Source organism: Chionomys nivalis, chromosome 20, assembly GCF_950005125.1.
Source record: "Chionomys nivalis chromosome 20, mChiNiv1.1, whole genome shotgun sequence".
In the NCBI taxonomy this organism is placed as follows: domain Eukaryota; kingdom Metazoa; phylum Chordata; class Mammalia; order Rodentia; family Cricetidae; genus Chionomys; species Chionomys nivalis.
In genome coordinates this window covers 49,191,511-49,405,532 of record NC_080105.1, presented here as the reverse complement: position 1 = coordinate 49,405,532, position 214,022 = coordinate 49,191,511, and the positions used below count along the sequence as shown (strand labels likewise).

The window sequence follows — 214,022 nt, the reverse complement described above, 5'->3', positions numbered from 1 at the left end:
ATCTTCCCCCCTTTCTAGCAAGGACTTTCAAAAGAACTCTGTACATTTTAACATAAAAAAAATAAATTATGTTGAGCCATTTTGGATGTCTGTCTTACATGTGGAGTTTTTCTTCAAATGTTTCAGACTCTCCGAGATTCTTGTTCCACGCGGAGACCTGTACGTGCTAACCTCTTTCACGCTCATGTCTTTTGCTTTGAGATTCTAGTGTCCATTTATGTAAGTGTTTAAGTACCAACAAAGCCACGGGGCAGGGTTGTTTTTAGGCAGGGTTCCACTGTGTAGGCCTGGCTGGCCTAGAACTGCTATAGACCAGGGTGTCCTCGAACAGTTCTGCCTGTTCTCCCTCAAGAGTGCTGGGAGCAAAGGGGTGTTGGGTTTTTATTTTCCCCTTTTTTAAAAGAAAATATAGTAACTTGACTTTGAATTTTCTGAGAAATCCATTTGAAAACCTAGAGGGGTCATAATTTACCCACACATGAAAGGCACAATTGTAATAACAATTAGCTATGCAATTTTGTGTAATTTAATTTTATAATTATTATTTTCTACTTATGATTTATTGTTTATCATAAAAAATCATCTTAGGAACAGCCAGATACTTAATTCAGTCACTCTTTCAGTTTAAAGTGAGTTATCTCCAGGACCAGATCCCTCCCTTCCAGTACACGGCTGCTGATTAGTTTTCATACAAGTATATATTCACATTAAACACGCGCCCCTACTTCTTCCTCACTGCGCCTTCCTTGTTGCCGTAGACAGTGTCTACTTTTATGTCATGTATGCATGCATGATTTTAGGTGCATAAAACCTGGAGACCACAAAATATACTTGAAACTTTAAAAAAAAATATGTATTTTCTCATTTTACATACCAATCCCCGTTCCCTTTCCCTCCCCTCCTCCTGCTCTCCTCATCTTCCACTCATCCGCTCCCATCCACGCCTCAGAGGGTAAGGCTTCCTGTGGGGAGTCAACAAAGTCTGGCACATCACTTTGAGGCAGGACCAAACACCTCCGTTCCCCGCCCACCACCACCACCACCACACACACACATCTAGGCTGAGCAAGGTATCCCTCCAAAGAGAATGGGCTCCAAAAAACCAGTTCAAGCACTAGGGGCTTTGAAAGGAAAAAATTCTATATTCTGTCCCGGGTTGTGATCTGGAAGGAGCCGCCCTTCTGCTGTGTGTTTTCAGAGTTACTGTATTTTCTTTTATCACTTAGAATTTCCTATATACAATAGTCCAGAAAATGGGACTTAGCTCTGGGAAATTGGCCTTACTCTCCCATGCTAGCAGGATGAGGTAGCAGTGGGTTTAAGTGGCACCATGCTTCATATAGCCTGCACATCAGTTAACAGTTAGGGACATATACATGGATCATAGCGGACGCTTGCTCTAAGGCTCATGCTATTGAAATTAAACAGGACGGTTCTGTCATCTGCAGACTTCCTGCCTTCACTGGGTCACAGACTGTCACTACTCTGCACCGTTCTTTGTGGTGTCAAAACATGTTGCTCGTCTTTGCTACTGCAGAGTACTGGCTTTCAGTTAATTCAGCATAAAGTAATTTCTGGTTTGCAAAGGAGGTAGTGAAACCAGAAGGTGTAAACATTCTTGACATCTCTATCTTGCATTTAGATACATTTTAAACTAGACCTGTTTATAGCCACGTCATAAATGGTCTCTGCATCGAGAGGTGCTCACGAAGGTAGATGTGGAAAGAAAGTGATGATAAACTGAATGGATACTATTGAGGGTTCTGGCCTGCAAACTGTCCGCTCGCTGTCACGTGTCCAGTCATTCCTTTGTCAAGAATCATTCCTTTGGAGTAAGTACCTCAGTAGGTTTCCACTTTCTTTGTAGCTTAGTGACAACTGTCTGTTTGCACCAAATCCCAAAGTTTCATGAGGCTGACAGTATAACTCATTATGAAAATTATTTTAGATATTCCCTAAGTACAGTTTGGTCAAGTTACTTCTTTTTTTCATATTCCTTCTAATCTTTTCATTGGTGATGATTATTTGGAGTAGTATGTAGAAAACAAAAGTGCCCTTGGCAGAACAAAACGTGGGACTCGAAGGGGGCAAAGCAGTGGGCTTCAGGGAACCCTGAAACAGGGCTGTCTACAAAACACTTGAGAGTGATGCTCTTCGTGTTGGCAATTCCAATTAAAAGCAGACATTCCCCAGAGCAAACCTACCCCTTCCGTTAATACCTTTCTGTTAGAGGGTCAGGCTTATGTAAGGTGGTGTGGTTATATAACGTAGCACAGACCAGTAGATGGTTGTTCATAGTTCCTTTTTCCAGAGTGGCAGCTACAAATTGGGGCTTAATGAAAATTCCTCACTGGCTTAATAAGGAGTCTAAATAGTAGTACATATTACATAAAACTCTGGAAAGGTGTCAGCTTGATTTAATGCCTTAGAGATAGGAGAAGCCCAGGGGTATGACAGGCTTCCATCAGGGATACTTTCGATTATAGAAAGCCATAGCGGATTGTTTCCCTGTGGCCAGCATGAGTACACATTCTGAGTAAATATATATTCTTGTCATTTCAATGAAAAACACTATGCTGAATAGACATTCGCAATGGTACATGTATACCACATTCTCTGGGACAGTGTTCACTGCAGCCAGCCATCTTGAATTATATGTATACATCTGCCCGTTCTTACAATGTGCACAGCAGCTGGCTGCAGTGCTGGGGCACATAACTGGAATATCTATTAATATGCATTAAAAAATTGACAGCTGATTAATGTTAGAAGACAAGCCATTCACAACACCGTTGACATTTAGATTGGCCTTCGGGAGCTTTTAAAACAGTCTGAGGCAGTGCCCTATGTGTAAACAAGTCCTGATTGTTCAAGTGACCTGTTACTAGAGTAAAGGCCAGGCCTGGTGCCACGTGTACCCTTGTAGACCAGGGAGGAAGAGACATACTCCTGCCAGGTGTAACAAGAAACAATCCCGGCAATGTCTTTGCTGTATAGATCTCAGATCTGCCGGAAGTAACCAGGTTTAAAAATGTGACCTGGATCGGGACCTGAAAGAAAGATCACAGTGTAAGGCATATAAGTTGGTAAATCTGAGTCCAGTTAGTCTTTGAGGATTAGCCGGATCTAGACAAGTGCTATATTAAAGAGCTTTCCAGGTTGATCTCCTTTAAGTGTGTAGAAGAGAAATTTCTCACCGAGAAGACATACAAATTTTAATTAGTATGAATAAGGGGAACTTTGTTCCTATATGTCTTCCTTTTTTGGATTTGTTTATGGTTCTGTTTTGATGGAGACGGCTCTGGCTGTCTTGGAAATCACTATGTGTAACAGCTGATGTAGACCAGGCTGGCCTAGAGCTCACAGAGATCATCTTACCTCTGTGTGCTGAGTGCTGGGAATTAAAGGCGTGTGCCACCTTGCCTAGCTCCTCTTTATTTCTTTTTTAAAGCTCTCTCTCTCTCTCTCTCTCTCTGTGTGTGTGTGTGTGTCTTTTCCCTGCCTGTGTGTTTGGGCAGGTGTCACATGCACGCAAGTACCTGTGAAGGTCAGAAGAGGGGGTTGGCTCTCCTGGGACTGGAATTACAGACACTTGTGAGCCACCATGTGTGGGTTTTAGGAATCAAACCCGAGTCCTCTGGAAGAGCAGACAGTGCTCTTAACCCCTGAACCATCTCTCCAGCACCCCCATCAATAATCTTTTTTAATTAAACCTTTTCTGTTGCAAATAAGGTTATGTAGAGAAGAGTCCAAGTTACACACAGCTACGTAGGCTTAGATAAAGTATCTGTGGAAACAAATTAGGTTCTAAAATAAGAGCAGCCTGGTAGCTCTCCACCCTGACCTGGAAAGTCCTGTTTTCATCCTAGCTCTCCCAGCCATAGATGCTCACCACACACAGTTACGTGTTTCTTAAATACTATTTTATGAGCTCGTGCGCATCAGTGGCCATAGTGTTGTTTCATTTTACTCGTTTTGGACTTAGTAGAAATGATATTATATGCATTTTGTACTTGGTAATCCCTCAACTCTTAGGAGATTGAAGATGCTTGATTCTTTTGTTGCTCATTGCTCTCCCTGTACAATATTTTATCACATGACCACACAAAAATGTACGTATTCTAAAGTTAACAAATATTTAGGTTCTTTCCAGTTAGGTTATTAGAAATGACACTGCTCTGTTTAACCCCACATGGGTTGCCTGGTGCACCTTTGTAGACATTGGAGGTACATTTTTAAAAGCTTCAGATTCTAAGCAAGCACCTGACTTCCTCAGCCTCATTCCTTCAGCAGCGAGTTTTTAATGCTAAGTGGGGTTGAATGCTCTCAGGGCTGGGTTTGCTTCCTGTAGGCCCAGCCTATCTGGGAGACACCCCCTGCCTGGATTCTTACTCATCTAGGGCGTCCGAACCCAAGAGTGCAGGAGACCTGTTCAGCCCACATGACCACCAAGCTGTGTGCCTCGCAGAGGTTCCTGCCATGCAGAGAGAAGCTCCTGCTGGAGAGCTGCCCTTGGGCTGACCTAAGATTTTCCAGTTTTAACTGACAACCCGTATTCCTGGGCAGACTTTCCCTGCTCGAAGATTATTTTATATTTCTCTCTAATTTCTAACGGTTTCATTGTTTGGCTTACATGGTTAAATTTTTAACACATGTAAATTAATTTTGCTCATGGTCTATGACTAGGGAGCCAGCTTGCTTTTCCCTGTGCATATATGTGGTTCTCACAACGGTCACATCTTCCATGCTACATGTCTAGATGCACCTTCGTCTATTTCTGGACGGTGTAGTCAGCCGCTGGTCTTATGTGTCTGTTGTCTTAACTCTGAATCTTAAATAAACCTCCGTATTACATCAAACAGGCTCTCCCACTCTTCTCCAGAGTGATGGGTTCCTCTAGGCTTTCCAGACATCCGCACCTTTTTATAATTAGCTTTCAGACTGTTAAACAATCTTATTGACGTCTTATTGTGATTACATTGATCCTAAGAATCAATTTGTTAACACTGTAACAGTATTGATTCTCCCATTCATTGAACATGTTTGCATTTAAGACATCTTTAGTTTTCATCACCGTTTTCGTTTGGTTTCTATGTGGAATCAGTGTGTCTTATCTTTTGTGACAGAACTAGGTTAGACCTTACTCGGCCAGTGACAAAAGAAGTGGTGGGGACAGGAATGGAATGGCTGTGCTGGGTAAAGGACCCGTCCGGCTCCCAGCTTCCCAGGAGTTCCCATCATGGAAGAATATGAATTCCATCAGCTTTCTTCTGAGTTTTTTTTCCTTGTAGGATCTGCTAGTATAGCCAAAGTACTGCTTTTCTAATTTAAAATTCTTGTTACATTTTAATTTTTTGGTGTGTGTGTGTGTGTATGCATGTGTGCATGTGTGTGTGCATGTGTGCATGTGTGTGTGCATGTGTGTGCACTTTCTACACCTCCAAGCCATCGTGCCAGCCTCCACTTTTCTAATTGCAAAGCAGTAAATGTGAAAGTAATATGTGGGTGAAGTAAAATTATTATACACACCTGCTGTGCGAGTTGATCTTGGTTGTTGACACATTCAGGAAGAAAGAGCCGCAATTGAAAATTAACTCCATCAAATTGTCCCATGGGGGATTTTCTTGACTGTTAATCAATGTAGGAGAACCTAACCTACCATGGCGAGTGTCACACCTGGGCCCCTGGGCCTGGCCTGTATCAGACAAATGTAAGCCTGGGAACAAGCCAATAAGCAGCCATCCTCCATGGCCTCCCCTTCAGTCCCTGCCTCAGCTTCCCTTGACGGTGAACTGGAGGCTCTAAGCCAAGTAAACCCTTCCCCATCTAAGTTGGTTTGGTCAGTGTTTATCACAGCCACAGAAACTGAACTAGGACACTTGTACCTGTGTGTAATTAATTACAAAATAGTTATCTCTTACACTAGTAGATGAATGCAGCTGAAGCATTTCTGTTTTCTTACGTCATAGTGACTAGTAGTAGTTATTGAGCGGTTAAAAATACACGCTCTAAGTTTCTAGAGTAAACAGGTACACATTAATAATTACTTGTAAATGGATTAGACATTTCATTGAAAATATATAGATACCTAGGGAAAGAACCCGGCCCCCCAAAAAAGCCCAAACCAAAACAAACAACAAACAAAAAACTAGATGTTGTTTGAAAATAAGACAATAGAAACTTAAGAAAACTCCGGAATGTTAAGGTAACAAAACCATGTCAGAGGATTACGGATGCCGGGCCTGACACAGCTGCCAATCCGAGACAATGGAGAGCTTAAGGCAAGACGCATTATTAGATACAGATGCTACTTCATAAAGGTAAAAGTTATAATTTGTGAGGAACATTTGAAAATTTTAAGCTCATAAGGTGTGTTGATTTCGTCAAAGGACTTTTCTGCATCTGTTGAGATGATCTTCTAGTTTTTGTCTTTAAGTCTGTTTATGTGATTTATTACATTTATTGACTTAGCATTTTGTTTTTTCTTAGCATAGGCACTTAAGGCAATGAACTTGCCTCTTAGAACTGTCTTTATTGTGTCCTATAAGTTTGGCTTTGTTGTGTTTTCATCTTCATTCAAATCTATTAAAAAATTTTAATTTCCTTTTTGAATTCTGTCTTGACAGCTTTCGCTCAGTAGTGAGTTGTTCAGTTCCCATGAACTTGCGTACTTTTGCTGCTTCTGTTGTTGATGCCCACTTTAGTTCATGGTGGTCAGATAAGATGTAGGGTGCTGCTTCAAATCCTATGCCTGTTGGGACAGGTTTCATGTCTCAATATGTAGTCAGCTTTGGAGACTGTTTCCTGCTGCTGAGAAGAATATCCTTCAGTGTGTGCATAGAGTGCACTGTAGACATCTACTAGGTCCATAGGTCCATTTGATTTATGATGTAACTCCAGCATCTCTCTGTTTAGTTTTGTCTACATGACCTATCTATTGGCAAGAGAGGACTATAGAAGTCTCCCATTGTCACCGTGTGCGGCTCAATATGTGGTTTCAGCTGTACTAGTGTTTCTTTTATGAACTTAGCTGTCCTTACTGCATAAATATTTAGAACTGTAATACCCTCTTGGTGGATATTTCCTTTAATGAGTGTGTAGTGTCTCATTCTCTCTCTTCTAATAGTTTTGGTTTAAAATCTATTTCATCTGATATTAACTGCACGTGTCTATAACCCCAGCACTGGGGGATAGCAGCATGTGACCGTAACCCCTGCATTGGGGTTGGAGCCAGAAGATCTTACATCACTGACTAGGCAGCAGAGCTGACACAGCACACTTCAAGGTCAGTGAGAGACTTGTCTTAAATAGTAAGGTGGAGGCCATAGAAACACACATGCCACATCGTCTTTTGGCTTTCACATGCGCACACACAGATGCATACACAGTTGGACATACACCACATATACATTCTCTCTTCTCTCTCTCTCCATCTCCGTCTCCCTCTCTCTCCCTCCCTTCTTCCTTCCTCCCTCTCCCTTGCTCTCTGTCTGTCTCTGTTTCTCTCTCACACACAGAGAAGAATAAAGAATTGAAAAAAATTAACAAAATTGCCATCTGGGCAGTGGTAATGCATGCCTTTAATCCCAGCACTCAGGAGGCAGAGGAAGGCGGATCTCTGTGAGTAGGAGGTCAGCCTGGTCTACAAAGTGAGTTCTAGGACAGGCTCCAAAGCTACACACAAACCCTGTCTCAGAAAAAAAAAATTGCCTTAGAGGACACATATAAACACAGCTTGCGATGACAGCTTTAAAAAGTGCCAACGAACAAAGCACATTTCACCCAGACATAGATCTCAGAGTACGTGCTGTGGCTGCTGTGTTGTGGCACCAGAAGTCTGCAGAAAAGAAAAAAGAAGAAAAAGATGACTAGTAGAAGCTTGGAATAACTCGCGGACTCATGTGCGGATGGCTCAGTGGGTAAAGCTCAGGCATGGAAAGTGTGAGCAAGCAGATGCAGGTGGAAGAAGCCGGGAGATTGAGCAGGCACAGCTCCTCGCGGTAAATCCATCCGGTGCTCTGGAGGCAGGTGGAGATGGATGACTGGGGAAGCTAGCTAGCAAAACCAGCCAGATCGGTTGTCTTGGGTTCAACCAGCCACCTCGCTTCAGCAAATAAAGTGGAGAGCAGCCAGAGACCTTCGATGTTGTCCTCTAGCTACACACGCGTGCCCACAAACACGCATGCCCTGCCCCATGCATGCCACACACATCTATATGTGCAAAACTTAAATGCAAGGAAATAGAAGACATATTTTTGAATGGAAGTTTTATGTCTTCTAGCAGGTGAGATAGTGGATCCAGGCAAAGGTGATCGAGTGCTGATAATAAGACCAAAAGAAACGCCCAGGGCTCTGGGCTTTCGTGCCACCTGAGCGAATATGTTTGCGACAGTCAACGGACTTGGCGTAAGCCTCGGTTGATCAGTTTATAGGGCATATGAGAGACAGGAGAGCATAGTAAGCATCGCCACAAGAGAAAAAGCAGCAAAAGGTGGAATAGGAGAAACTAGAAAGGATACAAGACAGACATTGCAGGGAATGATAGTGGAAGCCCAGCCAGCACAGGGGAGGGGGAGCTGGTGTGAATTCCAATCCCTGAAGTTACCTGAAGAAGCAACAGCCCACTTAACTGAAGCAGTACATAGCTGATGGTACTGAGAGTTTGGTATTTAGAGTGTGATGTGGTGTGTGTGTGTGTGTGTGTGTGTGTGAGAGAGAGAGAGAGAGAGAGAGAGAGAGAGAGCCTGTGTGTGTCTCTCTGAGCATGTGTGTGTGTGTGCATATGTGTCTATGTATGTGTCTCTATATGTGTGTGTGTCTCTCTCCATGTGTGTCTGTGTCTCTGTGTGTATTTGTGTGTGTGTATGTGCACATGCATGTATGTTTACAGTTTGAACAGACACTTACTGAGCAAAGCTAAGCAAAGCAAACACTCCAAAGGGAGGTTGACGTACGCTGTCACAGAGCAGAAACCTGTTTGTTTGTTTGGTTTTTTGACAAGGCTGTTTTCTTTAGAGTTAGGCACTAAACTGTAAAGATGAAAGGATATACTGACATTTGTTTCCAAGTAAACCACGGCTTGAATAAGTTCTCACGAGTGCTCAACTGTCAGCCGTGAGCTGCTAATTTTGAAGCTGGTAAATTTAATTAATTTACTGTTCTTTAGCTACTTTTGAAAATCTTCAAATGTCTTAATGAGACATTTTAAATGCTTTTAAAAATCATTTAAAGGCAGCTAAAGAAGTGTTTAGATGGAAATATGGCCTTAATTAAAATGGATATAGTAAAAAGGAAGTGCTAAAAATGAACGAATGAGTGATTGAATAATTAGATCAGCAAAAGCAATGAGAAATGCCAAGTGCTGTTGGGCACGTGGTGCCCCTTGGTTCTTATAAACTGCTGGTGGCCTGTAATCTTCCTTTCAAAAAGTCCTGCTATTATCTAAGCCAAAGTCATGCATGTCCCGTCATCCAGCAATTCCACTGATGCAAACCTAACGGAAGGGATGAAAGACTCAGTCAGTAATGCATGTGGCTTCACACCCAGGGACCTGTGTGTTCCCTAGCACCAAGGACTAGAGTGATCCTTAGAGACCATGTAAAAATGCTGGACACGGTGACACCCATCAGCGCTATGAAAAGCAGCGGCAGGTAGATTCCTGGGGCTTGCTAGCCAACTAGCCTCACCTAAGCAGGGAGCTCTAGGCCAATAAGAGACTGTCTCAAAGGAATTGAATGGTGCTCCTGAGGATAGCAAGCGAGGTTATTCTCTGGCCTCCGTGTCCACACGCATGTGTACACATGCACAGATAAATAAGCTTATAGAAAGACAAACAGCTAGATTTCCAGTTCGTGTGCAAGAATTTAGCAGCAGCATAGAACAGCCCATCTGCCAGACACAATGGCCACACAGTCCAAGTCGTAATGCAGAGGACTTCTCTGTGCTCACAAAGCAGAAAGAACCATAACTCCGTGCTGTGAACCATCTGATATTAGCATTGCTATAGACTGTCTCTAGGGCCTGGCTCACATAGAAGGACCCTGACGTTAGAAGACAAGGGAGAGAAGGAGGAGGGAGCGAAGGAGCGGGGAGGAAAACAGATATGGAGTTATGCCACAGTCAAAGAGTTATTTAGTTTTTTGTTTTGTTTTGTTTTTCTGAGTTTCTTTGTGTAGCTCTAGCTGTCCTGGAACTCACTCTATAGACCAGGCTGGCCTTGAACTCACAGAGATCTGCCTGCCTCTGCCTCCTCGAGTGCTAGGATTAAAGGCCTGTGCCATCATCACCTGGCTGACATATTTTTATTTACTACAAATCATATATCTGACAAAAGACCTCTCTTATAGAACCTCAGTATACAAATAATTTTTTTTCAAATCAGTAACAGTATAATCTAGCTTTTTTTTTAAACAGGCAGGAGTTTTGAACAAAACTTCACCAAAGAAGGTTCATGAGTGAGCAGCAGTGTGCGAAAAGAGGTCCCCTGTCTTAGTGATGGGTCATAGGGGAAAGGTGAAGGTTGATCCAGGGCCTCTACCGCTGAGCTGCACCCCACCCTCCAAGGCACGTGGAGCAGACATATACTGCTGGTGTGTATAAAATGGCACGAACCATTTCCAAAAATAAAAACCTGGGCAGTTTCTCTCTTTTTTGTTAGGTTTTTGCAGTCATGGAAAACCATGGGTCGTATGTCTACACCACAATAATTTGTTCCCTCTCTCCCCACCCCTTCCCTCTGTCCCTCCTATTGCTGCCCCCCCCTCAGTTAGCCCCTCCTTCTGTTATCATGCCTCATATATCACACTGTGTCTTGTGCCCTCCCGCGCTTCATTGATAAATCCCTCCTCAGCTTGTTTTCTATTCTCATGCCCTAGGTATATATGTATTTATAAATTTAAACATAAATCATATATATGAGAGGAAATACGAGGTGTTTGTCGTTGTGAGTTTGGCTTATGTATCTTAGTGTGTTTTCTGTTTCCATTTGTGTTTGTGCATACGCGTGTTTGTGCTACAGTAATAATTTCATTCTTCTTTATGGCCAAATGTAAATCCCACTGCATGCATTTGCTGCATTTTCTTCATTCATTCGTCTGTTGATGGACCCTGACTTTGGTTCCATATCTGGGCTACTGTGCCCGGTACAGCAAGACACATGGATAAGTGTGAACTTGGGATGGAAAGCCACATTTTACGGTTCTATGTTTAGGTCTGTTATGAACCTCCACTGTGTCCACAGTGCCTGCTCCAGTTCACCCCCATCTGCATCGAATGGGGGCTCTGTCCCCTCAGCCTTACCAGGATGTATGTCATCTGTTTTCTTGGTAGAGGCCGACCTGACCCTGCTGAGATGGAGTCCCTGTGTAGTTTGAATCTGCTGTCTCCTAAGGGCTAAGTATACCGAAAACATTTTGAAATATTGACTGGTCATTTGTATTTCTTCTTCTGACAACTGTCTGTTCAGTTTCTCGGCCCATTTATTGACTGAATGAATTTTGGCTCTTAATTTTTAGTATTCTTTATAGACTCTAGCCACATTCTGGTGGGTGTGCAGCCTAACAAAGGTCTTTTGCCTGGGTGGGGCCATCTCTTCACCGTGCCGCTTGCTTTGATGTGCAGAAGCCTTTTAATTTCCTGGCATCCTGTTTGACAGTTACTGGAGTTGTCTCCTGAGCTATTGGAGTCCTTGTCAGAAAGCCCTTGCCTGTGCCTGCGCCTTGAAGTGTTTGTCATGATCCTCCCGCAGTTTCAGAGTGTGAAGTCTTTGATCCACTTTGACTTCTATGTGGAGGGAGTGTCCTAGTTAGCTTTCCCGGGGCTGGGTAAACACTAGGACCAGAAGCAGCTTGGGGAGAAAAGGGCTTAGTGTGGCTCAGTCCATCACTGAGGAAGGCAGACCAGGGATTCAAGGCAGGAGCCTTGGAAGAAGACTGCTCTGTGGTGTGTTCCCAGGCTCACATTCAGTTAGCTTTCTGTTCTTGTGTTTTGGTTAACAGTCTTTTAATTTTTGAGATTATTATATAATTTCAATATTTTTCCCTTCCCTTCCTTCCCCCCAAACCCTGCTGTATACAGCTCCCCAGTCTGCTTCAATTCATGTTCACTTCTTTCCATTAATTGTGATTGAATATGCACACACACATATGCACACACACATATGCGCACACACATATGTTAAATATAACCTCAGTTTATTTAATGATTTAATGCTACTTGTGTGTGTGTCTTCAGGATGTCATTCTATCCACAGTGTGTCTTCAGGACTGGCAGTTAAGCCCTTGTTGTTTGAAGGAGAATCTGAAAACATTTGTCCTGATACCCCCAGGTATGTGTGGTCTTCACCCCTCATCAAGGAAGCCTCTTTTTGCATGAGGCAGGGACCACAGAGAACCCCAACTGAAGAAGATGCAGAGTTGTGGCTCCCAGTGCCAATGGATACATCAGCTACCTTTCTTATACAGCCCCAATCTACCTGCTTGGGAATGGCACCACTCACGGTGGGTTGGGCCCTTCTACTATTGGGAAACAAGACAATACCCCACAGACACGCCCACAACATGGCAGCTCTTGAATCAAAGCTCCCTCTTGTAGCCAGGTAGAATGTGTGACACAAGCCTTAAATTCCAGCACTCAGGGGGCAGAGGCAGATGGATCTCTGTGAGGTCAAGGCCAGCCTGGTTTACATAGTGGGCTCCAGGACAGCCAGAGTTACATAGTGAGACCCTGCCTCAAAAACAAAAACAAACAAAAAATTAAAAAATGAGATGTGTAAAAACCCCAAACGGCCCTGTACTCCAATCTATATAGTACTATGCCACCATGCCACTGTGAGCCGGGAACTAGGCCTGGAAATTTGAAAACAGAGACAGAGACACACAGAGAGAGACACGGACACGGGGACACGAGTCATCCTTGTTACAAGAATACCAACTTTATTGTGCTCAGGAGAAGCTTATATAGAAATCTTTAACTAATAGCCACGCCCAGCTCTCAGGATTTTTCACCTGCAGGCCTCGTGCTCAGAGCAGCTGCAGGCGGGCTCTCGTGCTCTTCAGAGCAGGGGCTGGCGGGGTCTCGTGCTCTTCAGAGCAGGGGCTGGCGGGGTCTCGTGCTCAGAGCAGGTGCTGGCGGGGTCTCGTGCTCTTCAGAGCAGGGGCTGGCGGGGTCTCGTGCTCAGAGCAGGTGCTGGCGGGGTCTCGTGCTCAGAGCAGGTGCTGGCGGGGTCTCGTGCTCAGAGCAGGGGCTGGCGGGGTCTCGTGCTTAGAGCAGGTGCTGGCGGGGTCTCGTGCTCTTCAGAGCAGGGGCTGGCGGGGTCTCGTGCTCAGAGCAGGTGCTGGCGGGGTCTCGTGCTCAGAGCAGGTGCTGGCGGGGTCTCGTGCTCAGAGCAGTTGCTGGCGGGGTCTCGTGCTCAGAGCAGCTGCAGGCGGGGTCTCGTGCTCAGAGCAGGGGCTGGTGGGGTCTCGTGCTCAGAGCAGCTGCAGGCAGGTGCTGGCGGGGTCTCGTGCTCAGAGCAGGGGCTGGCGGGGTCTCGTGCTCAGAGCAGTTGCTGGCGGGGTCTCGTGCTCAGAGCAGCTGCAGGCGAGGCCTCGTGTTCAGAGCAGCTGCAAGCACAGGAAAAAGAAGTCACTCGCAGGGAATTCAGGGTCTGGGGGTTCACAGCCCCCAACAACTCCCAACAGAGATGGGGTTCCTCTTCTCAGAGATGTCATTGACAACCGACATTAGCCATCACTATGAGAGATCCAGGCCTGGCTTCAGCCTTCTGCCGTGGAGACGCAATTTTCCCAGGAGTAATTGTTGAAGAGGTTGTTCTCTTCACAGTGTGCATCTGGACATCTTTGTGAAAGTTTAGGTGACTGTAGCCATGTGGATTTATTTCCGGGTCTTTTATTTTACACTATTGGTCCACATGTGTCTCTCCCTGCCCCCCAGTACAGCTCTGTCTTACTGTGAGTCTGCAGTGTCGTTTGAGATCAGACATATATAGTAATAACTCCAGGGTTGCTGTCTGCTTAGGATACTTAGTTGTTTGTTGTCTTTTGTGCTTCCGAAATCTGGCTGCCAGCATGGGATGCAGCCATGACCCCCTCACAGGGTCACGGCTTCTGTGCAATGACCTCGAGGAAACACTTCCCAGAGGGTCTTACCTCTGTAATACTGTTCTGTCCTTGATCATCTCAAACACCTCAGTTCCAGGTGGTCAGCATCAGTCAGCTGTCTCTCTCTCTCTCTCTCCCTCTCCCTCTCTCCCTCTCTCTCAAAGATTTATTTATTATGTATACAACATTCCTTCCATGTATATTTGCATGCCAGAAGAGGGCACCAGATCTCATTACAGATGGCTGTGAGCCACCATGTGGTTGCTGGGAATTGAACTCAGGACCTCTGAAAGAGCAGTCAGTGCTCTTAACCTCTGAGCCATCTCTCCAGCCCAGGAAAAGGTCTCTTCATAATCACAGTTGACTTCAGTCCCAGATAACTAGACACCAGAGATTCTTTTTTTACTTTAATTTTTTAAAATTTCATTTTACATTCCATCTACAGTTCTCCCTAACCCCTACACCTCCTATTACCCCATCTCTTCCCCCCCCATCCACTCCTCACAACAGGTAAGGGTTCCCATGGGAAGTCAGCAAAGTCGTATTAAGCTGAGGCAGGACCAAGCCCCTCCCCTCTGCATTAAGGCTGAGCACGGCATTCCACCATAGGGAATGGACTCTAACAAGCTTGCTCATGCACCAGGGATAGATCCTGGTCCTACTCCCGGGTGCCTCACAGGTAGTCCAAGCTTCACCACTGTCTCCCACATACGGAGGGCCTAGTTCAGTCCCGTGGAGGTTCCACAGCTGTCGGTTTAGAGCTCACGAGTTTCCATGAGCTTGGTTCAGCTGTCTCTGTAGAGTTCTCCATCCTGATCTTGACCTCCCTTGCTCATATACTCCCTGCTCCCTCTCTTGGATTGGATCCCTGGAGCTTGGCCTGGTGCTTGGTTGTGGATCTCTGCATCTGGTTCCCTCAGCTGCTGAATGAAGGTTTGAGGTCGGCGTGTGGGTCAACTTCTGGAACCGTCTGTCTGCCATCCTCTGTAAGTCAGGTCTGGGGATGCTGAAGCTCCTCGGGGCATCCAAACTGCATCCTTCCAGCAGTGCGATAGACACTTACGCAGTTGAGGGACCCTCCACCCACACAGCTCTCAATGCTATGATGGCTTCCCCTGCTCACAACACTCTTGGAGATGTCTCCCACCCAGAACATCAGCTACTCTGGGGGTAAAATCTGCGTAGTCACTAGTGGGTAGAAGGACATGCCCAGCCCACAACCCTCAAAACTAAGTGTGGTCAGCAAACACCTCTGGTTAGCAAAGAAAGGAAGAGAGCGTTGGCAGAGGCTGGACACTGTCTCCCAGGGCTGTCGTAGACCCTGGGACCATAGCAGATTTGGTCCGGGCTCTCTACTTTTAACTCTTTGGTTTTCAGGCCCCCCATAATAGGTCAGTTTAGAACAATACATTCCTTTTCAAAAGGCACTCGGTCCCAACAGGGACGAAATGGGATTTGTCTCCACTGCTGACCTGTGCCCCGGAGGAACCACGGTCTCACTAAAACCCACAACTGGTTCTGAAATTTGTGAGAGCTGTAGGCTTGCCCCGAGGCAAGATTGCCTGATTTTTACTCTAGGGACACCTGGGTTACATAATGGGATGCTTTGGTCATCCCCTTCCGCTTGTCCGGGTTGCATGGCTGGAGCTGGAGCTGGGTCTGGCTTGGCTCGCTTCTTTTCGGTATGCACCCCCCATCTTTTTTCTCTAGTTGTAGCTGCTCTGTCCTTAGTTTTGTGAGCTTCCAAAGCACAGAATCCATTTCCTTCTTATTTTGACTCTTCTCCCTCACTGGGTCACATGGCAGCAGTATCTAGTCTGTCAAATTACCCAGAAAGTCCAGCACCTCCTTAAACATATTCTCATTACTTTCGTCCCACTAAGACACCTTGTCAACAGTTACCAAAGAAATGGAGGTATACATTCTCCCCGACCCCTGGACTTACACTGTGTGCAATGTCAGCTCACAAATGATCAGAGCTAGAGGAGCCCAGATGCTTCTTAATGGTGGAGGGAAGAATAAACATGGCTTATGTATGCAATAGGGCACTTCCACACAGCCACACCACAGAACCTAAGGAGCCGGCCCATTATATAACAGTTTGCAAAAGGCACGCTTACTCTGCAATGACGGAGAGTGAGCAGCTGCCAGGGGAGCCTGGGAGAGAGTAACAGCAAACGGGCAGGTGAGAGAGGATCATGGCAGCAGAAGTGACTGGCAGAAGTAGCTCCCATCTTGGTAAACAGGAAGCAGAGGATGTTTGTGTGTATGTGGGTTGTGTGTGTGTCCTGTGTGGATAGTCTTTGTAACTTGACACAAACTCTAATTCCCTGGAAAGAGGGACCCTCAGAATGCCTTCCTCAGACTGACAATAGGGACATTGTGGTTGGGGCGATAGGGACATTTTCTTGATTAACCAATGGCAGGTGCAGGAGTGCCTCACCTAACTGTGGGCTCTGTGACTCCCAGGCACGGGGATCGCGTGAGAAAGCAGGCTAAGCCAGCCAAGGGAAGCGGTTCCCACCTCCAGATTCCTGCCTTGAGTTCCTGGTTCGGCTTCCATTGATGATGGACTGGAATCTGGAAACCAAAAAAATTCTTTTCTCTCCAGGTTATTTTTAATCATGCTGTTCTGTCACGACAACAGAAATCAAACTAGAACAGGGTCTAAAGAAGAGGGGTCCAGTCAGGGTCCTAGGTCAGGATACTCCCAAAATTCTGGCCCCAGTGACCTACTTTTTCTAGCCAGCCCCCACCTCCTAATGTCTTCCAGGACCTCCCCAAATGGTGCCACTGTCTAGGGAACCAAGCCTCCAAGACGTGATCTGGGAGACCCTGCTTCATATTCAAACCATCCCAGTCCCCAGGGTACCGATGTTAGCAGAGAATGAAGCTTTAAGGTGGGGTTAATGCAAAGTTATGAGGTCACATGCTGCTGCCTTAGACAGGAAGTGGTATTGTTTTCATGAGACCCTTTCAGTTCTCCTGACCGTGGGACTGAAAAGAGCCATCCAGGCCCTAGCCCCTCTCTGACTTCCTGTCTTGCATGTAGTATGGAGTCTTTCCCCTTGGTTTTTGCTTTTTGCCATGAGGCCACCTGCCATCTGGTGAGCCAGCCGGGTGTTGACCTGAGGGTGGCCACTTTATCTTAAATGTTCTGTCTCCAAACCTACGGGCGGAATAAACTTTCTGCTGTTAACATTCGCTTATTCTGACATAAGAATGAATGACTAGAGCCCCTCCCCAAAGGAATCAGAAACAGCCTGTGGTGAGGGCTCGGACCAACAGGTATTTGCAAGTTGCTTCTTTTCCGAGGAACTGGGGTGCAGGATAGGACAGGAGAGATTCCCAGGTTCAGCTTAGTTTAGGGTCCATGGCCACATACACCAGTCAAACCATAGACCCTGAAGACTATTTTAGTTCTCATCTCAGGCCCGGGATTTGAACTTGAATACAACCGAGTTCATGTCCTTGGCTCCCATCTGTAAGCATTGACTCTGGTGGTCTGCTTTGTGGAGCTATTCTGACGCTGAAGAAACTCACAGGAATGTCTAAGCACACTGGCATGCTTCAGCTATTTATATTACTTAGCTCTGGAGGCAGCTTTTATGTTGGGAAGCTGTATTAATTATTAATAATGTTCCTTTTAAGAACATAATTTGGTACAGTTGTATAAACCATATGCTTAGAGGATGGAGTTGGCGGGGGCGGGACTGGAAATCTTAGAGGAAGCAGAAATGTAAAAATGGATTCCCCTCCCCTTTGTTAATCAGATAAATGAAAAGGTCCATTGAAATACAGCGCTCTCTGTGGAAATGGCAACTATAGCCTCCCTGAGGCTGGCTCAGCCCAGTATGTCCATGTGAGGGTCACTCTCATCTCAGAGTTAGGGACAAGTGTCGCGGCTGTTCAGGGAGTGAGAACTCCTGCAGAATGGTAGGAAGAATCACAAACGAATTTCCTCCCTGATCCTAGCCCAGGCACCTGGGAGAGACTGGCATGAGAGGTGGCCCTTCTGGAACTGCACAAAGGGGCTATTTCCTTGACCTGGATGTCAGAGGGAAGGGGTTGTATGGACCTTTGGCTGCCTGGCAATATTGTTTGATATGTTCAGGTAATTTCAATTGATTTTATTCCTGTGACGATGCCATTAGATCTTTTCAGTGTTACTGAAGCAAAATGCTTGACAAAAGTCACCCAAGGAAGGAAGGTATGGGAGTTTGAATGCAATTGGCCCCCAAATCTCATAGGGATTGGCACTATTAGGAGGTGTGGCTTTGTTGGAGTGGGTGTGGCCTTGTTGGAGGAAGCGTGTCACTGTGGGGGAGGGCTTTGAGATTTCCCATGCTCAGGATACTACTCAGTGTCTCAGCCGACTTCCTGTTTCCTGCAAGCCAAGGTGTAGCCAGCACCACACCTGCCTGCAGACTGTCATGTTCCCTGCCATGATGATAATGGACTGAACCTCTGAACTGTAAGCCACCCCAATTAAATGTGTTCCTTATAAGAGTTGCCATGGTCATGGCATCTCTTCATAACAATAAAAGCCTAGCTAAGATAGAAGGGTTATGGGACTTTTGACTTACAATTCTAGGGTACAGTCCATCACAGAGGCAGGAACGTGAGGCACCTGACCACACTGCATCCTAGTGAGAAAGCAGAAAAGTGGTTGTCCACGCTCAGCTCACTTCTTCTGTTCCATTTAGTCCCGAGTCCTAGTCTATGGAATGATGCTGCCCACTGTGTGGTCCCATCTCAATTACTCTAATCTAAATAATCTCTCTCAGGCATACTCAAAGATTTGTTTCCATAGTGATTTTAAATCCTATCACATTGACAACTGAAATCAGCATCATGATGAGCTAGCTCATCACAGGCATAGCAGGCCATCTGATGGCCTTTGGGAGGGACACCTCATACCCCTGTCATACCTTGGTGGGGGATATTGAGAGACAGCCCCTCACCTTGGGCCTGGACTCTGACCCTGCTTCATTGGAACATGACCGAAAGGAAGTCACTTAAGAGCACATAGCCTAAGCTTCTTTATATGGAAAATAGGGGTGATGTCACGTTGCTAGTTACACTCTGGTCACTGTGACAACATACCAGAGAAACTGGACGGAGACAAGACTTATCTACACTCCTGGGTTCAGAGGTTTCAGCCCAAGTTTGGCTCTTTCATTGTTGGGGCCTGTGATGAAGCTGAGCCTCATGTTGGTGAGGGTCCAGTAGAGGCTATTCATATCAGGGTAGCTAGCAAGCAATCCTTGATGAGAAACAGAAAGTAGACAAAGCCAAGAGACCTCTTCAAAGGAGTCACTGCCAGTGATTCCCTCCCTCCAACCCGGCTCCATCTCCCACACTTCCATCACCTCCCAATAGTCTACTCAAAATTTGAATCCATCGGCCACGGTGGGGTGATGGTGATATCACAGGCCTTTAATTCCAGCACTCTGGAGACAGAGGCAGGTGGATCTCTGAGTTTGAGGCCAGTCTTGTCTACAAAGCAAGTTCCAGGCCAGCCAAGGCTTCCAAGAGAATCCCTGTCTCAAACAAACAAAACAAAACACTGAATTCATCAATGGATCAATCTATTCGTGAAGTGAGAGCCCTTTAGATCTACCCTCTGCCCCAAAGCCCCACCTCTGAGCACTGCTTTTCTTGGGAGACCAGTCCTACCATACAGGCCCTTCTGGCAGGACATTTCATATCTAAACTATAATTGGTGCTTTTGTTGGGGTTGGATGGGGTGTTGAAAGACTCTCATCCTACTTAAAAAAAGAAAAGGAAAAACACTCATAATCCCCCAGCCTCAGTCTCTGATGTTAGGGTTACAGGCATGTTTTGTTCATAAATGGTTGGCAGTGCCTAGGGCCCAGTAAACATTCGGGTTGGCACAGGTACGGTGGTCTGTGGTATTGAGGAGTCTGATAAGAGTTACCTGCTGTTTCTGTTAGGGTCTCTATTGTTGTGAAGAGACACCACGACCATGGCAACTCTTCTAAAGGAAAACAGTTAACTGGGGCTGGCTTACAGTTCAGAAGTTTGGTCAGTTATCCTCCTGGTAGGAAGCACAGCATCATGCAGGCAGACATGGTACTGGAGAGGGAGCTGGGAGTTTGACATCCGCATCAAGAGGCAGCAAGAGGAGAATGGGAACCACGAGGCCTGGCTTGTGCTTCTGAGACTGCAAAGCCCTCCCTCTAGTGATGGACTTCCTCCAACAAGGCCACACCTCCTAATAGCGCCACTCCCTATGGATATAAGGAAGCAATTTTTATTCAACCACTACACTTGGGTAGTGTTCCTACCAAAAATAAGGCAGTCCCTCCAGCTGCCACCATGTTGGCCTCACCCAGTTCCTCGTTCCTGCAGGAGAGGTCACCTGCTATTTTCTCCTTCCCTTTGGGTCTAGATGAGCCTGAGCCCGCTGAGCAAACAGCTTTAGCCTGTACCTTCATGCTGTGGCAGAGGTCTTCCAGTACATCACCAATCCTAGGAGAAGCATCTGGCAAGAGGATCATGAAACTGAACAGCACTTACACCTGGCCCCATGGGAGCTGTGTAAGTCCAGGGTCAGAGCCACCACCTTAGTGATGACGACAGGAACAGCTGAGGCAGGATCTGTTTCTTACTAACGCTCTTTGCTCTCAGTCTCGGGGGAGTTTGTTTTAATTTAATTTACCTCCAAAGGCAAATCTCAAATCCAGTAGAGATTTTAATGTTCAGGAGACATCTGTATTCTGGAACCTGACAGACACCAGTTTAGTCCGCTCTGTGTCTTACTGGAGCCTTGTCGTTTGCTCTCCTCTTTGTCTTTCAGAGGAGACATTATCGCCATCCTTGTCACAGATGAGGAAGAGAAATGTTTTCACGCGTTTTCAGAGGCAGGGAGTGGACTCTGCCAGCAGATTATTGGTCTTCAAATCTTAGCTCTACTCTCTATCAGCTGTGTGATCTCGGGAAAGCTTCTCAACCTCCCCGTCCCTCATTTGTATCCCCGTGTAAAAGGGTGGAAATGTTCTGTGCAATGTTAGTACTGCTGTTTGAAATCATGTTCCTTACACCAGCACACAGCTGACTTGGTTTTAACTGCCAGTCCCCGAACTTCAGGGAATGTGTGGAACTGGCCATGGTGCTGAAGATGCAATGACAAACTAAGAAGCTCGGGGCCTCTTTCTGGAGTTTAAAAATCCAGTCGGGAGGCATGCGTCAACCCACCTGACCACACTAATGTAAAAGAATCGCATGCCAGGTGTAGTGAGAGCGCACCTGTGGTGTGTTACAGTGGAAAGTCGTCTCTCTGGGGGCTTCCGAGCTCTGCTGAGCCGAGGGGAGGGAAGAAGGTGGAATAGGGACAGAGTAGTCTGGACTAGGGCAGCAGGAATGTAGGTCTGTGGTAAAAAGCATCCGCACCTTTAGATGACACATGAGCACACAAAAGTCCTAGAGTGAGAAACTGGGGGACAGGACGGGGCTGGTCATTCAGGTCCTTGTAGGTAGTAGATCAGATTTTGATTTTGGAACAAAAAGGATGTTTGGAGGGAACTAACAATAATTTTATCTGTTTGAAAATATCCTGAATACAGAGAAGAGACTTGTTAGTGGGTGGTGAGAGGAATACAAAAGACATGGGGCCTGTGGCTCCAGAGGGTACTGTTCGGGGCAGGCTGGTTACAGCCAAGGTGACCACCAAAGAGGGAACCGTGGTGGCAAGGGACTGTGTCTCATTTGAATCTGGACAAAAATAGACTCGATTCTTAATACTCAGCAGAAAAATGTAAAATCTCATCAATAATATATCAACTTCATGGGTTGAAATGATGGTTTGGGGGTATATAGGCTTAAAATACATTTTAAATCAGCTTTCCGGTTTCTTTACATTGAAGATAACAGGACAATTGAAGTTGCCTATGTGGTTGGTGTTTGCGGAAAGAGACAGCAGTTAGAGCCGTGAAAACCCTAGGCTTGGCCAGCAACTTGCTTCCTGTCAAGTGCCCAGAGGGGAAGACAGAAATGGAAGTCACTGAGCCAGATGTGTTTGTGGGATAAGGGGCAGCACGGTACCATCCTTCCCTCTGCTCTCCAGGGCTACTTTAAACCTCTACACAGACTGGGGTGGGGGTTGGGGCAGGAGGAAGCAGGCTGTTTCATAATAACTTCTCCAAGTCTCAAACACTGGTGTTCAAAACTCTGTCCTTAACATCCCGCGGGACAGGAAAGGAGTAGGTTGGGAGTCGCAATGTTCACAGGTCTGGGCCTCAGTTTCCCCGTCTGTCACATGACTGAGTAGTGAAATGAGTGTAAGCCACTTTCCCCCTCCCACAGTCTGCGATGGTATCTGCATGACCCCAACTGGTAAGACTATAGCTGAACACAGGTCGCAACCACAATGCCTACGGAAGGTGGGCGGTCCCTGGTGAGGAGACCCAGTTTCACTCCAGTCTAAACAGAGCGAAAAGAAAAAGAATCACTTAACGCCAGACACATTTTCTACCTATAGTTGGTAAATATGCGAACGAAAGGCCCTCTTGGTTTGACACGGGCAAATCAGGCTCTCATGCAGGAGCCGCGGCCCTTTCCGGAGGGCGCCTCTGGCCCGCCTCGGTGCTAGCGGAGTCCGTGCCGCAGCAGCGCCCAGGTCCCATGCTCCGCAGCCTGCCCGGTGATGCTGGCGTTTCCGCCGGCGTCAGGCACTCGGGTCCGCAGGGTCGCCCGACTCGGGCTCGGGCTGAGCGCTCCCGCTTTGTTCCAGTCGGCCAAAGGCGACCCCCCTCCCATCCCCCCTCCGGTGCCCCGGGGCCTCGCTACAGTGGGGACCCGGCGCTCGCAGCGCCCTGCGCCTAGTCTGGTGAGGTGGCCGCGCCGATCTGCCCCCGCGCCTCCCGCGAGCCCGCGAGTCCGCCCTCCGCGGCCCGCGCCGCAGTACGAGCCTCCTCCCTCCCGCCCCCCGCGCCGCCGCCGCCGCAGGAGAGGGGGGGCCCGGGCGCGGCGAGGGCGCGCGGCGAGCCTAGAGCCGGTGCGGGGCGCGGGCAAGCAGGCTCCGGCCGCGGCGGGAGGCGCCACCCCGAGGCTCGGGTAGCCGCGCACCGGCCTCTCCTCGCCCTCCGCGCCCCGCACCCGGTCCCCGGGCGCCGCAGCCTTGGCCGCCGCGGGCGAGAGGCTCGCACTCTGCGCAGCCGAAGGAGCCGGCTCTTCCCCGGAGGGTGTCGCCGCCGGCGGCTCGCAGAGTGAGCGGGCCCGGGAGGCGGGGACCGAGCGGCGCGACCCGCCATGGCTCAGGCGGCCAAACAGCTGAAGAAAATCAAAGACATCGAGGCGCAGGCCCTCCAGGAGCAGAAGGAGAAGGAGGAATCCAACAGGAAGCGGCGGAACCGCTCCCGTGACCGCAAGAAGAAGGTAAGGGGGCGGCGGCGGCCCCGCACCGAGGCGCCTAGAGTAGCTGCGGGAAGGCGCTCGATCGGCCGCTCTGGGGCTGACCCTTCCGGAGCGCCGTGGGGGTGGCGGGCAGGACACGCGGCGGGTGGCCCGGGGGCTGGGGCGCGCTGGCCCGGAGAGTCCCTTCAGCACCTTGAACAGAGGCCGGCAGGCCCGCGCGCTTGGAGGAACTTTTGCCGCCTCTGGGGTGGCGGAGCCGGCAAGGGGCTGCACCGCGGCGTTTTCGTGTTGGCTGCCTGGCTTTCTTGGGGAACTGCTTTGGCTGATCGCTACAGGCGCTCCAGAGGTGGCACTGCCCGCTCCTGCTCAGGTGACCAGTTAGTTCTACGCCGCACGGAAATAGCATCCTCCCCAGGTCTCTTAGGACGACCGGGGCGACTGCCCTTCCTGACCCTGTGGGTCCGCGGGAGAATCTAGAAGACGCCACTCAGCCTTGGGCATTTGGCAACATTTTATGTTAAGGTCATTCCAGAGGAGTAGCTGGTGACAGGGAGGAGGAAATTCCCTTAGAAGCCTCTCTGGGACTGTCCAATCCGACCCAAGGCCTGGTCGGAGAACGGCACTTCCATGGGTCAGAATCAGGGAATCTTTCATGGGACAAGGGTCTATACTGACACTCCAGGGATCCAGACCCCTGAAAGCAACTGTTGCTATCTGCGGTCCTTGCTTTCCGACCAATGCATACTAAGGGCCACCTTCGACTAGACCCACTGTCTAACTACCAACATCTGGAGGTCCACAGCAACCCAGCAGCCACCTCTACCACTGGCTAGAGCTGCAGGAATGCCCAGGTTAGGAGAACGCGGACGGAATTCTGGGAGTCTGAGGCAGAGATAGACCCTCGCTTCAGAGAGCCGTTTTAACCTGGAGAAGTTGGTGTGGGACTGCAGGAATGTCCCCTGGCCCGAGAATGGGGTTCCTGGGGCTTCCCCACAGAGGCATTGCCCTTGCTTCAGAAAGACTTCCTCCCTGAAATCGTCTCATTCTGAGAAGGAAATGTGGAAGCTGCAGTTGACAGCAGTGTAGGGAACAGTCTACCTTGCAGTAGGTGGCAGGACAGATATTGGCTCTTTTCCTGGAGACACTGGGTGAGCTGAGATGTTCACTGATTTTAACCTAAAGAATCACCATACCCCTCAAATATACAAGTGTTTCCCCCACTCCTACCCCCTTTTCCCCATCCTGATATTGGCACCTTGTATGTAAATAGTCATTTCACCGCGACACACTCCTTAAGCAAGAGTGGAAGAGGTCTTCCCAAAACAATAGTGAATCAGTTTGGTCTGATGACACTTAGAAGCACAATCCTATCAGGTCCCTGTTAGGGTCTCAGATGCCAATTCTGTAAGTTAGCAGGGAAGTGTACTTCAGAGTGCCTGGGGTTCACCCACTTTCTTTGCAACAGTGTCAGCCTTCTGTATTTCCGTTCTTGTTCTCGATCTTGGGGCAAGGCAATCATCTCCAAAACTCACTCCATGTTTTCAACCCCCGTTCTTGCCTTGAGCTTCCTCTTTCATGCTACAGATACTGGGGTTAACATTGACTAAGAACCAAAATGAAACCCCCCCCCCCCGATTTAATTTCTTTATCATCTACGAAACTCTCTTTGACTGCATGCCTGGCACCCATGTAAACACAGCAATTCCGATATTCACTTTATTTCTTGGATCTTAATCTCTGCATTCTTGGAAAACTTCATTCCACATGTTAGTGCTAGATGACAATAGGTTGCCTTCTCCTTGAATTGCGTTGTTTTGACTTACTAACTGGTCACAGTGTACTGCGTCTCCGTACAGATTCTCATGGTTTTCTGCGGTGTCCCAGGAGCTGTGATCACCACAACATCTAGGACGTTTTCATTTGAACTGATAGAGATGATGTGAACTCCCAGGACACATTCTTTCCTGGGGGATGCATTGTGAGGGTAGGCGGGGCTACTTTCTTTGTATTTCTAGCGATTATGAGTTCTATAAAACATTGAGATGGTCTGGACAGTCAGAGAAGGCAATGCAGCTAAAACCTATAGTAAGCCATGAAACTACTGGGAGGTGGGAGACCCCGGAAGGAAAAGCGAGGGACAAAAGGCAATCTGGGATGGGTCATTTATTTGTTTGTTTGTTTTCATTTATTTTGCAAAGGGTGCTGGGTATCAAATCCAGGGCCTTTTCATGCTAAGCAGGTGCTCTACCATAGAGCTATACCCCTAGCCCCAAAAAAGATAATTTGGAGAATGTTCCTCCTGGGTCTATGTGAAGCAGTGAGCTGAGCATTGACTTAAAGGTTTATATAAGGTGAGGTCTGAATCCAATGTTTACCGGAGAAGCAACATTTTAAGATATAGCATATTAAAGTCAAACAACGGAGGACTATTGATGATCTTACAGATGACCCAAGGCTCTGGAGCCATCTCCCTTGAGTGTAGAAAAAGAACTTCCTACATATGAATGAATATATTACTACGGAGACAGGGCAATTTATGGCAGTGGGAACCTGAGCCAAGGACATGCTGCATTTACTAGAAGGAAAGGTGTCTATCTCACGGGTAACTGCTTAACTGGGACTGACTGAGCAGAGCCACAGCCCTCTCATTTGTAGGAATAATCGCGGTTGTAACCTGAGTGGTGGCTGCTGCCTTTGCAGTTATGATACTGTGTGGGAAGGTGCTTGCTAAGGGGGCTGTGCGTCAGAAATGGGAGTTGACTGACACACATAGAGAACTCAGCTCCAGGACTGGAATTCAACCTGGGAGCTCTGAAGGTGCTCCATTCGGTTTTCTGGTGAAGGAGCAACGTCCTCATCAAGCCCTTGCTGTGCCTCGCTGCGGCTTGTTTTATTTTACTGTTTAAAGAGCAAAACACAGCCATCCTGACATTTACTGCTAGGTTCCCTTGTTTCTGAAGGCTGGAGTGGAAAGGAATAGATGGTGCAGCCTCTGAAAAGGCATTTGCATTTAGAAGGAGAGTTTTCTAGGGCTGAGGCAGCTGTGAGAATGAGAATCTGCGCCTTTGGTGTTCATCCAGAGATCGCAGCTAGGAGGAAAAAGAGATTGTGGAGGCTGGAGAGAAAGCGAGGCAGAGGACTGAGGAGGGGCAGAATTCAAGGAAGCAGCAGTGGGTGGCTGATGGCAGACAGAGCCTCTTTCAGGAGTTCCAAGCCTGTGAGTACGCTGCGGTAGCGTTAACAGGGCTCTCTCAGAGGCCTTCATTCTGTACACCGTCTTCATGTCGGATGCTGATGCACAGTAAGCTTTGACCATGTTCTGTGTGTGACTGGGTGCTCACCGCCTAGCTCAGTCCTTCACACACAAGGGGCGTGCAATGGATGTTTGTAGAATTAACGGTTTGATGAGTGAATTACGTTTGTTTCTGCTGGCCCGGCATTGTCTTGGCTGCGGCCTGTGTTCAGGTGCAAACTACACTCTTTGGCTATCTTTAGGGGAGATTGGAAGGGAGCCTGATGCATCTTTTCCAAGTCATTTGCATTGCAATAGCAACCTCAGCCAGGCAGGGGGACTACCTGGTCTTTGGGTGTAGCATTCTGCTGATGAGCATGTCGCTAGTCCCTGCAGGGTATCTGCGGTGCTACATGTCAAGTGGTTTGAGCTGTTTGGAACAACAGTTTCTTAACAGGGCCTCAAGGAGCCAAAGCCTTGTGGATACACAGTGGAAAGGTGTAGGCAGGAAAAAGAGAAAACTCCTGCCCTGGCTGCAGGCACAGAAGAGCTCTCGGCTCTCCTCCTTTGCCCAGCTTCTGGGCAGTGGAATGGTGGAGAGGGTACTTGCCTAAGTGTGGGGGAGTTGGTGGAATAGAGTGGGGCAGGGTTGGGGACTGCAAGTTAGGCAGGGGTCATGCTGCCCCAGGACTCATACTGGCAAAGAGCTACAAGTTAAAACCTCAGTTATCTCCCAGTGGGTTTATAAACTCAACCTAAGAGCTAAGTTGTAGGCTTCAGATAATGGTGTTCCTTATGTCTTCAAACCTTGGCCCTGTGGCTAGGCCAATTTGCTAGCACATGCTGTAGGGTGAGCTGATATTTGTGTGTGCACTCCCCACTTTGTTTTTGAATTGCCTAATTTTTGTACTGCATGTGGATTGTTAGAAGCACCCATTTATTAATAATTGCAAGACTTTAAAACATATTACCACTCTGATAACCCTGTTTTGACACTTGATTGTAGTACATGGAGAACTTCAAAAATAGGAAGCAGTCCCTTTAGCTCTGGCTGTGGCTGAAGGCATGGTTTTCCCAGCTTATTTCTTGCTCTGGGGCCAGCCTAACTCTTCCTTTCCCAGTGCATGGTATCTTTCACTCCCCAGTCATAAGCTAGAGCATCCTGGATACAGAAGTGCAATGCCTGGTGTACCCAGCACTCTGTGGGTCTTCGCTCTTCACAGCTGCCCCACAGAGCAGATGGGGCGGAAGCTGATACTCCGCCTAGACCGTGGACCTCCTTGGGAAGTGGTACAGGTTGTGGCCTGCCTGCAAGGCTCTGTTTTCCTCGCCCCGGCAAAGGCTGCTCACTTACTAGTTTTGCTTTGGTCTTCTCAATATGATAAAATGTTTTAGCTGACAGGTGAGGGCTGTGCTCATAAGAGGCTGTGGTAACATGGGTTGTAACAAGATGGCTACCGCGCTTTGTTCCCAAGGTTCACGTTCAGGCAAGGAGCTTCACTTAGGTGATGGACATTTTTGAGGTGGACCCTATTGGGAAGTCTTCAAGTCACTGAAAAAAATGTGGCTTAGAAATGCATTGTGGGAACTTGGCCTCTGCTCTCTCTTGTGCCCCAGTGGTAGAGTGAGTGGTTTGGCTTTACCAAGCTTTCCCCACTACTGTGTGCTGTTCTCATCACAGGCTTCAGGGTAACGAGACCAATCATCCACAGACTGACACCTCTAAAACTGTGAGCCAATGGACATTTCTTCCTAATAAGTTGATTATTTCAGCTATTTGTTATAGTGATGGAAATCTGATAGTACGGGGCTAATAAATTGTTTTTGATTAAACCCTGTGGCCAAACCTCAGTGTGAAACATTGGTGGTCATCCGAGAAGGCCAACACATTATTATCTCAGTGATAGTCAATGAGAAAAAGGCTACTTTAAACCACACCTTCATTTCATTTCCAGGAAAAAATGAAGTTGATATTTGGAATAGATTTATTGTCCCATACCCACTCAATCGTCTGTGCAGAGTCTGTATTGTGGGATGAGCTTGACTATTTCAGGCTCGTTAAAGCCCAGCATGGGCGTGCAGCTGTATATCAGTAGGTCACATGAAATAGGTCACGTGAAAGTGGTTCCTGGTTTCTCTGAGACTAGTCATGATCAAGACCATGGCCAATGACTCCAGGGTGTAGAGCACACAGAGGATGAGGCATGTTGGATTATGGATTTACTGGATTTATGGGTGGGGGAAAGATCTGGATTTTAGGAGCACCAAGCACAGAATATTCCCCAGAAAAGAAAAAAAATTGCATTATACATCGTCAAACCGAAGCCAGATAACTACTTTGGACTTCTTGTCTCATTGACTTCCAATGTGACCAGATCCTTTGCCTCTGAGAAGATTGCTCTGCTGTTTGCTTGTTTTTCAAGGAAGACTGAGGCATGCCAAAGTGGAGCATAGGTGCGCTCCCTCCTTGGAAAGGAAGGGATTACAAATTAGAGGCTTAGCACAGAGCTGCAGGACTCTGGTTGCAGCTGCCTCGACTGTGTCCAAAGGCTCCTGTGGATGTTTTAGAGTAGCCTGCTTGGTGGCTGGGAACCCCTAGCTGAGCGTCCAGAGGAAGGCAGGGGTAAAGACTGGGTGCTAAGAACCCTCTCTTTTCCTTCCGGTTCGTCTGTCTTGACAAATGTTTCCCTAACTTTCTGATTCAGCTCTTCCTCCGCCTGCACATAATCGGCATCCTGACCGTGCAATCACTCAATAGAGTGCTGATGTGAGTAACTGCGCGGCAGCCGCATTCCTCCATGGCCTCCTCCTTTCTCCTGTTATCGAGGGCGTTTGCATTTTACAGGGAATGCACAGAGTGAGTGCAGACTTCCAAGATTGATCGGAACTGCCAGAAATGGGTAAGAGCTGGCCTTAGAGTTGTCTAGGGATGATCCACAAACCAGCCTGGTTGCACAAAACTGGCCTTAGATAAAAGATGTGTGCTGGAGGGCCCCTGGGGTGGGGGGAGTAACTGCCAGATGGGGTCTCTGGGCTTATAGGGGTCATCCAGAAGTGTAGGACAGAGCATCCAATCGTGCAAGTAGCGTGTGTGGCTGCGAGGAAGTGGACTCTGGATGGGGAGGTGGTCAGGAATTGTGGGCCTAGCAAGGGGAGCCAGCAGCACAGGCTGGAGAAGAATCTCAGGTGGGTCAATTAGGAGGGCAGAGGAGACTCTGAGGCAGAGAACATTACTTCAGCCTGAGCTAAGCAAGTAATAGAAACAACACCTATGCCCAGGCTATCCTGAGCTGGGATGGCAGGTAGGGACCTAAAACCAATGAAAAACTAGAGAATTGTTTGGGTAGTGGAGTCCCCTGTGTGAGCACTGGAGAGGCGTGCTCTAGGGCAGTTCCAAGTCCCCTTTGTTGCGTGTTAGCATATTTGCATATACGTTGACCTACAAAAGTTGTTGATCGTAGATGTGTGTGCTTGTGGGATTCAGCATTTACAGGGACTCATTTTTGCCTTGGTGTTTGGGTCGGTAGTTGGTGGCATCCTTTGTTGAGCTAAGGAAGAAAGGAGCAGTGGAAAACAATGAGTGCTTTCTCGGAATTATGCCCTTAAGTAGCTCCCTGGCAGACAGAAAGAGAGCGAGCATATGGGAACATCTTAAATATGGGTGGGGATCTGTTCAACTCTGTGCCCTCTAGCAAGGCCTGGAATGTAGGCATTCTGGGTTCTTTAAATACGGCACATGTGGCTGAGCTGAGAGAACACAAGAGCTAAAAGATGTTACTGGAGAATCCCACACCAGAGGTGGGCTAGAGGGGGCAAGGCCACCTTTTTCCCGCTTGCTTGTGTGTGTGTGTGTGTGTTATCTGGAGCTGAATTCAGTGCCTTGTGTATGCTATACAAACTTCCTACCACTGAGCTAGCTCCCCAGCCAGTTTTCAAAGTTTTTGTGTCGAGATAGTGTTTTGGATTAAGGGGACAACTCAGTGAGTTAAGTCTGCACAAGCTTGAAGACCTCAATTTGGATCCCCAGCACCCACATGAAAAGTTGGGTGCCTGTAACCCAAGGACTGGGAGCAAGAGCAGAGCCTTGAAGTTTGCTGGCAGCCAGTGGCATAGGTCAATGAGCTCAAGGTTCAGTGATGGATGCTCTCTCAAAAGACAAGGTGGACAATGATAGAGGAAGATATAGGACAAAGATAGAGCAGTCATCCCTGGCCTCCATATGAGCAAGCACGGTGGGTACCACATCCCCACCCCTAAAAAGAGGGGGGCAGAGTCTTGCTAAATTGCCCAAACTGGCCTCAAACACCTGTTCTGGTTCAGCTTCTGCCACCGCACCCTGCCCAGCTTACTTTAAAGAAGGGGCTGACGCATAATTACCTATTTGCTAGCATGTTATACATTCCAAACACAGTGCTTCTGTTTGCTCCGTTGTTCTTCAAGGAGACAGAGTCTTTCTGTGTCACTCAGGCTGGTCTTGAAAACCTGGATTCAAGTGATCTCATGCCTCAGTCTCCCAAGCGCTGGCATTGCAAGCATATACCACCAAACTTGGCGACACTGATCATCTTTGATGTGTGTTTCTAGATAATTAAGTTTTCCTTTTAATTCTTCTCTGTATTCGCACAATTAAAAAAAAACCCGACACAGATAATTTATGCATAGACAGAAGAAAAAGATGAAGGATACCCTGCTTGTCAAAGAGGACATCTGAGCCCAGCCTTCTGGGGAGCAGAGCTGGAGTTGATAGATGATGTCACACTCCAATTAAGAATCCCAAGGTGGTGTGGACTAGAGCCAAGTAGGCGACAGTGTCCTGGCTCAAAGTGGAGCTGGACCATGGTCCTTAAGACATCTGGGCATGGAATGAGTCCATTGTAAACTACCTTGAAAATAGGTGTTGGGCTTCATACTGTACTCAGCCTCTGGAGTGATCCTCCAAAAATGCAAATCAGTTTTGCTTCCTACTCAAAACCTTCTTTGGCCTCCTGATTTCCCTGAAATGAACTCCAGCCTTATTAGCTCTGGGCCGCCTGGTTGATCATAAATTTACCATCCTGTCATTTCTGAGATGAACTGCAAACATCTTCAGGACCTTAAGGATGAAGGCTTTCACTTGCTGCTCGAGTTTCCTGTATCTAAATCCTTAGCTTTATCCACTTATGGCAACTCTTTCATCAGAGCTCAACTTCAACGTTGCCTTTCTAGTTCTAAATAGCCACCGGGTAAGGCTCCCTCCCGGTAACACTCCTGGATATCTCTGAGTAAGGTCCCTGGAACCTCAGAAGGGCTTTAGTATTCTGGAAGGAGAATTACTATGCATAAACTATCGGGAATGTAGTAAGCACTCAATGATTTCAGTTCAAACACTCAGGTTTCCACTCCCACCCACCTCCAACATCCACCCCGGGGCAATCTAAAACCCCAACACAGGCACAAGATGCTGTGGGGATGTGAGTGGCAAAGAGAACCTCATGTCTGAGAGGATAAATAAGATTTCAGAAAATGTAGCCATTAGAATTTTCCTCTTTAACTCTAATAAGACTTAAAACATGAAAATTTAGTCCCACTTGTATATAACTTAAATATTATGAGTTCCTTTCCAGAGATCACTATGAAGGTCGATTCTGATGTTTGTTTAGTAACGCCAGAGTTTTCGGAAATGACTTAGGAAAGACTGGAGAAAAGTGAATCCGACCATAGCTCAGTGAAGACTCAGAAACAAACCAAGCCAGAATAGCTTTGGGGTCTGCACCGTGGGCAGGAGTGGCATTAGCTGTACAGACGCAACTCCCCCCTCATCATGGATGGTTAGCAGATCCATGTTAGAGCTGTCCGCAGGGCTGCATTGATTTCTATCTACCCTTGACCCTGGAAATGAGCTTCTGCTCTGAGATCACACGGAGCTGGAGACTGATGGGATATGGGGTGATTCCCACCATCACTGTCCTCTCGCTGAGGGTGGCCTGGCACCACTGCTTCCCTGGTCAGTCTGGGGAACCATGATACCACTGCTGAACTCAGAGGGAGGGCTATTTTTTTTTCTGCTTTAGGTTGAATAAACCATTAAACCGTAGACAAAGTTTCGTGTGTGTGTGTGTATGTGTCTTCTTCCTTGTTTTACAGATAATGAACTTAGGAATTTATGCTGGTCACGGCTCTATTTGAAGGACATTGAAACGACGTTCGAATTTATCAATCTATTATCTCTGCCTGTTTGTCGTGTGCACTGTTATGGATAGAATCCAGGGTTTCCCCCATGCCAACCAAGTGCTCCACCGCTGAACGCAACCCAGCCTCCTCCAGTTTTAATGCTTTCCACCCAAATGTCAATATTGCCGCCACAAAGCAGATGGGGAAAAGTGCTGTGTGCAGCGCATCCAGGGGATCCGCCATGCCGCCAACTCTCCATGAAGGGGTTGATAGGTGTCGGGTTGGAGGGATGCTGACTCAGCGGGAAAGGTGCCAGCTGTGCAAGAATGGTGACCTGAATCGGATCCCTAGAGACCAAACCAAAGTAGAAGGAGAGAACAAAGTTGTCCTCTGACCTTCCCATGCGCACAGTGGCACACATGCCTGCGTGGACCATGCACACACAGTACTAATAAAGGGTTCTGAAGGACTGGCAGGCACACGGCGGGGCAGACGCTTCTCTCTGCCCTCTGATCTCAATTGTGCTGTTTCCAAGAAGCTTTGCTGCTCTTGCCCATCCAACCCAGTGTTTCTTCTTGTTGCCAGAGTTACTTTAGCAATATTTTATTTTATGTTCATGGGTATTTTGCCTGCATCTATGTCTGCGTACCACTTGTGGGCCTGGCATCGAAGGGGGACAGAAGAGGTTATCATACCCTGGAACTGGAGTTACAAACAGTTACAGTTTGTGGGTGCTGAGAATCGAACCCTGATCCTCTGGAATAGCAGCCAGTGTTCTTAATTACTGAGCCACCTCTTCAGCCCTAAAATCGAACCCCTTCAAGTTGCTTTCCTACGGTCTCTAGGGCAGGACCTAATTCTTTCCAAGGGCAGACAGGTCACCTATTAGCTGACTGCTGTTAGTCCTCTCCGTGGTCCTGGGCTAGCGCCCCACACAGGCTGCTCCTTTGCATCGTTTCCTTCCCATTGCCCCATGTCATAGTCCAACTCTCTACAATAGCAGGCTTGGCGGTAAATGGATATTAACAAATACATGGAAGGTATCCGACACAGAGTTGTGGTTTTGCTCGTTCTGTGCCCAGTCTGTGCAGCGCCTGGTTCTCCAACACTGATGCTGCTGTGAGCAGATGTGGAGGAGACGGCAGACAGACTGAGCCCATGGCTGCTGGAAGGTTATCTGTGCTCAGTCGGCATATGAGGTGGCTGGAGTATAGGTCTCTGCTGCAGAACCTGTGTGTTTCAGCTTTCTGTGACTCTGTCTGCCTTATTTAGGGGAGATGAGGCCCCTTCTCTTCCTCCTCCTCCTCTTTCTCCTCTCGTTTTAAATACAGTGGCATCTGCCACAAGTGTACATGGAGGAGTTAGGAGCCTGATAGCCTAATCCTCACAGTGCAAGGTGACTGGCCCTGACATGCTCTCAAGGTCACAACTGGAGGGAGTATCATCTCCTGCACCTCAGAGCAGTGTAGGGCACTCTGATTCTGGGGGAGAGGACTGACTAGCTGTGGCTACCCTTTTTTTCTGGAAAGCAGATTCAGCATTCTGTGGCATATAAGATGCAGCTTGCCGGTCAGACCTGTTGTCTTAGGAGACCTAGGTGTCATAGAGACTGTTAGAGGTTTCATTGGGTTTGTGTTGTGGCAACAAGTGGTATAATTAACTTATAAAGAGAAACAGGTGAGTTTGGCTCACAGTTTTGGAGTCTCAAGACCATAATCAGGCAGGCACATTGCTTTTAGACCTCTGGTTGGGATGCCATATAGCGATAACAGAGAGCACATGGTGGAGCCCTATTCAAATCATGGAAGGCTAGAGTCTCAGATTCCTCTCAAAGACATATTCCTGAAGACCTTTGTACTCCCCGCTAAAGTTTCCATACCTTCCAGTGGTGCTACCTTGGGGACCAAGCTTTAAAGACACAAGTTTTGGAGAACACTCAACATCTAACTCAGAGTGGAAATGAACTTATCTATTGGGAGCAATTTCTAGAATTTTCAATTACTAAATTTCTCTGAAAATTCTGTTTCTGTTTTGCTTCTGCAAACTAAATATTGGGGCTGGAACGCAGGGCCTTGCACATGCTGGGTCAGCAGTCTGTCGCTGGTCTGCATCTCCAGTTCTTAGACATTTGAGACAGGGCCTTGCCATGGCCCCCAGGTAGACCTTGAACTCAATCCTCTTCCCTCAGCCTTCCCAGTGCTAGGTTCACAGGTATGCCCCCGCAATTACTCCGCCATGAACTTCTTTTTGAACCAGTCTTTGCACCAGGGGCTATCTCTCCCATTCTCAAGTGCCTTGCTTCCTTGTTCTCATGGAATCCTGGGTACTAAACACTTTCCCCATCTTGTTCAGTAACAGTTCTGCAGGGGTTGGGAAAGAGCAAATATTCCAGGAAGGTAATGGCTTGGTAGAGGCTGCCATCGACCTAGAAACTCTCTGTAGCTGTGTTTCTGGAAGATGAGCCATCAGATGCCCAGGGGAGCAGGATGCACAGGGACCTAGATCAGAGCCCAGTGGTCATCAGAGCCCACATGCCATCCAAGGCTTCATGCCGTCCGTCTTCTTTGCAGCCCTGCAGGGAGTGGGGAGGCATGCTTCTATTCTACAAAGAGGAGACAGTGTACTTCACAGTGGTCCAAAGTGGCAGAGCCGAGAGGAAAGTCTCCGCCTCTCTCTCTGAAGCCCCAATTTGTAACAGATACTTGGTGGCATGTGTAGGATCAGTGGGTCAGGGTTCTCATCATGTTTTGGTTTCCTCATCAATCACCCGCCCACCCTGCTTCCAGCAGGAGAGTAGTGAGGATTATCCAGCTGCATCTGATGTTTCCTCCACAGGGGAGGTTGAACAGGGAATGCAGAGGGCAAGCAGTGTCTCTCATGCTCTTCAGACTCTCCACTCTTGGCTGGTGCACAGGACGTCCATTTTACAGCCGAGATTCAAAGGCTCAGGGAGATCAAGGCACAGTTCCTAGAGCTGGAGCAGGGCTCCGTCGAGCTGCCTGGCTGCAAACTGATGAGAAAGACAGGAGGGACTAAAGACATTTAAAATGCATGTATGTGTAGGGTGTGGGCTCCGGTGTGCGTGCATCTGGAAGCCAGAGGACGTCTTCGGGGTCACTCTCAGTCACTCTGAGACAGGGTTCCCTACTGAACCCAAAGCTCGAGGTTTCTGCTAGATTGCATAACTAGCAAGCTCTAGGGATCTGCCTGTGTCCACTTTCCCAGCATTTGGGGTTGTAAAAAAAAAATGCTACTGCACAAGTTGGGTGTGTGTGTTGGGGGGTGAGCACTGGGAAGCAGAATTCAAGTCCTCATGATTGTAAGGCAAACACATTATTTCTTGAGTTCCAGCCCCTAGACACTGTTCTGGAACTCAGCACAGAGCCCAGAGCTGAAGTGAGCTCTGTGTAGCAGCTCCCTTGACTGATGACTAAAAGGCCAACCCCAACCACTTCAAATATGGGTGCTGAGCTAGACACAGCTGTGGGCATAGGTGTGTGTGAGTGAGTGTGTGTGTGTGTGTGTGTGTGTGTGTGTGCGCGCGCGGGCATGTATGTAGAGGGAGAAGGAGAAACTTGAATATGACCAGAAACATGTCTAGATACCTGTGGTATATGAATGGTGGCTTGGAATAGAAGTGTTAGGAATTACATGCTGGTTCCTTAAGACTGCCTCTTAAGCAGTGGCTGCATGATCTTGCAAGTAATTATTTCATTCCTTTGGGCTTCTTTTTTCTCACCTGCAGAATAAAGAACCTGGACTAGACTAGGTAACAAGCTTGCTTTACAAAAAAAAAAAATACAGCTTTTATTTATATGTATAGCAATTATACACTTTATTTACATGTATTCACCATTTTATTTATTTTGCTGTGTTGTGCAGGCTGGCTTTGAATTTCTGGGTTTACGCATCTTCCTGCCTCTGTCCCTTCTGTAGTCGGGATCCCAGGTATGTCCTTGTACTAGCTAGACAGCATATTGGAGGGTATCTGGGAGAGCCCAGATGCCTCCTCTTCAAGAGAAAATTCAGTGAGGAAAAGGAAATGGCTTGTCCACAGCACATAGCTATTTTTAGCAGCCAAACAAGTTCTAGAATATGTGTCCAGGCCCTACTCCTCTGCGGGCTGGCAAGAAAGCCCAGCTATTAGAAGCAGAGTGTCTGAGTCTAAAACAGAGGGGGAACTTGGGGAGGAGAGGCCCTTGTTCTGTGGTCCAGCGTGGAAGCAGGTCCATTGCCAGCGGCCGCCGGCGCAGCTGCTGCAGGAGCTGCCTCAGCGCTGCTGCTGCAGCTGCTAAATTATTCAGGATCTGCTGGTGCCTGCAAAAGAGGAGACAGCTACCAGGCTCAGGTTCAGCTGTTGTCCTCTCGTGGGTCCAGGGGGAGAAATGTGCCCTCAATACAGGATTCCAAACTACTCCTTGCTCTGTGTCCTCGTTAGTCTTTGGGGATGCCATATTCAGTTTGGAATGTTGGGGAGCACTGAAAGCCATGGCTTGCTGAGAACTCTTGGTTTGTTCCCTACCTCTAGTCTCATATGGACTTGGATCTTTCTTCCATCAAGGAGCAGTCTGGGATGACTTCCTCAAGGGTCAGAGTCGAGCATCAGCCTTGAAAGAATGACCGTGTTCTAGGAAGGCTTTTCTGACTGTACAGGGCAGAGAGGTTGTCCCTTCCTGCTCCATGAGCACTGATAGTCTATTACAGCCCTCATTGCTTGGTGTGTTTAAATAAGAGTTTGACTGTACTGGCATTTCACTTGTATTTTAATAAATAACACTTGCCTGAGGATCAGAAAAGTAAAACAGCCACACTGGCTAGCCTTATAGACCAGGCAACAATAACACACACCTTTAATCCCAGTAGGCACACTAGCTTGCCATAGAAACCAGGCAGTAGTGGTGCACACCTTTAATCCCAGAGTTAGAGAGGATTATAAAAAGAGAGGAGACAGCTCTCAGACACAGAATCCTGGAGGCAGGATCGCCATTTCCCACTGAGGTTGAGGTAAGAGCCCGTGGCTGGATGCTTTGCTTTTCGGCTCTTCAGGTTGAACCCCAATTGTGGTCTCTGAGTTTTTATTAACCGTGCTTCATTTGACAGACTTGTGTTGTGATGCAGCAGAGAGTAATATTTCAGCCTGTTTTGCAAATGCTCAGCTGTGAGTGAGGAAGCAGTCACAGTCAGAGCACACAAGAGTATGGCAATAAACTTTATTAATCAACACTCAGGGTGCTGGCTAGGTTTATGTCAACGTGACACATGGTGGAATCATCTGAAAGGAGGGAACCTCAATTGGGAAAATGTCTCTTTAAGACCAGGCTGTAGGCAAGCCTGTGGGGCATTTTCTTAATTAGTGATGGATGGGGGAGGGCCCAGCCCATTGTGGGTGGTACCATTCCTGGGTTGGTGGTCCTGGGTTCTATAAGAAAGAAGGCTGAACAAGCCAAGGGGAGCAAGCCAGCAAGCAGCACCCTCCATGGCCTCTGCATCAGCTCCTGGCCCCAGGCTCCTGCCCTGTTTGTGTCCTGCCTGGTTTCCCTCATTATGACTAGTGATATAGAAATATAAGCCAAATAAACCCCTTCCTCTCCGGTTAATTTGGTGATGGAGTTTCACCACAGCAATAGTTACCCTTACTAAGATACTCAAATTCAGACTTTATTGTTTAGAAATATTACCCATTTCACCCCGGCCATGTATGTGAAGATCATTCTTAGCTTGGGAGTCACACAGAACCTGGCAGTAGGCTGGCCTAGGCCTTTGAGTCTTGCTTACCAACCACTGGGTTAAATGTTTCCTTTCCATGCTGAACATACACAGGGGCCCACCTTGGTCAGCTTCATGGGTCCCAAATCTGTCAGTTGGATGAATAGACCCAGTGACTTGCCTTTAGCTCAGACACAGAGGATAACAGATATAAATGCTTTTGAGCCTCCAGAAGAGCAGGCACACAGGCATCATTACTGTGTGTTTTTATGTAATACTGGGCATGGACACCTGGACTTTGGCGTGTATGAGGTAAGTGTCCTACCACTGAGCTGTATCCACAGTCATTGCTGTTTTGAGACAGGGTCTATATAGTTCAAGATTGGCTGGAAGTAGCTATGTAGGCCAGTGCCAAACATGCAATCCTCCTGCCTTTCCTCTTGAATGCTAGGATTACAGGCATTCATTTCCTACCTGATTAGAACAGGCATTATTTTTCCTGAGCAGACTCGTTCATTGCAAGAGCTTCAGGGCCTTGGGTTTCACACCAGCAGGGCAGTTGCTGTTGGTCCTCCGTGCACAGGGAGGTGTGAGGGACAGCAGATTGCTCCGCTACTGGGGATTAGAAGCCTCTGGGAGCCTGTGTTTTGGAGGGAACCGGAAGCAATCTGGTGCTGGCCTGTGTTTGAAGGCTTTGCCTTCCAGCCTGCCTCTCCCTGGCATGGCAGGCACTCCTGGAATGAGGCAGGAATGTCTGTTCTGTTGAGGCAGAATTGTTACACATAGCTAAAATTAGATGTTTTGTTTGAATTATGTTAATTTGACTTAATTGCTGGGGAATGTCAATGTTCTTCAGAAATCCCAGAGCTCTGCCAGTCTAGAATAGCAGGACTCTCTCTCCTGTGCACTGCCTCCCCAACCCCAACATGCTTTGATTCTCTCTTCTGGGGTCCCACAATAACTCAGAAGGGCCGTAGTCAGGGATGTGAAGTCCAGGACAGCCCGCGGTGATGAGTTTATGTTCCTTAGGTCCAACCCTTATTTGATTTCTCTGTGACTTCTGTTCTACTGGTGATGTATTTTATTTTATTTTTTTTTTTTCCGATGATGTATTTTAAGCGCGCTGGGTTTGGGGGCTTTTGTTTGGGTTCTTTTCAGTTGTAAGTGATGCTGGCTTCATGGTGGGCATCCTGGGCAGTTGTACAGGGTGTCACCCTCTGAAGGGTCAGTGCTTCTTTCAACGCTCCATGGTGACTATGTTGATATCACTCCTCGTCTGTGCACAGGGGGGTTTGCATTTCATTTTGCACTAGACACGCAGGTTGCAGAGCCAGTCCTGGCTGTGTGATTGTCTTCCCAGGCCAACACTCATATTTTTTCTGAGCAGATGACCTTGAGTGTGACTTGCTTTTGGCCCCGGCAGCTGGACTGTCTAGAGGAAATTCTTGCATGTAAACAGCTTTCTCAGACCTTGTCAAAGGTGAGTCCCTGAGTGGCTGCTTGTGAGGGGACCGGGACCCATCTCTGACCCCTCTTCTCTCCCCCAGCTTGGCCTGTGCCATCAGGGCATGACTGTTATGTCAAAGGAACTTCATGTGCCATCTTCCCAGCCAGGAACAATGAGAGTCTCCCACATCCCAGATCCCCACAGACTCGGCTCTCTAAAGGGGACTGTCATTGCTGTAAATTGCATTTTAGGTTTCTTTTATATATCTTATAATAGTTTGTGAGAGGTGGGAGTCTGGTTCTTCTCTCGGGCTCTGCTGCCTTTAAGAGTGTTCATGGATGTGCTTCTAGTTGATTGTTATACCAGGAGTAATGGCAGCTACAGGCAGTGTAGTATTTTGGAGTGTAGCAAGTTGGGGGCCGATTTTCTCCGCTAAGTAAGTTCTTCATCTCCCCCTCACACTGCCACAGCCCTGTGGGCCTTTGTTCTGGCCTCTCACACACTTATGACTTGCTATCCCCTGATCTCATGTCCTCCTCTTGCTATGACAAGTGCCATCACTAAAAGCAAATTGGGAAGAAGAAAGTTCATTTGTCTTACCCTTCCATGTCATAGTCCATCACTGAGGGAAGTCAGAATAAGAGCTCAAGCAGCAGTTTGAAGCAGAAACATGGAGGAAAACTGCCATTTGGCTCATTTGCAGGCTCACCCTTAGCTAGCTTTTTCATAAAGCTTAGGGAATGATGCTGCCCACAGTGGGCTGGGACCTCCTACATGACCCAACAATCAAGACCACCTCCCTACACATACATGTCCACAGGCAAATTGAGAAACCCCTCAACTGAAACTCCCTTCTCAAATGACTCTAGACTGTTTTAAGTTGACAGTCAGAGCTAACTGGGACACTCCATTTCATGTTAGCTTAACATACAGATACATCACCTTCTCTGTCCTCTTACTATCACAATATCAAACATAGTTCAATTTTAAAAAGCTTTTATGAATTTCAGTGCTTAAAAGGTTGAATATAGCTTAAAAGCAAGTTACACACTTCTTATTCCAAGTGAAAAAGGCCAAGACATGGGAAAAATCAGATCAAATAAAACCTACTCATGTAATCCATATCCTCTCGTTCAGTGTTTAACATGTGGGATTTACTCACTGTGTAGTCTTCTGGCTCCAAATCTGCCATCAGCAGCACACATAGCTTGTGTCAGCCTCTCCTGGCCTCTCCACATGGACTCTGACCTTTCTCACAGTGCAAAACCTTGCTTCTCTCCATGATGCTCATAGGTCAGCCAAGTTTTTAATGAATGCTTGGGTTTGATTTTCTATATCTTGGGCTTCATGGCTGTTGGAGAAGCAATTTTTTTCCAGGACACACTTGGGAAACTTTAGACTGTCTATTTTGTTTGTTCGTTTGTTTGTTTTTCGAGACAGCGTTTCACTGTAGCTTTGAAACCTGTCCTGGAACTAGCTCTTGTAGGTAAGGCTGGCCTCGAACTCACAGAGACCCACCTGCCTCTGCCTCCCAAGTGCTGGGATTAAAGGAGTTTGCCACCACTGCCTGGCTAATTAAGGTTTTTCAGTGAGCTCACCCTTTTATTTGTCAGTTCATCCAGAGCTCCTGGAAGCAACAATAGCTAGATGTACTCAAGTTGGCATCCAAGATTAGCCCTCACAGGTACAAAATTTGTGCTTGTGGCTAGATTTTCCTAAATGAGACATGATCATTCAAGGAAGAGGTAGCTGTAGAGTCTAGAAACCAAGGGCCAAGTGTAGTGAATAAGACCCAAGGATTTGCTCTAGGGCTATCCAGTGTGATCAGGCCCAGTCCTGATCCCCAGAAATATCAGTGAACTTCAATTGGACACTGATCAATTTATTAAATCCCTAACCTGTGCTCCTTTGTTTAATTGAATTCTCATGTTAGCATGTGATTCTAGTTGGAGGATTTTGTTTTTGTTTATTTTGTTTTGAGACAGGATTTTTCTGTGTAGCCCTGGCTGTCTTGGAACTCACTCTGTAGACCAGGCTGGTCTTGAACTCAGTGCTCTGCCTGCCTCTAACTCCTCAGTGCTGAATTAAAGGTGTGTATCACCACATCCTGTGTAGCTAGAGTTTTAAAGTAGGGCCAGTTTAGATCCTAATCTAGACTATGCTACTTATAACCATAGACCATATATTAACTTGTTTTCCAATAGCAGAATACTAATAATAATTGATAGCAAGAGATAAGGGACCTTGTATGTCTCCTTTGACTGTTCCCTTTTCCTAAAAACCAATATGATTTTAATTATGGTCTTCTAAACTGGTGACCATCTCCAGCTCTAATCAAATCCTACCAGTACCCTTTTCAAAGCCCATAGGTTAAGTCTATGCACTGTCTTAGTTTTCTTTCTGCTGTTATGATGGTACATCCAGACAAAATCAACTTTATGAGAGAAAGGGGTTATTTTAGATATTAGTTATAGGCACAGTTCATCATTGTGGGACAATGCAAGGCAAGAGTTTAAAGCATCACATCCACAGGCAAGAGCCGAGACAGATGGATGCATGGCTACTTGATTGCTCTTAGCTAGCTTTATCCTCTCATGCTATTCAAGACGCCCTGACTAGGGAATGGTGTCACCCACAATGGGCTGGGTTTTCCTACGTTAACTAACAATCAAAATGGTCTCCTACAAACATGCCAACAGGTCAATCTGATGTAGGTAACTCCTCATTAAGACTCTATTCCCAAAGGAGTGTAAAGATTGTAAGAACCAGAGCTAGTAGATGATGCTAAGGAAACAGGTTTTTTTTTCCCCTGACACAATAGTGCAGTGGTAAATATAAACTCAATGGGATTGTGAAAACCTGTATAAGACAAGCTCAAGCCAGATAAAATCCTAGCAGGGAGGCAGGGAGGTAGGCTCCTCCTGACCGAGGAGCCATTGGTATTTACAGCTGTTGGGAGAAGAAGAGCCAGATTTCCTTACGAGTATGACTCATGGTAGGTTGGACCATGATCCAGGATGGGCCTCACACCTGAGAGTATTTGGGCAAACAAATTGAACTCATGGTGGGGGTGGTCATGAAGTTGGGTAGACAGCGAAGTGGGGTGAATCTAGGAGGATTTGGGGTGGTTGAATATGATCAAAATATATTGTAAGAAAATTTCAAAGAGTTAATAAAACATTATTCTTTAAAAAGAAACTCTCTTTTCAAGCGATTCCAGGTCATGTCAAGTCAACAGTTAAAACTAACCATAATGTGCCCTCAGGGACCTCATAATGGGAGTGAGATCCCAGTGCACGAACCTAGGAGGACACACTTAAGTCGTCAAATCTTGGTGGGCTTGTGACCTCCAGCAGCTTTAGCTTGCTAATCTACAAAATGGAGATAGACTGGTAATGCCTGTCTCGTAGGGTTGTCATGGGTTCTGTGACATCCTAAATATAGCCAGCCTGATTAATGGAAGATGTTCACAGTGGAACTCACTGGCCAGCTCTTAATGAGGAAAACGGGACCTGAAGAAAGGATCCGTCCCAAAGAGAGAGAGGCTCTGTGGGGGATGCAGGAGGTGTGTGCTCCATCCTTAGAGAAAGTGGGCAATGGGAAAGCAAGGGCAGTTGGGCAACAGCAGAAATTCCCCTGCAGTGTGCTTGTGTCTCCCTAATCCAGGCTGCCAGCTGTCGTGCCACAAATGTCTGCCTTTGTCAGTAGACCACAGGCCTTCTGGACTGCTTAAGGGAGGCAGCCTGGAGATGGGATGGGGCTGTAGGGGACAGATGGCACAGTGTTCGTGAAGCCTTGATCAAGCGCATGACAAAGACTAGGCAGATGCACAGAAGGTAGTGTGGTGGGACCCCTGAACTACTGGGGCTTTGGCCTTCCAGCTACGGTGATGCCACACTTGGTCGCTAGATCTGTCTATGGAGCCAAGCCTCCAGCTGGTCATGTGGGGAGTGGATGAAGCCCTGGGATACAGATATGTCAAGGACCCCAGTGTCTCAGGCTCAGAGGAGTGGCATGCAGATGTTGACAGTATGTGCAGAAATATCCACCATAGCTTTCTCCTCTCAGATGTCTATGGCCTGAAGGCTGCTCCCCTACAGAGACTATTCCTACTGAGATTTACTAAGCCCTGTCCCCTTGATCCAACAGTAAATAATGAATCTCACTCCCTTGTTCAGCTGTATGATATGTGTGTGTGTTCAGCTATATTTATTTCTACCCTACCTCAGGGTCTTAAGTGACCTTCAGTCGGGGCTCACAGGTCTTCAGGTTAGCTTGCTAGGCCTGCTGTACAAAGTGACGCTGCCCCTGGGTGGGGGTGAGGATAGCTCAGCCAGCAGAAACATGCCGAAGCCCCTGGATGGGAGGTAGCAAGCTTCAAGGACTGGAAAGGGACTCTGGCTTCTGGCGGTTGCTATCTCTGATGTCTCTTGGCTTGTTAGACACCTCACCTCTGCTGTTCCCCTAATTGCAAAAGGCTTTGTCTCTAGCTAAGGAGCTATCAGGAGTTGGTGGAACCTTTAAGATGGGGCCTAGTGAGACAAGGTGAGTTCACTGGGGGTATTGGTCCCCCAGAGGACTATGGGACCTCAATTTCCTCTTTCTTCTTTTGTTTCCTAGTCATTGCAAAGTGAGTGGTTTCCTTCACCACTTACTCTTCTACCATCATGACTGGCCTTGCCACAGACCTAAAAGCAGTAGAGCCAAGAACCACAGACCAATAAACCCTTTTTCCTTGTGTGTATTTCCTCCTGGAGATGGCAGGCCAGCCAACATATGGTGTTCTGGTGTTGGCCTGTGCCTCATTTCCCTGCCTGTAAGGACACCAGGAATTTGGGGTTCTGGCCAGCACCAACGACCTCCTTGCTACTTGGTGACCGCTATAAAGATCCTATTTTCAAATCAGGTTACATTCTGAGGAGCTGGGTTAGGACTTCAGCATATACATTTGAGAGGACATAATTAGATCTATAATCTACGGACAGGTATATCTTTATATGCGGATAGGTGTGGTGGTTTTCTTCATCCACAATATGACTAGAATTGGTAACATCTAGAAGGCGCGCTCTGGTTCTTTCTTTGAGGGAGTTTTCAAAGAGGTTTAACTGAGGAGGGAGGACTTACCCCGAACATACCGGACTGAACAAAAGTAGGAAAAGAAGGGGGCCCTCAACTAGCGTCCATCTCTCTACTTCCCTACTGGATGCAGTGGAGCTGGTTTGGGTGAATGAAGGCAGCTGAAGCAGATTTGCATGTAAGCAGTATGACAATCAAAGATCCCTTTTTAAAAAAATAAATACCGGGCCAGTCTCCTTTCTTATCGCCTTTCCCCCCACCCCACGAACACACATTCACATGCACTCAGGCTCACATATACTCTCATACACACTCACACATGCACACACACATGCACATAACACACACACACACACACACACAGTTCAAGGATTACTTGGTAAAGACTGCAGGTTTGAAAGGGGTAGAGTGGTTCTGCTCTCTCTATCAGGGCCACACCCCTTTCTCCCCCTCACACGCAATCAGCCAAGAGGAGCTCAGTTTGCAATGCTTGCTTCTTTCCCTGCAGAGTGGCCTAGGGTCCATTCTGCTCCTCTAGGGCAGGGCTTCTTCACTGTTTTCTGGTTGAAACCCCTTTGCTTGTGAGCCTCAGGCATATAAAATAGGAATACAAAACAAATATTTATGAACACTAAATCACAAACTTACCTTAAAACAATTCTCTGGTATACATACAATTTTATCACTTATAAACATGGAAAACGACTTTGCGTAATGAGGTAGATGCGTTTATTTTTATGTAAGTAATTAAATCTTGGCTAAATATTTGATGTTAGAGGCCCGAGAGTGTCCTCAGTGCTTTTCAGAGCTGATCAATATTTTGATTTTACAATAGTCAGTGCTGAGAACGCTGCAGCACATAAATACATAGTGCAAGCTGGCAGGAACGCGGCCTGGGCCATTTCTGAAATGGCTGGAAATTCTGTCCTAATCTCAAGAAAACATTCATTTAATGATTATCTGTGAAACTCAAGTCAGTAGTATTTCAAACGGCAACTTTCAACATCGAACTTTCTAAGGCAATACAAAGATACGCTAATTTGGGGCTTACCTGGTGAGGAACGACAGCAGGAAATATTAAAGATCTTTGTCTTCCATAATTAAACCATTATGCTTCCACAAGATCGGAAACCTTGTATGCACAGAAAGAACCACTGTGGTTCTTAACTTTCATGAGTCTCAGATCAGAGCAGAAGCATCTGGGACAGATTTGTTTATTTGTTTGTTTGTTTTCTATTGACAGCAAAGTGTACATGTGTGTTCAGAGCAAAGGCTGCTGGAAATAATTCAGATTCATTACATATTAGATGTTTAATTTAGTTTTGGCCATTGTGCATTCAGAAACCTTTTATTATTGTCAAATTGTGTCCTCCAGATTCAGTCTCTCAAACACAGGAAGGAAGAGCCTGGGTTCTACTGTTCCTTTCAAGGTCATACCCCTGGCAGTCTAAAGTCTTCTCGAATGGCTCATCTTCTGGAGGTTCTACACAGCACAGTAGGCACAAAGTGTTTAACATGGGGCCTTTAGAGGAACACTCGAGATAGAAACTAGAACAACAAAGTAGTTTTAGGGTCCTTGCGCCCTGCCCCAAGATCTCAACCAAGTTTAATAAGTTGTGCGTGTTCACATATATGTTTGTACACATATATAATGCCAGTGTAAGTATGGGACTTATTCAGAAGACAACATCTGGTGTCGTTGTCACTCATTCTCCACCCTACTTCTTTTATTATTATTATTATTATTATTATTATTATTATTATTATTATTATTATTCATTTATTTTTATTCTTTTTTAATTAAAATTTCCACCTGCTCCCCGTTTCCCATTTCCCTCCACCCTACTTCTTAAGATGAGATCAATCCTTGAACCTGGAGCTCGCCGATTTGGCTAGACCAGCTGGCCAGACAGCCCCAGATCCTACTGTCTCTGTCTCCCCAGCATTGCTGGCTTTTTATGTGGCTTCTGGGGTTTCTAATGGAAGTCCTCAAGCTCATAGAACAAGAACTTTATTCCCTGAGCCATACATTTGGAGTTTTGACCCATCCCCTACTTTCTTGGCAGACAAAGTCACAAAGGGATGAGACATGAACCCGTAGAGGCATCACGTCTGCGTTCATCACTGTGGCTCTCCTCAGTGATGTCCACCTTGCCATAGGACAGGGCTGTTTTTAGGCAGATCTTTTCCTCCATTCTTGTTCAGGGACCACTTCAGCTGGGCTATGAGACTCTGAGAAATTCCCGTTCTTTCTCCCTCTCTGAATTAATCCCCAATTCTGCCTTGCTCTTTTGTTAATTTTTTGTTTGAAATTTCTTCCATCTAAGGGCTCAAAGGGTATGATGAATGTTTTCATTCATCCCAGTAGGCACAAAGTCTTTAACATGGGACCTTTAGGGGAACATTCAAGATAGAAACTAGATTTCACCAAGATTTCATGGTGTCTGACAGCGTAGACTTTTATTCTACACGTTTTTCTATCTGTTCCCCAAAATTTCTAAGAGCTTTAAAGATTCTATAGAGCAGCTTGGCATAGCCCTTTCTCCAGACTTAAGTGGGCTTTGCATTGAATTAGACCAAGGTCAATATTTCATGGCAGATTACTTCATATTCTCCCAGAAGTTCTGCTGGAAGAGGTTCCCAGTCAGATTTCTTAATTATTCACAAGATATATCAAGTTATAAATTATGCACAGGTGATAATCAGTATTGTGGATATTTCTGATGAGATCTTGTGCGTTGACTCTGATCTGCATTCACCCTGAGCAGATAAAACCTGCCCAAGTTGTCATCCATCACCTTGACACAATGGTTCTGCGCGAGAGCGACTTCCCTTGTGCCGCTGGAGAAGGACACTGGACAGTATCTATAAAACACATGGACTGTCGTAACAGAAATAAGGGTTCTATTGCTATCCAGCTTGTTGAGGTCAGCCCCACATAAGACATGCTCCAACCCCAATGTCAGGAGCGGTGAAGGGAGCAACCAACCTCATGGCAGCACTGCCTCTGCCACTGGTACACCTCATTCCCGTTGTGACTCTGTCTGCCAGGGAAGTGGTGGGTAAGTCACAGCTCCAAACGTAGGGCTCGGTGAGTAAAGCACTTGTCATATAAGCTTAAGACTCACATCAGCGGTGCTTTAGGTGTGCGTGTGTCTGTTAAAAACTATTTCCAGAGCTCCTGCACTGAAGGTGGGGGATGCATAAGATACTCATTTCAGTGTAACAGAACATGGATGGGGCGGGAGATGAGAAAGCACCCAGGGCAGCATTCAGAGCCTGTTAGGACAGAGGAGGTGAACTGCAGCCAAGCCCAGGGGGCTTATAGAAGGCAATGCTCCACTGACCTCATGGGCAGTACTGGGAGGTGCTCCAGGCTGTGGAACACGTGTGTGGGGAGGTGCTTCAGGTTGTGGAACACACGTGTGGGGAGGTGCTCCAGGCTGTGGAACACACGTGTGTGTGGAGGTGCTCCAGGCTGTGGAACACACGTGTGGGGAGGTGCTCCAGGCTGTGGAACACACGTGTGGGGAGGTGCTCCAGGCTTTGGAACACATGTGTGGGGAGGTGCTCCATGCTGTGGAACACACGTGTGGGGAGGTGCTCCATGCTGTGGAACACACGTGTGGGGAGGTGCTCCATGCTGTGGAACACACGTGTGGGGAGGTGCTCCAGGCTGTGGAACACACGTGTGGGGAGGTGCTCCAGGCTGTGGAACACACGTGTGGGGAGGTGCTCCAGGCTGTGGAACACACGTGTGGGGAGATGCTCCAGGCTGTGGGACACGTGTGGAGAGGTGCTCCTGGTACTCTGGGGCTTTGAGTTGTCATCTGTGTTCCTAGGTTCTATCTCCAGTTGGTTGAGGCTTTGTTTCTTGTCCTGTAAGAGGTTTTATGGCATTTGAAGAAACTCCATTGATGCTGGGATACCCCTCGGCACCATGAGAAGCAGGTCACAGGCACCTTCCTCTTGGCTTCGAATGATTTACCCAACACATTTTCCTCCATTTGCCAGGCTTAACCACACATTTCCCTCAGCACTGGAGCATGACCAGGAAGGGGGCTCCCTGTGCTCACCCCATTCTTGGTCCTGAGGTTCTCTTTCCAGGCTCTCTCAGAGCAGATTTGGATTGGGGCGAGGGGAATGGAATTACCATATGGTCTAACAATTCTAAATGGATTCTGGATATATAACCCAAAAACTTGTAGCACCATGATTCACAGCAACTAAGAGGTAGAAGCAATTCAAGTGCCCATCAGTGGATGAGTGGGTAAAGAAAATATGATGTATGTATGGTATGGACCATTACTCTGCCTTGAAAAAAATGTAAATCTTGTCATGTGCTACCATACAGTAGGACCTGGGGGACCATTATGCCCAGCAAAATAAACTAGTTACAAAGAACAAGTACTGGGGTTCCTAAAGCGGTCATTGAGAGACAGGAGTTGGTTGTAGTTTTCAGGAGGCCTGTGGGGGCAGGGAGTTGTTTCTAATGAGTAGTTTTACTTTGGAAGATGATCAACTTTCTTTAAATGACTGGAGGTGACCTACATATGAAATGAATGTACACTGAGAAAATGGTTATGCTATGAAATTTTAAGTTATACATATTTTACCTTTATTTTAAGGAAATGTCATTACTTGTGGGGAAAAAAATGAAAGCATGATACCCCAAACAAAAGAGCCCACAGATCATCGCTAAGTGAAAAGGAACAAGAGAAAAAAAATGAGGGGACAGACTACAGAGCCTCCAGATGGTGGTGGAAAGCAGTGCCCTAGTGGGGGAGCTGGGAGGATAAGACTTGGGACTCTTTGCAAGCTGGGATGGCGGAGACAGTGACAGCTGGGTGGAAAGGCTTTGGCTCATTTGCTGCTGAGGGCAGAGTTTGCCAGAGGAAAGAGATGGTGGTGACTGGGAGATAGGCAGTTAAGAGGTGATGCTGAGATCCTTCCAGGAAGGATGATTGATGGGGATGGGGTGAAGGAGTCAGGGTAGAGGAGAGACAGGGACTCTGGGCAGCCGCCTCATGCTGTGTTGAGGGGGGCAGGAGAACATGAGCAGGTTCTGTTTCCCAGGTGTTCCGCTGGGTGCCAAGGGCCGTCTTCTCTGCCTGTGGGCTGGATGTAGACATTTGGCCTGAAGGAAGCAGGACCAGAGAAGAGGATCTGGGAGCCTGTGAGTGTGGAGATGACCTGGAGCCGTGAGCTGGAGGAAGTGCGCTGTGGATATTCATTAGACACCAAGTAGAGCTCAGTGCTTGGCCCTGCAGGGTGCTCAGGATTCACTAAGCCCAGGTCAGGTGGGCATCTGACAGTCTTATGTGGACCTGGCTGGGAATGGAGGGAGACAAGAGCCCTGCTAGGCTCCATGCACACACAGCCAACAGTCACTTCACAGAGAAAGTCAGCTTAGAGACAGCCACGGCCCATGAAGAGCCAACAGAACTTTTGAGGTGTGGAGTTTACAGCATTTATGGATCCTTCATAATATGCTGTGTACCCCTGAGAGTAAAACATTGCAGGGCCCATGGCCAAAGTCTTCTCGTGGTGTGTGTGGAGCCAAATCTGCAGCCCTCGCAGCACAGATTTTAGCCTTTAGACTGTTGCCAAAACTCTTAACAGAATGTTTGGCCCAGTTAACTGTAACTTGGGCATTTTTATTCTCTTGAATCTAGAATTGCTAGATGAATTAGGCAAAGGAAACCCACTGATTCAGAGCTCAGACTCCTTGAGAGGCCAGAAAGTTCTAGGGAGGGGGTCCAGCCAAGATGCTGTGCTGGTCAAGGCTCCCAGACTTGGCTGATGTACCAGTAGAAATGGACACAGGTGATCGTCTGGGCCCCAAGGGCATTCAGGCCTCTAAGAAATGTCACAGAAGGTTACTATTGACTACCATTGCTTGCTCTTCCTTCCCCTTGCTAGCAGGCTGGCCATCCCACCAAGGAAAGAAGAGACTTGCTTGAATTGCAGGAGGCTTAGCAGGAAACCCTTTGAGATGCCCACAGATTTGGTCAGGAGGCCCTGCAAGGAGGCACACATGCAGGGTGGTCTCCTCTCTTGTGTTCCTTCCACAGATGCTACCATGCAAGGCTCCAGGAGCCATGTCTGTGACTTCAATGATGTGGTCTTCTTTCTCCTTTTCCCCTCTGTGCTAATCCTTCTGAGAGTTTAATTGCTCTCAGGTTTTTCCACCTGTTTTGCTCACGATGCTGTTGCTGTGGCAGAAGGTGCGGCAGTTTGCTTTGTTTACGGTGAGGCTGGAACACGGTTGCCAGATGGTAAATGCTGCGCTGTCTTTACCTGCAGTGAGTAGCGAAGGGCGAAGGAACAGCAGTGGTGATCAGACTGCATGGCCGACAGACTCAGTGCCACTGATGCTCAGAGACCTCACTAGTGGGAAGTGCCATCTCTCTGAATGCTAGCTGCCAACTCACTGGCCTCTGTAGAAGATGCCCTTAGCTTTGTGGGGCTAGGAAAAAGTGTCTTGAGCATTGTAAGTAAGCCTTATTGCAGATTTCCTTCGTATATACTCCAGTGGGAGAAATAGTATTCCATTCGGCAAGATGTGAGCTCTAGGAGGAAATGGTGCTCATGGATGTGTGGAAAGCTCTGCATGGTGGTACTTGGTAAACAGAGGCAGAACTCCGTGAACCTCTGGTCCAGCTGGGTCTGTATACCAAGTTTCCTCCAGGCTAATCTGGGCTACATGAAACCCTGTTTCAAAAAGAAGAAACCCCAAAATTTCAAAACACATGTAAACAGATTTTAAAAGGGGCTGCCGTTGTTTCTCTAGACAAAGGTAATCTCAGAACTGTGTCCAAGGTTGTGAGATGGCTCAGGAAATGAGCCTGAAGATCTGATCTGAGTATTATCCCTGAGACCTAATAAAACTAGGAGAGAATATTCTTACCTCGGCATGTGCACTGTGGCCTGTGCACACCTACACAACACACACACTATGGTAATAAATTTTTAAAAATTAATGACAAAAAAACTATAGCTAACTTGGTAACTGTCCTCTTAGGCATTCTGTGTATGTAAATACTGTTTATGACCCAAATGAACGACGACAAAATGTATTGCTAAGTAACATAGATTTTTTTCCATATTAAAAGTTAACTCACGACATTGTTGGCCTTAGACATGATTCTAGAATCTTGGCTCTGCACTGCTTAAGGTTTTGGCTGGATGGGTGAACAGACTGGTAATAACTCAGGCAGTTCTGCTGAACCATGGGATTGAGTAGGCACAAGGTTGGTTGATATTTTCTCTTGTTTTGCAGTAGCAATGTTGGGAGGGTCTGCTCTATGGGCAGTGCTTTCTTCTTTCTTTCCTTTTTTTTTTTTTTTTGAAACAGGGTCTCTCTGTGGAGCCTTGTCTGTCCTAGAACTTGATATGTAGACCAAGGTAGCCTTGAATTCACAGAGATCCCCCTGCCTCTGCCTCCAGAGTGCTGGAATTAAAGAGGTGTGCACTGTGCCTGACAATCATGCATGTTTTTTTATAATGTAAATGGATTCTAATAATGCAAATTTAAACCTAATGACATTTATAGTTTTACTAGAACGGTAATTTTCTGTACGGTGTTTTTTCCTTTTATTCTATCTCCAGAACTCCTCCTCCTCCTCCTCCTCCTTCTTCTTCTTTCTTCTTTTCTTTTTCAGGGAGAGGGTTTCTCTGTGTAGCCCTAGCTGGCCTTGGAATCAGCTCTGTAGACCAGGTTGGCCTCGAACTCACAGAGATCTGCCTGCCTCTGCCTTCCGAGTGCTGGGATTAAAGTCATGTGCCACCACCACCCGCCCCTTCAGAGTCTTAAAACATGTTTTCACTTGAAAAATAAACAAACATATCCACAGCCTTTTGGCTTCCAGAAGTTGGGTATAAAGCATGTTCCTTGAGTGTGCAAGGCTGGCCACAGCCACCTGTCGCAACCTCTTCTCATGCAAGGCTGGCCGCAGCCACCTGTCCCAACCTCTTCTCGTGCAAGACTGGCCGCAGCCACCTGTCGCAACCTCTTCTCATGCAAGGCTGGCCGCAGCCACCTGTCCCAACCTCTTCTCGTGCAAGACTGGCCGCAGCCACCTGTTGCAACCTCTTCTGTGTCTGTGCTTTTGAGCGTAGAGCTTGCTGTTTCTTTCTCATCTGTCTCCGCCAGGCTGCTAGAGAAGATGACCCACAGATTGTATGATAAGCACAGAGCAAAAGACACAGCAGTCCCCTCTAGTCACTGTCAGCACAGGGAAGGGAGTTGTCATTGCCTGTAGTGTCCCATTGGCCGTTGTCTGCCCCCAGCTCTTCCTGTGGCATGACTATCAGTGCAGCTGAGCTTCACCCCAGTGATGTGACACAGTTTGGGACATAGCAGGTTGAATAGCCCCACCTAGGCTTGTCCAGCAGATAAGACAGAGCTGAGAGCCACGCTAGGCACTGCACACTTCATATCTGTGTACTTAGCTGTTATTTCCTGGGTAGAAGTAGTACTCAAACTAAAAAAAGACATAAAAAGAGGGATACAGTTATGGAACGCTGCTAGTTTCTTCAGTTTTGTTCCTGCTTCACGTCACCCGGACTGGGAACATTTAAGCAGAGACTTAGTGTTACTGGGTGATTAACTTAGCTTTGTATTACACCCCATTGCAGAAGAGGCCTCTGGGTACAGAAGCATAGAGGCTTTAGGGCTAGAGGTGCCCTCTAAGAAGGTCTAGATCATGCGCACTAAGAAGGGCTAGAGGTGCCCTCTAAGAAGGGCTAGAGCATGCACACTAAGAAGGGCTAGAGATGCCCTCTAAGAAGGGCTAGAGCATGTGCTCTAAGAAGGGCTAGAGGTGCCCTCTAAGAAGGTCTAGAGCATGCGCACTAAGAAGGGCTAGAGGTGCCCTCTAAGAAGGTCTAGAGCATGCGCACTAAGAAGGGCTAGAGGTGCCCTCTAAGAAGGTCTAGAGCATGCGCTCTAAGAAGGGCTAGAAATGCCCTCTAAGAAGGGCTAGGGGTGGATTCTTGCTGGCCCAAATTTGTAACTTTATTCTTTTTTTCCTTCTCCTCCTTCTTCTTTTTAGAATATCTTTAAGTTTTTGAAAATGTCATACATGTATATTAACCATATCCACTTCTCACTTCCCCTTCTCAACATATCCACATGGTCCCCCAACCTCCCTTCACATCCTCTCTGTCTGTCTGTCTCCCCTCCCACCCCCGTGTGTGTGCGTGTGTTTCAGTGCTGATATTAGAATCTAGAGCCTCACACATGCCAGGCAAACTATACTCCAAACTTGAGTGTTTCCTAGGAAGGCTCACAAAATAAGAAGCAAGCAAGAAAATCAGTGAGCCAGGCCTTGGCTGAGAGATGACATCCATCTTCAGTCTCCGGACACCAGCCCCGGAGAGCTCCCCATTGCTACCCTTTTGGTAAAGGCCTTAGAATTGCTCCAGAGTTCATCTCTGGTGCAGTACATGGTGCAGATTTGGCCATCTCGGATGAACTTGGTGAAGTCTGATGGCCATAGAGTCAAGGACATGGAAGGCCAATAGCCCCAAGTAAGAACTATTGGCTAAATTAGCAGCAGGGTGGGGAATCCCCACACCAAAGCTGCGTCTGTCACAAACTCTAATGACATGTAATCCATGGGGGACTAGAGGAAGGTAAACTCAAGTTCCCTGCACAGCTAAGTTCAGAATTGTTTACAACACAGCCGTGGGTTATCGACTCATTCTCTGAGTGTGTAGTGGGGCTGCACTCCGCAGTGTTTACAAACACCCTGGGGACCTGGCTTCTATAAAGCACAGTTTTGAAAATGCTATCCAGGATCATAAAACAGACTGAAAGCATGCTCACCTACCGCTGACCAACCCAGAGGAGGCCTTCATGCAGCCATGTTTGTCTATCGCTGCCCAGTTGGAGGAGAACTTCATATAGGGCTTGGTGTGCCATGGGTGCGCCCACCAGGGAGTGCGTCCTCTCCCTGTTCAGTTACCTTCGTTTCTAGAATAGAGAGCCTCATTGAATTTCTAGGACTGGAGAGCTTGTCCTCTAGCTACTTGAGGGCTTGGCTCCTGTGAATTTTCTGCTGAGCAGTGGGTGCAGGGGACCTTGGCACTGTTTCTGTCTTCTACAGCAATGTTTTCTGGTTGAGGTGGTTGATCTTGATAATTCGGTTAGACTAAGAACCCTCTGGGAAGTTAATAAATTAAACCTTCGAATATGCTGAGTTCATTTCCAAAGATGATTAGCTCATTAGAGTCTGACCTAATAAATGGATTAATCCATTCATAGATTCAATATTTGATAGACAGTGGAAGGTAGGGCGTGATTGGGGAAAATAGGTCATCAGCGTCGTTTGGAGATGTGTACTTGAGGGCTGTATTTCACTCCGGTCCTTCCCTGTTGCGCCTCCATTGTCTGCTATGATGTGAATTTTACTGCCATTATGGGCAGAAACCTCTGAAACCATGATTAAGCCAAGACTTTCCTTTCACACGTTTTTTCTGTCAGGCATTGATCATGGCCTCACAGAAACACTTCACACCCCGAGAGAAGGGATTTCTGTGACAGAAATAGCAGTCCTTGAGAAGTGGGAGCTGCGCCGTGCACTGGCTGAGTTGAGAGCGTCCTGTCTGGGTTGCAGCGTTCTGTTGACAGCTTTCCATCATAGCATGGGAAGTCTGTTAATTTGCTCTCTAGTGGTAGTCCGGGTAATCAGGAAAGCTCCTGGAAGGCCTATCCAGTCTCACATCATTCCCTGGGGTACCCTAAGAGGGTTGTATCCTGGGGAATGTCTCATGTGCTTGTGACCTCTTCACTGCTTGGCTTCCACCACACTTGGAGAAGATAACTTTAAAGACATTTTCTATCATGGCACCTTCATTTCCAGGTAGCTCTTTGTAGCAAATCCCACAGTAGCCGAATGAATACCTTCTGACCTCTGAGATTTCAGAATAGGAGCCTGCAGTTCAGAAAGGTCGAGAACATGCTTAGGGATTATTGTTCCACACACACAGCAGCCTGGAGCCCAGACCTTAGCACCTAGGCACCTACAAACACATTAGTGCTGAGTTCTTCCCTGTACTCCCGCTGACTCCATCAGCCTTAGCTGTACCTTGGCTCTGCCACCTCTTGGGAAGGACTGACCTGGCACTTCTTGGTAAATTGGAATGCCAGTGAACCCCAGGCACAGAGCTGGTCAAAGCCAGGGCAGGATTGCACCGATTTGCTCAGAGGCAGCATCCAGGCCGAGGAGGTCTGTCCAACATGGAGCATAAATCTTGAGCTATTCTTGGCTTGCAAAGACAAGATTATAATGGTCTGACTCCTTTGGGCTTTGGAAATCTAGCAGAGTTTTAAAATGTCCATCAAGGACACAGACTCACGCTCCCACACCACGGCCCTCCCTCTCCTTTATATCATAAATGTTTGAGCGTAGTCATCCTGTGGCCTTCTTCTCTGCTGAAGGGAGGGCTTTAGATGGGTGCCCTCGTTCCCCTTTCCCCTTTCTGATGAGGGTTCCCTCCTTACAAGAGCCAGTCCATGACAGCAGAGGTCAATGGAGGAATGGCGATTTCCTAAACAATTCAGACAGCGGGCACATCAGTGTTTTTGGTTGGTTGGGGCCAGTGCCAACCAACTTCTGTTGTAGTCATCAAAAGCCACTGACTGGCCTTCCAAAGCGCTAGTCTCTTGGAGATGAGAAGGCAGGCAGCCTATGGCCCTATACTGTAGCCACTGTGTTTACTTCCTGGCAACACTAGCCAAGGAAGAAATCAATGAATCAATAAGTATTTATTGAGCGCATAGTCGGCAACTGTCAAAAAAAGAAGCCATTAAGGCAATATGGATCTAAGAAACTGGACTCTTGTCATGGAGCCAAGCCCTGGGAGAATTCTTGAAGGTGCCGCTGGGTCTGCTGTTCTCCGACCAGCCATACCAAGAGGTCTTCCCTTCCGACTATGCTTCCTTTTTCTGCCCTTTTCCCCATTTTGAGCAGGGCCTCATTCTAGCCTGGTCTAGTGGTCTGTCTTTATGTCTCTGACTCTGCCTTTACAAAGCTGCCTTCTCTAATTTCTCCATCTGGTTAACCCCCTCATTAAAAATGACTCATAGTCTTCGGTTGGTGTTAGTGTGCTGAAGTTGTGTTTGGAGAAAAAGGTCCATAGCCTCATTTCTATCAGTGATGATTAACCTAGAATTTCTGCCCTCTAGGGATTCTCCGAATAACTCCCAAGAAGCTCCCTTGAAATTGAAAGTAAAAAATGTCATGTACGTTTTCCCTGGGAGAGAGAAGAGATCCGTGGCTTTATTCCTTTCCCAAGGGTGTCTACTGCACAAAACTGGAGGGCTTCCCATTTAGAGAAGTAAAAAACAAAAACAAAACAAAAAGCTATTTCAAAGGAAATACTACTTGTGGGTGTCTGAGAAATGTCTTCATCCTGGCTCCTTGACATTAGGATTTCTCATGCTAAGGGGTATGGGGCAGAGGTTCCCTCTGTGCACTTTGGCTCTGGGTGTGTGGGGACTGTGGTTTCCAAGCCCACCCTTCGCTAGGTGATGTACCAAATGTGACAGAAGTAGATGGTCCAGGAGCCACTTGGCAAGGGAGGATTCTGCATGTGGTCCTGTCCTCCCAAGCTAACGCATTCTGGTACTATTGCTGATGCCAGGGGAGAGGAGAGCAGGAAGCAGCCAGGCTGTGGAGCACATGCTGAGCCTTGCCCTCACCATCAGAGAAGCCAAAGGACTGTCATGGTCCCTATGACGGAAGCAGTCACTTCTCCTGAGTTGGCAGAGCCCTTCTTCCTGACAGCTAGCCCTCTGAGCGATTGCCAGTGTGGCCGCACAACAAATAGATCGCAGGTGACACCGTGGTTCCCCCACACATAATGCGCCCTCTCTTTTGATCTGACCAGGCCTTGTGCAACAGACTCAGACAAGTCATCTTGAGATGTTAGCCACGTGAAGATGATTGCTGCTGGGTTATGTGGCACACTGGACACATTCTAAGTTCATCATTTCTTTTTTTTAAAAAAAGGAAAGCGAATGAGTCTAGAAATAGCCTGAATTCTAGGTGTTTCATATCTGTTTGGCGTTGGTAGTATAACATTTTTTGCATCCTGTGTCAATGAATCTTATTCATTTATTCAATTAGTCATGCATTCGTTCATCCATCCTTATAAACATTCCGCCAAACATCATTTTTTTCCTGCTAGCTGCCCATCTAATATATCGTCAATATTAGCAGAGGGCGTGGTGCCATACGTGGCTTTGGGTCCAGAGCAGCGCTCCTCAATCTGTGTGCTCGTGGGTTACTGAGGTATGCTATTACAAAGTGGTATGTCTGCAAGACAGCCAAGTGTTTTGCATTTTTTATTACTCACAGCTTTGTTTCATGTGTGTGCATGTGTGCCACACAATGCGTGTGGTGCTCAAATGATAACTTGTGAGAGTTGGTTCTCTCCTACTCTGTGGCTCCTCGGGATCAAACCCACGTCATCCCGCTTGGTGGTGTGTGCCTTTGCCCACGGAGCCACCTCATCTGTACTTGCTTTGCATTTTTAAAGAACACAGAAATAGTGACAGAAATTTCTAGCTCAAATACCGCACTCTGAGGAGCCAGTGGCTCAGAGAAGCCCGTCATGTCCTGTCCCCGTGGCATCATTGAGTGAACCCAGTTTGCTGTTTGATAGCATCCATGTAAAGGGATTTTCGAAATGCAGACGGTATTTCTCAAATAGAATCTTCATTCTTGAAAACTGTCCTCTCTTGGGTACCTGCAGTTAGGTGATGGGGTGGTTCACTTGGAATGTGTTTGCTCAGTAGTTGGCTTAGTGGAATTGGGGCTGAAGTGGAGCTTGATAGATGCCAGAAGTTTCTAGATGCCTAGTGAGGGCAGGTGGTCACACAGTGACTCTCCTTCCAACCTGCCTGTCTCATGCCAGCTTTTATATGAAAGATGTCTTTCTGCAGAAAGGACCTAGGACCTGACACCACCCTCCACAAGGAGGTTCAGCTTTGCTATTTAACTAATTGGCAAGATGGGAAGCCCTAAGTAAAGACTTAAGTACATAATCCAAGAATAAATACACTATTAGCCTGATGAGGGAAAGCGTTTCTGCCTTTTGTGCAGAGATGGCTGTGCTTTATGCTGAGCTCTTTAGATCAGAGTAGCCCTTCATTAACTAATAAAATATTAACCTGAGACAGTGCCCCGAAGTGCACATACCTGTCTCCCGCGGAATTGTTACTTGGTGGTAAGGGTGGAATGGGAGGGGATGGAGTTTTGAGAAGAAAGGCTATAAAAATTCAAATAGAGTTGAGTTTTTTAAAAAGCAGCTCATCAATAAACCTCAGAGACAATCGATACTAGCATTTTCAGTTGAAAGATTACCCAGAGGAAGCGAAGCATTAGGTGTTCTGAACCAAGAATACTTCCAGCGCCTTCCACTGACACCGTCGGAGCCCTTCTGAGTTTGCCGTCTTCCCTGGCTGTTTTGCCTTTGCAATGCAGAAATTTCCAGACTTTATTTGGAGTGTTGAGAAAAGACACTGTAAGCAAAGTTGCCAGAACATTTTTGTAGAGTAAATGATTATTTTTGAGCAAACCCCGACTCTCTCTGGCATGTCAGTAACAGGAGCAAAGCCAAAAAAAAAAAAAAGCACTGTTTTGTTCTCGTAAATTGACAATAGTCATGTTCCTGAAAAGTTGAGCGCCAAAGGAATTTTTTGAAATTGAGTCTCATTCTTAAATGTACTAGGGGAATCCCCTGGTTGTAAAAAGCTGGCTCCCTTTTGCCTGAATAGTCTTTCTTTCTCTTACTCGTTTTGCATGGGAAGCTCCTCTGGATTTTCTTATGCTAAAGGTGCTAAAAGTAGGGATCACCTATGGCAAAGGACTGAGGACAATACATCTGTGTGACTACATGATCACTGCCTGTGAGGGTGAGAGAACAGATCTGAGAATCAAGGCAGATGTAGAGGAGTCCATCTTGAATGCCCATCTTCAGGGAAACCCTTCAGAAACTGGAAAAAACTATTTATGTCCTTGTTATGTATGAAATAGTTTGGGGGCTGTGTTGATCAGGGGACCCCCCTCCCCCACAGCCATGTCATCCTAGGTAAGTCATCAGTTTCATGTCCTTGGATGAAATAGTTTGGGGCTGTGCTGATCAGGGGACCCCCCCCGCCCCCCACACAGTCATGTCATCCTAGGTAAGTCATCAGTTTCATGAGTTGAGGCTCTCCACATTCCCCTTAGCAGAGGCTGGACCTAAAGCAAGATTGTGCCAGGCAACAAAAGCCGCTGGGTAAGTAGGGGCCGCACAAGGCCCCGTTTTGGCACAGAGCCCCTCACCAGACCAGCGTGTGATTCCTGTTATCCCCTCTCTCCAGTGCTATCAGTACACTCTAAGCATGCGTCTTTCCTTTCCACGAGCTCACGATGGCCTGAGCATAGCCCCTCACCATGTAGGACAAGCAGGTGGAGAGGCCAGGACAGCAGAGATGCTATCTAGTTTTATTACATTTTAATGTACTTATTTGGGGGTATACATGCACCCCAGCCCATATGTGGAGGTCAGAGAACAACCATTAAAAGTCAGTTCTTTCCTTCTACCTTGGGGGCCCCATGTTGTCATTCTTGGGAAGTAGGTAACTTTACCCACCGGGCCATCTTGCAGACTTGATGTCTAGTTTTACATCAGTCTCCGGCCTTCTGTGTTTCCCTGGGCAACTGGATCGGCAGTAACTTGTGGCACCCAATTCTCTTGTGACCCAGTGTCTGTTTCATGGTCCCTGACTTGTAGGAACCTTGTCCTCTATGTACTTTACTCTCTCTGTCTGCCTGACTTTATCCTCCCAGACAGGCGTCTGAGCTTGTGTGAGTCAACTTTCCATTATTATGACAAAATACTGAGGAACTCGGCTCATAAGGAGGAAAGGGTATCTATATCTATATGGAGGTAGAGACAGATGTATATATATGTGTGTGTGTGTGTATGAGTATATATGTGTGTATATGTATACACACGCACACACATATATACACACACATACACACATATGTACACACACATATATATATACATATATATATATATACATACACATACTTATGTACACACACATATACAAACATATTAGTTCAGGGTTTCTGTCCCATGGTTGCTTACCTTTGTTTCCTTTGGGCCCGAGGGGACCCCGTACATCATGGTGGAGTAGGTAGCTGTGAAAATTGCTCACCTCCCAGTGGTCAAGAAGCAAAGAGAGAAAAGAGAGGGGCTAGGATCTCAACATCCCCTCCAATGGCGTGTCCCGACTCACCCCACTTACCCAAGCTTCTCTCACTAGGTTTCGCCTCTCAAAGGTACTGTTACCTCTCAGTAGTGCCTCAGGCTGGCCACTGATCTTTCAACACCCTCTTTGGGAGGTGGGAGGCTCAATGAAGGTCACAGTAGGTCTTAAATACCAGTCAGTTGTTTGACCTTAAATGTTCCCATTCATTGATCTTCTCAGCAATGAAGGAAGAACGGTGATGACCCAGCTACTTCTGTTCTAGAAAGGAAGAGTTACAGAGAGCACCCTGATGTGGAGCTGAAGAAGGCTGTGTGAGGCCACAGAGCGACTGATCCATGGGAGCATGTGTAACTTGAGGGGTTTTCAGTGTCTAGGTGTGGGGAGCAATCCATAGTGGCAGAAGGAAAGGGGGAAGCACGCAGGCCATGTCCTCCAGCACCTTTTGAGCCTACAAGTGTGCAATCTTTTGTGCTGATTTTACCTCAAGATAACCCTGCATCTAGATCAGAAAGTGTTGAACCGTTGGTTGCAGGATGCAGTTTGCCAACTCCGCTTCTCTTCAAGGCAGATGAGAAAGCAGCCGAGCTCCTCGTGTCCATAGCATGCTGTTACCATCGGTGGCGATCTTGTCATCTTCCTTCTGTGAACTTTGGAACCATGGCACTGGTCTCTGAGTGCTAATGTAGAAATGGAAGACGGACATATAACTCTCAAAGGCCAGGCATGCGGGGCATCTCCAATGCCGGCATGAGTCTGAGCGAGAAGACACAGCTAAGGTTGCTGTGCAGGGACCACTCTCCAACAGATCAGCGAAGTCCCAGCCAAGGACTTTCTCATGGCAGTGAGAAGTGAAAAGGCAGCAGGGCGGGGCATGGGTTTTTATTAGGCCTTCATAGATTGACAGGAGACACATATTACTATTAAACCATAAACTTCCCTTTCTTGTTTGTCATGTTAATATCACAATATACAACATAGTAGAAATTTAAAATCCCCACAGTTAACTTTTTAACACTTTCAAAGTCCAAATTCTATTTAAAAATCCAATGCCTCTTTAAAGGTGGCCAGTTGTGGTGGCCTTTAATCCCAGCACTCAGGAGGCAGAGGCAGGTGAATCTATGTAAGTTTGAGGCCAGCCTGGTCTGCATAATGAATTTGAGGACAGCCAGAGCTAAATAATAGAGAGACCCCATCTTGAAAAAGCAAAACAAATAAAAATTTCAAAGTATCTCAAATGCATGTTCCTTTTTTTTAAAAAAAAAAAAAAAGGAAGGAAGGACCAGAGCACAATGACAATAAGGTCAATGAAAAGCTAAACTCCAATACTGTAAATAAATTAACACATGCCCTCTAGGACTCGGGGTCTCCTGGGCTCCACAGGGCTTGGGCGGCACTGCCTCTCCAGCTCTGCCGTCCATAGCACACATAGGTCACATCCTAGGCTCAGACTGTCTCCCCTCCACAGCTGTACTGTCCTTGGCAGTCCTCTTATGATGTTTCCAATATGCTTGGGTCTCTACTGCAGCCGAGGCTGCACCTTCAAAACCCTCTGCCAATCTCTTCAGGTCCAGCTCTGCTACACAGTGACAAGCCTCAGCTGCTCTCAATAAGCCCTTCACACCTTCAAAGACCAGCACCACCTCGGTGATTCTTACACATTACCAAGTTCAGCTGCCAGCACGAGAGACAGCCCCAGCCCCCTCCCTGTGTGCTGACCCCGAGGAAACGCTTCCCAGAAGATCTTGCCTCCGTGATGCTGGTCTCTTAACCACAGCTGATTTCTCAGACCCAGCTGACTAGAATACACTTTATACAAAACAGCACACAAGAGGTCCTGGTTGTCTTTGCTGCCCTCTGAAACTTCACAAGCCAGGCCTTCATCTGCCCTGCTCCTGGGCTTTCTCCTTACTTTCCAAAACAGTCCGCTAGGCTCTGAACACTCAAAGGCTTTTGCAGCTTCAAGTGTCATCGCTCTCCCATGGTCCTCCTCAGAACAACACTGTCAGGTCTATCACAGCAACACCCCACTCCCGATACCAACTTGTCTTAGTTCGGGTTTCTATTGCTGGGACACCTTAGGCAAAGCAAGTAGGGGAGGAAAGGGTTTATTTCAGCTTACAGCTGTAGTCCATCATGAAAGGAAGGCTGGGCAGGAAATCAAGGCAGAAACCTGGAGGCAGGAACCAAAGCAGAGCCTATGAGGAAGTGCTTCTGGCTGACTTGCTCTTCCTGGCTCAGTTTGCTCCCTTATACAACCTAAGAATGCCCGCCCAGGGGTGGTACTGCCCACCGTGAGCTGTGCTCTCCCACATCAATCGTTAATCAAGAAAATGCCCTGCAGATTTGCATGCAGGCCATCTGATGGAGGCATTTTCTCAGCTGCAGTCTTCTTGCCATGCACCTCTAGCTTGTGCCAAGTTGACCAAGCAAACAACAACAACAACAACCTGACCAACACACCAGGTATATGGTGTAGACTTATAATGCCAGTACTCAGGAGGTTGAGGCAGGAGGATGGCAGGTTCAAGATCATCCTGGATGACATAATAATAAGCCACCTCAAAAATAAAATGAAATACATGCATGGTGATTACGGTAACTTGGGAAATCTGTGCTAGGTAGAAGGGTGGATTAAGGAGGCTTTCTGTGCAATATTTCTGTTTTGCACAGGAAGATGCATTCCTATGGTTGATCAGGGGCTGGGTTACCCCGAGTCTCCTCACCTTACCCTCAGGGACCTGTCATGGGTCACTTGGTGTGTGGGATGCTCAGAGGTTCTTAGTCCAGTCTTGGCTCATGCATAAGCCATCAGTGTCATCTCTGTAGAGACACTGAGGAGGACAGAATTCTCAGCCTCCTTTACATCCATCTTGTAACTAACCCTGTCCTGTGAACTGTGTGGAGTACTATGTTGGAGCAGGTACCATTCCCCGCATACTCATTTCTTAGGCAAACAGTAGCAATGATGGTGTCCAAAGGGAGAGAGATTCTGGGGAAGCCTGCTGGCTCACATGGAGCTGTGACAGCACAGGAGACAGCTCATTGTTGTTGTTGAGGGCGGGGTCACAGGCTGTTAATCTAAATTCATTTCATTACCTTTCATATTTTCTCTTTTGTTTCTGAGTCTGTGGTTCATCTGTATCCCAGTCTCTTCCACCACGGTGGGAAAGTTGCATGATTTAACCTTTTGGTAACGTCAGGTGGTTGTATGTGAAAACCAGAGGGAGATGGATTATGAAGCCACAATGTGACCACTAAGGATCATGGCAGACAAGAGTGCTTAGGTGGTGTGGCCTAGGATGAGGAACTGTCAGAGGGCGTGGCTTAGACCATTTATAGGGTGGTGAGGTCCTTGTCTAGAGTGGCTGCCACTACTTCTCCAATAGGACCCATGGTCAGGTAAGGATGGATTCCTGGAATCAATTCACTGGAGGCTGGTAAGAACTTGCTGTGTTTTGCAGATTAGCCCCTGTCCACACCAAACAAAAAACTTGCATGGTAAGTAGTAATCAAATGCTTTGGCCTCTGTTCCTGGGATGAATGCTAAGAGTTGCCTGCCTGCAAGAGTGACTTAGGTAGGGACAGGTGACATGTGCCTGCACATGTTTGCCCTCACTCCTGGTCCTGTCATCTGGTGCACCTTCCTGAGGGTGAGCATTGCTAGAAAGGGCCTCTTAGGGCACAGTGAGAGTCTGCCCACTGACTCGATGTGCCAACAGGATGGGCCAACAAATGGCCCTTGGAAGATCACTGGGCTCAGAGACAAGATGCCCAGACAAGATGCCAAGCCTGGCCATGTTCTGGGCCTGTCTTCTTCTCTGTGAAAAGGTCTGTAAGTGGGGTCTTGCTTGTCCAACCACAGACATGAGGGGTTGAGTATTAACCAGTTTTGCACTCAGGGAGCTCCCAGTTATCATGAACCTTTTCATCCCCAAGCCTTCCAGTTTCCAGAGAAACATCCAGAAATAAAAATTGGAGAGAAGCAGAAAGAAGGGTGAGGCGGGGAGTGTGAAGAAAACCAGACTTTGGGTGACCCTGCTACACAAATACTTTGCACATCTCTGGGTAATCTATGTGCCGACATGGACTTTTGCATATGGAAGCTTAAATGGTTCTGGTGTTTAAGGAAGCAGTGGGGGAAGAACTCCAGATGGGAAGCCGCAGAAGACACATTTCCTTTTCCTTTACTCGTGGTCAGATAATTTTGTTTGAAGGCATAATTTATGCAGTCTATTCCAATGAGCTGGTTTCCTGGAGTTAATCATTTCTCCTGTCCCCACTAACAGAGCAGTGGGCTACATCCACAGCAGAAAGGATCACACACACACACACACACACACACACACACACACACACACAGAGGGCGAGAGAGAATTATATCTTTCAAAACTATTGTGAAGATGCTTCATTGCCTCCTTACCTTAACATTCAGCTTAAATCTGAGCGTGTGTTGTCCTTTTCTCAATGAAACTCAACTTTGCTTCAATCTGATTTGTTCTGATATTTATGTCTGCAGCATGCTGGGATCTGGAACCAAGCCGGGTCCCTGAGTGTGTGAGTTCTCCCAGTCTAAAGCTGGTATTGCTGGGCTCCGTTTCCCACTGTTCCCATCCCTTACTGCATATCTGACCAAAATGTCCACAACTGACTGGTTTTATGTCAACTTGACAGAAGCTAAAGTCATTTGAAAGGAGGGAGCCTCAACTGAGAAGATGCCTCTGTAAGGTTAGGCTATAGGCACACCCATAGGGCATTTTCTTAATTAGTGATTGATGGGGGAAGGCCCAGCCCACTGTGGGTGATGCAATCCCTGGGCTGGTGGTCCTAGGTTTTATAAGAAAGCAGGCTGAGCAAGCAATGAGGAGCAAGCCAGTAAACAGCATCCGTCCATGGCCTCTGCATCAATCAGTTCCTACCTCCAGGTTTGTGCCCTGACTTCCTTCAGTGAATCACCGTGCTACAGAAGAATAAGTCAAACAAACCCCTTCCTCCCCGAGTTGCTCTGGTCATGGTATTTCATCACAGCAGTAGTGATCCCTCCTAGGATGCAGAACAAACCCATGATTTATCTGTGGACATCCACGATGGTGTACAGAGGTTGAAGAAGGGCATGTGTCCCGTAAATATGTAGACTTATGCATTCCAGAGAAAATCCAGAACACATTCTCCAACCTCCCGAGCTTTTTCTTGGTGATAAATGTGGAGTTTTCTGGCAGGAGATTCATAGAAAGCTCTCCTGACCTATGTATGATTTCTAGCCCACACGGTCTCTCGGGCTTGCACGCCTCATATATTTATAAATTGCTATAAATTTGCTCAAAAATCCCATCTTTCAGAAACTCCCAAAAGATCCGCTCACCCATGTTCTGGAGTTTTCTAAACAAGGCAGTGTGTGCTTGTGCTTCTCAAGACAGTTTTCTGGCTCGCCCCCTCCCTGGCGCCTGGCTTTCTCACGATGCACTCAGGGCTCCAGCGTGTGAAGGAACCCACTGATGGCCCAGAGGCGCCATTTGCCCCATCTGCCGTGTCCTTGCTCCCATGCTGGATGCAGACCCGGGAGCGTCGCACAGACCTGGGCTTAAGTTACACAGAGCACCAATGTTCTCTGCAAATGGTGGTGCCCGTGGCTCAGCTGAGACAAGTGTCTCTCTGCTACTCCAAGCCTTCCTTTCACAGTCGAGATCCCTCATGATACTACACTACTATCCATTCACTAAGTTCCTCAAGTGCTGACCACGATCGGATGTCCACACACACTCTCTGGTGTCTACCGGTGGGAACTTTGTCACCGTGTTACTGGTGAAACCGGCTAGGGAAGAGGAGAGATGGTTTGCCCACAGTTGCTTGAGTGGGAAATGGGAGGACATATCTCAAAAGCCACAGGTTGTGCAAACGGTGACTGTCTTCTCTTTCCTGCCTGCTGTCCCCTGTGTCCCCATGTCCCTATCTCCACTGGCTATCCTCTGGTCTCCAGATGGTTTAGTTAGAAGTCAGCACAATGCTGTCTGGTTTCCAGCCTTCATGTTTATAACAATGCCCATTAGACAATGGCTTCTCACCTGTTAATGGAGGCTGCCCTGGCTCTTCTGTCCCATCCAGGGCTGGTCACTCCAACCTTAAGAACCCCAGTAAGAGCCAGTGGTGGTGCACATTTTTAATCCCAGCACTCGGGAGGCAGAGGCAGGCGGATCTCTGTGAGTTTGAGGCCAGCCTGGTCTACAAGAGCTAGTTCCAGGTCAGGCTCGAAAGCTTCAGAAAAACCTTGTCTCAGAAAAAGAAAAGAAAAGAACCCCAGGAAGATGCATCTGGACAGGTTGGAGGTATTCTTCAGTGGCCTGGCTGCTTCTCAGCACAGAGCCTCAGAGCTTGCAGGTACTTCCTGTCCTTCCACATGCGACCGTATGCAGCAGCAGGAAGGGCTCCCCCAACGCCCTTTTTTTTCAGCTTGATGGAAGGGTAGGGCACAGGTCTGGAGTACACTGTCTGATGAATCTGAACACCTGCCTACCTCCCTGGAGTGGTTACGGCAAACACGGTGATTAATTGCCCATTACCTACCAAGTTTCCTTGTTCCTGCTGCCTTGTGACATGGGTGGCAAAGGACAGCAGCCTGCACTCTCCCCTCTTAACTCTCTAGGGACACAGCACAGCGGTGATCGAGGCCTTGTGGAGCTTTTCTGAATACTTTCATGTTACATAACTAAGACTTAGCCACTGGGCAACAAGGTCTCACTCTTCTCTTGCCCCTGCCCCTGCCATAAATGATTACATAAAATACATTATTGCTATAGTGTAGATGTGTTACTTACATTGGAATACAGTGGAGTGCTGGAGGCTTGGACCTAATAGGGTAAGGTAGAGAAGTGGGACCTTTAAGAGGCGGAGCCTGGCTAGTGCAAGACAGTGAGGTCACTGAGGGCATTGCCCTCTCCAGGGCTCAGTGCCAGTCTCTAGAAGACAGTGAGTCCTAAACCAAGCAGGTTGTTATAAAAGGAGTAAGTCCCCGAACTCTCTGGCTTCCTGCTTCCCCAGGTGGTCTCCTTCACACATGCTGTTCCTCTCGTGATGCCATCTGCCACAAGGTCCACTTTGGGTTTTGCAGCCTCGCTAGCTTGAGCTTTAAAATCACCCCGCCCCAGGTATCTTTTCACAGCCAGAGCAGACCAATAACACATCCTGATAAGCGGAACCATCCACCCTTTGCCCTCCTGTGGCCCCTTTCCCTGAGGGAGGTGCCGTAAGGCTCATCTGCTTGGTCACTAAAATGGGATTTCAGTCTCTCGTATTTTTTAAAACTATGTTTGTATGCTGTAGACAGGGCCTCTCATTCCCAAAGGCTGACCTAGAATTCTCTTCCTAGCCCAGATGAGCCTTGAATTCAAAGCAACCATCCTGCCTCAGTCCTTTCCACCCCTTGGTGCTGGGATCATAGACATGGATCACCATTCCAAGCAGGGTTGTGCTCTTTTTTTTTTTTTAATGGAATGATAATGTCCCACATGTGACCACAGTACTTGGATGTTGGCTCCCCGGGCTACACAGTAAGATTTTACAGTTTCTCCATACTGTTTTCTGCAGTCACTACCCAACTTCTCTTTTCTATAAATAGCCCACAAGGCTCACAGTTTCCCCCACTACCGCTCCAACATGTTTATCTTTGGGGTACTTTTGATGATGGCCATCTCCTCAGAAGTGGGGCGCTTGTGAGGCAGTCCTTACTGCAGATTATCTGCCGTGGGGGCATCAGTGCTGTTACTCTCCACTGTGCTGATTGTGTCTCAGTGCCCCTATTATGTGGCAAGTTCTGCTCCCGTTGTGTTCCTGCAATGGGGTCTTTGGAAGTTCTCCTACTTGGCTTCATTTTCAACTTGACAGAGCCCAGAGTTACCTGAGAGAGGCCTACCGGGGGTGCCTCCATCAGAGTGCTGTGAGTGTCCTGATTGTTGGCTGGTATGGGGGCCCAGCCCGTTTTGGCCAGCATCATTTCTAGGCAAGTGGTCCTGGGCTGTGTAAGGAGACTAGCTAAGCGGTGAGCCTGTATGCAAGCCAGCAGGCAGCGTTCCTCCATGGTGTCTGCTGTGAGTTCCTGCTCGAGCCCTCGCCCTGACTTCTCTCAGGGATGGACTGTGACTGTGACATGTGAGCAAAATGAATCCTTTCCTCCCATGACGCTTTTGCTCACAGCAACAAAAAACAAACAAACCGGACAACAGGAAGTAACTAGACCATGGGGATGAAGGCCAGTGATGGGATTAGTGCCATTATTGGAAAAAGAAAAGATTCTAGAACTCTCTCTCTCTCTGCCAAGTGAGGGTATGGGAAGGAGGCAACTAGGAGCAGGTAAGGGAGAGAGCCTTTACCAAGACTGATTTTCCGGTACCTCCATTTTTCACTGCTTCAGAACTGTGAGGATAGAATACCTGTTGTCTACCACCCAGTGTCGTATTTTATGAAGGCAGACTCAGTTAGGACAGACAAATGTGAAAAGTCAGCTGTAGGTTCAGTCTTCAGAACAAAAAAGAAAGGAGAAAAAAACCTGTGTTTTGCCAAGATTTTCCTTTAATAGAACCCTTTAAAACACTGTGCCACCCCACACAACACTGTGCTATCTTACACAACACTGTGCCACCCCATACAACACTGTACCACCCCATACAACACTGTGCCACCCCATACAACACTGTACCACCCCATACAACACTGTGCCACCCCATACAACACTGTACCACCCTACACAACATTGTACCACCCCATACAACACTGTACCACCCCATACAACACTGTACCACCCCATACAACACTGTACCACCCCATACAACACTGTACCACCCTACACAACACTGTACCACCCTACACAACACCGTTCCACCCTACACAACATTGTACCACCCTACACAACACCGTACCACCCTACATAACACCATTCCACCCTATACAACACTGTACCACTCCATACAATACTGTTTCACCCCACACAATACGGGTCTACTTTCTTCACAAAGTCAACTCACGCCACATCAGGGCGAGGACTGGGCTGTCTTGCTCACCTTCACCCCAGAACCAGTTCTGTCCCTGTGAATGGGCACCGACTGAGTGAGTGAATGTGTGGTGGTGACAATTGATTGTTGTGTAGCTCCTTGCAGCCTTGGTCCCATCCGAGGCCTGCAATTGCCCTATGAGGAAGGGGTAAGAGAGTACTGCTGCCCCGAGGCCCCAGGGAGCTAACTGTGAGGGGGTTAGCACTGACTAAGCCGTCCATAGCGGGCATTTTGCACTACCACCTCATTCAGTCAGTGTATGGTGTCTCATCATGCGCTGTCCCTGCTGCCTCTCCCCTCCAAGTCTCCCTGCCCTCAGCCCAGCTGACTGCCACCAACTGAAATGGAAGGCCCTGAGCAATCAATCGGTCCTTGTCTTGGAACCTGTGATCCTCTTTTCCCACCCCAGCATCATCATGGGTAAGCGGATCGCAGCTGCCCCACCCTGGAGCTGGTGATGGTGAAGGCCGGTGGGTCTGGCCCTGCGCTGCTCACACTGGGGACTGTGACACTTGGTTCCTGTCATCATGTGACACCTGCTCGCACAGAGTGTGGAAGAAAGGAGAGGAGAACAAGAGCCTTACTTCCTTCATTTACGGTTCATGTGACTTCTCTGCTCAGAAACAGCAAGGAGTAAGGGTATTTTTTTCTTTTAAAGGTATTTTATTTGTTAACCAAAATCCTGAATTTTCAGCAGAACTTTTGGCTGGAAAAAGGATTTGTAATGGGGACAGAGGCCATTTTGACAAATCCTGTGCATTGTCTTGGATGCAGGCACATTTTCTGGCCAATCCGGAGCTACGAGGACTGCTGAGGTATTATTCTGCGGCCTTTGCGGTTATGTAACCCCTGACAGAGCTGAGGAGATGCGCAGCCCTTGCTTGAGCAGCTGGGCTGGCCCGCAGTGGAGAGCCTGAAGATTAGTAGATTTGACCTGGGATGCTTTCTCCTTCTCTGCCTTCTCCGTTCCCAAAGTGGCCTGCAGGGGATCCCAGCAGCATCTGGAAGCTCTGATCCAGACACAGGGAATTAAATCTCAGAGGGAGGCCCTCCATTCCTCTCTCTTCAGAGAGCCAGCAACCGACGGCCCTCACGCCAATATTCCAGACTTTGCCCACCACATAAACTCTGTTACATTTGTAGTCTTCCTTTGGATTTTAGTTTTTCAACCATTTTTTAGAAATGTAAAAGCCATTTGCTATAGTTTGGGTCCTAAATGTCTCCCAAAGACCTGTGTTTTAAAGGCTTGGTGCCGGGGTGGGGTCTCTTGGGAGGTGGTAGGATCTCTGTGAGGTGGGACCTAGTTGGAGGATATTAGGTAATGGGGGCAGGCTCTCATGGGGGACACCAGGATGAAGCCCCTTCCTCCTCTGCTCTTTCATTTTCCTGCCACCGCATGTCCCTGCAGAATGCACTGGACCGTCACGAGTTCTGAAGCCACTGGGCCACCAGACCATGAACTTAGCCTCCAAAACTGAGCCAGAACAAACATTTCCTTTTGGGGGTTGATTATTTCAGGCATTGTTTATTGTAATAACAGAAAACTAACACACTGTCCTGTGTGTGGCTTGTCCAAGAACATGGCTGGTTTGGGGCTACCGGTTGTAGGCTGTGGGTGTCTGCCTTTGAGTCTTCTCTGCCACTCCTGAACACGGTTGACTCTTCAGCCCTGGCCCGAGTACCAGCCCAGTAAAATCACCCAGAACTTCGGTGAGTGCTGTACAGACCTCAGATCTCTGGGATCCCCAAGGCCTTCTAAGCACACGCCTTGAGGCTGCCCTGACTGGGATTCAACCACGTTTGAAAAGCCGGAAACTCACAGGTCAAGCCATAGAGCACATTTAACCAGCGGGGTTTCAGAGAGCCTCTCTGTTGAAGGTTCTCTAGAGCTACCAACAGCCTGAGCTGGAACCTTGCACTGGGAGGGAGATGTGCCTGGGGAAGGGAAGTGGTGCTGCTTGGTGTAGTGCTTGCTGTGAACAGTAGACGGCAGCACTGACTGCATTTAAGCCTTTGATCCCCAGCAGGATTCTAAACTCAGACTCCATAGGACAGTGACCCTACCTCACCATCCTTGAACAAACCAGCAGTCCTGAGCTCCAGAAAAGGGACAGATGTTCTTTATTCCTATCCATGTTACTTCGATAATAAGATTGGAGAGAATTTTAACCTTCCTTTGAGCTCTCTGATGCCCTCAGGACATTGCCCTCACACCCACTAAAGTCAGCTTTCCAGCCCTGTCTTGCTGCAACTGCAATATATCAACAGTCATGCAACTGAGGTTGAAATATCGGAGGCTGAACCTATCCACTTAGGACGCACCTGGAGTCTGTAAAAAGCCATAGCACTGCCCTGATGCTGGCGTCACATGCCAGCTGGATCCTATCAGCCAGTGGATCTTGAGGAGCCCATCAATCAGAAGACTTGGAGTTCAACTTCAGCCTCTGCTTCACCCACTTCCAGTAGACCCCCAAGGGGGCTGGCATTACCTTTCAAATGCTTTTGAGACCTTCTCTGCCCCTGCTCTGCTGCTGTGGCCCCTGAGGATACATGTTTGGGAACCTTGGGGATAGATGGGACTAGATGAAGCAGCCCCTGGCTATCCTCCTGCAGTGGTTCAGCTATCCTTTTAAACCCAGTCTTGGGCAGTGGCCATTTCCCGTCTTTCTCTTCACCATCCCTTTCTCTGTAACATCTAATCTACAGAGACTTCAGTTTAACCTTGTTCCTCTGACCTCATTAGTAGAGAACAGCTGCTTGGCATTTACTAGAGCTTTTGGTGCAAATTCTGGCTAGATTTACCTTCTATTAGCAGCCACAGAAAAATCAGAGCAGCTTCCCCTTCCCCAGAGTGGCTCCCCCCCCCAATCAGACACCTGATGTAATCACAGGGTACTGGAATATATGGAAGCCATTGTGAGTCGCCTAGAGGTGACCAGGAAAGACCTGGGAGACTGGGCTGCTTGCACAGCCTACCGGGAGGACCACGTATGCAGACTCTTCGTGTCCTACAGAGAAAGGGTTGGCTGGCTGGTCTCCAGCCTGCCCAGGAGTGCAATCTCAGGCAGAGTTGCCTTTCTAACACACGTCACCACCATCTGACCTTGGAGTCCAGCTTCTGGAGGGGCAGCAGGACAAGAGTGGTACAGGTTTAGGTTTTTTTCTGACCTTATTGGATCCCTCAGCTTGCTTTGTGGCCAGGTTTTGAGAGAGGTTTGCAAACATATCCAGGAATGAATTAAAGAGCATACACGGGAGTGTGGTCTCAGTTTATGGAGTTATGACAAACTATATTTCTTTTTATATTTTTAATGAGCTATACGTTTTTGTCCACTCCCCTCCCTTCCTCCCCTCTCCCCTTCTATCCTCTCCTGTGACCCACACACTCCCAATTTACTCAGGAGTTCTTATCTTTTTCTCCTTCCTATGTAGTTCCTTGTTTGTCTCTCTTAAGGTCCTCTTTGTTGTCTAGGTTCTCTGGGGTTGTGAATTGTAGGCTGGTTTGTCTTTGCTTAATGTCTGAAGGCCACTTATAAGTGAGTACATATTATATTTATCTTTCTGGGTCTGAGTTACTTTACTCAATATAGTTTTTTCTACATCTATCCATTTGCTTTCAAATTTCAAGATATCATTATTTTTAATGCTGAGTAGTACTCCATTGTGTAAATGTACCACATTTTCTTTATCCATTCTTCAGTTGACAGGCATCTAGGTTGTTTCAAGGTTCTGGTTATTATGAATAATGCTGCTATGAACATAGTTGAGCACATATCCTTGTGGTATAATTGAGCATCCTTTGGATATATACCCAAAAGTAGTATTGCTGTGTCTTGAAGTACATTGTTTTCTAATTTTCCGAGAACTCGTCATACTGATTTCCAAAACAGCTGCACAAGTTTGCACTCCCACCAGCAATGCAGGAGTGTTCCCTTTCCCCCACAACCTCTCCAGCATAAGTTGTCGTCAGTGTTTTTGATCTTGGCCATTCTGACAGGTGTAAGATGGAATCTCATAGTTGTTTTGATTTGCATTTCTCTGATGACTAAGGATGTTGAGCATTTCCTTAAGTGTCTTTCAGCCATTTTAGATTCCTCTGTTGAGAGCTCTCCATTTAGGTCTGTATCCCATTTCTTGTTGGATTATTCTTTTGGTTTTAGGTTTCTTGAGTTCTTTGTGTATTTTGGAGATCAGCTCTCTGTCTGATGTGGAGTTCATGCAGATCTTTTCCTATTATCTAGGCTGCTGTTTTATCTTATTGACCGTGTTCTTTGTTTTACAGAAGTTTCTCAGTTTCAGGAGGTCCCATTTATTAATTGTTTCTCTCAGTGTCTGTGCTACTGGGGTTATATTCAGGAAGTGGTTCCCTGTGCCAATGCATTCAAGTGTACTTCCCACTTTCTCTTCTATGAGGTTCAGTGTGGTTGATTTTATGTTGAGGTCTTTGATCCGTTTGGACTTGAGTTTTGTGCATGGCCATAGATATGGATCTATTTTCATTCTTCTATATGTTGATATCTAGTTATGCCAGCACCATTTGTTGAACATGCTTTATTTTTTCATTTTATATTTTTGCTTCTTTGTCAAAAATCAGGTGTTCGTAGGTGTGTGGATTGATATCCGGGTCTTTGATTTGATTCTATTGGTCCTCCTGTCTGTTTTTATGCCAATACCAAGCTGTTTTCATTACTATAGATCTATAATAGAGCTTGATGTCAAGGATAGTGATTTGTTGTACAGGATTGTTTTGGCTATCCTGGGTTTTTTGTTTTTCCTTATGAAGTTGAGTATTGTTTTTTCAAGGTTTGTAAAGAATTTTGCTGGGATTTTGATGGGCATTGCATTAAAACTGTAGATTGCTTTTGGAAAGACTGCCATTTTTACTATGTTAATTCTACCTACCCAAGAACTTGGGAGATCTTTCCATTTTCTGGTATCTTCTTCAGTCTCTTTCTTCAAAGATTTAAAGTTCTTGTCAGACAGGTCTTTCACTTGTTTGGTTAGAGTTACTCTGAGATATTTTATGTTTATTTGTGGCTATTGTGAAGGGTGATGTTTCTATGATTTCTTTCTCAGTTTGTTTATCCTTTGTATAAAGGAGGGCTACTGATTTCTTTGAGTTGGCCTTCTTGTATCTTGCTTCATTCCTGAAGGTGTTTATCAGTTCCCTGGTAGAGTTTTTGGGGTCACTTATATAAACTATAATATCATCAGCAAATAGTGAAAGGACAAACGACATTTCTAGGCAAGGGTCATGCATCTGCAAATGGAAGACACAAGCGAATATTTCACAGGAGAAACTTGCACTAGACCATTATGTGTGGCTTACCTGATGTCCACTTACCAGCACTCTGTGTTTCTAGAGCATCTTTGTTTGGGAAGTTCACTGGAAGGGGGTAAGCACTATTGGTGTTTCTCTTTCAAGAAAAGGTTGTCTTTCTTTAGGTACAAGGAACAGAAAGCTGAGCCCTGGTACTGAATTCTCTCCCCTGTCTTTGCTTTCTTGATTCCTGGGTCTTTGGGTGTGCATGGCAGCAGGAGATAAATTCTGCCCTCTTGGCATGGATAGGGGATAGATGAGTGCAGAGAGTTAGCTCCTAATATTTCTGTCATATCCCCCTGCTAGTTAGGTAGTGAGTTCTGGCTAAATGTCTGATTATGAACTGACAATGAACCTGAAGGAAATGGCTGGACTATGCTGTGGCAGCCAAACCCGGAGCCAGGAGGGTGGAACAGAGAGAGGCAGCAAGAGCCAAGCTGACTCCAGATACTATGTTAGTCACCTTTGTGTCCCCGTGGTAAAATATCCAGCCGGCATGACTGGGGGGGGGGCAGGAAGATTTAGTTGAGTTCACAGTTTCAGAGGTCCCAAATCATTGTGACAGGGTGCCTCTGGCTGACTGCTCTATAAGCAGAGAAAAGGTAGGAGCCAGGAGGGGCTATGACTTTCTATCGCCGGCCCCTAGCGACTTACTTCTGCCAGTCAGGATCTACCTCCTATGTCTCTTACCCTCCCAAAGCAGCCTGGGATTAGCATTCAAAAATGTGAGCCTCTGAGGGACATTGCAGGTTCAAACCACGATAGAGACTTTTGTTCTTTTTTGTCCCTGCCTTGGAGGATATAAACTTGATTTAAAAAATGGTTCGAACAGTTATTTTTCAAGTTCACATACAGTAGCACACGTTTCTCTTTTATTCATCCCCCTAAGTTTTAATCAATGCATAGGGTCACATACTTCACCCTCAATCAAGACAGACTAGGTCTGCCCCCTTACAAAGCTTGCATGCACCTCCCATTCCCGTCCACTGGCCTCTAGATCTGTCCTCCAGCCCCAGACTCTTGTCTCTTCCGAACTGTTTTACACGTGACCCTGTGCATCTTCATGTTCACAGAGCTGGTGACTGAGTAGCGACTTCCTTCTGGGTGGGTTACAGTTGGGTGGATTATTCTCCACAGAGGACTTTGGGTTTCTTCTCTAGCCACAGACAAGGCTTGTGTCAAGGCTTTTGTGCTACACCGGCTTCAACCTCAGGTAGACACTCTAGAATGAGAGTGCCAGGCCTACAGCCACTGTCTGTAACATAGCTGAGCTTCCCTGGCTTTGCCGTCCATCAGGGAGGAGCTACTCCATACACAGCGTGCCCTCAATGCCCAGGTGAGTGCACCATTGTCCTAATTGCCTTCTGGTTTTACTGCTGGGAAAATGGAGATGCAGACGAGTTTGGCATTTTAAGGAATTTGGCCCATATCAGGCCAGCATCTAGACCCCGATTCTCAGGTCACTAGTCTATGTTCTATTGTCATTTAGTTCCCGTCATCGTCTCTGTTTGGTTTTGTTTTTGAGAGGGAAACTTGCCATGTTGCCTAGGCTGGGCTTGAACAACTCTTTATCCTCCTGTTTCCCCCTCCTGAATGCCGGGATTGAAGGTGTACACACCACTCCTCGGCCTTCTCTTTTGCTGTGCCGTATTCTCAGGGGGACCCTCTTGGGACACAGTAAACAATGACCACTCAAGTTTCTCACTTGCAAATAAGAAACGTGACCCAAAGAACAGGTTTAGGTGGTGGAGACCAAGTGACCATTTGGAAATGGTGATGGACAGACTTATCCATCTTTGGAGGTAAAGACAGGGGTGTGACACGTTCTAGCCCAAGCAACCTGGTAAGATAGTGTCACCTACAACTCATTCTTCTGTGAGTCACCTATCCTATAGATGAACCTATGTAGTATTCATATAGATTCAGTCATCTCTACCATATAGAGTCTATAGAGTTCTTCTTCTGGGTTCTTTGGTAGCAGGCCTGACCTGGAACTGGTGTTCCGAGTTGCTCTGAGTCCTGGGTACTGCTTGGTCTTCTTAGGTCCTGACCACCTTCTCTGTGTGCCGCCATCATTTGGTGCTTGAGACCTGTCCCTGGTGATCCATCCCTTCCCTCACCTGCTGGCAGCTCCCAGTCAAGATGGAGCGGGCTCCTAGGCACTCTGGCTGCAGTGCAGCTCCAGCTCTTGAACGCTGCTACCGAGGATTAACTGCTCCTCATTATGTAGGTCACGTTTCCTTTGGAGGAAATTGATGGGGTTTTATTATCTGTGGAAAGCAGCCGTACCAGAAAGAATACTGTTGATTGATAATTTAACTTAAGAATGGTGGCCTACTTTACCAAGCCTCTTGGGGAACAGATGACCCTGGGAGGAACTATATGTGTATCTGGGAGCCTGTGTGTTCGGAAGAGAAGCAGGGATGGGCCTGTGAGGACCCGAAGACTTGATTTAGAAACCTAGGGCAAAGCCAGGTGATGGTGGCGCACACTTAATCCCAGCACTTGGGAGGCAGAGGCAGGCGGATCTCTGTGAGTTCGAGACCAGCCTGGTCTACAAGAGCTAGTTCCAGGACAGGCTCCAAAGCCACAGAGAAACCCTGTCTCGAAACCCCCCCCCCCAAAAAAAAGGAAAGAAAAGAAAAGAAAGAAAGACAGACAGACCGGCTGGCTAGAAATGTCTTAGTTGCATTTTTGACATTTCTAAATAATTATAAATTAGATTTAGCAAAAAATTCAGGCATACGCACCATTCATTCCTAACCCTTTCATCTTTCTTTGTACCTTATTCTCTTGGGACACAGTGATTAGTTACCACTGAAATTTCTCACATGACCCAAAGAATTGTTATGCTTCACTGTAGGTATAAAAAACATTCTAGATACTTCCATAGATGTTGTCTGAGGAATACTGAGGGAAAGCCAGGAGACCTTCATTTACAACCTAAGTCCTAGGTCTGGACTGTGCCTCTGTGGGTGAGATCTTCTCTAGAATGCAAAAGGCCCAGATTAAGCTCTAGCACTGAAAAACAAAAACAAAGCAAAAACCAGAAACAAAACAAAGGAGCATCCTGTCAAGTCAGATTTCTTTCCAAAAAAACAGTAAGGAGATAGTGGCCTTTTAAATGGCAAGATTCTCTGGTACATTTATGCTCAAAGACAATGTGAGCCTCCCAAGAGGGCTGTGCTCTAGGAACTGTGACCCTCACGTCGCAGGAGATTTGGACAATAGAAGGCAAGTCTGCTGCTGGGTGCCCCCGTGCTGGGCCTCTAGAGACAGAGCTCCCGGAGACAGGCCCAGCTCCACTGCCAGCCTATGTTGCCTTGATCTGTTGGCACCTGCCCCACCTACCATCCCCCCACTCCTAAACGCGCCACCCCCCGACCCCCGCCACCACGGAGCCTCAACTTCTACATCTGTGAACTGAGGACCGTAACAGCTTTTCTCAGGGTTCCAATAAGGACCAAGCGGCACCTGTAGCTCCCGGAAGTACGGCAGGGTGGCAAGTGCTGCCAAGACCCCCAGCTTTTGGTTTTGTTCCAAGAGCATGAGCCACAAGAAGAAATCTTAAATCGCTTTTTCTAGGAAATGCCAAAACGGAGGTTTTCTTTTGAAGCCAGTGAAAGAAGCTTCTAAAAACCAACTGTGTGTCCTCAGAGGGCCCTGGTGTGTAAATAGCAGGGGAACTGGGAAGGGACGCGTCCCTAGACAGGCAGGGCTGTAAAGTGATCAAGGTGGCTCGTGAAGTATGTCGGAGTGGAACTAGAGGAAGCAGGCGACCCAGAAGGGACCAGGGCTGCTTTGGAAATGACTGTGCTGGTGGGTCAGCGGCAGGGAGGGGGAAGGCGGCGTGGGTACCGGAAATAGCACTTAGGTGGCCTCAGCAGGAAACCTGACCTGTCCCAGCAATCTCCAGGGTCCCACAAGATAAGGTCCAACCCTTCTGAGCTTTCCACAGAGAGTCTTTTTGGCCCTTCTTGCCTGAGATGCAGTAGGTGAGGCGCTGTGGCAAATGAGACTGCTTTGAGCTATGCCCAAGCTAGCCCCGGCATTGGGAACTAGAATCCTCTGATTGCCAGTTGCTAGCGAGAGCCGTCCCAGAATTCCGTATCCCTAGAACGTTAGAGCAGTGGTCCTCAACCTTCCTAACGCTGTTTTTTTTTTTTTTTTTAACAGTTCTTCATCTGGGCAGTGACCCTCCCACCATAAAATTATTTTGTTCCTATTTCGTAACTGTGATTTTGCGACTGTTATGAGCCGTTATGTAATAGTTGATAGGTAGGATAACTGATACGCAACCCCAAAGGGGTCATGACCCACAGGTTAAAAACCTCTTCTTTAGAGCTTGCTATCAGAAGAGCTGCAGAGTGGAGATACTCGCCCAGAGACCACAGGTACAAGGGCCGCTCCCTCAGGCAGGAATGGCTTTCAGAATGGTTTATGTCTCCCTGTGGTTGGATGCTCCTGGGCTACTGTTGAGACCAAGGGACCAGGCAAGACATAGAGAATCAGCAGTTCTCTCCCATCCTTGGCATATCGCTGTGGTGCTGACAGGGTTCCACAGTTGGTGGGAAGCCACAGTGCAAGCACAAAGGAGGGGACGCAGCCCGGAGTGGGAAGGTGGCGTGTGAGAATCTCACAGCTGAGTAAGTGCAAGGTCTGGATGGGAAAAGGCTGTCAGGAGTGGGGCAGGGCCAAGAAGAGGCAGGAAGAGGAAGGCAAGGGAGAAGGTGAGCCCCTGAGCAAAGCCCTGTTTCCTCTCCCCTCGGGTGCATTGTAACTGTCAGGTAGAGTTGGCAGATAACTCGGAAATCTTTGACGGACTCATCATTAACAGTCGATAAGTTGCAAAAACCTATGTGGTCGGTACAATTTCTTATTTATGAGGGGTTGACATTATGTAACAGTGTGTGTGTACTTGTGTTTGGGAATGGAAAATGATAGCCATCATAAAATGGGGTCTGCAAAATGCTCTCTGTCACTTTAACGGTAGAAAATAAATGTGTTAATTTGTAATTCTGTCTAGCCTACATTTTCTTATAAAGGCTGTTGTATTTATTTTAAGGCTTTCAACACAGAATACAAAGGAGAGTTTGAATCTTTGGTGCTTAAGTCACTCACATCCTCGGATGGTCCACTGTCAGTAAAGCCCAGAAAGGTCCAGGATGCTACAGAATGCACCAGAGCATCTCAGAGAGCCCATTTATACTACCACGGGAGGGTATAAATGAATTATGGAGATGCAGGCTGGGAGCCTCAAGCTTTTCTCTGGTATTGATTCCCATCTTCCGATGAATCTGAGATATTCTGCCTTTGTGTAGAAAGAACAGAGAAGGAGGAACAGAGTCGAAGCCCTGGCAAGCAATCCGAAAATCTTCATGTGTTGACTGAGCACGAGCTGTGTGTGAGGCATAGGTGCTGATATCGGAACTGATGCTATGACCAGGAACTCAAAAGCCGTTGTCAAAATTATTAGAAAGACAAGACCACAGATCAAGCAGCAAATTATGCAATCCGTGCAACGAAGGCTGAATGTAGTGTCAGGGATAAAATTAATACAGACCAGGATGATTCTAATGGGTTATGTCAGGTGGGGAAATAAAAGGAAGGCTTGGGTGGCTGGGGGTGGGGGGAGGCACAACAGCCTATGTGAATTTAGAGGCACAGTAAGAATGACATTGTCGGGACTGAGTCCTGGCCTTCAGCTGCTCTTCCCTGCTAGGGCCTTCTAATGGAAGTTACTAAAAGCTGTACCTTGCCTAGAGGATCAGAGGATGGGATTTTCACCTGTTGGCCATTGACTGCAGGGTATTTAAGCCTCCATGGTGCTATTAAAGGGGGCTTTTTGGTACCAGTGTTGGAAGGTCTGTGTGTCGGTCTGTCTCTGCATGTGTATTCTCAACCTCTAGCCCCTTGTCCGAAGCTCGCTAACTGGGTTCTAGCGCATAGAGCGCAGACAGGGGCCGCGGTGCGCCACGTGACATGCTTATACAACAAGGGTTGAACAACTGCAGATCCAGGGCTGGAGAGATGGCTCAGTGGTTAAAAGCACCAGCTGCTCTTCCGGAGGACCCAGGTTCTAATCCTAGTACATACACAGTGGCTCAGATCACATGTAATTTCTGTTCCAGAGTCTCTGACGCCCTCTTCTGGCCTCCACAGATACCAGATAGACAGACATGTAGCCAAAACACTCATGCAAATAAAATAAAAATTAAATAAAAAATCTTATGTGTGGCATAATTTTAATTTTCAAAAAGTATTTATTATTATTATTATTATTTATTCAGATGTAAAGAAAAATGACTACGAGAATGTGTCAAAAGTGAAAGTTTATACTGTGCTGCAGACACTGTGGGTAATTTTTAGTTTCTTCTTTTTACTATTAGTGTTTTCTCTCTGTGAACCATGAAATGGGTAATCTCTGTAACGGCCAGCGAAACCATATCTCACTGAGAGAAGGCAGTGGCGCCCAGGGGCAGTGGACCATGGGGCACATGCCTGTAGACATTCAGTGGAAGTGTGGCTGGTGGCACCGTGCGGTCAGGAGAGGCAGGTGTGTTGGCAGCGAGCAGGGTGCCGGGGTGAGCACCAGCTCTGCAGTGTCTCCTGTGGGTCCTTCAGACCTGGGAGAATGAGAACCCTGGAGACTGGGGCTATGGACAACAAGAAAAAAAGGGGAGACCAAGAAGCTGCTTCAGAGAAAACGGGGCGCTTACACTGGCAGAAGAGGAAGATAAAGGCTCTCGGATCGGGCAGATAAGGACCTCCTTTCCTCAGAGCCATCACGAGGTGAAATCTTCCCTCCATTTCCAAAACTGCCAGCTATAACCGAAGGGCAAAGGGTGGAGGATAGAGGGATATGCCCATTGTGTGGTGTGTACATCGATGGAAACAGCACAGAGAAAGATGTTGGTTTATGTAATTAATTTGTGTTAAGTGAAAAACAATAACAACGACAAGCTTCCAGTTGTTGCAAATAGAAGTTGATGCCCCAACTGAGCATCTGTCTGGCTCTCAGGAGTTTCAGTGGCAGCTGCCATACAGGCATCTATGGGGCCCCTGGATCATTTGGAGTCTTCTATGTGGTTGGTGTTGAAGGACACAGAGTGAAGGATCCCAGTCAGACCGCATTGTGGCATAAACGTGACTGAAAGTGTGGCCCAAAGGCTACGTCCAAGGGCACAGGGGCTGGAAAGTCAGCACCACTGACTGTTGGCTTTAAAAGGATTTATGAAATATCGGTTGTTAGTACTCATAAAAGTACTTTCATTGGCCTCATTCAGTGGGCAGGAGCCTGATGACCTTGACCATCATTGCAGTTAAGACTTGAGAAACAGAACCCCAAACGGGGCTTTGCCAAGTAAAAAACAAGGGTTAGTGTTGGTTCTGGGCCCTAAGCAAAGTTCCATACTTCCATGGTGTCCGTGTAGACTTGGGACTGGTCACACCATACTCAGAGGTGACTGCTTGAATTCAGGGCTGATTTTGTGCTATGTGGTAGGAATTTATGAAATTTGAGCAGATTTTATTGTTGCACCACAGTGGCCAAGGGAAGGCCAGGGTGAGGACTCCAAATCCGAACGAATGACTCAGGTGGGCTGTCTGAGCTCCTTTGCACGCCTGCCTCCTCTGGGCGGTACACATCTTCATGGGGAAACAGTTTACCCTGCCACCTCCCCCATCACAGTGTCTATCGTCACTCCCCTTAATAACAGAGCAGCAGTTTACCTGTGGAGTAGTTCCCACCGGCACGAAGAAAAGGAAGCATCCAGAACTCAGAAAGGAATCATTTCCGTGCCGTTTGTACGCACACCTTCCCAGGCACTCTAGAACCCTCCGCTGTGTGAGCAAGTCATGAACCAGTATGACGATAATCTCAGCCACTCCTTGTCAAAAGGATGAAAACGCTAACACGATGCCACACGCCACTTAGGGATGCATTTGTAAGTCCTGAGAATCTTTATAAGTGTCTGGTGTGTATCAGAGGAAAGATAGGCCAAGAGTGAGGTGGTGGAGACAGCAGAAGGTGATTTACCGATGGTCCTGGCGTTCTGTTCTTCAGTTGAATTCACCCTAGTCTTCTCCTTTTTACACAAGCCTTAATTTACATATTTTTAAAGATATATACAACCATATTGAAATTACTATCTGTATAAAAATTGCTTAGAATGAGAAGAGACGGGACTGGAATGTTCAGTAAATATATCTGTTTCTCCCCTAAGGTTGGGCGCTATCTTTCTTCTCTTGCTTGTTTGCTCCCTTCCTTATCTCTGCTGCCCATCTCTCTTCCCCTAGATTGTCCCCGCTAGCCTTCAGAAGTAATTATATCTTTAGCTATCAGGTAAAGGAAAGTGCTTCCATTCGTCACTGTGGAGTCCCTTAGTGAGGTCTGAGCACTCTGCAGTCCAAATCTCCTGTATCATGTTCAAACCGAGGAGATCACATGCTACATACGAGACACGTGATACCTGGGGAGCAGCCCAGTGTCCCTGTTATGCACACCTCCATGCTACCTCATTTGATCCTTAGAGCAGTCTGCAATGCTAGCTACTTGCTTCATCGTGTGTCAGGATGGCTCAGGGGTACCCGACAACTTGCCCCGGATAAGGCACAATGTCAGTCTGCGAGACATTTGAAATCACACCCGAATTGTTCTCAGCTGCCACCTCTAATGCAGCTGCGCGCAGCAGCTATAATTCTGGACCTAAACCTTGGACCACAGCACTCATTAGTGAAGCATCTAGAAGGTGAAGAATGCCAGACAAAGGTTAGGTCCAGTGAACCTTCCTAACCTGAGGGCATTGGCTTGTCAACCTCACCATAAGCCATAGTCCTGTCAATTCCAACATGGGGGTCCATGCATCTCTGTGGAGAGCAGAAAAGCTTCAAGAACAAGGCATCCGAACTTCTGTTTTCTAGGTGGAAAACATCTCATCATTTAAAAATTTCCATCTTGCCATGTGTTTTATGATGCACATAATGTATTGTCACAATAGTGCCCGTGTGTGGTTTGTAAATAAGCGAACATGCATCTGTTGACAATGCATACTCAAAATACTTCTTCTGAGAAGGCTATGGAGTTCCAACAGTTTAGGGGCTAGAGCTGGGGTGTGACTCGGTGGCACGGTGCTTGTCCACCCTGGATCTCCAGCCCTGGGAATCAAGAGTGGAGTTAGACACTAGGAAGGGCTACCTTGTTCCCAATAGCTATTAGTGCACAATTTCTCAGTGGCTCAAGTCCTCTAGCAGAGAGTGGCATCATCCCTGCCACTTGTACGTGTGGCCTTGCACGTGTAGTCAGAACGACACTCTTGGGAGTCTGGGTTAAAACAAAATGATGGAAAGATAGATGTCTCCCTTTTCAAGAAAGCAAATTTAACAAGGCCAAATTTCTTGAAAAAAATTGAGGCATTGTTAAACAGATTTTTTATGTTCAATTAGGGGAGAAACAATGTGTTCTGGCAGCTACTTTGGGCGCACCTGAAATTAGTGATGTCCACAAAACTCATTTCCTTTATAATTCTCAACAACTGTACACTGGAAGAAATCCTTCATCCCTTTGTGCATGCATGTGCTCACGATCCACTTGGCAGTAATTCCTGAGCATCTATTAGGTGTAAAGCCCCAGGCTGGTGATGAATATCTTGCAATCTCTGCCCCCAAAGACTTTTCTTTTAATAAAGAAGACAAGCACGCACACAAATAACTGTAATAAAATAAAGCATCCTCTAAGTGCCACAAACTGCCGTAAACAAATGGGACCAGATATAGCAGAAGGACCATGACCTCTGACCCCAAGAGGAGGGAAAGGCAGCCTTAGGACTTCTATTTGTTTTCTAATATCATACTAGAAACTTAAAATCGATATCTTTTGCATGTGTTAAACAATGGGGAAATCTCTCTGGACATGACAAGCCAAGAGGATATTTGGGTTGTAGGATAATGTGTGATTTGGAGCCATTGGGACTGCAATGCCACAGAGGTTTATATAATGGGCTGCAGCCAGCCCTCAGTGTGGGGGAGTCTTCAGTGATGCTCGGCCATCTTTGGCCGTGATAGTTGACATTTTGGTTTACAGTTGCCTGCAGGCAGGCATAACAAGCATCTTCAGTTGGCTCTTGGGAAGCAAATGTGTTCTGATGAGCAGAAATTATATTTTTATTTCATGTTAGGGCATACCTAGAGATTCTTGTCAAAAATCTCTGAAAGACCTTGTAAAACATGGACAAATGAAAAATATACAAACTGACCTTTCATCTTCTTGGGTTCCACATCCATGGATTCAAACAATCACCAACTGAAGACTGGAGGAAAAGGCAATAAAATAATACAAATTGAAAAATAGTATAGCAGCTACCATCATGGGATTTACATTGTATTAGTTGTTGTGAGCAAAGTAGAGATTATTTAAGTACACGGAAGAATTACGTAGGCTGTGTGTAAATGCCGCTGCGGGACGGATGTGAGCACCTCAGATTTGGGTACCTAGAGGTCCCAGAACCAGTCTGCAGAGATTGAGGAATACCTGTGTGCTGTGAGGACAGTAGTAATTTAATAACGAGCTACGTGTACTGAGCACACACTCGAAGAACAGCAAGCAAGCACATGATGTTGTGGGGAGGCCAGCAATGCTACCTGTTCAGGGTTCCCGCCACCCGACTCCCATTCAGGAAAGAAGAGGCAACCTGGCCTTCAGTTTCAAGCATCAAGATGGACCCTGGGACTCCATCTCAGAAATAAGGTGGAAAGGGTTGTTATACAGCAGGACGTGTAAGCTCTCGGGGACTGTCACTAGCAGAGGAGTGGCAAACAGCGCTCCTGTTCATGGCGCAGGAGGTCACCCCAGAGCTACCCCCAGGTGTCATCTGAGGTCCAGAGCGCTGAGCCAGCACTGTGCCAGTGTGCTCCTGGGACAGAGTGGTTCTGTGGCCCAGCCCAGCTCTCTCTAGCCTCGGCAGTTGGTCTGCCTCTGAGGGTAGCTGGCCTTTCTCCCAGAGGATATAAGCTCCGTGGGGGAGAGGCATCTGGACTTAATTCTGAGATGACCCAGCTCCTGGGGATGCCAGGCAATCTGAGTCCTAGGCTTCAGAGATCTGTGGGGGGTATCCTGTCACCAAAAGCACCACCTGAGGACCTAACCAGAGTTGGTACAAAAGCTCCTTATTTCCCAGTGCTTCCTCTTAAAGTCTGAAAACCTTTAAAGGGAGAAAAACATCTCTGCAGATGGTGACACGGCTACTTGATTTTATCGTTTTTACTGGTGACGGCCAGGGATTAATTCCAGAAATCTTTACCGAGCACTTCCTACCTACCAAGCACCCTATGCTCCCAGAGTCATCCCCCTGCCTGGCATGAGCTAGCCTTGCTTCATGTTGAGGCTAGGTGAGACCAGACACTGTGTCTGAGGTGTAGCCCCATGGACCTGCCTATTTTCTGTGTTTTAGATGGGGCGGGAGGAGGGAAAACGTCACAGCTCTGAGTCCCGGGTTTCAAAAGATGCCAGCCTAAGGGCGTGGGCCGTTGGGAGCGTGCTGATTATTGTTAGTCCTAATGGTGGCTCCAATTAGTTAGCCCTCCCCTGCCTGTCAGTATTGGACTGTAGGGAAGGTCAGGACTTGTGTGTGTGTGTGTGTGTGTGTGTGTGTGTGTGTGTGTGTGTATGGGGGGGGGGTTCTCTTACTATTGTGAAAAGTGGAAGAGGTCATTTCACGGCTGTCCAGGGTGTTTTCCATGGCAGCTGAGTCCTCCCAGCAGGGCATGCTTGATTCTGCTGCAAAGCTGAGAAGCCAGATGGCTGCCCAGCCAGGGGACCTGGCCCGGCTTCCATCAGGTCATGAGGAAGGCTGGAAAGACCCTTCTCAGGAAGGGCGGGGCAGGCAACACAGTCCACTAATGCACCTCTAAGAAAGGGACCCCAGGAACCCCTTAGGGTGCACAAAAGGCAACCCTGTCCGTGAGCCCACACCCGGCCTCCAATGACACCACCCCCTGCCTCACCGCTCAGTCTGTCCTAGTCCACCATCCTCTCTGCCGGCAGCTGCCACCCACCACTCTGGGGTTCAGTGTTCTCACCGCTGAGCCACTCTGGGCTGTTGCCACTTCACCCCTTTGTTGGATTGAACAGGTATTGAAAAATAAAGCCCTTCTGCAGCCAGGATCGCAGAAGAATGGCCTGAAATGGACCTAGACTTTTGGGTCTGGTTCCTACCCAACCCCTTTCCTTTTCAGCTTTGTGTGCCCGTAATTCCCAGCAGCAGTCAGTCAGCAACATAAAGACATGGAGAAGACAGAGTCCTGGTGTCCTTGTAGCCCCTGCTATGAGAGGGTTCCCAAGCCCCTTAGGAGGCATGCCTAAGAGGCACAGGTTACGCGCCAAGGCCCTCAGTGGGGCAATCTGAGGGCCACACGCCGGCGCCGCCCTGTGTGCTGGTACCCTGATAAGGCCTCTTCTGGCGGCAGAGTAGAGGTGGCAGGTCCCTGGAAGCCAGGCTGCTCCGGCTGCTTTGACAGCCAGTCCGCCTGCCCTGGAGGGTCCTGGTCCCGAGTGAGACACAATGGGCTTCTGTAAAGTAAGTACTTGGGGGCCGCACTTCCGGGAGCGATGTGGAACAGATATAAGGCTGTCGCCACTGGTGGTGGGGAAGGGTGCCAGCACCGGGCAGCCCTGGGGTGCAGAGGAGACCTCTCATTCCACAAAGGACTTGCCGCTGAAGGAGATAGATGGGGCAGGTGCCCTCGGTTGTTTCTTCACTTGGTACTTTTTACAGCCGCAGACTTGACTGAGTTCTTTCTGGGATCTTTGATCTATGCTCTACTTGGGGGTTAGGCGTCGTGGTTTGCGGATTCATCGCAGAGTAAACCCGCTGAGATACTAGGGGCTTTCCTGACCCCTGAGTACCTTCCAGCGGCGGGGAGTAGAGAATAAAGACACTCGGGAGGGGTCACTCGGCCCTCTGCAAGAGGCTGCCGCCCTCTTTGGAAAACAGGCATGCTTATTTGCCCAAAAGCCAGGCACCTCATGGACAAACCTTCTGGGTTCTTAAAATGGTAGATTTTGAATTGCTGCTGCTCACTCGAGGGAAAGAGGGGATAGGGAGGAGGAGGAGGGAGAGGAGGGAAAGGGAGGAGAAGGGTGAGGGGAGAGGGAGAAGGAGGAGGGAAAGGGAGGAGTAAGAGGGGAGAGGGACAAGAAGAGGGAGAGGAAGGAGGAGGGAGAGGAACAGGAGGAGGAGGGAAAAAGGAGAGGGAGGAGGGAGAGGGAGGATTTAGAGAGAGGAAGAGGGAGAGAGAGGAGGCAGAGGGAGAGGGGAAAGGGACAAGGAGAGGGAGGAGGAAGGAGGAGAGAGAGAGGAGGGAGAGGGACAAGGAGAGAGAGGAGGAAAGAGAGAAAGGATGTAGAGAGAGGAGGAGGAGGGAGAGGGAGGAGGAGGGAGACGAAGGAGGAGGGAGAGAGAGGAGAGAGTGAGAAGGAGGGAGAGGGTAAAGGAGGGAGGGGGTAGAGGAACAAGGAGAGGGAGGAAGATGGAGAGGGAGGAAGAAGAGGGAGGAGGAAGGAGAGGAAGGAGGAAGAGGGAGGGGAGAGAGAGTGAAGAAGGGGGAGAGTAGGGAGGGGATGGGAGAGGAAGGGGAGAGGAAGGGGAGAGGGAGAGAGAAAGGGAGAGACTAGTGTAGCTCTGGGAGACAGGTAATACAAGTTGGCTCCCTCCCACTCCAGAAATGACCTGACAGTTTCTACAAAACTAACTGGCATTTCCCCCCTTTTAGATTAACCAAAGTGAAACATACTTAGAAAGGCAGGGTTTTTGTTATTACCGAGAGAGATGAGAGAGAGAGAGAGAGAGAGAGAGAGAGAGAGAGAGAGAGAGAGAGAGAGAGAGAACGCTAGCAGAGTATTCTCTAAAAGGCACAAAATGCCTTTGTCTTCCAAGGGCTGCTCACCAGCCACCAGCAGTGGTTATGAAGTGACGTGTGAGGTCCTGTGTGGCAGGAACAAAGCAGAGAGGAGCCAGAGAGGGAAATCCCTCCCTGGAAGAGTTCATGGCCCGGCTGAGCGGAGAAGCTTAATGCAGTGTGAATGAGAAAATTTCACACCTATTAAAAGGCTGGGGTGGGTAGTGTGCTGGCCTAGCTTGGAAGAGACCAGGGCTCCATACACAGCACTATAAAAACAGACAGAAGCAATGAGCATTGGGCAGGGGAATTCTGTGTGTGTCTGGGGGCGGGGTCTGCAAGTTCATAGGGCATTCAGGAGACTCAGTGAGGTGCCTGCCCCTGAGCAAAGGCTTAATGAAGTAGCCCAGGAAGAGAGCCCAGAGCCCTGCACTGCTTCAGGAGGGAGAGATGGAGGCCATGGCGCCTGCCAAGGTCCAAGGTAAGCACGGCTAGAGGAATAGCCAGGAGGCTAGCAGCAACAGGATGGAGTGCTGAGGAGAGCTGAGGTCGGAGGAGTGGCTGGAAGGCGAGATGGGGCCTAGGTGCCCAAGATGTGAGCCTTTGTATATCAGTATGAGAATTTGCCATTTGCCCTGGGTAACACAACAGACTTGGAGCAGTTTGGATCTGAAACTACCAGCATTCGCGTCTACCTATGCTGGCCACTTCCTGGTGCCTCTGCAGCCGAACTCTTCTTAGTCCCTGACTTCTAACGCAGCTCTCAGCCTTTTCCTCTGGAATGTGCAGGGCCAGTTACAGTGAAAGAGGAAACAAGAAGGCCAGGGACGCTCACTGAAAAGCATTGCCCTTGGCACAATGCAACAGGAGCCAGAAGCTACTATAGAAACACAGTGTGTTTGCGGTATGGCCATTTGTAATCCCAGCTGCTAAGAGGGAGCATAGACCGGGATTCTGGCGTTGCCAGCCATCCAGAACGCTCGCGGTGTCAGTGTTGGAAAGCTGACTGTTCAGAGGGAGCCCAGGCCTCGTCTGCTTATTTGATTTTTTTCCTGTCATTTTTTTCTTTTATTGGAAATAGATTTTTGTCTCACATACTATATCCTGATTATGGTTTGCCCTCCCCCTACTCCTCCCAATTCTTCCTCCCCTCCCCTCACATTGGGCTCTACTCTCTTTCTGTCTCTCATTAGAAGACAAACGGACTTCCAGGGGCTTATAATTTATATGATATGATAGAACATGATATGATATGATATGAAATGAACACAGTGGAACTGGATGAAACAAACGGAAGAGCCCAAGAAAAGGCATAAAAACCAGAGGCCCAATGTTCATACACTGAGGAATCCCATAATAACACTAAACTGAAGCCACAATATAAATGCTGAGGACCCAGTATGGACCCATGCAATGCCTGCACTTGCTGCCTCTGTCTCTGTGACTTCACAGAAGCTTGGCTCGTGTTGACTGAGAAAGCCTTGTCGTGCTGTCCTTCACCCCCTCTGGCTCTCACACTCTTTCTGTCCTCTCTTCCACAGGGTTCCGTGAGCACGGAAGGGAGGGATTCGATAGAGATATCTCATTTAGGGCTGAGTGTTCCAAGGTCTCTCGCTCTCTGCGTAATGTCTGTCTGTGGGTCTCTGGATTTGTTCCCATCGGCTGCAGGAGGAAGCCTCTCTGATGATGACTTTCTTTGCTTTTAGAAGTGGCGGTGGTATTTTTTTCCTCCAAATGGCCCAGCTCCTTCCAGTACTATCTTTTCATCCACTTTCTTTGTTTCTTCTTCTCGCTACCTTTCTGTGCTGGGAATCAAGCCAAGGGCCTCATGCTAGCTAAGCGCACACGGGACTACTTGGGCGGCACCACTGGCCCCGCCCACTTCCCCGGCTCTTTACATATAATTACATACAATCATAGTGGCTGTTGGGAGAAGCAGACCTCATCCTGTCATTTTCAGCCCTCAGTGGCTTCACCTTGTTCTGAGGGTAGAGTCTGGCTTCTCTCAACCTGGACACCTGGTCCTGCCCTCTGGGCCCCTTCCTCAGTCCCACCCCCGGCATCTTCACAGGAATCTGGCAATGGGGTCGTTTTCACAGGGAGTTCGCACCACTCCATGCGGTGGGATTTGTAGAACTGTTATCCCCGACACTTCCTTGTCCCTCAGTCCCTGGCGCATAGTAAGCGTTCATAAGTCTCGGTGACACTAACACGTGACCAGACAATAAACCACCAGCGAAGCACCTAACGGATGGTTATCGCTACCAAGGCTATGGGCGAGTCCGCAGGTGCCGCTAAACCTGCACTCTGTGGGTCTGTCTCCTCCCAATGTGCTCTGCACTGGGAGTTTTAAATTTCACCTTACAGGAACCCCCCCCTTGCGCACGCGCAGAGCCCTCCTCTTTCCCACACTTCTGGACTTATTTACCTCTGTGTCATTGCTCCTTCAGGCTGAGCTGGGGGAGGGCAGTGTGCTAGACTGACTCATCTTTGAGTCATTTCCTCTCACTTTCCCCAGCCTCCGAGGAGGTCCTCAACGTGGGGCTGAAAAGTATTTTTCAAGTGATTTAATATAAAAGCAGTGAAGGCGTGTGGGCTCTCATTTCTCCATTGCGAACTCAGGTTGTGAGCACCGGCTGTCAGGATCCATCTGGCTGCTAATTTGCAAAATGAATCTCCAGGCAGGTCTGAGTGAAAACTAGGAGGGATGTCACAACTTAAAAGCCTAGCTTCCGAGCCAGCGTGGAATACAGGAACCCCTGGCCTGGACGGCGGTCAGTCATCCTGCCTCTGGCAAGCTTGGCTTGCCATGCTTGGCCGTGCAGTGACAGTGGATTGGAGATCTTGTTAGGGGAGGAATTGCTTTGCTCCCAGCCTCCTGTGCTGTCCTGACCAACACCATCCCTCCTAGCTCACTGTGGGTGCTGAGTTTCCTGTATCCACACAGGAAGGAAGTGATCCTGCTGCTAATGGATCCAACCAGCCTAAGTGCATTAGCAGTGGGAGGGATCCAGGAATGGAGGTAGCATGGGACCCGAAGATGGAGAAGAGCGGAAAGTTGGTCAAGCACATGGCCTTCTCTCCTGATCCTCATTGTCTTCTGGAATGGGTTCCTGATCTCTTGTGGCTGTAGAAGGCAGTAGAAAACCTCTCAAGCCCTTCCCTGGGGTGACATTGGCCAGAAGACTGCCCTGTCTTCTCCCGAAGTAGGATAGGAAGCCATGTTTTGGAAGAGGGAGCAGTTTGTCCTTCAGGAAGCTGGTCCCCCTTAAAGCCTGGCTCCTGTGTTCTGCTGTGGTTTAGTGACTAATCACTCACAGTTTCTTTTCACTTCAAAGTGACAGAAACTGTTCAAGGGGCCTCTGTGTAGCATCCAGCACTGGTGGGTTTGATTCTCTGTGATATGGTTTGAAGGTGCCAAAAGAGCCCCCAAGTCCTGCGACACCTTTGCCACTTCGGCCGTGGAGCTCAGGGGTGCACGGAAGACTTTTCATCAGGCCGTCTCTAAAAGTCTTCTATTAATTACGTACATGTCAGCCTTTTCAGAATACCGAGTTGTACTCTGAAAGAAACTGATTCTTGGTGAAACTTTTAACAGATAAGAGGAAAGCCAAAGCCGGGCGGTGGTGGCGCACGCCTTTAATCCCAGCACTCGGGAGGCAGAGGCAGGCGGATCTCTGTGAGTTCGAGACCAGCCTGGTCTACAGAGGGAGTTCCAGGATAGGCTCCAAAGCTACAGAGAAACCCTGTCTCGAAAAACCAAAAAAAAAAAAAAAAAAAAGGAAAGCCAAGAGTAGAAGCATTCAAAGCAGATGGCAGAGGGGCAGTCAGAAGGTGTAGGGATAGAGAAACTTCCTTCCCAGCTTAGGACAATGGCCCTGGGCTTGACAGTACTTTCTGAATATTCTTCTATCTTTAACTCTTTGATCCCAACAGTCAGGTCTATCACATTTAGAACAAGTGAACTGGCCGGGCGATGGTGGCACACTCCTTTAATCCCAGTACTCAGGAGGCAGAGGCAGGTGGATATCTGTGAGTTCGAGGACAGCCTGGTCTACAAAAGCTAGTTCCAGGACAGGCTCCAAAACTACTGTTTCTCCGGGGGGAAAAAAGTATGAATTGATGAGGGATGTTGGGTTTGAAGTAGAAGCCTGAGGTCAGTGAGACCTTGCATGACTTCTGAATGTCTTCTCGTATAGGCAGGTGTCTTGGTGACCATGGGATCAGCCCAGGTGTGCACCGGGCTTATTGGCTGAGTTCTCTTGCCCAACTCTGGCCTTTCAAACACTGGGTATGAATAATGCAGTTAGTTTTGCTTTTGCTTTTTACCTCCTTTTTTGTTTATAGTTTTTTATTTCAGTTTTCATTTGGTTGGTTGATTTGGGGGCGTGAAATTTGTTTGTTGTGCCATCTGTTTCGTGTCCCCACACACAGATCTTCACTCTAGACCGGGCTGGCCTGGAACTCACTAAATTCTCTAGCCGGCCTTGGATTTGCAATGATCTTCCTGCCTTAGCTTCTCCAGGACAGATGTTACAGGTGTGAGCTGCCATGTGTGGTTGTAATTTTACAAATAGCAAATACTACGCTTGCAGAGTCTTGTATTATTTTTGGACCAGGTCTTACTATGTAGCTTAGGTTGGCCTCAAAACTTATGGCAATCCCCCTGTCTCAGTCTCGAAGATCTTGAATCATGAACATGTACCTCCATTCCCGTCTGTTCCTGACTCTCAGTGGGATGTGGAGACTGCTCTGTAAGGCTCTACTGCAACTCGCCTCATGTTCCACAGGGAGGAGTGGGGTTGAGTGGCTAACCACTGACCGTGCCCCATGGCGGGGTACAGCTCAGCAGGTCTTCCCACTCTCCGGAGCAGTATTCAGGGCATTGTCTTCTTCACTTACTCCCTGGGCATACTGAAACCTACTGTTTCATATATGCGTCTCTTGGTGCCTCAATACCCTGGCTGGGAGGTGCAGGACCCCCAGTCCACAGATAGTCCTACTTGTGGGGTCTGCAACCAGAACTCCTAGGTTTGAACCCTCTATCTGCCACTAAGTATTACTCCTGGACCAGAAACCCACTGCCTGCCCCCTTGGTCCTCACCTGTTAACTGTAGACTACATTGACTGTCCTAGGATAGTCAGGAAGGATGCGTACATTAGGCTAATGCCGTGATCCAGGAAATGTTGGATATATTGTTTTATATTTGGAATCAAGAGTCCTTTGCATCAAGAACTTGAACCATTCTAAAAACTTTGGAAGAAATTAAAAGTCCTTCCTACTTTAGAATTCCACTGAGTTAGAAGCAACAGTGAGCAACAGAGTCCCTGAACCCCCCACAAGTGGTAAATGTTGCATTAGTGGATTATATCTAGTACAGTTGAGTTGAGATGAGAAGAATTGATTCTGTGGGGAGGTCTCCAGCAAATCTGGGCGGCAGGAGCTTGGCATAGACTTACTGAATCAGTAGGGTTTTTTATAGGATGCAGGAGGTGTGGACTCTATGGTCCTTGTAGAGGCTTCTCCTGGGGCTGGCTCTGAGGTACTGTGGGACAGGGAGAAAGTGGTGAGAGGGGAGGATGGGGAGATAGAGGACACACTGCACGTTCCTAAACTCTGCAGGCATTCAGCAAGCCAGCAAACAGGACAGGGTCAGGATCCGTTTGCGCTTCAGGAAGCTCAGTTTGACAGGGACAGAGGGCCAGGGGAGTGAACACCAGCTAGCACAACGGATCCCGTGTCCAGGTGAGAACTATTGAGGTCCAAAAATGGACGATCATACAACTGAGTAGTATCAGTGTTGTGTGGTTAAATGTCTAACTCATTTAATATTAATGACAGCCACGTGTCTGTGCAACAAAGAAGGAAACAGAGTCTTATGAAGACAGGGAGGATGATGAGATAAGGTAAATGCTGGCTGCTTGTGCAGGGCCCTTAGGTCTGGGCTCTAGTCCCACAAGCTTGGTTTGGAGGCACAGTAGGAGGGTGTAGGTCTGGGTATGGCTTAAAGCTAGGATAACTCACCCGTGTCTGGTGTTTGCATCAGTATGTCACAGTATGTCACAGTATGTCAACAGTGAAAAATACGATGCCCCAAGCTCTGGTGTTCTTTTGTATTCTTGCTCATCTGTGCTCTCTGATCAATGAAGTCTGTCCCATTACCAACACCTGAATGGCAAGTTGGTTAGAAGCAATGGTCTGGCAAATGACAATCAGAGAGATAGGAGGGGAAATGATCTTGAAGAACCTGTCATTGAGACTGATAAGGCTGATCAATCATTCATGCCCGTAGCCAAGAGCATTGTATTTGGTACAGACTACTGATTCAACAAAACAGGGGTAGAAAATGAATCTTGTCGCCTGATGTCAGTGCTGGCCCATCCCACAGCAGCTACCTGAGATGGACCAGGATTCCGAGGCTCTGGTCCCCTCATGGCCAAGAGTATCGTGGAAAATGTCCTCTCTCCTGGGCAGATGAGGGGAGAGGACATTTTGGTGGGTGAGTTGTGGGCCATCATTGTTACTCTGTTTCTTTCTGCCTTCTGAAGCACAACCTTAGTGAGATAAGCCATGCTGTAACTGACGCTTGTGAGGTGCCCGTCTGTCAAGGATGTCTGATGTTAGGTACTGTCAAATCCCATATACATTAGTAGATGCTAGTTCTATTCCTGGACAATGTGGCATCACCTGCTCCAGATCCTCCCTTATTCCGTGGTCAGATCATGCCTGGAGTTCCACACATTGGAGTCAGTATGTTCCACTCTTCTGATCTGGACCAGGAGAGGCACAGAGTTGAAGGAACAATGCCCACTTTGTTGTTAAATGTGAGCAAATTGCCCTGGAGGTCATCAGTTAGTGTGGAGTTGCCAACCCAGCTTCCTCAAGCTTCCAACAGAATCACCAACAGTCTAGACTCTAGCCTCTAGGCCAACTGCCCCTTCGGTTGAAGGTCTTTGCATGGCTTGGTTCCCAGAACCCTGACAAAGGGTGATTCAAGAATGAAGAAAAGACAAACATGACACACAGGAAAGCTGGGTTTGGGTGGTCTGGGCTCTCAGACAGAGAAGCTGTGGCACCTGGGAAGCACGGTACGTTTATCATGTACACTTGAACAGGGAGACAGGCTGTTGTATACACATGAACCAGGAGGGAGGATTATTGTAAAAGATAAACAAGGAGGCGGGGTTATTATACACAGATAAACAAGGAGGTGGGGTTATTATACACAGATAAACAAGGAGGCGGGGTTATTATACACAGATAAACAAGGAGGAGGGGTTATTGTAACAGATATACAAGGAGGTAAGGTTTTACATACAGCTGAACAAGGAGGGTAGGGTTATTGTAACAGATAAACAAGGAGGTGGGGTTATTGTAACAGATATACAAGGAGGTGGGGTTATTATACACAGATAAACAAGGAGGAGGGGTTATTGTAACAGATATACAAGGAGGTGGGGTTATTATACACAGATAAACAAGGAGGAGGGGTTATTGTAACAGATATACAAGGAGGTGGGGTTATTACATGCAGCTGAATAAGGAGGCAGGTCTAGCTAATCCCAGGAAGAGCAATCTCTCTAGGGAAGCAGTCTTCAGGCTGTAAGCATAGGCTGGGGCTATGGTGGACATTTTCTGCACACACTACCAACCTTTACACGAGGACCTAGGGGAGGCTTTGTCACTCCTATGGTGCCGAAGCATTCATTGGTCCTTGACATAGCTGTGCCCCTTCTGGCTACACCCTCATCCAGCAGCACGAAATAAAACTGTGAAAGTGAATGACCACTCTGTCTGCACGTGTGCAGAGAATTTGAAAATGTGTAAACTTTGGGGGTTTTGGTGTGTGTGTGTGTGTGTGTGTGTGTGTGTGTTCCCAGTGAACAATGCATCAAGAAAGCTTGCTTTGTGCCATCTTAACTCTGTCTGGAATCTCCCATAAAAACAGCCTTCTGTCTTTCTCCAGTTTTGTGAGTGCACCCCCTGATGGGGTGATGAATCAAGGAGAGAGGTTGGATTTTCACCATCCAGCGAGACTGTGGATTTCAGTTTTGAAAAAAAAAGTCACTTCCTTTCCAGCATTCTTGTTTCTCTGTATGAAACATGGGTACATGCTACCGACTCCCACAGAAGTACCCGGCGTTGAGTTATGAGCTGTGTAAGCAGATCGCTCTGGACATATCGGGCACAAAGTGACAGTTCACAGGCACTCAAGGGTTAAGCTGATTGACCTGGGTCCTGCCCTCTATTTCCCTCATTTGCAGTGTGGCCCTTAGGAGCTTGGTCACCTGCTTTTGAATATACAGGAGGTAGCCACAGCCAGCAATGCCTGGGCCAGCCTTATGTTGTGGCTTTGCTTGTTGGAGCTAATTGTATTTGTTTGTTTAATAGCACTGGGCGTAAAGCCATGACTGAAGACTGGTCTCGATCTATCTTCGAAACACCCCATCTTAGTAAGCTTCCTGTCCAGGCAGTCCTTTTGGGGCTCTGGGACAACACAGATTTGTCAGGATTTCCCTCTTCCTCTACCTGCCACTCATCCAGGCCTCGGTGGCATCCCTGATTCCTTGGCTCTTGTCTTCGCTCACTGTCCTTACTACCTTGCCTTTTCTAACTGAGAAGCAATAACTGAGAATCTTGGGATAAGGCCCACGGAGACACAGCTTTGAAGTGGCCTGCAATGGAGCCTCCTAAAACACTGAAAGCATCAAGGAGAGCCAAGGCAGTCACCCAAAGGTAGTGGTCCAGAATTCAGATGAAGTCAGCTTTGGAATTTCAGAAGAGGGGGATCATTGCCAGCGGAGGAGTTCATGGGAAGTCTGAGAAGAGAGCTGACCCAAACTGGCTGTCAGGACAGATTTTGTATCGACATTGGAGAATGCAGGGAAGGGGAACCACAAGAAGAGAGACTCAGAGCCATAGGGTTTCACAGTAGCTCAAGGCCCAGAAAACAGAGACATGCATTTAAAGAAAGCATGGGACCCACAAGGGCCTAACTTGGCTCTTCGGGGTGTTTGAATGACGTCAGAGCAACAGTGAGCAACAGAGTGTCCCCAGCAAGCAGAAAACCAGGTCTAATGGCATGCATAATAATCCCATCACTCTGGAGGCAATGGCAGAAGGATTGCCAAAAGTTTAAGGTCAGTCAGGATATATAATGGCATTGTGTCAAAAAAAAAAAAATGGGAGGAAAAGAGGGAGGGCCTGCAAGATGGCTGACCAGATGAAGGTGCCTTCCACCAAGCCTGGCGGTGTGAGTTTAATCCCCAGAACCTACACGGTGGAAGGAGAGTGTTGACTTACATAAGTTGTGCCCTGTGGCACACACATCTATTTCTCTCACATAAACATTCAATGAATGAATGAATAAATGAATTATAATAATTTTTAATGAAAGAAAAAAACTAGAACAGGATGCTGGCTGTGGGCAGGTGATGGCCTGGACCAGTGTGGGGGGCAGCAGATAGAGGCCCAGAGGTGGAGAAGCGAGTTAGGGAGGTAAGGAGACCAGCAGAGAAGTGGTTAGGGATAGAGATTAGCAGTCATCGGTCAGAATGGACTCCGAGGTTGGGAAGGTGAGAAGGGGAAAATGCTCCCCGAGTCCTTGGCCAGACTGTGGCCTAGACCCACACAGGTGTGACCCCACAAATCATTGTAGTTGACAAATAAGGACTTGGAGGCACAGAGCTATGGGCTCATCTTCTCCAGGCTGCATGGCTGTTGTAATGGGGTCCCCAGACTTGGACTCTTCCCCGGTATCCTACTCAGTTTTTGTGGGTGCGCTGCCAGGAAAGCAGGGACCCTAGAGGATAAACAGGGGTTGGCAAGGGCAGTTCTCCATGTGGCGACATCTCACAGGAACTCCCAGGTCTTGGAACCCTGAGCACTGACTCCATGGGTGCAGCCCCATAGAGGATTCAAGCAGCTGCCTTTGGGACCTTCCCATTACCTGCTTTGCCCATTCCTTCCAAAATCTTCACTGGGTCCATTGAGCAAAGAAGTTCTCTCTCCTTCCAAACCTCAAATCCTAAACTCCTCCCCAAGCACATAAACTTACAAAGCAGCCACATTACAGCACACTTACTCAGTCTGCAGAAGTGCCACCACGGGGCCTTTCCAAGTGCTTAGTTCCCAAATGCTTATGAATGTTGCATACATAGCATTGGTGGAGCCACAAAAACCACGTTTCTAATTGAATAGACTCCAACCGTTCCGATGCCAAAAGTACCTGGAAGTGATTTATTTTCTTCTGCCGTTTCCTGCTTGCCAGTGAGTTCAGTGGCTGACATCTGTCATGTAAAACCGCTGTGGTGGCAGCATGGCATTGTGCCAGAAGAAAGTTCATATGTACAAATTCCAATAGGATCAATCAATTATACTCCTAAAGGATGCTTTGCTTTAATTGGGAAGTTCTTAAATGATGTAGCAATTGTAGAAGATTTTTATTTTTATTCTATTGGCTCTAGGGGCCAGGAAGGCTGGGGATGTTGCATGGAATTGGGATGAAAAGGGAGGCAGAGGAGTAGCTGAGGCAGAGGAGTAGCTTGCAGGCGTCTGCTCTCAGGAAACGGTGTGATGTTTCAGAAGACTGCATTGGAGGGTTAGGATGCTCGGCTGGTTTGTGCATTTCTACATACGCTCTTCCGCACACCTCCCAGGTTAGAGTGGGTGACAATGCTAGCACTCCTGGGAGCACATTTTGGGGGACACAGCCTCAGAATGAGGTTCAGATTCTATCACAGAAGGGGTGTGGTCTCTGGAGCAGGAACTCAGGCAGGCAGAGAAGCAGGCTGGAGGAGAGTGTGAAGAGACATGGGGAGAAGAAAAGACTCACATAGCCCAAGTCCCCAGTTATCCCTAGGCTGCCTCAGTAGCAACAGAGTGAGCTGTGTGTGCCTAGTGCCTGACCAGAGATGGGGTGATAGGAATCACCGTAGGGGTGACAGCAAAGAAGATTCCAACTATGGGAGAGAGCAGAACTTCCCAACAATGAGATTACTGCAGGAAAGGTGTGTGCTCCCAGGCCGCCAAATACAGGAGAGGAAGGGTGGGTCCCTATCAACCTTCCTCACGAACCTCCAGCTGTTCATTATCAGCTAGATAACTCTAGAGCTCTGGCAAGAGGGCCTGACTAATAGAGCTTGCTGTGCGCAGTTTCCAAACTTCCCTCTGTGGAGAGCTGGCTTAGTCAAATGTCTCATTTCTCCTCCTGGGCCAGCAGGGCTCAGTAGTTCACACTTGGCTGGTTTAATAGCTCTCTGTGGATGTGGGGGAATCTTTCAGTCAGCTGAAATGGACTGGAGATGAGCAAAGAGGCCTTCCCAGTGTGGGTATTTTGGAAATGCTTGCAATTCTTTAGGAACAGGTATAGACCTGCAGCTTTTTCTGATTAGCTGGGGCCTAACGATCAAGTCAGTGAAACACAACATTTCATAAGCCGAGGAAGGTAGAACTCTTTAGTTTGGGATCCAGATTTGTGTAGTTGCTGGGGTTTAAGATGAAGTTTAAAAAAAATCCACTGTAATAGATTTCCCAGATAAATATGTAGAGATTGGTTCTGCAAGATCACCTGAGATAGGTCTACCTTATCCCTCCCAGAATTACCAAACACCGCGGGTTACAGGGGGGGCTCACGGATATTCAGAGAACAGGATATTCAGGGATGTGATGATCCCACTAGGAAATGAGATCTCATCTCGTGGACGTGGAAATTGAAGAGGGGATGGTCTGGTGACAAGCTGCACAGCCTGAGCGTCTGTTGTAGACAGGGACTTGAGCTTGGGTACCCTGAGCCACTGAGGGCCTGCCTGGACTGGTCTCTTCCATGGCACCTGACACCCTGGATGTGGGGACAAGTTGCCTGTTTGCACAGTTCTGTGACTTCACATGGTATTCAAGAGGTATCACTTGGAATCACGACAGTTAACACAGAGAGCACTGGTCTAAACTGCTGGGGTCTGTTGGGACTCTGGGAAAACTTGAGAAGGGAGACTAAGGGAGCTGAGGAGTGTGTGGGGGGGGTGTGTGTGTTGTGTGTATGGTGTGTGTGTTGTGTGTGGTGTGTTTGTGTGGTGTGTGTGTGTGCGTGGTGTGTTTGTGTTGTGTATGGTGTGGTGTGTGTGTGGTGTGTAGTGTGCTTGTATGTGTATGGTGTGTGTGTGGTGCATGTGTATGTGTGGTGTGGTTGATGGTGGCGGTGTGTGTGTGGGGGGGGAATGTCCTAACCTCAGAGTAGCTTGCTTTCTTCACAGAGCCCCTTCTCACTGCAGCCTTCCAGAGGGAGACCCCGGTAAAGACAACAAGAATTTGCACAAGTGAACATTGGCCTGTACTCCCTTTAAGTAATCCCTTTAGTAAACTCCAAACACACCTGCCTACAGAAAGAGCAGGGAGTCTAACAGTTTTCTACGTTCCTTACTTATCCTTCCTAGACCCAACTGCCAGTCTTCGCTCCCCAATGCCTACCCCAGCCTTCATTCCCAACCCTGAGCCTCCACTCCCATCCCACCGCTCTTGGCCCCAATCTTTAGACGCCGTTCCTCACCGCCAGCTCCTAGGCAGCTGAGCCTTACACTCTCCAACCAGCTTTTGACCCATTACCTTAAATTACCAGACCACACAATGAGCTTTCTATACCAATGTGCCACACACATCCTTCCAAGAACATGAGCAACTCCTGGAGGAGGGAGAGAGCTCCTCTGAGGAGCCTCGGGCTCAGGAACACCATTACCTCATCACCCACGGTGACACCCACCAGGGATCTACTAGGACCTACCCTTCCTCCAGCAAGGGCGATGCCTCATCTATGTGGGGGAGGAGAGAGAGTGGATGCTGCTATAATCCTGAGTCACTCAGGTTAGCACAGCAAACTCCTACAGGCCTCTGAAACGCGCTGTCCTGGTTATGAATTCAGCTGGAGTAGAAGAGGAAATAACGGGAGGTTGTTGGTTAGAAATCCAGGAGAGGTGAACTGGGTCTGTTACCTGGCTGGCTGTACTCAGGCCAGTCCCCAGAAGAACCTGAGGGCTGTTTGCACTGCCTGTGGGAAACACACCGCAATGGTCTGGACAAAGTCCCACAGTACAGCATGCTAGGCTGCTAACAGGACAATCTCCTGAGTCTGCCTTCCAGCTTAATCCCAGCCAGAGGTCCTGGCTCCTTATCTTTGCTTCTCAGTGTTTCTGAGCTTCCTAGTCATCCACAGCCCGGACGTCCACGTCCTTAGGACATCAGAGCCGCGCACTCACACACGTAGACTTGCCTCTCGTGCTGACTCCTAATCCCAAAGCTCATTTCTTTAGTTTTTGCCTGCATGCCCAGGGCAACCGTCATTGATTTCCCGTGTGCGACTGCCCTGTTATACCCAGAAAACACTGTGTCCTCCTTTGCAACGGCCCCTGAGCCTTGGGAAGAAAAGCTGTTATACAGATCTCCCATTTAGGGCTGAACAGTCTGGAGTTCCTTATTCTCTGCATCTTGACTAGTCGTGGGTCTCCGCCTTAAGCATCATCTACTGAAAAAGAAGTGTCTCCAGTGAGGACTGGTCTGTGAGTAGAAGGCAGAATAACAGTAGTGGGGTGGGGTGGGCCTGGGGTAGGTGCCCCCAGCGTCCCCCCCCTCGCTAGAGCCTATGACCTGTCTAGCCATGGTTTCTTGGCCCACCTTTCCAGCACTATCAAGGCTAGCCAATAGGGATGAAGCTTCCTATCAAAGCTAGCCAATAGGGATGAGGCTTCCAGGTCAGACCAGCTTGATTTTCTCCTTGTTCTGTGACTCCAGTATGTGGTGTCTTCAGCAATAGGGCCATACCATCAAGTTGGGGGTGGGGTTGGGTTAAGTAACCAGGGTATTGGCTGGAGTTTGTAAAGTTCGAGGATCTGTACCACCTCTGTAGCTAACAACTCCAAAAGCGGTAACCCATTCCCGACACTGGGTAAAGGCAGTGTTTAAAGTAGGGGAGGAGCATCCAGACTTACTTCAATGCTTTGTCCAATGTTGGAGGTGTTCATTCAGATGGACTGTGGGGGAGGGGAGTCCCTCACTGCGGGAGGCGTCTTCTACGGGGAAGAAGAGTGGAGTGGTGTGTAACGGAGTCCTTGCCTTTTTATTTAAATAATTATGAAAAGGGAGACATGATTACTGCATCAAAAGATAGTTAAAAGATGAATCAGCCAGGATCCACATGAAAATTAAACAGAAAGGTAATGGTCTCCATACAATTATTAAGAATGATGAGATTCATAAAAAATATTACATATGGCGCCTGTTCTCAATGCCTTGGCGGTGGAGAGAGTAGCGCAGAGATATGGGCTGAGCTGGAGGGTCTAGGGTGGTAGTTCAACTGCGTTGTGCTTTGCAATGTTATGGTGCTGGACAGAGAGAGGAAATCTCAGAAGTCAGTGAGTCGGCCCCTGACCATGGGACTCATGTGACAGAGACCTACCTCGGTCTCTTTGGTCATCATGTGTGATAGTTATTCTAGATCATCAACTTGATGGAATATAGAATCACCTAGAAGACAATCTACGGGGATGCTTGCATCTAGATCAGGTTAGGCTCTGAGCAGACCTATGGGGGTTATGTAGGTTAGGTGAATTAAAATGGGGGACCCACCACTGTAGGTGGAACGGGTTCATGGGTTGGGGCTGTGGAGTAAATGAAGAGATAGATGCATTTATCACCCTCTATTTCCCGCGGTAGGTGCAATGGGTCCAGCTGCCCCCTTATCCTCTGGCACTATGCCTCCCCTGCCATGGTGGAATATATCCCCCCTTCAAATTGTGAGCTAGAACAAGCCCTTCCTTTCTGAAATTGCTTTTGCCAGGTGTTTTGTATCAGAGATGAGACACGTAACTAATGCACCCTCTCTGAGGATGCAGGACCAGCATCCGGGCTGAGCACTCACCTTGGAGACCATCCAGATTGGGAAGGCGTGGCTAAAACGACAGGATTGTCATTGGTGTTCTAACTCCAGGGAGCTCAGTGGGAGTGCGCAGGGTTGGGTCAAATTCAGTGCTCTTGGGCTCTGTTTTCCGCTGTTCTTGAAAAGGACACTCTCTGGTTAGTGACCTGTCCCCACATCCTGGGGAGCCTACTTTTCTGTGGACAGCGGCACAAAGGGTCTGCACTGAATGAGTCTTTGACCCGTGCCTGGCGTATTATATGAATAAAGGAATCCTCAATAATGATATTCTAGTAGTTCCTCTTATAAAATCCTGGGATTCTCTTTTCTCATCTCATCTAATAATGCCTTCAGCCCTCTAAGAGAGCCAAGCCCAGACCCCTGTGTCACCCTTGGGTGGTTTGGGGGTAAGTTACTTAAGGTGTCTGTGTCTCTGCTGTTGCGTTTGTAGAGTGGGGGAGGGTAATAATAGTGGGCACCTGGAGGAGCCAGAGGTTTAAACACGCCATGACATCTAAAGTGCTTTGAACAGTGTCTGGCTCATACACTTCAGCTTTTATTTTTTCAAAGCCTTCCCCTTCCTGTTCTTTTATCTACATTTCATTGTCACTGAAGGGACTTACCATGGGCCAATGCTGTGGAAGACATCCAAATCCTGGTCCTCGGGGCTCCTTTCTTAATGGCAAATGTGAGGGCAAAGCCCCTCTGGAGATGTAGGCAGCCATCGCTGCGGCTGGCGGCGGGCCACCCTCCTTCTCTTGTCTCTTAGAGAAGATTTGTGCTGATATAGGAGAGGCCTGAGTGGGCCAGGGTTGGGCTGGACCGGATGGTCCCAATGGGGCGGGTTTGCCTTTCTAAGGAAGGGCGGAGCCCTGGCTTGCCCCAGGTGCAGTGTTAGCAGTAGAACGGTCTGAGAGCATCCTTGGGTCTTCTTCAGGACCCGCGGGATTCAGCAAACAATCAAGTCCATTTAGCACCTTAAAAGAGTTTCCATGTTAGCAGGGTGGGTGCAAGTGTGGCGTTTTCTCCAGTGTGTGTTTTTCCCACAGAGGCAGGTGTAAAGAAATTGTCCTTAATGTCTAGAAACGCTGGAGATAGCTTAGTAAATGGCAAAGCAGCTCACATGTGGCTCCAAATGGGTTTCTTTTCTCTGCAGTTGGGTTCCCTGTCAGCTGTTTGTTCTGAAGGGTCAGCCTCACACACAGCCAGCTCTGCCCACAGGGTATCGTGTGTGTGTGTATGAAATTAAAGTACTTTGGAGGCTGAGACAGGATTCTTGTTGTGAACTCAAGGTTATCCTGGACGACAGCAAGCTCTAGAAACAGCCTGGATAGTTGTGTGATATCTCATCTCAAAAATGTTTTTAAATTCTGCCCCTCCCATCATCCCCACATCTTCTCTCCCTTGACAAGGGTGTAGGGACCATGGAAGATGTGAGTGCTTCACTGTTTTGACAGTAGAGAAACCATTTTCCCATGGGCCTGGACTTGGCCATGTGTCTTATGGAGGCAGCAGGGAAAGTGAGAGAGGTGAAGAATGGAATTTGACTCTTTCTAGACACATGGCCCAGAGCTCTTGGATGGGAAGCAAGAAAAGAGTGAAACCACCTTGGAAAACAGTAGTTCTAAGGATGTCTTAACAGGGGCCATGATAGCTCATGGAGCAATGAACAGCTTAGCCTACCAGCCTTGATAGTGGAATTTTCACAGATGCGGCTCTCTATAAAATAGAAAGAGGTTAAATTCACTGAGATTCTAGCTCAGCTACTATGTATGGTGTGTCTGATGTGTGGCAGCATCACGCCAAGACTCACTTCTGTTGTTTTGGCCAAGCCTGGCAGAAGATTGTGTTTGGTTAAGCAAGGACCCAGTTTGGTCCCGTTCGTCTTTAGGAAGTTACTGTCTGTGCTGAGCCTGAAAGCTCCAAAGTGAGTGGGTCCTCACTCCTCGTGGCCCCAGGGGAAATATTTGCTTGCTCAAGGCTTGTCATTCTTTAGGAATTCTTGTTCCCTTTCCTACCAAAAAGAGAAAGGGAGAGTCGAGTTTTGGTCTGCTTTTGTACTGGAAACAGACTGTGCTTGTCATCTGGCATTTTGATGAGCTGCAGTGACATTGGAGCCTGTTTAAGGCTCACTATTGGGGTAATAATTCTGTCTCCTGCAGACTTGCCACTTGGTCCAGTCTCCTGCCCCATTCTCTCTAGCTTAGGTGCTGTGTTTCCCAGGTGCTGGCTACAGTGACCATCAGGCGGGGCACACGTGGCTTGTATGCTATCAGTGAATTCTGGATTAAAGTCTCTGCAGTTCTAGAAGGGGCAGGTGCTCCAGACTAAACGATGTTTGACAGACATATAAAAACATGGATTTTTTCACATTAAGACTCAGAGGTACCAGAAAACAGAGCTCAGTACCGAAAAGGCAGAGCCAGCACAGACAACTCTTCCAATTTACAGGCTCATTGAGACTCGAATTCCGTTGAGGCTGTGCCAAACAGTCGGCCTGTAACTCTAGCCATCCCGTGTCATTTCTGATCCCAGGAACCGGGAAAGCCCCCATGTGTATCTGAGGAGAAAGACCTAGATTCTGCCACACTGCCACCCCTCACCGTGAGGATCTCTAATTTGCCAAGAGCCCCATGGAATCCATGCAGAGTTTTTCTTAAGAGTTTAAAAATAGACTCCAAGGTGTCCAACCCTCTTAAAAGGAACAGGACAGACACTAATGCCAACACTGTGGGACCTGATACCCAGTCCTGGTCACCTCCCTAAATAGTCCCCCACGCTTGCCACTGCTTCACTCAGGGAGGCTGGGCACCCAGGGTTACCCAGTTAGCTACTGGGAGCTCACCACAGACCGTTAAAGGGGAACAGCCGGGGTTTTCTCTCTTTTTTGCTGCCCTAACATGAAGGTTCAGAAGGAGCCACATGGATGTCAGGGAGTCATGCTGTGTTTCTTATGCAACTCGGCATAACATTGTTTATCTACTCACTTTGCTGAGGAACTCATATATACTCACTAAACCCAGACTGTGCCATTGAACTGCACCCTCAGCCATTCAACAGAACAAAACATTCAATGTTTTCTGGGGCATTTCCTAAAGATCCTTCCCAGTTCCTTGGCGAGGAGAGTGAGGAGGGTAGTTCCATATGCAAGGAATAACACTTTGGCAGCTCTGACCCTCCTGATGCTTCACGAACTCCCGTGGGTGGCCCACTCCTGGCTCCCAAGGGTGATAAACCTCCTGTCTTTCTCAGTAAAGGGTGGGGTACCTCAGACACGCCCTTATCAATGGTGCCCAGAGTCCTTAGGAGCCAGGGCGACTCCCTGTATGGGTGACAGACAGAACTGATAGAGATGGGACCAGAGCAAAGCTGCTCCTGGGGATGGATGGGCAGGAGGATGCTACAAGGGGCCAACAGACAGGGATGGGGGTGTCCACACAGCTGCTTCTTGAGGGCTGTTTGGTAGTGTGGAGAATTGCACGTGGAAGACAGTGCATGCAAAGCCCAGAGATCTGGGGACCCTTGGTGTCCTCTTTTTGGTCCCAGTTTTGCCAGGGTAGAAACCAGATCAAAAACACTTTAGACCTCTGGGAGAAAGATTTAGAAAAAGCCTCAGCTGGGAAGAAGAGAGAGAAATAAAGGGGAACGATGTGTCAGCTATCTTTTATTGGGTGCCCATCATGTATCAGAGTGTGGCAGGCATCTTCTGTCACCCATGAGACCCTTGGACAGGTAGGCAGAATTGTGTTTGTTTCCTTGATGTGCAAGGCAATGTTCAGAAATGCATTCTCCCTCATAGGAATGTCACAGCTCACCTGCAGTGGGACCAGCTCACAGCCAGGGTGTAAAGCCACCCAGGAAAGCAGGCTTTCTGTTTCCATTAAGTGAGTTCCAAGTCTTTACTATTTCCATAGGAAGCTTCAGGGAAATGGTGGTAGGAGCCTGAGGTGCTGGGACTCTGCCTTTGCCCTGGTTCACAGCTCTGATATCCTGCTATATGGAAGCACCATCTTACATACCATATTAGTCAGCACAGCTCACCCCTGTTCCTCAGCATCCTGAAGACTTGTTGAGCTGAGAACTTCATTCTCTTGGGACTCTGTTTCAGGCTCCTGAACAAACAAACAAAACCCAAAAGCCTTCTCCCAAGTTTAAGAAGAGCTAAAGAATAAACAGCCCCTGGGGTGGGTAGGGAGGGCAGGCACAGCCTATAAAATGTCCATCAACTTGGGAAGGTCCTACCGTACCAAGCTACCCACTCTCCCCTCCTCGAGACAACGTGTAGACTGGACTGGCCTAGAATTCACCATCCTCCAACCTCAGCCTCCTGAGAGCTGGGAGCAGAGCTGTCTACCAAGCCCAGCTAGTTCCTCCTCTTCCCAGTTCAGTCTCCTGACATAGTTTCATAGATTCTGTTCCTCAGTTGAGACCCCAAGCCCTTCATTATGTTTTTGAAGTGAGAACACTTGAGAAAGACTGTTGGGGAAGACTTTGGCAAGCCTGGGAAAACTGCAGAACCTGTGAAACTATGGGCTTGAAGAAGGAGCCTAGAATCTTTGCCAGCAGCCGTTGCCTTTCCTTCAGCCCACCAGTTCTGTGTTGTGAGTTGGAGAAGATTCCCATGGATGCTATGAGCAGCTATTCTGGGCACAGTAGGTACAACAAGCTCTGGAAAGTGTAGTGTCTCGATGTAAGGTAAACAAACATACAAGATGAGAAAGAGACCATATTTGTGGTCTAAGCGTGTCTAGGAGCGTCAACACCCATGGATAGAGGGGACAGTTTCCTGTAGGGTAACAATGGCTGTGAGTCCCAGTGCTCAGCTAGAACCTTGGAAATCTACCAGGTTCCACTGTCATCCCCGTGACACCCTTTCTGAATTGCGAGTTGAATTGTCTCTTGCTTTGCAGCTGGAATGTTGTGTCCAGCCTGGTCCTCTCTACATCACTTTCATCCCATGACATGTAGCATTCTGATGACAAGTAGAGACGGACTGTGATGTCAGCCTTGAAAGTCAGCCCAGCTCTGCTCCAGTCATGGGTGGGGAATACAGACCACGAGGATCCGGCCATCTCTGCAGTGGGGTGCTTATAATTCAGTCGTGGTGTAAGGCTACCATGCTTGGGAAAGTTAGCTGGGGAATTTGTTTTCCTTAGAGACTGACTCTGGGCCTGGAGGAGCACATGGGTTAAGGGCCAGCTTTTCCTTCATGTTGGTCTTTGGTATTCTGGTATTCCTCTTAACTCGGTACTTAAAAAACAGCATGCCAAAAAACAAAACAAAACAAAAAACCAGCATGCCTGCGGGTGTGTCTTTTCTTCTTCTCTTCCATCCTGGTTGACTGTTTCCATTTGTAAGTTTCAGAATCCCAACCCCAATGAGGTTATGGATATTTCCAAAATTCTTGTCAGTCCTGGGTACAAAAGTCCTCCGACAATCTCAGCAGCTTTTCCTTTACACACATAGTGCCGTGTGCTGTGTTCAGTGTCTGGCCCACTGTGGCTCTCTCATCTTTTTGTCTGTGATTGCATACAATCAATACAATTATATGCTGCAAAGAATACTGGACTTAGGAATTATAAGAATTAGGTTTCAAAATGGACTGGAATTTTTGTATTAATCCTTGAATATTTCACTTATAAGTTTTCAGGTAATACTACTTTTCAGACAGATACTCTGAATATGAGGAACTTTATAAACAAAGGCTGTAGAGTGTTTTCCCTAGTATGCACAGACCCTGAGTTTGATTCCTGGCATGATTCACATGTACACACACACACACACACACACACACAGAGAGAGAGAGAGAGAGAGAGAGATTAAATAGGAATAAATAATTCAGTTTTAAAATAAGCAAAGGATATGAACAGATGGATTGCTAAAACAGAGAGTTGGGTGACAGGTGCACACCTGGAAAGGTATTGTTACTTATGAAGGGAAAATGTACATTAAAACCACCATGAGATACTGCCATATATCCGTGAGGATGTCTAAGAATGTAGACCAACAAGCAGGGGGCAGCCACTGGGCAAGAGGCCCCAAGAAACATTGGAAGCGATCCGTATGCTCCTTGTTTTAATTGGGGTGATATTCTAGAGGTGTGCTAATATCAAAACTCACCAAGTTGTGCATGGTAAATATGCAATTCCTAATAAGTTAGTCACGCTTCAGATAACTTGAAAATAGACTTTCAGTGCTTTCTGCAAGTCATGTGGTTTCTGAAAGTAAAAAACAAAACACATTATTTATCTTCCATTTGAGTAGGGTGCTTTCTCCCTCTAAATATTAATGTTAGAAAGGAACTTTGCTATCCCCTGGGGGCTCCACTGTGCTGCATTCTGGGCTGTTCCGGTAACCATAACTTATTAATTGCAGCACTCTCTCTGAGCAAACCTGAGAGGAAGGTTTTTTGTTGTTGTTGTTGTTGTTGTTTTGTTTTGTTTTGGACTCTGTCCTGGAACTTACTCTGTAGACCAGGCTGGCCTCGAACTCACGGAGATCCACCTGCCTCTGCCTCCTGAGTGCTGGGATTAAAGGTGTGTGCCGCCACCACCCTGCTAAAATATGAAGACTTACCTATTTGTTTCATTTTTGTTGTTGCTTTGGTTTGGTTTTGGTTTTTGAGACAGGGTTTCTCTGTAGCTTTGGAGCCTATCCTGGAACTCACTCTGTAGACCAGGAAGATCTGCTTGCCTCTGCCTCTCGTGTGCTGGGGTTAGAGGCGTGCGTGACCCACAGTTTTAAGGCACACAGACAGGGGATCTATAGGGTGTTCTGTATTCCAGCAATGGGGAAGGCAGTAACACTTGCAGTTTGGTACAGCAGTATGGGCATTCTCCAGAGTCTTGTAGGGTGTGTCTGTGTTCAAATTCAGCCTGCAATGGTGTGGGGTGCCTCGGGCCTGGAGACCTGTGATATTTCTGACTTCAGATAGATCGGGTTGTCTTCTAGACAGCTCTTGCTCAGTACTTAGGCCATCCATTTGATGAACACCTTAGTCTGTTGCATGGTCTCTCAATCATCTTATTTTGTCCTCCTGGTACTGCACACAGTTGGGTTTTTTTTTTGGCATGTATGTGATGTGTATGTGTTTGTATGTAGATGCACATGTGTGTGTGTAGGCTTGCTGCATGAACCCATGTGTGCGGAAGACCAAAGTTAAGGTCAGGCGTTTTCCTGGACTTCGCTTTATTTGTTGAGATAGAGTTTCTCACAGAGCCCAGAGCTTGCCAGATAATTCCAGAGAGTCTGGCCGGCCAGCTTCCCCGGAAATTCCCTGACTCTGCAACCCAAGTGCTGGGATTATAAGAGGCCACCATGTCTGCCTGGCTGTTGTATGTTCGGGGGATCTAAACTCTGGTCCTCATGTTTTTATGGCAGACTTTATCCACTAAGCCATTGCCCAAGCCCACTGTACTTTCCTTAGGAACTTGACAGGGCTCATTGTAGAAGTATCTTCACTCAGTTTGGCCTGGGGCCCCTTAGGCCTCTGTTTCCTGGTGGTGACCTTGGCCTGCACCTTGAACTTCTCTGAGCTCAGCTTTGTCCAGCTCCCAGGCGACTGAGGGTGAAGTGAGATCATGTCCGTTAGTTTACAGGTGTCCTGCTTTCTCATTCTTCACACAAGACAAGTCCCACAGCAGGGTTGGAAAAAAAAAAAAAAAGCATTTCTGTGGTGTAGACCGTCCTTGGAAGAGAGCAGGAACCTTGTTGCCTGGGGCAGCTTTCCCTGACCATTTCTCATCAGTCTTGTAATAGTTATTGGTGTCACTACCAACACTATGCCAGCCCCTGACGTGTTTTTGACACCTACCCCTGAAATGACCACTGGAAAAGGTGGGTACCGTCCCAGAGCAGAAACATGGGCACTTGAACCAGGCCACCTCAGAACTGGAGGTAGTTGTACCATGCCTATCCCTAGCTCCTCAGCTTCATTCACTGGGGCTCTGGCTCAGACTCCGGAATAAGCCGTTTAATCTGGAGTCTCGGATATGATGGAAGAGCTGGAAATATACAAATCAGCCACGGGGCACAAACAGACTCTGCTGAGCTCACGCTGGCCTGCGGCGGGTTCCCTGGCGGCCGAGGCAGAGCGAGAGCGCTGTACAGCTTGGAGCTCCCCGGTCGCATTGGCCGTGTGTGCCCGGCTCCAGCTTCAGCGACCGCACCTGCAGCTCGGTGGCCTGTGGGGCTCTGTGGCCTGTGGGGCTCTGTGGCCTGTGGGGCTCTGTGGCCTGTGGGGCTCTGTGGCGGAGCCTGTCCCCCCCGCCCAACACACCCCGGGCTCTTGGTGCTGTGCTTTCCCGCCTGGCGCGATAATGGAGTGAAAATGACCCGATGGCGTTAGCAGCGCGCAGGGTCGGGGCGCTGGAGCAGTAAGGGTGGGAGGCGGGGCTGTATTTTTAGCCAGATGCCTCGTAAGTTGCCCGCGCGCCCCGCGCCGCCCAACAGATAACGCCGAGGGAGCTCCGGTGTCAGCGGGCGCCGGGCGATGGCAGCACGGCCGCGCAGGTCGGGGACAGACCCCGCGGTGAGTGTCCGGCGGCCGCGCGGGCAGGGGACGGGGGACGGGGGGCGGAAGGGGGGACAGGGGGCATGGGCGGCGCGCGCCAACTTTCCCGGTTGCGGGCGGGCGAGGACAGGCTGGGTCTGCGCTTCTGCTGCCTCACGCCCGCGGCTCCGCGGGATCCAGAGGAAAATTCCTCAGGCCTGGAGGCTGCTGCCATCCTAGGCTGGGCCCAGGAGACGCCCGCAGGCACGACCTGTAGCTGGCTGGAACCAGGGGGCAGCTGAGCTGGGCTGTGTCGCCCCTTGCTTAGGAGCAGAGCCAGGGTCCTGTGACTTTAACTGTACCTGGCATGTTAGTCTTGGCCCTGGCCGGAGCAGTGGCAAGCCTGATCCCAAGTCCTTAGAAACCCCCAAATCCCCCAGGTCCCTAGGGAGCAGAAATAAATGGGGCACAGGAAAACAGATCTGTGCACGCCAGAGCCCATCTTTGTATTACTCTTGTTTTAACAATGAGGAAACTAGGATCTGGCAACTTGAAGAGGCACAGGGCACAAGCAGCAAAGCAGGAATTGGGCACTGACAGGCAGGTCTTCCTCCATGTGGGCCCACCCAGCCCTGAACACACCTGCACAACCTAGCCTCCAAGGCAGGATGGGTCCCTTGCAGGGTCGTTTGGGGTCTGCAAGGGAACCCCGGGGCTGTCACTCACACGGCTGCTTCTTTGGTGGCAGTTCTGATTTCCATTTCATCCTTACTAACTGTAGTCTGGTTGGGGCTCTGTGGACACTTCGCTAAGCTTTGGACAGCCTAGTTTTCTGGAAAGAAATCGTAAAACTGTTGGTGGCCCCGGGCCTTATTTCTGTTTCTGCATAATACAGGGAATAAACGCCAGGGCTCCACCAAAGCTGGAACACTGTACTTGACCGTAAGGCCTGGCGTAGGCCTGGAGGAACAGACCTGGGCCATGCTGTCATAGGTAGAACCAGGACCTCATACATTCTAGGTGAACACTCTTCCACTGAGCTATATTGCCCAGCCTTCTGCCTGTCTTGCTTAGTCTGCTGGTCGAGCCACCCCCACCTACCCAAACTCAGGAGACTGTCTTTCCTGGAGTTCCCACGACGGCTTTGTCAAAGAGGCTGCGTTCTGCCTAGCTTTATTTCTACCGTCTTTTCAGAAGGGAATCAGATATTCAGGGCCTTGAGCAAGGAAGTTGGGGTCATCTTTAAGGGAAGCTCAGGCCTTCTCAAACCCTAGAGATGTGACCAGGGAGGCCACAGGGTCCTCTTACCAGTGTCCAGCCTCCAATGGGTTTGGAGCCATGCTTGGCGTGACAAGGATACTGACATTCACTGTCACGCTCCCAGAGCCTCACTCCCAGGGCACTGCTCTCCTGGGCCATTGCTATATTAGTACCACTCCAGTCAAGAAGTGTGAGTGTTAGAGTCTGAGCGTTCCAGGTTACCAGGGTTCACCCAGTTTTACATCCCTCTCTAACTTGAGTCTCAGCAACAGCTCCATTCCCTTCTTCCCTCTTCTGCTTCCTTCCTTCCCATGTGCACACACCCTCTGAAGGCAGGCAAGTGTCCTCTAGCTAGAGATGAACTTGGGAGGAAGCCTACGGGCCCTTGTCTATGATAGCAGAATGGTTAAGAGAGAAACCCTGGAATACGCTATCTAAATTCAAACCCTGGTCAGTCCACTACTTGCTTTGGTACTAGATGAGTTATTTAACTTCTTTGTGAGCTAGTCGCTTCTTCTGGTGAGGGAGGAGAGGGTAAAGGAGCTGCCTCGTAGAATTCTGTTTTGTTTGTTTTTATTTTTTAAAATAAAAAACAATCTTTTTTATTCTACATACCAAACCCAGTTCCCCCTCCCTCCCCTCCTTCCCCCTACCCCACCCCCATCAGCTCCCCAGAGAGGGTGAGGCCTCTCATAGTCAACAAAGTCTGTCACATCACTTGAGGCAGGACCAAGGCCTTTTGTATCTAGGCTGAGCAAGGTGTCCCTACATACGGAATAGGCTCCAAAAAACTAGTTTAGGCACTAGGGATAAATACTGGTTCCACTGCCAGTGACCCTATAAACTGCCCAAGCCACACAACTGTTACCCACATTCAGAGGGCCTAGTTTGGGCCTATATAGGTTCCCCAGCTGTCAGTCCGGAGTCAGTGAACTCCCACTAGACTAGCTTGGGTCGGCTGATGCTGTGAGTATCCCCATCATGGTCTTGACTCCTCTGCTCCTTCCTCTGTACGACTGGACTCCGGGTGTTCAATCCAGTGCTTAGCTGTGGATCTCTGCATCTGCTTCCGTCAGTTACTGGGTGAAGGTTCTATGATGACAATTAAGGTAGTCATCAATCTGATCTCAGGGGAAGGGCAGTTCAGGCACCCTCTCTGCTATCACTTAGGGTCTTAGTTGGAGACATTCTTGTAGACTGCTGGGAATTTCCTTAGTGCCAGGTTTCTCGTGAATGCCATAATGGCTCTCTCTATCAAGATATCTCTTTCTTTGCTCTCTCTCTTCTTCCTACCCCCAACTCGACCTTCCCAATCCCTCATGTTCTCCCCCCTTCACTTCACCCCTTCTCATTCCCTTTCCACCTGCACCCCCCATGCTTCCAATTTACTCAGGAGATCTTTTCTATTTCCCTTCCCAGGGAGATCCAGCCTCATGGAATTCTTGGGAAGAGCAAATTAACTGATGTTGAGTAACTAAAACATAGTAAGAGTTTTGTACTTGCATTGAAAGGAAGTTCAAAGGCATCACATGGATTGAGTGGGAGGGATGTGGGCAAACACATACGAAGATGTGTGCTGTGCACTCTCCATCCCAATGCGCACACACACGGGGGGGGGAGCGGCTTAGGAGGAGAGGGAGGTAAGAAATGAAACGTAAGGAAGGGACAGAGACACTGAATGGAGCATCCAGGGAGTGTGAGCGCCACCATAACCAATTGAGAATGTGATCTATCTGAGGACTGACTTCTTGTGACAGCGCCGGCCTTCTCTGGGAACCCCAGTGCAGCTTCCTTTTACAATGTAGCCTCCTGAGGCTGGGGATGAACGATCTTCAAGAGGGTCCACAACTCTGTTCTAGTTCATCAGAGCCCAGGGACATGCAGTGTCCTGCTACTTTTGCTTGTCTGGTTAGCATTGATTAAAGTCAGTGGTTTTAATGGAAGGTGTTGGGTTCTTTTGACTCCTCCTACCCTGTTAAACTGTTTAGGTTGTTCCTGTGTGCACCAGGCACAGGGAGCTAAACTGGAGCAGTTGAACTAGACAGATGGGGGGGGGGAGTTGGGAGAATAAAATAGTAGAGATGAATCTTGTACACCAGCTAGAACCGTTGCTCTGTGGCCTGGGACACACTCATGAATGAGTGTGGAATGAAACCGTGAGCCCTGTTGTGCCAGTGCCCACTTCATAACTCAACCACTCTATCCCAAGGCTTTTCACTTTCTCACCCCCTCCCTTTTATTCTGCCCACTCCCAACAGGATACCAGACTTAAAATAGAACCTCAGTAAACCCATTGTAGAATTAGAGGGCGTGGCACACAGTAGCCAGAGGGAGTGACATCATTATGTGCACTTAACTGCAGGAATGCTGCTGAGTCCTGGCTACTCTGTCCGTTAGGAAATCAAAAGGACACAGCCACAACAACTATCCAGGTGGCATTAGCCATTCTTCCTATGTTCACAGCTCTTAGTTTTGTCATCTGTGAAAAAAAAGAAGGAGGAGGAGGACTGAAACCAGGTGATTCCTTTCTAGGTCTATGTTGGCCTTGACACCGTGCTCAGAGACAGAGCCGGGACCTGTGGGACCAACTTGGATTAAACTGCATCCTTTGGTGCCCTATACCTGGAAAAATTGCCTCGACGGACAGTCAGGTTTACAAAAATAATAAAATAAAAATCAGAAATAAAAATGAAACAAAACAAACACCGCCGAGAACACACATTGACATCACAGGCCTAGCCATGCACGCCTTCTTAGACTAATGCTGAGCTGTAGAATTGGAGAAACCATTTCCCTTTCCAAACCTCAGTGTAACCAACTCTAAAATGGGGATGACAATGGCGCCTACCCTTTGGGCTGTGGTTAGCACACTCGCCTGGTACGAACAAGGCGTCCAGTTCCATCCCCAGGGTCGGCAATGCATCTGGCCTAGGACTTGGCTGTGGTAATTATCCCTGCTATGCTCTGGAAGCTGCAAAAGGCCTTTTGCCTCTCGACTGCAGATTGGCTCCTGTTCCCCTGCTTGTCTGTCACAGTTTCCCCATCACCAGGGCTTTGAACAGGCAAGGGTATCTGAGATTGCTTCTATTTTCATCCCCCTTTCAGGTTTTTATCCCGAATCCTGTTATTGTAGTGCTATAATGGCCCGTTGGTGGAAAGCGCCTCTTTAACACTCTTCTTCTTAGGGAATAAATAACGCGTTTCCCGGCTAGTTGGGATCAGAAAGCCCTTCTGAGTCAGCAGGCACACCTGTCATCTGAGAGAGAAGCTGTGGTCCGAGTCTGCTGAGAACTGAACTCACGCAGACTCCCCCTCTTCAAAATGTTTCTCCCGCCACCAATGCCCTACTGAGGAGCCAGCTCCAGGCCAAGGGAGGTAGGCCTTGGCCTCGCAGTGAAATAAACCTGGGCTCAAAAGATTTAGTACCTGCCCCCAAGAAGCGAACAACTAAATAGCTAGAAAAAGATGTGTTTTTAAAACATCTTTTCATCTAAAATCAAGCTCCTTCCCCACTGTTTCTCGATGCAAAGATGGTAAATGTCCAGGAGCAGTGTCATACAGCAGGGGCGCTCAGCAGTGCCCTGAAGGCAAACAAGATGACCGCACAGACGGGAGTGCCACGGAGTCCTGGGGTCCAGAAAGTAGCCAGGTTCAGGGCAACAGAAAGGAGAGAAGTGGGCCTCCTGGATCGATGGGGCAGGTCATGCGTGAGCAGGCTCAGGGCCTGGATTGGAACATACATCCTAGGCATGTACCTGAGCCCTAGGAAGACAGACTTGGGGGACAGGCTTCAGTTCTCATATTTGCTTCCCACCACAGCTGGTGCTTGCTACTGGTGGTGACATGCAGCCCCTCTGTGGGCCGTGCTCGGTGCTGGCCTGCTTAGCAGTGTTTGAGCCTCGTGGTTACGGATTGTAAGTCTTCTGAGTTTAGGAAGTCTGACCATTAATGCATAGTTTTCTGCAGCTGCGATGCCAATGCACCACCAACAAGATATCTTAAAGCAAAGAGTTTTCTATCTACCAGGCAGGATGACCGAAAGTCTAAAGCAGCAGAAGGGCCATGCTCCTTGCGTGAGGGAGGCTTTTCTGTGCTCTGTCCTCTTCAGGGCCACCTGGCTTGTGACTGCAGTCCCCCTCTCTGCTGGTCTCCTCTGGGTGTGCCACTGCTTCCGTTTATCTAAGGACACCGAGCACTGGATTTAGGGCTGGCGTAAGGAATCTAGGCTGATCTCATCTCAAAAGCCACACTATGACTTCTGCACAGACTCTCTGCAAATGAGGACACAGCCCAGACTGTAGGGCTAGGGAGTGGACTTGCCCTTGTAGACACCACTCCGTCCGCTACCGCATGCCCTCTGAGAGTGTACCACAGAAAAAGGAAGACAGAGGACTTACCCACTGAAGGGAGGACACCATAGTAGGATTGTCTGGAGAAATACATAGTTTGCCGCCCCACTACGGTTCATATTAAGCACATTCTTGCGTGTCCTACGGACTAAGTGCTGTGCTTACCCTCTGCATTACCTGATAGTTCTCAGAAGCGTCACAAGGGTATAAAAAGGGTTCTTCCTACTCTAGCTTTCAAACTGGGACCCAGAACATCCGTGGTGAGCCTCTCCCACCTCCCAGTCCTCTGTGCCCCACCATCTTGTCTACATTAACACTGTCCCTTGTTGCCCTCACTCTCTGGCTGGTATTCTTCTTCAACACAAACCGGTGCTTTGGGCAGCAGGGTCTTGCTGTCCATGTGGCAGATGACCAAGTGGCAGGTAGGAAGGGAAGAAGGACTGTGCTGGGCACCTACTTGGCAAGGGCCACCAGCTGGAAAGCTAGGAGGTTAAGAACCTGGGGTTGGGGACTGGAGGGGTCTCAGGAGTTAAGAGCACTGACTGCTCTTCCACAGAACCCAGGTTTGGTTCCTGGGACCCACATGGCAGCTTACAACCAATTCCATTTGCATACATTCAACTGAAACACACACACACACACACACACATCTTAAAGAAAAGAGCCTTGGATTTCAGAACTATGCTGCCTACCTTGGACTCCAGCTGTAACAGTGTTAACTGTCACGTAGGGTTTTTAACTGAAGAATAATATCCACATCTGTTATTTACTTCTAAAAACACAAGGCAAAGCCCGTACTGACTTCTGTACCTATGTTGCTGAATCTTTTGCATGGAAGCCTGTATAATATCCTGATCCCCAGCAAGAGCAGGGAACCAGACAGGTCTGGAGGTACCGGCCTGCAGTCCCAGTGACTTGGTAGGCTGAGACAGGAAGATCACAGGTTCAAGGTACACCGGGGTTACAGAGAGCTTGAGGCCAGCCTGGAAAACTTAATGAGACTCTTACTCAAAATTAAAAAAGAAAAAAGAAAAGTGGCTGTGAGTGGGTGTGCTGGGGGTGTAGCTCAGTGGTGGAGTGCTAACCTGGTATGTGTGAGGCCCTGGATTCCATCCTTAACAGTGAAGAAAAAAATAAAGGGAAGCCAAACCCAGCCATGTTGAATGTTCACCAGTGGGATTGGTTTGGGGTCACTCAATACTCAATCCTTGCATGGATGATCTTGTCAAAAGCACCTGAAGGAAGGGAAGCAATAAGACAGCTGCCCACCAAGACCTGGGATGCTGACACCACAAATGGGGGTGTTGTGTGCACCAGGGTTTCCCAATAGCAGGAGATGACCATGCAGGACTATAAGATCCTCGCCGCATGGGGACACTCAAGGCTTCTTGTCTTCTCCCACAGGCCGATGCTGCTACCAGCTTCCTGAGGGCGGCACGCTCGGGAAACCTGGACAAGGCTCTGGATCACCTGCGCAATGGGGTGGACATCAACACCTGTAACCAGGTCAGTGGGTGGACATAGACGGCACGTCCTCTCGGGAGTGGGGTTCCTACCTGGTGCCATGTCTGAGACTTTGGAACTTGTCACGCTGGACCCTTCCCAGAGCCTCAGAAGTCTCTGGGGCATCTTCTGAGACTCACCCTGTATCCTTTCTCCTTTGATGCCTTCCCGCCAAGATCCTATAGAAAGGCTACCTTGCTCTTTCGGTGGGACCCAGGCTCAGGCCTGGCCAATGCAGCCTCTCCCTTAGAAGATGCTGTGAATTCTGCTGCTGCCGTAGACATGACCTAGGAGGAGCCCTAGGCCAATGCTGGAGCAATGGAGTAGAATCCCCTTTACCTATGAATAGCCCTTTGGGTCCTGGGCATCTGGAAGAGAAACAAGTCATGTGGGCAACAAGCCTCTGCTTTTATTCTCTATGAACTTGACCACTTCGGGGACCTCCTAGAAGTGGAACCCATATTATTTGTCCTTGGGGACTGGCCCCTTCCCTTTAGTACATGTCCTCATATATGGTGTGATAAAGGCTTGCTTGGTGTCCCCAGAAACAGCAACAAACCCTCAGAATGCAAGTGGCCACCTGCCTCTGTGCCTTGCCAATCATCATGTCTCTGCCCCCCTAGGCTTGGCTGACGCTATAGACTATAACCTTCTCCTCCCCGGTGCCAAGATCCCCTTAGGGTTGAGTTGGCCTTGTGCTGGCTTCAATCCACAGCTGAAAGAGCAAGGAGGGTAAGGCGGGTGGTAGGTTAGGATATGATTGTGATTCTGTCCATGGCAGTGAACCTGGGGTGGTGGTGGTAAGGCTTGAGTTGGCAGACTGGCTGAAGAAAAGAATGCTGTCATCTCCCTCTCAGAAAGACCCACAGCCATGCACACACAGACTTCAAAGCACTCAGGGGTTGAGCTAGGTCTCATGTGGAGGAAGGAGAGATTGGGCTGAGGTCAAGAATGCTGAATACATTGCTTTGGACAAGAAAGCAGGAGTAAGGCCTGGGGACAAGGAGAAAGTCTTGACTGATGAGTCTGAGAGAGAAACTGGTCACCATTCATCCCACAACCCAGAAGCATCTCTCTGGACTGAGTGGGCAGCCCCAAACCCTACACGTTCCCAAGGCTTCCTGTGTCCTAGCTGCCATGCAACTTCCAGGCGAGTAAGAACCCTAAGGAGGCCTTCCAAGGAATAATCCTCCAGTCTCAAAAGAACCTCCGAGCTGAATTGGGGCAGCTGGGTGACAGAGGCTGAGCCTGGTTCGCTGTGGCAGCAGAAGGTTGGGGGCATCAGGAAGTGAGTTCATCTCCTGTGGTGGCAGCTGCCATCCCTGGCCCTCCATCTTTATCTGTCTTATTCCGTGTGTCAGAATACGATAGCAAGATGCAGGTGGGAATTATTGGTGCTTTGTCTTCGACGCCCTTTCTCTTGGGCTCAGCCCCTAACAGTGCAGGCCCTGTGTGCGGATGTGGAAGGGGTCCTGTGTTAGGTTTCAAACCCCAGACCTGGCTATCACCATCCCCCTTCCTTTCAAGGCAGATGCTGCCTGCCACCCCAAGGAAATGAAAGGGGTCAGAGAATAAGATAACCCCCTGCAGGGCAGAGCCCACTGTCTGGGGCTTACGCTTGCTGTTTGCAGTTTCCACACAGGCTTTTGTCCTCTGGTCAGGGGCTAGGAATCCTCCGAGGTCACAGGCCTGTGATGGCAGTAAAACACCAAGGCTTCACTTCCTGTGAACGCACCTCCTGAAAAAGCCCTCTGTAGACAGGCGCCAGAGGTGTCTGCCAAAAAAGGGAAATTCCTCTAGGTCGTGTACGTAGACCAAGCTCACTTATGTAAGAGACGTGGGTGCCCAGGCCAGATCTATTAGTTCTTGTCCCCGTTCTCCTTACGGAAACGAGGACACGCACACCAGAGTGCACACGGATCCACACACGTGCGAGCGTCTCCATAATGCCTGCTTTGGTCATTGGATCTTTAGGTTCACCCCCACATCCAGTGTCTTCCTGTGTGCAGGGACATAGATTAGCCCTGCTCCTTTACCCCTGAGGGCAGGGAGGGCTGATAACTGGATAATGACGCATGGTTAAGATCTAGGATAGTGGTTCTCAACCTGTGGGCAGCAACTCCTCTGTGTGTCCAGTGACCTTTTCACGGGGGTCGCCTAAGGCCATCGGAAAGACACAGATATTTACTTTATGATTCTTAACAGTAGCAAAATTACAGTTATGGAGCAGCAATAGAATAATTTTTTGGTTGGGGAACCAATGTGAGGAATTGTATTAAATGGCTGTGGCACTGGGAAGGTTGAGAAACATTACTCTGGATATTCCTCTAAGATGAGTAGAGAGGAGCCTGACCTAGAGTTAGAAGTCATGGATACCTTAAGGCCCCTCACCCTAAGCAAGAGATGGAGGAACTGAGAGTCAAGCTGGGGTTAATGAAGGGACATCCAGCATAGGTGAGTGTGGGCAGTCAGGGACCCAGCTGGGGGTAAGACTAGATAGAGCTGCATCTTCCTGGTAAGGAGAGCTTGACATCACACAGCTGGACAGCATCCTGCAGGGCCTGACATGTATGTGCATGTGTATGCACGTGTGTGCACTATGTATGTGCATCTGCCTGCTGCCCTAGGCTGTTGATGGGAGGAGATGGATTTGAGGGAGAGACAGAGTGGCGAGGGTGGAAAGCTTAAAGGGGCTGATGCTAACTGTAGCACGATTGATAAAAACTCAGAGGCAGATATTGGGGTTCAACCTGAAGACCAAAAAAGCAAAGCAGACAGTCACTGGCTCTTACCTCAACCTCAGTCCAAAATGGTGGTCCTGCCTCTAGGAATCTCAGAATGAGACTGAGCATGAGAGCTGTCTCCTCCCGTTTTACATTCCTCTCTAGTTCTGGGATTAAAGGCCTGCACCAATACCGCCTGGTTTCTGTGGCGAGCTAGTGTGACTACAGGGATTAAAGGTGTGTGTGTGTGTGTGACCACTGCCTGGCCTGTAAGGCTGACTAGTGTGGCTCTTTCACTTTTCTGATCTTCAGGCAAGCTTTGTTTGTTAAAATACAAATGAAAGCCACTACAGCTCACCGAGAGGGGTGGAGCTACCCCAGGACAATTGTATTGGTGCACCCACATGGACCGTCTCTCCTGCTTGCAGATACCACGTTAAGAATTTTGATCTTTAGACTGAGAGCAAAGGGAAATGAGCCTGGGGTCCTAGCACAGGAGTGCTTTCCTCTGAGGTGCACTAACAAAGAATCACACTGGCTACTGTGCTCCAATCAGAGGGTACAGAGGGAACAGTAGGAGGTCCAGTCATGGGGCTGCTGCGGTGGTCCAGGAGAATATTGTTTGCTTGTCGCTTAGATAAAAATCATGGGTGAGAAGAAGCAGAGCCAGTGAGCCTGAATCATGAACTAGAATTGGTGCAGGGACTTCCAGAATGACCTGGAGACACCAGGTAGTCACACAGTATGTGCATGGTAAAGTCACAAGTTGAGAAGTGCAGGGATTGATGTCTGTGGAGGTAGCCAGCAGCAGGGGCTTTTCAGGCTGAAACTCAGAGGGGAAGGAAAGGTGACCTGAGACAGGGTCCCACAAGTAGTTTATTCTGGCACCATGAGAAGGGATAGAAGACATTCAGAATACAACCTTGCTGTCTGTAGAGTTTACTGAGCAGCAGCTGTGTGTCATCTTCCCTTCGAGTTCCTACACATGTCTGACGGAATACACAGGCTGAGCTAGTAAAGGAAAGCGACAACAGGCATGGAAATGTGCTAATAGCCATCCTTATCTGATGGTTGATACCCAGGAGGCAAAACCTGCTTTAGACATGTTCTTAAGGGGATAATTTGGAGAGGCCTGGACCAAGAAAGGAAGAGAGAAAGGGAATGGCATCCCTAGAAGAGGGGGAAAATATGAAAGGCTCCGAGGCAGAAAGCACTCATCTCATCTGGGAGCAAGAAGGACAGCGTGGCTGGGGTGGGATATGTGGAGGTGACCATACTCCCACCAATCCCGGCTTCATACATCCAGCTTCAGCATCATCAAGAACCAAACATCATCGTGTGGAGACTGTGGTGATTGACAAGAGACTTTAGGATGAGCTGATCGGCTTTTTGCACTGCCGGCTAGCCACATGAAAAGAAACAAGCTGGCAGAACAACCCAGGCTCTCTTCTAGAGTGGTCAGTCAACATGGTATCACTGGGGGCCGTGCGCTGAACCCAAAGCAAAAGGCCTTTTTGGGTGGCCCCAGCAGTGCACCTGCTACCCCAGTGCTGAAAGCTAATGAGGGCTGCAGACTATGGAACTAACAGTGGATAAAGCCAAGGTCTGCCCTCAAAGAACTGAGACAGGAAGCCTACCTGCCGCCTGGAGGACACAGACGTGGTGTTCTCCTGGCTGCACACGAGCCAGAGATTTCAGTGTCTGCCACTCTTGCTCCCTAAGCTGTTGTGACATGTCTAGTGGGGGCCACTGACAGGTGACTAATCCCTGCAGACGCAGAGGAGGAGTGCAGGGGTCCCGGTGGCATGCTGGGAGGTTGGGGGTGACAGGCAGTGAAGGAGGTGAGGGGCAGCCCTCCAGTCTGGGAGGCTGGCTCTCCATCATCACAGACAGCCTTCTATTGTCGTCTGTTATCTGTGATATTTGGGCTCCTGACAAGCATAGAATGGCATTAGACCACGTGGTTCCAAATTCTGCCTATACCCAGCTGTCACACAGAGAACCTCCTAACTGCCTAAGCCTTGCCACCCAGGTGCAGCTCGGGGTAGTGATGAGGGGAAGAGGCTGTATTGTTCCACATCTGGTACTCTGAGAGTCTGGCTGTCATCAAAGGAAGAGAGGGAGGCAATGCAAGTTCCCTGCCTGCGTGCGGGAGCCTGTGGCGCTTCTCCTGAGAGTCTGGGTTATTTTTAAAAGGGAAATAGTATCGGGGGTTGAGCAGGAACGACTCTGTTTGATGTTCATCTTGCTAGTTATGAGGCAGTTGGAAAGCAAGTTGTTCTTTGTTGCACACAGGAGTACGTCATGTTTGTTTTCCTCATTGTGGATGTCTGAAGCCCGTCCCCAGCCTGGTCACTTTAAATGCCCATGCCTGCTTGCAAGATGGCTAGGGAAGGCACAGGAAAAGTGTAGCCAGGAGAGGCAAAGAGTCTTCCAGATACAGCACAGGTTCTAGCAACGGTCAGACATCTAAAACACCAAAGCAGGGGCCACTGCTACTTAGACCCACCTGCCGGGGGCTGCTTTGGTTTTTTTCCCCTTTCTTTCTAGTGAAGGAAGAGAAGGGTAATTATCTAGTTCTGCTTCATAAGGATGTCTATCTGTAGCCAACAGAGCCATTTCCCACATCCCAGAGCCTAGGGCAGAGAAGCTTAGCGTCAGCAGGTGTGTGGAGTATGTACATTAGTGATAAGCGTCATCAGGTGTGTGGAGTGTGTGCGTCTTGCACCAGCACACTCCCTGCCATTACCATGAAAGGAGGGAACTCCGAGCTATCAAGTGCTTGGATTATACACATTAGGGATTAACTCTGAGTCACTAACGATGCATCTGGGTCACATTAAGGGAAAAAATAAAAGCACTTCCTTTTGGAGTCCAGGGCAAGGGCAAGTCCAGATTCAAATTCTCTACCTCCTGCTCTCTGTGCTGTCTGTCCTCTGTCTGCCTGTGTGGGAATCTGAATATGTGCCTGCTGGAAGACTGTCTTGTGAATATGTTTGTACCTGTGCCTGTGTCTGTCTGTGTGTGTCTCTGTGTCTGTCTATTGGATGAGCTGTGTGTCTGTCTGTTCTGTTTTTGTTGAGCAGCAGCGTACATCATGTGAGGAAGGAATGAGACTCTTTACAGAAATCCTTAACAAACTTTTACAAGGGATTAAGCCACTGGCTCCAACCAATCCCTGCCGATTGAGACAATAAACGTCATTACTTGTCAACCAATATCCATACCTCAAACGTCATTGCTTGTCAACCAGTATCCATACCTCCAGCGTCATTGCTTGTCAATCAATATCCATACCTCCAACGTCATTGCTTGTCAACCAGTATCCATACCTCCAACGTCATTGCTTGTCAACCAGTATCCATACCTCGTTGCTTTCAGCCTTTATGGTAGATCTTATGAAATCAAGTTGCTTTCGACTTCTGTATTTGCTGCTTTCAGGACTGGCATTGTTCTGGGTTAGGGGATGGAAGGATACATAACTCATGATCGCAAGTGTGTATTATCTTAGGCTGTAAAAGTTTATCACATGGGAAATCTAAGATAAATCAGATTACATAGTAGGATAACAGTCTTAAGTGACTTCAAGATGTATTATTAACTCCGGCTGTGAGGTCGGTAGAAGTTCCATCTCTTAGAATGTTTGAGATATTTCCGTAATATTGTGTCACACAGTCAGGAAGGGCAACAAACCCTCCAGTCCCACACTGTGATCTGATGGCTGTGATGGGAAGACCAAATGTGGTCGACCCTCTTTCTCATGAGAAACTTCAGGAAAAAGAGAGGCTGCATGGGTGTCAGGGTGCTTGGGTGTGCATTCATTTCTATAGCAAACTCTTCACTCGCCCAGCCAAGCTAGGACCTGATTACACATGAAGCAGGGCCTCAGGAAATCCAGGCCTCTGGGGGGTGGGGGGCACAGGCCCAGGAGCAGGTGTGTGCAATTGTGTGTGATAGGGTCTTTAGAGAGTCTTCATTGCCATTCTGTTGCTGCAACAAAACACCATGACCAAGGCAACTTACAAAAGGAAGCATTTAATTGGGGGCTTGCTTACAGTTTCAGAGGGTGAGTCTGTGACCACTGCCCTGGTGGGGAGTGTGGTGGCAGTGGGCAGGCAGCCATGGTGCTGGAGCAATAGTTGAGCAGTTACATCTGATCTGCACTCTGCAAGCAGAGGGAGTGAGACAGGCTTGGCACAGGTTTTGAACCGTAAAGTCCACCCTCAGTGTGTGGTTTGAATAGGCATGGCCCCATAGACCCATGTGCTTAAATGCTCAGCCCATAGGGAGTGGCACTATTAGGAGCTGTGACCTTGTTGGAGGAAGTGTGTCACTGTGGAGGTGTGCTCTGAGGTCTCATGTGTACTCAGGCCTCACCTACTGTGACACAGTTGCTTCTGCTGCCTTCTGATCAAGATGTAGGACTCTCAGCTCCGTCTCTAGTACCGTGTCTCCCTACACACCGCCATGTCCCATCATGAGGACAATGGACTGAACCTCTGAACTGTAAGCCACCCAATTAAATCTTTCCTTTATAAGAGTTGTCATGACCATGGTGTCTCTTTGCAGCCAAAAACCTGTGCCTGTGTCTGACTGTGTGTGTCTCTGTGTCTATTGGATGAGTTCTGTCTGTCCTGTTTTCATTGAACAGCAGAGCACATGGGGAAGGAATGAGACACTTTACAGAAATCCTTAATAAACTTTTACAAAGGATTAAGTCTCTGACTCCAACCAATCCCAACTAACCTGAGACACCCAGTGACACACCTCTTCCAATGAGGCCACCCTCCAAATCCTTCCCAAACAATTCTACTAACTAGGGACCAAAGATTCAAATATGTGAACCTATGGGAGCCATTCTCATTCAAACCACCATAGAGACTGTTTCCAAGTTCCACAGGAACATGGGTCAGTGAACCGTTCACCGTTTGGAAACAGGGTATGGATTTGAGAGAGAGGCAGGTGGACTTGCCAAGAACAATGACTCTCTCTCAACTCTACCCTGACTGAAATAGACTACAGGTATGACTGGGCCTAAAATTCGTCCATTTGGTGGTGAACTTGATACTTTTCTCATTGTTTACTGGCGTGTCTCTTCCATCCATGTACTGACCAGGCTCGGTCCTACTTCGCTTTTGAGATAGGGATATCCAGGGTGGTGTGGCTGTAGACTATTTATAAATGTGTCTCTGGATGGGGCATGTTGAGGGTGATATGGTTATAAACTGTATGTATATAAGTGTGTCTCTGGAGAGGGCATGTTCATGGCTACAGACTGTATATAAGTAAGTCTCTGGTTTTAATTTTGATTTCTTAATTTAGCAGCAAGATGAATGCATGTTTTACTTACAAATCACAACTGTGCAGAAATGTATGGCATCTGAAAGCCTGCCCTTCCTCCACCCCACGTACCGTGGTTGGCAGTTTGGTGGGAATACTGTCATGCTTTTCTCTGCGCCAGCAAAACACATATCCAAGGCATTTCCTGTGGATGCTAATTACTTAGCTCTCATATCAGGATGGCAGCTGGGCCATCATTTTCAGTGCGAGTAGGTTTAGATAAACAGTGAAGACTGGTTAGAGGCCTCACTCCTCCCCAGGCTTCTTCCTCTAACCCTGCTGCCCTTCCTTGGGAGGTACGGCTCTCTTGATTTTTAAAAACGAAATATCAAGAGCTCAGACATAGAATCTTTCTAGTACATGGGAGATATTCTTAGCTGCTGCGCTCAATTTCAGAGCCCATTCTCTCATTAACCTGAACTCGAGCATCCTCCCCGCTGCACTCCCAGGGGCCCCGAATCCTCAGCAGTGGGTTTGTTGCTGAGCTGTGGGATTTCAGAGCATGGAGGCCACTGCGAGTTTTGAGCAACCCCACAGCAGAGGGAAGGCGATCTGAGGTCGACTGGCCTCCAGGCAGAGCTCAGAAATTGCTGTGGTTCCTTTCAGCTTTCAGATAATGAAACAGATCACAGTGTCTCTCATCCTTCTGAGTAGAATAAACTATGATCCTTAGGAGCTACCTGGGCAGAGAACTGGATATAGGTTGTAATAAAGCAAAGAAGGGAAAAAATACTCGGAGCCAGCTTGTTCCTTTCTCTCTGGATCCCTCTCTAAGTTGGTACAGTCTTCCTGGCCCCTTCCATTCTACAATTGTCCCTGCCTCCAGAGGAATCCAGGCTTGCAGAGGAGGGAAAGGTATCCCCTCCCAACCCCGACAGTTACTCAGCTCCGTCTGCATCCTGAGTCATTAAATTGCAAGATGGAATATTTTTAACAGACTTTCCCCCACCAAGTGGTCTCCGCGGAGCCATAAACCCTCGAAAGCAGAAAGGATGGAGGGTCCTTCTCAGCAGGCATCCATGTGAAGTTGAGACTGTTCCCTTGGCATGGTGTGATGGCTGGCAGGACAGCTTATATCCTTACAGGAGAGCAGTGGAACTCTGTTCCAGGCCACTCTTCATGAGCCCTGCAAAAACAGGGTGGATGTGGTCAGATCTCCCCCAAAGGCTTGCAGAAAACCTATTCCAGTGCCAGAACCAAGAGTGGCCCCTTCTCCCTCAGCCTTTCTAGCCTTTGCCTCCACTCCTCCCTCCTGTCTTCTTTAATACTGCAGTTGTTTCTTATCTGCAGAAACACGGTAGAAACAGTACAGAGTCCCTGCCCCCCCCCATTGCGTGCATCTGCTGTGACTGTTTTTCTGTGCAGTCTTCATATATGTTGACCTTCCTACACATCCATGATAGTCTCCTGTCCCCAGGCATTCCAGCTTGTAACAGGCATGGGTAAGGGGACCACCCACCCGGCTCCCACGTGCAGCCAAGGCAAGAAGCATGGATGTCTACTAACGTCAACACTCTGTCCAGAGTCCAGCTGTCTCTCCCTTCCCTCGGGCTCTCCTTTCTCCCTCGTTCTGCCTACCTCTTCCTGTGTCCCCACCTACCTGCTCGCCCTCCCTTCTTGTTCCAGGCGTCTTCCTAAGTACATTCTTGGCCTTAGGTGACAGGAGGACCTGGTGTACAGCAGCTCCTCAGGCTGTGGTTTTTGACCCTGCTCCATTCAATGTTTCAACCTCAGCGATGTCTGTCTGATGTTAAAATCTGAGTTGGGACACAGGGAGTCCTTTCAGTATTTTGGCTTCTCCGTTGTGTCCTTGTGAATCTCTGAGTTTTCCCTTAATTTCTGCCACAAGTTGTTCCAGGTCCGTTCCGAGATCCCCTGGGCTCCGTGGTTTAGTACCTATGCTTACTGTGTTGGTCACTTCCCAGAGCGTCCTTGGCTTTTGTTCTGAAAGGTGGAGGTTAGGCACCCATTCCTATGGCTGTGCCTATCTATTGTCCTGGTTCTCAGCCAAGAACTGTGCAGGGGAGTGGGGTCCTAAACAGAAACCTGGGAACCTCAGCTCTGTGTAGACATTCTGACCACACCAGGGGCAAGATTGCTGCTTGATTCTTTTGGTTGTTTTGTGTCCTGGGTGCTTTGATGCCAGCTTGAAGCAGTTGAAGTCATTTCGGAAAAGAGAAACTCAATTGAGAAAATGTCCCCAGAAGACTGGCCTGTGGGACTTGTTTTTGATTAATGTTTGATGTGAGACCCCTGGGCCAGTGGTCTTGATGTATATGAGAAATCACGCTGGGCAAGCCAGGAGGAGCAAGGCAGTGATGGCACTACTTCTTCAGTTTCTTCCTCTGGGTTCCCGCCTTGAATCCGTGCCCTGACTTTACTCAGTGATAGAGTGAGACCCAAGAGTTGGAAGTTGAAATAAACCCTTTCCTCCCCAAATTCCTTTGGGTTGTGGTGGGATTTTGTTGTTGTTGTTGTTAGTTTTGTTTTTTGTTTTGAGACAGGGTTTCTCTGTAGCTTTGGTGCCTGTTCCTGGAACTAGTTCTTGTAGACCAGGCTGGCCTTGAACTCACAGAGATCTGCCTGTTTCTGCCTCCCGAGTGCTGGGACTAAAGGTGTGCGCCACCACCTCCAGTCTGGGTCGTGGTGTTTTATTGCAGTAATAGGAACCCTGACTGAAGTATTTTGGTTTGTTCTGCAGTACTAAAAATCAAACCCAGGGCCTAGTGCATTCTAGGCAAGCATGCCACCACTAGGCTACTTGCCCAGCCCATTTAACTGATTCTTTACTGACTACACTGGTAAAAGGGAGAATGGCACCATGGCACAATTATATAGGTGTCTTAGTTTAGCTTTCTATTTGCTGTAAAGAGACACCATGACCACAGCGACTCTTGTAAAGGAAAACATTTAATTTGGGTGGCTTACAGTTTCAGAGGCTTAGTCCGTTATCATCATGGAAGGACATGGTGGCGTGTAGACAGCCAATGTGCTAGGGAAGGAACTGCGGGTTCTCTGTTTTGATCCACAGGCAGCAACAGGAGACTGTCACACTAGGCGTAGCTTGAACATAGGAGACCCCAGAGCCCGCCTCCACAGTGACACACTTTCTCTCACAAGGTCACACCTACTCTACCAAGGCCGCACCTCCTAATAGTGCCCCTCCCTATCGGCCAAGCATTCATACACACAAGTCTATGGGGGCCATTCCTACTCAAACCACCACAGTAGGATTTTCCCATGCACCTCTTAGCACTCAGGGTCCTCTATTTCCCTGCCATCCCTACTGCTATTCCTAGACTCCAGCCCCGATCTTGCTCATCAGAAACTCCCCTGGCCGGTGTCTTCTTGTCTCTGCCTTGCCAGAGAGCAAGAAACTGATCTAATAAGCAAAACCAATACATGATAATAAGTGTGAATGGACCAAGGCATGGCTTCCCAGTAGTGGTCATGGCACGGTCTTAGTCTCAGCTTCACTCCCAGGAAGAATATAGGTCTGGAATGAAAAGATTTGAGAAATTGGTGCTGGCTAGTTTTATGTCAACTTGACACAAGCTAGAGCCGTCTGAGGGGAGGAAATCTCAATTGAGAAAATGCCTCCATAAGATCAGGCTGTAGTCAAGCCTGTAGGCGTTTTCTTAATTAGTGATTAATAGGGGAGAACACATCACACTATGGTGGTGCCATCCTGGGCCAGTGGTCCTGGTTCTATAAGAAAGCAGGCTGAGCAAGCCAAGAGGAGCAAGCCAGTAAGCAGCACCCCTCCATGGCCTCTGCATCAGCTCCTGCCTCCAGGTTCCTGCCCTGCTTGAGTTCCTGTCCTGACTTCCTTCATGATGATCAGTGATGGGGGAGCATAAAGCATGATAAACCCTTTCCTCCCCAAATTGCTTTGGTTATTCATGGTGCTTCATCACAGCAATAGTGACCCTAATCCAGGCAAACTCTGAGGTGGGAGGGGGCACTGTGAGCCCTCATCAGAAGATCCAGTTGGAAGCTGTGTGCTTCAGGAATAGGATGACTGGGCTATCAGGAAGCATGGGGGCTGCGTGTTGGGAGACCATCGGCATCTGCTTTTGAGGCGTCCATGACATTTCCCATGGACCGTGAGACCTCAGGATAACAGCGCTTACCGTCTGAAGCTTCCCTTCTGCTCCTAACTGGATAAGTCCTAATTTCAGTGACATGTCAACTGTATTTGTACATTTGGAAATCAATTAGTGTAATTGGGGCAATCAGAGGAGCTAAACAGAGGAACAGTTTACTGAGAACAAATGTCTGGAATCGAGTGGCTGCCAATGGAATCCCTCACAGTTGGTACAAGAAAATGCTCCAAGTCAAATCATGCAGGCTGAATGTGACTGAAGAATATCTTAAGAACTGTTGAAGCAGCTGCACAGCCTCACTGAGCTCTCCTCCTCCTTCAGACGTTGCTTCTCAAAATGCTCTAAAATGGACCACATCCCCAAAAGGGGTCAAGAGCACAAGAGGAGAGCTGGCGTGGGCGGCAGTGGGAAGATTTTTGCTCCTCAAAGAGACCATCTCTTCACTAAGGCCTCTGTGGCATGGAATGGTATGAGCTCTGGATAAGGAGTGTGAAGGGTATAAAAACTTCAGAGGGTGTCACTGTCACCCTAAGTGTAAGAAAGCAAAACAGATAATCTAAAAAAGAAAAATCATAAATCTTCCTGAACTCCACTGAGGGTCAAAGGGGACAGGTAATCTGGATTCCAGACAGGCCAACACCATCCCAAGAGGCCTACATATATCATCTCCTTGTTGGCAGAGTACAAGTGGAAGTGGTGACCCCTGCGAGGGCAAAACCCCACAGCTCTTCCAAGTCAAGAGGTCTCCAATGAATTGACTGAGTGTGGAGGCCGACAGACCAGACACAACGAGGCTCAAACCCAGGGCCACTCCTAACCTTCACTCTCCGTGCCACAGATGAATTAAATCTGCTTCCAGCCATAGATGAGACGTACTTCCATGTCTCCTGTCCTTATCATTATCATTAATGTAATATACACATAAGACAAAACACAAACTATGGTCACGAGACAAAGCCTTCAACAGAGCCAGACTCAGAGAGGGTGGCCAGCTCATGGCCTGCGGGACAGCACGACTGAAAATGGCTGCGAGTGGCTGCGCGTCTCACTTAGCTGATGCTCCTAGGCTCCTGTCTCTTGAACCCGTTTGTGCTTGTCTTCTACACTCTGCTATCTGAGAGGAGTAATGTGTGCTCCGTCCCATGCCTAATCCCCTCAACAGCATGTCTGCCATTTGGCTTCGAGAGAGAGAGTGACTGTGGAGGCTGGATGAGGTAGCTGAAGTTCCAAGGAGATCCAGCAGGCTGCCTCAGTCTTGGCAACCAGCTTACATTTGATTCAGCTGAGGCAGAAGCATATGGTTCCTGGCTGTGAAGAGGTGGCAGATTACAGTTCATCCCTGTCCACAGTCGCAGCTAAGAACAAATAGTTCACATCATTTGTACTCCTCCCTTGTCACACTTGAGCAATTAAAAAAAAAATAACCGTTTAAAGAAACGGAAAGTGTTAAATTTGCTACTTATCCACGGGACACTGTTTTGGTGTTGAAACAGACTGGTATTGGGAGAACTAGATCTACGTTTAGTAAAGCAGAGGCTCCTTACAATGCTGGTTCCCCGGTGTCTCCAGCTTCAGCCGCTGGGCTGGTTGGTCAGTCGCTGCAGCTAAGCGTCCATCCACCTGCTGAAGTTCGTGCCTGCAGAGAGCTGTGCCTCTGGGGCTTGGCGCGTTTGTGCCGCCTCCTGAGAGGAAAAGGACACCTGGCGAGCAGGCTGGATGCTTGGCTTCTGACGTGTCAGTGTGTGGGTTTAGACCTTAGTCTCACATATGGCATCTTCACTTTGCCATTGTAAAGGAACTTGACTCCCTAATGTCAGCGTGAACTGGCTGTCTGGCTATGAAACCATTTCTTAAAGAGTAGTCCGACCCTCCTCTGTGCTGCGGATTCATCCGTGCCTGTAGGAACATTTGGGATATCTCTTTTGTGTGGATCTGTCCCTCCCACAGTGAGTTCTTTAAGAGAAAACTTCGTTCCTTAATCACCTTCAGCGCACTACCGGGCACTGTCGACTCTCACGTGGCCTGGGAGTGGGTGGAGCTTCGCACTGGGTGGCAACTGCAGCTGAAGCAGGCATTGCACCCGTGTTTTGTTGCGTTCTAACTCTAGGGTTTCTTGCATGCCCTGGCTGGCTGTGCCTAATGGGGTTTGCTTTGGTTCCGTGGTCCAGATGAGGACTTTCAATTCAAACCACCTGAGTCATAGGTGTAGCTTACATCTGCTCACAGTAATAAAACCCACTGGAGGGCTGGGGAGATGGCTCAGCAGTGGACACACTTGGTGCTCCAGCCATAGGACCTGAGTGCTGATCGTCAGAGCCCACATAAATGCTCTGTGAACATGGTGGCCTGCTTGCAGTTCCTGCCCAGTCTCAGAAGTCAGAAATGAGGGACATCTCCCAGCAAACCACCTACTGAAGCCAGTGATATCTATGGCTTTGATAACTGTGGCTTTGATTGAGAGACTCTGCCTCAAAGCGTAAGGTTGAAGATTTGATCAAGGAAGATTTCCCAACATTAACCTCAGCCTTATACACATATTTGATCATATCCTTATGCACGTATTTGATCATATATATATATATATATATATATATATATATATATATATATATAGAGAGAGAGAGAGAGAGAGAGAGAGAGAGAGTCACAAAGAAGAAAGATGAGATAGGCTTTGGGATGTAGAATTGATCAGATGGACCCTCTTGGTAGGTCCATCTAACATTTCTTCTGCCGGGAGTGGGCTTCTAGACAGCTTGTGAACGAGGGAGGAGAGAAAGGGAGACCGATGAAGACTAGAACAGTGAGTAGAACTGTTGAGATCAATCGCAGAGGCCACAACCAGATCCTTGGGGATGATTCTTGGACTGTGATCGAAAGTAAACTATGCTTCTGTTTATCTGATTTGAAAGAAGTGAGCTAGCTCCTGGGAGGAGGGCACCCAAAACCAGGCTGGCCTTCGTGTGGCTGTGATGCAGAAGGATGGTGTGACTTCATTAGTTTAACTGTTGTGGGCCTTGGTGTGCTAAGCTGTGAATGAGAGGTATAGCCGAGAGCCTCTAATACACCTTGCCTCCAGCTTTCTGTGGTTAGAATCCAGCATTGCTATGGATTAAGCTCCTCACTCTGGCTCTGAAGAGAGGAGAAAAACCACCCCCAACTTAGGTGTTTCCTTCCAGGCTCGACAACATTGCAGCTCTGAGGCTTTCAGGACCAATCAATACCCACCATTTAGGTGGCAATGCTGCCAAGCCAAGCAATAAATGAACCATATCCATGCTGGCATGCTACCAGAATCATCTCCCGTGGTAAGCAGAGTGTAGCCACAACCACAACCCCACCACCGGATCCCAGAAGCCCCACACATCAGGGCTTGGAGCCTTCCAGAGTAGGATTGATAGATCTCTGTCTACAGGTCTGTGAAAGATCAGACCTGCCCCAAACAGGAGCAGCTGCAGGAAGAGCTGGGACTTCCCAAGCACCCCATCATTTGACAAGTGGCTTTTTAGTTTATCTGTGCTTTGCAAATTGAATACAGACAGTGGGTTTGTGTGTGTCCAGTGTTCCTTACTCTGGCCCTGACTTCTTGTCCAGACTATGGCCTGCCTTCAGGCACTTCCTCTCCCATTACCAGCGCTGGCTCTAGTCTATCTGTGATCTGATAATTTTACTCATACTGTGGAATGAACAAGTCACACAGCTGCTGTTGAACCGTGCAGTAACTGTTGTGCATAGCCTGTAAGAGGATGGCATGTGATGGCCATCTGCACGTGTGCATGCAGTGGCACACACACACACACACACACACGGTAAGGAATGTCCTAATCCAATGAGGTCTTACCCAACCATATTCACTGGCTGCTTGCAGGTTGGGCAGGCCAGATATAAATAGGACATAGGTGACATCCTTGCAACCTTCCTGTTTTCCTCCCCTCAAATGCATTCCCAGGAGACTCTTCCCCATGGTCACGTGCTGAGAGGCAGCAATGACCCCAGGTAGAGAGTTGCTTTAGCGAGAAGCTGAGCATATCCTCTGACCCAAGAGAGGAGAGGGATTTCTGGAGCCCAGGGTGCAGGAACTCTCGGGACAGGTGAGTCAGAGGCCTCAAATCACAGAGAGGTCAAACTTTATCGTGATTGGCAAGAGCCTGTAGCAGTTGCAAGGATACCACAGCAGCAGCAACAATGAAAAGATGCTAAAGCCAGACTGACCAAAATGGGGAAAGAGTGGGAGAAGAGAGCTGCCGGCCACAGTGGTGGAGGCAACGGATGGAATCATTGGCTGACCGACACCACTGGCTTTATGGACTTGAAATTCATGACATCACATTGCCAGAACCATTCGCAAGGCTGGGTAGTACTTTTTTTAAAAAGATATTTGTTTGGGAGGAGGGGCGCAAGTATTTCATGAGCACATGCGGAGGTCAGCGGTAACTTTAAGGAGTCTCTCCTTCCATCACATGAACCAAACTTAGGTCATCAGGCATGACGGCAAATGCCTTTGCCCACCGAGCCTTCTCGCCAGCCCCCGAGGAGCAGGGTTTTGTTGCTGTTGATGTTTTTTCAAGATGGTTTCACTGTGTAGCCCCAGCTGTCTTGGAACTCACTCTATAGACCAGGCTGGCCTCAAACTCACAAAGATCCCCCAGCCACTGCCTCCCGAGTGCTGGGATCAAAGGTGTGAGTTTCCGCTGTCCAGCAAGTACAACCAGTTTTTTGAATCAGAGTTTGGCAGAAAGTTCCAGGGCCTTTAAGTTAACAGTCAGAAGAACTGCAAAGAGGATGGATGGACTGAGCAATGCATTCTGAGCCGCTGTGCTGATCCTTAGGGACGCAGTGGTGCCTCCAACTGACTACAACTCTCACACCTTGGTGAGTCTCTGATTTTGGAGACTGATGGTTGGGCGTGGCCTCCTTGGTGGCACCTGAACCCAGAAGCTAGCAAAGGGGCTGTTTTCACACTGGTTTCCCATTGAGGAAACCACGTAGCAAGGTGGGGCATTTAGTTCTCAAAAGGTCCTCTTTGCAGCTTATTTTGGTAACTGTGGACTGGTCCCCACAGATTTCAAGCGTGTATTGGTGTGGCATCCCTACTTTTTTTGGTTACTGCATGAAAGCTCCCCAGGGCCACGGCCATTCCAACCATCTTAATCCGTGGCATTTCTATCAGTCAAGTGCTCAGCTTCCTGCCGCTATGACAGAATACCCGGGGAAGTCGACTTCAAAAAATGAGAATGTTTATTTTGGTTCGTGATTTTAGTCCAAGGTCACTAGGAGGACTCATTGTTTGGGGGCCCGTGGTCACACAGTACATCTTGGGAATGAGTCTGTGGCAAAAAGGGGTGCTGGGCTCTGGCAGCTTGGAGGTTAAAGACAGAAAGAGCTGTATTCCACCTGCCTCTTCCTTGAGGTGCCAGCTCGTAAGGGTTCTACCTCTTCAAGCCTTCAACATTTGTGTGTTTGGACGCTTCCACACCCCAGTGAAGCTGAAAGACTGCCTTGGATCAGATCTCAGGGCCCCTGCAGGTTCTGAGAAAATGTCCCTGCACTGTGTGACAGTCTTGTCATTTGCTCTTCTCCTTCTTGATGCACTGACCTCGGGGTGCCTTCAGCTGGTGGCTCTCTGGGCTGGCTGTGCCCACCGAGTGTCCTTCATTTCTGCCTTCTACTCCACCACACACCATACCCAGTCCTGAGGATGGCAGACTGGGCAGTGTCACTAACCAAAACCTCCCCTCCTTTCTGCTCCTCTCAGAACGGGTTGAACGGCTTGCATCTGGCTTCTAAAGAAGGCCACGTGAAGATGGTGGTTGAACTACTGCACAAAGAGATCATTCTAGAAACAACAACCAAGGTAAGAAGCAGGGGTCCTTGGCATTGCAAATTCAAGCCCATGGAATGCCTTGTCGCTTGGAAAACAACCTAGACGTGACGCTGGTTTCCGGGACGCTACTAGTCACATCCGGTTTCTCTGAGTCCTGGGTGCCACCTGAAAAACAGGCCCCAGTTTCCAGAATTTGTCAGCAGGCCTTTATCCTACATGGATACTGCATTCTGAAACCAGGACTCTTCTACAGTGGCTTCTTACTGCTTCATACAGGGAGTCCTGCAAGCTCCAGAGTTGAGCCCCAGCTGAGATGCTTCCCCCTCTGTGACCTTAGGAAAGTTACTTGGCCACTGGGAAGTCTCAGTTTTCTCCCCTGTAAATGGGGATGATGAAGCTTATTTACAGGGTCAGTGTGACCATTAACTGAGCCGTGTATATAAAGTACCTGGCAACAGAATTAGGCAGGAAATAGTGATGGTGACAGTGTTGTCACTGAAGGGATCCCGGTGAAGGGAGCCCGGTCCTTCTGGTGTGACCTTCTCTAGCAAATCTTCCTGTTCAGCCCTACATCTATTTTCTCCCTGATTGGTTACCTGGAACAGCACTCCCTTTTATCAGAAAGTGTTTGGCATAGAAGCATCAATTCATGTAGATTGCAAAATAATATTTTTTGCATTGGTAGTGGTGGAACCCTGGGTCTTCATGCATGGTAAGCATGCAGTCTAGCACTGACCTACATCTAATCCCTAAACAAGCTTTATTTCTTATGTACCTGCAACTTGTTTATTAAAATGATCTCCCTTTGCCATCCCCTGCGGCCCCTCCCTCTCCTCCCAGCTCTACCTCCCCACATCGCTGCCTCTCTGCCTGAGTTACCATAACCTCTCATTTCCCATCAGATGCTTGTTAAGTAGGGTCCTGAGAACAGCCTCAATTTTAGCTCTCTGCAGCAAGCAGAAAATGCACCTGAACAATATGTAGAGAACAGATATAATTTGTATGAAGTGAACTTCCAAATATTATGAAGGTAGACTCCTTTCCCATGGTAAAATTTGCTAATTTTCATGTCATTCCCTGTTCACTCTTCGGTGCAGTGAGCAGAGCTGCTCTTTGGAGCTGCTTTTGCTTCCAGCCCCTACACAGAGATCAACTGTTTCACCTGCTCTTCCCAGGGAGCAAGGGGTAGCTACTGACCTCCAACGTACCCAGCCACAAATCTGCGTTCTCTTTTCCCTGGCATTTCCCCAGAGCTGAGTAAAGGCACTCTTCCCAAATCTTCCCTTTTGGTTTTTATTTGGTTGTGAATACTTACTTGGTAAATTTTATTTGTAGACATTTCTAAGCCAGCGAAACTTCAGAATGCCAGGGAAAAAGAGGGGTAACAAAGGTGAATGTCAAACCTGAGGCCAAGGAAGACACCAGACAGATTGTGAAATTGTCATGGGTCTCTCAGGCTTCAGGGAGATTAGAAATAAAGACAAACTAAGACACTAAAACCTGCCCTAGTTCCTTAGCCGGGCTCATGATTGGGAAAGTGAAAAATGGGTGCCCTAGCTCCTCTCCTCCCTCTCCAACCCAGAAACTAGAGCCCAGATTCAGGGTGGGTAAGGAGTAAGTAGACCCCTCCCATCCCTACAAATTCACAGTGCTGACCCAACACTCCTCTTCCTGTGGCTTCTATGACTCCTTAAACATGGATAACTAGGGTATTTGTAAATCAAAATAGAATTAAAACTTCTCTTCTGCTTCTTCTGTGCTAATGCACAGAGGATCAACCCCTGTCCTGTGACTGCCCCACATGTCCAGGGCACTTCTTGAGGCTCGCAGTTGGTGTGTGTGTGTGTGTGTGTGTGCATGCACACGTGTGTATGTCTGTGTGTATGATGTGTTTGTGTCTCTATGTGTGTGTCTCTGTGTGTGTGTGGTATATGTGCCTGTGTCTGTATGTATAATGTGTGTGTGTGTCTTTATCTCTCTGTGTGTGTGATGTGTCTATGTGATGTGTGTATGTGCACATGCATGCACGGATATGAGTGTGTGATATGTCAGAGAGAAGAACACGTTGGTCCCTGAGCTTTTACTAGTCTTCCATGATCAGTACAAACTGGGCATAGACACAGATGTTTCTTTCTTGGGGCTTCCCAACCAGCACCTTCACTTTCCTCCCTGTGACAAGCTCTAGAGCAGACTGAGGAAAACATCCTCTGTCCCTCGCCTCTGTGTTTCAGAAGGGGAACACTGCTCTGCACATCGCTGCCCTTGCTGGTCAGGATGAGGTGGTTCGGGAGCTGGTCAATTATGGAGCCAACGTCAATGCCCAGTCTCAGGTAATGGCTCCCTGGTTCCTAGAACTGGGCGTGGGGGGTCTTCCTCCACTTACACAATTGTTCTATGCCACACAGAAGACACATTGACTGCTGTGTACTTCACACACACACGTGCACACACACACACACACACACACACACTGCAGCTAGGACTAGATTTCTTCCTAACATGTCTCCTAGCAGTGATGCAGGCATTCTGTGCTAATTTTCCAAGGCTAGAGTATACAGCCTTAGCATGGAGAATTGGTCATTGTGGACTCCAGCTTGGTTCAATAAGACCAGTGAAATCACATATGGATCACACGGGCAGGGGGGCTTCTCCATTCGTGTGCACACAACCACATATCACAGATAAACATATACACATAATTAAAAACAAAATAACTTTTTAAGTGGAGGAAGATGTTTGGGCTAGGGACTCACTCAGAAGGTGGGGGCAAAACACGTCCACGGAGTCATCTCCCTGTCTTGGTCTTTGGTAATACTTTTCCAGAGGCAGTGGTTTGTCTCCAGGACGAAACGAGGGCATGAAGAGAGTGCCCCCCCCATGAAAGAGTTTACCTGTTTTACCCACTATTTTAATGGCTTCTTCTTTGGGTTTACAGAAAGGCTTTACTCCCCTGTACATGGCGGCCCAGGAGAATCACTTGGAGGTGGTGAAGTTTTTACTGGAGAATGGAGCCAATCAGAATGTAGCCACAGAAGTAAGTTCCCTTGGAAAGTGTGCTCTGTGCTGGAAATGTCTCCGGTGCATGAAATGATAATGGCGTACAGTCAGACTGCAAACAGGTGAGGCCCATTCAAGCCTTCTTGGCACTTAGTCAGACAACAAACACGTAGTACACACAGATACCCTCATAGCACACATTCAGACTGCAAACACGACACACACACACCGTCAGACCCTCACAACACAGAGACAGACCTGACCTCAAGCGTAAGGTAAATGAAAACTCAGTGCAAAAGGAAGAAGAATGCAGACCCTGTGGGAGCACAGAGCAAGAAAATGGGGCCAAGGAAGGCTTCAGGGAGGAGGCGGCACTTGAGTTGAGCTTGGAGGATGCAAAGGGCCTTGAAATCCCATCTTTGCCCTCCCCTGGCCAGGATGGCTTCACGCCGCTGGCTGTGGCCCTACAGCAGGGGCATGAGAACGTGGTGGCTCACCTCATCAACTATGGAACCAAAGGGAAAGTTCGCCTCCCCGCCCTGCACATCGCAGCCCGCAACGATGACACACGGACAGCTGCGGTCCTTCTGCAGAACGACCCCAACCCCGACGTCCTCTCCAAGGTGAGGGAAACCAGGACGTTCATGCCCCCAGGGTGAGCAAGCTGGGGGGCTGGGGGCTGGAGGACTGTGCTAGAGGCAGCTTTAGTTCCCGGCATTTTTCCAAGACCAGAGTGGAGGGGAATGAATCAGTTGTGCCTTTCGTGCTTAGCAGTAACATAGATGGGCTTAGTGGGCAGCCCTGCCTCAGATCCCTGGAGAAAGCCAAGAGGGTGCTAAGATGGTTCTGGCTACTTGGAGAATCCAGACCAGTGCCCAGGAGGGCAGGGTAGACCTCCCTGCAGAATGATGCTGCACCCCAGAGGGGACCCCAGATTGTCGCCTTCTTACCCTGTGCCCTTTCTGGATGAAGCAGTCATCACATCCAGCTGCCAAAAGACAGGAAGGCGTAAAGTGAGGTTCCTGGAGATACGATATTTAAAGTGTTATTAACCACTGCTCCTTCAGTGAGGCCGCCAGCTGTCCCTCAGTCAGCGAGGTTGCTTGACTGGTTCACACTACCCTCTCCCTCCACCTACTCTACCACACCCCTGTGCCTGGGTTCTGCTTGGATGTGGTCTGAGGATACGGAGCAGCATGACACTGGAGAACTGTCTGGCCAGAGAGCCGAGTCACACACCCAGTTAGGGGGCTGGCAGCCATGGGCTCCATAACCCTCCACTGCTGACTAAAATCTCTTCATGAGAGGTGATCTCAGTTTATAGTTTGCCTTGGTGTTGACAGAGGTTTCTGTCCTGCCCAGTCCTGCAGCCGTTCAGTCCCAAAGAAACACAGAGGCCTATATTAATTATAAACTGGTTGGCCTATTAGCTCAGGCTTCTTATTAACTCTTATAACTTAGGTTAACCCATAATTCTTGTCTATATTAGCCATGTGGCTTCTTATTTTTTATCAGTGAGGTGTTCTCATCTTGCTTCCTCTGTGTGGGGGTGATGTGCAGACTGACTCTTTCCTCTTCCCAGAAGTCTCCTTTTCTGGTTGCCCAGACTATACTTCCTGCCTGGCTACTGGCCAATCAGTGTTTTATTAAAGCAATACAAGTGACAAATCTTTACAGGGTAGAAGACCATTGTCCCACAACACCTTGGCCATAAGGCACAGACTAGAAGTCCCTCTGATGTGGATATAGCTTGCCAAGAGGGCATCTCTCCACCCCTTCCTTAGCTTTTGCCATTGGCCAGAGCCTGCTTTGTGTGTCAGGCCCTGTAGCCCTATTGTTGTTTAGAAGCCCTGGGCTGGTTCTGGGGCAGAGGTGCTGGTGTGTGACAAGCGGTTCTCCCCCTCTGTTGCGCCAGACGGGCTTCACACCTCTCCACATCGCAGCTCACTATGAGAACCTCAACGTGGCCCAGCTGCTCCTCAACAGGGGGGCCAGCGTCAACTTCACACCTCAGGTAACCTCACCGGAGTCTCTGCACACTGTCCAGAGTTTGGGGTGCCCCTGTCTCTCTCACATACTCTCTCTAGTACCTTGGAATCTACCTGTATCTCAGAAATGCCTAGGGGTGGGGGGCAGAGCCCCAGTGACTGTTAAGACCTCCTGCTAGGAATTACTAATCAACTGATCCTTCAGTTCCCTTCAGCATGGTCTGGAGGAAACTCAAAACTCCATGTGCCTGTTCTTCAGGCAGACACGGGAGGTGGGGGATGGTTGCAAATGCCTGGCTTTCTCCCCATCTTCTCCACATCTGGGGGATGTGGGCTTGGCCAGCTTAGTACAGTTAACCCCAGCACGATCAGATCCTCACGGGTCCTGACTCTTCCTGAGGTGAGATGTGCCCCCATAGTTAAAGTGACTGCTTGTTCTGTGGAGGTCAGGAGATGCAGGCAGGAGCTAGGGGGTGGTACGCATCCTGCCACCTTCCAAAGGGACACCAAGCCCTGAGGGTCCCCATCTCTTCCTCCAGAATGGCATCACACCACTGCACATCGCCTCCCGCAGGGGCAATGTGATCATGGTGAGACTTCTGCTGGACCGCGGGGCTCAGATAGAAACAAGGACCAAGGTAGGTGTCTGCAGCCTGCAGGGCGAGAGCAGGGGGAGTTCTGCCCTTGAATCTTCCCAGTGACAGGCTCTCATTGTGTCCCCTGCCACCCCGAGTGGCCTGCCGGAGTAGCTGGGTGCAGCAGGGGACAGGAACTAAACTGAGCTAAAGCCAGCCTGACCTGAAGGCAGTGTCTGAACTTCCACATCCGGAAGAGATGTTGCAGCCAGGCTGGTGACACCTGGCCACTGATGGCTGTCGTTGAGGCTTTCTGTCTTTCACTGTCTTATAAAGGATGAATTGACACCGCTCCACTGTGCAGCTCGGAACGGACACGTGAGGATCTCAGAGATCCTGCTGGACCACGGGGCACCCATCCAAGCCAAAACCAAGGTGTGTGCTTCTTCCTGGGTAGGCCATCTTGGGTAGGCGACATTCCAAGTCAGCTAGATGTCCCTTGTTGCTGTGACAAGGAACTTCAAAAGGGTTCATGATGGCTCACAGTTTCAGGGTACACAGTCACTCATGGCAATGAAGTCGTGACAGCAGGGGTGAAAGGCCACACTGGAGGTACAGTCAGGAAAAAGAGAAAGTGAATGCTGGTGTTCAGCTGGCTTTTCCTTTTTATTCAGCCTGCAGTCCCAGGCCAACAGATGGTGTCACCCACATCCAGGGTGGGTGCCCCCTCTTCAGCTCATCCTCTCTGGAAACACCCCCATAAGCACGCCAGTGTATTTCTGACAAGTTGACAATACTAGAGGTTAATCATCACAACTCCACCCTCTGTCAGCCCGACACCCAGGCACATCACACAGCGATGGTAATGTTCCATCTCAGCTCCTAAATCCCATTTCCACCTCACGATGTAAAATGCATTTAGTCTGTCTCTAAATTATCCTCATGGCCTTTAATGGTCCCAGCACCTTAGAGAGTGCAGAGTCCTGGGCTACAGAGATGATTAAGTGACTAAGAGAGCTTCCAGCACCCACAGCAGGCATCTCACAAATGTCTGCAACTCATGTACACATAGCCGTGAACAGACACACAGACACACACTCATAATTTAATTTTTTATTTTAAATAATTATTTTTATTTAACTGTATGTGTGTTTTGCCTGCATGCATGTCTGTGCACAATGTGCATGTCTAGTGCCCACAGAGGCCTGAAGATGTTGTCAGATCTTCTGGAACTAGAATTAGCGATGGCTGTGAGCCACCCTGGAGGTCCTGGTTATCAAAATGCTCTTAACCACTGAACTCTCTCTCCAGACCCTAATACACTTCTTAAAGGAGTGCAAAGCCCTGAGTCTCCTCTGAGACTCAAGACAGTCTCTTAACTGTGATCCCTGTACAGTTGTGGTAAGTCCACTCCCATGGCACAGAGTAAACAGCCCCTTCTAGAAACAAAGGAAGATCAGGCCAAACCAAGACTGGAACCCAAATCCTACAGCTGTGTCCAACATCCGGCCTCATGATGAGATTATATGTCCTTGCCCCTCCAGCTCCACTGCCTAAAACACACACAGCCCCTGTCTTGAGACTACACTGCTTATGGTGGCTGCGGCTTTCCTCAGAGGACCCCCACACTGCAGATAGCAGATTATCTTCACTACTTCGTGCCATGGCCTCTGGGGCATCTTTTCGGAGAGACTCTGACCCGGCCTCCCATTGTCTGGCCTGAGTGGTCTCTAGAACTGTGGTGTAAGACTAAAGCTAACACATGAATAGCACTGCCTGCCCTACTGCCAGTCTGAGACAGAGCCTAGACCCTCTCGAGCACATTGCCCTCCGTGTGCCTTCCAGGATGATTCTCAGAAAGTTGTGAGCAGGAAACCCTGTTCAGTGGCATCCAACGTTCAGCCTCTCCCTCTTTCAAGTGAATCTTCACTTTCAAAAGTGGGGCTTTCAGCGCGCTCTTGCCCTGGGTGCGGATTCCTGTTGTCTTAGAGCAGATCAAGGAGAGCTTTTCTCTTTTCAGTGGTTTGACAGTTACAGCTGCTTTTTCCCCACCACGTTGTCTACAACTTCAAATCCACTCCTGAGCCTGCCGAACTTCACATTTTTTAATCTTCCTCTTCTTGCTGCTCCCTCTCTCTCTATCGATCTGCCCAAGTAACCATGACAACGCCTGAATGCTACTCTGTTTTGAGATTTATTCCGCCAAATAGCTTCATCCATTACTTTGTATTCAGCCTTACCCAAGTTCTTAGGACACGGTAGAAAGAAGCCAGGTTCTTTGGTAGAATATAGCATGAAAGGGAGCGTGTTCCTCTCCGAAACCGCGTAAGCTGGGCCATCACTACCTGCATTCAGCTCTCTCAGCACTCTGGTCTTCCTCACTCTCATGAGCAGGGCCCATTAGGTCCAATTTACAGCATTCTGGGACTTCTCTAGCCTGAAGCTCTGAAATCTACTACATTTCTCTTGCAGAACAGTTCCGAAGGCCTAGGGATTCTATGTCAGGTTTATCACCGAAACCGTGTGTTCCTTAGTAACAATTTTTCTGTACTAGTTACTGTTCTTGTTGCTAGGACAGAATATGTGACAAGTTCAGGAAGGAAGAGTCTGGGGTGGGTGGCAGGGAAGGCCTGGCAGCAGGGGCACCAGGCAGTGGGTCACACACATTATCCATAGTAGGAAACAGAGAGGTGAACGCTGATGCCCAACTTTCTTCTTTTGTCGTCAATGGTGGACTTTAGTCCATAGCCTGGTGCCTCCCATAGTTGGGTCTTCACTTCTCACTTAAACCTTTCCGGTACCGCCCTCAAATATACCATCACTGTCCTGAGTCCCCTGCTCTGTCCCCAAATATACCAAGGGTGTTTCCATAGTGATTGTAAACTTTATCCAGGCTAGTGAGATTGCTCAGTGGGTAAGAGCTCTTATCACCAAGACAACTTACAGCCTAAGTTCAGTCCCTAGAACTCACATGGTAGAAAGAGAAGCTGACTCCAGCAAGTTGTCCTTTGGCAGTGTATGGCCACACCACGGCACAGACTTGCCTTCCCACCACCCCACAAGCACACACAATAAATGGGAACGTTTTCCAATTAGAAAGTTTAAAGAGATCTAAAGTCTGTTTTGTTGTCCTTTATCCACACGGTAATTAAGGCCCACCACATGCTTCATGTAGTAATTGGGCCAGTGAGCACTTGGGAAGAATGAAGTAAAGACCCGGTCCTTAGAAGCTTGTAATTAAGAGAAAACACGTGGCCAAGATGGCGGTCGCAAATTAAATGATTCATCAAAGGTGAAAATAAGATCAGATTTGAGTGACCAGTACAGACCAGCGAGGCCTGAGGAAGTCCAGGGTGGTCAGGGAAGCCTTCGTGGAAGGCTTGAAGATTTGGCTACATGGGAGAGAACATTTTCGTCAGAGACAAGCTCATTTGGGATCCACACTGAAGTTTGTATAGACAAGGAGAGAGTGGCATTGCCGTCACTGTCCTGAGTCCCCTGCTCTGTCCCCAAGAGCTCTGTCATTGCTTTATTTCTCTTCCTCCAGAATGGCTTGTCCCCAATCCACATGGCGGCTCAGGGAGACCATCTCGACTGTGTCCGACTTCTATTGCAATACAATGCAGAGATCGATGACGTCACCTTGGATCACCTGACTCCTCTCCACGTGGCAGCCCACTGTGGCCACCACAGGGTGGCTAAGGTTCTTTTGGATAAAGGAGCCAAGCCAAACTCCAGAGCCCTGGTGAGAGGAGGCTACTACTGTAGGGATGCTGCTGGGGGGAAGGGAAGCAGGGAGGGGCTGCAGTTCTGCATGGGTACCACTAGGGGCAGCACCATAGGCAAGTGCACATTTTGTGTGTGTGTGTGCGCGCGCGTCCATGCGTGCGTGCGTGCGTGCGTGCGTGCGTGTGTGTGTGTGTGTGTGTGTTATATTCAGGAGGGGTGTGGCCTCTTGTATTTGAGATCAAAGCTTCAGCCAGAAAGTGAGGTCTGCTGTGGGTTTATACCCAGGAGGTCTGACTCTGGAAGTGGTGTTTATGGTGTGTTTGTGGGTTCGAGGCCCCAGCCAGACTCAGTTCTAAGAGGCAGTAACATCTTAGAGGCAGGCCTGGTCTTCAACCTGCTTCAGGGTGAAAATGTGCTGACTTGAACTGAGGACAGCTCTGAACGGGGCTGTGGCCACAGCCCTGGGAGGCAAGAAGTTCAGACCAAAAACAGGGTGGTCCTATGGCTGTGCTCCTTACCCTCCTCCCTAGGCCAGAGGCCACCAGAGTAGTTCAAAGAGCCATAGAGCATGTCCAGGACCGTGGTCTCACACTTGTCCATGCTCAGAGGAGAACTGAAGGGACAGGTACCCTCCAGAGGCAAAAGATAGATCATCCATCCCTTCAAACCTGCTTGCAGTGAGCCCAGACCAGACTCCGGGGTGACTGAGGCTTCCAAAGCTTGGGGCCGACATTGGGGTTGAAATGTGCTGTTCTGTCTGCTGCAGGGTGCTTGGCACCATCTCTGGCCTCTAGCCACTAAATGCTAGTAATTTCTGCTTCCCTGCCTGTGACAGCAAAGACATGGCTGGCTATAACCCCTCCTCCACCCCCAGAAAACTGACCTTGTTTGAGAAGCACCACCCTGTGAAGTACAGAGGAGGTAGACAGACACAGAATTGTCCCCGTGGAGGGGTGTGCCTATAGAACATGCTGGGGAGCAGAATCCCTCTCACTCAGCGTCACATAGAAAGGAAGCGGTTTGCCTCCAAAGAGTACTCCTTTAGCGTGTCCAGAAATAGGACAGAATTCTTTTAAAATGTCCCCAAATATCATACTCAGAAATATTCTTGATGTGTAAAGAGAGGGAACACCTGTTTGTTCTATGGTCTATCCCGTGGTCTACAAGTGCTTGCCGGGTGGGCTGGGAAGGGGCAGGATTCCTTTCCGGTTCTCTGCTTACTCTCCGGGTTCATCCGTGTGCTTTGTGTGGGCTACAGAACGGCTTCACCCCCTTACACATCGCCTGCAAGAAGAATCACATCCGCGTCATGGAGCTGCTGCTGAAGACGGGCGCCTCCATCGATGCAGTCACCGAGGTAGGAGGAAGCATAGGCGTGCCTTCGCCCCGCCCCCATTGCCTTACATGGTTATTCCTCATAGCTGTGTGTACCTGCAGATATGCCTGTGTGTGTGCATGTGCAGGTATGCATCAGCATGTCCCCAAAGGGGCTGGGTCAGGGTGACTCCCAGGCGAGAGGACTTTTCAGGATGGGAAAGGATGGTTTGAAATGTAAAGTGGTGACCATTTTCTGCCAGGGCTTTTGTCCCTGTGGCCATTTTCCTGAGAAGAAGCCCACCTGATTTAAGTCCATTTTCTTAGGTAGTCATTCATGGAGCTCTCTATTGACAGAAGAGCGTATTGCAGCTTGCTCTTCCTTGTGGGGACCGCTCCTGCTCATGACACTCCACTCTGTCTCTTCTAGTCTGGACTGACACCTCTCCACGTGGCGTCCTTCATGGGACACCTTCCTATTGTGAAGAACTTACTGCAGCGGGGAGCATCACCCAATGTCTCCAATGTGGTAAGATCTTGAAGACGGTGAGAACTCTTGGCTCTGGTCCCCAGCTCTGAGGGAAGCTGTAGAAGCCGGTCCCTGTTTTCTCCGCCCACAGAAATGGGATTCTCAGGATAGCAAAGGTGTCGGGAGTGGGGCGAACGTTCCTCTCTACTGAGGCTCCCCCAGTTAAATTTGTCACACAACTGCACATCTTTAGAGTTTTATTTTGGAACTTCTATAAGTACAATCTGGAAGTACATTCCCACATTTGAATATTCATTAGCTCCAAGGTTTACATTCCCATTTCCCTAGACAACTGAGAGGGAGAAAGAGCCAGGCTTGCTGGGCAGTTCCGGCTCCTGGACAAAATCCTACCAAGCCCAGGCAGCAATCTGAGTTCAACAAGTGTCCTTTTGCAACACCAGCACGTATTAATACTTCTATAACCTTGTTACTTTGCAGAAGGTAGAGACCCCATTGCACATGGCAGCCCGAGCAGGGCATACCGAAGTGGCCAAATACTTGCTCCAGAACAAAGCCAAAGCCAATGCTAAGGCCAAGGTGAGTTCCGGAGGCAGAAAAGGGAGGGTCCCAGGTTCACTCCAGCCTGGCGAAGGGAAGCCATTCTCAGAGGCCAGGGGCTCCAAGTCACACCACTCCTGTGTAGGTCATACAGAAAGCTCTGGCTCTGCTTTGCTGGAGTCCTGAGGGGCCAGAGATATTCTTGCATCAAAGCTGAATTTCTGTAGAGTACCAAAGCCCAGGGAGCAGGACTGACCTGCGGCTTTCATTGGGCTGATGAGTAGATGTGATTGAAGGAAGGGACTTGGTAAGATCATGGTGTCACCAGTACAAATCAGCCGGGAATCAGTTGGTCTAAAAGTGGAGGATCCCCAGTTGTAGACTGGATTACAAATAAACCATAAGACGAGCTACCAAGTTTGCAAGATAGGCTGTGTGGCCAAGACCAGCACCCTACAGGTGGCAGGCTCCCTTGAGCATCTCTGCTTTAGCGGAGTAACCAATATGCCATCCGTGGAGCCCCTGCACTAGGAGCGGTAGCTGGAATTTGTCTTCCCTGATTCTGTAATTTGGTGCCCCATAACTGCTGGCATAAAGAACATCAAAGTATTCAAACATAAACAAGCATAAGAGGTGCAGAGCTTGGAAGATCCGGCTTGTTGGGATAGCTATCAGTTTACTGAGCAGTTTTTCTGTGTCCAACATTGGGAACCCTTTGTGTCTGTTAGCTGCTTGAGCAGAACCCTATGAAATAATGTTACAATTCCCACCTAACAACTGGGGAAGCTGAACCTTTGCGCAATTAAGTAGCGAAAAGCACAAGGCTGGTGAGGTGTAAGGATCATGTGAGAGAAAGCATATTATTTTCTGTAACTCAGAGATTGGAAGAAATCCCAGATCTTTTTATGTGTGACGGAGTCGCTTGCACTCGCTGGGCCTCACCTCCTGCCCCTGGGCAATACCGAGCTGGGCTTGGAAAGGTTAACATTCCCAGTTCTGTGCTTTCCCCTGGGGTCCAGGACGACCAGACACCACTTCACTGTGCCGCTCGCATCGGCCACACAAGTATGGTGAAGCTCCTGCTGGAGAACGGCGCCAGCCCCAACCTGGCTACCACTGCTGGCCACACGCCCCTGCACACTGCAGCCCGAGAGGGCCACGTGGACACAGCCCTGGCCCTCCTGGAGAAGGAGGCATCCCAAGCGTGCATGACCAAGGTACAGTCATGACCACGGTTCCAGTTCTTAGAAAGCTTCGGGCTGGCAGGGTTTAGCGGCCCACCTGTGATCACAGTACCCAAAAAGCTGAAACAGGAGGATCACATGAGCCCAGGAGCTCAAGGTCAACCTGGGTAGCATATCAAGACTGGATCTCAATTTAAAAAAAAAAAAAAAAAAAAAAAGACTAGAAACAAAACAAACCGCACATATTTTTCAATTTTCAATAGGCTAGGCCTGGAGCTCTGAAGGGGAGTCTCATCTAAGCCTCTTTGTGGTCATGGGACTCTGCAGGCCCATGAGTCATCTCCTTCCTCAGAAAGAACACAGCCAGTCAGGTCGCTGCTCCAACCCAGGTGCCTTCTATTTCCCCTGTAACTTGCTAGACACCTGCTCCAGGTTCCTAGGATACAGGGAGGACCAAAGGGAAGTAGTTTTTAAAGGACTGCTTGCCTGGCACGCTCAAGGCCCCAAGTTCACCCTCCATAGTGGCAACAGATAACTGACTGAATAGGTAAGATCCTGATGGACTGACTGACACATGCCTGTGATCCAATACTTCAGAGAATGAAGCAAAGAGATCTGGAGTTCAAGGCCAGCCTGGGCTGCATATTTAGACTGTCTCTGAAGGAACAATAGCAAACAAAAGAGACGGCCCCTGCCTCCCTCAGTCAACAAGCAATTGACAATATCACAGGCAGCTTCCTCTCTTCTCCTGTGAGAGTTGGCCTGGTGGTACTCAGGGAGGCTTGTAGCCTCTTGCAGGGACCAAAATGCTCCAGTCCTTCAGTCACATAGGCATTCCCATGCCGGTTAGCGCAGGAAGCGTCCTCCTTGTGCCTTCCTTCGGTGGCATTGGCTCCCAGGGGTCCTGATGGCCTGTGTTTCTCCTCAGAAAGGATTTACCCCTCTCCATGTGGCTGCCAAGTATGGGAAGGTACGGGTGGCTGAGCTGCTCCTGGAACAGGACGCACATCCCAACGCAGCAGGAAAGGTGAGTTGGAGCGTCCCCCTCCTCTTGGGTTAGCAGAAGCGAGAAGGGACAGACTACTTCCCCACTGGGAAGCACCTCGCATGCCTGGGCAGCCTCCCATAGAGAACGGTCTTTGTAGAAGGTAGTCCTAGCGAAGTCTGTGTCTGTTAGAAGGACCTGGTACTCTCTGAACAAGTGTGCTGATTTCGTGTACCACCTCCCCAACAGGGATGAGGAAATGGTCCCAGAGCCTGCTGGAGCCGTCTTTCAGTGGCTCTCCTTCAAGACTGGCTTTAGGCAGATTTTTTTTTTTCTTTTTCTACGGTATTAATGATGGGACCCAGCACTAGAGCATTTTCTAAACAGCTCTCACCATTGAGCCACCCCCTAGCCTTAAATTAAGTACGAGATTGATTTTCACTCTTGTGATGAAATGATTCCTGGGGCTTGCACACGCTGCCCAAGTGCTTCACCCCTGACCTGTACCCAGCCCAGATTTGGATGGGTGCTGCCTTGTGAAAGAAGCACCAAGGACTGAAGAGTGGATCCCGGTTGTCTACACAGTCCCTCATGGGAATGAAGCTGTTCATTTCCCTCTGCTCTGTCCCTCTGCAGAACGGCTTGACTCCGCTGCATGTAGCCGTCCATCACAACAACTTGGACATCGTCAAGCTCCTCCTTCCCCGAGGTGGCTCCCCGCACAGCCCTGCCTGGGTAAGGTCCCCCTCCCAGCTCCTGTCTTAGGCAGCGGTGCTCAACCTTCCTAATACGGTGACCCTTTAGTACAGTTCCTCAAGTTGTGGTGACTCCCAACCATAAACTTATTTCTGTTGCTACTTCATAACTGTAATTTTGCTACTGCTATGAATTGCAACGTAAATATTCGCCATGCAGGATGTCTGATATGCGACCCCTGTGGAAGGGTCCTTTCACCCACAATGGGGTCACGACCCACAAGTTGAGAACTGCCGGTCTTAAGCAACCCCAGGTGTTTTGTGTTTGGCTCCTAAGCACAGACACGCCACAACACCGTCACAGATACTGTCTGCAGCATCGTGGCTGCTATCTGAGGGCTTGTAGAATGGGAAGTGGGCAATCCTGTTCTGTCAGAAGGTCCCTCACAGTGGCAGGATTCAGTTTACACACCCCGAGTCCCTACCCCCACCAGCTACCTTTCAACTGTGTTTTGCAAACTGGTGGTCAAAGTTCTAGCACATGAGAGTTTTCTGGGGCCACAGCCTTGTTCTGGGAGCTTTCCCTCAGTGGGACCGTGGCCCTCTGGAATGTTTCGTTCTCTGCTTCTTTCCCAGGTTCTGGTGCTGAGTGCAGTGGTCATTCCTCTCTGGGCCTTGAAGCCCAGAGTCCCGTCTGGGTGTGAGGACCTCCCTAGTTTATTTCTGTTTTAGAATATAGACATTGTGGTGGGGGCTTTAACCCCTGCATGTTCTGAGTGATAGCATGTCTGGGTTCTGCAATACACTGCTAAGTATAGGACTCTGTGGCCCTGAGGGACCCTGACCAGGGTTGGAGGGATTTAAAAAATAAAGCCAGAAGACAGGGGAGCCTTTGGGGAACAAGAGTACCCTGGGGTAAGGTGGGACTTGGATCTGTAAGAGGCAAGAGAACACTATGAAACTGTCCAGGAATGGAGTCAGAGCCTGCATAGAAGAGGCACCTATGATCTCTGCACCAGTTGCCCTGCCTCCTGACAGGGCAGCCTGAGAATGATGTATGGCAGAATTCAGTCACACAGTGGGAACTCCAGTGTTGCCCACCAAGGAAAGAGTCATTCGGTGGGTCGCTGTGTGCTTCAGCTTACACTCACCAGATTCGCCAGTGGGCAGGGGACCAAATGGCTTAGCTTGCTCTGTCTTCTCAGTATGATGTTCTCCTCTACTCCCAGCATCCGTCTCTGCAGACACAGCGTGCCTCAGGAAGCCCTCGGCTCCTCAGGCTTCGCCCCTACTCCTGTCTCCCGTGGTAGCACGCCCTACGTCATTGTGCAGAAGCAGCACACAGCCGGCTAAGATGTTGACTTACTCCTGCTTCTAAAAATAAGAAACCGGACTCCCCTCCTCCTCCTCCTCATTCCCACTTATATAAACGGAGCTGGAGCCAGGTTCATGATATTTAAAGAGAGCGAAAGGCAGCTCAAAGCCTGCACAGATGGGGTTTGTTTCCATGGCAAAAATAGTTCCCAAAGTAGTCTGGCAATTTTGTAGAATTTCACAGTAAATCCCTTTGCACCCAAACCAAACTCTCCCCTTCTCGGTCTGATGCTGACAGATTCCCTCCCGTGTGCCTTCCTTCCCTGAGCTTATTTTCCTGGGAAAAGGAGCCTTTTACTGATATAGATCCCTGTCTGACCTCTCTCTGGAGCTCTGACCTAGTTGCTGTTTCTCCGCAAAAGGTCATCGTTCCTTTAGTCCTGGTTTGGGGGACACTCTGATGGCTTGGTCCATGCTCTGAGATGGTCAGTGACTCATGTCTTCCATTTAACACAAGGTGACCTGGAAGATTTAGCCGTCTCCAGGGCAAGCGTGTCCCTGACAAATCAACGTCTGTTCCTGCCAGTGTGTTAGATACCCATAGCTGCCCAAGTGACCTAGGACTCCTGCTGGTACCTCCGTGGATATACTGCAAATGTCTCAAATGACTGTGCCTTGGGGGTGAAAAAAAGAGAAGTCCTAAAAAGCCTTGCTTTGCTGGAGTTGAATGACTGTCCTTATTTCACTAAGACATCTCAACCAGAAATGCTGGGGGACCCTCAGTAAGATGGTGGGTGACTAGCGAAAGACCACAGACAGCTGGAGGAATGTTAGCTCACCAGTGTGGGAAAACACATGTCTGGAGACCGTTGCATACAGTCACAGTCTTCTGTAAAAGGCTGAGTGGGTATAGGTCCTGGAGGTCGTGGGTCCTGCCCTGGAAGTCCTTCACTCTGAGCGTTTCAGGGCTGGGCTACTCAAAGTGGTTCATAGGCCAGCAACCTCAGCATCACCTGGGAGTTGATTAGGAATGCAGAGCCTCAAGCCCTGTCTAGACCTTCTGGATCTAATTCTGCTGAACAAGGTCTCAAGGGCATCACACACACACATCACAGTTCAAGAAGCCAACAGGACCTAGGGTTTGCTTTCTGTTAACACACATTCCCCTCTCAGAGAGAGCTTCATCACACAGCCAGGAGTAATATGTGCCTGACTTCCTTCCTCTAATGCTCCGGAGAGATCACAGAAGCAGTTTCTAACAAGGCCACCAACCGACCCTATCACCTGTCTACTGTAGGAGAAGGAGCTCACTCATACTAGAAACCCAACCACTGACAACATTTTATCAAAACTACATAAAGAAATGAAAGCCAGAAGTAGTGGCTTACACCTGTATTTCCAGCACTTGAGTCTGAGGCAGGAGAACCACCTCAAGTTTGAGGCCTGCCTGGCCTGTATTGTATTTCCAGGCCAGCGTGGACTCCAGAGTGAGACTCTGGTACAGGGTGGCATCATAGTTAACTGGAAAGGCCAGAACTTGTCATCCTCTCCTGCCCAACCATGCAGGGCAAAGCCACCACCACCCATGACTGCTCCGTTATCGTGTCTTAGTTTTGGAAAGCACTTCCTTGCGAGTACATAATCACATTTGACCCATCCAGAATTTAGTTTCTTTCTTTTTTTTTAATAAATGAGGCAGATGTTTCCCCTACTTTCAATGATCTTAAAAATATGTAAGGACATTATCTAGGAGATGGAACATTGCCCTGGTCCACAGATGGCTTGTAGTGGAATGGAACTGGCTAGTACCCCCACATTCTTGAGTTCCCTGTCAGCAGACCCAAAGAACAGCACTGGGGGCCAAACTGCATGAAGAAAGGTTTCTTTTAGGGTGCTAATAAAGAAAAGAATAGTCATACGTACTGAAGAGGAAGTGTGAGCGTGTCAAGAGCCAGTCATTCTGTTGATTTGACACAGGGTTCTTCACTATGTGGCCCTGGCTCACCCTTCCCCAGCCTCTAGAATGTTGGGATTACAGCCATGTGCTACCATACATGGTTCCCTGTTTCTTTTCCATATAAAGCGTTTGGGCCTTTGAGTCCTTTCTGCCAGGAGGGAGAGACAGGAAACTTGAACTCTTCCCTCCTTCAAACTGGCATCTGAATTTTGCTTGGTAACATTGCTTCCTGCCCAGCAGTGAACGCATCTGAGGGAGATGGTAGGTCATCACACTTGGTGAGCAGGGAGCAGATGTTTGCCGGTGATGTGAGTCCGCAGATCTAGCTTCCAGCCAGAAGTTTGTGCATTTGTTCTTCTATCTAACATGCTTTCCTTGATGATGACAGCCTGCTCAGAGGGCGAGCCAGAGCCTATCCCCACCCCGTGCTCTCCTGTCCTTACCTCGGCTGTTGGGTGGAACAGATCTCAGGTACCTTCTTCTGTTTCAGAATGGCTACACCCCTTTGCACATTGCTGCCAAGCAGAACCAGATAGAGGTAGCCCGCAGTCTACTGCAGTACGGGGGATCAGCGAATGCCGAGTCTGTGCAAGGCGTGACCCCGCTGCACCTGGCTGCCCAAGAGGGCCACACAGAAATGGTCGCCCTTCTCCTCTCAAAGCAAGCCAATGGCAACCTGGGAAATAAGGTAGGCCCCTCTGAGTTTGCCCTGTATCGTCCATGTAGGCAGCAGCTTATGTACTTACCAGAGTGCTCTGATTTTCCCTGAGGCCTATGGGTGGGATTCTGGTAACAGCCCTACATCAATTTTATATCTGTGCCATACTGAATCCACAGCTGACTGGTAAGACTGTGACCCTGAGGCTTTGTAGCCTTCTGTGCCATTCTGCCTTTCTCTGCCCCTTTGAGCATCTTCAGGAAGGCCACAATGGAAGCCCAGAGTATACTTGCTCCCTGAGTAGCATCTACATTTGGGAGTTCATTGCATAATTTGGTTCTGAATATATTGCCAATAGCTTTGGCAATAGCCTGAGTTGTTTGGGGGTTAAATAGAGCCCCTTTGGACAACTCAGCCTCAACTAGCTCTAGCCCATTCCTGACAGTGGAGATTTCACTTGGTAATGAATGGTATCTAGCTGGGGCTTTGTCTCCTCCGTTATTTGGTGACTTCATTTAGTCTTCTCTCTTATATGTATATATTTTAAGAAACTTTTACTGCCATATGTTTCCATATGACCCTTCAAGTAGCCCTTAGTGTTAGTTGTCCCTCCCTGCATTCCCTCCCTTATCCCACGCCCTCCTCCCCCTCTCTGTTTAATCCTTCCATCCCAGTCCCCCCTCCGCCCCCGTCTCTCCATAAATATTCTATTTTCCTTTCCTTGGGAGATCCTCCCCCTCCCTACTTCCTTACTCTCTCCTAATCTCTGTGCTTGTACAGATTGTAGCATGGCTATTGAAGGCTTAAAAGCTAACATGCATATAAAAGAATATATACAATATTTGCCTTTTGGGGTCTTAGTTACTTCATTCAGGATGATTTTTTTCTAACTTCCTCCATTTATCTGTGAATTCCATGATTTCATTTTTTAACAGCTGAGTCACATTCTGCTGTATAAATGTACCCATTATCCACTCATCTGTTTGGGTATCTATGCTGTTTCCAGTTTCTGGCTGTTGGGGGTAAAGCAGCAGTGAACATGGCTGAGCATGATCCTCTGTAGTCGGCTGTAGAGCCCTTTGGGTGTATGCTCAAGAGTGCTATAGCTGGATTTTGAGGTGGATCAACTCCCAGCTTCCCAAGGAACAGCCACGCTGATTTCTATAGTGGCTGTATGAATGTGCACGCCCACCAGCAGAGGATGAGTGTGCCCCTTACCCTACATCCTCACCAGCATGAGCTCTCGTTTGTTTTGTGGATCTTGGCCATTCCGACAGGTGGAAGATGAATTCTCAAAGTAGTTTTGATTTGCATTTCCCTGAAGACTGGGAACACTGAGCCCTAACCCTAACCCTAAGTGTTTCTCAGCCATTTCTGTTTCATCTTTGTGAATTTTATTTAGCTCTGTACCCTGTTTTTTAATTAAGTTATTTGTTTTCTTGATGTTCAAGGTTTTTCAGTTCTTTATTCTTTCAGTTCTTTAGTTCTAATATCTATATTTTAGATATTAACCCTGTGGCAAATGTACTATTAGTTAAGATCTTTTCCCGTTCTGTAGCCTGCAAATTCTTGGGGGTTAAACAAACACAAGGAACAAATAATCCCAGACCAGCAAATCAAAAGACCAGGTTGGAGAACCCACATTGTAACAACAAAGTCACAGGATCAATAGCTACTGCTCATTAATAACTCAATATTAATGATCTCAGTTCACCAGTTAAGAAAAAAAACACAAAGTAACAGATTAGGTTAGGAAACGGGATCCAGACCTTGGGCAGCCTGTGGAACACAGAGATGATTGGACTCGATGGGGAATCAGAGTTGGATCCATGTATTCAGCATTGGGAGGAAAGGGACTGTGGCTTTCCCAAGAGATTTGGTGCAAGTTCCCACATAGCAATCAACACCCTGACACACCAACTATCCTCATGGGAAGGCTGATGAGAAGCCTAAAAATGTGGTCCTTCCACTCCCAAAGGGGTCCACCCCTCACACTGCTGTGGGCTGAGGGGCAGTGGTACCGCATGCTCTCAGAAGATGCAGTGTGATTTTACGTGGATGGCGCTTTCTCAGATGCCCCCTGCTCTGCCCTTGAGATAAGTCGGGGGAAGCCTGTATCTTCTAGAGTAAGAGACCGAGGCACCGAAGTTTACCCTGGAAATAACAGTTCCTACAATTGGAAGTCTTCGTTAAACGAATCTGTTGTCTGTGGGTCAGCCTCAGCCCACCGCTTAGTTCTATAAAGCTTCATTGGAACTCAGCCATTCCCGATGGTTTCCATGCTGGTTAGGACTGCTTGTTGCCAGGATTGGCAAAAGTACAAGGTCACAGTCTCATCAATTAGCAGGCGGGCCCTTAATAGAAAAAGCTGCCTGATCCTTCCCTACGCTGGTCACCTGACATTCAGGCGAGGACTTGGAGGTCCAGGATAGGAAAATTTTACCAAATAACCTGTCTGATAGCTGACCTGTTGTTGCATAGGCCCAGGGTTTTTAAGTCTCACAGTTCCGTCACGATAGCCTGAATTCTTCCCTGGCTCAGAATTGATGCACGTCTGTTTCTTTTTAGAGTGGCCTCACCCCCCTCCACCTGGTAGCACAAGAGGGCCATGTTCCAGTGGCCGATGTGCTGATCAAGCATGGTGTCACGGTGGATGCTACCACCCGGGTAAGGCAGGCCACCCCATCCCGCATCTGTAATGGCTCCCTCTCTTAGCTGCATGCTCCGTCACAATCCACCAAGACGTGCCCCCTCACACCCCCTTATGCCTTTTCCTGGGACTGGTAAGGAGTGGATGGCTCTCTCCGATCCCCCACCCCAGCCTTTCTAAGTGCTGCCCAGACATTTGTCCCCACTCTGTCCTGTTTCTTCCTGTCAGCTGCCCTTGATCATCTCCAAGGCTAACAGCTCTTAGGCTAACTCCCTCTTCCAGGTTCCTATCAGCCTTCTGATTGCCTGCCTGGTGGCTTCAGCAACATCTCAGCTTCCCTCATCTGATGCCGGTCCTATCCCTTCTCTAACCGACATTAGCACACCGTGTCTCACAACAGTGCTCAACCTTCCCCATAGCCTCCTCCCCTCCCTTAAGCAGCTGCTTCTGTGAGGATGCCTTGAGGCATGACTCTGCTGGTGCTAGGGATGCCCAGGTGACTTCTTCCCACCCACGTTCATCTCTTGCCTTTCAGATGGGTTACACCCCACTCCACGTGGCCAGCCATTACGGAAACATCAAGCTGGTGAAGTTCTTGCTGCAGCACCAAGCAGATGTCAATGCCAAGACCAAGGTACAGGGGTCCCTTACACTCGACTCCTGAGCTGACAGCTCCTAGGAGCTCACTTAGGAGGGAGCCAGAGTCACTCCAGGCCCTGCTTCTGTCCTAAAGAAGGAAGTGGGGGGGAAGTGTTTTAGCAGGATGGACTCTGGACTTTGTATGTATACTGCTCCCCCCTCCCCAATGGCTAACTGATCCTGCGAAATGTCTGCCTTACTTCATAGCTAGGATACAGCCCCTTGCACCAGGCAGCTCAGCAAGGACACACAGACATTGTGACGTTGCTCCTGAAGAATGGTGCTTCTCCAAACGAGGTCAGCTCGGTGAGTACCCACCTGAAGCCATTCCTCACAGCTTGGAGAGCATCCCTAACCGAACACGTTGATGACTGTCTGGAGTCTGGACTGAGCTACGCACCATAGTGTGGCTGCTTTGTATTCTCCAGAACTTAGCCATCAGAATACGGTTATCCTTCCCAATACCACGCCTCCTCCTCTCGGGCTTGTAACTGTTCCTGCTGGCACGCCTTCTGGTGTGTTCGAAGCTACCTTCAGGAAGGATAGGATGAATCGGCAAAATTAAGTGTTTTTGGACCTCAAAGGCTCCCCTAGCAGCCTTGGCGACTGTTCTTCGGGATAAATTCCCTGTCCTGACCGTGGAGTTTGTAGGGTTAACCTGCATGGCTGTTCCCAACTCAGAAAGCTGTGGACTCTTGGCTGTAGGTGTTTACTGAGGTGTAACTGCAGGTGGGCCGAAGTCTTGTGGGGCGCAGGCACATTCTGCAAGCAGAGAAGACCTTCCAAGAGAATAAAAGCTTCAAGACCTTGCAGTTTTCACCTAAATCTTTCTCTCAAAATCGATGCATTAAAGTGTGCCCCTGTCCCATTTGGGGAATTTGTGGGTTCTGACTGTTGTAACTAGTTAACTAAACAGTTCAGGACTATTGATAGCTATCATAACACTCAGTGACCGACAGCTGAAGAAAGGGTGTGGGAACATTGCCCTGCTGCTGGCTGGCTTCTCCTAGCAGTGCTTACCTGCGTCTTCTCAACACTGAGGGCTTACAGTGTGCCCTGCTCTCCTTCCTGCCCTGTCTCATCTCTGTGGCCTCCAGGATCACAGAATTGTGCGCAGATCCTAGCTCCAAGGCCCAGCCTGTCCACTTAGGCCCTTCTGAAGAATCCAAGAAAACCTGGTCTGTGTGCAAGAGGTAGGCTCTCCCCTCTGACGCCCTATCTGCTTTCCCTCTGTCCTAGAATGGAACCACACCTCTGGCAATAGCCAAGCGGTTGGGCTATATCTCTGTAACCGACGTGCTCAAGGTGGTCACAGATGAAACCAGTGTAGTGGTATGTCTGCCCCTCCCCTGAGGAGCCCTGCCCCACCTCCACCCTCGACCCCAGTTACAGCTGTGGGCCCTAAGGGTTACTACCCAAAGTCAATGCCACCCACCTGGTAGGCACTACTAGCTACAAGTGAGGCAATACTGCCACCTAGTGCCCAAAGGATTGGAAGGACTTGAGGAAGGAGGTGAGGTAAAAGGGCGGGCAGTCTGAGGTCTGGTGTTATGCTGGTACCTGCCAGGCTTCGGCGTGCAGATCAAATGCCTTCTAGGCCTGGCTTTCTTTGGAAGCACATCTTTCCGTCTCCTTTCCTGGCTGCTCCTCTGGGGCAGTAGCTGAACTAAAGCAAAGATACCGCACTCCACATGGGTCTAAGCCCCGCCCTTCCTCCTTCCAGTTAGTCAGCGACAAACATCGGATGAGCTACCCTGAGACCGTGGATGAGATTCTGGATGTGTCTGAAGATGAAGGTAAAGTCTTTGGTGATGAGCCTAGGCGCGATCCTCGCAGACTGCCCTTGGTGTCTCTCGGAACAGATCCAGGCTGGACGTACAAGCACACATTGAAACTAGGGACACCCGCTTCTTACAAATATTGTCTGTTGTCCAGAATAACTCCTTTCAAACGATCCTGGGTGAAGGAAGACTGAGAACTTAGGGGTTAATATTTTAGATCTCAAGTCTTTATCTGCGAGCTAGTTGGTATATAGGACGTTCCTGCATTTGGTCAAGGATGGATCTACTCACGGCAGCTCTAAGAGCCGGCGGTAGCTGCAGCAACATCTGGCTGCTGTTTTCCTTGAGCCTCCAGAAATGACGAGAATGCTTGTTTAAAAAGAGAACACATCTTGGTCAGCTGCCCTCCAGTGTGGTGGGGCAGAAAGTTTGGAGTCCTCTGTCGTCACTGGGGGAACAAAGGTCTCAACTTCATGATCTCCAGGGTATTTTCCCCATCTCCCATCCCCCAAGTAAGCCCTATTTCCTCACAGAATTGAGGAAATGCAGGATAGCAGGGTTGGGCCTGCTCTCTGGCCCCTTCTGTCTGGAGTTCGGTGGTCGTGTGACAGTCAGCTAGACAGTTATAGCACATGCACCCTTAAAAACACGCCTCTCGCTTTACTGGGTCTTATGTTGTCATTCCTTCAACGTGGCTCTTCTTTACCTTCCAGGAACTGCTCAGATAACTATAATGGGTATGAAATGCTTTCTGTTCCCTGTGGTCTTTCTCACCAGAGCCCATTCCATCATAAGCACACACGTTCTCACTAACCCATGCCTGCTTTGCATCCTCCATGGCCTGCAGGGCCCGGAGCAGACTAAACAGGACATGCACACCATGACATCACCTCTGTCTCTGTGCCCATGCCTCCATGTCTGTGCGCATCCTGCATGAACAGTCACACCTCCATCCTGTCGGCTCCAGGTCACAGAACCGGGCTCCTGCCCCAGGGCAATAGTCACACGGGCCCTAGAGTCCAGGTTGCTGCTCCAGTCGGGCTAAGAAGAGAGGACAGGGTGCAGGGAGCTGGATCCTCTTTATGAGATTTGGAATTACAAATGACAATTCCAAGGTGATGGGAAAAAATTCCAAGGTGACAAAAGAATGTCCCACCCTTGAGTGAAGAGACTTGAGCGCTGTGTTCCCCCTCTGTAGTGGCAGATTAGAAATATCTGTAACCTAAACTGGGTGTGATGACTCATGATTTTAATCCCAGCATTCAAGAGGCTGAGACAGGCGGATCCTTGAGTTCAAGGTCAGCCTGGTCTAGAAAGCAAATTCTGGAACAGCCAGAGCTACATAGAGAAAGTGTCTCAAAAAAGAAAAGGAAAGAAATATCTGTAGCTGTGACCTTTTGTGGCGCCACTTTATGCTCTGAAAGAGCTGTTGTGTAATGGGGACCTCATCAAAGGAAGAAACCTTCTTCCTGGCTATGTTGTTTTCCACCCTACAAAGCTAAGGGGTGCATACAGGGACTAGGAACTGGCTCGCCCTGGGCTCTAGTGCTGGAAGAACAGGACTGGGAATCTCCATGGCTAGCAGGCCCCTTGGGGTATCAGAAACTAGCCCTGCCCTCCACTTTCGAGCAGACGTTGGGAGGTGGACTATGAGAAGTGCTTGCTAGGAACAAAGGCGATTTCTTGTCTCCGGCCTGCCACTCACTTGAGCTCCTGGTTTTCAGGTGAAGAACTTGTTGGCTCCAAGGCAGAGAGGCGGGACTCCCGGGATGTGGGTGAGGAGAAAGAGCTGTTGGATTTTGTGCCGAAGCTAGACCAAGTGTAAGATGGGCCCAGTGTGGGCGGGAGGATTATGCTGTGGAAAGCCAGGAGCCACTCTGGGACTCAGAGTAGAGAAGGAGGTGAAGGCCAGGCTTGGGCGTGCCTGGAGAGGGAGGGACTTAGATAAAAGCCAGGCTTGGGCGTGCCTGGGGAGGGAGAAGCTTCAAGGTTCAGGAGGGACGCGGGTCCATTTGTAGATAAGAGAGTCATTTTATCACAGGAGAGGAGAGAGATGAACCAGCCAGGTCGTTACAGGTGGCCTGAGATTTGTCACTTAGGTCTCTCAGGAGTGACGAAGGGACCTACATCAAACGTTCTGCTCTTTGATTGTCTAATGTCCTTGATTCATAGGGTGGAATCTCCAGCCATCCCAAGGATCCCCTGTGTCACCCCTGAGACTGTGATCATCCGATCCGAAGACGCGGAACAGGTAAGGGACTCCTTGTCTCTTCCCGTGGCAGAGAGTGCGGACATTCCATGATTGTGTTCCTATGACCTAGGACAGTAGGAGCTAAAGTAGAGAGGCTCACACCTTCAGAACCATGGTTCCCTGTGTTCTGTAGAGCCTGGTACAGTTGGCACACTCATTATGGCCACTGTGAGTTCCGGGAGCCTCAGAGGGCTTCAAGTGTGAGAAACACCATCATAACGTGCTGTAAGATACTCAAGCCAGCCAGCTGTGGGAGCAGGAAGGAAGCCTTTCCTGTGATGCATAAACGTCAGCTTCCTCTCTCTCTGCAGAAGGGGCAACTGTTTTCCCTCCTCTTCCCCCATTTGATCATAGAAGCCAGAAACCCCAACACTGACAGAGGGGTATTGAACCACTGTTCTCTGCATAATGGTTATTTCTGACAGCACCCTGGCTTGTGCCTTCCTCGCCTTCCATGCGAATTTGTCCAAAATGGTAGATAGAGGTGTTGGAGGAGGAGAATTTCAAACAGTTTTGCTAGTCCGTTGGCCCTTTCCACCAGAGCAAGGCCATTTCCTGGGGAGGTGGGAGAGTCGATGTGCTGAAAGCCGGCCTGAAAGCTGGCCGTGTCAAGGCCTCACTGACAAGGTGGGCTGCATCCCCTCTCCCCTCCACAAAGGGTTATGAGTCTGAAAATATTGTGCTCAGGTATCAGCACAATACAGCACTGGTGTTGCCATGAGTCTGAGAGATAGTCAGATGGGACCTTGATACCACTGTGACGTTGTCCCTAGATGCTCTTACAGCAGCAGGAACAAGCCCAGGGGGCCTGAATGAGTCTTGTCCTGTAATTATCCCATTCTCTTCACACACACACACACACACACACACACACACACACACACACGCACACACACGGCGAGAACCCAGGGCTTTGTATGTGCTAAGCAAAGTCCCAACATGTCTTTCTACATCTTTGCTTAAGTCATAAATCCAGTCAGAGGTGTACACCATATTGTACTATACTAATTGCCCATCTAGGGCTCCATATACACAGTTGGGTTTAATCATCTCCTATGACGGAGCTCCTGTCAGCTCTGAGTGTGAACTTAGATGCATGGGTTCCTGTGAGGCAATGAATAGTCTCCTTCCACTGCGGAGGAATAGGAAACCCCACAGCCTGATGGGCTCACCTCACAGAGCCCTCCCTCACACAGTGCCAATAGGACAAGTAGCCATGAGGCGATGGTGCAGGATCTAGCACCAGCCGGGTCGGGGGAATGGCAGGAGAGAAGGGCGGACAAGTGAGCAACTTGTGCATCGAGCAGAGGACAGTGAGCAAGGAGAGAGAATACAGGGATAAAAGTTCATTTCATGGAAGCGGTTTCTCCCAGATGAGCTCGGGGACCTGGGCACATGTTTGTGTAAACTAGGGGTAAGATGGAGACCAGAGGCTTTCTGCTTTTCTGCAGGGATCTAAAGAATACGATGAGGATTCCCTCATCCCCAGCAGCCCAGCCACAGAGACCTCAGACAACATTAGCCCCGTGGCCAGCCCCGTCCACACAGGGTGAGTGTTGTACCTATCTGGGACCCACTTTTCCTGCCCTTGAGAAGGAAGCCAGCCCGGTCATGATCTTCCCATGCCCTCTAGGTTTCTGGTGAGCTTCATGGTGGATGCCCGGGGAGGATCCATGAGAGGAAGTCGTCATAATGGCCTGAGGGTAGTGATCCCTCCCCGGACGTGTGCGGCACCCACGCGCATCACCTGCCGCCTGGTCAAGCCTCAGAAGCTGAGCACACCACCCCCGCTGGCTGAGGAAGAGGGCCTGGCCAGCAGGATCATCGCACTGGGACCTATGGGGGCCCAGTTCCTTAGGTGAGATATGCCGTCCTGGTGAATGTGTCCCCAACCAGTTCCTGCCACTTCAGCTGAGACTGAAGGACCACCCTACCTTGGCAGTGCCCAGCATCTCATATCTTTGCTGTGGTGACAGACGGGCTTGCCTGCCCCTCTTGGGCCCATGAAGCAGTCTATGGCTCTAGAGGAGCTGGCTACTCTCAAAAGGGCTAGGATACTAGAGAGGAGAAGAGAGGATATTTGGCTATTTGGGGACCTAGGGTTTATTCAAATGAGCACCAGAATGCTCATCTGGAAGGCATTCCCCACAGATGGTCCCCTAGGCCCTTGAGAGGAATGAACCACAGGTTCTCTTTTCTCACCCGCCTAAAGCCCACTGGGTTCCTCGGAGCTCTGCCTCAGTGGCCCAGGGCAGCTCCGTTCCTCCTTAACCCTGGCCAGTAGGTCCTTCTCCCTGCAAGCTGTGAGCAGGGCCCACTGCCATCCCTGTGTCCAGGCATCTGGCCTCCTCTAAACACCCTCCCACTGTTTGCTATGTTCTACCTTAGCCCCGTGATTGTGGAGATCCCCCATTTCGCCTCGCGTGGCCGTGGAGACCGTGAACTGGTGGTTCTGAGGTGTGAGAATGGCTCTGTGTGGAAGGAACATAAGAGCCGCTATGGAGAAAGCTACCTGGACCAGATCCTTAATGGCATGGATGAAGGTAAAGGGGCCCTAGAGTTCCGGGTGGGTTTCCTGCTTTAGGAACGTGGGATCTGGGGCTGCACACTCGGGTTGGTCTGTCAGCACTGCCTGGAGTGTGAGACCAAGAGAGGCAGAGAATGGTCCTTCTGACCAAGTGCTGGATCCCCAGGATATGTGAGAGGGCATAGCGCCCCCCCACCCCTGTGCGCAGTGCCTCTTCTACTGGGCCTCTGGGTTCAGATGCTTCTCCTTCCAGGCCACCTTCCTCCCAAGCCACTAGGGAAACCCTGAGACCACAGTCATAGCTCAGCCAGAGTCTTCCAGGCCACCTCTCTGCCAAGCCCCTAGGGAGGGTATGTGTCCAGGATGTAGAGACCCTGGGACCGCAGTCATGGTTCATCCTGAGGCAACTTGTGGTTCCAGAGCTGGGGAGCTTGGAGGAGCTGGAAAAGAAGCGAGTTTGCCGCATCATCACCACCGACTTCCCCCGGTACTTTGTGATCATGTCCCGGCTGTGCCAGGACTATGACACCATCAGTCCTGAAGGGGGCTCCCTACGAAGCAAGCTGGTGCCCATGGTACAGGCAACGTTCCCTGAAAATGCTGTCACCAAGAAAGTGAAGCTGGCTCTACAGGTGACGTGGCCCCTTCCTGTCAGTTCCTAAGACTATGTGGAGGTCAGGCCCTGGAGAAGACACTTAAGGAACTCTGGGAGGGCGCGGTGACCATGTGTTTCCTAAAGAGTTGTAGACAGCCCAGCATGGCTACTGAGTGTAGTCAGCTGTGTCCCCCAGGAAGGATTCCACAGAAGGCCTAAAGTGGGCCAAAGCGCTGAGGAAAAGCATGGAGTGGGAGATAGAAAGTCAGGAAGACACTCACTCATGGGGTCAGGCCTAGGGGGACGCCATCCCATCAAAGTATATGGGGGAGTCCCGGGGGGATAGTCACCTCCTAACCTGAACTTTGAGGATACCCGGCTGACCCTATCTGACTGCCTGGGGCTCAGCCCTCTGTCTTTGGCACTTCACAGGCCCAGCCTGTCCCAGATGAGCTGGTGACAAAGCTCCTCGGCAACCAGGCCACCTTCAGCCCCATTGTCACTGTTGAGCCAAGGCGCCGGAAGTTCCACCGCCCCATTGGGCTTCGGATCCCACTCCCTCCCTCCTGGACTGACAACCCGAGAGACAGCGGTGAGGGAGACACCACCAGCCTGCGCCTGCTGTGCAGCGTCATTGGTGAGTGGTGCTCGTGATGCCTGCTTCCTTGGCAGCAGCTGGTTTAGGGCACACACTGGGCGGTGCAAAGATGAAGCCAGCAACTACACTGGGCTCTTACGACTTCCCTGGGAATGAGAGAAAAATGACCTGTGTGTAAGTCGTCAGCACAGCATGGGGAAATAGAGTTGTAGACCAAGGATCCCCTGGATGTTCCATTTCTGGCTTTGCGTGCGCACACACACACACACACACACACACACACACACACACACACAGAGGTAAGCTCTCTGCTCATGAATGGAAAGCATCCCCCCAGCCCTGCTATTGCTACTGTTGTAGGTGGAACTGACCAAGCCCAGTGGGAAGATATAACGGGAACAACCAAGCTTGTGTACGCCAACGAGTGTGCCAACTTCACCACCAATGTGTCAGCCAGGTACGACTCGGCCCTTCCTAGCCCAGCATGATGTCTGCAGGGAGCCACCCTCGTGGCCTGGCCCGCTCTCCCAGGCTGGGCTTGAGAGTCCTCCGCCACTTCCCCCACCAGGCAGGGCTCCATTGCTGTGGCACGGCCATGCTCACTGCTTGCCGTCTCCTTTTAGGTTTTGGCTATCGGACTGTCCTCGGACCGCAGAGGCCGTGCACTTTGCCACTCTATTGTACAAAGAGCTCACGGCAGTCCCCTACATGGCCAAGTTCGTCATTTTTGCCAAGATGAATGACCCACGGGAAGGACGACTACGCTGCTACTGCATGACAGATGACAAAGTGGACAAGACCCTGGAACAGCATGAAAACTTTGTGGAGGTGGCACGGAGCAGGGACATAGAGGTATGGCTCCCGGCTGTCCTCACAGCAGCCCTGGAAGGAAATGAAGCTCTGGGTTAAGGTGGTTCTGGTGGCTGCTCCTGGATCTTGATGTCTTCCCTCTGAAGTTGTAAGGACCATTAGGACGTACTGCTTCAGCTCCCCAAGAATCATCTTAGATAAGTCATGACAAACATGAGGGCCACCACCACAGGCATCTCAGGGGCTTGTCTAATAAGAATTGACATTTGTTGGAGTTCATGTGAATATATCACACTTGTGAGTAACTTGCAAGACTGGAGAGCTGGCTTGGCAGTTAGGAGCACTTACCGCTCTTACAGAGGACCTGGGTTCAGTTCCCAGCACCCATGTCAGATAGCTCACAACCACCTGTAACTCTAGTTCCAGGGGATCTAGTGCCCTCTTCTGGCCTCTATGGGCACCCGCATGCCTGTAGTGCGCTCTCTCGCGCTCTCTCTCTCTCTCTCTCTCTCTCTCTCTCTTTCTCTCTCTCTCTCATACACATACTCTCTCGCTCTCTCTCTCTCACACACACACACACATACACCCCATTTTTTAAATCCTTTTTTTTCTTAAAGTACCTAGCTTATAAGATTTGGTTCTCTTAACTGTGGGCAACTTCATTACCCCAGTGTACCCAGTGGGAAGCCAAGATTGGGAGAGAGGGTTAAAGTCACACTCAAGTTGCAGAGACAGTAGCTGTAGGATTTGACCCAAACTCCCTGTTTCTACCAGCAGCCCTGATATGTGGTAGCATCTAGGAAAGCAGAGACTATGTGGTTAAAAGACAAGAGGATAGAAACTGAGTTTTTACCAATTATTAATTGGTAAATTATTACCAATAATTTAATTATATTAATTACATATTGTTATCAATTATAAATTATTACCAATCCCAAGAGTCTCTCTCATGTTTATATAATAAGCTGGGACCATCTGAGGGTCCGACCTCTGAGTCTTAGCTGGGAAAGCTGATGTCTCGTTTAGGATTTCTATTGCTGTGATGAAACACCATGACAAAGGCAACGTGGTGGGGAAGGGGTTTATTTCAGTTTACAGTTCATCACTATATCACAGCCTATTGTGGGACAAAGTCAGGGCAAGAACTCAGGTCAGGAACTTAGAGGCAGGAACTGAACCGAAGCCATGGAGGAACATTGCTTACTGACTTGCCCCTCATGGCTTGCTCAGCCTGCTTTTATATATAACCTAGGGCCACCTTGCCCATGAGTGGCACTGCCCATAGTGAGCTGGACCATCTTATGTTAATCATCAGTTAAGAAAATGTGCTGCAGGTTTACCCACAGGCTAGTCTGGTAGGGGGACCTTTATTTTTCCTTTTTGTTTTTGTTTTTTCAAGACTTTTCTTAATTGGGGTTTCCTCTTCTCACATGTCTCTAGCTTGTCTCAAGTTGACAAAAGAGTCAACTCCGAGAGCTGACTTGGAATCAGAAGTTCCGGGCCGAGACACAGGTGTGCCTGGTTCTGATGCGGCCCTGGTACTCACTGGTCAAAGTACTCATTGTCTATGGGCCTGTTTCCTCAGCTGTCAGATATGATCACGAGAGCATCTCAGCTGAAGCTGTTATGCACATAGAAGGAGTCCTTACGTGCGAGACGTTTGTAGCCTTTTTGGCACCTCTCACAAACAAAATATCTTCAGATAGACCTAAGAACAGACCAGGACCTTTCCAGACGGCATGGTCTGCTGTCCTGACAGGCCACTGAGTTCTTAGAAACATCTTCGTCTCAAGTCTGCATCAAGAGAGCACAGCTCACTTGTGACATTTTCCCTAAATGAGCGGCGAGGCTTCTCATAACCCGTCCCCAGCCTCTGCAAGGGACAGTTTGGGGGAGGAAAACACGGAAACTTACAGACTTGTCCATAGGAGCTCAGCATGCTCTTCTTTTCCTGCAGGTTCTGGAAGGAATGCCTCTATTTGCAGAACTCTCTGGGAACTTGGTGCCTGTCAAGAAAACAACCCAACAACGAAGTTTCCACTTCCAGTCATTTCGAGAGAACCGTTTGGCCATCCCTGTGAAGGTGCTGGCCTCCTATGGCCACCCTCTTTCCTTGGTCTAGGAGTTTGGGTGGCAGGAAGCCCTGAGAACACCAGTCTAGGAGGCATAAAGGGTCCTTCTAAAGCTCCCTGTGTGTAATTGAATCTAGGTGAGGGACAGCAGTCGTGAACCGGGAGGGTTCTTGTCATTCCTACGAAAGGCGATGAAGTACGAGGATACACAGCACATCCTCTGCCACCTGAATATCACCATGCCACCCTGTACCAAGGTGAGCTGCCACCCACCAATGTCCCTTCAAAGCCCCCAGAACATGCAGACATCCAAAGGCTTCTTTTCTTCGTTCTGAATCGCTGACTTTAATCCCCAGGCTCCCTAGGGTTCTTGCGCTGCTATGGACATGTGTTTTGTGACTAGGGAGAGAAATTTTGCCCTGGAAAGTCTAGAAAGCCTAGTCATGTGATGTGAGGAGAAGATGTCAGGGCCAGGCACCGATAGAGCTGTTCATATGGACGTCCAGCCTCCCTAGAATGGGGAAGACAGAGCCCCCTGCTGTTCTTGAGGCCTCTGATTCTTACAACTGAATGGGGACTTGTCCAAGATCAGTTAGTTACTCATAGACAGAAGTTGTTAAGTCTCTTTTCCATTATTTGCCCATCTTTCCCCTCAAACAAGGGGACCCTGGTGTGCCCAGCCACTGTCAAAACCCACATTTCCATACTTAGTCAAGGAGTCTGGACCAATGGACTCTTTCTGATTCCTAAAAGAGCATCATGGCACAGATCGGACCTTTGGAACAACTCCACCCTCAGGATGTCTCCTTGTTTCTATCAGTGCTACTGTGCTGTTGTATGAGTCATTGGCCTTCTGTGGACACCTAGAAGAGAAACAAGGTCACCTTCAAAAATGTGGCTCGATTTCTCTTTTCTTTCCAGGGATGAGAGAAATGAACCCATTTCTCTCTCAAATGGAGTTGCCAGTGCCTACAAACAGGCCCTGGTGTTAAACCTTAGGCCAGTGTGAGTCAGAAATGAGCCGTTGAGCAAAAGAGAATCCGGAAGGAAAAGCTGAGTTTGAATTCAAAATCTGTCTCTAATGGGAGATCTTGTGCAAGTTACTCTCTATGTCTCGGTTTCCTCACCAATGAAATCGAAGCTAGAATTGTACCTACCTGCTTCACAATAGCTGTGTGTATGGAATAGAGCCGTTCACATGGTAATGGCTCCTTGGGTCTGCCATTATGGATATTATTCATGAAGTATTTGAGTACCGCAGCCTCCCTTCACTCCCACCTCTTTCCACGCATTTTATCTCTCAGGTCATGGACCACCATGCCCCTTTGCCAAAGTATGAGTGCTTGTATCAGCTTCTTTAAGAGGGAGTACACCCAAAATCCATGGTACCCTTTCTTTGTCTTCTGCAGGGCAGTGGAGCAGAAGACAGGAGGAGGACCCTGACACCCCTTTCCCTTCGATATAGCATCCTCAGCGAGTCGCGGCTGGGTAGGAGCCCCTTGCCTAGCACCCCAATATGCTTGCTCTTACAAGAATGCAGGTGCATTCCCATCAAGGCAGTCTGTCGAGGACTGTCCTGACTGTCCTGGCGTCCATTCATCTTGTTTTGTCTGCAGCAAACAAAGCCCTCCCCTTAGGTCTCTACCCAACAGTGTGATCTGAAGGCCCTGTGTTACCTGAGCATCCTCTGTAAGGACCGCATGCCCACCTCATCCATGCTGCCACCAGCCCCAGCTGCTAACTGCAATCCAATGACTCTTCCCAGGTTTTGCCAGTGACACAGACCGTGCAGATATGAAGATGGCAGTCATCACGGAGCACCTCGGCCTCAGCTGGGCGGGTGAGTTATGGAATGTGGACAGAAAGAAGAAAAACCCTCATCTACCTAACCCCATTACCCTTCCTCCTGGCTGAGCCAGGGTGAAGGGTGTTCAGTCCTCACTTCATCACCCATTGTGCATGAGTTGGTGATGGCCCATTTTATAAGCAACAGCCTTGGGTGCAGGGCAGTGAGCTGCCTGCCTCCTCCCCGTTTGTCTGCTTCCGCTGTAAGCATTGAGAAAAACCACTGTCCTTACTTATAGCAAGAGTACTGAGACTCAGGGGAAAACGCCATTTATTTTACGACTTTGACAAGTTGAGCATCAGCCTAAGCCATCAGGAGCACCAGCTGAGCACAGACAAGAGTTGAGAAATCCCAAGTTGTGAGCCTTATGTAATAATCAGGTGGGAACAATCTTACATGCCACCTGGGCTTTATGTTTCCTACTGTTATTTATTTGAATTTTTCTCAACAAAAACTGTTGTCTGAGTTCATCTCTACATTTAAATTCTGTTTATTTCAAAGCTTAATAGGTGCACAGTCTCGCAGGCAGACTTGGCGGTTACTAAGTTTCTGCTCTCGGCTGCTGGTTTGAGTAGTGGGGAATAACTAGGCCAGCGGGCATTAGCTCCAGCGTTTCCTGGGCATTTGCAGATGAGCTGGACCTAAGCTGGCTTGAAACACCTTTGAAAAATAAACATCAGATTTTATATCTATCCACACCAGCTCTTGATGGTGTAAGCTGGATGTACTGGTTCACCTTGCTTTATTGCCGGAATGTTCAGGTTCACCTTCATAAAGCAAGTTGGTAGCTAGTGTCAGAACCCAGGAAATCAACCAAATAAACATTAGTGCACAGACAAATTATATATGTGTGTGTGTGTGTACATATGTACGTATGTATATTTATATGTGTGCATATGTATATGTGTGTGTGTTACATATATGTGTGTATATGTTTATGTGTGTATGTATGTATGTATCTTGTGTCTGTGTCCACTGCCTTCTCAGTGCTACTCATTTCCTTCTCAGAGGCAGCTTACTATGGGAAAAGGGGGAAAGGCGAGGTCTCCAGATGTTCCTTTTCACCTCTGGCTATAGCTGAGCCTGTGTACTCCCTGGCTACCACAAGGCAGATAGTATTGGAAGGGAAGCAAGTAGGCAGAGGACAATGCCCCTCACATTGATGCAGCCTCGGGCTCGGTAAAGGGACTTGCTGTCTCTTGTCACTCTTTGTTGTATGTGAATGGCTCACCACAGTGCTCTAGACTCAGATACCACAGTGGGAGCTCTCTGAAAAGACGTGTGACAGGAGTTCAGAATTCGAGAACTATCTGTTCTTCATGCTATTTCTATTCCTGCTTGGTGTGTGGGTGTGTGCATGTGTGTATGTGTGTCAAGGACGCACTGTGTCTATACATGTTCATGAATACGTACACATGAGTATGTGCACAAATGCATGCAAGTATATGGTCTGTGTTCTTATATGTGGTGTATGTGTGCGTGTGTGTTGTATAGGCATGTTCTTATACTCACCTTCTCTCCAGTCTTCCTCACACTTAAGTGCCCTGAAGTATTCCCCTTCTAAACCTCTGGAAGCAGTCACAATAAAAGTAACAGAGGGAGGTACCATAGTAACCACAGGGCTGCCTTTCTATCCTCTAGTTCTTGGAGGACTGCCAGTGGCCACCTGTGCAAGGCTTCAGGTGGCCTGCGCTGTGGTGCCTTCGAAGTCTGAGGACTAGCCGGTCCTGTTCCCTGAGGAAGCTTATTCTCAACACTTCCTCAGTGAAGTCATGCAAGAAGAAAGGAAACGTCTTCATTTTCTCATTCACTCATTCATTCAATGCCTCTTTCCCGCCCCATCCAATAGGAACACAAGGAGGCAGACACTTGTTCTGCCGGTCTTTCCTGGTGGGGAGGAACCTGATTTAATGGGGACTGTGACAAGCTCAGCACTCATATTGGCTCTTGGTTCTTTGCCTACAGAGCTGGCCCGGGAGCTGCAGTTCACTGTGGAAGACATCAACCGGATCCGTGTAGAAAACCCCAACTCCTTGTTGGAGCAGAGTGCGGCCTTGCTGACCCTCTGGGTGGCCCGTGAAGGCGAAAATGCAAAGTGTCAGTACCATTCGGTCGCCTGTCTGGCTAGAGATCCGCTCCTCAGCGGAGTCCTTTCCGGTTCCAGTCCTGCTGCTGACCTGCGGTTTCCCCTCTTCGTCCCTTCTCTCACTTCTCATAGTCTTGAGGTCTCCTAGGCAACCAGATCACATTACCAGTGGCTCTTGCCCTCAATCTTTGCCATTCTCAGAGGTAAAACTTGCCCTGGATCCCGCAGAATAATATGGTATAGGATGTAAGACTCCTGTTTTCAGAGTATTCCCACTGAGTTTCTCAACCAGGTGAGGGCTGTGGTCTCAGAGCAGAGTCAGGCGGGCCTGCCCTGGTTGGCTTCAGCTCTCGTTCTCTTAGGAACACCTTCCTCCTGCCTGGAGAAAGACGTGTCTCACTCTTTTTCAGCAACTCCTCCAAATCCTGCCCTGTGCGGGAGCTGGATGCTTCCATCCACTTCTTACATCCACTGATGTAGACCAGGGCTTCAAAAGAACAGTCTTTGATCTTGGTTTCACACACACACACACACACACACACACACACACACACCTCTATAGCTAGCTCTCTCTCTCTCTCTCTCTCTCTCTCTCTGACACATATACACACATAACTATCATTCACACACATCTCTATAGCTCTCTCTCTCTCTCTCTCTCTCACACACACACACACACATACCTACCTTTAGATGTTTCTGGTTTGTGCTCGACAGAACCAGAACACTTGCCAAGCATGCAAAAGGCCATGGGCTCCATCCCCAGTGTTGAAAGAAACAAAACAAAACAAAAAAGCCAAACCAACTGCCACTCTGAGTTTTCTGTAGACCTTTTGTATAAAAAGATGTTAGCCAAAAAGGGGAACTATTTCTCTTCCCCAGACTTCCTCCTGCCCCATGGCCGTTAGGTCTGCACAGCATTCCCGTTGCTCTAGAACCGTGTGAGCTTGCTCCTCAAGCCACCTCCTCTCTTCTCTGCCGACAGTGGAGAATCTGTACACAGCCCTGCGGAACATCGACAGAAGTGAGATTGTTAACATGCTGGAGGGCTCCGGCAGGCAGAGCCGCAACCTCAAACCAGACCGGCGGCACGGGGACCGGGACTATTCATTATCACCTTCTCAGATGAATGGTGAGTCTCCTGTGAGACCAGGCCGAGCTGGGGCCCTTGCCTCCTAGGCCCCTTCCCAAGACACTTCATTTCCCCTAAACCATCTCTTCCTCCTGTTGATGGGAGGGTTGTCAGGGAGAGTAGAGGCAAGTGAGAGAGACAGGTGGCACCCACCTCTGCAGGTGGGCATCCTCCTCTGGGGCTGTCTCCCTCTGTGCCCACATGGGGAGCAGTTCCCAGGTCCTCACCACCAGCCCCCAGAACGAAGGTCCCGAAGGGCCTGGCGTGGCAGGAAAAGATTTGAGTCTGGGAAGAAGTTGCCTAGGCCCTAGCCCTAGAATCTCCAAGCTTTCTGTTTCACAAGGCACGAGAGGACCTATGCCCTGGGCCCCTGAATTTTCAGTGGTTAGGAAGCAAGGCGCAGGGAAGCTCTGGCCCAGGGCCTAACGGGAATCAGTTGATGCTGTTTGAAATCCCACCGTGAACCCTCGGGACTAAGGGTGTCCTCTTCTTGAGCCCAGTCTCTCTTCCTTGTCACATTCCCTCCCCTTTTCCTTATCTTACCTGTCCCCTTGCATTCTTCAGTGTGGTTCAGCATGGTAGGGAGCCCCAGTGTGGCCCATCTCAAGGAGATGAAGCCCAGGAGGCCCTGACCTTTGCCAAGCGGGCACTTCCGTGAAGGAGCAGAGCCTGGAGGTCCCAAGACCTTTCTCTTTGTCCACCCTCTCTCTGGCCAGTGGACATGAGCAGGGCCCCACTTTCCCCTCAGTCCAGTGTGGGGGCCCAGAAGCCTGCACGTTAGGTCCTTCCTGTCTGCTGGCTCTCGCGTGGCAGAGACATCTCCTCATTTACAGAAGTTGGGTTAGATTCCAAGCTGCTTACTAACTGAAAATCTTGTCAACTGTGAGATGTGTCTTCTTCTGATGCCCCATACCTCCCTGTGGACAGCTATGGGGTGACAGCAGTGCTCCTCAAGCCGGTAGTTTTAAAGACTGTCCCTAGTCATGCACATATCGGATCCAAGGGCACCTGAGTCACGGCTTGGGGTGCCACCAGGAAGCAGGGAGTAGCCAGGGGCAGGTGAGTTCTAGACTAGGCTGGACACAGGGCCTCCTTCTGTCAGGTGGGGCCTGTGCATGCCAAACCTCCCCCATTCTCTCTCTCATGTCCTGTGTCTCCTGAAACATGCTATGTGGCCCCAGAAGGCATGGGGCTCATCTACTGATCATGTCCTGTCTCCTCTCTTTCTGCCTCTGACCTCATCCTGACGACTCATTTGCTTGTACTTCCTGTTCTCCACTGTCTCCACCTGGCCAAGTGGACAGAGCTGTCAGAGTTCACAAGTGCATGTCACAGAGGACTCCTAGCTCCGCCCCACCCCACGCATCTCATGGCTGTCCCCATGGGCATCTGTTGCGTGTGCATGGCGTGTCGTCTGTGTTGTCTTGTGGTGGCTGCTGACGCGTACGCTTCTCTCACTCTTCAGGTCCAGAGGGTTCCAGAACAGCCATCTACAGCTATGGGGATTGTAGCTGCCCTCTAGGAACCTGGTTGGAAACCCTATGGGGAGCTCCTAAGTAGGCCAGCTCCCCCTTTGCAGAAGGAAAAAGATGGGCAGCTGAGAATATCTGTAAGCTTTGGGAAGTACAAGTGACCAAACACTGGAGCTTTGGGGTGTGGCATGGGCTTCTTAATATTGCCTATGTTATTTCAAGCAAGTTAAATCCACAGATTATTTTAATGCCCTAAATTGAGTTAACATTCATGGAACTAGCAGACCCTTAGAATTTCCGGTGTCAGAAGGACTGATGTTGGCTCCAGTCAGACCAGAAGAGTGTTAATGCCTCAGCAGTCCCAAGTCCTTGAGTGGGACCAAGTCTGTGTGTTCTGTGTCTGATGATAGGGCTCTGTTGTCGTGGGCTAGCCCGACTGGCAAATATTTCTCAAGCGTCAGATACATGTTAGACACCATTTGTAGGCAGGGGAATGAAGTCAGTTCTTGGGCAAGAAAACAAAACAAGATTCTGCCTTTGTGAAATTGTCCTTCTGTTATGAGCCCATGGATAACATGATGTGTGTGAGAATATATAATGTGTTATATGTGATATGGCCTCACAGTGATATGGGGATGAACAGGTCAGAATAAAGGAACCGAGTAACAGGATAGGATAGCTGTGTTTGAACAAAGACACAGAGATGGTGAGGGAATGAGCCATATGTAGACAAGAAGGAAAGAACATTCCAGAAGGGTGGCATGCCTGGTGGATTCACAAATAGCAAGGAACCAGAGAGGCTGGGACAGTAGGAGGTAGGGAGAGAGAAGGCGGGAGGCCTAAGGGGCACCAGGAAGCTGACCCCTAAGGACTGTCAGAGGACCATACGGTTCTGTGGGGGTGGAGTTTGAGTGACAGATTGACATCTTCAAAGGATTCTCTGCTTTGTTGAGTGTAGATGCTTCTGCACTTCTGGCTTCTCTGTGCAGCGTGCTGAACCCTGCCCCCACCCCCAAAAGCCCACAGATCTCCAGATGAGCCTAGACTCTGGACCCTAAAGGCATGTTGCCCTCAGAGGAGGCAAATATCATAAACTGATCCTTGGCCTGAACCTCTCCGCCTCTTAGGCATCAGGATTGGCTTGTGTATTGTTGTTGCACCCTCGTCCCTGTTCCTGGGAGCCTGTCCCACATTTATCCTTGCGGTCAGAAATGAAAGGATGCAAGAGGTCAGATGTGCAGGGAGGAAGAGGCACCAGCCTCCTCTACCTTCTCTGGGTGTCCTCTAACAGGGACACATGGTGCCTGTCCTGGTGCCAGCCGAGCCCTACACGTTACGATGTCACCATCACCTCAGTTTCTGAGTGCTTTGCCTCATCCCTCTGCTTGTTCCAGGGGCTCAGGTCAGTGCCTGCAGAAAGAGTGCGGGGCAGGGGTGGGGTCCTTGAGAGGACTCTCCTCCCACCACAGCTTTTCCCGACCTACACGCCTGCACTGTTGTGGGAAAGGAGACCTGGCCAAAAGTCTGGTTCTCCTCTGTAAGAGGTGACCACCCAGGCCCGTGGAATAAGCACAAAGAAAGAAGATGCCTGTAAGAAAAACAACAACAAAGAACAAAAATAACCCAAGGCGTCTAAAAAATGAGACATTGCTTATAAGGAAAGAAAAAGCAGACGTCTTGTATCTGTCAGCTCCATCTGTCTTGATGAGACATATTTTGTCTAGTTGGAAACAAAATGTACTTATTTATATCAGCGTTCGATGATACGGCTAGTGAAGTGTGACTCCTGCCGGGGACCAGGTTACCTGGCCATAGCTTTTGTCGGTTATGAACACACTATGAAGATGACTTATTGCGTTTGAGTTAGAACAGACCCAGGACAATAACCTGCTAAGAAGAAAGGTCACCTAAGGCCACCTGGAGTCCTGCCCAGCTCTCACTCTACTCAAGAAGCCAAAGCAACATGATACAGGCAGGCATGATCTGCAGGCCAAACCTCCCCCAAGAGCCTCCTCACTAACCCTAAGGATGAGATGACGTCAGAGGAGCCACAGAAGTGGAAGGAGGAGGCACTTACCACGGGCCCACTCTCTGTGCTCACATGGTCGGTCAAGAACAGAATGGAAGCACTCATCAGCTGCCCCAACAAGAATCTCCTGGGCTGGCTCAAGCCCTCAGAAGTCCTGCCACCTGGTGCTGGAGACTGTGATGGAGGAGTTGGGGACCCAGGTCTCTGAGAGAGACTGGGGCTAGAAGTCCACATCAGTCAACAAGAACCTGCTGCAGAGAAAGGCCACCTGAGTCCCACCCTCTTCTCAACTCAAGAAGCCAAAGCGAAGTAGTGTAGGCACAGATGTCACTATGCGAGGACTCTGTCCCTGGGGCCCTGTGGAACTACTCAAAACTGGCAAGTGGAGTAGGGTCCTCCTCTCACCATGAGAACCTGCTCCCTGTCCTGCAGAGGCCTGCCCAGTAGGGTGGAAAGAAATCCTTGTATGTTCTAGAAAAAGAAGGAAGGAAGGAAGGAAGGAAGGAAGGAAGGAAGGAAGGAAGGAAGGAAGGAAGGAAGGAAGGAAGGGGAAGGGAAGTGAAGCGAAGGAAGGAAGGAAGGAAGGAAGGAAGGAAGGAAGGAAGGAAGGAAGGAAAGAAGGAAGGAAAGAAGGAAGGAAAGAAGGAAGGAAAGAAGGGATGGAGGAAGGAAGGAAGGAAAAGGGAGAAAGGGAAGGGAGGGAGAAAGGGAGAAGGAAGGCCCTTGACTTCCTTTTTGTATGTGACTACATTCTGATCTTCCCACGGTCAGACTTCAAATGCAAGACTTTTAGACCAGAAGATGGGCTGGCGACCCAAATTGGACAGGACAGCAAGAGTCCTAGAATGATGAGCACATCTGAACCTAGGTAGGTCAGAAGTAGATCTTCCCAAGGGCTTTTCTACCCCCTGACCTAGTGAGACATCCCTCAGGAGGGTACATAGGCCTCGGGGACCACAGCCCACACTGACAGTGGCACGTACTCATGTAAGCTGTGCCGGTGCTGAGCTCCTCGGATCGATGTCTGAAAACAGGAAACACCCCGAAGGCAGTCACCTGGGGTGACAATGAACAGAAACTATCCGTGTGTCTTCTCCACTCACACCTAATTTAGATCGACTTTCCACTCAGATGAAGACCGTGGAAGAGTTACAGACGGGTGCCAGAGCCTCTGGTGTTTGGGAGGCAGAAAACCTTCACCCTGAGGTGCTGATGAGATTCCCAGGCTGACAGAATGACAGTAGATGACAATATGTCTATGATGTTTATGATGTACACACTTCTGGCCAAGTCGTAGGGATTAGACATGCCCCCCTTTACAACAATGCTGCCCAACACTGGAGCACCCTCTATGAGACAACAGTTTGCAGGACTCCGGGTGTGGGGAAGCGAGAGTCAGTGGTCCATGAGACACAAATGAAGAGAGTTCTTTGATGCTCGGATTCAGCTTTAACTGCCTTTCTAGGGAAACCCAGGTAGTCTCCCTGGGTTAAGGGGAGGCTGCTGAGGTCGCAGAATCCAAAGTAGCTATACTCCCCAAGTTAGCAGGCTAGGAAAGAAACATCTAACAAGAATCAGAAGGCAACTGGGAAGTGGTGGTACGTGCCTTAAATCCCAACACCTGAGAGGCAGAGGCAGATGGATCTCTATGAGTTCGAGACCAGCCTGGTCTACAAAGAGAGTTCTGGGACAGCCAGGGCTACAGGGAGAAACCCTGTCTCAAAATAACCAGAGAGAGAAAGAGAGGGAGTCAGAACACTGGAGTCCTTGGGAAGTCAACACACACTTCAGTTGAGTATTGAGCAGATATTCCCAATGACTAGCCTGGCCATTCAGATATTAGTTACAGAAGGACCACGCTTCAGGAAATGGGAATAATTAACCGGAGTTTGAGCAACAATAAGACCTGCCTAAGACGTGCCAAAAGCAAAATGCAATGGGATCAAACTGCTTCCCTAAGAAACTGCTTAACAGGACAGCCGCCAAGGATGTGCAGAGTAAGGAAAACATCCAGCACCCAAAAAGGTAAAATTACCAGTGTCTGGCAGCTAATTAAAGATGATCAGACACCAGAAGCAGGAAAACTGACTCAGTAATGGGCAGAAGAAGAAGGACGGGAACAGATGCGTGGACAAAGATGGCAGGACAGTCAGAACAGCTGTGATTCCTATTCAGAGCATGGTACCAGGTGGAATTCAGCAGTACAGCATCTGCCTCGCTACGCAAAGAAGGCTCTGTCGACAGACACCCTCCAAGTTGAAATACAGGAGGAAGAGAAAAGATGTAAAAATCATCAGTGACCAAAAGTGTGTGTGTGTGCATGCATGTGTGTGCATATAGATATGTGTGTGTACATATATGTGCTGAACATATTCTGATTTGGTGGAAATTATAAACTTGTTGATATAATAGTATCATGGACTCCATATACAGGAAGCATTTTAACAATTATATTGAGGTATGCAATAAGCAAATTGGTCAAAAGTAGGCATGAAAGGGATCTCAGTACAAGGAAACAAAAATAAGCATTATAGACTCAGAGGAAACAGTAAAAGCAAGAAACCAACGAGTATGAAGCAAAACACCATCAAAGAATGAGCAGACATTGCTTGGAGGAAGCTTAGAAAGTTTACCTAGAATGTATGAGACTTGGGGTCGCTCTCTAGTGGTGACAGAGGGGACAGAGGAGGGGAGTGAGAAAAGGAGAAGGGGGATAGAGAGGAGGAGGCAGATGAAAAAGTAATATTAGCAGCGATGTCTTCGATATCAGCACCCAAGAGGCAGTGACAGGCAGACCTCAGTGTGCTCAAGGCCAGTTTGGTCTATGTAGCAGGGCTACGTGATTGAGACTCTGTCTTAGAAGAAGAGGAAGAGAGGAAAGTTCAATGCGAACATGAACTGCATAGCAAGTTGGAAGCCAACCTGAGCTGTATAGTAAGGGGTGGGGAATCCCAGTGAAGCGAGCATGCTGTAATCTTACCATTCAGTCGAGGAGATAAAAAGGTAGTGCTTTTCAGCACAGCTTGATTTATATAGCAAATTTCAGGTTAGCCATGTACAGGAGACCCTGTCTCAAAATAAAATTAGAAACTAAATTAAACAAAAAAATAAAAATTCTTCCAGACGTGTAAAAGCTGAAAGTATCTACCAGGAAACCCAAGTTACAAGCAGTGTTTAAAAAGAGAACCTGAATTGAATCAGTGTGTGTGTGTGTGTGTGTGTGTGTGTGTGTGTGTGGCATTTACCAGCCCTTTAGCACAGTGCCTGGCATGGAACCAGACCCTGGTGTATGTATATGTTTTGGCTGAATGTGTGGAGGAGTAAGGAGAAATGGGGACAGTGCTATTAGATGCAGAGGCCATGGGAAAGCTGGTGCCTGGTGCCCAAGCTGAGAGCGAGGCAGGCTAGGTCAGAAAGAATAAGAATGGAGATCTGAGAATGAACATAAAAGCCTGGTTTAGGGATTGTGGGTACTGGGAAGGGGCTGGCTGATTGAAGGGTTTGGGCATAAGGCTTAGAGGACCAGATAATGAAAGGTCCCTAGAAATAACATAGCCCCTCTTCATTGCGCACACACACATACACACACACACACACACACACACACACTTTGTTTTCCCCTGGGTCTTTAACAACTGTAGGCACACGCCAGTTCCCTGGCTCCTCAGACACACTGTACCAGACAGACAAGTTTGTCTGTAGACTGGCACCTACTCTCCTGGGCACAAAGGGACCCCCCTGTGACTCCTGGATGTAGGAGGATTGAAGCAGCTCTGACATCCACCCAGTACACAAATCCCCCACGTGCAGCAGCCACACTTCTCAACCCAGTCACAGCCACTTCCAAACACCAGAGAACCAGCGTCCAAGCCATCCAGACACCGCCAAGAACACGTTTACCGAGCAAGGGGCAGGAATGGGAGCAGGCTGCAGATTCCAGGCTCTGCCGGGTCCCTGCTGAGCCAGAGCTGGGTGGATAGCTCAGGGCTTATAGAGGAAGCCCTGCGGGCAGGTGTACTGGAACCCACGGTGCCCTCTGACCTTGCGCCATTTTTGACCCCTTAGAACCCTCACCTGTGCCACTGTAGATCATTCAGAGTTTGTGGAACCAATATGCACCTTGAGGAAAAGTCACTTCATGCCTACCCAGAAGCCTGTTTCCCACTTGACCACCGCACTGAGGTCTGTGGATGTTCAGTGTACCCTGTCAGACCCCCTCCAGGGCAGCCTCTTTACTGACCCTGATCCTGGGTGGGCTGCACTCTCCCCCCCAAGGTACATTCCTAACAGGACTCGGAAGACTGAGCCTAGATCATCCGTGACTCCGCCGGCCACGGAGACTGGGGCTTTCGTGTGATCGATCCGGACAGATCGGAGCACAAGTCCTTTGGCTAAAGCCTCCCTTATCTAGTGCTCAGAGCTGGATAAGAACGAATTTCAATCACGTTTCTTTGCCCTCCAGCAAAGGAGCCCCCCCTTCTCTACCCTCACCCCTTGGCTGCCCCCATCCAGCTCAGAGCCTTGTTTCTCTTGCCAGGGTGTCCCGGCATTAGCCACAAGGCCTGAGCTTTGGACTTGGAGCTTGGAAAGCCCCTGCCCTGAATGTGCATGCCTGTCTGTGGCCGTGCCTGTGTGTAAGTGTGTGTGGTCCTGCACGTGAGTGTGTGTGACAAAAATCGCTTCTGGAGCATGTTGCCCTCTGTCTGCCCTTCCAGGTTACTCCTCGCTGCAGGACGAGCTGCTGTCCCCCGCCTCCCTGCACTACGCACTTCCCTCTCCGCTGTGTGCAGACCAGTACTGGAACGAAGTGGCTGTCATAGATACCATCCCCCTGGCGGCCACGGAGCATGACACCATGCTGGAGATGTCTGACATGCAGGTGTGGTCTGCGGGCCTCACCCCATCCCTGGTCACTGCTGAGGACTCCTCCCTGGAGTGCAGCAAGGCCGAGGACTCTGACGCCACGCAAGAGTGGAAGTTGGAGGGGGCACTCTCAGAGGAACCGCAGGGCCCGGAGCTGGGCCCTCAGGAGCTGGTGGAGGACGACACAGTGGATTCAGATGCCACAAATGGCCTGGCTGATTTGCTAGGTCAGGAGGAAGGTCAGAGGTCAGAAAAGAAGAGGCAGGAGGTCTCAGGCACAGAGCAGGACACGGAGACTGAAGTGTCTCTTGTTTCAGGCCAGCAGCGAGTTCACGCCCGAATCACAGACTCACCCTCAGTGAGGCAGGTGCTGGACAGAAGCCAGGCCAGGTAAGGGCTGGTCAATGGGTCCCTCTGTCTTCCTGGGCTTTGGGTCTGATTTTTCCTGGTGCTGGGCTTGGATTCGAAATGCCCGGTGGCAAATAAACACAAATACCTCTGAAGCCACCACCGTCAGGAAGGAGCCATGACCCACAAAGGCCAGTTAGTTCCCTGCCAGTTGTGCCCAGAAGGAGAAATGCAGAGGATCTGGGGCGTGTGCCTAGGAGATGCCCTGTTGGACATGTGGCTACACCATGGCACGGGGGCTCAGTACTTCTGGATTCCTGGCACCATAGAGCACTCCCATATCTCTGTGGGACAGAGCCCAGCACTGTGCTAAGTGTAGACAAAGGCTCGGAGCTGGCAGAGGAAATGCAGGTGTGAGCCGAGTGTCCCTCCCTGTCCTGGTGTTGAGGCCCTTTTCTTTGAGGTCCCTTTGCTTATGAGTCTCCCTAAAGCAAAGTGGTTCCTAGGATCCTAGCAGGCAGTACCCACCCAGTTGGCTCGGTGTTGGCCAGGCCAGGGAGCCGCTGTCTCCTCACTGTCCTGAAGCCTCCAGGGCCATCCCTGGGGCGCTCTCAGAGGGACCATTTTTCCTCCCACAATGGTTTACACGAGGAGATGGCAGATAATTCATTTCAGTTCCTAAAGAAAGCCTTTGATTAGTGGGGAGACTTAGACGGACTGAGCCTGTGAGGGTCACACCCAGCACTTCCTGTCTACTGGCCACAGATCTGTTAGAGCGGCAGGCTGGCTCCCTGAAGGCGGGCTCTGACCCGACTGGATCGTTTCCTGGCTGTGTGGCCTTGGTCAGTCAGCCAGTGTGGACCGGTCCATCTCAGTCTCTCACTCACTTACCCATGTGTACCGAGCATTCACTGTGTGCCAGGGAAGAAATCAGGGAAATGTCTGCCTGCAGGAATGTTCTAACAGGGAGACTGGCAGGGAACAAGATAATGTCAATCAAGCCAGCGCTAAAGCTGGCCTTTGAAGTCTCCATGGCTTCATAATCATGGTTTCCAAACCCAAGGCTTCTACCAGCCATGGAGCAAATAAATGGCAGCTGCGGTGAACACGCGCAGGTGTTTCTTGGTGTTCCCTCAACAGTGCAGTATAGCAACCATTTACCCAGCATTTCCCTCCTGCTGGGAATTATAAGTCGTCTCCGGGTGACCTAAAGTATGGAAGAGGGTGTGTGTGGGTTCCATGCCCTCTCATACCGTTTCACATAAGAAACTGAGCATCCGTGCATTTGGGTATCCTGGGGGTCATAGAACCAGCTCCTCTTGGATAGTAAGGGATAAAACTGAAAGTTTGGTGGCTAGGGAGATGACTCAACACTTAAGAGCCATTCGCACCCACATGAGGACCAGAGTTTGACTCCCCAGAACCCACATAAATGTCGGGTGTAATTCTATCTCTGGAAGGTGGATACATGGGGATCCAGCAGCTGGCTAGCTAAACTGGCCATGTCAGCAATCCCTGGGTATGACTGAGAAAACTTGCCTCAGTTAATACGGTGGAAGAGCAAGGGAGGATGGGTCCCAATATCAGTCTCAGACCTCTAACAGGCACATACACACACATACATATGTGAGCAGCCATACACACATGTGTATGTATACACACACAAGCATAACATATATGCATGAAAATGGGGAAAGTAGAAAATTTTAAATAAAAAGTAAAAATAACTGACAAATAGAAATCTTCCTGGATAATTACAAGCAGTAAATGGAAAAAAGAAGTAGGAAAGCAGGGTACAAAGTGTGTGTGTGTGTGTGTAAAGGAAAGTGGCTGAAATTGTAGATAAGGTGACAGAATAAGATGACCGCAAAGAACGGAAAGGGGAGCGTGTGTGTACTGGAGTCAAGTGCCCATCAGGGCATAGGCTGTGAGGTCGATTGCAATGTTCCGGAGCATGGCTGTACCTGTGTGAGGGGCCAGAGGACACTACAGGCTGTATCCTAGCTGAGCCAAGGTTCAGGGGCATGGGGGGGCATCTGAGAGCTGAGCCTGAAGGTGAACCATTGTCCTTTCTCTCTCCCTGGCCATCTATCACCTGACCCTAGAACCCTGGACTGGGATACACAGGGCTCCACGGCGCCCCATCCGCATGAAGCTGCACAAACTTCCTGGCAAGAGGAGGTCACACAAGGCCCGCACTCAGTCCAGAGAAAGATCACCACCATCCAAGGGCTGGAGCCCGGCACACTTCAGGAATATGAGCAGGTGCCTACACGAGAGCATGTGCAGAGGGGGCCACCCGAGACCGACAGCCCCCAGGCTGCCAAGGAGCCAAGCCTGTGGGCATCTGAGAGCACCTTCTCTCAGAAAGGACAGGTGAGCGCACCTCCTTGTTCTTTTATTCGTTTACTTTTTATTTAGGGTGGAGATTGCTTCCCTGTACATGCATATGTAGGGGTAGGCACGTGTGCCAGGTCAGAAGACAACGTTTTAAGTGCCATTCTCCTCTCCTTCCACCTTTACAAGAGTCCTGGCGATCGAACTCAAGTTACCAGGCTGACACAGCACACACATTTACCTGCTGAGTGCCCTCACGGTTCCTCCTGTTCCTTCTAGCTTTTAGAAGCTCCTGACTCGGGCCAAACTCAGGCATGTTTACTGGTGGTGCCCTCACTCTCTATCCTTTCACACTCTTTTTTTAAATTGATTTTTATTGAGCTCTACATTTTTCTCTGCTCCACTCCCTGCCTCTCCCCTCCCCCCTTCGACCCTTCTCCAAGGTCCCCATGCTCCCAATTTACTCAGGAGATCTTGTCTTTTTCTACTTCCCATGTAGATTAGATCTATGTAAGTCTCTCTTAGGGCCCTCATTTCTTTGGAAGGGCTCATGAAGCAGTTACCACCCATCCTACAGGCATTCCATGCTCCCTCTCTCGACTACTGACGTCAAAGTGACCAGCCAGCTTGCCGTAGGCCTCGCTTGTCCAGAGGGATAATAGAAATTTCTGGGTGACACAAAGCCGTGGTTTTTGTCTGTTTGCTGTGATTTGGAAGCACTATGTAGCCTGGGGTGGCTCAGTTTCCCAGGTGCTGAGACCGCGGATGTGTACCCCGACTCCTGGCTATGTCCACCACACTCTAGAGAGAACCTGGGGAAGACAGAACCGTGTGTTAAGAACTCTGGTGGCCACATAGGAGCCACTCTTTCCGCTCTGGGCAACCATGCTCCAACTGCTGTCTTTTCAGGACCTCAGTGTCCCAGTTGGTGGCAGAAACAGAGACTGGGCTACCTCCAGCATTCACCTGGCCCTGATTTCGCTGACTCTAGGTGGATTCTGGGTTCTGAAGTGGCAGGGTAGCAATAACTCCCTTCTCCCCAGCTCCTGTCATTCAGAGCTCTCTCTCTTCTGCCTCCTCTCTTAACCCCTCCTTCCCATCCTCTTTGATTTTTACCTTTTTTTGTCTTCTGTCTCACCCCCCCCCACTCTCAGATCCCACAGCTACCCAGTCATGACCAGTCTTGTCTTATCTACACCAACAACCTTACTCTCTCTCCTCCCCACATACTATTTTGAACAAATTCCAGGCATCTTTTGAACATAGGCCTTCTGGTTTGTGTGTTCTTGCTGAGTTTGCATTGCCAATCTGGAATGGGTATTTATAGCATGCACGTGACCCGCGGGCTCGTTTTACCCAGTACAGTATCCTCAGCCAGCATCACGTTTCCCCAGTCCACCTTCCCTTGTTCCCGCCTTTGCTCCTCTCTTTTCTTCCCCCGCCAGAGCACCTTCAGGAACTCCAAAGACAGTTTGGTTCACCCGTGTTTCTGAGGTGCTGCTCACACTGCTAGGAATCACATGGAGTTTGATTTAGAAAGCCTGCCTGCCAAGTGTGTGCACTGCTCCAGGCTTGTCGGTCTTTAAACCACAGGCCCCGCCCCCCCCCAGCGCATTCCTTCCCTACTAGCTGTCCCTGGCCACCTGCTCCTGTTTCTCTCAAGAATAACAGCTCTGTCCAAACACCGGTGATGGTCACTGGGACGGCTCTGAATCCCCAGGGGGAAAGCCAGGCACAGTCTTTCGTGTTGCTTCATCTGCTCCCTTGGAGGAAAGACGCTGAGGAGCAGAGAGTACCCTAGGGAGAATGCTTCTAGGTATAGACCGTCCGTCCGACTCCTGCATCATAAGGGAGCAAAGCATAGCAAGCAACTAAGGCTTTCTTAAGGCTCCCACAGTGAACTGAAGATGGGCGTATCCAGATCTCTTGGTTCCTAGTCCCACACTCTTGTGGCCAGAATGAGTGCACGGGGCCACACGCCCAGCTTAGCAATGGAGATGCCATTGCCTCGCTGTTGTGGGAACTACTGGATGTTTAGACTGGTTACTTCCATAGATATGTGACAGGCCCCAGGGATAGGATGATGAACCCATCGAAGGAAATAGTTTTCAAACTCCTATTTCCTAGCACATTTATTAATTCTCTCTGTCATTTGGGATTCGTAGAACTCGAAATGACTATAACCTAACTAATTCTTCGAGGAACAGGGTGGAAATAGGAGATATCCAAAGTTGAACTGGTGTGTGCCTGTGTGTGTGTGTGTGTGTGTGTGTAGTCATGAGTGTGCATGCTAGGATCAATCACACAGGGCTTCAGGCATAGTCCACAAACCATTCCATCACTGTTACATTCCACCATTGTCCTCCCAGCCTAGATTCTTCTTAGCTCAGCTAATAATGAAATGTCACCTTCAGCCTGCAGTGTTTTTGTATGGGGATTTGATATTTCCAAGCATTTTCCTACTGAAGTAAAGCCATTCGGGGTGATAGAATTGGGAAACCTCTTTCGTTTACTTAACCTTTTCACGTAGACACACTGCTGTCACCCGCTTCACCCCTGTCCTTCAGCCAAAATGGGAAGGATGGTAGTGGCTGTGTGAACCCAGGAAACAGGCTGGTCTCTAGAGGGCAGAGTGCACGGCAGTAGTGTGAGCCCCTGTTCCTCACGGTGGCTGTGTTCACCAAGCCCTGTAGGAGGCAGCCAGCATTCCCAAGAGCAGCGAGGAAAGCACAGTGAGCCTTGTTCCACGAGTGAGGAAACTGAGGCACAGAAGAAGGTGACTGACTTTCCAAGCCCCCGCCGTGGTGTGCTGTGTTCTGAGGCTGGGTTCTTGCTGCTGGGGTAGGCCAGTGCTCAGAGGAGAGTAGCCTGATCCAGAACGGGAGATCCTCGGGGCCTGCTGTGACTGAGTGTGCAAGGTGATTCTCCAAACACAAGTGTTGCTAGCAGTGGTTTCTCTTCTGTGGGTATCTCCAGTCCAGCCTGAGAAGAGCCTTTGAGATGGGCCGATGCCATGCCGAAGGCCTTCAGGGCTGACAGGAATGACATCCTGGCTTCCCAGTAGCCCAGCACCTCTTCCCTTGACTGGGTCTGAACAAGTTGCTCACCTTTAGGGTAGTTTTTAAACAACTGTTTAGCTTTCTTGGCCCATACTCCCTCAATACAGAAACAGCTACCCATGGAGACACAAAAGTAGCCGCATTCTTGGGGTGCCTTGACTTATGGAGTCCCTCTGGCTCCCAAAGGCAAGCCTGGTTTTCCTCTCCGTGGTGACTCTGCCATGCGCTTCCGAGCCCCACGGCACCTGTTTTCCCACTTCATCCCCGTTGGACAGCAGCAGCTGCCTTGAGAGCTAAAATTATAGAAGGCTGACGTCCTCCGGGGTGTGAGGAGAGATCCCAGGCTGTTTGGCAGGAAGGACACTTGGGTCATGCTGTCCCAGCTAAGAGAGGCACTTGGGAGAGATCGTTTGGTCTCCTGTTTAAAATAAGGATAAAGAGCAAAGAGAGGCAGAGACAGAACGGAAAGGGTTGCTGGGGGCCTCAGGAGTCCAAGAGGAGAATGAGAAATTGGATCTCCACAGCAGCTGGGCCCCTGGTGTCGCTGGTCCCTGGAGGGCCAGGCTGGTGAGGAGAGGGGAGAGAGGAGGATGTGGACCTTCATCACCCAGCTCCTGGTCACTCTGGTATTGCTGGGCTTCTTCCTTGTCAGCTGTCAGAATGTGATGCACATTGTCAAGGGCTCCCTGTGCTTTGTGCTGAAGCACATTCACCAGGAGCTGGACAAAGAGCTGGGGGAGAGCGAGGGCCTGAGCGACGACGAGGAGACCATCTCCACCAGAGTGGTCCGCCGACGGGTCTTCCTGAAGGTAACACCAGGCAAGCGGCAGGACAGGGGGCTGGACCTAGGGTGCGGCAGAACAGTCAGCGGGGACTCTCTAATGCGTGCATAGGGTGAGGCTGAGAGAATGCCGACTCACACCAGGAGATATGACAGGGCGATGAGACCAGGAAGACCTCTTTGCGTTCTGTGCTGGGAACCACAGATGCTTAGGTGCCCGCTCAGAACCACCCCAGTGCCCAGCATTAAGTAGTAGAGATACTCAGCTCTGGAGCTTAGGACTTCTGCTCTTACTGCGTTTCTGTTGCCAACTTTGGAATTCAAGTCACCTGCAGGGCAGTGATGTCCGGGGCATTCTCTCCCATACTTCTCTTGAGGGCCTTCAGGAACTTTCAGAATCACCTTGTATTACTGCCATTGCAATATCAAGCACACAGAGCTCTTGGGAGGTCTGGCCCCAGCCTGTCTCAGGGCTCATGGCCCCACAGGGTGCTGCAACACCCGTGGGAGCCCTAGTTTGTCTGGGGCTTCTTGCTGAGCTCCGGGCTTCACTGGACACAGCTGTTGCTGCCGCGGCTTTTCTAGTTCATCTCCTGCTCTTCTTCAAAAATCCCACTTACCAATCTGGGTCTTTCCTTTCTTCTGACTCCAGGGGGATGAGCTCCAGAATATTCCAGGAGAGCAGGTGACGGAGGAACAATTCACAGATGAACAGGGCAACATTGTCACCAAGAAGGTGAGTGTGGAGCCTCTAAGTTGGGGAAAAACTGGTGGGACTGGAAGCATGAAGTGGGGGGGGACTCAGTGTACACCTCCTTCTTACTGCTGCCCTGATGGGGTAGGCAGGCTGTGGCCCGACACCTCGATGATTCGGGGTAACTCAGGAGAGCTGAGACCTCCGGGTCCCCTTCAGTTGGGACATAGGGGGCCTTGTAACCTCAAGCTTAACTCAGCGTGAATAGTTCCAGCTTCCCTATTCCAGAAGGATCAGCTTCGGTGAAACATATAGCCCGAACGAGGCCTGTGAGGTCGGCCCTGAGCTGTTCAAGAACAAGGAGCTGTTCCCAAGGCCTCCCTTAGCAGCAAGGCTGTAGAAACTCACTGAGCTGAAGGCATGCATCAGTTAGCACGACAGGTTCGCATTGCCCGGCAAGGAAGAAAGCAGGAGAGGGTGCGTGTATGCTTCACTAGGGCTGCCGCTCCCATAGGGGCCACAGCCCCGTCTGTCCTGGCCCTTTCCTGAAGGCCTGAGCCATGTTTTGTGTTCATCTCGCATTCTGGATACCTGAGTATGGAGCAGGTGAGCGGGGCAGCCACACAGAGAAGAAAAGGGCTGCCTGTGCCCTTAGGCACTTGAGAAATAGGGTGCCAGCTTCTATCCTAAGAAACAGAATGGAATGAGGGAGGCTGAGGAGGCATTGCACGTGGCGGAGCCAGCAGTCGAGGAAACACGCCCACAGTGCTCACTCCCCACATTCAAGCTCCCCTAACGGTCCCCTTAAATGACAGCAGAGAAAGGCTTCTTCTTGGACCCCGATGGACAAGGGACAAGAGGCCATTGCTTCTCCTCCTGATGTCGCAGCCGGGGCCTCGTCTGCCTCACACTGTGTCCTGGTGGTTTGACCAGCCCTCCTTCTCTCCCCCTCTCTTTCAGGTCATTCGCAAAGTCGTTCGGCAGGTAGACTCCTCCGGTGCCATCGACACCCAGCAGCACGAGGAGGTGATTGTTGAGGGGCCCCTAGTGGACCCTGGGGATCTGGAAGCTGATATTGAGTCCTTTAGGAAACTTACTAAGGTACTGAGAAGCTGCAGGCCCCCTGGCGGCCGCAGCAAGCGCACCTCTACCGCACCTCTACTTTGCTCCGGTCTGCACGTGCTGTCCTTTGATCACTTTTCCGGTGGACAGTGTCCCCACCTCCTCCTCCCTGTCCCTTTCCATCACCTGCCTGTGTGATTCCTTCTTTCTTCTGTCTTTGATGCTGTCTCCAGGTGGAGCTAAGAGGGAGTGGACTACAGCCGGACCTGCTAGAGGGCAGGAAGGGGGCTCAGATAGTGAAGCGGGCCAGCCTGAAAAGGGGCAAACAGTGATCTCTCCTCGAGTAGCCCCTTGGGAGGTAACAGCGGCTTTCTTGTCGTTCCCTGGCATGGTCCTTGATGGAGTAACTGCTTGCTTCCCCCCCCCACACACCCCGCTCCAGCCCATTCCTTGCATTAGCGCAATTGGGCATCACAACCTGACTCTCAGATGCTCACGCCCCAAATTAGTCTCTGCCCCCCACCCCCAGCTTCCTCCTCAAGCAGATACATCTCGTTTGACGCAGGTCTGCAGGAGAGTACACACATTCAGGGGCTTGGTTTGATTTTGCTTGTTTGTATTTCCTTTTGTCTTCTTTTGGCTGTGTTAGGGATGGAGCCCAGAGTCTCATGGATTCTAGGTATGGATTCTGCCTCTGAACCACACCTTCAACCCCTATACAATTTACTTTTAAATAGGGCCTCTCTAGAGAGCCCTGGGACTTGCTGCATCGACCAGGCTGGCCTCTAACCCACAGAGCTTCAGTTACCTCTGTGCTGGAATTAAAGGCACATGCCACCACTCCTGAATAATTTTTAAATAGTGCTTTGAAGTGTGAACAACCTTGGTATTCCTCTAGACACCAAGCAGCGGGCTCTAGAGTTGGTGACCCGGACACCGCAGGGCACAAGGTACACTGTCAAGCCTGAGGTGTGCCTCACTGTGTGTGGCCAGAAAATATACCAGGTCAAAATTAAGCCCCGCTGGCATCCTAGCCTGCTGTAGCTTCAATTCTCTTCTGCGCTGTGAACAAGGCCGCTCCCTTGATGTCTAAGAAGGAGCTAACAGGTCCAGGGTGTGGGTGGGATTCTCTGAAAGCCAGGAGTGTCTTCGTGGCAAGGGGCTGCACTACTGTATGATGGGCATGCGCCATGGCAGTGGGCCAAGGAGGGGTGGGCCAGGGTATGAAACGAAGCTCTCCAGCAGGCGGCAGCACTGAGAGCTTTGGCAGCCAGCTCTGACCTTACCCTCCCTGAGGGGTCCTGTACTGAGCTGCCCCGAGGCCCTTCATTGTGCTCAGCTCGGTGCAGCTCAGTACAAGACGCATCGGGGTGGGAGACAGCGGGGAGCAAGGAAGCATCACAGCCCCCTCCTCCTACGCACAGCACCAGCTGGGGTGTTGCCCCCAGAGCTCTCAGGGCCTGACTCCAGAGCCAAGCAGCAAGCCGTCGCTGTTTTGTTTTTTTTGTTTTTTTGTGTTTTTTTTTTTTTTGCATTCTGCATAAAGCAGGGCCCGTGCTGCCTCCGGGGCCAGCAGAAGTGCTGACTGGGTGCTTCCCAACATATCTCAGCACTTGGGCAAAAACGGGGATTGGCAGAGCTGATAGGAGAGTAAAATTAGCCCTGACTCCTCAGCAGCTTTAAGGAGGTCACAGCGTTAACCCTGGCACTGCCAGGAGGGTCCTGCCCAGCTGTTGACTCAGAGGCCAGGATTAGCTCTGCTTTGTGCTTCTTTCTGTCTCAGATTTTACCAGTGCCCTGAACAAGGAGACAGGTAGCATGAAGGTGGGCCGAAGGGCCGAGAGGAACTAGGATGTTTTCGTTAATTTGTTATAGCTGATCTACAACAACGAGAGAGAGAGAGAGAGAGAGAGAGAGAGAGAGAGAGAGAGAGAGAGAGAGAGAGAGAGAGAGAAGGTTACCCACCAGACCTCGTGAGCTTAGGGGTCAGGAATTCTGAGCAGCCTGATTCTGAGACAGTGCTGAGCCCTCTGCCATCAAACGGCAAAGGGAGGGCCGTGACCAGGGTAGTAAGGCTTGCAGAAGCCAGTGAGGTGGCTCCTGCCCACGTCCGCCCCTGGGGCTGGAAAGCAGCAGCTAGTGAAGGGGCTTCAGGCTCTGTTTCTATCATGTACTGCCCCCCATCTCACGAGCAGTCCAGCCAGTCCTCGTTATCCCTCTCCTGCTTCGCCCACTCACTGAAAGTCACTCGAAATCCAAAGCCAGCCCTGGGTGCTTCTGGGATCAGTTATTCGCAGACACACAGACAAGGGTGACCACGGAGCGAGCGGCATGCGCACTTCCCAGTTCCACCTTGCTGGAGTTCTTGTCCGGCCCTTCATTGTCCATCTGTCTAGTGCCACGGCATGTTGTCATGCTCTCTGCTGGTTACCTCTCTGTTTCTGTTGAAGTTCCGTCTGTCCAGGGAAGTGGAGTTTTAAAGCTTCCTGATGGCTCTGGTGTTAGGGGAGATGAGGACAGCGTGAGTGACTGAGCCAGGCACATGCAGTCTCGCAGCCTCCCACAGAAATATACATACGACCAACAATACGCATTTGGGGATAGAGTCATTGGTTGAGGAAAATGTGACCAGAGACTGCCAAGAAACTCGCCTTGTGTATCCCTGAGAGCAGTTACTCGGTAGTCACTTTCATCCTTCATGCGGCCCATCCCATGTTTATGTCTTATGAACCAGGACTACTGGGAACAGCAGGAAGCATCTAATTTGTTTCTAAGCGTGAAAGCTAGCCTTGGAATCTATATTCAAGGCCTGGCTCCCCCTGTTCCCACACTGTATGAGCTTAAGACGCTCATATCCCCAACCTCAAACTCCTCAAGGAGAGATGAAAACAGTCTCTTCTGAATATGTGTTATATATCAATAAAAAGTATGTACGGAACTGGGTGTGGCTCCGTGATAGAGCACACGCTCATGCCAGAGACCCCAGGTCCCAGCCACAGCACGGGTGTGGCAAGGGTACAAATAATTAACCACGAGAGGTGTTGTGTCCTGAGGAGTCATCAAAGGCGTATGTACTCTGGCATTCAATTAGTGGCAGATTTTATTTGCAGTGTGACTCAGGGCAAGTCAACTGACCTCTCTCGGCCTCAACATTTCTGCCCACACGTAGCAATAATATCAGTTATTTCCTTGTAGAACTGCTGTGTGGCAAGGAATGTGCTTAGTTTTGTGAAGGGACTTCACAGAGTGTGAGACTCAACAGTACCCTTTGCAGAGTGTCGTCCACACCCCCTCCTAAGGCCACTTGGGGTCTTAAGATACAGACTCATGGGCTGGGGCGCAGCTCAGGAGCAGACACTAGCTAGCCGTGCGAGACCAGGCTTCTGCTCTGCTGCACTGTGATTCTCGTGCATACTGAAGGTTGAGTTCTGATCACTGATTTTGATCCTTCTCCTTAAACTTCCCTCGAGTCCAATAGCATGGCTCTAAGTATCAGATCTAAAAAGTGGCTGAAATGGAGGACAGTCAACTGTTTAGAGAGGTCGAACACCCTCTGGGAGGACTCTGCACCCTGGTAAGCAGTGTGTGGCTGAGCCTTGTTCTGACCTTACCCGTCGCCCCCTGCATTGGAAAGGCCTCCGTATCTGAGGTCTAGAGAGTGGAGAAGCAGGCAGAAGAAGCCAGCAAGTTGTTGTTAGTCAGGGTTTGTACCGTGCTTAAGTGTTAAGGTGCCAGGACCGTTGGGGGACTGGCACGTAGGCAGTGATGTAGCTGGAGGGGGGGTCCCCACAAGCTTTGGAAGGGTCCTGGTTCTTGATACCCTTTGCATGTGCATGGTTGCGCCCTGCAGGTGCCGAGGGAGGAGAAAGCCAGTGCCTCTCTCTCTGTTTTCCTTTTATGGAACACTTTCCATGCAAACATAGTTCCAGGATTTAAACTAGCTCTGACAATAGAATATTTTAATAAATTTAAAGTTAATCTGTTTTAGTGAGAGAAAGTGAGGAGGCATGCTTTGTTTTGCTTTATTTCAAGCTAGAATCTGTTCTCCTATCCAGCCGCTTCAAGGACTCCTGAGAGGTAAAAGGAGGTGGTAGGAGTCACAACATAGGTGAGGGGCAGGTACCACGGCAGGGAGAAAAGACATGCAAGAGCCTGGCTGCAGGGGCACCCCGAGAGCACCGGCGGGGCAGTTTCCTATGCTTTGGGAGGATCAGCCTTTTCCAGAGAGTAGCCTGGGGAGGAGGTGTGGTGTCAGAAGTCCTGGCTACAGTCAGATGGCTCATGTTACCACACCTCTGCTCTGCCAGATGCTCCAGCTCGCTCTTTCTCCTGAGTCTTAGTTCACCCAAAATTAAATGGGTGTCTGCTCCAAAATGATCTCCAAGGCTGAGCCTTCTCCTCTGCATAGTAAAGTAGGTGGGAAACCAGAGTCTGTGTTCGTCTGGAACCTCAGGTCTCACGTTGTATCTCATTTGAGGAGTGATTAGCTCCAGGGTAGACACTGCAGGGACCAAGGGGGGGCTCCTACCCACATGCTCATTAGCCAGCCAGAGCAGCCACACAGCTGGTAAGGAGGAAACACCACTTAGGCAGCTGCACTTTCTACAGGCCCAGAGTGCTCCTTGCCCAGAGTGCTCCTTTTCCCAGAATGCTCCCTTCCCAGAGGGTTCCCTGCCCAGCAAAAGTGCATGGCTTTTAGTCCTCACAGCTTTGGGCGAGGCATTTGGCACTCCCTTCCCTCCTGGGGAAGCATCTAGAGATGAGTCATATTGGTCATGCCCGTTATTCCTCCCCAGCTCTGCTACCTGCAGAGCCCAGGACAGTTCTGCTTCAGAATGATTTCCAGTCTTTGGACCACTTCCCACAACACCACTGGCTCTCTTAAGGGCCTTGTGGACCACACCCGCCACCCCCACACTCAGGATGCTGAGGCTGGACAGTTACCATGAAGTCAAGGCCAATCGTGATAAATAATGAGTTCAGAGCCAGCCTGTTCTAAAGAACGAGACCCTGTCTCAAACACACACACACACACACAAATACAAAAGCACCCTTCTCTTCTTCGCCAGCTCCTGGGCCCCTGTAGACAGAACCTTTAGTTTCTCCTGGAAGACGTGACGTTACCTGGGCACAACGGCACCTGCCTGAAATCCCAGCACCTGGGATGCAGAGAGAGGCAGCAGGTGGGAAGTTTCAGGCTTGAGCTGTGTAACAAGACTCTGTCTCAGAAAAAAAAAATAAATAAATAAGGAAAGAGGAAGGAAGGCAAGAAGAAGGCCAGACTCTCAGGAGGCTGGGGGATAAGGCCCTGGGAGGCAGGAATGGCATCAAGCTATGAATCTCAGGCTGGCAGGTTTGAACGTCATGTGCAAGGCTGTTGCTTTCCAGCTTGATATGTAATATTCTAGAGAGAATGTACCTGCCTGAAAGATCTCTTTACCACAGAGTCAGCCACCACTAGGCACAGGAACAGGAGCCAGGGTACCTGACAGTGAGAGTCTGTGAACAAGAGCCAAGAGGAGCTTCAAGGTCATGAGTTCCCAAGACCAGAGCTTCAAGGTCATGAGTTCCCAAGTACAGAGAGCTTCAAGGTCGTAAGTTCCCAAGACCAGAGATTCAAGGTCATGAATTCCCAGGACCAGAGCTTCAAGGTCATGAGTTCCTGAAACCAGGGCAGACACAGAGCTGACAGCAGTGTTGTAGGCCCATCTGAACTGAGAGTGAAGATGCACTACTGCCTAGCCTAGTGTTTTTCTTGGTATAAGACCCATCTCAGAAAAATGACCACTTTCTATGCAAAAAAAAAAAAATCTACTCTGAAGGTTTTTTTCCTACCCTCCTTGGCAGGACACCACCTTCTCTGCCCACTGGAGGCTGGCTGGCTAGGGAGCTGAGACATCTGGGTAGAGAAAGGGAAGGATGGGTGGTATTTGGGGGCCAAGCCTCTGCTACGACACTGTCATCTCACTGCTTTGCTTGGGGACACTGCTTCTCCTGGTCGGCCCTGCCCCAGAAGGAAAGCACAGGGCCCTTGAGTGACTCCTTTTTCTGTGTCCTGCAGGATCACACCTCAACACCCAAACCCTGAACTCCACACACTCTGTCATGCACACAGAAGGAGACCTGGACCAGAGGGCTACTGGAGGGTCGCACGTGTCCTACGATCCCGGCATGACCTCTGTAAGGGCTTCCTTTAGTCTCATATTCGCATGAACGACTGCTGTAGACGCATGACCTACAGACTTCAGTCCTGCCTCTAGCGACTATGGATCTCTGTGGGAATCAGGACAAAGGCCGCAAGAAGAGGGGAGAGAGGAATGAGGGAGAGCGAGCAAGCCCCCAAAGAGCACATGGGTGCAGACACGAATAAGGGCTCTACTGTGACTGGGATGGTTGGTTAAAGTTTGTTTGCTTTTTTTGTTGTTTTGTTTTGATTTTGACTTCGACCTCATTTGTAAGAAGCTCACAAGATCATTCTGGAAGGGGGAACTAGAAACTGGGTGTGGAATCAGTTTAGCACCATCACCCCACATTCTCGTGTGCCAGCCTTCCACACCTGCACACACCACATGCCACCCCACACACACACACCACACTTCCCGCTGAAGGACATGACACAGTTGCACATGTGCAGGCCTCCCCCTCACTCATCCACACTGGTTTTACTGTGTCCTCTGAAGCTGTATGGATAAACTGGATATATATATATTTTTTTATGTTGTCTCTCAGTTTCAGTATTAATCACCTTCCAGTGGAAATCATTACCCTGAGAGTGCATTTAGAAATTTGGGAACTGAGGCAAGGAGCCCTCGGGATTTGCTGTAGGGCTCAAAGGGAGTCAGGGCCCCATCTCAAAGTTCTCTCTGGGGAAGGGCCTGTGGCTGTCCGAGGATTGCACCAGCATGTTCAATAGACGGGAGGTTTTCGAAATCGTCAAGCATTTCAATAATAGTCTGTGTTAAAAGTGTAAACTGTACAGTAATCAGCCTTGTGTATATCAATACAATAAATACTATGCAAACCAATAGAAACACGTTAGCAGTATGTACAAAGCCCAAAACAGCTCAGCTCCCAAGGACTTCTCCAGGCTGTGGGAGGAGCTAAAGGCTGTCTTTCACTGAAAGAGGAAGGGAGTAGGGTTGTGAATGTACCTGCCAGTTCCTAGGTCACACCACCACCCTGAGGTCTCCCAGAGCCAACTTGGTGCTTGAAGTGCAGGTGGCCGCAGGCTGGAGGTCCTGGCACAGACCCTGGACTCAAGCTCCGACCACCGGCCCAGCGCAAGGAGAGCCCGGAGCAAGAGAGAGCTGCTGACCAGGAGGCTGAGGAGAGACCCTCTTCTATCTAGACTCAGGGCCAGGCCAGGAAGGGACCCCTCAACTGGCTGGTCTTGCCTTGGAGCCCTCAGGGAAGAGCCTTAACGTCACACTAGAGTCTCCTGCAGAGGGAGGCCCGAATCAGCACAATCCGGCTCCGCCTCGCCCGGGCGGCGCCCCCTACGGCCAGGAAAGAGACTGGCAGGCTCTTCTCGCTCTCCAGGAGCCACTGGTGGACGGCGGTCACCTTCCTCGCCTGCCGCTCTTCGGAGGGTGTCGTCAGGACACAATAAAAACCTTCCAAGTAGCACAGACGCCCCTCCATGCCCGTGCCCCCACGCCCTGGAGGCTCGCCCCGGCGCGCGCTCTAGCCCCAGCCCCGGGCGAGTGTAGGAATTGGGGGCGGGGGATGCTGTGGTCCCCGCGGGCGCGGCTGGCTTTCCTCCGAGGGGCGGCCCCGGGAGGGCTGGGCGGACGAGGACGGGCGCGGGGTCGCCCCGCCTCGACCCGTACCCTCCGCTCCAGGCTGCCGCCCCAGTAGCGGCTCTTAGCGCCCCGCGCGGCCGGGCTCCGCTTTGGCACCCTCCGCTCAGCCTGGCTTGGCTGCTTGGCACGCCGCCCCCCGCCCTCGGCGGCATGGCTGCGCGCTCCCGTTGCTAGTAGGAGCTGTTTAAGAGGAGTTTGGGGTCTCCACTTGATGCCTAGAGAATGCTGCAGTCTGCACCTTAGACGCTTTTTAGAAGTTTTGAAATGACCTTGATTTTTTTTAATTGTTATGAAAAATGAACTATGTCCTGGCTCTCTCATGCTCTGTTACTGAGAGAGACCACCCCTCCCTATTCTGATGTATAGACCATTCTCCCTACACCAGCTAAACAGATGTCAAATTAATAAAGAAACTGACTCATGGCTCAGGTCTCCATCTCTCCTCCTTGACTCATCTTTGAGAGTTTGAGGTGCTAGACAGGGGTGTAGCCTGGTTTGAAGTGTGATGGGGTCTGTTGGGTGGCATCAGGAGATACCTCTCTCTGCCCCTAAAAGGAGTCCACCAATGTCCAGCTCCTGGAAAGCCCCTGAATCAGTATCACCCTCTCTAGAAGCGTCCAGAAAGAGCTAACAACCCGGCTATCCGGAGATGAGAAGAGGTGGGGGTGGTACCGACCCTACAAAGCAGGGAGTCTGTTCAGGTAGGCAGGTGACATTCACCAAGGGGAGCTGCCAGATTCTGCCCTTCCTAGAGAGAGGAAGAGAACCCTGTTCCAAAGGAGTTTCCAGCACTTTATGCAAAGCCCGGCTCCACACTGGGAGTGTTCCCTCCTTTGTCACGGGGAGAATAAACAGCGCCTAAGGTCTCTTGCCTATGTCACTCAAGGTTACCAGACAACACAGCCTTATCAGCTCTAGCATTAAATAAGAGTCAAACCATTGCAGCACATGCCCTGTCCTGACTTCTCATTATTATGGCGTGACCATATCTTTGTTCCCAGAATCCCTGGTGCGCCTCAACACCAGTCCAGCCCCAGCTCTCAGGTACTGAAAGCCCACCAACGCTCTTCCCTGTATTTGAATTCCCCAGAAGGTTTTTCAAACACTTTCAGAACCACCATTACCTCGGCTGGGTGGCTTGTCTGGGAATCTGGAATAGCTGGCCCGTGACCTGGTAGCAAACTTAATGTCAACCATTATGAACCTTTTCCCAAGGGTTTAAGTCCAGGCAGCTGAGTTGCATGGTCAGCAAGATGAACCAGGCTGCAGAGGTGAGAGCCGAGACTGGCCAAAAGTTAAGAGACATGAGAATGTCTCAAAGAGTTGCTGAAAGCTAAAATCGGTTGAAGGCACACCGTGAAGAGGTGATTAAAGACAGGACTAGAACACAACAGCCATCCTGTTGATGGCTTAGTGGCTGATGTCACTCCAACAGGCAGAGCCCTCTGGCCTGATCATGTGAGAAGGACCTTCTGCAAAGAATAAGAACATTCCTGGCTCAGCGAGCCAGGCTTCAAGGGTAAATTAGAATGGGCTGTTCAGTGGGTTTGATTCTCAAAGTAAAACTTGCCATAAATTAGAAATCCATTGCCCAAAATATAGTCTCTTGTACAATGGTTAAAAACACACACACACACACACAAAACAACAACAACAATAAAAAAAACCCAGCAAAACAAAACGAGAGGGGGGGAGAGAGAGAGAGAGAGAGAGAGAGAGAGAGAGAGAGAGAGAGAGGACTTCCTCAGGCTGAAGAGATGGTGCTGAGAAACGCTGTGCTTGGTTCCTAACACTCACGTTGAGGGGCTCACAACTGTCTTTAACTCCAGTCCCAGGGGATTCAACATCCTTTTCTGGACTCATCAGGTGGACCCAGGGACACACAGTCTTTTTTAAAAAATTAAAAACAACTCTTTCTCATGTTTTTCCTAATCAAAACTTGTAGAAAGATCATCTCCCTCTTTGTAAAATTCTTTCTGTTCCGTCACCTAGATCACCCATGCCATGTGCTTACGTCACAGTCGGATTCCACAGGGCAGCCAGCCTTCCCATCTCAGTCCTCTGCCTCAGAGAAGGCTAACAAAGGGAAGACCCTGTCTCTCACCTGTGAAAACATAGACCCGACCCCCACCCCAAGCCCGGGATCAGGAAGAACTCATCTGGAGAGACGCTCACTTTGTCCTTGTCATTTCACACTTTTTGGAGAATAACTTCAGGAAAGAATGTTGAATCTAGAGAATAACCTAGAAGGCGAGCCCTCATTCCCCTGTGCCTCAGTTTCCCTGTTGTCAAATGAGAGCTTGCCCCCACAAGAACCAGCAGATTGAAAAAAAGACCCATCGGAAACAAAGCCCATGGTGCTCTTAGATTCGGTTTAGTCCCAAGTCTCAACCCAACTGCCCTGCTTAGGAGTCTGCCTCAGGAGCACAGGGCCCCTCACACGAAAAACTTCACCCAGGACATCAGACAGAATACTGAAGAGACCAAGAAAGACTGGCTGAAGCAGGAACATTTACACAGCTACCCCTTCTCAACCTCAGTGGAATGCCCCCCTCACACCCACACCCCTGCAACTCTAGGAGCTGCTGCATGACCCACTCCCCAAGCCGTTTTGTGAGAAGTTTCTCACCCTGGGTCCTCAGGTGGGAGATATTTGCATTACCCCAGAGCGGCTCCTGCCTGGCCCCGACTTACCCTGTCTTGAAGGAGGAAGGGGATTGATACAGGGGCAGCATGAGACGGTGACCACTGAGCGAGTCCTTCTCTCCCTCAAGGGAGCAAATAAAGACTTCCGCAGGAGCCTCCAGTCCCTACCTCCAGACACCCTCCTTTTCCTAGATACTGGACTTGGGTAAGCAAGAGGAGCCTCTGACCATGCACAGGGCGTCTAGAACTAATTCTTTCACACATGCACATGCACGCGAGCGCGCGCACACACACACACACACACACACACACACGGATCGACTGATTTACAGTCAATCTTTCAAAGTGCAATTTGTCTAGGAGAAGCCAATGTGAGGCCCATGTGGGCTCCAACCAATGGCGGCAGAGCGCTCGCAGCTCAGCCAGTCTCAGGTCTGTATTCTAATGGGCCATATCTTTATCAAGGAAATGTCCCTTCCCTGAACTTAAAACTTCTGATGGAGGGCCCCCAGACTCAGAGGCAGAGAAATTGGGTGCTCTGAATATGAGGAACACCCCTCCTTAGACCCAGCTTACGGAGGGAAAAAGTGTAAGGCCTCCCACCTTCTCTGGACACCTGACTTCTGTGCCCCATCTCTAAGGAAGGACCGAGCCAGAGAACAGTCAGAGGCCCGGGTGGGATGGGGGGATTTTGACTCTCCGAACCTGCCGTAAGATTCTGGGCCACCATTTGAGGCATTTGGGCTGTAAGGGCTCCTTGCCCTCCTACTCGCTGACCTGTAGACCATGGAGTCCAACCTGCAGGGGACGTTCCTCCTGAACAACACACAGCTGGCCCAGTTCTCGGAAATGAAGGCTCCCGTGTGCCAGTACTCGGTGCAGAACTCCTTCTACAAGCTCAGCCCTCCGGGACTTGGCCCCCAGCTGGCCGCTGGGACGCCCCATGGGATCACAGACATCCTGAGCAGGCCGGTAGCCACTCCAAACAGCAGCCTCCTCTCTGGCTACCCCCATGTGACAGGCTTTGGTGGACTCAGTTCCCAGGGGGTCTACTACGGCCCCCAGGTGGGGAGTTTTTCCAAGGCTGGGAACGAGTACCCCACCCGGACCCGGAACTGCTGGGCGGACACAGGTCAGGACTGGCGAGGCGGCACTCGACCATGCAACAACAGTGAGTACAGCACCTTCTCCCCAACCCCAGCCTGTCCCTGGGAAGAGGCCAGAGGTGGTGGTGGGGGGGGGGGGTCTTTCTGAGGCTGGGCTGCACTGTGCCGTATCTCACCGCAGCGGCCGCCATTGCCCAGCCCAGCCTGACACTTGGTCCATTTCCTCATGTCACATCAGAACTGAATTCCACCCTCTCGTACTCTTAGCCCACTTCCACCTAACACGGGTGTCTGAACCCCTCCCTACCCTGTGCCACTTCAGTTACCCTTCAAGGGATTTTGTATGTTCCAGGCCCCAGAGCACAGCCCACCTCACCCTGTGCAGTATCCAGCTGGCAGCTCACTTTGCTTCTTCCCGGAGTCCTATGGTCCCTTCACACAAAGCAGGCAAAAGCTACCCTGGTAAAGAAAACTTCCTGAACTATCAGATCCCAAACTGCCCAGTTTTGCATGGCGTCCTGGTATCCTCCCAAGACCCACTGAGGCCCCGTTCCATCCAGAAGTCAGAGCCCATAACCCACCTTCCTGCTCCATGTCAGCAATGGCAGTGACGATAGCCCAGCCTTCAGGGACGATAGAACTAAGTTGACCTTGGCCCTGACTGCTGGGGGGCCCCTTACCCCACCCATCCCTCAGACTCAGGTTTCTGAGAACTGGAGTAGAGGGGGTGGGTATTATGCCAATCAGGGATCCAGGAAGTGACAGGGGCATGTGCTAGGGAGACACACTGGGAGAGTGTGGCAGTGGCTTCTATGACTATTGTCGGTCCACTAAAACTCTGGGGGGGGGGGATAAACATGGGGGGGACAAAGGGAAATCCCCCCTTCGCTTCAGTTTCTAGCTGCCCCGCTGCAGAAGGAAGCAATGATGGAAATCCCCAAAGTTCTTGTCCCCCATGTGCCCAAATGACAGCCACCTCCCTCAGACAGACCTCATCTCTTGGAACCTATTGTTCAATCTAGTTTGGGGTACTATATAAGCCCAAATTGTCTTTCCCACACTCCCCCAACCTGTCCTACCCCTCAATCTTGAATGCGTGCACACATCAGAAATTAGCCAGGAAACGCAAGGGGAGAGAGAACTAGTGATGGCCATCGTTCAGGACAGCGATGGGTCAGTCTGTGGGTCAAATGTCCCTTTCACAGGGGTTACATATCAGATATTTACATTATGGTTCATAACAGTATCAAAATTACAGTTATGAAACAGCAATGAAATAATTTTATGGTTGAGGGTCGCCACAACATGAGGAACTGTATTAAAGGGCCACAGGAAGGTTGAGAGTCACTCTTTAAGAGACACCTTTTCCTCTTTGTTGAAGTCTCGGCCTGAAATGAGCACAAGGGACCCAAGCTGCTGGACCACACTAAGAACGAACACATGGGTACTCTGTTAGCTTTGAGCCTCAGGCTCCTCCGTGAGCAGTCAGTCCTGACTGAGTTTGGGGTCTCCAACCTCTCCAGAGGACTCTGGCACTCCAACACCAGGCTGTACAATAGATCCCAAGAGGTAGGAGAGAGGGTGGGCTTCCGGGCCGACTGCTGGGCAATGCAGCCCCGAGGGATGCATGGGGCCTGAAGCTTGGCCCTCCATGCTTTTGCAACAGACCTGGGAAGCTGAAGTCTCTAAAGAAAAGGAAGTGGGAAGGAATTCAGAGGCCCTGGAGGTCTGATGGCAGGTAGAAGGTACTCATGCCTGTCTTGGTGGAAGAAAGGGCATTCTTGTCTTGGAGTCTTGGCTCAGAAAAGAAATTCCCATATGTCCCCTAGGGAAGGCAGTGTAGGTGAATTATGGGAAAACTAGAAGGGAAGGCACAAGGCCCAGTTCTAAGTCCTCGCTGTCCCACGTAGCTATAACCTGGTGCAGCTGCCCTCTAGGGGCCTGTCTACCCCAGTGTGGTAGAGATCATGGTAACTCTTATATGAATACCAGAAGTGTTACTCAACTGGCAGCTGTCGCCACATTCCTGTGACTCAGCGGCTTCTTGGTGGAACACATCCCTGTGGAAGACCCAGAACAGGCACCCATCACATCTCTCCTGACCCCCACTAACCTTTATTTTCCTTCCTCCTGCCAGCCCCAGACCCCCTGAGTGACACCATCCACAAGAAAAAGCACACACGCCCTACCTTCACAGGCCACCAGATCTTCGCTCTGGAGAAAACCTTCGAGCAGACCAAGTACCTGGCTGGCCCAGAAAGGGCGAGGCTAGCATACTCACTGGGCATGACAGAGTCCCAGGTCAAGGTGAGTCTAAGCGGGAGATGGTATCTGCCTGGCAGCCAGGCGTCTGCCAGGGTCAGAGGCCACTAGGTGAGAGGAAACCTTTCCTGTCCGTCTTACTGTAGAGATTACAATAATTACTAATAGCCCCCCAGATGGCAGCTCTCTCCCCAGCCCATCAGATCCTGTAAGCAGTACTTCCATCAAATTTCCCCTGTCGTGAAGTCACTGTTATATTTTATAAATAAAGGGACGGGGCAGTTCATCCAGCCTGGTGCTTGTGGTCTTCCAGTCATCAAGGGCATGCAGAGCCAGACTTGAACCAAATTCTCTGGGACACTGACCAGTCCGCCAGTTTTCCAGTCTTTAAAATGAAATTAATACACCCTCTGTCCCTACCCATGCAGAGGAGAATGGCAGAGATCAGCCACAGGCTTCTCCACACCTCCCGATCAGGCAACGGGCTCCCCACTTCCACCTCCTCAGGCTTCCCGGACAAGCGTTCCCATTGCCCCATCAGTCCGACCACACTTTGGGTGGGGACCCGGAAGAAGGAAGGGTTGCCAGAACGGCAACCTCCATAAAGAAGTGTGAACAGGTTCATTCGGGAGGTTTTGGGGGACAAAGTGGGACCTACCTCCGCAGATTGTCACCGCCACAAGAGAAGGCTGTGGAGTAGAGGTGCAAGGAGGTGACCTGGGCTCCTGTCTCACGTTTGTTTGCCTCTTTAGGGCTCCACAGTCTTCAACCATCTCAAATAACATATTTACTGGCCTCTGTTGTTTTCCTAGGGAGCAATTATTCATGAGCTTCCTGGGGCTCTATAAAGTCAAAAGAGGGGCAACTTTATTCATTCATTTCGTTTTGTTTTGCTTGCGGGAGATGGAACGGAAGACCAGGGCATTCTAGGCCCGGACTCAACCATCACTCTGCCCTGGGTCCCAGGGAGGACTTTAGTCAATGACATTTCACGGGCTTCCGCTCAGATGCCCAGACAGCGCGAGGAAGCTACTACAGCTCAGGGGGGGGTTGCTGCCGGAGGAATGCGCCACACTTTTTTTTTTTTTTACCGCCCCCCTCCGAGTAATGTAAAAGTCAGGCCGCTGCACGACACAGCCCTGCCTGGTCCGTATACGACTCTGGGGCAGCGAGGGGACCTCGCAGTGGAGCTCGCTCCGCACCCCGGTCACTCTTTGCAGGTGTGGTTCCAGAACCGCCGTACCAAGTGGAGGAAGAAGAGCGCCCTGGAGCCCTCATCCTCCACGCCTCGGGCCCCGGGCGGTGTAGGCGGGGACCGCGCGGCCTCGGAGAACGAGGACGATGAGTACAACAAGCCGCTGGACCCGGACTCGGACGACGAGAAGATCCGCCTGCTGTTGCGCAAGCACCGAGCCGCTTTCTCGGTGCTTAGCCTGGGCGCACACAGCGTCTGACCCCGGGCCCGCCGCGCAGGCCGGCCTTCCCCTCCCCTTTCCGTGCAGCTAGCTGAGGGCGGGGGCCAGAGAAGAGGAGCGCCGGGGGAGGGGGAGAAAAAGAGGAAAGAAGGGAAAAAAGGAGGAGGAGGGAGCGAGAGTGATGGAAGGGAAGAAAGGAATGATGGTGGGCGCATCAAGGGAGGAGATGCCGTGTCTCCCTCCCTGAGCCCCTTGCCGGTTCAGTCCTGCGAGAACGTGAGCAGGCGTTTTGCAGCAGGGAACCTGGCTGTGGGACTCTCTAGATGCGTTGATAATCCCCCTAGGAAACAGCTGGTTAGGGAGTCAACAGGTACTGCTGTCAGCGGCTGTGACTGCAGAGCGGAAGATGAGGTCCAGGTGTGCTTCCGAATGCTCCCACAGGTGGGGGCAGGAGGAAATCGCACCTCTGCGAGGGGATTCTGAAAACAAAACCCTGGTGGCCTCCTGCACTTTACTCTGAATGGCGATTCCTCCGTAAGGATGACATTGACTGGAAAGGTGGGGGAGACAGGCAGAGACGAAAACAGATGAGAGAACCCTAAGGTTTTGTTGTCCCTGGGAGCCACCCCATCAAAGCGTTCTTAGGTACCAAAGCCATCGGAGCTTGAGGGCACCTTATCAGGAAGGAGAGAAGGGCTCTGAAAGCCACACTCCTCCAACAGGGTCACCAGCCGGATAGAGCCCCAGGCAGGACAGGGGATTGAGGACTGTTGGGTACCCACTGAGTCTCCTTTCCCAGGCCCATCTTGAGGCCTAGCCCTGTCCTCATGTCTTCTGTTCCGGGTATGATTGCGCTCCTGGCCGGGAGAGAGTGGGCTGACCATAGAGGAGTGCAGCCCAGAGGAATTAGGATGTACCCATTCTCATTGGCTTTTAAAACAAAACTAAAATAAAGCTTAAAATCCCAGAAACCTCCCCGCGGCTCCTGCGCTTCTGTGAAGAAAATAATGACAGTAGTCTCTCGTGTCATGAAATTATCTTTGGGCTGGAGAAATGGTTTAGCTCTTAAGATCGTCTGCTGCTCTTCCGGAGGGCCTGTGTTCGGTTCCACATAGGCAGCTCACAATTGTCCTGTAACTCCAGCTCTAGCTGATTCGCGCCCTCTACTGGCCCCCTCAGGTACTGCATGCGTGCTCGCAAATGCACAGACACATACACAATTAAAAATAAAAATAATTTTTTGTAAAATAAATAAATCTAAAAAAGATGTTGAAGCCATCAGTCATAAGCCCAATTGTTACCTTCAGTCACAAAGGGACTTCTAAGAGGTTCTGTGTTTAAGCAAACAAACCCCAGAACTTTCTGGAGACACGAGTTCTCCTCCCAAGTTCTCCCTTCCTTCCGCATCACAGATGTATCAGAGTTAAGGGGAAGGGAACAGGCTTGTGCTCATAGCAGCCACAGAATCTTTCCTGACAAGCAGCTCAAGCGCTAATCGGTGACCACAGATTTGGGGCACAGTTCTCAAGTATGCCGTTCATACTAGAAGGGCCTGGCTCATGCATTAGATTAGGGGTTCAAGAACACTGAGGTGGGCTCCCATGTTGAGTATGTGACTGATTAAGAAAGTTATTAATTCCACAAAAAGACAGAACAGTGGGAGCTCTGAGCAGAGTTCCAGATCAGGAGTTCCGGCCATCAGGCTGAGTACAGGTCCTGTCTAGATTTCAGGGGATGGGGGTCCCATAAGAGTGCTTCTCAACCTGTGGGTCATGACTCCTTGGGGGCCAAATGACCCTTTCACGGGGTCACCTAAGACCACTGCATATCGGATATTTATATTATAATTTATAACTAGCAAAATTACAGTTATGAAGCAGCAATGGAAATAATTTTATGACTGGGGGTCACCACAACACGAGGAACTGTATTAAAAGGTCACTGCATTAGGAAAGTTGAGAGTCACTGTCCCAGCTCACATAACTGACAGCGTACCATAGTGTTTGCTTACAGATTCCTGGGCAACAGGGGGTGGAGGGAGGTTCAGCCCTTAGCGCTGTGTGCTCGTCACACATGTACCCAGACGTGCCACCTACACCCCCGACAGCTGAGGTTTATAATCATTCTTAGGGGGAAGGAGGGAGAGTGTAGACACACAGACAGTGATGGCAGGGTGCCAGTCACGTCTTTTACTGCAGCTATGGGGGCAAAGAGAGGGAAAGGCCTGAACAGTCTCAGCTCTAATCGAATCCTTGCAGGCCAGGAGAGGATAGGCAGCTGCCAATATCATGCCAGGTTCAGAGTGATCATACCCTGACAGCAACGATCAAAAAGAGGGGCAAACAATGGGCTGCCACTTCTGGAACCTGACCTCTTGCTCAGGCCATCCTCGGGTTTAAGTGTGGAACTTCATAACCCTCCGAAGTGACACAGCACAGAGAGGCCTGTGGACTGAGTTCTCCCATCCTCTCCATCCTTAGGTGGACTGTTTACTCATCTCTGGGACTTAGTTTACTCATCCGTAAATGGGGTAATAATTGTGCATACTGTGTAGGGTTGAGTAAGATCAGAATAAATGAGCCTGGCGTGGCAGAGCAGGTCTTTAATCCCATCACTCACGAGGAAGAGGCAGGTGAGGTCAAAGCCAACCTTTGTTTACATAACAGTTCCAGGCTAGCCAGGACTCAACCAAATAGAGGAGAAAATACTGAGCTTCTACTTCAGGAAGATGGTGAGGCCTTATCTCAAGGGGGAAAAAAAAAACAGAAAAAAAAAATAAACTAACAGGACTCGGCCATTCTCAACCCTAAGAGACTTTGGAAACAGCTTTGGCTTCCAATGCTTGTGTCTCCTGCAACATTGCTGGGTTGAAACTTGACTCCCTGGGTGACAGTAGCAAGGAGTGAAGACTTTGGGGGGTGGTGATCTGCCCAGGAGAGCTCCACCCTCACGCACAAGATTGGTGACCTTTCAAAGGGCTTGTGAGAGGGAGGGAATTCAACCCTTTTGGGTCCTTTTGCCTTTTCTTCGAAGGAGGACAGAGCTCAGGTTACCATCTAAGAATAGAAATGAGCCACTGAACTTGGTGGCACCTTGATCTTTAGGTTTCTCATCTCCAACTCTGAGAATCACCTAGGCTCAGGCACTGGGGTATGAAAGACACAGGAGGCCTGAGCATGACTCCCTAGTTAGGCAAGTGGTAGCCAGAGCATTGTGACCAAGTCAGTGCATTTCTCCATAAGGCTGGTGCCCTGACTACAGAATGAGCCTAGACCACCAATCCTGGAAGATGATGAGACCCAGCGAGCTGTGCTCTGAGCCCAAGAGGATCTTGGTGGTACACACCCTACTCTTCCTCTTCTAGTTACACTAGTGGTCAGGGCTGGGACACATGAACAGTCATAGCTACTGGCTCCTTCATGTGCTCAACCCCCATTCCCATGGGGGTCATGGAAGTCTGCCTGGGGGCCAGGTTCACATCACCAAAAACCCTCTTGGCATTCCAGACTACAATGTCAACTGCAGCTTGCAGGTGTACCATCTCATGTGCCATGCTTTTACTGTAAGTGGTCATTGGCAGGAGAGCGTGCTCCAGTAAGAGACCCCGCCCCTTACCATTTTCCCTCTCAACATTTGGAGTCCACAGTGTGACATCGCCTGCCCGGTCACCTCAGGCTTCTGTGTCTGGGCACGCTGCTCTAGGCTCCACAGTACCAGCGGGATGCAACGGGGGTTCTTGCTTGTCGCTTGAAATGCCGTGGTCCAGGGTGCAAAGACGACTCTAGCAATACCTGCAAAGGACTCTTAAAAGGGTTCTGTCCCCTTCAACCAGTCATCTTCCAGCTGCTGCAGGTGACTGGCACTGCTGTCCTTCAGATGAGGATGAAGAGGCAGAAATGCCGGCTGGCATACGCTGGGCACATAGCTCTGTACTGTCTGAATGGTGTGAGCTTGTCTCGCTGTATTGCCGGTCCTGGTATAACCTCCAACTCTACTGTTGCTCCGGCTGCTACACTCCTGAGTGTTTGTTGGATGTCTCTGTTGTCTCCTGGGCTGTTCTAGGTGTGTCCCCTTATCTCACGTCCCTCACGTTCAAATATCCTTAGGGATAGGTATTCCATTACACCCCCTTTCTAACTTATTGGTGGCGAGGAACCAGGGAAGTCAGGTGGCTTGCCAGGCATTATCCTGCTCGACCCAGGCTGACTCCAGAGTGCCCACTTTTAACTATGATAAAAACACAATAATAAAGAGTAAGGGAAAATGAAACTTTAAATAACAAAAATAGATTATGATTTCAGAATGACCTGGTCGCAGACACCTGTAACCCCGGCACTTGAGAGGCTGAGGCAGGAGAGTATGAGTTCGAGACCAGTCTACATTTTTGCTGTCAGTGCCTTCATCAGATGAGAAATTCAGAAGTAGCTTTTTCTGTGGAGAGCAAGAATACCTGCGTCCAAAGTAGAGAAGAAACCAACTAGGTGACAACCTTTGTGCGATGAAATTTTGTCTGAATTTTTTTTTTTGTTTTTGTTTTTGTTTTTGTTTTTCGAGACAGGGTTTCTCTGTGGTTTTGGAGCCTGTCCTGGAACTAGCTCTTGTAGACCAGGCTGGTCTCGAACTCACAGAGATCCGCCTGCCTCTGCCTCCCGAGTGCTGGGATTAAAGGCGTGCGCCACCACTGCCCGGCTTGTCTGAATTTTTTAAAGGAACAGTCTAAGTGATAGGGTAAACTCTTGTCTAAAACAAAACAAATTATTAACAAAAAAAAATTGAATGAAAATCGGGGCTGGGACACAGTTTAGTGGCAGAGGAATTCAGTCCCAAAGCTAAGTAAATAAAGGCAAGATTAAAAGAATAATAACACTAAGACAGGACAGAAGGAGGGCCAATTAAATATACATACGTATGTGTACATGTGCATGCTTGTGCATGTGTGTGTGAGCGTGTGTGTGTGCATGCGTTTATGTGTGTGTGTGTGTACAAGACTCCCGTTTAGTCACATCCACAGCAAACAGCCTAAAGATGATGTCTCATCCAGATTTTAATTCACATTCCCCAGGACTGGGGATGAGGCTCAGTGCTTGTCTGGCGTGCACAAGGCTCTAGACCCAGGCAGCACTGACGGGAAAAGTTGGTCTCAATTTGCAGTTTCTTCACGGTTAGCTGCGGTAGGAGTTTTCAGGTATTTGTTAGTCACTTACCTTCTTTAGAGAAGCATTTCTCTAGGTCGTGTAAGTTTTACCCGAGCTGTTTGCTCTCTGGCTATTGAGTTCAGTCCCTTATATCATCCAGGTGCGAACCCTTTCTGAATGTATCGCTTGAATGTACTTTCCCATAATGATGGAGAATTATGATCAACAAGCGGACTAGGAAAATAATAGTTTATGCAGGAATAAGAAAACAGAAGGAGAAACTGTCTGGGTCCCGAGACAGCAGAGTCAATGCTGATCCACTGACTTCCGCTCTGTGATCCTGCTGCCTTCCAAAGTGGAACGTTTTCTCCTCTCCCTTGAGAAGGGACCACGGCCGATATCCGCTTAGGCAGCAAGTCCTGTTTGCTAAAGGTAAAACTGTCTTAACTAGAAACCTGCAAATCTCAGCTCCTGGAAAACCGCAGGGAGACAATGAACCGTTTAACCGTGCTTCCCGCCCAAGTACAAGGGTCCACATACTTGGAGAGAAGGGCAGGTCAGCCCCTAAGTACATTTGAAACCTACTGGGGAGGGTTTCTTATAAAAACTACTCCATCCGGGCAGGACACAGGCAGTTCCAGTCCTTAATCAGCAATTCTTCCTCCCTGCCCTGGCCCTAGGAGGAACCACACCATTGGAAACAGCAGACCTGTCTCTCCTGAACAGCAGCTGGCAGGATGGTCTCCATGATCAGCCCAGAAACAATGTACAGAGTCCTCATGGGTCCTCTCCTGGCAGGAAACAAGCCCCATTAGTCTCACTAACCTGAGGGTGGTGCATTCACCTGGCCAAGCGTGTGTCAACAGGAAGCCAGTGTTTGTTTCCAGCTCTTACGTCTTCCCTTCACTGCAGAAAGTCCAGACCAGTCAGGAAAAAAGAAATCAAAAATACAGACACCAGCCTGGGTGCGTTAAGAATGGCCTTGGTAGGCACAGGAGGAGACAGAAATCCTGGCCTTGGGCTAGGTGAGGGGGCACCAGGCACAACCAGTACACACGAACTAACAAGGTGTCCAGGACTGATCTCCATGCCGAGGGCTGTACCAGGTAATATGTAGCTGTAAAGGCTGAAGAGGACAGTGACAAAGGAGGGGCTGTTTATTGAGCACCTGCAGTGTGCCAAGCCTTATATAGGCTGGCACACAACCTCCAAGAAGCCTATGCAGCGGGATTCTTCAGCAATGAAGCGACATTAGAGTTCAAAAAATGCAATGAGTTAGTATCAGGTCATATACACAGAGAGGGTAGACATGAACCCAGGTCCAACTCCAAAGACAGTCTTTCCTCCCTTTACGAGATCTCGATCTCTTTCTCTCTCTCTCTCTCTCTCTCTCTCTCTCTCTCTCTCTCTCTCTCTCTCTCTCTCACGCACACACACACACACACACACACCACACTTCACACAAAGAAAATTGAACCCACACTTAT

General features: G+C 49.1%; 2 protein-coding genes across 14 annotated transcripts; both read left to right on the top strand.

Moving 5' to 3' along the window:
• The first annotated feature begins 23,183 nt into the window (after positions 1-23,183).
• Positions 23,184-200,394, top strand: Ank1 (ankyrin 1). Of its 13 annotated transcripts, none has more exons than XM_057752204.1 (45): positions 23,208-23,498; positions 120,026-120,127; positions 138,046-138,144; positions 140,346-140,444; positions 141,050-141,148; positions 141,549-141,734; positions 143,027-143,125; positions 143,639-143,737; positions 144,011-144,109; positions 147,222-147,419; positions 148,662-148,760; positions 149,148-149,246; positions 149,685-149,783; positions 150,764-150,961; positions 151,857-151,955; positions 152,550-152,648; positions 156,370-156,567; positions 159,106-159,204; positions 159,723-159,821; positions 160,034-160,132; positions 161,066-161,158; positions 161,550-161,622; positions 162,321-162,344; positions 163,332-163,428; positions 163,780-163,858; positions 165,310-165,407; positions 165,492-165,716; positions 166,247-166,401; positions 166,806-167,017; positions 167,413-167,617; positions 167,939-168,035; positions 168,202-168,430; positions 170,346-170,471; positions 170,598-170,717; positions 171,870-171,948; positions 172,226-172,300; positions 174,272-174,403; positions 175,378-175,524; positions 183,741-184,115; positions 184,206-184,278; positions 186,342-186,612; positions 191,066-191,149; positions 192,068-192,208; positions 192,403-192,527; positions 198,231-200,394. In XM_057752204.1, the coding sequence occupies exons 1-44, from the start codon at positions 23,373-23,375 to the stop codon at positions 192,499-192,501; spliced, it is 5,703 nt and encodes a 1,900-aa protein (XP_057608187.1). In that variant the 5' UTR covers positions 23,208-23,372; the 3' UTR covers positions 192,502-192,527; positions 198,231-200,394. The 13 variants fall into 13 exon arrangements, 12 of the variants coding, with proteins under 12 accessions (XP_057608187.1, XP_057608185.1, XP_057608192.1 ...); XM_057752202.1 differs by having other exon boundaries at positions 183,741-184,127; XM_057752208.1 differs by lacking the exon at positions 23,208-23,498 and adding an exon at positions 112,736-113,051 and having other exon boundaries at positions 192,068-192,133.
• Positions 200,395-203,403: 3,009 nt separating this feature from the next.
• On the top strand, positions 203,404-207,439 carry Nkx6-3 (NK6 homeobox 3). The gene is made up of 3 exons (XM_057753137.1): positions 203,404-203,788; positions 205,861-206,030; positions 207,206-207,439. Exons 1-3 carry the CDS (start codon positions 203,404-203,406, stop codon positions 207,437-207,439), a joined length of 789 nt encoding a protein of 262 aa, XP_057609120.1.
• Positions 207,440-214,022: the final 6,583 nt, after the last annotated feature.

What these genes read in the sequence shown, in the direction of transcription:
- Ank1 (XM_057752200.1), top strand. Translation starts at nt 23,373, where the DNA reads ATGGCTCAGGCGGCCAAACAGCTGAAGAAAATCAAAGACATCGAGGCG. An exon ending in CCCAAGCGTGCATGACCAAG is followed by an intron (nt 150,962 to 151,856) that starts GTACAGTCATGA and finishes GTTTCTCCTCAG; the next exon opens with AAAGGATTTACCCCTCTCCA. An exon ending in CCTTAATGGCATGGATGAAG is followed by an intron (nt 166,402 to 166,805) that starts GTAAAGGGGCCC and finishes TTGTGGTTCCAG; the next exon opens with AGCTGGGGAGCTTGGAGGAG.
- Nkx6-3 (XM_057753137.1), top strand. Translation starts at nt 203,404, where the DNA reads ATGGAGTCCAACCTGCAGGGGACGTTCCTCCTGAACAACACACAGCTG. An exon ending in CACTCGACCATGCAACAACA is followed by an intron (nt 203,789 to 205,860) that starts GTGAGTACAGCA and finishes TCCTCCTGCCAG; the next exon opens with CCCCAGACCCCCTGAGTGAC. An exon ending in TGACAGAGTCCCAGGTCAAG is followed by an intron (nt 206,031 to 207,205) that starts GTGAGTCTAAGC and finishes CACTCTTTGCAG; the next exon opens with GTGTGGTTCCAGAACCGCCG.